The 230,376-nt window shown below is 32.6% G+C and overlaps 3 protein-coding genes and 1 pseudogene across 10 annotated transcripts; 2 read left to right on the top strand and 2 right to left on the bottom strand.

Moving 5' to 3' along the window:
- Positions 1–17,870: 17,870 nt before the first annotated feature.
- On the bottom strand, positions 17,871–64,721 carry LOC143223064 (uncharacterized). 6 transcript variants are annotated; one of them, XM_076450475.1, is made up of 5 exons: positions 64,577–64,721; positions 58,743–58,836; positions 28,384–28,557; positions 27,675–27,725; positions 17,871–26,524 (listed from the first exon to the last, which is right to left on the bottom strand). In XM_076450475.1, exons 1-5 carry the CDS (start codon positions 64,607–64,609, stop codon positions 25,632–25,634), a joined length of 1,245 nt encoding a protein of 414 aa, XP_076306590.1. In that variant the 5' UTR covers positions 64,610–64,721; the 3' UTR covers positions 17,871–25,631. The 6 variants fall into 6 exon arrangements, 4 of the variants coding, with proteins under 4 accessions (XP_076306590.1, XP_076306591.1, XP_076306592.1 ...); XM_076450476.1 differs by having other exon boundaries at positions 64,598–64,721; XM_076450477.1 differs by lacking the exon at positions 27,675–27,725.
- A 17,580-nt stretch (positions 64,722–82,301) lies between these two features.
- Positions 82,302–165,979, bottom strand: LOC143223062 (Na(+)/H(+) exchanger beta-like; annotated as a pseudogene). The gene is made up of 26 exons (XR_013012641.1): positions 165,842–165,979; positions 155,049–155,237; positions 150,374–150,685; positions 146,734–146,779; positions 133,868–133,909; positions 129,982–130,050; positions 127,495–127,576; positions 124,541–124,568; positions 118,504–118,613; positions 118,155–118,230; positions 117,553–117,623; positions 109,966–110,076; positions 108,207–108,288; positions 107,813–107,908; positions 105,410–105,531; positions 104,938–105,014; positions 103,487–103,615; positions 102,905–102,994; positions 102,174–102,239; positions 99,466–99,566; positions 98,985–99,053; positions 98,470–98,567; positions 94,804–94,833; positions 93,976–94,005; positions 90,294–90,460; positions 82,302–84,252 (listed from the first exon to the last, which is right to left on the bottom strand). The product of XR_013012641.1 is annotated as a Na(+)/H(+) exchanger beta-like (transcript).
- Positions 165,980–195,649: 29,670 nt separating this feature from the next.
- Positions 195,650–206,914, top strand: LOC143223061 (uncharacterized). Of its 2 annotated transcripts, none has more exons than XM_076450466.1 (2): positions 195,650–195,804; positions 204,940–206,914. In XM_076450466.1, the coding sequence occupies exon 2, from the start codon at positions 205,000–205,002 to the stop codon at positions 206,533–206,535; it is 1,536 nt and encodes a 511-aa protein (XP_076306581.1). In that variant the 5' UTR covers positions 195,650–195,804; positions 204,940–204,999; the 3' UTR covers positions 206,536–206,914. The 2 variants fall into 2 exon arrangements, with proteins under 2 accessions (XP_076306581.1, XP_076306580.1); XM_076450465.1 differs by lacking the exon at positions 195,650–195,804 and adding an exon at positions 202,637–202,782.
- Positions 206,915–225,481: 18,567 nt separating this feature from the next.
- LOC143223060 (adult-specific rigid cuticular protein 11.9-like) lies at positions 225,482–226,792 on the top strand. Its single transcript, XM_076450463.1, has 2 exons — positions 225,482–225,638; positions 225,920–226,792. Exons 1-2 carry the CDS (start codon positions 225,630–225,632, stop codon positions 226,397–226,399), a joined length of 489 nt encoding a protein of 162 aa, XP_076306578.1. The 5' UTR covers positions 225,482–225,629; the 3' UTR covers positions 226,400–226,792.
- Positions 226,793–230,376: the final 3,584 nt, after the last annotated feature.

The raw sequence follows: 230,376 nt of genomic DNA, 5'->3' as shown, positions 1-230,376 counted from the left end.
AGAATATCCATACACTTAACTGAAGACATATTTTCACTGAACCATTCATTTTTTTAAATTGGAAATTGTAAAGGAATAGTTCCTCATCTATGCTAAGAATATTTTTATATTAGCATTTTCGATTGGTTCTATAAATTGTTTCTATAAATTTACAATTTAAATTTATAAACATGAAAAATTTCACTTCTGCCAAACAAAACATACATTATCATCGGTTCATAATTTGTAAATTTTACAAATTAAAATTTAAAATACAAAAATTATGTCTTATTCAATAATATATTGAACTAAAATTTAAAATACAAGAATTATGTCTTATTCAATAATATATTAAGTTTTATAATTAGTCATGAATATGTTGCAGGTAAATATTACAAGTGAAAAAAAAAAGATCAAACCTTACAGTTTATGATTTACATAGTATTAAAAAAAGTAATTCAGTATTGTTTGCATAAAATCATTTAAATTTTGCTTACAAACAAGAGACATTTCCTAAGCCCTTAACTTAATTAAAATCAAACAAACTGTTTAAAATTTCATGAGACAAAAAATTGAGTTTGTACAGCTTGTATGGTGTTAAGTTTTAAACAGAAAAGCATAGAAATCACTGTTATTGCCAGAAACAAACCCCATTGTGATACAAGTGTATCTAAAAACTGAACTGAAGATCAAAAATTAGAAATGGGTACAAGGCACACAGAAAGTATAATTTTGAAAAATAAAATTATCCATCAATACAAATATGTTTTCATTCTGCCACCAATCAAATGTTTTAAAATTGTAATTTAAATTTAATTTATTAAAAACATCTTAGTGAACCACTTAAAATATCTCAACCATATGTAACATTTCATGCTAGTCAATTGGAGGTTCTATATGTTTTGTAAAATAAATTAATTTTTACATACAAGCTCTTTGGTTCATTTCTGAAACACCTTTTATGATTTTGGTTCTGATATAGAAAATTTAATTCAAGTTATTAAAAACTTATAATTTGCCAGAATGGAGTGTGATAAAAGTATTTACAAAGTAGTTTTTGTTTTCATTTCAGACACTTTATATGTAATGTCCTACATATATTATTGACTAATAATAAAAAATAAATCCACACTTCAATAAAAAAAATACAGCATTTTCAAAATGAGTTTATTTGTTCTATGTTGATCCATAAAACAAGTCATAAATCAATCTTCAGTCCTCAAAAGTAAATTCTAAAAATGTGATACAATTTTTTAAAAACCCAATAACTAGTTAAGCTTGCATTCCCTTTGACAATGTGCGTAATGAAACAACCAAAACATCATAGTTGTCACCCCAAAATTTATGTTTTTGGTTCAGGAAATGAAAACAAAGCATTTCTTTGAAAAAAACTGAATTCACACGTTCACTAGTAAAGTACATAACTTTTCCCACATTTTAAATTTTGAACACAAAACTACATGTAAATAACATACAATCTACACACAATTAGTGAAAACATCATCCATAATTCTAACACAATCTTATTAAAAAAAAACGTTTTTCAAAATAAGAATTTCTAATCCTTATATTTCAGAACACTATGGTGATATACAATGTACGTGTGCAACTGCATTGTACCTAATGCAGTTTTAAAACATACTCAGACAACAACAGGTACCTTAACAATATAACAATAATATATTACTCATACATATAATCCATCTTTTCTTTTATCACACTGTTTGTGTTAGTTTGTAGTATGCTATTACTGAAAACTTTTGTCATTATCACACTGAACTTTTAGTGTATTTCAAGGAGGACTAATCCAATACTTAGTGCTGAGGCACAACCAAACTTTTGTAAACATGACCAACATCAATGTTAAAACTTTGACAAAATGGGAAATTTCTTATGACAGATTAACAACTCTACTTGCACATTAAAACAAATTGCACAGGCACAGCTCCAGAATGATAGTTTTATCTGAACACTTTATCCAGAATGAACCATTCAAATCCAATTAAAAAGTTTCAACAAGAAATATTTTAGATAAATAGCACAAAAGATCATATGGAAGGTCTTCTTCTATAACAAATTACAAATATATATTACAACAATACATTAGGAAAACACGACAGTGATGGTTTAAAGAGCACAAAGACTGAAATCTACATAAGCATTAGAATTTGGAAAAAACTTTCATTAAAACTTTTAAAAGTTGAACCATTTTGTAAGCAAAATCACAGTGCATACTATACAAGTGTAATTATATATAATGAATTATAGGTTGGCACTTAAAAATTAATAGTTATTATTTTGATGTAAAACTTTGCATCACATGTAGTCTTAACAAAAATTTTCTTGCTTGTTTTAGTAGCTCTGAAGAAACGTGCCAATTAAAACCACCAGTACAACATCAATTGTTTCCCTATCAAGTCACTTTTAAGAAATTTTGATTCCTTATTGCCATATATATATATCAATTTTTGGGGGGTAGGATTATTATTTGGTACAAAAATGCTAACAAAACATTTCCACATGCAACTTTTTTAGATTTGTCAATCTGATTTATACATGTATTTTGATAATCACTCTAGTTGAAAAATTGTCAAGTACACTGTATTTTTAATATAGAATATTAAAATAACATTACAACATATGATTATAAAATATTTTAAGAAACTATGTTGATACTTTAGTTATTTTATTTAATACAAACAATTTATAGCTTATTATTCAATTTTGTGTAGCTCTAGCTTGGTTATAATCATTTTTATTGTAATGCAAAAGTATTTAGTTAGAATATACTAGACAATATGAATTAACTACACATACAGAAATCATTACTTCTAATGAATTTATGACCTACCACATCTCTCACTGCACAATTTTTTAAGTGTGAAATATATGCATTAACAACTTTTGTATAAATGTCTTTCACAAAACCAATTCATATTTGGATGATGTATGTGGATTAAAACTGTTGTGAAGTCACATATGGTATAATTTGATTCATTTCTAATTTGTACGACTGAATAGTAATCAAGACAATGGAGATGTTTTTGCAATAATTTTGAATACTAATAGCCATATTTAATTCTTCATAATAATTTCAAAAATTTACAGAAATGCTACAAAAATGCAGATATTTGTTACCAGCATTTTCTCTTATCTGTTTGTACTGTCTGGGACTTAATGTTTCTAAGCTCATATATTAAAATAAATGTATTTAAATTTAACCATCTACTTACTCCCTTGTGGATTTAAAAGTGTCTGAAATATATATTCTTGTACCAATTAAAATTACAATCCTGCATCTAAGTTAACATTTTCCAAAGCTGAAAATGTATTTTCAATAATACTTACCTCCACTCACAATGTAGCCATTTCTTGATCTCCAGGAATTCCACTCTTTGCCCACATAAGCACCGAGAACATTTGCTCCAGTATTTCACACCTCACTCAAATACCTTAGGTAATTTCTACTTTGCAAAATTCTCCACTAACTTCAGTGCACCCTCTATCTAGGAACTGTATATAAGCAACTCATTCAGATAGTATAATCACTTTCTCGAGACATAAACCAGCTCTTTGTAGGGAGGTTGGTCAGGAGAGTGTCAGCAAAGGTAAGTATTATTGGAAATACACTTTTAGTTTAGGAAAACATTAACTTCCAAAACATATTTACCATACACTGACAATACAGATTTAATTCCACGCTAAGAATGTGGAAGGGCAGATGCAGGCATAATCCATACAGAACAGGAGTAAACCAAGATAAAAATGGTACAAGTGTGGGAGAATTGCAGTACATCCAGAACAGGTATGCTCTTCACCTGGAACGTAGTTCCTATATCAAAGGTAGAATATACATATTCCATATGTATATATATACACACTTTTGATTGGATCCCAACATGTAGCCGTAGAGCGATGCATTTTGCACCACTAGAATCATGATGAGAAGGTAAGCAACATCTAAATGGACAAACTTTCTCCTCCACCTGACAAAAATTCAAATAGTAATACCCTAGACACAAAACAATTGGATCATGTATGCTGTACTCAATCAAATAAACAGAACTTATCCAATCTGTAGTTATGAACATTCATCCTTGCTCCCCAACCATATAACAAAGAGTATTCTGCTTGCCCCTGGAATTATGGAGAGGATGTGGAAACTATGCTCAATCACACACCTAGAATGGGACCACTTTCATTTTAGAATTACAAAGAGATAGTAGACCACTTTCCATGAACAATATATGAAACCAACATTGATCAAAGAAAAAGGCCATGCACTCTCCAGGAGGATAGCTTCATGTTGAATCTGAACTAGAATTATGAGTAGGCTTCTGTGGTAACTGGTGCCACTCCTACTGATATCTGGGAAAAACATCCAGAGACCCCTGTAGGAGTGCCCCCAACTTTACCCTCATTTCCAAGAGTGGAGGAACATAAACTCTTTTGAGGAATAGCCTCTGTCCACCACCACAGCAACTGGAAATTGGGGATATTAAGGACTCCTGAGTTCTACTAGTACAATCTAGCAAAGAGTGTAAAACAAATTATGGATTCCTGAGGAACAATGATTTGGAAACTGTGCAATAGGTTAACCAAGTTCCCTATACTTTTAAAAGCAAACCAATCCTGATTTATTCAACCTGGATGGGCAGGATCTCCTTTAGCTTCACTCAGGATTTTCCATGAGTAGGGGTCCATAACAATGTGATAACATCTATTAGGCATCTAGATTGTTTCATGGAACACCCCATTTTAAGAGTCTCTTGCAATCTGAAGTGATTATAGTAAAAGTTGTTGCTGATGCGTAATTAAGAAGAAAAAGCTTACCTGCCTGTGCAATTCTTGCCACAGAGTGGAATCCTGTGAAAAGTAAAGGGACCCTGGGAAAAAAAAAAAAAGTATATAATTGAGGAAGATACTGACCTCTGGTTAAAGTTTAATAAATATGGTCAAAATAGCTACAGTGGGTAGTCAAAATCCCTCATAAGAGGGGACTGCCAGATAATGTAGGTAATGAGACAGGAAAGTATTAATAATAGTCCATGTACCAATACAATGTGTTCTACTAAAGAGCAATTTAACCAGACAGCCAGTGACACAAAGATATGATGAATCTGGTGAGATGTGAAATGTAAGAGATTCTTTCCTGTAATGATAATCCATTATAGGCTAAATTAATCTACTTATGAAGCTATCTTGTGAGGGTATTAGGAGATAAGTGACAAGAAGTAGAAGGATCCACTGAATGAACAATTGGTTCCTAGAACTTAAAAATGAGTAAGTATGAACCAACACTTGAAAGCCATGACAGGACATAACAAACAATCAGGATTAGAGTGCTTATAAAGCAAATGGGTTGGTGAAAATGATCATTCCCTTTTCATGGCTACCAGTCTTGGGAAGAAAAGACCTAAGACACATTACAGCAAAGCAGAACAAATGTGGAATGATAAATGGGTCCTATGCACATCGATTGCAAACAACTGCAACTAATAACATTCACAAACCAACAGCATAAAAGTCTGTTTAAGATAAAGGTGAAAAAAAGACCACAAAGCTAAAGGCTCAAAAGAAAGATAAGATACTGCATGTAAAAGAAGAGTAAAATCAAAATAGTAATTGTAAAGGTCATTTGGGCCAAAGAATAGAAAAAAAAATTAGTAGACCTCATAGAACTGAGAATTCAAAAACCTTCAGATATTTGGAATACCTAAAATTAGTTGATAAGAATGCTCTAAAGCCACCACAGATGAAGCAAGACCCTTATCAAATACTCAAGTTAGAAAATTGTATATGGTAGACATTTTTGAATGAAGAAGCTTTAAATTCCTTTTAATACAACACTGATAATAAATATTCCACTTCCATTGATAAATGATCATAGTTAGCTTATAGAGAGATTTAGTTAAATACAGAGAAACCTTAGAAGTAAAACCCTACAAAGGACCACATAACTTTGAAGCATGAAGATTGAGTGGAGAATGTCTGATTGAGATTGTCTCAACAGAGACCACCAGCATGGAAGAGGTAGAGGTGGACATTCCTGCAGATACCGAAGAAAGAAAAATCACACTTGAGGTGGCTAATATAATACAACCAAGAGAACTTGACAGGGGGTAAAATGAACTATAATCAGAACTTCAGGGGGAAGAGCTAAATCAGGGAAACAGCATTCATATTTAACCTATCCAGTTCTTACTGAATGCATTCACTACCAATACTTGAGGATGAAGTAATGGAGATCAAAACAACTGCAGTTGAGAATTCCAATGAGTCACAAATGCATCAATTGTTGGACACTCAAATTTAGAGCAAATACACTAAAAAACCTCATGATGTAGTATCCATTTCATCAGAAGAACCAGACTGGATTAAGATAAGTGATCTGCAATTAATAAATTTATTACTCCAGGAATACGACATGCTAAAAGACTTATATGAGAATGAGCCTAGTAGAGAGGATCCAAAGTAGGAAAACAAAGGGTCTCAAGAATGTGTGCCTCTTTGATGAGAAATCTGAGATATCACATTGGAATTGTTGGAATGTATCATGGTAATTTTTCTCTTCAAGAGAGACAGACCCTGAACCATTGCCTATTGTATTGCAAGTAGTTCGAGAACACTGATATGAAGGGTTGACTCTTCTTCCATCCAAATACCTTGGAACTTCTGACTTTGAAGATAAGCTCCTAATCCACAAAGAGATGCATCTCGAGATGAGGTGGTGGAATGGGTACCTCGATAGTAGTGTTCTTCCAATCCAACCAACTTTTGCAACTGACAATGTTGCTTCTGAGTAATAAAACAGAATGATACAACAGATCAAAATACATGATCCATTGGTTGCACAGTGATCACTGAAGGAACCTCACATCTACTCATCACAAAGGAATGAGAAGCTCAAGAAAGAACCATCCATGCAGTAAAAGGAAGAGAAAAAAGTGAAAGTCTGATGGCTCTTTTCATGGTTTGTAGCCAGACAGAGGTTGGTAGAGCAAGAACTAAGTGAATATTTGTAAACATACCCAAATGGACAAGATAATGCACTTCTGAAAAAATAGATTTCTTCAGTTTGATAAGGAAGCTCATTTTTGTGGGTTTTTGAAATGTGAATCTGAAAATGTTTTTTGTTAATTTTCATGATGGAGCCAGAAGGAGCCACTCATTCATATAATGATGTGTGCACAAGCCCATGAAATACAGGCAACAAGAGAAAGTTCAAAGAACTCTGCAGAAGACAAAGTGCTGATGCAAAACCAAAAAAAGGCAGAGCCTGGAACTGTAGCACCTGATCCTTGTGCACAAATCTGAGAAACTTCTGGGAAGATTCTGCTATAGGAATATGGAGATAAGAGTTAATAACATTAAACTTGGCCATCCAGAGCACTGGTACAATATAGCATTGCAGGTTGAGAAAACATTCCCTTTTAAAGAAAGGAGAATCTAAAAACTGGTTGAGTCAAGACAGATTAAAGATTGTGTGTCAATATCCTATCTTCTTAGGTACAATGAATAAATGGAATAAAATCCTGGGAGAATGGAACTGACCTTTTCTATTGCCTTTTTGACTAATAATTCTCTTGTAGCCTAAGAATGAAGATCTACTCACCATGGACCTGTTGGAGGTGGAAAAGCAACAGAATGAGCATACAGGGTCAGGGGTTATGTAAATTGAATGAGCCACCCTGAAGCCAGAACACGGAGTACCCATGGATCCTTCGTGAAAGAGCTCCAGATGTTCAGGAAGTGATGTAAAAGTGTTCCTACACTCCCAGAGTATTCCCAAACACTACTGTTATTTGTCAGCCAAAGCCCAAAATCCTCAAAAATACAGAGGACCATTTTTGGAAACTAATACACTTGGATACTAAGAAAGGGTTGGGAAACATTACAGGCCAGTACTTCCAAATTACTGCCAGAAAAGTAAAAAACCAAAAAGAGTAAAGAAAAATGTAAATGGGCTGTACTAATTTTGGATTCAAGCATCTCTGCAACTCCAGCAAATAACATCAGATGGAGAAAAGAAGCTTTAATAACTTCCTGAGGACAGTAGATGGTAACCAAACACATTCTAACAAAGTGTTTCTATCCAATAAATCCCAACAGCAAACCAGTCAGGAAACTGAAGAAAGAAATGAAAAAATAATTTGGCTGAGATAGACATCAACAAAATCCCCAACTAATCCTCAAATTGCTAAGAAAAATGTTGACAGGCTTCACACAAAAGATAAATTAAAGATAAATGCCTTGTGATAGCTATGATGATAAGACAAATCCAAGAAAATGATGTTCTGTTTAAAGTGATCACACATTCTCTAGACACCCCCAGGTCCAAAAGTGAGTTCATCCATTGGGAATCCAGATAGGCCTCCTACTGGCAGTGGTAAGTCAAAGTTTGCTGATCTGATAAAACTCAGGGACAAGACATAACTATCCTATCACATAACTGAGAAGCAAACCTCCCAGCATGAACAGCAATATCAGGAGTAGAAGGAAACACAAGCTACTAATAAGGAAGGAGTGGAGTCAAATGCAACAGGAGAGACCCACAAAACCTCATAAACTAGAGTACTCAACTGAAGAAAACGGACTGTAAGCAGTTGATTAAAATGATTCTCTGCTGAGGCCAAACTAGTAATAAAAAGGAGCCATAATATGTGAATTAAATTTTTGCCAGTTCTTCCAAGGTCATTTGCAAAAGCCACCTCAAAACCCCCAAGAGAGACACCCTTGATCAGCATGTGTGTCTCCATCTCACAATGGATCATATCACGGAGAGCTTCTACTGAGGCGACCCATACCCTGGTTACTGACAAATGCCAAATAGAAGAGATGGAAGACAAGAGGTCTGGTTGACCTCTGTAGCAGAAACATTAACTCAAGAATTCATACCCATTGGTAAGGTTTTCTGTATTTCCTTTTGTTCAGTAATTTATAAATATATAAATTAAAAGGATAACCATATAAATGCCACCCTTGTTCAAAATTACAGTGTAAATAGTAAACAATCACAATGCTTCTGTTGATAGAAACCCATGATGAATAATTTGTTCAGAAAAGTGATTACTTTATCTAAATGAGGTGCTTATATATATTATTTCCAAAGGGAAATGCTTAGATGGGTAAAGAGTGGAAACCCTGGTGATTGAGAAATATTTATATTGGCAGCATGGTATGTTTTGGAATATTACTTCCTCTTGTTAATCTCATCCAGAAACAGAAAAAGATATATATATATTAACTTGAGGAGGATTTAATCATTAACATGTCAACATCTCACAACCTGCATTCTGTGTGAGTTATAACATATATGGCCATATAAAAAATGTATTATATCTAGATCAATGGTTTCCAAAGTGTGTATCATTGCAAGTTGCTAGGAATATCATGAGAGTTTTAACAAATGAAGAAATATTAATAACATACAAAAACTCTACATAAACAAAATATTGCATGTTGTAGTAGGGGTGTAATGCAAATCAAAGTGGGTTAGGGTGTTGTCAATGGTAAAAGTGAGGCAACCACAGATCTATACAATTTCAAATAAGACTTAGACTTGAGAGACAAGCAATTGATACAGTCTGTTAAGCAAAAAACAAATGTTAAAAAGAAATGAGGCACAGTGTTTAGGAGCATTTGTAAACTTAATAAAATAATTGCACATAAAAAGAATTAAACACGTCATGAATTTGTAGTAAATCCAAATGTTTTAAATCAAGTACTATACATCTGCATTATGCTTATTTATTCAGTAAATTCTAATTGTTAGAGAACTGTATATATTCTATTTCTCAAATAATAATATTTTATGTATTTTACAAAAACACTCAATACACAACAAATATTATCAAAGCAGACATAAATTATTCTTCTGCTGAAGTTACCTGCATGAGCTTATTTTGAGTGTAAATTATGATTTTCCATGACATTACAAGGTCTTCTATTGCATGTGTTTCAATACACAAATAAAATCATGTTCATTATGTATTCCAACAGTTTTTAAATACTTTTAACAGGAGAACAATACGTACATAAACTTCTCTTCTAATATTTGTAGCAAAATAATAGTTATTTAAAATATCCAAGATTTTACTCATTACTCACATTCAAATAAAGATACAAAAAAATGAAATATAAAAAAACATATAATCAAACTGAACACAAAACAAAGATGTCAACACATACTTGAAGTAAAATTTACCACAGGCTACAAATATATACAAACAGTTGTCACTGCTCAAATGTATCCAAGGTACACTATTAAGTATCACATATTTATCATATGAATTTGTAGATTTAAGTGGTAAATAAACTAAAATGAGCCACTTTTCAATAATTAATTAAGAAAAATTTTCCATCTGTACAGCAGCTATGACACGCTACAAGAACATCAGGTATAATAAAGTCCAAGAGAGATAGAGCATTGTATTTAGATGCAATGAATATTGTTTCTATTTATCTTAATTGACTGGTGAAATTAGGCCTAAACAATAAAATATTAAACTCGAGTATCAAGAATTCTTCACAAGTTTTAAACAACCAAAGCTGTCTTTAGGTATTAGAAATATAAAACCAATACTTTAGGTTAAACTCAAACAATAAGATGTAGTTATACAATTAGATTCAACTAACCTTAATGTCCAGTAATGTTAGAATTACAAAATTAATTTTGATTACATTATAATTTTATAATTCTAGTTAATTAGAAATGCCCAAGCTAATACAAATACAAAATATAGTACTTTGTGTGTGACCTTACAGGATTTACTATGCAGAATCATAAACTACATATACAAGAACCATTATAAAAGTCACAAGTCATTGTATCCTACTGTAGATTTATAGCATAAATGAACAACTTCTCAAAACATAGATATGCTGGCAAGTACTCAATCTATAATTTTAATGTTTTATTTCCAATCTAAACTTTGTTTTTACTTATCATATAGGGTTACAAAGTCACAAGTAATCATTTAACTTCAGTTGGTCTGTGTCATCTAGATAATTTCTTGTATCATGCTTTTTCTAGAAATCAGCATCATTTACTGAATGTTACAAAAAACAAAAATCTTACAAATTATTCAAAGCAGGTATTTAGTTTGTCAAGAAAGATGAATCAACATGTGTTTAAAGCCATTTACATTAAACAGTTTTCACATTTGTAGAAAAAACATCTTTACTACAAATATTAACCTAATCTGAAAGAACACAATAAATGTTGATAAAAAGTGCTTGTTTATACATCATCACTTATAAGAGTGCAAATATGTATACAAAGACATTATCTATAATCTCAAAACATTTTCTGCTGCTGCCAATTCATTATATTAATTGTATTTTCACTAGAAGTAGATTGTAGTGGAAGAGGAAAAAAACCAATAGAAAATAGAAAAATCATTAAAAACATTCTGTTTTAACTGAATACATCCAAAAGTAAACAAAAAATAAAGATTAAAATTCAATAACCTGAAGATCACTGATTTAACACTCCTACAAAAAGTGGAGTGTTAGGCCCCACTTTTCGTAGGAGTGTTAAGATAGATTCAAGCCTTCACACTACCCTAGAAATAGAGAACTGGTAATTAAAAACAGAAGCAAGTCCAAACACTATTCTTCAACTGAGGCTTAAACCACTTTTAGAAATATCAAGATATAAAGTCACATTTGAATAAGTAGCTCTAATTCTATACCAAATGAACTGAACAAGCTGTAAGTCCAGACAAAATAAGTAACATAAAAAAGTAAAGAAAGTTTTTAAAATATCATTTATTAATAGATATTACCAGCCTATTTAACATTTTATGCTAAACCACACAAAAAAAAAATTCTGAAAGTAATGAGCATGATGTGTATATTAGTTATGTATGTGATTACATATGATTTATACACAGTGATAGTTTAGAACTTAGTTTCAGTTGTTTAGTTGTATGTCTCCTAATTTTACTATTATAATTTCTACTCAATGTGCAACTTTTATAATGCTTTATGATAGTTCTTATCGTGATAAATCAGCCCACTACTATTTCAGCATGTAATGTGAAACAGTTATGGCTCTGATTACCTTCAGATAGCATTTCAAATCTAACTTGTTTTAATGACTTGTAAATAATACGTTCCTGTATGATAGACAAAAATAGCTAATTATATATGCCAATATGTTAGTTGAAATTTCTATAAGCCTTTCAGTAATACTGCAGAGGAAAATAGAACAATAAGTCATAATTGCTGTTACTCTTAGCACTAATACCTGGTTAGTGAGAGGATGTTAATAAGCCTGAATTTTTAGTCCACTTCTCTAACATTTATTAGTGGTCATGACCTAGGTTAAAACAAAATAAATATTAATAATAAATATATTCATGGAAACATTTTTCACACCTTGTTTTGACTTGATCTTGTATGTTTTTTGTCAATTTTCAGGTAAATCTGAGCAGTCATTCTCCAGTTTCCCAATATTCCCTACATCCTATATCAAGGTGAGATCAAAATTCAAATATTTCTAAAATCTAAATTACTTTGTTTTGAATGACAATTTAAAAATTTGTAGCAATTTCATGTAATACCATACAAAAAACAAAGAGTGCCTCAATTTTCTCCATTTAGGAAAAAGTTTGAAAACATAAAAATAGATATTTGTTTTGAATGATCCCTTAAATGTTCATGGTCATTCTCACATAGACTCATAATTTCAGCCTTTAAACCTTCAATTCCCATTTGAAATGTTTTATTTCAAACATTTTCAATATCTATATTTAGACAAGTGTTTTGTTAATAGCAATTTTCAAGTAAATTAGTTCAGAGAAGCTAAAGTGACTTCTGAAACCCTAGAACAACAATTTGTTTCCCCACCCAATGACTCTAAAGAAACATTCTTATTTATATTTTGTTGGAGTTCAAGAGACTACAGGCAAAATTTGAAGTCATTTTACAAAAACTGTGGGAATAATTCAAAAGATAATATTTTTCTAAACTAAAATGTATATCCAATAGATACTTTCTACCTCACAAAATAGCTTTTCTCAATTAGTATTGCCCTCTGTTGACACACAATTTTAATGTTTGCTACAAGTTTTCCACACCTCCCACTTCTGCATGTCCATATACAAATGATCATGCAGAAGCTCTCCACCAGTAGGAGCATAACACAACGCCTATCACAACAAGCAACTTCTCTACATTTGCACTCAATCATCTCAAGATTGATCAAAATACACATACCAGCAAAACAGCTGATATCAGTTCATATCACCAGAAGTGAAAAGGCTGGGTAAGAAGAGGTAGGTATTTATTAGAAATACATTTTCAGTTTAGGAAAATGTTAAATTCTGATATCATATCTTACCACATTTCACAAACTAGCTAGAATTTCACATTGAACTGGTGAAAGGCTGGTGAAAAAATGATCCTCCTTTAGGAAGTGCCCAAAGAGAGACAATAATGTCTGGTTCCAAAAGAGAAAATGTCACACCTTAGTAGGAGACAAAACCATATCTGATTCAGGTATACTCATTGTTCTGTTACACTTATGTTGCAAACATAAAAGATAGAAAAACATGAAGGAATCCCATAATACATATTACTGATTAATGAGACCCTGGGTATCAAGTAGCTAAGGCACAACAGATCCCAGTAGCAGTTTAACCTCATCCAACATCTAGTGGTATCTGAAATTGTACATCTCTTATTCAACACTGACATGTAGCAAATGGTAGGAAGGAGAAAAGTCCCAATGGGATGACATCTCCAATCCAAAACCCAGCAACAATGGGCATTTGTCATCCAGTCCACAATAGGTGAAGGGATAATGGCCAGAACACATGAGGACTTCTTAGCTGGACCATCTGGAATCAACACTCAGAAACTACATTGTATATAGGAGGAATGTCTCAGCCTAAAAGGCAAACTGCAATATATATATATATATATATATATACATATATGGTGGAGTGCTTCAATCGAAACCTCCTGGCAATATCTAGAACTGTACATCAGGTCCACGATAGGAAGAGCACGATGCCATTGACAGTTGCAGAATACTACATCCCTTCTCTCAACTAAGTGGTATCATGCATCACACAGAAGACAGGTCTCTGTGGACCACCACCCCAGCAGCTAGAAAATGGTGAATGGCAAGGATTTCCATATTATACTGAAATAAAGGAGGGAAAAAAGCATTGGAAAGTAGAGAGAACAGCATTACTAAAGACATTGCAATGGATGAGCATAATACCCCATTTTGAGAAGCAGTGGTACCACATAAAGTCAATCAACCAACACCTTGCTGCATCTGAAGTTGTATGCCAGTTCTGCACTATGAAGAGTCTCAAAACCACAGAGCATCAGAGAAGAGATGGCAGGCAGCAATCCATATTCTCCTTTACTCATGTATGTCCATGAATGTACAGTCTCAAATAAACATACTTATGAAACAAAAGACCATTAGAGAAAATTACTAGTGATTTTATGGAACACTGCATCTGTGCACTGTGTGTAACCTAATCCTTAGATTAACTATTTCAGCATAGAAAATTATTTAACAGACACACAGCCAATGCCTGGTGGCATCTGGAATTGTCCATCAAGTATATAGTAGAAAGAGCTAAAATGTAATTAACAATGAGCATAGTCACTAAATGGACAGAGCAGATTTTCAAAAAAACAGTATACCTGACCAGGCACCACTCATAACAGAGATGAATCTACAGTACACTAACAAAAATATCCCTGTAAATAATAAACAAAATAGTAAAGAAAAATCTAAGTCTCTAGTGCAAAGAAAATAATGACAAACTTGCAAGCAAAAACAAGCAGATTTGAACAGTACTACAGACAATAAAGAAGTTATTAAAAAGTGTAAATGTGGAGAGCGTGCTGCAAACTGTTGGGATTGTGTCACACTCCTATTGGTGAAAAGCAGATGCATGATCATTTACATATAAAAATAAAATGGGAGGAGGTTGAAGGCTAGTGGCAAGCATTCAAGATTCAGGGCAATACTATTTGAGAAAAGATATTTTGTGATAGGAGGTGTGATATCTTATCAGAAATCAAGTAAACATTGAAATCTCAATAAATACATAGGTACAATTAAGGAATACTACATAGATACTTTTCTTATATTATGGTTAATTAGGACTTATGTGGCAAGAGTGTTATTGCCAGTACAGATGGATGATTAACGGTCTTTCTTAATTGGTTATTCAAAGGCCTCATTAATTACATTTGATAAATCAATTAATAACACATTCCTAAAACTATGGTACATACAAGCAAAAACATATTTGCTGGTAGGTACTGCCAACCAGTCTCCTTTGATCAGCAGTTCAAAAGAAAAAGAGAGAAAAAAAAAAAAATAGTGGTCATTGCTGCTCGTCATTTGTCTCCCCCTCAGTTAGCAGTTTGAGAAAAAGAGTTAGTAGTAAATGCTACCAAACAGTTGCCTTTCCTCTAGACAGCAGTTCAAAATCAATGACAATGGCAGATAGCCTTAGAAGCTTTGCCATGACAAGGTAAGAAAAGTTTGGTAGCAATGGGAAATAAGCCTGAGACCCTTCTATTACAGTTCCCCAATTAAACCTTCAAATAATCAAAACTAAACAAACATAAAGTAATAGAAAATAGATTATAACATCAAAATTGGGTATAGTAGAGATAGCTCATTATGTAACTTTGAGCTTAATAAAAAACAAATATAATTGCAATACTTTGATTACTTGAATAATTGGAATAATTATAAAAGAATAATAATCAGAAATCCTATGTTAGATTATTTGATTACCTCCATGACAATAAATTTAATTATAATTTTGATTACTGATTATTGGAATAATTAAAAATAGTAATAATTGGAAAATTAATTTTAATTAGTCAACTAAATTGCCCATCTCCAGTTCACTAGTTCTTTGAATTTTATCAGTATATTAAAGTAACTATCACAAAAAACATTAATAATCCATTAAAATTTAGTGATTTTTTTATCCCACCTATGACCTGAAAGTTATTTTATAATGCAATAATATTAAAGCAAAGTAAAAAAATAGTTGTAGAAAGGTACACAATTGTTTGTCGAGAGAAAACATTCAGAAGTAAAGGAAAAAAAACAACAACCTTTTACACATTCCCATACTGTATGTAATGTTATTTTATGAAGATAAAATAATTTAGGGACTCATTTCTAATGACAGAAACTAGAATGGTTTTTGAGCATATTGAAATTTCTACATTTTTCAAATATAAATTAGCCAGTGCAAATTGTCTAAAATACACTTGAACATGAACTGGTCAAATATGTATTTCAGTGAACAACAATTAAAAAGCAAAAACACGTATCTCATGAAATTATACCACCATACTTAAGGTGGAGTAAATTATGATCATTTGTCTCAAGATCACCATAGTATATGATTTAAAATTGTAGACTTTTACGATAAAAAATATACACATAGAAAAATGTCACTAGGCTTTGATCAAACATGAAAAACTTTGAATATCTATTTAAAAAAAACTTTCAGTAATTCCTCTGTTGTATTTGATGCTATTTGGATGATTATTTTACAAGTAATGTTAATCTACAAAACTGTGCCAATACACAATTCTTTGACAAAAACATTGTTCTGTCATAGTAACTGTTTAATGAAATGACTCTGAGTGAAAGCCACTTGAGACAAAAATTTTCTAGGATCAATTAAAATTATGGTAGAATTAAAGAAACATTTTAAACATTATGCCATTATTCAAGACATAGAGTAGTAGTTGTATTCTAAGATCATGTTTTGTAAAACGATAATTATTTTCTTTGATATCTCCAACACACTTAGATCCCTATAATGCTAAAGTACAAATAACCATACATATCCACTTTCAACATGGATTATGGCTATATCTCATAACCATAATAACCCTAGCTTCAATTTAACATGCTGTTTGGATATGCTCTATGCCTTTACAATTCACACATTGTAGACAGCCAACTTACTCTGCAGTATGAATATAACCCTATCTTCAGTTTACTATGCTGTATGCCTGTAAGATCCACACGTACACTGCACACAGCCGATTTACTATGCTGTATGGATATAACCCTGCCTATTTCAAGTAATGTTAAAATACTCTTTCCTCTTAATAAGATAAAATGAAGCTTCCTCAACATTTAAAAAGTATTACAGTTTCAATATGCAGTAATCAAAAACAGAGAGCAAATAATGTTTTATGCAATTTTTAGTGAGCAATATGTATATGTGTTTTCAATTGCATAAATGATACTTTTGTGTTGAGTATAAAGCAGCAACATCTGCATAAATCACTGTTGGAACCTGAACAACTATCATTTTTGGAGTAAAATATACCATATAGATTCTTACTATACCAGTTATTTCTACTTTGGCAAAATCAAATAATAAGACATAATAATTTTATTGTGAGATACACATTTCCTTTTAATAAATAATTTTTAATAAAATTACCACACAAACAGAACTCATCAAATGAATGGACTATCAGTACTTATTATGCATAATTGTGACGTTTTGAAAGGATTTCGTTACAATTACTTACTGTTATCATAACAGGGTTAATATAGCATAATTCTACAAGTTTAATCTCATTTCAGACAAATTTTGAATGTAAAGAATTTCAATATGGCTAACTAGTATCAAAGATTACAAGTCTAACTTAAGTCTTTCAAAGCAATATAACTAGTATATCATATATATATATATATATATATAGACAGACAGTAAACAAAAAGTGTATTCCACTTTTCCAAAAAAAATATCACCAAAACATCAAAGCAATTACAAGTGTAAAAGAATATCAAATATCAAACACATGTAAAAAAATATTATTACCAACAGCTTCACAAATATCATCAAACACAATTTTTAATGTCATTATCTTTATTATTTTGTACCAAAATTTATATAATTGTCATTCAAACATGTCTTGTGGAATTAACACTTGTGTATAAATTGCAGTCTGGCGAAAACAAAAAATCCTGTTTGTAAATTTCATTACCCGACAACAAACATCACTATCTAAGTTGTAATTCCTATTACACCCCTTCAATCTATGCTGTAAGCTAAGCCTAAACGTTAATAAATATTTCTCTATAGAGTATTTTAATATTTGGAAGATAGTGCATATACAGATGTATATATAAATAAATCTTGATTACACCAAATCAAAACTTCAGTAAATGTTATACATGCAAACCCATCTAAGAATAAATAACTGCAAAATAGCCCAAAATAAATTGAAATATCAATTTTCAAAATAAATAACATAATAAATTATTATTTTGAAAACTTCTGTTTTCACTCTAAATATATATAACTATGTGATTAAACCACTTGTGAATGTTATAACTTTGTATTCATATACACTTTATATAGATACACCTACACAAAACTGAAATTTAACTTATATTTTGAACAAAATATAAATGGATTGATAAAATTATTTTTATTTACTCTAAAAAGAACCTTATAAAACAATAAAAGAACAAATTGTCCCTTATTCATTATTATTTAGCACACATCCACATCATAATTTTTTGTGTAATATATTTCTGCATCATTTTATTTCTGGACTTCATGTAACAGGTTACTAATAGACATAGAGTAACAAGTAGTAATTATGCATATCACACAAAGAATTACTTACTAATACTAGCTATAAAAAGTCCTGGAGACACAAACCTCCTGAAATGACTGAACAATGTACAAACTTTTTCCAATGTCTGATACCATCAACAACCCACAAAAGGATGCACAAAACAGTAAAAGAGCTTTTCACAAAGCCTCTCTCAAAGCTTCATATTAACAATATTTTTCTATCTTGAGCTCATCCCTTTAACATACAACATGAAACAGTTACTCAAAACACAGGGTATCAAATTACATATAACAGATTATTCACATGTACAGGTAGAGGATAACTATTACAACAGCAAGCAACAAAAAATGATATCAAACAATAGGCTAAAAAAGTACAACCTCATGTTCCTTGAGTTTATTTTGCACTTTTGTATTAAAAAAGAACTGTAAGTCACATTAAGAATTCACAGAGCTTGAGCACCTTCTAATGGTTATCCATTGATCACAAGTGAAGTAAGAAACCTCAATAACTACTTTTTACTGACCAATGAATTTACCATACTCAACAAAAACAAACCCTTTAATAATTCAAAAATTAAAGAACAATAGATAATGGCAAAATCTTAATTTACTGAATTTAAACTTTTTCTATAAAGTACTATTAAAGAGGAGTGTTAATTTCTGTAAAACTTGTATCTTAAAAGTTTAGTATCTTGAAGTTTTGCTAAAATGTAAGAAAGACAAAATCACAAGTTTTCCTAAGACACTAGGAAACTTTCAAAAACATTGCAGAAAATAACATTCTTAAGTTCAAGACATCTAACAATAGATTTTTTTTTACATAAAGTACACTATTTTAAAGAAAAATACTGTTTCAGTGCTTTTAACCTTTGACTACATGAATGTGACCATCATTGTCACCCACATTAATACATTTTAATATTAGTTTATTCCCTTCTTTAAATCTCAACTGTTGACCTTAGTATTCTTACATTTTTTATGTCTTTAAACAGTGAACATTACTGACAAGAGAAAGAATGTTAAATTTCTATAGAATTACTGACAAGAAAAAGGTTAAACCTCTACAGCATTGCTGGCAAGTGAAGGAAGAAAAATCCCTATGATATTACTGGTAGGTTCAAAAAGTTTAAATCACATATAGAATTACTGATAAGAGAAACAATATGAAATCCCTACTGCAACAGTTATAGGCGAAACAAACTGAAACTCCACATTTAATAAAAGATGAAACACTGTTAAACCCCTAAACTAACAGCATTGATCTATAAAATAAGCAATAAAAATATTTAAGAAATCTGTTTCTATAAAATGACACTTTCTAAACAATGAATAAACAAAGATTAGTCTATCTTGAGAACTGTTCGCTGCACATTACAGGTCCAGTCGAGTTCTAACAGTAATTCAAAATTCCAAAAGATACTGAGACAACAGCTATAGAATTTTTACAATTTTTTTTCTTTTAAAAATAGATTTGTCATTTTTGACTTTTATAAGTAAAGATTAGTACCTAGCTCGAAGAGTGATAAGTTTCACTTTATCTCATTAATTTTTTAAAATCCTTAGTACATAATCAGTTACATAAACACAATCTAATTGATATTGTTTATTTGACAATAAACTCTTCACTTAATAAGATATGAAGGTAGAACGTTTTGCAGAAATAATTTTAATCTATGCACTGAAAAAAAAACACAGTCACTGCTCAAGAAAATGCACTGTAACATTAAAACACAGATAATTTAATTTTATACATAATCAGAAAACTGTCACTTAGTGATAATGTACCTTACACTAACCTTTTATTTTAGTTACTCATTATAAGATTATAAAAACAGTCTTCAAATGATTTTCCTTCCATTCACCTTTGATTTATTTAATGTCAGGAAAGGCAATAAATGTGCTTCAAATAGTTCTCAGCATGTGATCTTTAATTCATTTTACTGTGAAGTATATGTCTGCACAAGGTAGAGTGCCCAAAATATAATCTTCAGTACTAGTTTGCTTAAAGTTCATGATAAAGATAGTTTTGAAATGCATAAAGCAGAATATTTCACACATACAATTCAGCAAATACTTTTAACATTCTCTGCCAGAAAAAAAAAAAATTGTAATGTTGTGATGTCTTAAATACAGTTTTCAGCAGATAATTCTTATACTATTTGTGGTATCAGAAAGGTGTCACGAGACATGACATAATAAACATTTTCATTAGGTTTTCTATTAATTCGTTGGTAAGAAAGTGCCTTGGTAAAATGGATATGTCAAACAAATCTTTGAGCATTGCATTTTCGACTCATTCAGTGAATGAAATGTGTCACTACAGGGGGATATGTCATACATACATACTTTGGCAGGATAGTTTTAACTCATTCACTATTATAAGAATGTCATAACAGAATGTGATATGTAAAGCATAACTTCAAATCATTTTAGTTTCTACACAGTAATGCAGGACTGAAGCTATAACATGAAAATTATAGATTACTTATGAACATAAACACTATGTCTCATTCATGTAAATGTGATTTGTCATGTTTTAGAAAGTATTAAAAATAAATGAAAATGTTTAGTACTATACACCGAAACTGTTTCTTAAATTAAAAGAACCTTGTTAACCAAATAACTGGCAAAAAAAAATTAAAACAAGGATCATTCACATTCCCCAAAAAGAGACATCTTTTCCCTTTTGTCACAAAGCAGAAGTGAGTGGTAGAATGTTTTAAGCAAAAATAAAATTTTAGCTCTGTTATTCATACGAAAAATATGATTAAAAATTTTCATATATATGTTCATAGCAATGATTTATCTTTTACTTTTTGTCAGGAACATCTATACAAGCCCTGTCACAAATATCCATTTCAGAGGAGGTCTTTTGACCACTGTATTTACAAAGAATATCATAAGAAGAAATGTATTTGACAGAAATCTCAGACCACATTTCACACTATCTCCCCTCCCCCAATAAGTGATCTAAAGAAAATTGCATGGTACTTCATAGTTAGATATTGTTTAAATTGGGCAATATATTAAGTATCATCCTTTACAGTACTTTTACCAAAATTTAGGAATGCTGTTACAAATGTACAACTTGTAGCTCATCTAGACAGTAATGGCTAACTCATACCTTATCAATACCCTCAACAATAATAATTACAGCTAAACCACAGTACCACAATAAAGTTCACAAATTAAAAAGCAATGAAAGATAAACAGTTCAATAACATTTTCATCTAGATGAGAGGACTTAGCTAAAACTCTGCTCAACTCTTTCTGAGATTCTTTATTTTGACAAGTGTGTCTGAATTATTACAGCTGACATCAAATGAGATTTTTCAGCATAAAATTATTGTTCTAAAAAAATTCATATCCTCTTAATCTGGAGAAAAACTGTAACAACAGAGTTTAGAAACACAATACTTAATAGTACTGTAGGCTTTTATGCAATTCACATGTGAAATGTACGAATTCAATGAGAGTCATCTCAATATAACTAAATTAAAAGAATACATCTGTCTTATTCTACTAATATTACTGTTTATCTACATGAGCATGGGTATTTCAATTCAAATTATAAGTCTTCACATATATGTGTGTGTGTAGCATATCTGCAAGTTTAAGCTACAAACAGAGAGCTTATAATTATGTATCATTAGTTTGCTTCAAATAGAAGAAAGTTTTAATATTATATGTAGTTATGTTGAAGTATTACCAATCTGCATTTTTGTTTGTATTCTTGGAAAAATTCTAGATGTACAATTAAACTAGTGTTCAATGGCTTAGCTTACAATTTTCAACAAAGCATTCTCCAGCTTTGATATGTACAAAAAACATGAGCTGTTGATATACAAGCTTTTATAAGAGCAATATCATTAAAATAATCTACATATATTATAATCTAAGCTCTGAAAATTAATTTTTTAAAACAATGAATAAAATTCTCCAATTTCTCTTTTCACCTGAACTTAAGTATACACCTGAATCATGTACATAATTTATCCCTGCAGAAACTGATTTATACAAATATGTTTAATCATATGCATGTACCATTACAAAAAATAAACAAGTGTTACAGATAACACATACCCCAATATGTCAGTTGTTTTATTTCCCACAGGTAAACGGTATGCAAAGTGAAGAAGTCAATCTGATAACTCTTCATGAAAATGGATTAAACTATTAAAAGCTGAATGAACTTAAATTACTTGTACAGTAAAAACATGAAATTCATAATCAAATTGACATATTCAAATCCAGGTTGAATTCACAAGGGCAACGTTAGAAACTTTTCACAGTACCACCACATGTACTGGTTTCTAAAAAAATATAAGTCTGTGTCCATTCAGTACAAATACAGTAACAATGGAAATAATTCATTTTGAAAGATGTACTTGCAAATTTACTCACAGCATGAAAAACAAATTTCAAACTGGTATAAACTAATTTTTATGAGATAGTTTTGAAGAATCTATTTTAAGTCATTTTCCTTTCTCCTGTCAAGTATGTTAAATAAAGTACAGGAAGTTTTGCATAGATAAATGCAGCCTATGCTGCACAAGCATCAACAAATAGTTAAACATGTATTAAGCTTTGAAAAATTATTTTACTTTATTATCTTACTATGACAATTTTTGTGTCAGTTTCACTTTAATAAGTGATTATATTGATACTGAAATCTCTAAAAATTTTAAAACTGTGGTGATTAAAACTAGCAATATAGATATAGAAATATAAAAAGTAAAGGAAAACATTTGTAAATAAAGACATGTTTAATAACTTTCTTCGAAAATTATCCATTATTGGTCATCTTAAAAAGTACTTTTGGTTTCTGTTTCATATAAGCTAATAACTTAAAAAAAACAGTACTACATACATATATCAACCAGTCTTGAAGTTATAGTCTCATTTTCAAATCATACACCACAAAGTAAACAATATAAAGTAAAATGTATGCATATTAAACACCCATAAGCAGCATATACCTTAAAAAAAACATTTGCTGCTATTAACTTGTGAACCTGAATAGGCAGTAATTAGCTAGTCTTCACATCATAAGAAAAGTCTCACTACAATTATTCACACATAATAAGAAACAAAAAAGAAGCAACATATGGATTGAATGATGCTTACTAAAGGAAATTTAAAAGAATTTCAAACTTCTCAGATTTTTAACAACAGTAACATGCTCTTTTATGTGATGTATTTGGGCAAAACAATATCATAAACTATATTTCATATAATTATTACTCTTAACTTTTGGCACTCAGAGGAAGAATGGTATAATCACATACCAGTAGTTTAATCAAGCTTACTAACTTCTAAAAATATGAAAAGTTGCACTCTTCCCAATGATATAAACTCCACATGACAGTTCAAAACAATGAATAGTACAGTTTGGTCTTCTTTTCACAATTAAACTATTATTCCAATAAACACAACAAAAACAATTAACAATTTTGTAAAATCTTAGCCAAGTTGTCAACATGAAAATATACGAGACCAGTGATATGAGTCACATAAATACACGCATGCACAAATACACATAATTTCTATATACAACAGACACTGTTAAATTTTCAACAAGCACTAATAAATATAACCAGCATTCATATGATGTGACTTCTTGATGCTGCTACTGAAAAAATTCTCCTGACCTGAGATTTCTATCGAACTCCTGTATAATATGCATCATAAACTTTCTTAATTTGCTAATTAACAGAACCCTACTAGGCCTCAGATTGGATTCCAAAAGATTCTGTATACTACACAATGGGTGTTAGTATTAGTTCCCATGAAGAGAAACTTTCCAGACCTGAGGCTCCACTCTGAATGATTCTGTATTTGTACAAGACAAGGGAAGACTATAGCTAGGATGCCACAAGGTTCCCCAATAAATTGCATGGACTACATGTGCAACACGATAGTAAACATCAAATGTGTAATAATAATAATTAATTAATAAAAAGGCTGCCATTTTAAATTCACACAAACAGCAAAACAGACACCTATGGAATAATAATGTACCTAATGCTTGAAATGTGTGGACCTTATAGTAAATGCATTTGAACCTGTAAAACATGTACATGTTTGTATCAGACACTATGTAAAAGGGATATCTATAATACTAATGGTAAAATCTTTCTGCTTGACAATTCACTAATACATCAACTCCTTTAGTCAGGTGTTTAGTTAAATTATTGGTACAGTAAAACTTCAGGACTTTCAATAAAAGATACACATATTCTCTGTAAGCCATAGTGACTCATTCAGTATGAATGACTTAAACAACAAAACAAAACAAAGCATGACGGGAAGGCAATGGCAATCCTAGTGTCATGGCAGTGTTCATATAGTATGTATGTACATATGAAATGCACTTTTCTGGCCATGGAGTACCAAAAGGTGTTGTTACTATTACTGTAAGGTCCCTGAAGTGTTCAGACATCTTTCTTAATCACTCCTGTAATCTTTTCCAAAATATCACCAAGAAAAAACATTCTGACTTATCTTGATTCAGTCTAAAAGTTAAATGAAGAGATCATAAAATTTGAAAGAAAAGATTATTTAAAAATACAGTAACTAAAATGGTTGTGAATTAAGCTAATAATTTCATAAAAAAATAAACATTATGTTAGTTTACAAAGTATAATTATATAAGCAAAACAACTTTGAGTTGAGTACAAAATTAAAATAAACTGGAACCTTTGAAAGTAGCTAGTGGAAGCATGTCTGATAAACAGACATAAATTACAGCTTATGTGGAAAGGAATGAGAAAAACTGAAGCATCTAATCTTTCAATATCTGTCCTTAAATCTTCAAAGTTGTGACTGAATGCCACCACACAAGATCTCATTGTAGATGGTGACTAACAAACTATATCTTTTCTTCTGTACATCTCAGTTTTATATAGAACAACAGTATACTGGGTTCTGGGCAGCTTCTAAGTTAAGAAAAAGCACCATATTGCACCTCAGGGACAAGGACCATGACCCTTACAAGAAAATTTCTACAACTAATCCTAATAATGACTTCCATCAAAAGTACCCTGGATGTTCCATTATACCATAGTACTGTCCATTGTAAATCACTCCAATCTCCCTAAGCACTTCTCCTCTAATGGTAGCCTTGATTGTCCAATTGTGTATTTCAGCACTCTCCTTTTCCCTCTCAAGTTTTTGAACTTCTACTATTTTTGAACTCAATCGATCTAGAATCACACCAATATCTCTTATGTTAAGATGTCTATTTTGCTCTAAGGAAAGCTGATCAGTCAGAAGGAGGTAGTGTTCAGATAACTGTTCTTCTTCATTGGTTGTATTCTCAGTGTCTGATTCTGATTCATCCCGTCCAGGACTTTTAACCTCCTGAGTTTCATCAAGAAAGCGCACATGTCCTTTGGCTCCTCCTTTCTTATGCAAACTTACACCACTTGGGCCAGCTGCAGCAGCAGCCCCTTCTGGCATCTCCTGAATGGGCGAGGTAGCAACAGACTTATTCAATATAATTTGAGCACCTTCTTCATGTAGGGCAGAGCAATGGAAGTCACAAAGTGAATGATCATGATCAGGACTAGCTCCATGTTCTACATGTGTTTTCTTTGGCAACATACGCATGGCAGACTTTAGTCCCAAATCTTCTAGGGTAAACCTGGTAGGAGGTCCAGCTGAACTAGGCATATCTTTAAAAGTGGCAGTGGCTTGGTCCACAGTTTGAACCTCTTGAGATGTGACTTCCACCCTCCACACTGGTTCACGTCTGCCATGGTAGCGGCCTTTCCTCTCTGACAAACCCCGGAAGTCTCGTTGATCCCAATGAAGAACAACTGTGACTTGTCCCTTATTGTCCATGATTTTCCACGAAGGTTGTCGGTCCACCAATTCAAGGCTGTTTATAGCCTCACATACGATCTGAGGAATGGCTCTTATAGCTGTGATGGAGAAATGAAAGTAATACAGACAGATATCTTTAACTATATTAATTGTGTAGAACAAGTTATTCCTCATATAATTTTAATTTCTTAGAATAAGCCATGTTTTAAGTAGTTTAATTAATACAGAATAGACCCTTCTTCATTTACTTTAACTTCTACTAAACAAGTTCTTCATGTAGCTTAATATAAAATAACCTTTTTCATGCACATTCACTTCTACAGAACAAGACTTTCAGGTATTCATAACCTATACACAACATCCTTCATACCCTTCAGCAGATCATATCCTGCTTCATGCAGTTTCATTTTACATGGATCAATCAGTTTCTTAGAGGAGTTTATATTCTACAGAAATACCTTAAAGCTAAGAAATATGAAATAGCATAAAAAATCTACATATACTCATCCTGTTATGAAACTTTAGCTTAAACAAAAGAAAAACACAGGTAAAAAAGTAATCTTTAAAAGTCCCTACAAATGATACAAAAGCTCTATAAAACACACTATACATTCAAGACTCAGTGATCAACAAAACAGGTAGAAATAAATAATTCTATAAATATTACACAAAAATGTTGAATAGTTAAAAAATATTAAATGTAGCTTAAACCATGTAGTCTGGATTAAAGGCAATTGAATCATTTTTTCTTTGTCTATACTGAAATAATACTTCAAACAGGGTGTTTATAATTCTTTTAAAAACAAATCAAATGTACAAAGTGTATAATCTAATAGCATATTTTTTTATTGTTTTTCTCAGAACCAATACATGTATTTTTAACAGCAGTGCATGCAACCTATCATGTTTTCTCTCCTTAAAATAGAAAACTGAAATTCTTCTGAACAGTTAAACATAAATGTTAAAATCCAGAATTTGAATTACTGTATAGCTTATAACCGTGTTAGCACTAGATCATGTATTAAATGTTACAAAAATTTCCCCAGTCGTGTAATTTTTTAAATATTTAGACAGACTTTGAAAAATCCAAAATAAAAAACAACAAGCAGTAGATCCTCAGGTTTATAAAACAATACTGATTATAGATTACTTATACACTAGCTAATAGTGGAAGAATTTCAGTTAGAATATTTAACTTATAAATTATGAATGTTGCATCACTTATGAGAGACACACACCTCTTCTAACCTTTTATCATCCATGGAAAGGTTGTTTTTTTTCCCCGTAGCAATGCCTTGACTACAACAAACCAAGCAACAAGGCACTTAAATGGTATGCGAGACATTTGGCATATATGCACACACGCACACACACACACATATATACACAGATTAATATAATGTCTAATATGCATAAATATACAAGTGAACATGAAAAAGTACATAAAGAGTTCAGAATATTTTGAATTTCACTAAGTCTCTGCTAGCTGCATATCACTGTAACCAACCAGAAAGACAGTAGTTCTGTTTATTACATAAAAGAATAAGGACTGATAATCAGTTTACACACATATACTGATTTTACTGGATGCATTATCTAATATTTTCACAAAAACCCTCTTTGAAACAGACAAAAAAAGATCACAAAAACAACATCCTGTCTACAATTTTTTTTTCATAAGAAGTTTCATCAACATAATAATAGAAAACCATGGTGATAACAATATCCTAGTACTCAAGAAACATTATAAAAATGGGCAACATAATAATAGGAATCTGGAGAAATAAAGATTAAGCTGTAAGAAAATGTTCATAAATTTGTACAAAAATTTATTCAACCAAAATTTTTTTCAGTCAAAAATGCTAACACTCCATATCTTATTCCAGATTTCTTTAATACAACTACAGTGCGAGATATTTTGTAATGACAAATTTTATACAAATGTAATATATCTTACCAGCTCTGAGAGTTTCAACACTAGGTGGTAGCCAATGTTCATTCGGACGGAGCAGCAAAAAAACTGTGTCCCTATCCACTGTCTGAAAATAAGTTTCATCTTCTACTTCTGTACCATCACATTCTAATACCACTCTTAACTGAATGTGGGGAGGATATCCTAGTTTCTCTCCACCTTAGAGAGTTGTAACAGATCAATGAAAAATATGACACATATACCTCTAAATTATAATGTAATCAAAATAACTGTCAACAATTACACTAAACCCATATAAGAGAGCATCTGACACTTCAACAATTTTGTAAAAACAAAAAAAAAACATATGGAAGCAACACTATAGTCATTTGTTTGGAAACGATGAATACTAAACACGCCTTGTATACTTGAGTGGCGCCACCTACTAGAAAATTGTAAACACAAAAGTGTTTATGTATTGTGTAGAGAAGTTTTGTAAAACAATATCCATTGCATATTTATTTAATGAAATTGAGGTAAAAGTGACCCTTGAAGAACTCTGAAATATTTTACTTCACTGTATGGGGATACTTTACATGAACAAGTGTTTACAAAAATGCAAACTAATTGCTTGAATTTATATAACAAAAGTACAACTGATAATTCAAGCTCAACAGCTTAATTTTAAAGTAAAATTAAACTAATTAAAATCAAAGGTATATTCGTATAATATCAAATGTAAAACTTCAGAAAATAAAACAACAAAGGAAAACAAATCTGAATTTTAATATCACAGTACTAATAATTTTTACAGTAACTACTGTGCTTCACCTAAATAAATAAAAAAGTAAATAAAAATTATAATATTGAAATATTCAAATAAAGTGTGAATTAAAGCAACAGCAATTTATTTGCAACTTTGCACAAAATAAATTGTCAGTAATAATACCAGTCATCTGATTCTGATATAATCTCAATCTGTTGATGGAAGACAAATTTATAAGAAATAAGAAAGTTGCATTTATAACTGACTAAGATTTTAAAACTTCAAACAGATACTTTACTGATGGTAAATATAATTATACTGTGATGTAACTAATGTAGCTTTTGGTTCTTAATTGAAATTCCAAAGTTATCTGTAGGTACAAATGTATGAAATTTTTCTATGTTGAAAAACAAAACATGATCTTTGTAAAAATATTTCTCTGAGCTTGTTCATAGAGATCAGCTGCAAACACATTATGGATGTATTTTTAAAGCAGGATCTTATTCACAGCATTTCTTTAGATAAAGGTATTTATTTAGGTTTCAGACAAGTGGAAATGAGCAAATCATAGTTTGTTCCAAATTTCAAGTATACTACAACTTGTCTTAAGTGAATGTGTCTAAGATGTCCATGCAAATTACTTTTAAGATATTAGCTAATAGCAATGATGATCACAGTCCCTGTACAAAAAAAAAAAAAAAAAAAAAAAACCAGTGATATTATCAGTTAATTTGTTGCTAAAGTTATAATGCAAAATTATCTGGTTTTGTTAACTGTGCAAGAAGTCTTCACATACATGTAAATACTATACCTTACTGTACAAAAATTGTTCTGATAATAAAAACAAAAATATGTACATTACACAAGGGAGTTGTCTCTAGCAATTTCCTGACCACACACAGGGAAAACATTATTACTATACTATGAACATCAAAAAGTAATTCCCCACAAACCAAACATAGTGTAACCATATTACAATATTTTGAATGAAAATGCAGGTGTAAACATTAGTGCATTTCACTTCATGGGATAGACAAAAATGCAAACAAAAAAAATACATTCCAACTTTTCAATTATCTTACACTTCCATTCATATCACTAAACTTATCCAAGTCTTTGGGAAGGCAAAGTAGCCTAGCTGCTTTTCTGTAACACACACAAAAAACAGTTGTAGGACTAACATTGCCCTTACTGAAAATACCCTAATTTAATTAAATTGCAAAGCAATTTTTAACTTAGTCTTAAGTGTATGTCTAGTGAGCAAAATTGCAAGATGAAGAAACTTTTCACAACAACATCCTGCACTGCAAAACAAGATACATCTATTTGCTCTTTTAAACACTTGTGTGAACTACGAGCTATCAACAGAGTTGAATTTGGTCAAATGTACATAAACAATAAAGAAGCCATTGATTTTATTTCATTGATTTATAAGGTGGCAGTAGAAGAATCAGTATATGATGTAAACAGTTCTGAATTTTTTCCATATTAATTGATGGTTCTACACAGAACAAAAAAATAATGTGTTCATCTTTTGACTGATAATAAACTCACACTTTCTTTAAGATGGTAAATGTTGTACTAAAGCAATAAAGAAGTAGCTAACAGAATTTATCGAGAATACTAGTGTATAGCCCATTAAAAATAATGGGGAAAGTATTATTACCTCTGTCCCATAGTACACTTTAATGTCACATTTCATATCTAAAATAAACAAATTTTGTAAAATCAAGCTTGTCCAAAAGGTAGAAAATTGTAGTCAAGTATCAGTAAATTCTTTATAAGACAATCAAAATTAAGTTACTTTATGAAAGGAATTTGTGTTTTATTCATAGAATAATTATTGGTAAAAGTAGTGATATTAACAACAAATATATACAGAAGTCAGTGCATTTGGCAACACTATGTTCCAACAGTGACTTTTAAATCATGTTGCTAGTTAAACCTGGAAAAATATTTGTTGATTTCTTAATTTAGTCTCTATTACTTAATAAAGTTTGTCTTTTACCAAAAATGTTGGTGATATAACAGAACCTAGCTTAATTCAGAAATACTTTAAGTTTAGAACTGAATTGGTATTTTTACTTTCATGATGAATTTTATGCACTTGGCCATAGGCTAGCTGATCTCATACTACTTCTTTACATTAGGCTCACTATATTCAAGGCTGCATTAAGGTAGTTTGAAGCCCTGGCACACATTTTTTTCAGACACCTTGAATAAGATTTTTCTGAGGCCAACTCCCATTGCAATTTATAACCAATAGATAGCTTAGATCTCAACTGACTGTCACATGTTTTATACCTTACGACACCACAGATAATTGATAACTTAACTGAAGAGAATACCTTTTCCCCCTACAACGTAGTGTAAACTAATGTTGAATTGCTAACTGCTCAAGTCATGTGAACAAACAGCCAAATAATTTCATACAGAAAGACCAGTTTCTCAGCTATTCATATGAAATTGTGTTATTTCCTGCATTATTTACTTGAAAAATTATTTTGTGGATTAGTAGAATTTATATAAGGTAGTAAGACTAACACAGAAAGACAATCAATGGCAAGAAAAAAAAAAGACTATCCATATGAATGACATTTTTTTTTTCTTATCTATTCTTACTTATCATTATTAACATAATTGTAAATGTAAAACTTCAAAACTTTCAGGCTATATAAGGTTATATCAGGTAACGTAAATAAATATCATTATAATAAAATATTTCTGTGAGGTACATTTGCTAAGACTAGCAGTTCATGAACAACACAACCTTTAGGTAATTTCTTAGTGTAACATTTACTTCTGGTTAACATATTTTGACATTTCTTATGATGTACATTTTAAAATTTTCATAGTCATGAAGGTAATAAAGCAAGAAAATTTAATTACAAATAGTTGAATAAGGTTAAGAAGTTATAAACTATTTAGTATAAAGAAATAGTTTCCTGCTATAACTTGAAGTAATTCTAGAAAGAAAACAAGGGGTAATTTTTAAAGTCAGTCAAATTGCTTCAGTCTGTATTGGGTAAGAATAGAACAAGTAACAGATAATATATGAATATTTATTGAAAGAAAAGAGAGAGTGAGTTAAACTGATGGTCCAGACCATCAGTTAGGGTTCCTCACCACTTGAGTTCCTGGTATAACTGCATTATTGTTAATGCAGTCCTCACTACAATATAAGACATGACAGCACCCTTGCACTCCCTGCCACTAAAATCTTAATGTGTAGATAATAAAACTATTCTTTCTAGAAAAATTGCACTTTGGCTTTTTGACTCATCAATTCTCAAGAATTTAAGTGTGATGTGACAAACACACTGGCTTTTATACAGGTCAGATTGTGATCCAGGTATGGCAGAAAAAGCTTGTTAGATTTTGGTCAGACAGAGCAAATGTCACCTGTGCTTGTCAAACCACATCTTGTACTTATCAAAGTTTGAAAACCTTTATGGATTGGTAAGTACTTTCAGAAGGTAAACTTAAAAGCTGCTCACTACGAAATTCCCACACTAGTATAGTTAAAATAAATTATGGCACTTCATCTCTATATAATACTTAAGAGTTACACATATTTTTGAAACCAAACCTGAATTTCACTGGCTTTTGCTCCTCTAACTGATTGAATGAATATAAATAGTGAAATTTCCTATACATTAAAGATTCTTTCAGATCAAGGTTGTTCACATTATATGCAAATACAAACCCTTTCTATATTGGAGAGACATAATTTACTTTCATGCTTTCTTTCTTACAGTGGGAATATAAGCCAAACAGTATGAAAATTAGAACTTCCTAAAAATATCAGTTTTGCCTCATAAATTTTTTTTTGAAATTTCTAAATTTTGTATTTGTTTTTAAAAAAGTATTAGCAACACTTCTTTCTATTTTATATATCTAATCAGTTTCAACTTGATTGATTTTCTATAATGCATTTTGCTGACTGCAATTGCCATTATTCCAGCTACAAATCACACATGCACAAACTTACATACTCAGCAATGACCTAGGTCACAAAAACAAAGTGAAGAGTCCAGAAAAATATTCACACCAGGAACAGTGCAAAGGGTGAAAATGAGACCTTAATTATTTAAACTAAGGAATGGCAACTATGCCCTTCTACTTTGCCCATGAAATCCAAGGGTGATTATGGTCCAGAACAGATATATTTCAGAAGCAAATATATTGCAAAGAATAACCTATAAGCAATCTTGCAGAACACCCTATCTCTAGCACATTACAAAACAGTGTGGGTTTAATAGTCAAGGAAGGAAAGAAAATTAATGTGGCCTTTCGGTGCAAGTTCATGTATCAAAATAACTGATGCATACCTGGCTAGATATGACTCAAACAGGAGGATCCAGGTCCAAACATGTGATAGGCCCCTGAAAAAGATAAAGGAAAAAAGGAAACCTACCCAGTTATATTTACACTAAAGAACGGCAACAGGTGGAAGATAATAACCTAATGAGGAAGAAGCAACAACACAGTAGAGATAGTGAAACTGCAATATGTGGAGTGGTCCACATATCTACTTGAAGAGTTTTCTCCCATAGATGATGTAGATGAAATGTCAAGGAAAGAGTGAAGTGCTAAATCTGACAGAAAAACATCTGTAATAACTGACAAGGAAGAATAAGCTAATCAAATTAAAAGCTGAACCCAAATGGTAGGGATGGAAGAAGATAAATCACAAACAGAAGATAGCTGCCAAGGGATGAACAGATGGGCTAGTTATAATGGAAGGATTGGTTGGTTGGTTTGGCATTTTATGGAGCAAGGCAATTAGACTATCTGTGCCAAACATCTGATTAAAAGTTAAAGTAAAATTATTAACATTCATAAAAGGAAATTAAGATAAAACAAAACAAAGTTTAATTTTTGAATTAAAAATACAAATTGCATTAAATCCAACCTTTACATCTAGTCTACAGCAGTAAGAGAAAACTACAGTAATACAAGTTATAATGAACTTTCTGTAGCGTAACAGTAATTATCATAACTCAACAGAATGACTAACGGGAAGTTCAAAAGTCAGCATCAGTCACCTCAAGTTGGCCTTTCCAGTCCTGGTTGAATTATTTGAAGTTATGGTCCTTTTCAGTCAGCAAGGTAATACCCATTTTAAAAGACTTGTTGCAAAATTTTAATTATTATAACTTGCCAGGATGACTAGTGGGTAGTTCATACATCAGTGTTAGACACCTGAAGTTGGCCTTTCCAGTCCTGGTTTTAAGTTATTTGATGTTATGGCCATTTTCTAATTTCAAATCGAACTAGATGTACTTTGATCCTTAAAAGGGAATCACATTAAAAAAAAGGCTAATATATAAATTAATGAACTTAAATAGCATTAAAAAAATTAATGGCCTTTGAAAAACTAAAAATATTTGTAATGTGGACAGTGTCACCATCATCAATAACACTGTCTAACGTGACAAATATAATTTGGGAAAAAACGTTTAAAATGGTGCTGTCCTTGAGAGTCGTAAAGACGGCAAGACAGTAAAATGTGCCTTATTGTGACCTCAGTGTTACACAGACAACACATTGGTGCATCAGTCCTAGATAAAAAAAAATGGGTTAAAAACTGTGACCAATGTGTAGTACAGTTAGGACATCTTCCTCTTTCCAATCCGAACAGAAGGAAGACGGCCAAAGTCCAGTAGAGGGTTTCATTTGGAAATGCATGGAGCCAAGCCTTGAATACAAGGCCACAGTCCATGTATGGAACAGGCACAGTAGTGATAGTGCCAGAATAGGCAGATTTAGCTGCAGTGTCAGTAAGTCCTTTTCCACAAATACCTTGTATCCAGAAAAACTGAATAGAAACAGATATTAAAGAGAAATGGGCCAGTCAGTTTTGAATATCAGTGAGAACATGGTGTGAACTAACATGAAGCAATACCAGGGCCAGTAGAGAACTAAGCAAGTCAGTATAAATAGTGCAATTTGAGTACTGCTTAGTTTCTATGTGATTCAAGGCAAGAGAAATGGCATACAGTTCAGCAGTGAACACAGAAACTGTAGAAGGGATTCTGCATACAACCATGAACCACAACAAACCATGGCAGAGCCCACACAGTCACCTAATTTTGACCCATCCATATAAATAGGAATGGAAGGATGGTTCAGTGATGTCGAGAAGGATGGTTCGAAAGATGTTCAGCAAATAACAGAAAATACTTCCAATCGGGAGCATCTGCTTTTCTCAGATGACTTAAAGATCACATTTGGGGCCTGTAATAAGCCATGGTGGAATGGGCTAACCAGTGGATCCAGCAATGCTACCCAAGGACAGACCAAATTCATCCAACTGCACCTGGATATGAAGGCCAAAAGGAGCAATGGCAGATTGTCTGTTCTGAAAAAGTATGGCCCACCAAGGAAGGAAAACAACCCCAGGCACGATGTAGTAAGGATTGAAGTTTTGAACCATACAGTAAAGACAGTTGCAAATGGCAGAGGTATAGAGGAGGTTCATGAGACTCTGTGTATAAGCTTTGAACTGGGGAAGCACAGAAAGCCCCAGTGCAGAGCCAAAATCCCTGATGATGAACAGGGTCCAGCATCTTCAAGGGTGAGATCCTGGCAGAGCCATAGACCAGTGATCCATAGTCTAATTTCCATTGAATAAGAGTACGATATATTTTTAGCATAGAACATTGATCCGTTCACCAAGTCGTGGAAGAGAGAACACGAAGGATGTTCAGTGCTCTTGTACATTTGACTTGTAGCTACTTGATGTGTGGTATAAAGGTCATCTTATGGTCAAAGGTAAACCCCAATAACTTTGTCTCAGGAGCCACAGGTAGCACAACTTAAACGATACGGAGTTCAGGATCAGAGTGAATTCCTCATTGGCAAGAAAAATGCATGCACCTGGTTTTAGAGAGAGAAAAGTTAAAACTGTTTGCTGTGGTCCACTTCATTAAACAACTGAGAGCAGTCTGTAGCTGCCACTCAATATACTTCATGTTCAATGACTAACATCAGATGTGAAAGTTGTCAACATAGACTCCATTTGCAACAGTAAAAGGGAGTTGTTCAGTGATGGCAGTAATCTTTAACTGAAAAGTGTGAACACTCAAAACACAGCCCTGAGGGATTCCAAGTTCCTGTAGAAAAGAATGAGAAAGTGTCAAACCCACAGAAACATGGAATCACCTGTCCATTAAAAAACTTTTAATAAAAATAGTCAAATGGCCACATAACCCATATAAATGGCGGTCTCGCAAAATGCCATACCTCCATGTTATAACATAAGACTTCTCAATGTCAAAAAACATTGGTACAAGATGTTGTCATCTGAGAAAGGCTTCTCTAATTGACATTTCAAGTTGAATCAGGTGGTCCATGGTGAAGCCCTGTTATCGGAACACACACTGGGTGGGTGAGAGGAGGTTGTTTGATTCAAGAAACCAAACAAGATGAGCATTAACCATACTTTCTGAGGTCTTACAAAGACAGCTCATCAAAACAACTGGATGATAGTTTGAAAGAATCTTGGGATCCTTCCCAGAATCAGAGAAAGGTAGGACAACTGCCTGGCATCAAGTATCAGGAAAAACATTCTCCTGCTGGATCTGAACAAACAGTGATGGTATGACCCAAGGAAACACGGATGGCTACGACCTCCAAGAGTGGGTTGAGTGGCAAAGACAGGGTGAGGACGTGTACGAATGATCATTTTGCATCTTGGGGTGGGAGATGAAGATGTACCTGAGGAAATGCCTATACTCGGAACTAAAGAAAGTGGATCTTGGGGTTTACTGGAATGTATGTTAGAGACAGAGATGGAAGTTGACATTTATTCATCAACTTTTTTAACCATGGAGATCAAAAGGCTTTTACTTTGGTTTGAGAATGATTCTTTTGGAAGCACAGAGAAATGTCTGCACTCCCACTGTGATAGTGGAATGAAGTACAACAGCACACATACGAGATGAAGTGGTGGATAGCAACTTTTAGCGTTAGGGTAAATACTGTTTTGAATCGTCTTCAAATGCTCCATCTCTTTTCCTTCCAACCACTTAGGGTATGAATGAAAGAATAATGGGTGAGAAACATTGCAATTAATGCAATGAGGGTCTGTTTCACACTCACAGGCATTGTGGTCATTGCCACCACAACAAGCACACATCAAGGAAGGACAACAAGATGTCTTCAAGTGACCGAACTGCTTATACTGGTAATATCTGAGAAGGTTTGGAATGTATAGCCATACCTTGCAATTAAGATAACCTGCCTTGATGGTGGCAGGTGGATGCAGTGATGTAAATGTTAGAATGAGGACATTTGTCAGCATTATAATTCCATCTTTGCAAATGGAGATATGCCTCACTGCAGAAACTCCTTGAGTGGAAAAACCAGCAAAAATTTCTGACTCAGAAATGTTATTCAAATCCCTCTCAACAATAACTACTCATGACAAATTCAAAGTAGCATGAGGATTAACTTCAATAGATATATTCCCAATTGCCTTTAATGCGAAGAGGAGTTCACTGTGTTGAGATGTGGATGTTTCCACAAATATATCACCAGAGCAAGCTTTTTGACTGACTTGGAGAGCCAGCAAGTCCCTCTGGTCTCTTCTGAATTAAAAAGGGAGACATTTGCCCTAAAGGTTTGTCTGAAAGAGAATGTAGTATAAGAAATTGAGGTACAGGTGTTAAAGATGTTGAAGATTGCTGCACAGAATCTTCAAGACATGGTTGTTTACCAATGGACTGTTTTTTCATTATTTTATTTAAGTTCTTATATGGAGGATCCATAATAAAAATTAATTTTTTTGTGCCTACTGATCCCACCCACCATGGACCCCTACAAGGGGGCACATTACAATGACAAACACGGACACTGCAGCAACACCAGAATTTCATGAGCACCATACCCAAACACCAGCATCAGATACAATGTCCACAACACCTGTTGATAACATCCAACACTTACACTTGGTTGAACCTAGCCCAAGTGGACCAGCTAATTGACTCTAGGGGGCCACCCCAAGGCTGCTCATTTACAGGAATTCAAGGCAAAAGTAGTGTGTTAAGATTGGACCCCTCAACCACCAGGATCCTCTCCTTCCATTTACAGGTCACGATGCACGGCAAATATGTGGTTGGATGATCAGATCCCAGAGGAGGTAAACTGAAAGAACAAAACTTTCCCTAGGAGGTCCCCTAACCATGTGCAGGAATCCACACATAGGAGATGATGGTAGGAAGTGTTGCATGTGATATAACAATGAAGAATATGAACAGGAAATAGAAGCCTATCAGAATCAGGTCAGGAATAGAGGTGAGGAATGGAATAAAAGGAAATCTGCAAGGAGGAGGAATTACCCTTCTAAGCCACCAAAGTCTTAGGAAGGAAGGATTCATTTAGGTAAAAAAGAGGATATGAGGAATGATGCAGAATATGTGAAAAGTTGATGGCAAATCTTACCAATGGGATCATAGGCCAAAAGGAGGAAATACACTTGAAGGGATTAATAAAACATGAAAAAAGCAGACAAAGGTTCAAGTGAAGTTAAAGTGAGGCAATGAAACATTACATTAACAACCAAATCAAGAAAAGATGCATACCATGTAGGGAAACTAATCCAAAAGGAATGTAACAGGGAGGACAAGGCATGAAAAGTAAAAACTTTACAGTACCAGAACAAACAAAAAGTATAGGATAAAGCCACCTAATAATCTGCAATAAAGACAGAAGACATCTGATGATGTAATCAAGTGAGAAAATAAATAATAATAACAGCAGTGGGATGAGCAGGGTAAAGCCCCTGGCCCAACAGTGGATGATATTCCATTTATATTGATAAATCTCTGTGAAAGGATAGTCATATAGAACATAACAACAATGAAGCTACTTACCATGATAACCTGGATTTCCTTATCAAGGACCACATTAAAATCAGACATGAAGATGAGGGACAAAAATAGTGAAATAAGATACCAGGACTGAAGCAGCCACAGAAGGGATGGAGTGTTGTAAAGAAGTAACTTTGAAATCACAGTTGAGGCAGAGAATGTGAGGGCAATCAGAAATACCTGATACAGAGTGGATGATAGCAATTACTCTGGGAAGAAGTTCAAAAGGAGGTAAAGATAAAATAATTTGTTTGTGCAAACCTGACTGAATGCATAAGAAGCCAGAGCAAGTGGATGAGGTACTGAAAACCCAAACTGATGTAACTTGGTATTGAGAACAATGGCAAATGCATTTAGATGTGTAGTACCCACCTAAATGAACAACCATTGAAAAACCTGAGAATCTAAAGACCATTCAGTTAGCTAAATTTTGTCAAGGAGGAATAGACAATTCATATCCAGGTTGAAAGCACCCAGAACATGATATATGAGGAAATGAATATCTGGTTTGTGAACACAAATAAAGAATTCTTATGTTGAGAAAAGAAGCCTCCCTAGTGATCGGTATATATAATGGCCATATAATTGTCTGTATGGATCATAACCAGACAATTGCAGGCAAGAGGAAGAAAATGATTCAAAACCCATCCACTGGACAGCAAGTAGCTCCAAAATATTGATACAGTAAGACTTTTTTGTCATAGACAACATTTCCTAAGCAACTTGGTGCTCAACCAATGAGTCCCAGCCATGAAGCAAAGCATCGATGAAAAGATGTAAATCCTAACAAGGGGAGGAAATGTAAACCCTGTCAAAGTGTAAGCCTTGTCCAATCACCAATGCAAATCATTGACAAGGGTAAGAGGAACATCCAAGGTATCACAAGCAAGGTTTCACTGATCCTGAAAACTCCAATGAATGGATCTCATATGAGCACAACCCATGGGAATAATTGCAACCATAGAAGACCACATCCACAAAAAAGATGGAAACTCATGAGCAGTAAAGATATTGATGACAGCCAACTCCACTGAACAGAGTTAAAGAGGAGAATGTGGGACCAGCTGAAGTAAGTGTTGAACAAAACACCCAAATGGATAAGATACTGGGTGATAACAAGATAGGATTTCTCAATCTTGATCAACCAACCAACCCAAACCACTTCCAAAAAAAACAAAAGGGTGTTTTAGGTGGACTCCAGAAAGAGTCAAATAAGTCAAGAGAAGCCAGTCATAAATATAATGATGAAAACACAACCCTCAAGTATGTGTGAGACCTGCAAAAGCCTTGACCTCCCAACAAAAGACACATGGGGTTGCAGCAAGCGGCTGAAAGGAAAAGCACAAAATTGATAAACTACCTTGTGATGAACAAACCAAAGGTTGTGTCTCAGTTACCTTGATATGAAAATATGGAGATAAACATTCAAAATGTAGAACTTTGGTCATCCATAAACCATTCATCCAGAGAAAAAACCCACTTGAGAGTGAGAAATGACTCCATAGTAGCACTAAGAAGAGACTGAAGCATGCAGATTCATCACAGGCCATCAGTCTACAGTTTTCTTGGAGACAACAAATAGCCTAAAGTAAAACCCTGGAGAAGGGTTGAGTGCAGATTCAATGGCATATTGAAAGATGAAAAAGAAGATCTTGTACTACCTCATGTAGATGGTGACATGTGGGAAAATCCTGAAGCAGTAAAAAGAAAGTGGGTATCTAAAACAACAGAGGAGGAGAAAGAAAATAGATGACAAGTTCTACTGGTAAAACCAGAAGGACTCATAGATCCCTAGCAAATCTTGCCATAGATGAACAAACTTGGATAAACAAGTCACTATCAGACTGGAACACACAGGGTAGTCACTAATACAGGTGACGACATGACATCAAAGACATTGACAACATCCCCTTGTTAAAGAAACAGGAAGGGATTAGGAAAAAAAAGATTAGGATCAGATACAGGGAAATAATCGATTGTTATTTCACAAGTTCGACTCATGATTGAACAATTACTGGAAGATCTCCAACTAAAGTTCAATGGAAAAAAAGAACATGACATAAGTCCCAAAGATAAAGAGGTGGTAAATAAATGTGGGGAAAAATTACGTCTCTCTGCAAAAGATCCCAATAACAGAGTAACTGCATATGTTAGGAAAGAGCCAAAGTCAACCAACATGATAACAAGAAAGAAATTAGAGCAAACATATCCCTGAGAAACCCTCAGAGAGAAGGTAAATGGTGAAAAAGGGTAAGACAAAGATGAGAAAAATGGGCATGTTACAAAAGAACAGGACAATCAGATTCTGTCCCCAAAGAGGTAAAATGAATTAAAGTGTTGCCAGTCCAAGACTGAAATCAATCTGATGGTACATCAAATGGAACCACAGTCTGCAGAAGATGAGGAATGCTCACACCATTGTGTAACCAAGATAAAAAACATTCTGCATGAACCGCCAATATCGGAAGAAGGTGGAAACAAAAAATGTTGAGAAGAAGAAGTATCATGTAACAATGAAGATACAGAGTTATAAGAAATTGGGGAAAGGTATAAAACAGAACATACCTACCTCTGTATTCATAATATGAACCAGACATATTTGTCTTGGTAAAGAAATACAAACATAACTGGGTTTAAAATGTGAAGTAATACCACAATGAAATATTAAAATGGAAACAAAAGGTTGTAAACAAGAAATAAATGCTATGAAAATTCAAGTTCTATTTGAGAGAGCACTGAAGAAAACATCTTAACACAAGCACTGCCAAACAAGAAGTTATAGTTAGAATAACAAAGGGGGAGTCACAAGAGTCACGTGTGTGTGTGTGTCTGTTCTTGGTGCTGTCCATTATTTCAGTAGCAAAACTGGGATTATACAATGAAATTTCTGGGCCTAACATTACAATTCTCATTAAACAGTATCTTTTCAGCCTTCATAGAACATCAAAAATTTATCTTGAACCTGTTTTGTATAAAAAATGCTCTTTCACAATTAATACTTGTTAGACAAGAGCATAAAGCGATCTGATATAACTTTGACATTAAGAAATTGATTACCATGCAGTTTGATAACCCTTGTACACAAATGTACAATTTTCGAACTTTTATTAGTGCCTTTCAATATACTTTTGAAGCTATTAATTTTGTACTAAATTATTTTTGTTAAGAAATAGCACCATTTCAGTTTCTGTATTTTTCAAAGAATAATTTGAAATTCTGGTCAATTTAATGGTTGCAAAAAATCTGCAAAATTGGTAATGGCCCCATCTGCTAAATCTTCATGAAGAACAGAAAACACAATTTTGGAACCTAGAATATGGATGATGTTTCCATCTTGTTTAGTAAGCCTACAAGACAAGTAATCTTCTGATGAAGTCCATCTGTTTTTAAGACCTCTAAATTTCTTATTAAATTATGTTGTTCTCTGTAGTGTCTCCTAATTTGTAATATGGATTTAAAAAAAACTTGATCTATAACTATTTTCTAAGCTGTTCTTCATTAATACAGTACTACATATAATGTTTGCCAGAAAAAGTATGGTATTAATCAAATTTTACACCTGTGACTTTTTGCCACTTTACTTAACAGTTGCTAATTTATTTATCAAAAGTATCCTTCAAATGTTGGGTCATTGTATGGGTTTTGTCATCCTCCAGCTTCACCCTCTCTTCGTAGGACGTCTCAATATTACCTTTATGTACATACTGTACACAAACGACTAGCTATTTTCAACTCCTACATCACACAACTCATCTATCATGACAGTTGCATCTTTGAAGACATTTTTATAATGGCATTATGTAAACTGTTTGATATTGATATGATCTGCATTTCATTAATTGAGGCTCAACTTCAATTCTTATTTAAATTTTCAAACCATTCAAGGAGTAAAAATCTAGTAGTTTATTTATGGTTTCAGTTTCAGTTGGATAATCCAACTTAGCACAAACATAAATTGTTTGAAATACTAACTTAGACTCACTCACTCACTCACTTTATACTCAGATGTACAACCCTCATAATGACTGGATAAGGACTCATATCCTCCACACTTTCAGTTGTTTTTTAAACACATATTCTTACCACATCTAAGTAGTCACTGCTGCCATTGTGATTTTTAAATGTAGAAACCTGAACATTAAGAAAGCCAGTAGTACCCATCACATTCTTCTATCCAACAACTTTACACTGCTGACAAAATATGGATTTGAGACCAACCGCTTTTGTAACAATCTCTAGCCAAGGGTATTGTTTTTATCCAACCATTAATTGTACTCTCAAAGACTGTGGCCTCACCTGAAAAAAAGTTCCAAATTGTATAAGCCTGTTGTGACAATTAGCTTATTTCTTGACATTTAAAAATTGAATTTGTAACAATAATTTTGTATAATGCTGGCAAATTATTGCTTCTCTAAACTGTTGTACATTAGACCACTGGTTAGGACTTACACTAGCATATAACTAATATTAAATTACTGCAGAAAGACTGTAATGTTTCTTTTCTGACTGACTTGCAATATTATTTTCTAGCTACTCACATCTAACCCCTGTTAATTTGCATTCTTTTCTCTCTCTTCTCCATTGTGACATTTTCAGCTATTTCATCTGGTACTGAGTTAACAAATGAAGTGTGTTTAGCAGTTTCCAGTATGGACATGAAAAAACTTTCAACCCTTTTTTTTTTAGGTCAAGAGTGTAAGTATATTGCAGTTCAACTTTAAAATGTGGCACTCAGTTGTAAAATTCCACTATCTGTCTAGTGATATGTTTGGTAAAAGAAACTGTCACAATGTTTTACTTCTTTTATAGAATGGCTAAATAGGAAAATAAAAAATTAAGTTGTGTTACTTTTAGTATGTTTCACTTTAATTTTAGTAATAAAATAAAACAAGTTTTTTATGGAAAAATCTATAATTTGACAGACAAAGTAAATACACTCACACTACAAAGCTGATTGCTTACAGATTATCCGACGTCAGAAGATATTTACCCAAACACATATTATGGTTAAGAGTAACCAATGAGGAAGATTTTGACTAATGCAATACTATTGCAATAGTACTCAATAACTAGTACTGGGCAACAAATTCAACTTTATAACTGAGTGTGCATAAGACATATATGTACTTACATTTATTCAGAATTAATTTTAAGAATGTCACTTAAACCAAATTATTATTACCAGGTTATTTCATTACATGTCATAATACATCCTAATCAAAATCTCATTAATCTGAAAAAATAGCAGTACACAAGTTTCAGATTTGTACTTTGTAGACCAGTTTTACAAAACATTTGTCTAGTGAACATGTGTTATTCTTCTAACCACCTATGTTGAAATAATATTATATATTAATATAATATTAAATAAGTTGTTTTTCAGAAAAGATGTCATGTTTGCTACAAACAGCATGACAGCTCACACAGTGTTACTGCTTTATCAGTTTATAGCCTATCAAAAATGACAGGGCAAGTAATACCACACCCACCCTATAGTATACCATAACCTCACATTTCACAGCTATATGAAGTAAAGTTTTGTGATATCAAATATGACCAATTAACAGGCATAAAAGTGCAGCCAAAGCAGTTGAACAACAGTAAATTCCTTTATCAGCCAATCAAAATAAAGGTCATTCATGAAATAAATTTGTGGTATATTCAAAGAATAATTATTGGTAAAAATCAGATTAACAACTTCTAATATATTGGAAAGACAGTGCATTTTGTAATACTGCATTCCAATAATAACATTTAATGTCATGTTGCTCAGTGAGAAAGAAATACTCTAATATTGTTGTTAGTCAATGTACTGACAGTATAGAGCAAAATGTTTCTACAACAAAACTGGAAAAAGTATTTTTTTAAATGCTTGTTATATAACAGAAAATAACTTAATTCAGAATGATTTAAGTTTAAAATGCAATTAATACTTTTACTTTGATGATACAGTTTATGCACTTGGCTCCAGGCTAGGTGATCCCACACTATGTCTTTAAGCTCATTCTGCCAACACTCACTGAACTTACAAGGATTCACGTCATGGCCTGCTTGCACCCCATCAGTGAAATCCCAATGGGCAGATAGTAATCAAATTATTCTATCTTAGAAATGCATTCTGTATTTTATGACTCCTCCTATTTTGAAAAACAAGCATGATGTGACACACAATCTTTTAAGTAGGGTAGATTGTTGGGGGGTAGGGGTGGATTATTACTCCATACAGCAAAATAAAAATAAACAATGTTTAATAACAGAATAGACATTTTAACTAAATATGTAAGTAACCTGTAATTTCACGGTTAATGCAGAAAAGGAAAAAATTGTGTTAATCAGTTTATTTCATGTTTTTCAATCATTCTCTTGATTATTCTCAGATGATGTCTACAGATAAAATATACAATGTTACATAAAAAAAAAAACTATTGATGTTGATTTAGAAAACTTTAAAGAGAAAACAAGTATAAGTTATCCCTGTTATGAAATTCATATTTCAAACAAATACTTTATTTGTTAATAATGTCATTTTTTGCATACACTATTGCACACTTACTGAAACATTGCTAATTTTCATGAAGATACAACTTAAATTCAGAGAATTATAGTAATCGTCAATTCTCCAATACAGTACACTGCACAAGCAACACTGCAAATGGTGGATCTAATAGTTGAGCCTTTAAGGCTTATAGGTAAAAGGAGGCCATGCAGTCTAAAAACAAAGGAAAATTACTATGAAGATGGGAAAAATTACAAAGTTTCCAAACTATTGAAAACATTGACAGTTGGGACTACTATCTGCAACAGTTGTCAATTCTAAAATTCACCATCGAAGTATTGATTTAAGGACATTCATAACTGCAATCTAACAATACTTGAATGTACTGTTACACTCCCAGCTGTGGTTTGCTTTCTTTTTAGCATGATGCAAACATTTATGTGGAAAAATAGTCATTTTTCACAGTGTACAGTTGTTGTTCTGTCCAATTACACTTAAACTTTCTTTATAGCTCTTTTCTGGGTTGTATTTTATTACTAAATGATTAAACCATTTGATGTGACACCACAGCAAAGTTTTAACCAAGGCTTATACAAAAACTGAGCAAAATCATAAATAATATATTTTCAAGGGAGTATAGATTCATTGTAAACATAACATTATTCTTTAGGATGTGCAGAAAAATTCTAAAAAATGAAATAGGATTTTTTTTTACAAACAAAACACTTTGCAGCTAGTAAAGAAATGATAGTTTTTTCTTCATTAATTATATAACAAAATTTTTTATTCTAAAATAGTTTTGAGAAAAAAATTGTTTAAATACTTAGAATATACATATAAAATTATCTTGTTTTGTGATTTGCTTTCTTTTTAAGCACAATGAAATCACCTGAATGGAAAAGTAGTCATTTTCACAGTGTGTAATAAGAAGGTACACACTCATATTTTGGCACATTGGTGAGTGATAGTAAATTCGTAATTGATGCATATAAGGTAAAAGAATTACATGTATCTTTCAAAAAAATTATGCCTATTTTACATGGATACATACCTACCTGAAGCCCAATTAATAGTTGTTCAGATTATATGATTTGACATAATAAAAATAGTGGGAACAAAAGGTTGTAATAACAAAAAATTTGTGAAAGAAAAGAAAAACAATATACAAAACTAAGTATGAATAATCATAATATTGACTTGTAGAGTGTGCTAGTAATTTATTATCAGTGTCATAAGGTACATATACAAATATATAGAATATTTCATTACATACTAAGTGCTGGTCTATACGTTATTAAATATTATTTTTTTTTATTTGTAGGTAGCAGTTTGTGCATGTGTACAAGATTAGGCTGTCTTTGAACCAAGTCAATAAGCATATTCTGTATGCAACCATCACAAACACACTTCAAGAGTCAGTATTTTAAATCCTGTTTTGAAGGTTCAGACAACTACTTTCTTTCAGGTTTACTACTGTGCCCCAGTGAACAATCTTGCTGAATAAAGTGACATATCCTTGGGATATTCTGGTACAAGTTCTGTTTACTCATTAAGCACCTATAACATTTACAGTTTCCAAGATCAATTGCTCCCATATATGCCATAAAAAAACAATTTTCTTTGGTACTAGCATTCACTACTAATGATAGTAACTCATTCCATAAGAAAATCACATTGATAGAAAACTAAAATTGCTTTTCTAGATCTTAAGCTCTCAACGTATTACTTTCAGTTTATATCATAAAAGTCATAGGACTTTAACCTTTCAATTTTCCAGTTAATCTTGTAAAATTCATGAGATTATCTATTATGCTTCTTTTTTCAAGGGAATGCAAGAGATCTTAATCTATTGTTGTAAGATAAGTTTTCACCCTTAGAATTACCCTAATAACTCTCCTCTGACACATTTTCAATACGTTAGTATCCTTTTTTTAAAAAAAAAGAGAACTAAAGCAGTAAAACTGCATTCAGCATTACAAGTTAGATCTAATTAGTGGTTTCTACAGAGAGATAATTCTCTCTCTTAACTGGTAATCAACAGGTCTATACCTATGCCCTAAAATTCTATTAACGCTACCACTAACAACAGAGTACTGCTTTGTATCCAGCATTAATCCAAGATTTTTTTTTCCAGTGACGTTATTTAGTGGGTTCTCATCTCTATCATAAAAGTGTTCAATGTTTGGTAGAAAAATATCTTGCATTTACTAAAATTAAAGTTCATTGCCAAATAGTTGTCCATCCTACCAATTGATCTAAATTATCCTGCAATACCTCAAAATCATCAATACAGCTGGAAGTACCCAGAGGGTTTAATGTTATCAGTAAAATTTACTAGCTCACTGATTATGCCCTACCAAAATCAATATTGCATATAAGGAAAAGCAAACCCCCAAAAAACTTTTATATTCCAGTGACATCTAAAGTGCTTACCACAATCAAATCCTCTTATTCCAAAAGTTATTGCATCCTTCTAGTAAGTGTAGGATACATTTTGCTTAATCTCAACTTATTTTTGATTTAAGTATTACCAAACAAGAGTTTAATACTTCCCCAAGCAATTTTCAAACCTACTTAAATAGAGCCCATAATAAAATCTGTACTTTGTCCTCAAATCTAACGGTTTCAACTATTAATCCAGACACAGTAATTTCTTGTTTGGTCTTTGCACCCTAGTTTCCCTAAGGGAATTTCTTACTTTAATAATCATTTGACATTCTTTGAAGAGGTCACTAGTTACATAGATGAGGGTACAGCTATGGATGTAGTGTATCTAAATTTCCAGAAAGCATCTGATAAATTTCCATTACAAAGTTTGCTAAAATAATTATCTCTGGAAGCATAGGGGATAGGTTCACTTATTGAATAGAAAACAGGATGAATGGAAGAACATAGAGGGTTCTAATAAATGGAGTTCAGTGAAACTGGATTAATGACACAGATGGAGTACCTTAGAGCTTGGTGTTAGTACATTTGTACTTTGAGTTATAGCAGTGATGAAGGAACAGTCAATAAAATACACACATTTGCTGAAAATATCAAAGTCTTCATGTTGTTTGTGAGGAGGAGGTTACTGGTGCATTACAAAAAGGCTTAAGTTATTTGAAGAGTTAGGCATATAATTGGGTGATAACTTTTAACTTTAATAGATCAAGTGGGTTATCATAGTATGAATTACATGTATAAAATTTTGATAAGAATAAACTTAACAGTATTACAGAAGAAATTAATCTTGGTGTTATAGTCGATCAATCTCTTAAAACATACAAGCAGTGATATTCCAAGTTGTAAGGCAAATGGGATATCAGGTCACATCTACAGATGTGCAATATACAAGTATAAAGAAGTTATTATTTTATTATACAGATAACTGGTTAGACTACCTTTGAAGTATTGTGTTCACTCTTGGGCTCCTTTCCTAAGAAGGACATCTGATGGTTGGAAAGGATTCAAAACAGGGCTACTAGGATAATACCTGAGATGGTAAGATGGAATGGTTGTCATATGAGGACAGGTTAATATCTCTAAAACTATCTTCCCTTCAAAAGGAAAAAGTTAGAGGGGATCTGATTGTGGTGTTTAACCTTTTTGCATTGGGTAGGTCAAAGTATGCATGTTACCATGTCACAACCTTTCACAATTTAATTAAACTACTTCATTATCAATATATACAATAAACTTGGAGTTCAAAACACAGTTAATAAATCAAATTTTAAAATTATTTAAATTTAGTTTCTTAACTTTATATGGAAATATTTAAAAAAAACCTCCATCTCCCCTACTATGAGAACTGTGACATTTGTTATCTCTTTATTCCCTCTTTTTTATTAACCACCCCTCTAATAACTTAGGAATTCAACATAAATTACTCATTACAATATAGTAGTTGTTCAGGCAAGACATATTTTTACAGCCTTCAATCTTAACTGGATTCAAACATAAGCTACAAAACAAGACTCCTCCTTCCACATAATCTCTCTCATAAATTGTCAATAGCTCTCTCTTACATTTAATATTGTTTATAGACAATAGAAAGTCAAAATTTCAATCAATCAAATGACATATCACATTACATTGTTTTCTGCACAGATAGCTGTCAGTTTCTTTTCCATTTAATGCTGGATTCCCATGGGAAAGACACTGACAAACTCAGCTGAATTTATAACAGTTCTTGTCACATAGGTAGAATTTTTGTAATAGTTATAGGATGAATTCTGCTTTTTACATGTTAATATTCTCATTCCTTTAGCCATTATTTAATTGAATAAAAAATTACTTGTTTTCTTAATACTATTAGCATAAAAAGTAGGGTTAAGTGTCACCAACAGTCAACAGCAAAATGACATGACTAAGGTAAGGACTTTATTTTGGTTTTTCATGTGTGCTATTTATTATTATTAAAGTAATTAAAATGTAAAAATTAAAAACTTTGTAGGTTAGATTAGATCAATTAATAATAAAATTGTTTATAAGATATGCCTGTAAACATCTTGTGAGTAGTAGCCCACGTGTTATGTAATTTGATAGGGTAACATGAGCTGCACATTTGCCAAGTCATTTCAAATTTTATGACAGGAATATTAGTTTAGACATGATACAAAGGGCAATAAAAGAATAAAATTTAAAAATAAACAGATGCATACCATTACAACATTTTAACCCTATTTCCCCCAAGTGCAATGTTCAAATTATTTTCTGCATTGGTGTAGTGTAATATTCAAATGTTAATGAGATCACTTTACTTTCAATGTATTTTAATGAAATTGTTAATATCAGGTACATCATAATATAAAGAATGTTTTAAAGAAACATTTAAAACAACAAGCAAAACTTCAGTTTCTTCCTGTCGCATGCTTAGCTCACATTTACAATTTCTCAATTTTAAGAGCTGCTAGAGAAGAAATTGTGTATGTGTGCACTGGTATAGAATTCAGATGGCCAAAGTACTGACATATAAGATATATGTTACTGTCTCATTTTACTTTCAAAGTTTCCCCCTGTCTGAAGAAACCATTGTAAATACTTTCTTAGTTCACAGTCAACCACGCCCATTTGCAAGGTCGAAGCTACTTTGCTTTGCAAGAGTTTGAAGTTGAATGGCATGCTTATAACTAATAGAAAAAGAATGTTTCACTTTTGAATACTGGTACTGTAATGGGAAGCATATCATAGTGTTTCATTTTTAAATTAATGAAATGAAGCTATATCTATTGTTCTCTTGAGGAGTACACAGTGCTTGGTAAAAGTTTCTGGCCTGATAGTACTACCATGCTAGAAAGTAGTTAGATTGCATTTACTTCTGACATTTATATTCTAATTAATTATGTATTGCTTGTATTTTAAAATATATATTTAAAAAAGTTTAATAATCTGTATAAGTTTAACTTGTTGCTGACTAAAACTAAAGGACTTAGTAGTTATGTTTAGTATAAAACATGGAAGTGTTTGAAAATTAATATTCTTTCTCCTCACCCTTATCCCTACCTTTCAATAATTTTGATGGGTTAATAGTGATTTCTCTGAATTGTTGGTTTTCATGGTTCAAGTGTGAGACAAAACCATGCAGAAGATTGAAAGAGCAGTTCCTTTCTTAATGATGATTTTGAAGAGAAGTGGGTTAGATTGGCTAGTTGGTAGGTTGATTTTGTGTTTTATGGCACAAAGCACCTTGGCTATCTGTGCCAAACATCCAGTAAAAAGTGAAAGTAAATTTAGTAAAATTCACATAAGGAAATTAAGGTAAAACAAAACAAAGTTAAAAAAACATAAACAGCATAAAACCAATGCTTACATCTAGTCCACAATATTAAGATAAAAACTACAGTAATACAAGTTGTAAAGGACTTTCAGTAGCAAATTGTAATTATCATAACTCACCAGGCAGACTAACAGGTAAGCACATAACCACTGTCAGTCACCTGAAGTTGGTTTTTCCAGTCCTGGTTACAAGTAATTTGACGTAATGACCATTTTCAAAAAGTAAAAGTTTTAAAAGACTTAACAAAATTTTAATACTAACTCCAGGGTGACGAATGGATAGTTCAAACAGCAGCGTTAGTCACCTGAAGTTGGCCTATCCAGTCATGGTTTCAAGTTACTTGATGTTACGGCCATTTTCTAATTTCAAATCAAACTAGATGGACTGTGATAATTAAAAGGGAATCACATTAAAAAAGGCCTAATGTATAAATTAAAAAACTTAAATGGCATTAAAAAGATTAATGGCCTTTAAAATACTGAAAACATTTCCAAGGTGGACTGTGTCACCATCACCAATAACACTGTCCAATGTTATGGGCAAACCTTGGGACAGAACATGTTTAAAATGGTGCGTTGTTGACAGTCATAACGACAGCAAGTAAAATGTGGCTTATTGTGACCTGAGTGTTACACAGAATACACATTGGTGCATCAGTTCCAGATAAAAGAAAATGATAAGTTAAAAACATATGACCAATGAGTAGTCTAGTTAAAACAACTTCCTCTTTCCAAGCCTTATGGAAACAAGACGGCCAATGTCCAATATAGGGTTTTACTTGAAAAAGCTTGTTTTCACATTGCTCACTCCAAGCCATCTGCCAGCTGAGATGAAGCCAAGCCTTGAATACAGGACCATAGTCCATGTATTGAACAGGCACAGCAGTGATAGTGCCAGAGCTGTGGTGTCGGCGAGCGCACTCCCAGGAATACAAACATGGCCTGGTATCCAGAAAAACTGGATACAAGTAGATGTTAAAGAGAAATGGGCCATCCCATTTGAATATTGGTGAGAACAGGGCCAGTAGAGAACTAAGCAAGTCAGTATAAATAGTGTAATTTGAGCACTGCTTAGCTTCTATGTGATCCAGGGAAAGAGAAATGGCATACAGTTCAGCACTGAACACAGAAGCTATAGAGGGGATTCTGAATGCAACCACTGAACCACAATAAACCATAGCAGAGCCCACACAATCACCTGATTTCAAACCATCTGTATAAATAGGAATAGAAGGATGGTTCGAAAGATGTTCAGCAAATAACAGACAGTATTTCCAATCGGGAGTGTCTGCTTTTCTCAGATGACTTAAAAACAGGTCACATTTGGAGACTGTAAGAAGCCATGGTAGGTTGGGCTAACCAATGGATACACCAATATCATCCAAGGACAGACCCAACTGCACCTGGATACAAAGGCCAAAAGGAGCAATAACAAATCTTCTGTCCTGAAAAAGTAAGGCCCACTGAAGAAGGAAAACACAAACCCCAGGTGGGATGCTTTGGTAAGGAACGAAGTTTTGAAGCATATAGTAAAAACAGATGCAAAAAGGTGATGTGCAAAGAAGGATCATGAGACTCTATTTATAAGCTCTGAACTGGGGAAGTGTGAAAAGCCGCAGTGCATAGCCAAGGTCCTTGATGATGAATGGGGTCCACCATCTTTAAGACCAAGGTTCTCGCAGAGCCATAAACCAGTGATCCATAGTTTAGTTTCGATCAAATAAGAGCACAATATGTCTTTAGCACAGAACATCAATCCACTCCCCAAGTGGCGGAAGAGAGGACATGGAGGTTGTTCAGTACTCTTGTACATTTGACCCATATTTGCTTGAAGTGTGGTATAAAGGTCAGCTTAGGTCAAAGATAAGCCCCAAGAACTTTGTCTTGGGGACCACAGGCAGCACAACTTCACCAATATGGAGTTCAGGATCAGGGTAAATTCCCCATTAGCAGAAAAAGTGCATGCAAACGGTTTTAGAGAGAGAGAGAGAGAGAGAGAAGTTAAAGCTGTTTGCTGTAGCCCACTTCAGTAAACGATTGAGGGCAGTCTGTAGCTGCCTTAGCTCATGTATGAAGACTGACATAAGATGTGAAAGTCATTGATATAGAGTCCATTTGCAACAGTAAAAGGGAGTTCTTCAGTGATGGCATTAATCTTTATACTGAAAAGTGTGACACTCAAAGCACAGACCTGAGGGACTCCAAGATCCTCAGGATAGAACGGGAAAGTGTTGAATCCATATGAACTTGGAATCTTCTGTCCATTAAAAAATGGCCATGTGACCCATATATATGGAGGTCTCGCAAAATGCCATACCTCCATGTTGTATCATAAACCTTCTCAATGTCAAAGAATATTGATACAAGATGTTGTCGTTTGAGAAATGCTTCTCTGATTAACATTTCAAGTTGAATCAGATGGTCCATGTTGGAGCACTGTCATTGGAACCCACCATGGGTGGGTGAGAGGAGGTTGTTTGATTCGAGGAACCAAACAAGATGAGCATTAACCATCCTCTCTAAGGTCTTACAGAGACAGCTCGTCAAAGCAACTGGACAGTAGTTTGAAGGAATCTTGGAATCCTACCCAGGCTTAGAGAAAGTTAGGACAATAGCCTGGCACCAGGCACTAGTAAAAACATTCTCCTGCCAGATCCAGTTGAAAACAATCAGAAGAATAGCAAGAGAAGCAGGAGATAGATGGTGCAGCATTTCATAGCGTACATCATCAGGTCCAACCAATGTACTACCAGACTGATGAAGGGCCAGTTTGAGTTCCACTCACGTAAAGGGAAAGTGGGTTAGAGCTCCTAGCTTGACAACTGATCAACAAATCATAATCAGCATACTCAGTCAGCAAAAGCCTGCATCTGAGATCCAGTGCACTTGTAACTACCTTGTACTTGTTTTAGTATTCATGTTGTAACTTTTAATATACTTTATCTTCACAATATTTAGGAAATACTTGATATGTTTTGTACACAAAAAATCATATTTTTAATAAGGCTTTCTATTGGTTAGAAGTAATATAGCATTAAACATGAAGAGAGAACAACTGGCAATTTCTGAAAGACAGGATGTGACAGGTGGGCATGTCAAAAAGGTTCTGATTGCCTATTTCACGGCTCTGTAATGAAATAAGACTGAAGGTTATAAGAATTGCATTTTAGCTGATTGATGACAACATTGTGATAAGTAATTTACAATAAATTTTGTACTTCTTGGAGAAGTGTTAAATAAATTAAAGAGGAATATCAAAAGAGAAAATGTCACAATTCTCATGCTGAGGGAAATTTTAGATTTCTTTTTAATACTGCCTTATAAAAATAAGAACTTAGAACTTACATATTATTATGGATTATTAGCTAAATTTATATGCTATATTTATTCTTATACTATAACAAGAAAGTAGCTTAATTAAATTTTCAATGTAACTCACTAAAACCTCATAACGTGTGCAGAAAAAGATGCCCATGGAGAGAGAGTGTTGATGATGTCAATAACAGAGTTAATAAACACAAGTACAGGGTAGGATTCATTTTCAGCTAAGACAATTTTATTTTTCTAACAGGATAGTTAGCATTTGGAATGGGTTGTCTTCATATGTTGTAGATGCAGTAAATTTAAGGGAAAGCTTGATAAGTACTTGACTGATAAATGTTGGCTCCAAGTTTATTTTTGTTTTGTTTTTACAATGAATTTGAGTTTAGTGAATGGGACAGCCTAGATAGACCAACAGGTCCATTATTATCTTTAAATTTTATGTTATAAAAACCTTTTATCCATACCTAACACAGAAATGGATGAGCTTCTCAATTTTTACCATTATATCCTTAAAATAGCTTTTTGTATCTGGTTTATAAAACTGAATATTTGCCATTACCAACACAACTGGATCCAATACGCAATTTTGTTTTGTTCATGTGTAAGGGTAATATTGATGAACTGGATGGCCTTCTGTAACCTTGTTCAATCTTTTGTACTTGTTCTGATGCCCATCATAAAAATGCCTTTTTTTTGGTAATTTATTTTCATTTTACCCTAAAAACCCTATTAAGGTTAATTTTCAAATCACAAAACTTTGTTACTTTTTTAGTTTGAAAAGAATGCACAATAAATACATTTTCATAGTTCTGATATTGAAGATTTTATTAATAGTGGCTGCTTTGAACTTTTGTAACACTGATATAAACTTATTCTCAAGTAAAATTAACTTCATTAAAAAAGTGAAGATGTGAAATAATTAACCACTAATGTGGTACCTACTGTTATGTGTAGTTTGAATTGTTTCAAAATTTTTATGATAGAATTGTTAACATAAAAATTTCCTTATATCAGATTTATGTTTGAGTTTCCTTATGAATTATCTGTTTAAGTGCTGAAAACTTAATTTTTTTAATACAATGTAAATATGGTCCTTCAAAACCACATGCCTGCTTAAAGAAACCTATACTGCTAAATCTTAAACCTAATAGTTGAGCTCATATTATCAAAACATAAGGTAACCCCATGAGAAGACTTAGCTCTTAACAATTGTGAACACACGAGATAGACTCCCCTATTATTGTTTTAAACTCCACAAATAATAAGTTGTTTAAAATTCTACACATATCCTTATTGATTAAATTAAACTAGGCATCATTTTATGGTAAGAGGGTCATATCTGCACACATTATACTGCTTCAAATAAGCCTCACTAAAAAATTGTATAATGCCACATTAACATTCTTGTTAGTAAATTACTTACTCTTTTCACCACATCTACACACTCAGCAAAGGTTTTAAGAGTTTTATCAATAATGGCAAGTCTTTTTTGTTCACATCACTAATGTTTTCTACTTGGGTTTGTTTTATTAACATGTAAGAACTGGATAACTCTTACCCACGTGTCTTAACTCCATAAACTCAAAAATATAATTTACAGCACATGTACAAATGGATAAAGTATTTCAAAACAAATCCAGGTCTTCATAATTGATTAACAATTTTATCTACCATAAACATACGAAAATCAGCCAAGTAACAAGATATTCTTTACCTATAACACCTTGATTTACATTGTCATTGTAACATGAAAAACATGTTTGTACAAAGCTACATCTACACTATATGGCCCAAGAAAATTACATGCTGGTTTTATTTACTATAATAACTCAAGCCAATCTATTTATTTATGAAAAGTTAATCAAAGTTAACATTTTTCTATACAAAAATGTATTACCAATAACACTACCTTTTTCAAACTTTAGTTTTAGCCCAATGAAAGTTTCTCTTCTCTGCCCATGTAAGAATTGGTATGAATTTTACAAAACCTTCTCCAACCTATGTACTCTGCTATATTACCAAAACAAGTTAAATCTTGTGATTCTCTCCATATACATCAATATAAGCCCTATTCCAAATCTGAATATAAGCCTCCAAATATTACTTCCAGTCCAATTAGCTTACCTAAAACCAGCCATTTCATGAGGAGGAAGGGTGGATAGTGTAAAAGGAGGTAATTATTATTGGAAACGCATTTTCATCGTAGGAAAATGTTAACATCCAAAAAACACTAACAGTGATAAAGTGGAGGAGCAAGATCCACACATTAAGCATCTGCATAGAAAACAGGTGTATGAAAATGAAGATATAGTGATAGTACATTCATGGGGGCTGCACAACTTCTGGAACATGTATGCTCTTTGCCTGGACATAAAATTTAATTCCTCGATGGTTAAGTAAAAGCCTCCTAACAAGACAGATAAAATCCTAACATTCTCAGAGGAAATTAAATTTGTCCAGGTTACAACCAGACAATGTCCCATATCTCATCATTAGAATTACAGAGCTGTGAACCTAAATCTAGACCTAAGGCATGGTGGTTAGCGCATGAGGCCACTCTGTAATTGATCTTGTTTAGTAACCTAGTATTACTGGAACCCAACCTAAAAGTTTCAGAATGTTGCATATCAAGCCACTGGAATTGATAAAGAAAAGAAAAACAAAACAAGAATGGACAAACCCCAATCCCAACCTGAAGAAGAAGAAATTGCAACAAACCCAACTCAGAATTATGGGACCTGGCACACTTCACTCAACCAAAAGAAACAGATTACAAAGATACTAACTCCCCAACTTGAGAGACAGGGTAGCACCTCCTTCTCCCAAAATTATGAGAAAGATGTGGAACAAACTAAGTCCAATCAATGGCACAGAAATTAATACTACATGTGTAGAATTATGAAGAATCAATAAGCCTCTTCCATGATCATCGAAATGATGAGACTGACCAAAAAGAAGGGCCATGCTCAACTCAACCAGATAGTGAAGAGCCAAAATTATGAGAAGACTCATGCATAGGTTGTTCCTGTTCCTACCATAAATCTGGGAAAACATTCAGGGTTATGGTAGAAAGGCCTCCAGCTTTGCCCTCTTCACCTTGAGTGGAATAACTAGTACAAGCATCTTTCACGAGGAATAAACTTCTGTTGACCACTCCAGTGACTGGAAAGGTAAGGACCCCCATGCTCTACTAGAAGAATTGGAGGATACTGACATTGTAAAGTACTGAAAAATGATGCTCCAGAGACAGAGCAATAGGAGAATCATATTTTTTATTTTGAAAAACAAATTGACCTGAATTTATTCAAGCAATCTAGGGGTCAGCAGGAATGGACAAAATCCTCTCAAGTTTTATATATATTAGTCCATGAATGATGGCCCAGTAATGTATTTGTCTTTGTTTTACAATTTTATACCACCTGGAAAGTGGACAAAAATTTGTTGCTACTGGCTAACTGGTAGTTAGTGCAAATTTGGTAAGGAGCACACCTAACTAGGCATTACCCATCACATAGTTGGATCTAAATGGAAATGTTGAAAGGACCCCCAAAAGGAAGAAAAACATAAAATAATTTTGAAATCACTTTAAAAAGTTATTACTTAAAATTTCCAATTGTTGTTATTTTGTAAAATAAATAAAATAGGCCAACTTATGACCTAAGACAACAGATTAAAACATAAAAGGAATCATCTGGAGCATAGATATAACTAAAGCCATTCACCACTGAAGAGAAACCCACAACAAGCATGTAAAACCATCACTGTAATGTTCTGTTATCAACAAAAGTCCATAGGAAGTAATAATGGGGAGGCAACATACGGATCTGGGTTAGAAGCAGCTCTGATGTAGGTGGAGAGAATCAAGATTTAACTTGCTTTGGGCAACACATAAAAGCTGAAGCAACCAAGGTGAGATTCCTATCAATGCTTAAATGGCAAGGAAAAAGTAACAGGAGATACAAAAGCTTCTGATAAACATTTATATGTAAGAACAAATGAAATGGATATTCATTTATACATGTTCATCTTAGAAACCAATATTTAGTTTTTACAGGTATATCTCGTTGTTTCGTAAAGTATTCCGTTTTCCTTAAGGCCAATACTTGGGATACAATTTCTATCAAATTTTACACCAGTTGCTCAGTACAATTCTCTCTAAAATTCTACACATAAACTTTCAACTTACCTTTATTTTTAAGTTCAGCTAATGATGATGCAACAACAGCTTTTCTCTTCTGTCTGTCACAGCTCCATATCTTATATGGGCGATGCTTGGAGTCCTAATTTTTTTAAGACAAAAATGTAGAATCAAACAACACTGTATCATAAATAAGGAATTATTTCAGTTCAGTTGTCTGTAATTCATGAACTAATTTAATGAAGTTACCATAAAAAATATTCAGTAAAGTACACAATGAACTAGGTTAATTGTAAAATCACTTTTATATTTTATATTTTTTTCCATGCCACCATATGAAAAAAGTATCAATATGCTTCTTTTTAAAGATTTTAATATTGAAAGATAGATTTTCAATGGTAGACTGACACAATGACTGAAAATTTTTGTATTTTTTTAGAATTAACAAAAATCACTTATTCTTTACAAACATCAGAAATGAGATTAATGTTAATTTCACCATAAACTATTCAAAAATTACCATAAATTCATTAAAGATATCAATTATCTTATTCCTAAATCTTACATAATGAAATAGACTACAGAAATGTCCTCAAAGTTTACATTTTGAATCAACTCAACTCACTTCTTAGGATCTAGGTTTACAATTTTAAGATTAGTCCAAACATAATATAATGTGTCAAACACCTATGTTAGTATCTGGATATAATAACAAATCACAAAATTATTAAGCACAAGTTTTACAGTTTCAGAAATTAATAAATGGTGCCCAGAAATTCAGCACTAATTTTCAACTATATCAATATCATCAACTTTGTAGAAGCAGAAAAACAGGCCTGTCAGTAGATGAAATGTTGGCTCATCCAAAACATTTAATAGTCTTCCCTTCAATTGACTGATACTTGCATTCCATTTAAAACCCTTAAACTATGAATTATTAGGACTGGAGCTCCTGCATAATCACCATTAGACCAACAGACTGACAAAAGGTAAGATGGCAGGATTGTAGACACTAACTTCATTTTGAATTTCTTTAAAATGTTTCTTAGTACAGAAACATCATGATTTCATCAAAAACATGGTTACAAGTGCATTCAAGTTGACTGCATCATAATGACTGTACCTACTGGTCAAAACTGAGAAATTAGTAGAACAGGATAAGCAGTTGTCAAGCTCATTAACCCTATTGCTACAGGTCATGGGTCAACAATCATGTCATCACGTCTGTTGAGTTGCATTCATAATTTAACTGAGAAATTATTTTATGAATTTGTGTCAATAAGTCTGGTATCAAAATGTAGATTATAATTCAAATTTTGGTATTATAGATTAGTTAATTTCTAAATTAAAAAGTAAATAAAAAAATTTAAACATCAATTTTTGTGTGTCATGGTGTGTTTAATGCAGCACTGGTTCAAATTAGTCAAAATACAGTCTATAATTTTGTACAATTAGAGCTTCAAATTACAAATATTAATACAAGCTAGAATATAAAATATGAACCTCCTATTTTTTTCAATTTACTGATTTACTGCTCATGTACTGAATCAAACACAGTGGCACTCATCTCAATTTTTGGAAATGGTACCTCATTTACACTTACTTGTGTATATGACATGTAAATAAACAATGAAAAGCTCAGAATACTCCCTTTGTTTTCTCAGCTACTTTCATGTGTTAGGATGCCATTTCATTTTCAAAAACAAGATTTCAAGAAAGTTGGTTGTGTGTATAGTCTGCTCGAAATGTCCTTTTTTTTTAGAGCAAAATACAGTTTATTTGGTAAACTTGATAAATTATAATGGAATTCTATGATATCAATATAGTACTTTGATGTTTCAGTTATTCAAACATTTTATATATATATAAAACCTAAAATAATTATTTCATTCCACACCTTTTGCACAAAAATGTTAAGACTTAGTATGCCAGGAGAATCAGTAACCAAGTACAAAGATTACAAGAAGAAGATATAACTGTTTGCTTTACTTCTCCCTTTACTATGTTACATTGTAAGAAAAAAAGTTTAAGAACTTGTTTGTAAATAATAGTAATCTATATACATACATATATAATGTGTATATACATATATGATGTATAATAATTTTACAAAATACTGGTACACTAAACCACAGCCAAGATGAGTCACTTTGTAAAGACAAGATGAATTTTATTATTGAACATGGTAAAACAGATACACATGTACTACATCATTGTAACATATTTTTGAGCTAGGCATGACTTGCATGGTCAATATAATAAATATATATAGAAATGTATTATGATACGAGATTCAAGGTATTTAGACTTAATATTTACTTTTTCATTTTATGATTTGTAGTCATTCTAAAACAAAAAAAACACAATTTACATTTACTTCCTAATTTTCTCTGGTGGTTACGAGACACCATATAGTTAGGGTAGAGAAAATAACAGACAAAACATAGTTTTACTGAAGACAAACATTTTTAGAGATTACACATACATTTTTATTTGGGATTCTGGGGATGCAGAATAGTTGTTTAATCATGACATGAAATTCGCTTTGCACTCAGACTACTATCAAACCAGACTCAATATTTGAACAAACAAATATTCAGTGAAACTACTACATTAAAAAATCAATTTTTGTTTATCAAAGTCTTAGGACCATTACCAAATCTTGTGGAATAGAATAACATCATTAAAATTTATACTTTAAATACTTAATGTGTAAATGTGTCTACAAACTTGTATTCTAAAGATGGCTGGTAAGGGTATTAAAAACTTTAATTACAATAAAGTAATACTCACACCAGACATCTTTAGAATGTATTTTCACTTCACGTGGGTTTTCTATCATCATGAATGTCTACAAACTTGTATATTCTAGACCAGCCTATCATGAAAGGTCTAATTTATTAAATTTTACAGGTTATTTGCACATCAGTTTTGAATAGTTGACATAACTAAAAATAAATATAATTGAAAACATTAATTCTGATTAGTCAATTATTTTAATGAATCACAACAAAAATTTTGAACAACTTTGAATTAATCAAAGATAACAGTGTGAAGTCAGAATACCAATATTTTGCTTACTTGGAAATTGTAATAACTGAAAACTATAATTTTGATTAATTTATTATTTTCTAGGACATTAATTGCTTTAGTTATAATCAATGCTTGAAGGTAACCAATTACACTGACTAAATGAGTCAGTTGCTCAGTTTTACTGCTAATACAGGTGAGATTGAATCTGGAATTCCCAAGAAAGGTCAAGACTCATGAACATATTCTGCTGGTCTACTCTGGGTGTGAAGATGGAGTGAACAAGAAGGGCATGACAGAATCTTCCTGCAATGAAAAACATTTTGAAGAAATCCAAATGGAAGTTATCACTTAGATTAAGAAACTATGCTACAATCCTGCCATTTTGGCTTTGTACCATCTCTGGGTGGAATGATGACAATATGTTAGTCCAGTTTTAATATTTCTTTGTTTAAAGGCTTTAAGAATGAAGGCAACAATCAGCCATTTGAATGCAATACTTTGTTAAATGCTCTGGACTGTAATAAAGTGTCATCTTATTCACTGGCAAACATCACTCTCTGCACCTGCAAAGTATACAAAAATTGGAGGTATTGGTACTATGACTGTTAATATAGTTGAAATTTATAAATTGAAACCAGGCACTAATTTATTAATTCTTAAAATTTGTAAAACTTGTATTAAACTTAAAACATTTCTAATTTGTTATCTTGCCCTGGTAATAACATGGATATTTGATGCTTCACTGGTTACTGAACAGAGACTTTTCTGATAGGCTGTAGTACTTTTAAGCTATTTCTTTACTTTGGTATTCTAGTAATAAGTTAAATAACAGCTAGAAGTCAAAAAGACAAAGTTGAATTATTATACACTGATGATGGAGATCAATAAAACTTGTGTCAAATTTGAAGCAGGCCATTAGAAGTTTTACTGAGCATGTGCAAATGTCAATATGCTGAGTAATACTTGTCTGCAAGGGACACTACTATCTTCTGTATACCACCTCAGACTTCAATACAGCTACCATCTACAAACCATTCATTTACACTGGGACACCAAAAGGAAGTACCAACATTTTATGTTATTACAACAGTCAACCTTCCACACCTGCCTACCTTCTCTTTCATCTACCTTATAATAATATTGAAATACAAAGAAAAGCATTATAACACTATATGAAAGAAAAATATTAAACACTTACCAAAAATATCACAAATTACAATTACTGATCAAGAAAGTATCTATAATAATAGCTCTTTTAATAGTCAACAAATATATCGTAAGGATTACAATCTAAAGGCTCTCATCATCAAGCTTATTTTAGGAGCAAAGACTTATTTCTTTGCCAGACTATAAGATTACATATCACGACTTGCATATTAGTATCTGTTTTGCATAACCACATGATTTTAGCATCCAAACACCACCACTAGGAGAACCTCCTGTTGGTTTCTTTATATAAAAGTAATTCTTTATACACAAAAAAAAACATTTAACATGTACCACTATGCATGTAAGCTAGTGTTTTTAAGACAAATAAAATAATAGCTGAACTAAATGATAGAAGGAAAACAAATACATAAATATTAAACAGAACCATAACTAAAAATAAAATAGAAATAGCTACCTCAGAATCTAATTCAATGTGACTAATATACGGTGAATTCCAATGAAATCATGGTTTAGTCCCTTCAAGAATCTTCCTTCCTAAGAAACTGAAATGTGTACAAGTCTACTAAATCATGCTGGGTATATCTGATATGTTTTACTTCTTACTTCTATGTTATTTTTTGTAACAATATCCTATTTTGTAGGTCTTACCTGTAACAGGTGCACATTACATTTTACTGCTATACACTGGTTTATTTACAGATTTTGTCTTTGAAAATACATTTAGACCATTGAAAAACTGTATAGGAGTCACAAATATAATGTACAGCAGAAAAAAAACAAAGGTAAAAGCATGGTATGAAAACCCAGAAGTACACATAACGAACACTAAAATAATTGTACACAAAAAAATTAATCACAACAAAACTATAGTATTAATATTAGATTGAAATCTCATTAAAATATTTTAATCAGAATTATGAATTCATTTGTTTACTGAAAAGTTATAACATTAGGTTATATGGGCTTTGTAATTGTTATTTACTTTTTATATTTAGTTAAACATCTATCCAGTATAACTGCAAATATGTATATATGCATCTTTAAAGATAATATACAAGTTTTAATTCCTACATATTACATTTCTAATACACATTAGTACTCCTAGGTGAATTCACCTTAACAATCTTCAAAGTACACTTCACCATTTGGTGGATCATGTGAAATTATATACAGTAAAGTTACTTTGAAATCTGAGCTTGACAGAAGTACCCATCATGAATTTTAAAGTTCAAGTTTCATGTAATATTTTAAAATTAATTCATAAGTAACGTTATCAAAAGAATATTAAAGGCACAAAATATAACTGATTCCATAATTAGAAATTGAAATAATAAGCGTGATAATTTACAATGCATATGTTCAATAATTTCATCAGATAGGACAAACTTCTAATACGTAAGGAAACAGTCATTTAAAATACAATTTCCGTGCTATAATTACAAAACAAGACTGTGTTTCAATTATAGTTCTTCGTTCGAAATGTTGAATAATACGTTAATAGTTTTGGACTTAAGTTAACAATAAACACTAACAGTTACGTTTCGAAAGCCTGCACAGACGACAATCACCGTACCAGCGGCTACACACAATTTTTCACAGCGATACAAAATTAGACTATTACTGAAGGTTAAGCCTAAGTCTACTCTCAAGTTTAAAACAACTACAAAATATATTCCTACTTTTAGCTTAGTCTGTCTTACCGCTGTTGACATTATTTCATTTTCCTTTTTTCTATGATGTTCGTTTGCATCTTATCGGCGACAAAATTTCAGAACATCATCCATACATGGGCCACTTACTCAGTCGATTCGAGTACAAGGTCTCCCACCCAACCATAAGCCCTCTATATTAATCCACTGCAGTTTAATATAAAAATATCATAAATTCTACCCTTAATATCCCACTCCCAATTAATGCTTCACCTGCTGTGTAATAATGCTTAGTAATTATAAGATGTATAGTAATTGCAATGAACTATTCAAAAACTAAGTGCTAGAAAATTTAGAATTTGAACAAAAGGATGTATACTCTTTTCTATTTCACGTTTGACATTTTGAATCTAAGTAACAACATGAGGTTTAGACATAGCCTACTACTACTATCTAAAGGATAAGGAGCAAATCGTCAGTAGCACCTGTCGCCTACATAGTTACCCTTTACCAAGTAGCATAATTGACTGTCACTTTTAAAACGCTTCCACAATGGAAATTGCAGAGCGAATTCAACGGCATACCACTGTCTTCAATTTCCATCTTCAGACCCACAGCTCAGCACACCATTTATTAAACTAAGTCCATCTTTTTCTTTGTTGTTGTTGTTGCTAATCGTAAACTTTTATTTACCACAATAAACATTAAAATACGTAATATTCAAAACATGGATAGTTTTACCTATAAACGTATATTAAGTTTAAATTTTGATTATTCTAAATATAATCAATTTGTCCAAAAAGAAAAACAACAACATCGACTCAAAAGTTCAAGCTCAGCTCATTAGAGCAGACGTTCCCAAACTTTCAGCTTCAGTCCCCCACCAACAAAATCTTGAACTATTGAGAGAAACCCACGTTTAATAATATAATAGAAATTTAAAAAATAGTCATTCTAATGTTCCTTAGTTTTATTCCAGTTAAATGGTTAACAAAAATATTCAAACATAAATAACGTCATTAATCACATTGATTGCAAAAAAACAAAAGTATCATTGAAAATATTACTTTATCCAGTATTAGGAAAGATTTATAGATAGTGTTTTCAAATGTACTGAAACCAATGGCATGGAGACGTATCGTGTGTTTCTAAGCACCTTACATAAAATGTTTTAAAATTTCTCAAAATATTATATACGTGGTATTAATACACAACATCAGTCAACAGAAACTATAAGTTCCTATTGTCCTAGATACTTATGGAACAAGATCATTCAGCTGGAGTGTCACAAACACTTTCTCATGGAAAAGATTGTGATAATATGATAACATAGAGCATTCTGTATAGAAAGAGACGGTGATATTTTCTACTGTTAAGTAGGGTGATGCCTTAACAATATAGTATTCCTTATTTTGAAGTGAGAGTCAATTACATTGGTAGTCAATTGTCCTGAAAAGAATGACAATATTGTTATTAGTAAGCAATATCATGTTTTCTTAGTCTGGAAAATTATTATCTTAACATAAATATACATATACAGACTGTCACTATAGACTTTAATAGATATACTTGTTTTAAAGAAGCTTTCAGTAAAGGCACCACACAATACATTTTTCTTTAACTATAATTATTATTTAGCTGAAATAAAGAACGTTCTACTGCGTTGTACATTGTGTTATGGTATGCCGAATCAACCATTATTCTAACGTTCTTACTCAAACCATTATACTTATTGTGCACACTTGTGTCACGCACGAAGCAAGCTGTTGCATTCAAGAATAATCTCCTAAGATGGTATACCTTTCATTCCCTAACAGGTGACCTATTATAAATAAATAGTACGCAGAACAAGTAGTAAGTGATTCATAAGTCAAATAAGCTAATAATTCAATAATCGAATTAAGCTAGCAAATAAATCAAACAAAGAAATAAACCCAATACTAAATTAATCAATAATTAGAAGTAATATTTATTTACTACGTCACTGAAAAACTAAAAAATTGAAATCTGATTTGGCGAACACAAAAGAGAACAAACAATAATAGTATGTCCAGAAAAGAGGCACAAAGGAATACTTCATATTTATTTATTCCTAGTTGATTGATAGAAGCAACTGTTTTGCTTTGAATTTCGCGCAAAGCTACTCGAGGGCTATCTGCGCTAGCCGTCCCTAATTTAGCAGTGTAAGACTAGAGGGAAGGCAGCTAGTCATCACTACCAATCGCCAACTGTTGGACTACTCTTTTACCAAAGAATAGTGGGATTGACCGTGACATTATAACGCCCCCACGGATGAAAGGGCAAGCATGTTTTGGTGTAACGGGAATTTGAGCCCGCGACCCTCGGATTACGAGTCGAGTGCCTTAACCACCTGGCCATACCTGGCAGGAAACAACTGTTGATAATGTACTGAAATAAACAAATGAGAGTAGAAAGCAAAGGAACCAACCGTCAGAAAAAGATTTTCCGCCTCTAGAGGCAACAGTTAACAAATAAAATGCAAGGCACCTGATCTAGACATTATAGATACAATATACATGATTGAATAAAAGTTACATTAATAAGATATGAACCTGTACAAGTTAAAGGCATTATTTTACCAAAATCGATGTAGAAGATGACTTTCAGAAAATGAAAAGTATGGATAATTGTTATATATCTTGTTTTTTGCTTGTAAACTCTTTGACTTAAATAAAATGTTGCTCATTAATGAAGGTTTTTTTCATGTCAATATATTAACAAGTCATAGAATATCGCTAGGAGAGTAACTTATGTTTAGAATGGCTTATGATATAACAATAGTTATAACTAGTTCAAAATGAACTCAAAGTCAATGAAACATGTATTCATTTTTTAATTATCAAAGCGTTCAAGCCTATAATGTAGAAGTTTTAAAATTCCAAAATTTAATTGAAATTTAACTGCAGCAAATTTAGTAAAATAATAACAATAACTATGCATTTAGCGAAATATATGCTTGTGTATTTCTGTGTATGCTTCAGAATTTTTATGTAAAGTTACCAAAGGTCTATATTTGCAAAGTCATTCTTAATTTTAAACTTAAAGACTAAGAAATAAAGGCAGCTACACAACACCAACTCTTCGGCTACTCTTGTGTGACCTTATAGTAAGATTAGACTATCATTTTTATTGAGAACCTACGACTTCTGCCTATTAGCAGAAAAAGAAAGTAAGCGCTTTAGGCAATTATTAATAAGTTAGATCACCATAGAAATTATTTACCTGAAGTGGAATTCAAAAAAGTTTGATTCCATTACGAATTAAAACAATTGTTGGGTTCATTTTCAGTGAAGCACGTATTCAGTACTAAATCCCTGAATTACTGAAGCCATTAATGCAAATGTTGTAAAAATTAAGCATACAAAAATCTGTTTACCTGTTTCACATTTTCATCTAAAGTTGCCCAAAATTTTGAAAAGGTTAATTATAAGCAGTGAATCAATAGCATCCAAAACTAACTCTTTGGCTACTCTTATTTAACAAAATAAATAGATTTGGTCATCGCTCTTACAAAACAACCACTGCTCAAAGTGCAGAATACAATTTTGTGGCAACAAGATGAGAAAGATAAGGCATGATATTTACTGTCTGGGAAACAGTATTCTATAATAACGAAGCATACTCTTATATAAGCCATTAATAGCAACTGTCAGCAGTTTTAAGAGTGGTTATATTCAAGATATGAATGAAAGTCCCGAAGAAAATTATATTTTCTTCATTAATGTCATTAGCTCTGTTCTATCAGAATTCAACCTTGAAGAGTTTACGAAACATGAAATACCATTTAAATAAAGCCAAGGTCATGGATGTAATAAAAGCGCAAATATGAAAATCAACAAAAGAGTGTGCTACAATTAAGCAAAATGGTATCATTTGTTCCTTGTGATTTAGTTAACTTTGTATTGTGTGATGTCGCAGAAACTACTCAAAAATATTTTTACTGTTCTGTCAAATAATCTATACTATTAACAAGCAGTTTGATTGTTTTGAAGTCCTTTGTCAACATCACTCTCAAATCCTTTTCTACCACTAGATGGGAGTGTAAATTGGAAGTGTAAAAACAGTAAGACACTAAATGAAATGTATATTAGCGGAACTTCAATAACATACTTAAAAAAAAAAAAAACTGAGAGCAAAATGTCAACAAAGAATTTAACAGAAGCTTTATATATATATATATACCAAAAAATAACAAAGTATTGTTAGACCAGCTAAACGAGGACAGAAACCTGATATAGTACAAAAAGGGAAGTAGTTGCTACAATATTTTAGTGAACCAAAGCAATTATCTGAACAGCAGAGTCAGGTTTAACTTTTCTAGCCAAAATCCAGTTTTCATTTAGTTGAAAAAAATGGCGTTGAATTAGTTTTTACGAGTTCTTGACAAAATGCCACACGAAATATTAGTTAAGAAAGTAACATCAACAGGAGTTGATGAAACACTAGTTAATTGAATTATAGTATTATTGCATGAGAGAAAGTGAAAGCTTTTTATTAATGGAGTACATTCAAATTGTACCATTGCAACTAATGGAGCACCTCAGGAGTTAGCCCTTGCATTTTCTTACTTATATTAATGTAACTGATATAGTTGTGTGTGTGTGTTTTAATATCAAAGCCACATCAGCCTATCTGCTGTGTTCACTTCAGGGAATCGAGCCCCTGATTTTAGCATCGTAAACACATGGACTTATCTCTGTCTCAACGTGGTACTACTGACATGGAATAATTAGTAGTTTGTTGAAGACAATAAGATGTTGACTAATAGAACTTTAGGACGTATTTATAAAACATACAGATTAAAAGTATCTCAAGTTAGGCTTCACTTGGAATATTGCGTACAGTTTTGAGCTACTTCTGTAAGAAAAGATGTTAACATACTGAAATAATTTAGAAAAGCAGTTCTAAGATGACACCACGGATGGAAGGATTATCTTACATGCATAATTATGTGTTTGTGTTTGTGTGTTTTTCATATAGCAAAGCCACAAAGGGCTATCTGCTCAGCCCACCGAGGTACATGCATAATTAAGATAGTTAACTTATTTCCCATTGATAAAGGCTGAAAAGTGATCTTCTTGAAGTTTATGAAATTATTCAAAGGTTAAGATTAAGTTAAGAATAGGATTAAACAATGTTTTCAGACTGTGAGAAATTTCTGTTTATGGTGAAAAATTAAGCCTAGGAGAATATTTCATCAGGGAATATGGGTGAAATATATTTAAATCGGGAGATTCAGATAAAAATGAGAAAATTTTATATTCTCCGTAATTATTTTTAGAGATATTTTAATCCTTTAATATACATTTTAACAGTGAGCGATCCCCAGCCGATTGCGCAGATTTTAGTTTTAAGATAAATCCCATATTAGAAATGCATTAAACCCATCAAGACTGTGTGGGAAACATTCTGTCACCCGTTTGTTTATTTTCATAGATAGAACACTTAACATAATTTCATAAACTTTGGTACATACTTTTTATATATTGACCCCCGCTTGTAGAGCGTTAAGTCTACAGATTTACATTGTTAAAATCAGAGGTTCGATATCTCTCGGTGGGCTCAGCAGATAGCTCGATGTGGCTTTGCTGTAAGAAAACACACACACGTTCTATAAATACCTAGTTTATTATTTAAAATTAACAATAATTTATTTTAGTATTTCAGGTTGTGAATTTTCTTGTGATATGCTTTTTTCCTATTAAAAGTATTTTGTTTCGTCTTAGAGTTTCTGCTTTTGGTTATTGTGTGCCTAAAATATTGTAAATGTATGAAACAATTTTGCATTGATAATTTTACTGATTCACTCATATAAGAGGCTTGGCTTGGCGGATAGTAAAATTAAAATTACAGTTTGAGAGTTTCGGGTCGAACCTCCTTCACTGAAAATGTTGGACCTTTCGGCCATGGGGGCGATGTGTTTTTAAACATTATATTAACCAAACTGGCGGAGTGGTATGTCTGCGGTCTTATAACGCTAGGAACTGGGTTTCAATACCTGTGGTGGGCAGACTACAGGTAGCTATGTGTGTAGCGTTGTGTTTAATTACAAACAAACAATCTATGTGCTATATTTCTGAAGATAACAGGAAGAATTCACAAGTTAATTTTTTTAATACAAGTTAATCTCCAGTAAGACAATTTTATTTTTGTAACAGGAGGGTTGACTTATGGAATGAATATTTCCCCTCCTCCTCGGCAGCACAGCAGTGGAAAGTCTTAAGACTTATAACGTTAAAAACCAGTTTTGGAAACTCATGGTGGGCAAAGCACAGATAACCAATTGTGTAGCTTTTACTCAGCTACAAACGTATGGAAGGAGTTATTGTTGCCAGTAATGGAAGGCGGCAAGAACTTTATAGCACAAAGATAGAATATTTCCTAGAAGTGAAATGATAGGTTTAAATGTTTACTTTTCCCAGTAGTTGGTGTGCAAGGAAACCCTTGAGAGACCAAACTAAATGTTCCTTTGTTCCTCGTCGGTTATATAATTTTTTTTTACTAATAGGTATGGTTTATTTGTATGAGTAAATCTTTACAACAAACAAATGTAGAGACCAAATCCGAGAATAGATATTTCTAATAATTTAGTTAATTGCATACGATAAACTATTCTTTTATATCGAGAACATTTTTAAAGCTGAAATTAAAAGTTAAAAACACTAAAGAACTGGTAGAATTATCGGTTGTTCCAGAATTACAAGAAACTCGTATCAAAAGAAATGAATGAAGTTATGTAATGAATTTAAGGATATCCAATAATTTCTAAACAACAACAGTTTAGTGGACTATGCTTTAATGAAAGTCGGAGAGAGGTGTCAATTTTCTTCGTGACAACAGGGACGCCAAGAGTTGCCATGCACCTCCTTCCCCATACCCAGATATGCAAATACAAACTGACTGTCAACAACGTGAAATTTGTGCCATCTTAATAGGAAAATTTATCCAACCTTGGATTAAAAGCATACATTATTATGTACCATCTCGATGTATTTCATATTGCATATATATCTTATTAGCTTAATGCCTTTTTGCTAAAGATTTGGGCCTGGCATGGCCAAGCATGTTAAGGCGTTCGACTCAATAATCTGAGGGTCGCGGGTTCGCATCCCCGTCGGGCCAAAGATGCTCGCCATTTTAGGAGTGGGGGCGTTATAATGTGACGGTCAATCCCATTATTCGTTGGTAAAAGAGTAGCCCAAGAGTCGGCGGTGGGTGGTGATGACTAGCTGCCTTCCCTCTAGTCTTACACTGCTAAATTAGGAACGGCTAGCACAGATAGCTCTTGACTAGCTTTGCACGAAATACAAAAATAAATAAACAAACAAGCATTGGTTCAGAGTGAAATGGATTTACTGTTATACGTTTATTTTGATACCTAAGTGTGTTTCAGTTTGATGTATGTGACGTATATTGTAGGATGTGTATTGCACAAGTATCGCCTTGTCTCTCAGATTGTAGAATAATATTGAGATTAAGAATCAACAATATTTGTTTTACGGAAACACTAGCGTGTTTCTCAACGTTGTTGAACGCTCGAGTATCTCGTCTTAAACTATATAAAGTAAGGGGCCAAGAGACAGTTATAAATATATTGTTTGACAGTTACAGTCAGTACACTCTAAGCCTCGAAAGCTATAGTTATGATTAATGCTTATTAATCGCAAAACTACAGAATTTGATGAGAAACTTTTATAGATTTCAAACATTATAAACCGTTTAACTTCAGTAATTTAGCTTCTGACGTTTGAATTTCTACGTGGAGATTAGATTTTGTTGTTGGTGAGACTTACGGGTGTTTCAAGCTAGTTAACCATTAAAAGAAATGCTCAGGTGAATCAACGAAGAATTAATTTGCTCGTTTTGAACGTCGATAAAAAGATTCAGTTTCAGACCAAATATAAGACCCGGTATTGTTTGTAAGTTTCTAAAACTCTTGTATGTAAACCGTCATTTGTAATAACTATTAATAATAACCGTTATTATAAATTTACTGTTTTTTTGTCGTTGTTATTGTTTGTATATTTAAATGTATTTCTATTAAAAAGAGAAAATTGTGTGTATCTATCTTGTTGGCAAATGTCATAAATTTGATACATATTGAGATTTAGTTAACTTCTAAATTAAAATTAAAATTTCCGGCTATTAAAAATAGTAACACGTAAAGCACGTAACATAATAAGTCGGAGACTCATCCAAGATTAATTGTAATATGTAACAAAACCAACACTTGATGGAGATTTTTGAAAAAGCAACCACACTATCGTCAAATAGATAAAAATCATTAATGAGATTGGTTATACAGTGTAAACAAAACGTTTACAATACATATCTAGGGGGTTGCTCGACACGTTCCCCGCTAGTACAGCGGTTTGTCTACGGATTTACAACCATAAAATCAGGGGACTCGATTCCTCTCAGTGGGCTTGGCAGATTGCCTGATGTGGCCTTGCTTTAAAAAAGCACCAACATACACGTTGCTCGATATTTATCTCGACAAGTGTTTAAATTTTGGAATATTGTGTTATTGTTTTTTCGGAATTAGGTTTTTCTTTTTTTCTAATTTCTTTATTGACTGAAAGTAACAATATTGATATTTAAGTTATATTGTTCATTAACGTCTGTATCAAGCCCTGGCTAGGCACGTATTTACTAATTGCTTTCTTTTACTGAGAGATAAAATTTGCATCCCAGTCATTTCTAAGTTTTATTTTGGATTTATGTTGTTGTTTCGGCCTGGCATGGCCTAGCGCGTTAAGGCGTGCGCTTCGTAATCTGAGGGTCGCGGGTTCGCGCCCGAGTCGAGCCAAACATGCTCGCCCTCCCAGCCGTGGGGGCGTTATAATGTGACGGTCAATCCCACTTTTCGTTGGTAAAAGAGTAACCCAAGAGTTGGCGGTGGGTGGTGATGACTAGCTGCCTTCCCTCTAGTCTTACACTGCTAAATTAGGAACGGCTAGCACAGATAGCTCTTGACTAGCTTTGCACGAAATACAAAAATAAATAAACAAACAAGCATTGGTTCAGAGTGAAATGGATTTACTGTTATACGTTTATTTTTATACCTAAGTGTGTTTCAGTTTGATGTATGTGACGTATATTGTAGGATGTGTATTGCACAAGTATCGCCTTGTCTCTCAGTTTGTAGAATAATATTGAGATTAAGAATCAACAATATTTGTTTTACGGAAACACTAGCGTGTTTCTCAACGTTGTTGAACGCTCGAGTATCTCGTCTTAAACTATATAAAGTAAGGGGCCAAGAGACAGTTATAAATATATTGTTTGACAGTTACAGTCAGTACACTCTAAGCCTCGAAAGCTATAGTTATGATTAATGCTTATTAATCGCAAAACTACAGAATTTGATGAGAAACTTTTATAGATTTCAAACATTATAAACCGTTTAACTTCAGTAATTTAGCTTCTGACGTTTGAATTTCTACGTGGAGATTAGATTTTGTTGTTGGTGAGACTTACGGGTGTTTCAAGCTAGTTAACCATTAAAAGAAATGCTCAGGTGAATCAACGAAGAATTAATTTGCTCGTTTTGAACGTCGATAAAAGATTCAGTTTCAGACCAAATATAAGACCCGGTATTGTTTGTAAGTTTCTAAAACTCTTGTATGTAAACCGTCATTTGTAATAACTATTAATAATAACCGTTATTATAAATTTACTGTTTTTTTGTCGTTGTTATTGTTTGTATATTTAAATGTATTTCTATTAAAAAGAGAAAATTGTGTGTATCTATCTTGTTGGCAAATGTCATAAATTTGATACATATTGAGATTTAGTTAACTTCTAAATTAAAATTAAAATTTCCGGCTATTAAAAATAGTAACACGTAAAGCACGTAACATAATAAGTCGGAGACTCATCCAAGATTAATTGTAATATGTAACAAAACCAACACTTGATGGAGATTTTTGAAAAAGCAACCACACTATCGTCAAATAGATAAAAATCATTAATGAGATTGGTTATACAGTGTAAACAAAACGTTTACAATACATATCTAGGGGGGTTGCTCGACACGTTCCCCGCTAGTACAGCGGTTTGTCTACGGATTTACAACCATAAAATCAGGGGACTCGATTCCTCTCAGTGGGCTTGGCAGATTGCCTGATGTGGCCTTGCTTTAAAAAAGCACCAACATACACGTTGCTCGATATTTATCTCGACAAGTGTTTAAATTTTGGAATATTGTGTTATTGTTTTTTCGGAATTAGATTTTTCTTTTTTTCTAATTTCTTTATTGACTGAAAGTAACAATATTGATATTTAAGTTATATTGTTCATTAACGTCTGTATCAAGCCCTGGCTAGGCACGTATTTACTAATTGCTTTCTTTTACTGAGAGATAAAATTTGCATCCCAGTCATTTCTAAGTTTTATTTTGGATTTATGTTGTTGTTTCGGCCTGGCATGGCCTAGCGCGTTAAGGCGTGCGCTTCGTAATCTGAGGGTCGCGGGTTCGCGCCCGAGTCGAGCCAAACATGCTCGCCCTCCCAGCCGTGGGGGCGTTATAATGTGACGGTCAATCCCACTTTTCGTTGGTAAAAGAGTAACCCAAGAGTTGGCGGTGGGTGGTGATGACTAGCTGCCTTCCCTCTAGTCTTACACTGCTAAATTAGGGACGGCTAGCACAGATAGCCCTCGAGTAGCTTTGTGCGAAATTCCAAAAAAAAAAAAAAACAAATGTTGTTGTTTCAGTTTGATAAATTATTTTTCGTTCGACCCTAGCTGTTTTAGTCTGTTACGACTGTTTAAAATACAGTTATATTAGGGTGAATTCCACACGTTATTAGTATGTTCAAAGTACGAAATACAATGGATCAACTTGATAATACTAAGTAAATTTTTGTTTGTTTTTAAGCACAAACCTACAACATGGAATTTATGTGTTGTGTTCATCACGAGTATAGCACAGCTCCAAAGATTTTAGTTTTTCAAATGCTCTTGAGTACGAAAATAGTTTTATGGTAAAACGTCAGAGACCGTTTGCATTGGGGCCCGTAATAGCAGGTGTCACAGTTTCACCTTCCCTTCACACCAAAGATGTTCGCTCTTTAAGCTGTGAGGACATTAAAATGGTACAATCAATCTCACTATTCGTTAGTTAAAGAGTAGCCCAACAGTTGGGGGTGAATGGTGACGACTAGCTGCCTGCTCTCTAGTCTTTGCATGAAATTCAAAAACAAATAAACAAACTATTCTGGATAATAAATAGAATTTACAGTAGATCTGATACATAATCCTCCACACAGCGCACACGTACACAGATTACATAGAATTTATGAAATGGTTGCATTCAACAATTTTTGACGTATGAGAAATTGTGTATTATTGTTTAGTTAAAACAGCTGTACGTTAAAATTATGGTTATGTTTGCAGCACGTAGGAAACTTGGGTCTGACCTTATGGATTGTGTGATTCATAGAAGGATGTTAATTACTTTGACAAACCGTTACTCTATGTTTGTGAAAAATTGATTTTGCAGGGATCAGCAGAGGATAAACAAGATGAACAACAAAATGAAAACTATGTGGTGGATGGTCTTTACTTCATCAATGAAGAGGATGATGCTGACATAGTATCTGTTTCTGACCTTTAGATTAGAAAACACCAGTGAATTAATTACTGGCCATTGCTTGGCTTCTTCTGTGTGGGTATTTGGGTAGGTTAATTTTTGAATATCCAGGAGAGTCAGGTGCACAAGACTTCGTCCTCCATCCCTAACTTTCATGTCGTCTACTCGTTGGAGTGTGTTATTGGGTAGACTTTATGCCAGAGTATTTTCCAGTCCTCAGGCCCTTATACTGGCCATTGTTGACCGTTTATCTTTTTTTTTTAATTTCGCGCAAAGCTACTCGAGGGCTATCTGAGCTAGCCGTCCCTAATTTAGCAGTGTAAGACTACAGGGAAGGCAGCTAGTCTTCACCACCCACCGCCAACTTTTGGGCTACTCTTTTACCAACGAATAGTGGGATTGACCGTCACATTATAACGCCCCCATGGCTGAAAGGGCGAGCATGTTTGGTGTGACGAGTATTCGAATCTGCGACCCTCGGATTTCCCTTATGTGTGTTTTTATTTCTAGAAGTTGTTGAAAAGCTCAAAGAAAAAGCTCATCACACGAATGAATTTTCAGTTTGATTAATATTTGTAGCACCTTTGGGAGATGTTAACATATTTAATTAATATTTAAATTGTAAGGGTTTCATTGATATTTAATTCAATTAATAAATCTGTACAATGGTAAAAATTTATTTTGAAAGAATCAATCAAAAATACATAATTAATAGTTTAGTTTTTCCTACACAAGTTTTTTTATCATTAAGCTGATATTTATGGTACATAATTTTATTCACAAGATACTACGTATTTTTAACATTGAAATACTTGAACAATTAAATGTTTTAAAGATATTTGAAAAAGATTTGCTACCTGTTTATCCATAACAAGAAGCTGAATAATACATTGCTTTTTAGTGTATAGAATGTAAAATAAAAATAATTATCTAGAGCTACATGTATATACACATACTCATGAATAACTACATTTTTTATATTATAAAATACTTAAATTTCTGTTAATGATATATAAAGATAAATATATATATGAAATGTGAAAATGTTATATCCATGTTTAAAATAACTTGGATAACCTCAATCATTAAAAAAGTGTATGAATAAAGAATATCCAGTTTGAAATCCTTTTCTTCACAGTGAATTTTAAACACTAAATCTTTAATGCACAAGTTACATTATTGACACTAGAGAAGCTATTACATAATATTATATTTAGTATTTCTGTGTTTGTGTTTTGGCACACTTTGTTACATCAATATTTTAGTAATCTAATATGCCATAAGTTATCTGAATTTGACTTTCTTAATATTAATACTCTTTCATTAAATGTTGTTTTATGAATGATCAAGATATTTTTTCTATAACTTAAAATTACATTCTTTGTAACAAGAACTTGTATCACTGATTGTTATATTTAACTTAAAAAAAAAAAGGGTAACAGAGTGTTTGTTTTGAATTTTGTGCAAAGCTACAAGAAGGCTATCTACACTGGCTATCCCTAATTTAGCAGCGTAAGACTAGAGAGAAGGCACCCAGTCATCACTACCCACCTCCAAGCCCTGGGCTACTCTTTTACTAAAGAATGGTCAGATTGACTGTAATATTATAATGACCCATAGCTGAAATGGCGAGCATGTTTGATGTGACGAGGATTCAAATCTGCGACCCTCAGATTATGAGTCAAATGCCTTAACCATAGGCCAGGTAACAGAGTGAAGCAAACCAGTATGATTTAGTAAAGGCTTAAGAGATCATGTTAGGGATAAACATACTAAATTCAAGAAATTGAAACTTACTTGAAATAACAAGGACTTGGAAGACTATAGGAAATCAAGGTAGAGTTGGTTAAAAGGAAGTTAAAAGGGCATAAACTGTATATGAAAGAGGGTTGGATGAGAGAGATAAACAATAAATAATTTTTCAGGTTTCTGATATGTAAGCAAAATATTAGGAGGGAAATTCAGTTTCTTATAAAATTATAGCAGGTAGCTGATCTCGGGCCATTATGAAATGGTAATGATGTTTAACTATCCAAAATGTAAGGTGATGTATATAGGTTTTCATGATTCAAATTATTGTTACAATTTAAATAGGAAGACATTAAATACTGTCATTGAAGAAAAAGGTATTGGTGTAGTGACTGAGAAATCACCTGACTCATTTAAACAGTGTATCATGGCTAGCAATAGAGCTAATAGGATTTTACATAGTATCTATAGAAATATTGAATACAAGTGATGTTATTGTTTCATACTATATAGATTACTTATAAAGCCTCATTCAAGAAGGACACTAAATTGTTAGAGAAGGTTTAGAGAAGAGCAACTAGGATGATACCTGGAATGGTGGGACTGTTCTATGAGGAGAGACTAAAATCTCTAAACTTATTTTCTCTGGACAGGAGAATGGTCAGAGGGGATTTGATTGAAGTGTTTAAGATTATTAAGGACAATGATAATATAGATCCAAACTTTTTTGTGTTTAGCAGTATAAACAATAGGACAGAGACATAAATTCAAATTTTTTACAGTGTGGGAGTTGTCTGCAGTTCAGATAGTATTACTTTTCAAACAGGATGATTGGCTTTTGGAATAAGCTACCTTCAAAGATAGTGAAGGCAGAAACTTAACTGAATTCAGAATATATTGGATGAATACAGGAGTAGTAAGAGATGATTATAGTTGGAAGCTGGAAGTGACATCCTTGATGGGCAAATAAGCTCCTTTAAAATTTTATGAAATTTAAGAAAATCTCCTCTGTATTGCCCAAAGATAGTACTTTGAAATAGATTTGATAATTTGATCTTTAATTTACAACAATAAATCTAGATAGACTTTAAATAAATCTAAAAATTTAAAGCTTGTTACAGTTCATATAAGGAGAAAGTGTCTATCTAAAATAAATATTGAAAACATTTATCAACACTAAAGACAAAAAATGTTACTTCTCTGTGTTCACTATACTTAAATGTAGGTTTTAGCATATGAGTATTATTTTTAAGTTTATTAAAAATGTCATAGAAATTAAAATGTCTTGTTCTTTCAATATAGACTGAAACAGATAAGATATATCACTTACTAAAAATGGAAAGATATACACTTAAATTAGAAAGACTTGTAGAAGAGTATACTGTATATCATAAAAGTATACTGGTTCAGGGACATCAGCTGTGGGTGCAATTAGAAGAAGCTCACAATAAAGTATCAGTTGTACACTTTTGTTATACATGATATAGAGCTGTAGTAGAATCCTATGCTAGACCATGTTACTTCATTTTCTATTTATAAAAATCCATCAGCTTTTAGATGTACCTGGCAGACCCTGGGCCTTCATGAGAGTTTACATTGCCCACACATTGTTTCATATAATATTGGTTTACAAAAGAATACATGTTGATAATGTTCTTGATATATTTTTTGTCACTGTTGAATGTTGCACATCACACCTCAGCTAGTGAAAGCTGTAACACACTAAATCATGGAAACTGCTTCACGTAATACACAAACAATACAAATTTTCATAAAACTTGGTGACAATAGCAGGCTGTAAAGGTGAAACTAAAATTAGAAATTGTACATGATACAAAGATAATAGGAGAGATCAGAGGAAAGTGAACCACTTGCAATATTCTGCTATTCATGGAGGAAATCCATTGTGATAGAAGCACTCCAGTTTTAGCTAGTGTAGGCAAGAGAAATACCTAGAAAGTACATTTTTCATACTTTATTAATGTTTCTGTATTCCACAGATGCTGTACAATTCAAAAGTAGTGCAGATACTCAAATTGAGTGAGCATGCTTGGAGATCAGCAGGGTGGATCATTTTGAAACTGATTCATTACCCTGTAATAATTTATTATTGTTTCACACACATTTCATCCTTTATTTATTATCACTTTTTCTTCAATCTACTAAACACTAAAATAGTAGTGTATATTTTAACTAGAATAATTTGTTCACACAGTGATTATGGTTTGAAGCAGAAAGAAGGAATGTGACATTGTAAAAACAAGTGGTGCTGATATGATGGAAGCAGCAGAAATAATGATTTAGATGAGACAAAGCCACTACATGAATAAAAACTTTGCAGCATAATATTTTTGTACACTCTGTTATTGCTGAAAAAATGACAGGGAAGAGATGATAGAGACACTCTTCAACATAAACCAAAACATGACTTTAATCAAGTGTTTACTGCAGAAGAGTAGCTCATAATGCAGAAATATTTCATAAAAGTTTTCAAATTTTTCTATGAACAAAGCAGAAACCAAGCTAGAAAGCTGATGTGTCAATTTTTCACACTTATCCATGTGTTTGACTGTGGTCGCAAGCTCATCGAGAGGTACAAGTTTGAACAAACACAACGTTAATAAATTTTTAGATCAGTTAAAAAATGTGATGAAGAGAATAAAGTTTGGTCCAGTGGTTTTACTATTTGCAAAGTGTTAGTAATTCCAAAATGATTGTTTTCTCAAATGGAAAAGGGTTGGTAAAATAATATTTGAAGAGTAAAGAAGCATTTGTCACTTTGTTGTGACTAATGCTGTTAAGTGCAGCTGGCAACAAATTTCACCCTTAATGGTGCTTCACTTCATAAATTTCCAAGATTATATAATAACTGGAGCCCTCCCCCTTCCTAGAAAATGTTTGTCTATCCAATTCTTCTGGATGGATGACAACACAGAACTTCATGGTACTTATGAAGCTATCCGTAAAATCCACTAAGTGATAAAAAAATGTCTCGTTTTTCTGTTGTCTGATAAACAAAATAGCCACATAGCAAGACATAAGTAGATCTTATTAAAAATGGCAGAGCAATGCTACCCCCTCCACACATATGTATTGTACCTGAAGTTAGGTACAGTAACTAGATTGATCAGGAAATGCTTAAACATCAGTTTAACCTTACTGTTATTTACTCCACTGTGCTTGCCATTTGTGCATTTTTCATTTCATTTTTTTGTTGCTGGAAGTAATTCAAATAAATCATAGTATTGTTTGACCCACTTATTAATTGGTTACCATTGGTATAGTTTATTTTACGTCAGGTGTTAAAGCCTAAAATAGTGTGATGAGGTGGAGTAGACTAAATGATAGTCAGTTCATACTGTGATAAAGTTTTTAATTACATAATTCTATGATGTCAGTTTCTGATTCATCCTCCTCTATCTAGTGACTCACTACTTCAACTTCAGAGTTGAGGTACATTGAATCACTTTGCAGTTTTTTATACATTCCTAAAAACATGAATTACTGGCAAAGATTCACAAAATAATTGACTTATCAGTATACCTAAGATACTTATGCATCATTTTCACACAGGTCATACCTCCAGCTAAAAGGTTATGGCTGGTATTAGAAAAACAATTGATCCACTGTGTCCAGGTAGGTCTTGCCTAAAGTTTCATAACTATCACAGTGATACTGTATGGCAAGTTTCACAGGATGCATTAATATTGGAAAGTATCACAAAACTTAAAACTTTCTAGAGTCATAATAACATGGCAAAGTTTCACATGATATACCAACACTAACTAAAATGCTTCACTGCTCAGAGAAATGTTGAAAAAATTTGTAAAACATAAATTATTAACACTATTAAGTAGAAAAGAAAGTGGCAAAAAAGGGTCTCATATAATTTTATATTATGTGATATCACTGTTTTTTGTGTATGTGTAAGACGAAAACTGATGATTAAAGCATACTTAACAGTTTAGTTGTGGATGATATAATTGTATTTACTAGCCAAATAGAATAAAAGTAAATCTTGTTGAAGTACTCATGTCAATAATCTTTGTAAAAGTAATGATAAATGCATGTTAAAGAGTAGCATTAGTGATGAGATAGTCAAGGATGCTGTTTTTGCAAATTAGTGAAAGATTTGATTCTCTGTTTAGAGTAAAAATACTAGTTTAATGTTAATACAACTGATAAGTATTGATGGTTATGGATTTCATCAGAATGACAGTTTAGTAAATTAAAGCAAGAAAAGTTTGTCATAAAGAAGATGAAAAAAAAAGGGGATTTCACCTAACCAGAAAATACTTGAATAAATTTGTATAAAAAATGATAAGATTAATTTTTCACAATAGTCTTAAAAATTTTCAAACTAAAAGTCAATATTTTTCTTAAAAAGCCTTATTATACACCCTACGTACACAAAGAAATCTTCATTATTTTTTGTATCACATGATTTTATTCTAAAATTACTGTCATATAAAATATGTAAACAGAAAATAATTTAAATCTGTTGTAATCATGGCTTATTCATCCAGAAAAGTCCTATATGCATTTATTGTTAAGTTGTGATTAAAAACAAATCTAAGTAAAAACAAAATTGTTTCTATTTTTATTATTAGGTTATGACAACAGTATTTGTAAATGAACAATTCACAATTTTATAGACAAAGGAATGTTTGCAAGAATGGAGGGGGACAGTAGCTCTCCCACTGAGTAGCCATTCCCTCACCTGAGACATAGATATGGTCTTGAAGGGTTTTTAAATGGAATATAACTCCAAATAACATGAGGCATGGCATATTAGGGTGCTGGAATTGCAGTCTGAGAGTTGCAGGTTCAAACCCCCATCTTACCAAACATGCTTACCCTTTCAACTGTAGGGGTGCTTAAATTTGATGGTGAATCCCACTATTCATTGGTAAAAGAGTAGCTCAAGAATTGGTGGTGGGTGGTGATGACTAGCTGCCTTCTCTCTAGTCTTTCACTGCTTAATTAGGGACAGCTAGCCTTTGTGTAGCTTTGCATGAAATTCAAAACAAAATAACTGATATGAAAGCATAACTTTTCTTTGGATCAAATGAAGTATCTATGATTAGATACAATATGAGGAGAATTAATGGTTGTTTGAAACAGAATCAGACCACCTTGAAGCTATGCAAAGAGAGATTGAAGTCATTTTGGATTTTTTGATAATGAAAAAGAATAAATAGATACTTATATTTTTGTAATAATACTTGAACTCTCTTCTCTGCCCCTTCCCTCAAACTAATCCTAGAAATGCTACTGCTTATTTATGGGTTGTGGTGACATAAAATGTCTAAATAAGACAAATTTTTGGATAAATGAATCCTTAATAGTTTCATTATTAGGTCATGATAATAAAGGATATCTTCAATGTTCTTACTGATATGAAGATGGCATAGAATATCTAAAAAATAATAACTCCAATGTTCATATTAAGTCATGATCATGAAGACTACCTACACAAAGTAATCCTCAATTTTTATGCTATTAGATCATGATGACATGGAATAGTTAAGTTTTACTTCTGTACACTGATTATTTTTAACTTAATTTTTTGTTAATGTGTGATAATGTCACATGAGGAAAATTTTAATTCAGAATTTTTTCTGTATTGATAATATAAGATTATTCAATAAAGTATGCTGAGTGGGAGTTAAAAAGCCCTCAGTATTGTTACAATGAAGAGATATCATACATAATTATCATAGAATTATTTAAAAATTATTAACGATAAGTTATTGATTTAAAAGGGTGTGTCATCTGTTTTATTAGGAGTAACTGGAGTTACTATTCGAACTTTTCTTCCTTCATGGCTTTCAGAATCATTAATACTTCCATCAGTAGGTTCTAATTCTTCTTTAATAATTTCAAATATGGCTGCAAGATGGTCTTCACTAATGCTTTCTCTGCTATTTGAGAGAGCCTGTTGTCGTTCTAAACGTGCACTGTGGTTTGCTGTTGTAGGTGATGAAACTTCACTGGATGCAGATTTTTCACGTGTTGATCTGCCACTCATGATTGATCTTCGTCTCTGTGCCCTTTCTAAAAATATGTTTGTTGCACTATCAAATAAAGGGTCATCTGTAAGTGACTGATAAAACAATGAGGTTTTCAGTGGTTGATGTTGAGGTTCAGTTTGTGGGGATGTACTAGCTGGCTCACTGCTACTACGACAATCAATGTCATTAACAGATGAAGCATTACTCTTCAGTCCTCTACTTAAAGCAGAAAGAGTTAGACGTTTGGTTCTGTTTCTTCTTGCACAAAGATGAGAAGCCAGTTCTTGCTGATCATCTCCTACTAAGTCAGGGTTATATTTTTGATGATACTGTAGAGGAAATTAATAAGGTACAAACATTAAAAAGTATCAGCACAATATAATATAACAATGATTTCTAACTGCAGTTCTGAATGGTTCACAACAAATAAAGTGATTAGGAAAAAACATCCAGCAACCTTAAGAACCAATGCAATAAAAAAGTACTTCTGAATTTTTCAGTCAAAAACATTTTCTATAAAAAATAGCTAATATGAGAACGTTGTTTTAACAGAAACAGACTTTAATTATTGTTAGTTCAAATAAAATTCAAATTACAAAACATTTACTTACACTACAGTTAATATTTAACTGCTAGGGTTTTCTTCAGTTGCCTCCTTTTCTCTTTACTCCAGTCTTTTATAACTCACATAGTTGTCCTTGATGATAACTGTCTTGTGACACTCTCTACCTATGTCAGTGTTGTATATAAGTACCTCACTGAAGTAATGTTATCACTTTTTCTCGACAAAGCATTCACTAACAGGTTTCTCTGAACTATGATCATTGGAGATGCTTTAATCGTTTTTCATGGTACCTAATTATTTTTGTAAAATTATTTTTAAAATTTATCTTTGTTCAGCAAGCTAATATATGGCATTAATTCCTGAATTATTGTTTCTAGCATGAAGTCAAATCAGGTGTCTCCTATCCTACCTCTGATATCTTGCATTACTCAATGAACAGCATGGGGAAAAGTCCCTTTATATGCAGTGAGATGGAAACATATATTCTGTCTAGTGGTATTTTTCCAAGGGACTATGAGGTTGCATTTGTGGGTGATCCTGGACATTCTGTAGAGAACTTATATTTGCTTTTTACAGCACCTTCCTTAATTCAGTTGGCTTTTCAGGAGACCAAATTGTAAACAACCAACTCAGGCTCCTTTTCGTCAGTTGGTAACATGATTGTGTGATGTTTTGGATCTTTTCTCAATTGCTTTTGAGTTTGTATCTTCCTTGATGGCAGTTAGGTCTGAGAGCAAATATTTCGTTCTCCTTCCATCCTCTGATATTGTGGTTCATATAGGGAGGTTTATTGCTCACTTACACAGATGGACAGCTATTCCTTGTCTGCCAAGTTTGTTGGAATGACATGCCCTACCACTACCAAATAGATGCATATTTTGACTCTCAAAGAACAAACCCACTACTGGAAATGTCGAGTTCCTGAATGGAGTCTGTAATCATGCTGAATAGATCATATTTTTCTATGATTCATCTGACTCCAACAACAGTGCTAAGATATCTATCATCTCTCCGACGATAATCAGAAGCTTCTCAGGGATCACCACATCAATTTAATAATAGGATAGGTCTATTGTTAGCACCTACCTTGATTTGATTGTCAGTTTCCACACTTTCTCTAGTACTGGAGGCATTCATCTACTTGCTGACATCCCTCAGGAGTTACATGAGGCCCCCTTTCTCTCACCTTTGATTTTTGGAATCAAAGGTTGATATTGTCTATCTGCATTCATCCCTGTTTTCACTGGTTTCTAGATTTCCTCAGACCCTTCAGCAGTTATAGTTCCATCTCTATTCAAGTGCCTCAACTTTAAAAATCAGCTTCTCATTTGACTAGTACCAAGATTAGATTATTTTCCATATCCACTAGATTCCAACGCTTGGACATAATGCTGCCATTGGTAACAGCAAGTACCATATGTTTGAGGAGACTGTGGGGCTCAGCTCCAAATATTCCTGGATGTGTGTGTGTAAAACCTTTATCATGGATTCATGGGTGCTACAAATCTTTTAGTCAGGATTTTTAGTCATTTAGTTCACATTTTCACCATTATTATTCCCCCAATCTGTAACATTTCCACCTCATGTAGAATTTCTGATTTTGGAACTACATTCCAGGGCTATCATAGATTTGTAGAATCATTCAACTTCTCTTATGGTTTTATTCCCATTTGTTTGTTGTGCCTATGAAGACAGGAAATTGGTGTCCAGCAATCCACCTTTTCATCTAAATCAGTTCCTAGATCCTCCAAAGTTTAAGGTGGAGTCATTTCTCACTATGCATTGGTATTTTTCACCATGACCAAGTTCAATGTCACCAATGCTCCTCTGCACATTCCCATAGAAGAGTTGTCCCACCACATTCTTCATTTTGTGCACAAGTGGTATGTGCTGCCATTCAGGGCTCTACATTTTGGACTAGCATCAGCACCATATATGTACCGCCAAATTGTACAAGCTTTTTATCATCACCTCAATTCCTTAGGCTTGTGCACACTATTAAACAGATAACTAGTTACTTCTGGCACAGTTTTATCAGTTGTCAGAACATTACATCCAGATTCTATTTTCAGAAGTAACCAAGGCAAGCTTTATTATCAGAGCCAAGAAATATAGTCTCAATCCATCACAATATAACACCCATCTGAGTGTCTTTTGTAATGTATCTCAGTCAACTTTAATCTCGCTCCACACTACAGAATATGCATTTCAATTCTTACTCCATCTACTTTCATTTTTGGGGATGTGGACATCACCCGAATTCATCATTCCTTTGGGATTGGTGTACATGAGATCCCTTCAATTGTATTTACACAATCAATGAATTATGATCAGCAATCTACTGGACCCTCCAATCCCCTTCTGCAGGATGAAAATTTTCAATCTTGAGCAATGGTTAGATCGAAACAATATTACAATAAGTGTTCCTTTGCCATCAATTCGTCCACAGATGTCATGTCTCATGAATAGGGGTACATATCTTAACAGTCAGGAATTCTGTGACCTATGGACAGGTTACAAAGCTTCCCTACACAATGATTTAGAAATTCTGTTCAAAGAATGATGTTTTAAGGTCTAGACTCACTAAGAGAAAATATCATCATGCTTCATTCAGACAATTCTATAGTGGTGTCTTATATTTCCCATCAAGAAAACACTTAGTTCTGGTCTCTGTTTTCGAAGCTTGAATCTTCTTCATTGGGTCTACTCTCATCATATCCTCTTACTACCTTGCCATGTTCCAGGGATAGTGAATTTGGCAGAAGATCAATTATCTTGATCAAAACAGATTCTCCCAACAGAATAGATGTTGCATCATGAAATTTTCTCTTAGATTTGCATTCAGTTTAGGAAATTGTTGATCAATGCATGTGTCACTCATTGAAACACTCATCTACCACTTTTGTCTCACGTACATCACCACTAAGCATTGGAAATGCATGCATTTAGTCAGGACTGAACAGGATTGTACTTGTATAGCTTCTCACAGATCTGTGTGTTACACAGAGTACTTGTTATAATTCATTCAACCTCTTGTAGGGTTCTTTTTTATAGCACCATATTGGCAGGTTTAACTGTAGGTTTTCACTTCTGCAGTACCTTCACCTCTTCCACATCCTCTTTGCCATCTCTGTTGAAACAGCAATGATCTGACATTGTATACCCAGGAAACCAAAAGCTCAAGCTTCATATATGGGGTTATGCAGTCATTTGTATGGCACTGGGTTTAACTTCTTTGGTTGCCATGTATCTATCTCAGTTTTTACAGTCTCATGATGAACATTTATCAGTTGAAATGGCATACATACTAATAACATTGTACTGTACTGCAAGGAGGTTGAACCCACTTTGTCCAGAGGTACTAACTGTAACTTGTTTTTTGACATGGCTATATGACAAGGGTTTTGCATCTTTCATAACTGCTTTATATAAGGCAGTCTAACTGACTACCTATGAATACCAAAGATAAAAATTATTTGAGTCCTCAGTGGTCTCCTACCGACTCATGTCATTTTAGAGCTTCATCCCAAACAACTGTTTCGGTCAGCTAACTGGGGTATTAAGCTGGTATTATTATGAGCTCTTTCTCACACCTGTTTGAACCCTTAGTTTTAAGGAACCATGTATTACCTTTCCCTTAAGGTTTATTTTTAGTTGCTGCTGACTTGCAGTCATTGCTGGTTGGAGTTACTTTAGCTTCAGGATTCTTTTCATTCTCTTATGTTCTCTTATAACTAGACAGGGCCTTCTTACCTAAAACACTGGTAGCCAGGGAAGGTAATAAAACCTTTTCACCAATTAATTTGAAAACTATTTCTCACTTATATAACCAATTGGATTCTAATTGTCTGTTATGTGCACTGAGGGCCTTGAAATGTTATGCTGTCTGCACATATCCTAGATTATAAGGTGCATCTTCACTACTAATACTGTCTCATCTTTACTTTCCAGGGTCTCTTACTTACCTTTTTTCACAGGATCCCACTTTGTGGTGAGTGTTGCCTAGGAAGGTGTGCTTTTATCAAACTAATTTTTCACTAACAACCACTAGCATAAATGAGGTGTTCCATGATAACACTTAGAGGCAGACTGGGAGGTATTACTGTACTCTGCTGGACTGCCACTCATAGACTATCATCAGTAAAACATAAGGGAATCTTGCCCATCTCTGCTGATTATTTGATTGAACAAATTGGAGCTGGTTTGCTTTTAAAAATTTAGGGAACTTGGTTTGCCTATTGCACTATTTCTCAGGTGTCCCCAAGGTCTATTACCCCTCCATATTTTACTAGAGGAGTAAGGGACCCCTTACCACCTAGTTTCCAGTTACTGGATGGGTGGACAAATGTTATTCCTCCATAGTGTTTGAATGAATTTCCTCCACTCAGAGAAGAGAGAAAATTGGAGGCCCTTCTACACAGGATTCTACTCATAATACAGGTTCAGGCATGATGCCTGGCTATGCTGTTGAGTTGAACAACTGGTTTAGTACATTGTTCATGAAAGAGAGTCCATTGTCTTTCATACTTTCAAATGCAGAGTGGTCCCATCCTGGGTCCTTGGTTGAGCACAATTTGTTTCATGTCCTCTCCCTAATCCAGGGACAAGTGAAATTTATCTTGTCCATGCAGTTGAAGAGTGAAGATGAATGTTCATAATTTTAGACTGGATGATTTCTGTTTCCTCAGGATGAGTATGACATATATGATCCCATCATTCTGACTTTTTTTTCTGACATGTTGCCTTTTGGACTTTTTCAAGTTGAAGAAAAGATTTGTCCACTTCAATTTTGCTTACTTTCTTGTCATGATTCCGATGACTTGGAATGTGTCACTCTATAGCTGTAGGTCTGGATGCACTCACAAGTGTAAATGTAAGATATATATATATAAACAACTGGAGCAAACAAGAGAAAATAAAATCAATGCTCAGATGAGCAAAGGAAGGAAACCTAGCAGTTAAATAATAGCTGTAGTATGAGAGGAGGTAAGTATTATTGGAAATACACTTTCAATTTAAGAAAATGTTAACTTATAAATTAAGTAGTGAAAATTTGGAAAAGAACAAGCTGTATGCTAAGTCAGTTAATGTCCTGTACCACATTAGTCTTCAACATTTTTGAGATTTGTTATAAACAACATTAGTCATTCTTAGATATTGTTCCAACATTGAAACTGCACTTGTTACAACTAATAACAGTAATGCCATCTGGTTTAAATTTTCTGAAAAAGATAAAATTCTGGTTTAAAAACTGTAACCATCCCACAGTAAGTCTATGAACTTATAACACTAAAAACTTGGTTTTGATGTTCTCAATAGGCATAACAAAAACAGCTCATAATGTATCATTTCACTTAACTACAAATAACCATAACATGCAAGTAGGAACAAAATCCATGCTTATTGTGTTTTGCAGAATATATATAGTAAAGTGCATTTATACAAAAAATTATAAAAATATATGAACTCATTTTAAAGTTTAATGGATACTTACACAAGTTTATGATAGCAATAATACATTTTAAGTACAAATGAAAATATAAGTCTTAATTAAAATATTAGCATCACATAAAAAAGTCATTTATTTAACTATAATAGACTTAGATATTGTTTTCAGTATTAATACAGTAAGAAAAAATTGAATATTTATATGTACTACAAAATAGAGACTATATGTTCTATTGTTCTTGCCATTATTTAAAGTTTAGTTGTCTTGAGCAACATTTTCCCCATAAATATCATAAAAGGATTGAACTTATTAAGTTACTTAGTCAACATATGACCTGTATACTAAAATCACTTCACCTTATAATATGGATTATTTTGAAAGGCTTTCCGCAAAACTTTTGAAGGGTCCATTTTTTCTGATTCTTGTGCTTTTCGACTGGATGATTTAAATGATGAACATCTTTGGTCTTGAGTCCTTTGATTACCTGTTGCTCCAACCTTATGTGGATGAAATCTTGGTTTCCCTACATGGATAAATGTTATTTTGTCCAGTTTATCAGAGATATTTATGGATGTATACTTGTTAAAACTTGAACTACATGCAGTTTAATCACACAGACAAAGTATCTTAGCATTATTGTTAACTGAGAAAAAAAAAAAATTGCCATAATAAACATTAACTGGAATGTCTGTCAGATTAAATATTTTTGGAGTTGTATTCACTTTATACACTGAAGAATCTGAAGTTAGAAGTTAAATATGTCAGATTTAGCATAACATTATTTTGCCCAATACTGTAATCTTAAAGATAACACATTTGTATACATCTATATGTACATAAAATAGTCTTATGTTCTATGTTTTTCACATCTTGAAATATCTTGATATATTTTTTGTTTACCACAAAGAATGTTTACGTGTACTGTGATGGTCAAGGTCTTAATATCTGGAACTTTCTTCAACCTTTAAGAAAAGATTAATTTACGCAAAAATTGAGCTATGCTAGAGCGTGTAAATATGTCTGTTAAGAGTGAATTAGTATGTTTTTTAACCATCCACACAAGTAACAGTTGGCAATAGAGAAGGGGGTTTATAATTGAGCAAATAAAGAACCTCAAGCTACTTAAAATCTGCAACATAAAGTTTGTTATAAATAACACTGATTAAATAATTTGTAAAATTCAAACCATGCAAATGTTTAGAACTTTGATTGTGAGATTTTGTTGTGTATGTATTAAATTCAGCATAAATGCTTTAATTTCAGTGTGGTTTTCTGTTACATTTATTGTAGAGTATGATATTTTATAAATTTATTATGTACTTGAAGAACTTGCAGCAGCAATTTTCTTAGAAATAAATTATTGTACAAAACCAGCAAGAAAAAGAAAGAACAGATACGAGTAATTTTCTGCTAGTTTTATATCACTAAAAGTATTTTATTCCTCTCTGAACTTTTGTCTTTGCTTAAAAATTTAGCCTTCTACCCTAGACTTTAAAGAATCATAACTCAGACATAGTAAACCTTAGTATCAAAATTAATTTCCACTTCCAAAGATGTTGACCGTAACCAGCAGGTGAAGCTCAAAAATAGTAAGTCTAGGGACGTATACTGCTAGAAATTGGGTTTTGATACCTGCAGAACACAGATAATCCACTGTGCAGTTTCAAGTTGTACTTAAAAACAGCAACAACTACTATAATAATTTTAGAGTACTGTATAGAAGTAAATTTAAAAAAACATATTCTATCTTTATGACATATTGAAATAATACAAAAGAGTAATCAGTAAATTATTTATATCTGCAGATTATTATATTAAGTTCTTGAGTGTTGCTAGCTCTGAAGGGGATGCTGTTAATTTACAAAAGGATTTAAATAATTTATTGAATTAGACATATAAATGGCAGATGGGTTTTAATTATAATAAATGCAAGATAATGCATGCAGGTTATCATAATTGAAATTACAAATATAATTTGGATGGGAATAGCCTTAACAATGTTAAGAAAGAAATGGATCTTGGTGTAATGGTCAATCAGTCTCTAAGGCCATCCAAACAGTGTACTGTTGCTAGTGATAGGGCAAATAGGATTTTTGGTTTTATATGCATAAATATTGAATACAAGTCTGAAGAGGTTATAATTTCAAAGAGCAGGTCAACTGGCTAGGCTATATTTGGAATACTGTGGTTCCTTACCATAGGAAGACATTAAATTGTTGAAAAGCATTCATAGAAGAGTTACTAAAATGGTCCTAAGGATGGATGGGTTGTCATATGAGAGGCTGAAATCTCTCAAACAGTTTTCTGTTGAAATAAAATGAGTTAGGGGAGATCTGACTGAGGTGTTTAAGATTGTAAAGGGAATTGATAGTATTGATACATCATCATTTTTTATATTTACCAGTTAGAGTAGTAGGACTAGGAGTCATCTTCAGCTAAGACTTTTTTTTTTCCTAATAGGGTAGTTGGGTTGCATTTTGAAATGGGTTGCCTTTAGATGTTATGGAAGCAGTAAATTTAAATGAGTTTAAGAGAAGGCTTTATGAGTGTATGAAAGATAAGGGCTGGCTTTAATTTTTTGTTTAAATTTAATTTAGTTTAGAGTATAGAACAGCCAAGATGGACTAATAGGTCCCATGTTGTTCCAAAATGTTATTTTATACGTTAATGCAAATATACATAATAGGCTCTCTGCATACTTTCTACTGTGAGAAATCACACCCCAAATTTTAGTATTGTAAGTTGTTAAAATTGCCACTAACTTACCAAGAAACTTATGGTATACTAGCTGATGTAGCTGTTAAATGCACAGGAAGGACAAAGAAGTGTGGGGATGACACTGAGAGAGAGTCAGATCTAAACACTGACCCCTAAGTATCTTCCCAGTGAATACTAAGGGTACATGCTAGGTTTGGTGGCTATCCACCTTGCTGTTTGCTAGTTATGAATAGACATACATAGAGACTTTTGTCACACAAATTATTTAGATTATCAACAGTCCTCTATAATCTGTACAAAATACTTTGTTTTCAAGATTTATTCTAAAGAGATCATGCAGTAAGTAATAAAAACAAATTTATTCTTGTCTACTACACCATAAAGAACTATTTCAGAACATATAACAACGAAATTGACATTAAGGTATGCATACCTAAAATCAGGCACAATTATTGAATATTTATAAGTGAAAAAAAAGTGTATAAAAATCATAAGTCCAGAAATAAATAATCTAGACCATACATTTTTAGATATATATATATATTCATTTTACTTCCTCTGTTACAACTACATTTAAAATGTATTTAATATAACAAAGCAAACAAAACTACTAATATACTTAATTTTACTGAAGATGAAAATATTAAAAACATGACAGGTACGTTTTTTAAAACAATTTTTCCTTTTTGTTTATTAAAATGTGTATAAATTTATTTATGTGAAGGAAAATGATTTTTATATATTAAAGCTTTATGAATGTATATTTGTACCACAGCACAATTCCTGGGTTGTTGAAATACTATGAAACAACAAAATATTATACTTTCCAAAATGTACTGCCATCCAGAGTACTGGTGGGGGTCATTGGGCATTTGCCCAGTTGCCAGGAGCACCAGTTTCTCTGAATATACTAGTTATCCCAGTCACAAAAAATATATTGACATAATGTAGATTAATACTAGCTATCACATATTATGCCATCTTTATAATATACATTTGTTGAAATGAACAGACATATATAATAAGTAACTAAATATTAATTCAAAAACTAAAATGAAAGTAAGATATTAATAAAATTTAATGATACATATATTTGTTTGTATGGCAATTATTAAATAGTCTGTTACTCATTTAAGTGGTATTGGAACTGCATTGTATCTCTTAGGGAACAAGTTTTCTCTTGCAGTTTTATATTAACAAATAAAACATGTCTAAAATGCATAACAAATTTAACTTTTAATTTTGAAAAACATCTTAAAATAGTCTATGATATTCAAAAACAAAAAACCTGAAGAAGCAAGTTTATATTAATTGACTCACCTAATGAATAGGCTTGAAAACGCCACACAGCTTTAAAAACAAAGATAGTAAAATCATAATTGAAGAAAAAAAGTAAAGTAAGAAACTTATCAAATTGATATACATTAGTATATTGAAACAAATATAATAAAACTATATAAATAAAATTAAATAAAATTAAAATAACAACGCTGCAATAAAGTTTAAAATTTTAACATCCTGTTAAACATATTTCAAACAGAACTTCAATAAAAGTCAGCATTAAAATTATCTGTACTTAAAAAAAATCTTAATTAAAAATGATGACATAATGTTGAAATAAACAAGTTAGGACTGCATGTGTTTAACAAAAGAATCTTTGTTTTATTATTATTATTATTATACACAAAATGTATTAGTGAAATGCATAGAAAAGTATGTTTCTAATAAAGAACTTAATTTTTCTGGAAGAAACAACTTTAGTTCTGCATGTCTGTAAAATATAAATACATTTACGTTTTGTCTAGTGTTCTGTTATATATTAAGTAAAATAAATTGATTACATTATGTTCAAAATAAACACATATCATAATGATCAATGCTTTAGAAAAATTGTAATTTCAAGAAATTAGATTTATGTAGGATATAAGGAAGGCACAACATGCAGGAAAGACTAGATTGTCTTTGATTTCTTACTGAAAGCACAAACATTTTAAGTTTTTTAAGGTTAGTGTAACAGAAACATTCAATAAACTGTGATTCAAGCTCAGTGAGAAACAGAGAAGAACTGTTAGTACATGAAACAGTTTTTGTGAAACTGAGGCAGCATAGAAAAATTATGAAAACACGTCAACTAAGAATTGTACTTACCATTCAGTTTAACTTTGGCTCTCTTCATGGCTAGAATAAAATTAAAGTGCTTATTTTAGTGATAGCTTGGATTCAAATTACATTCTTTAAGTGAGGATTATTAAATGATTGGATATCTAATATATAATAAGCCTTATCTGACTTATTAAATGTGATTTAAAATATGTTATATCTCTCCTATCCAAGTTAATATAGCACTTATTAACCAAATAATCCAAGTATACTCTGATCATCAGTCTTGTGTTTGTCTGTAAAACAACAGAAATCAAATCCCAATTTGTAGTTATATTATAATGAGTTCCAATTATCAGTTAATTATTTTTAAAGTCTGACTGATGTTTTATTTAAATAACATGTATACCCTGCTTAACAAGGCAAGTTATACATACCTAAAAAAACTAAGTTCATCAGTTAATTATCTTTCCATATTTTCCATTTCATACTATAACTGGCTATCAATAAACTGTTAAACAAACATAAAATGTGACTATAATACAGAAATCTATTCATATACCTAAAATATATTCAATGTGAAATATGGCAATTTTTTATAGAGCCTTTAACACACAACAGCACAATCTTTTACATAAAACAATACCATCTAGATAATTGTTGTCACTGGAAAAATCTAAACAAAAACTTCAGTACAAACTAGATTAACATCTAAGGTCCTTTTAACACAAGTCAACTAGGTAATCTCCAGAGAATCCTCACTGCAGATCATAGCAATCACTGGAGAAACTTCATCACAGTTCAAACCTCTCTATAAAATCTTCAAAGACTAGGGCAATCATCAGAGTATATTCAATATTCACTTATTCAATTTCTAAAAATTCTTAAACACAAAATAGGAAAGATTGTAAATAATCATTATCCCTTTCCATATGGGTCATAGGTCAAAGGCTGTGCCCTCATAATTGTTGACTTGCATTCAAAGTTTTAGGGAACTACTATTTCATAACTTTATGTAAATAAGTTACCATTAATTGTATATTGTAATTCAGCTTTTAGTATTATACATTATTTCATTCCTTAATCTAAAAGTGAATATTAAAAAAGACATTTAAAAGTCAATTTTCTTTGTGTCGCTTGATATGTTAAATACAGCACAGGTTAAAATAAATTTTTGTTTTATCAAAATACTTAATATATAGTTTTGTACAAATTAGGAAATCAAATTAGTGATACTGATAAGCTAGAATATAAAATAAGAACCTCATATATTTTTATTTTGTTGAGATGTGGCTTATGCACTGAATCAAACATGGTGACCCAGTTCAACTCTTTCCATTTTTGGAAACAGTCCCTTACATACTCTTGCTATGGTATATGACATGTGAATAACCAATGATCAACTTAGAAATTTGTCAGAGTGGTTTTCTCAGCCGTTTTATCTGTGAAAAGGCTTCCACATTCTTTCAAACAAAGATTTCTAGAAGGTAGGTTGTGTCTTTTGTCTGCTCAATATTTCATATTTTTTTTAGATAGAAATACAACTTAGTTATTAAGCTTGGTAAATTGAAGTGGAATTCTATGGTATTAATATAATAATTAAGATGTTTTTAGTTATTCAACTGTATATATAAAACCAAAAATATTTCATTTTATATCCTTCATGTGGGAAATTTTAAAAGGCTTAGCAACCTGTGTCAAGCAGCAACTAAGTACAAAGTTCTTAGCTAGAAGAGATAATTATTTATTTCACTTCTTTAATTTCTGTTTTTGCATTCATCAAAATAAGTTTAATAACTTATTTCTAAATAGTAGTAATCTATATACATATATAATGTAAAATAATTGAAATATGACTGTATGTTGCAAAATACTAGTCTACTAAAATACACCCTAGACAAGGTCACTTTGTAAAGACTAAAGGTCAGTTTTATATTATTGGATATGATAACATAAGTGCACATGTGCTGCATCATTGTAACTTCTGTACTGTTAGCCAGACATGGCTGAGAAGTCAATATAACAAAAATAATAAGTATATATAAAAGTATAATGTTATAAAGTGTAAGCTATTTAGTTTAAACATTTACATGTTACAATTTCTGCTGTCATTCTAGAATAAAAAAAGCATAATTTATACTTATTTCCTAACTTTTTATGGTGGTTACAAGATTAATCAAACCTAACACATCTATGCAGAGATTCATTAGTGAAAATAACATATAAAATATAAAGTTTTTCTTAAGAGACCTTTGATAGCTGTCTGGACATTATAAAGATTTTGCATTTGAAATTTGAAAATAATCTGACACATAAAAGTATTTTTAATATTAAAATGAAAGTTCTTTTGCATGTTACCTATCCAACACGTTAAAAAAAAGAAAACATTGCTTGACAAACTTTAAAAAAATTAATACTAAATCTGATATTTTGAGTATGAAAGAATTGTAATGTTTACTGGTAATCTGTTAAATTTCGTTAACATATGCTTATTAATTTAAAAGTTAGAGCATTAAACCTATAGAAAGCACATATGGTTACAAGATCTATCTCAGTGACTGAGCCATGTTGAAAAAGTTATATAGTTTTTCACATATTAAATTTTCGTAACAATCATAAATACAGACAAATGTAATCTTTATGATAATCATAAATAAAGACCAACACAATCATCAGAATCTCAAACACAAAGTATGTCAATATCAGAAGATTTTAAATAAAAACCAAGGTAAATTATAAAAAAATCTTCAAATTCAATTATTGCAATCTCTTAGATAATTTCTAACATTGTTTAGAAAGTATTCAGAGAAACAATAAAGAATTTTCTGCACTACAATATGCCTCTCTGAAAAATATTTAACAAAACCCCGAGCAATCTTCAGAATAATTAATTACTCTTCAGATGGATACCTCCAATACATTTCATTAGAAATTTTATAATCTTATCATTTGTATAAGTCAGTCAACTTTTCCAGAAATCATTTAACAAAAACTGTGACTCTTTCTTATTCTCGTGTTCTATGCAAGATACATGTGACATTCTAACAGTAATTAGTAGAGGTAACTGCAATATTGATAATATTTTCTTCACAAAATAAAAACTGTTTTATTTATTATTGAAAAACAATGCACATAATCATTTTTAACGGTTTTTAAAGCAAATATCTACAGAAACCTCATGATTAAAACTGTATTCATTGTTCTGAAAAAAAATTAGTTTCTATATTTTGAAAGTGTAGATCATTAAATTTCTATTTGATAGTGAAGAGTACTTTCAGAAGACAACTACATAAATAAAAATAAATTAAATAGTTATAGACACAAAAATATAATGTTATTAGGGACTTTATAAAAACAGAGCAATTAATAGACTCACTTGCGATATATGTTGCACAAATGATTGAGTGAAAATGATAAAGAAAGCCAAAGGAGTTAGTAAATTTAAAGTTACCTTATTTACCTATATTATATACAAAAAATAATGTGAATGGAATGTAACAGAATCTTCATGGCATATCTGATTATAAATCTTTCAACTAACTTATCAAACAATCTAGTAATTCACCTATCCATTAGCACATAGGTTACAAAGTATCCTTATCCAGAATGTATCAGATGTGTTTTAGCCTAATTAACATATCTTGGTATCATTATTTGATGTTATTCAAGGATAAATGCTATTTTTATAAAAAAAATAAGCTAACTGAAATATACCTTTTGTACCTTTGTTATCTGAATTCATCTCCATATTCTTTGTTTTTTCTGAACTTATTATTCCATCATCTATAGGCATATTAATGTCATCTGTATACCTGAAATCATAATACTTTTAAACATTAAATACTGAATTTTATGAATATATTTGAAATGAATAAAGATATGATTACATAAGCACATGAATGAAAGCAGAAATACATGTATAGGATTTTTTAAACTAATAGTCACTCACATTTGTTTTGAATTTCTAGTTACAATTTTAATCAATACTAAATGTTCACCACTTTTTTATACTTTCACCAAAATATTTCACTGTTTATGCTGAATAGTGATAAAGGTTGACATTGACAAATTTGTTTGGTTACTTGTTTATTCTGAAAATATGCTATATGGTCAAGAATGTAATATAAAATAAATCCTGACATAACAGTTTGTGGTTTTACAATAACTTCTCTAATTATTGAAATATTTGTGATGGAAACAGAAATACTTGTTTAAAAGCATAAACTTACTGGTTTAACATAAGAGGTTGGTTGTCTTCCAAAGCAGTAGCTGGTCCATACAGATGTGCATAATGATCACTGAATAAACCAGAAAAATATAATTATATAATGATTACATAAATTCGTATTCACAACTTGTAAACAAAACTTATTTCATGAATAATTTATTTGAGAAAAAAGACATTTCAAATATATTCTACTTTTGGAATAATTTTAAAAAAGTGCAAGATTAACTCATCAGAAGAGAACTAACATTTTTTTATGTGACAAAGTGAATTGCTATTTAACCATAAAAATCATGTTTTGGAAAGTTCATAATATGAAAGAGCATGATAGATTTATATTACTATGCTGCTGTAAAAGCAGAAAAGTTATAAAGAAAATTAAGATTCAACTTTGATCTTATTACGTTCCAAGTTCCATTTAAAATAAAAAGAATTAATTGAGAAATGAGTAAGAATGCCATATTTTGTAAGTTATGTTTACTTACGCTAAAACCATCTTTGTATATACTCTTGTCAAATTATTTTCAGATGTGCTGCATTGAAGCCACTTTTTCAAGTATTGTTCATTATAATAGCACAGAATTTGCTGAAAAGGTTCACAACATTCTAATTTGAAATAACTTTATTCTATTTACTACAGAATAATAATAAATTGTGCAATAAATATTGTTTATAATTTAGGTATTAATAATTTTAGGAATCAAATAATCTTTTTAAACTATGTGACTTCTATATAAACAATTCAAAGTTAGAACTGTGTAAATATCTGATGTTTATACATCCAAGCCAAACAGAACACTTACTAATACTCATATGATGAGATTTTCTAGAACTTAAGCTAAACCCAAGGTGAAAATAAATAAATACACAAACAACTTAAAAACAATAAATAATAAATCATGGAAAATATCAACACATCAGATAATTATGAAAAAAAGGCAGGGAATAAAAACTATTAAAAATGAATGACATAATGTTAAGGAAATAGAATAGTGACATAATAAACAATATATCTCAACAAGCCCTACTATTCACACTAAAAGTAACTTTATTAGTAGCCTGATATACACATTTCTACAGCATTATTTTTTGTCAAGTGTAAAACAAGCTATGTCACATGTTAGATGATTACTTGAATTTTATAATTGCAGAGAGTAGTCATATGACACTTTATATGTATGACCATGGGCAAGAGGAAGAATTTTTTGAACTATAAATGGGTGTAATACTAGGTGATCATCTAGTAGAGTTTGTTGTAAAAAATAAAAGCTTCTTTTACCTGCAGTTCAAAGACATACTTTAAGATGCACTAACAATAGTAAATTAATTCATGCTAACATGACTAAATAGACATTACTGTATGTTTCTATTGGTTGATTCCTTCACTACTGATCATGATATGGCTATCTCACACCACACCATATAAAAGAAACCATAAAATCTGTCACATGGAAAATGTCAATCAGTCTACACACAACCATTTTCCTGGGATGTATCAAGAAAGCATAACTCTGTTACTGTTTAGAATGCAAACTGCCAGAGGTGATGTAATAGTGTTGGGAACATTATTGGGACTTTTCTTATTCTCTTGCCTATTAAAAGGTAACTAACATTCTGAGTGCATCTATCAATTGTAGTCAATTATATGTTACACATTGTTGTATTTTTAACTTGATGGAAAAGAAAAATAAGTTCATTGAAGTTAATAATAAAATGATCAATCATTATGAAATTGTTTTTAATTGGTTAGAATAGCATTACAATAACTTCACTCACTTTCTTTGGCTAGAACAATCACTGATTCTCAATCTAACTGAACACTGGGGTAAACCTGAACACTGTATTAACCAACACCTACGAAAAAACACATACCATATTCTTTGAAAGATGGGCTACATTTGAGAAATACACCTTTCAGAATGTTTTGAAGCATAAGCCACTCCAAGTCCAAACTTCTGTCAAGCCAATATTAGATAATGGGTAAGATCAAATTGTATTAGGTTGTCCAGAAACAAATGTTGGAATTCTCACAATGACATTTAGAAGCTAAACATTAAGTAACTTATCATTGTTTGGTTGGTTTAATCTAACGTTTGTCGCTTACAAGATGTCTTAATTGTCTGCTGTTTCAAATCCACTCACAGTATGTTTTGCAACCCCCAAGACAGCATGGAAAAGAAGGATTTCCATCTAATTTTCATCTATGACTTCAAACTTGGACGAAAAGCTAACAAAACTATACAGAACATCAAATAGACATGGATCTATTACTGAATTCACAGGTTCTGACACAGAGATGAAAGTCTTGAAGACCGTGAAGGTCATTGAAGGAAGCCATCCTTAGATGAAAACACATTAAGGGAGGCAGTTGAGACAGACCTTTGCACAACAGTATATAAGCTTGCAGAAAAGCTGAATGCAAGCAAATCAAGTATTGCCAACCACCTGAGCATGACTGGAAAGATGAAAAAGTTGGATAAATGGGTTCTGCATGAGCTGACTGAAGATCACAAAATTGGCATTATGAGACCTGTCCAGGATGACTCTAAAAACTGAACAAAATGGGAATTGTGGTTCTGCCTCATCCACCTTATTCCTCAGACCTTTCTCCTACAGATTTTAATATTTTCAAGCACTTTGACAACTTTTTGAACAATAAATGCTTTCAAAATCAGGCAGCTGCACAAGAAGCTTTCAGGGAGTTCACATTGTTACACATTGGTAAAAGTGTGTTGAAACAAATCGTGTTTATTTTGATTAAAGCATGTTTTACAACAGTGGTTTATACTTTTCCAATCTTCACAATTCAAAAACAACATATATTTCTGTAACAACCTAATACAATAACTAATTTTTTTATGCAATTTAAGTGATGCAATTTTTAAAAGAGAAATGCAAAAATACCAGAATAAAAGCTGTGAAAAAATGCAGCATTGTTCTACACTTTTTGTGAGACATACTACGTGTATAGGGGTAAGGTGAGTGGGACTGTACACCCTAAATTGCACGGACATACATGAAAAAAATCTTTTAAAAAGGTGTAAAAACAATTTTATGCAGGTGCTATTAAAATGCACCATTTCTTTTTCTTTCTAAAAGTAGCACACTTTTATATATTTCTGTATATGCCCTTGCATGTGTTGTAATGACATGAAAATTAAGTACATTCTACACAGTAGTTTAAAACTATTACCTTCCAATAGTTTTCGCTGTGATCACCTGTTACTTCTTCTATTCCTGCCATCATATTGTCTATCACCTACAAATACCATTCCACCATTTTCTCAATCAGATGACTTTACCATATACTTACATACTAACAAATAAATTAAAAATTACTTAAAAAAACATACTTTGATAAGTTAATAAAACTTTACATAAGCATAAATTTCTTTTTAATAAAATAAGCATATAATATTTTAACATTCATTAAACAATAATACAATGGTCTTTTTGCTATCTAACAGTGTTATAAATGAATGTTTAGATTAACAGTCAACTCCAAAATTACCAAAATTCACTAGTTATGCTTGTGACTAAAGTCCTTTCTCCTTTACCTTTTCAACAAGTGTGCAAATATAAATAATGGTCACTGGCTTAAAGAATGCCCACAGTATTAAAAATTCCATTATACTTAATAATGTGTGTGGTAGTTTGTGAAATATTAAAATTTATTTTAACACTTTAAATATATATTTTATCAAACATTTCAAAATCAAATATTATTTTGTAAAAAACTAATATTAGATAAAAATAAGTAACAATGTTTCATTCCAAACAGATAGTTCATAATTATTGTGAAAATAAGATATTCTGTTTATTTTGCACAGGTTGTTATCTCTATGTCTCTAGCACATTTTTATTCATGTTTAGTTTCACACAAATTTAAAATTAAGACAACTTCAAGCAAAGTATAAATTATACCTTGGTATTGACTTCCTGGAAAAGACTGTGATAATCTTTATTCTGTGTTCTTATCTTCAGCAGATTTACAAGAGGTTTGATAGTACTGCCCTTAGAACAATAAAAACAAAATATTGCTCTGAGTAGAGATTAATGCTAATAAAAATATAAAATTTCATAATAAATTAAACTGGTAGATAAAATTACTATGATGGAGTTTTATATGTTCAGTTTTTATATGATTTTATTATGAACATCTCTATCACATTCAAATTATGAGTAGCTGAAAAATATAATTTTGAATATTGTCAGCTGTAATAGTCCAGCAAGGTCAACAATGTGAACTGCTATCACAGCTGGTTTATTTCCTATTTTGGAAAAGTTCAATATGAAAACTAATCTTAACAATATTATAGATATTTTAACACATATTGCATTATTTAAAGTTAGAGTACAAATTTGTTCTAAATTGCTGGTTTATTGAAATCCCTTCTAGCAGGTAACAGATTAGATAAAATATGTTTACCAACTGAACAACAAATTTGGTGTAATACAAATTAACACAACAGAGTATTAATAACATTTTTATATGTTATTGCTCACTTGAATAAAAACTGTAAATAAAATAATGAAAAGTGTCGCTGTGATGAACAAGGACTTATGTGGAACAGTCTGTTTGTCCAACATGATGACTAGGGAAAAGGCTACAGCTCCACGCAGTCCACCATAGGCCTAAAAAAATTAAAACAACTAATTAACAATAAAAAAAGTGGTGGAAAAAAGATGGAGGCTTAAAAACAAATACAAAAAAGTTGATTTAAATGAGATTAAAATCACACAAATTTGCATTTTAAAAAACATGTTTTTTCACCTGAATGTCCAATATTTTATAACTTACAAATCAATTTACCTATATTATAAAAGACCATACATATACATGTATTTTTGTGCAGCACATACACCACTACACACTGGCACAAGAGCTTGTGCCATAATTCTATTTGACAGTGCTTCAGGTCCCCAGAACAGAAAACTATGATTAACATCACATTAAAATGTTGAAAATTCTTGTACCTACAGACCTGATTCCTGAATCTTTTAAGCACTTAGTGATGCCTTTGATGTATTGATAAATACATAAAAGACATGATACACCTGATCATTCTTAGTTATTAGTCAATAATGTTAATTTATCAAAAAAGAAACACCAAATGTTATGTCTTCAAGAATGAGTTAAAATAAATGGTTTGAGGTAGAATGCACAAAAATTAAATAAAAACATATATTTTGAATATTTGCATAAACTATGGTTTGATTTGTTTTGAATTTCATGCAAAGCTACACGAGGGTTATCTAAGCTAGCCATTCCTAATTTAGCAGTGTGAGACTAGAGGGAAGGCAACTAATCATCATCATCCACTGCCAATTCTTGGACTACTCTTTTTACAACAAATAATGGGATTGATCGTCACATCATAACACCCCACGACTGAAAGGGCGAGCATGTTTGGTGCGACGGAGAAACAAACCCATGACCCTCAGATTACAAGTCAAGTGCCTTAACCACCTGGCCATGCTCGGCTTACTCATAAACTGTACCCAGAAATAAAAATTAATGAGCGAGTATAGTACAAAAACCTTAAATACTAATTATCAGCAATGCAAAAAAAAAGTTTAACATTTTAGTCAGCATTTTAAAAGCCTCATTTCAATATGCTAAGAAAATAAACACATTTTATTGAACCAAAATTTTAACTTTCATTATCATCATGAATAAATACTGAAACGTTTGCTACTTCACAACCTAATACTGATAAAATACAGATGAGTATAAATTACTTTTACATATTGTAAAATTATGAATCATTTTTTTTCTTTAAAGGAGTATCTTAAGTAAACTTCAGCGGTTTTGTTGTAAAAACTTCATAGAAAAAACATTAAGATGCAATTGTTTTATGCCAGATTTATTATAATATTTTAAAGCAAAATCCACATTCAAAATTGAGTGTTTTACTTTCAGTATTAAGCAAATTTAAAAACTATTTGTTTTTTACCATTATAAACTGCTCAGTAATCTTGATTGTGTGAAGTCTCTCAAAGTAATTTGCCAAAAAGGTGAGGAAATAGACACCTGTAAAATAAGTTAAAATTAAATGTAAGCCATCTATCAAAAGAAAAAAAATATTTTTGTCTCAAATTAAAATTAACCAATAAAAAAACTGTTCATTTTAAAATTATATCAAATAAAGATTTAAAATCAATCTTTCAACAAAAGACAAACTTATAGTGAAAATATATTCAAAATGTATTAACAACTTCAAGACCTATTAAACAAATTTTACTTTTCAACACATTTACATCAAACTTACAAAAATAAAAAGCAAGCTGTATTCATAACAAGCATATAACAAAACTAAATTTTACACATTAAACAGGCTAAGAAAAGTAGCATAAATGTTTAAGGATGTATTAAAGAGAAATCAAAAGATTGAGATAATTGGGAGTAAATAAACAATAATTACTTACTGCAGAACCTGGCAATTAAACACAAAGCAGTTGCCCAAAGGACAAAGCCTGAATGCCAAATATGGTCATCATTCACCAAAACCATCCCAAGGAAAAGAAATATTATAGTATCACAAACTGCACTGTATGGAAGAAATAAAATCCTATAAGCTTCATATTACTTTGTTTATTTAAACTTTCTTTTAGGTAATAATGAAAGCTACCAGACTTGCTGATAAAGATTTATGTAATTACAACTATTCATGCAGAAATTAGTAAAGACTTATAAAGAGCAGTATGTCATTTGCACTTTTAAGGTATTACTTGAATGATCAATTAAAACATACGAACAAAAGTTATGAAAATTTATTTTTACATTACACATTGGAATATGTCATTGTTCAGTTGAGCATAAATACTTGTTTTATTATTATAAAAGGTATTGTAAAATATATTATAATTTACAAATAAATCCAATATTTTTCTAGCCATTACTGTTAAAAAAAATTGCACATTAACAGTACATCTCAGCCATGAATATGAAATTGATTCTGAAACCTATTGTTCAGCAAACAAATGCTCACCAACTCAGTTAGATAGGTAATCTACTAGCTCTTGCTAGAAAGACACTTTCTAACAACTCAATTAAATTGTCACAGTGTTAAAACAGTAGCTTAATATATGAAACCAAAATAACATCTGAATGTATTAACTATTTATCACCTTCATGTAGACCCTCTTAATTTTGAGTGATAATTCAGTCATCCTTTTGGATCACACTCACAAAATGAAAAAAAAAAAACCTAAGTCATTTTAAATGAAGCATGTCTTATTCTTGCTTATGAGAAAAAAATTAGCCTGACACAAAATGCTTGCTAATTGTAATACATACTTATACAGAAAATTAAATTAATATTTATGTTCAGAACCACACTGAGTATTTTTGAAACTTTCAGAAAATGTGTAGAAAATATACAATAATAAGTTATTGAATAATGTAGCTACCATAATATTTGTTGGTCTCACAGTACAATATAGCTCAGAATACCTTAATATAATTAATTAAAAACAAAATGGTATTCCCTATTTCACACTCATGTAAAAGACATTACTTTTTGCTTTGTAGATTCTTAAATCAGTTGATAATAACACTGCATAACAATTTTTTTGAAAAGTTTTGCTTCCTGAAAAGTTTTTGCTGATTGTGACAGGTACCTGGTAGGTATGCACAAATATAGTTTTGGTTTCCCTTCATCACGTAGGAACTCTGAGAAACAGACAGTTAACTGTTTACTGGCAATAACGTATTTAATGGCGTTTATGTTTCTAATAAGCTATTAAGTTCAACATAATTAAAAGTGGTTTGCTTCTGATTTTCGTTTGTATTCAATGTCTGGTGCATCACGTTGCAGTGTCCAACGGTATTCAGCAAGCATTGACAGATTCCAGTTGCCCTGCTATTGTTTTTCCATTGCAGCAGTGTCCTGGTGAAACTGAAGATTTTGATTAAATGGTACTTGATGGGCAAATTTGGATGTGATTTTCGTGATCAGCAGCCAAAAATCTATAAGGAACACCCAACAGTGTTCAAGAAGCAAAATCTTTGTTGTGCAGTGTGATCAGCCAAGTTTGTAATAATGATAAAACATACATAGGTATTTAAAAATATATTCAGTTGAAATAAGAAAAAATACTGAATTGTGGTAAATTGCAAAGTTTTTATCTTACAAGATAACACAAATTTAAGTTTATAAACTGATGGTGTGACAAATAACACTTCCTATTTCTTCTTATTTATTTTGGACTGAAAATATTATGGTGTAAATGTTATAACGATGTCAAAAATAGAAACTTCTTCAGGTGTAATAAGCATGACAATCTAGACAAACTGATGTTCAATAAACCACAGGGCTGACCTAAGTGATGACTGAAGTTACTGGAAGAAAGGAGTGCAAAAGTAATAGTCTCTGTAAACACTGTAATAAACTGTCTAAGAACATTTAATGAATGAAAAAAGACATATGTAGTCTAATACAGTAAATCAACAGATTCTTATGCTCTTATATCTTTTATGTTTCTGTTAATTTCATAGATATTTCTCACAGTAAAGTTAGGTCTTTGACAATCACAAAACCATTTCAAATAACATTAGATTCCCATATATCAAACCCAGTTAAAGAGTTCTGATACTGATACAAAAGAGTATAAGTGCCATTTCTTTACAATTTATAGTTTAGTATCCAAAATGCACTCACTAAAAGGATTGTGAAAAAAGAAAACTGCAATGTAAATGAAATATATCATTAGATTTGATAGACTTACAGGAATTTGGCAGTTTGCCAAGTTAACAATTTTATGTCACATATTTGGCTACTGTAAACAAGAACATAACAACTAATTGATTATTTTTGGCCTGTGACTTACCTCAGCATCTTAATAAAATATTTAACAGTAATGTAAGATTTCTGAGAAATGTTAAAACGAGCATATTGGGCTTGAACCAGACCACAGGCTATTATACTGAAATAGATATAAAAATAAGTGTTGTTAGACATGTAAAAATTTCAAAAAATCTACATATAATAAAACAATACCAAATTAACAAAAAAACTTTATAATCCTAGTCTCCTGATCATAACTTTGAATCATGCTGCTACTCATGTATACTACTGAAATTATTTTTATTTAATTTAAAATGTCTCACCATTACCATACAATGAAAATGTTTTATCTTTGTTTAAGGATATCACAACAAATGAATTAACTCTATTTAATGATTTTAAATCCACATGTCAAAATATTAAATTTTGTGAATTACCTGATAATCCCAGAAAAGTGAACCATTTCAGCAAGCAAATATGACAAATAAGCTATTCCTAACATTGCTAAGGGCTCAACAACTGGAAAAACAGTTAACAAAGAAAAAAGTATTATTAACAAAACTGGCATTTATTATCAAAAAAATGTTTTTATGAACATATTAAACAAGGAAAGATCACTGGTCACCAAAACTAATAAAATCTAGTTGTTAAAATATTCAAACAAGATCCTGTTATATTTTACATTTATGTATAGCTAAAATATTACAGAATCCTACATGATAAAGTTATTTTAAATTAGTCCAAAAACACTGCAATGAGAAAAGAATTAATGTTTGTAATTAAACATGATAAAATGTATAATATATTGATGCAATATTTTTACAAGTTATAGCTTTTACTTGTGTACTTAAATTGAAATGTCATACCTGTTTTAAATACAAATCTTACTTAATGTAAAAGGTGTAACTTTTAATTTTTTTTTTTTTTTTAATTTTGTGCAAGCTACATGAGGGCTATCTGCACTAGCCGTCCCTAATTTAGCAGTAAGACTAGAGGGAAGCCAGCTAGTCATCACCACCCACTGCCAACTCTTGGGCTACTCTTTTACAAACGAATAGTTGGATTTACCTTTAGATTATAGCAACACCACAGTTGAAAGGGTGAGTATGTTTGGTTCACTAAGGATTCGAACCTGCAACCCTCAGATTATGAGTTGTGTACCTTAACCACCTGGCCATGCTGGGCCGTAACTTTTAATGAAATATACTTAATCAGTAAGTAAACTCAAAATGAAACTATTAAATCATTGGGTTCTTGTATTAAAAATATAATTTTTTGAAGCAAGACTTTTTTCTTTATAAAACCTTTTCTTTCAATTAATAAAATTAATCTCTTCAATTAACTTATTGAAAACTCTTGCTAACTTGCTAATATCTGTTTAGCTGAAAAAGAAGACACTTATTGCCAGTTGATCTTTCTTCATTTCTGCATGTGAAAGTATCATAGATATTTTATATATTTTTACATTTGCCTAAGACCCAGAAAATATATAGTTCATTGAGAGGGCTCCTTTATCTTTACATAAAATGAGTTGGAACATTTTTATAGAAGTAAAAATCATGATAATATATGTTATTCCAGCAGAAAATTGTATTTTTGACAGTTTAAGATTACTACTCTTTGATATAGCTGCAGTTACGTTCCTTATGCTGAATGTTTGACCCTTGCATGTTAGATATATAATGAACTCTATCTATAATAAAGCATATATAAACAGAGGTGTAGTGCAGTGGATATGCACAGGCACATCATACCTGTACCTTTCTTAGTATGAACACTGTAATGCCACTAATTCAAACATATCCCACCTTGTATGGTTATACAGTAGGTTTTACATTTTGTTAATTTTTTATTTAGCACTACACCACTGTTTATATGGCCTGTCCTATGAATTCTATCATATGAAAAAAGCTCGCTCTATGTATTATGTATGAGATTCAATAAAAAATATACAAATATGGTGTCCTGTCCCACTGAAGATGTGGGACATACATTTGTGTATTTACGTAACAAGCAAATAATTCCTTGGAATGTGCATTTTTCCATTACTATTGTAATGGTCTCTCCAATGATTTGTTATTCCATTAACATCTCTGCCTATAGATGGGAAAAATAATTAATACTTCTCTTATTTTGGAATATTATTTTTCAATGTAATTTCTGCATATTTTGAGTTTAAAAGAAGTAATATCTTACCTCGGACGTGTTGTGTGTGTTTAGTAACAAGTGCTGTTATAACTCCCATCAATACTCCAATTAATAAGCCCCTAGGCTGACACATAAAAATGATGCTCCACCCAAGGCTAGCTAAAAGCAGAGTTTGTGCAAAATGTAAAGTTACAAATAAGTTACATATAAATCCAAATAGTTACAATATACTACACTAATTCAATAAATACTAATATTCAGAGCAATATGTCTTTTATACTAACCAGCTGAGTGCTGTATATTTTAAAATAACACATAATGCAAGTTTTTACGTTAAAAATTGTATCAGAAAAAGAGTAATATCATTTGTCAATTAAAGCTCTGCAAACAATAATTTCCTCCTAAATTACAAAACATATATACTGTTGTAAGCTCGTATTTTTTGATGTAATATCTTTGTTAGATAAAGGTCACTTTTCTAGAAAGTTCTAATGTGATAAAGGTTTTTCTCCAGTACTTTAAAAAATAAATGATAAGTAATGATGTTCTGTGAAACAAAGAGTTAGTTCACTTGTAGTTAGTTGTGATGAAAGAGAGTTATTGCAAACTCACAATAACTATGTATTGTATCAATTCTACATTGATAAATATGTTCATCCAACTTCAGTTATAATGCTATTTTGTACAAGTAGATTGAATGTAGTTAAGTTACAGTATTGTTGTTAGAGAGGTTAAATGTCATTTGTAAATTCTGTGAAGAAGCATTAAGAAATAAATAAACTGATTTTGTCTCATTAAGTGGGATGAACTTTGAATTATTTTCACCTGATAATTTTAAAGAACCTGTCAATGCTACTACACACTGGTGTAAGAAATGGGATAATATTTTTAATAAAAATAAAACAAAACTTCAACTCAAGATGGATACAAGGGCAGAGAATGAGATAAAACCTGCTAAGTATAAAAAATACAATAGAAAGAACAACAAAAAGAAAGAACCATAGCATTCAGAGAAGAAAATAAAGAAACGAACATAAAAGTAAAGAAGTAGAAATTTAATGATTAAAGGAAAACCATGAAGAAAGAGAGAGAAAATTAAAACAGTAACAAGAAAAGTGGAATGTAACATGAATTTAAGAGAGAAGTTAAAAGAACAAAAATGTTATTTAAAGAATAATTGAGATAAAAATAAATCTGATTTAAGACACGTTCAATAAAAATATAGGGAACATACACAGGGATTATAAGTTTAAAGAAATGCTGAGGGACATCAGTGAAGCACAAAAGGGCACTAACAAAGTCAAAAATGAAGTAAAGAAAGACATTAATGAATTGAAAAGATCACCAATAATAAAATAAAACATGTTGAAAATGAGTTCTTAAATGCAAAAATTAAACAAGCAACACATCTTTCTGCATTTACTCATGAGTTCTAACCCAAAGCACTAGCTGTCACTATATACTGAATACGAGAAAACCTGTTACCACTACTGCTGTTTCAACTGTTACTGAAGGACTTTCCTGGACTACAACAGCCATGCAACTACCAAATTCTGTTCTAGAATTTAGCTAACCAATTCTACATTTGTTACTCAGCAAAAATAAACTCTGATGAGTAGAATAGGAGTCATGCCAACTTCAGTTAGAAATAATTTCACTGCACAAAATGTGGGAAATAAATAACAAAACAATAGGCCTTTTAAGTGCAACTTAAAAAGACATATTGCCAAGAATTGTAGACTAAAGCTTTTAAGAAATAGGAACTTCTCTCAAAGGATACTGGAAAGAGAGAACTGTTACAGATGCAAGGGAAATTTCACCATTACAGCTGAGACTGCAATAAATGAACAGCTGTTAAGACATCAAATAGATTTATCTCAAGGACAAGTCTTTGAGCCTAACCAGATCCATGGAACAACAAAGGGCTAATCAGACAGTGGGAAATAGGAATTTGTTACACGTAATGGACGAAGTTCACCTGAGAATGCCCCAAAATATACTCAAAATGAAATCAAAACTTCACTGTTTAAAGTAACCAATCCATGAGTTCAAGGATCTATTGATAAGAAGTCTTGCAGTGTTTTCATTAACATGTATCTTACTGTCACATTAATTCACCTGCTTTGGTAATAATAGTTGATAAATTGCCTCCAGATATGAAGAAAGAAAACATAAAGTTCCAGAAACAGAAGTTATCCTTACTTCAGGAGACTTTTATACACCTCAAAATGTCTGGGTAATTAACATTAAGGAGGAATGTATACTGGGAACAGATTTCATGCAAGGAGATGAATGAAAGGTCAGACTAGCTTTCAATAGCTTCACAGTCTATAAGCAAATAGCTTGCACTATGTGGCAGTTAATGCATGAGATACTGGACTTCTCAGGACAACCAAAAAGCTCTTACCATACCATCAGGAAGTAAAGTACCAAGACATGTTAAAAACCAATTTACATCTAGTAACTGGGCCCTATTAAAACCAAACATTCCAGCATACCCTAATAGATTAATGGTGAGTAGAGCTCTTGTTGTTCTGAATAATACAGAAGGCATAATTAAGGCCATGAATACAACAAGCCACAAAATATGAGTCAAATCTGGATGGTACATTGCAAAAGATGAGGCAACATATCAAATTAGTCATTAAAGAATGATGTAGGAAGTCTGATGTCAAACTATTACATAAGAATGACTTATCACTCACTTACAACAATCATAAGACCAGAGCTGTGAAGGTCTTACTATTGACCAGTGCCATCTGTTACATAACTTGCTCTTGGAATATCTAGATAACTACAGTGGACTTGATAAATTAGTGTGAACAAGTAAAATATCTCTAATGATTGATACTCTAGATGCAACTGCAATATGTCAATTAGCCAGATGACTTATACTTGCAAAACAGGATGAATTTTTCAAAGAGATAGAAGCCAGGGAGGAACAGACAGTGAAAAGAGCCAAGTACTAGTCCTTGGACTTTCCCTATTGTATTTATTAAGAAGAAGAAGAGCTCCATAATGTTCTGTGTGGACTACTAGAAGGTGAAAAAAGTTTTAAAGAAGGATGCCTACTTAAATATCAGGAAATAACTCCTTTTTAATCCATTATTTGAAACAGAATGGTTTTCAACGATGGATCTTAAAAGCAAATATTGGAAAGTGGAGGTTGACAAACCAAGTAGTAAAAATACAGTCTTCACTGCAGAAATTTAATTGTAGCAATTTGTGATGCTACTGTTTGGATTATTCAACAATTAATAACTGTGTGCTTTGTCTAAAGTATCTTAAAACATCATACTCATCTTCTTAAGTCACATAATCACATGTGGGAAAACTTTTAATAATGCTCATCATGAGCTAATGAAGGTTCTAGATTGGTTGAGTACACAGAACCATAAGTTGAGTCCCAAGAAGGGTGGATTATTCCATCAACAGGTGAGTTTCCTGAGGCACCTAGTTACTAGAAAAGTGTCTACAGATACATAAAAAGTAACTTTGTACAAAACTAATCAATATCAATGAACCAGCATAAAATGAGGGAATTTCTTGTATTGTGTTCTTAGTATTGGTGTTTTGTAAACTTCTTCAATCACATAGCTCATCATCTACATAACTTAGTTAAAAAGCCAAATACAATATTTTTTGTTGGACTGCTCCATGTGAACAAGATTCAATAGAACAGAATGATAAAAGGAACTGACTACTATTCCAATACTGGCATACCCAAATCTGAAAAGACTCACCCATTTCAGATACAGATATCAGTGATTTTAAACTGTAAGCAGTTTTGTCACAAATAGAATATAAAAGAGAACTTGTGATTGCCTAGTATTGCAAGGCAATGAATATTGCAGAAAGAAGGTATTGTACAACTAGAGAAGAACTACTAAGTATTGTTCAAGTTCTGAGTCATTTCCATCATTATCTAAATGAACAAAAGTTTATACTCCAGACTGATCATGCAGTATTGAAATGGTTAGTCAATTTTCAGAACGCAGAAGGCTTCATAGCAAAATGACTCCAGAAATTTGAAAATTACAACTTTAACATCATATATTATTCTGGATGGTGATGCTAATGTATTATCTCAAAGTCCATATGTTAAAAAGGAGTGTAAACACTGTGAAAAGAGGGAATCATAAGGTAGAAAAGACAACCAAACTTTTAAGTACAAAAAGTGTAGTCCAAGATCTGGCATCTACAAGTAGTGATAAGAAACTGATTTACTCCAGCACTCATCCAAAAAATGCACAGGTGAAGGATAAGGGTTTAAAACCAAGTATTTGCTGGTTCAAGAATGGTACAGAAAGACTCTCATGGCAAACAGTTACTCGATACAACCCCAAAACTAAAATGTATTTGGCACAATTGGATTATTTATAATTGCACAATAGCTTATTATGTTAGGAATGGGAAGATAACAGTGGAAAAAAAAAACAATGATTACAGGTGGTATTTCCCAAGTCTTTACATTCTAAAGCACTTCATCACGTCCATCGTCTTCCAACAGCTTCACTATTGGGTATCATGAAGACACTGGAGTGAGTAAGAGAATGCTTTTACTGGGTAGGGTGCCAGAAAGTTGTGGAGAATTGGTGTAAAATGTGTGAACTCTACTGTGAGTGACAAGGTTTATGAAAGTAACAGTACTGGGACACAAAATGATCATGAGCAAATGCTTTTTCTAACCAGAAAGTAGAAACCCATGTAAAGAAACTCATTAATGAATTTGGCTCAAGATTTGGTGTGCCAATAGAACTTCTTTTGGATCAGGGCAGAACTCTGAATCAGACTTGTTTGCAAAAATATTTCAGACCCTAAGGATTAAAAAATCAGGACAAGAACCCTTCATTCATCTTCTGATGGCACAGTGGAGAAATACTGCCACACATTATTCAGTCAATTAGATATACATGTGGATGAATATTAAAAAGTGTAAAATCAATATCTTACACTGTTACTGATGAGTTACCATACAGCACGACATGAAGCTATTGATAACACACTATCACTAATTTTGGGGAGAGAACTTAGAGTGGCATTGGACTTTCTGTATTCTTGTTTGTAGAGCAGTCACTCAGCAGTAATATGAAGAGATTAAAGAACTCTAATGGAAGCATAAATGACTTTATGTAAGGAAATTGCAAATTAGTTAGCAATCAAATGAAACGTTTCTATGATGGTAATGCAGATAACACTGGATTACCATTGAGGTGATATGTTATGGCTGTGCAATCCTTTTGACAAGAAGGAATGGTCTCTAAAATTAAGTAAGTGATGATAGGGATCATATATTGTACTGAAAATAATCAGTGTTGAAGTCTATATACTCCAAAAGGACAGGCAATTCAAACTAAAAGTTGTCCATCATGATTATCTCAGGAGGTACATCAGTGAGAGGACAGCAAACTTAATAACTCCAGAGAAGAACTTGTCAGCAGAAACTCTGTATTTCAAAAAGCTTGGAGTTCTTGTCAACACTACTGTCAAATAATCATTAGGGATAGACTCAGTACTGGGTTCACTGAGCCACTTAGCCAGGAAAAACTACCCTAATGTCAGGATGACCAGTGACAACAAGGGAGAAAATGCCATCCCACCTGTGTATCACAGGCCTCAGAAGAGAAGACCATCAAAAGGTACTTAATGAATGGGTAACTTAGCCACTGCTTTATATTAGTTTTCCATATTAGGATTGCTCAATGGACTTCAAAATTCATAAAAAGAGCAATTTCATAAGCTATATTTTTATGATATTTTTTTACTAGCTAAACAGCACATTACTAGAAATTTCTTATTTGACATCAAGTTTTGTTCTAGCATATTCAAACACAGATTATATATATGATATTTTGCAGAGCAGTAGAGTTTATTGGGTTGAAAGTTGGTTGAGATAAATGTGCGCCATTCTGAACAAGTAAGTGGAGTGAACATACATCACTCCTGGTAGTGTTAGATAGGTTTAACATCATTAGTAAACATAGGCCTACCACAAACTACAAAGTGTAAAAATATGTAAAGCAATGTTAAGAAGGAAATTAACCAATTTCCCTAAATAAAGTGGCCCATACATTTAAATATTTACACATGAAAATAAATAAATCTGCCAAAAAAAAAACTACACTACAATAGTGTATTTTTTTAATTTATATTCAAAGACAGGAAAAAGTACATATCTTTATATTTTGTAATAATCTTTTCCAAGGTTTTTATTCTTTGAATGACTAATATATTTAATATTATGATTCATTTACATATCTGTGTTCTTTATTTTTCCTCACAAGTATTATCTTTCACAAAAATTCAACACTTAATATAATTTTATCACCATTTTATGATTTATTCTTCATGCAACAGTACCAACTTGTCATTCAAATAAAGGAGTCCATAATTAATAACAAATTAGATCTATTGCATCATTAATGGTAAAGCTAAATGCAAATAAAATGAACTCTAGTTTAAATAATACACTAATTTGTTGTTTTCTAATGGATTTAGACAATGTCTTTAATATATAGATTGAATTTTCTATAAACTTCTCCTCTTGTTTAATTTGCATTAAAGACGATTTCTTCTGGTTTATGATGGATTCAACTTTGGCACAAAGCCATAAATTTCATCTTGAAATTAAAAGCAACATCATTCTACATATTTATTTGTTACTTTGAAGTTAACCACTATTCTCTGACATCTTTAACACTTACCAATTTAAGGAACAATATTGACCTGTTAGGTTTTATATGTTTTTTTAAAATAAAAAGTTGTATACTTCCTGTTGTTTTCCATATCGGATATACAAGAATGTCTAGTTTATTTAGTGTTCTGTTGTTAACTATATTGGATATACACGACTTTAGTTTAAGAGTTATTGTGTAGTGTATTAAATGATTTAATATTTGATTATTATATAGTTTTCATAATAAACACATTAAAAGTTAATTATTAAGATAAGCTTGGCTGTTGTACAAGGCTTTTCTAATATTGTTGATGTCATCCAAGTTAAAGCTTCTATGTTTTTCTGGTTATGTGTAATATTGTTGCTACTAGAGAGCTAGATATTTATATATTTTTCTCTCATGTGTTACAAATACATGGGTATACAGAAATGAGTAAGAAAAAAGTTAAGTAAGTGAAAGTAAATTGATTGTTAGTTTAGCTGTAATGGGTGTTACCTAAAGAGTGAGTTTCACAATTTACCAGAAATAGAGAAGAATAATTTGTCCTGTCAAAGGGTGTTCTAAAGCAATTGAACCCACTTGTTTAAAATTTGATGAAAAGAACAGAATTATTTAAAGCTCTAGACACAACAGTGGTAACATAAGCAAATTTATCACTGATTCTATTGTGAGAAAGAGAACTAGAGAATAATTTTTTTTTTTGGAGGGCGGTTCTAACACAATTAAACATACACGTGTGGACATTTGATAAGAAATAACTATTTAAAGCTTTAGATACAATTGTGATAACTAACAGTGTAACAAATAATTGTACATATGTTTGACTTCTTTGGAATATATATGTCTCTTTCTTGTTCAAATTCATCACCAACAAGTCACATACACCTACTGTAAAAGAAATCCAGCTTATATACAAAAAACCTGACAAACATCTTAATTATGAATAATGTCACAATACCTGTCCTGCTGTTATGTATGGAGTGGATGATAAGCCAACCATCATTGTATAAAGAACAACAGTTACAGCATCTACAAAAAAATGAAATTGCCATCAACTCATAAACAGATTTTATTATAAAAATAACAGTAAGACTTAAGTAGTTACATCAAAGAATGTTAGACTTCAATAAACAAGAAACACACCTATCTAATTTAATCCTACTCTACATTCACTAATACTGTGTAGTGTTTCACAGCATTTTCCACACATAGTCTTGCAAAATAAAGTCTTGTGAATTATAGAAATCATCATTTATGATAATTTACTTGGCCCATGAGCTAATATATTTCACTACATAATTGTACACTTTTATCTTAAATAATACTTTCTAGATCTCCAATACATTTGAAAAATGTTCAAGTTAAGCCATACTATTTAAACAATAGTACTAAAAAGTAGCTAACCACCAGTAGAAAACGTAAATATATACAAGTATTTATCAAAGTAATGCTCTGAAAGAGAAAGTACCTGAGTATATTAATTTCATTATTTCATTACCATTATTTACTTTTAGTATGGATTTATACTTACTAAAAATTTAAAATGAACTTATTACTTACCATTTAAAAGAGATTCTCCAAAAACAAGAAAGTACAAAACTTTGTTCACACCAATTTCTTGAAATATTGCTAAAACCTGAAAAAAAACAATAACAGTGTAAACAGTAGTAAAATAGAAGAGAAAAAATAAAAGTGTATCAGTATATAATTCAAAACATGTTACTTATAGGGATAGCAGTGAATATATTTCTAGTACAACTAAATAAGAATCAATGTAACAGTATATAAGCCAAAATGTATTATTTATAGGAATATCAGTAATAGCATGGTTGTATAAAAAAACAATGTATTAATATACAAATTAAGAAATATTATTTTATAAGAATATCAGTTAAGTAAACATACTTACAGCAACTGGATCCACAGCTGAGATCAATGCACTAAAGACAAGACACTCTACAATTCCTACACTTATTGGTCCCATTGCACCTGCCTCTGCTAGGCCATATAGACTTGGTCCTACATTTCAAACAATGTCACAATTTATAATATAACAAGCATAAACTAGCTGGTACACATATAAGATGGCTTGAAATTAGTATGTTAAGTTTCAAAAAATATGTTTGGACATTATTCATCATGAAACGTCTTCCATTAACTTCTATATCAAGTAAGTAACTGTCAGCATCAACACAAAGATTATGTTAAACATCCTATTTTCCACGGGCATATCTGAGGTCATTTCATAATATATAAAGAGGAGATTCTACTATCTCTGATAATGTACAACAAGAGCATGTGAATAGGGTCAAATATGGCAAAAACATTAAGTTGGAATAGCCATACAAGGTGAGCACAACCAAAAACATTAAAAATTGTGGCACCCGGTTGCTACACTTTGTGTTGAAAAATGGACTCAATATTAATATTGCAAGTTTCTATTGTTGGACAGATTATTTTGGATCATTTATTAAAATAAATGCAAATTAGAATCAATGTAAAGATAATTACATATTTTGGTGTTTTTGCTTTCAACTACAAGTTCCTTGTAATAAATAATTGTCCTAACTTCAAATTATGCTAAATAGTCACTTACTTGCTAGCTCCTCTTGTATGTATGGTACTTCTCATTTCTACATTACTTCAGTGCAAAAGTAGCTAACCAGCTGAGACATAACAATTAATAAATCTACAGTTTCAACAAATAACTCTTACCTAACTTTCTTTTATATACCATCAAATTATTTTCTAAACTTTTAAGGATATTACAGAAGACAGTCACATAACATTAAATGCTCCTCTGATGAAACAACTATATACATGTGCTAACTAAAAACATAGCCTTCAACACTGCCCTTCCTGGATTGTGAAGTCCCTTAAACAATTATGCTATATACAGAAAACAATGGATTCTTTGCTGTTGCACTTTAGGTTGGATGTCTTCATTGTCTTGTGCTTCTATCATTGCTGTCACTGTATGCCCAGGATCTCCTGGACATAGACTGTGAAACTGTTTGCAACTTACTTTACATGAAACATAAGCCCAATATAAACCCTTCTTTGGTATATATTATCCACATATCATGATTTGTGGAAAAGCTGCCCACCATGAGAGGAACTCCTAACTTTCCTCTTGATGGAAATTTATTATCACTTATTGTTCACACCAATATATTTTATAGCTTCATATGGGGAAGTAATTATCTACCTTTCATTACTGGATAAAGGTTGAACAACTGTAAATATCATACCAGTACTCCTCAATGTGTTGCAAGTCTTCCTGTCAATGAATCAAATGACTCATTAAGTAATGCATTCCTTAATTCAATAGAAAATATAGAAGGATATTTTCATCATTAGGGTATAATATCCTAATTTATTGTTAAACAACTATTGTACATTGTAATGTAGAGCTAACAAATATTTGTTGCTTAATATACACACAAACACTTAAATTCTGTAGTTAAATCATAATATTTCCTGGCGACAATCATTGTAAACCATTAGTTTCTCTGTTGAACAATGTTACTTCTAGTAATGTACCCATTCATACCACACCACAATAGATTTAACAAAAAAACATAAATAGGTCTGCACTGCACAAAAAGTGAATTATACATTCAAAGGAAAAAAAAAATCATCACATTTTCATAATGCATGAAACAAAGGGTTAATAGTTGATTCATGAGTCCAGGACCATTCATGTTTTTAACGCTTGTAGTAGTTCTATTTTCCTGTCATACTTTGGGAGCAGCTTCTACTCCCTAAAGGCTTTTGTCTTTAATTCTTGTTAATACGACCTTTCAGGCTGATACCCCTCTTGCCTTGTGTCAATAAACGCTAAACAACAAGCCCTTCTCTCCAGTTGTTAACTTCTCTCATACAATGTTAACAATAATCTAATTAATTATTTCAGATATTATACAACAGCGTTTCCCAATCAGGGCAGTACCACCTCTAGTAGGCGTTTCTAAATTTCAGGGGGGTTAATAAACTTTGAGGTGACAGACAGGAAAGATTCGGGGTTTCAAAGTTATATTTGTTAAAATTAAACGATAGAAATTGACAATTGTTGACCTGCAATTTTCTTACTAATAAAATATTTTAACAGTCTAAACATTTATTAAAAGGGGCGATTAGCATTAACTGTTTGCTGCACTGCGGCGAAAAATGTTGGAGAACACTATTTTAGATCTTCATTAGAGAGTGTTGATATTTTTTTATTATTATTTCAAAAGACAATCTCAAAATTTCTGAATTGTGAATTTATTTGTTTATCTGCAGTCTTGACGGATTCAAGTTTTTCAAGTTAGCAGCTTTCCTTAAAGTTGTACACCTACTTTGTTTTAGACTAATTCACATATTATTATCCACTATGGTATATACGAATTGAATACATGCCGAGAAATTCATAATTTCATATGGAACTGTGGGACATGTGGATTAGATAATTAGTCAAATATTTCAACATGATCAGATGAGGTTTTATTCTTTTTAAATGACACTTTGGGTTTGTCTTTAAAGGTTACTTAATACTGTTAAAGCTGGTACGTTTAAATATGCATCAAGATGAACAGCTTGTTGTTTATGAAACTATTCCAATCATTCACCTTGGAAATCATTTCACATTGTGTTTGATATGCCTTTCATGTTTTTCCCATTATTATCTGTAGGTTTCTCAGCTGGTTGACGTTGTTGAGCTCACCTACTGAATTCTGCAACTTGATAAAGTCCCGGAAGATACTACAATCATAAGTGGCACAGCTGTAGTGGTAAAAGCAGTAGACCAGATAATTTCCTCTATTATATATTACATAACAAACACTGTTTAACGATATAATTCTTTAGTGAATGTAGAGAGATTGTGCACACAGTAATAAAATGTGCATCAGATAGGTATAAGGATTTGGCTGTATTCCTTGCAAATAAACCAGAGTGTTATCAGCTGGTTTTAGAAAATGACGTTGCATGTAATGCCTGCTACAGGAGAATAATGAAGCACAGACATGCTGAGCAACATGAGGTTCCACATATCTATGCAACAAAAATAAAATTAAAGTGGAAGTTCAGATGTGCAGACCTATATGTGGATGTAAATACAGATAATCTATACATCTGAGAGTAGTGTTAGAAGGATGGTGGTTAAGGAGCCTAGTTCATGGAAAAATATATTCAAACTTCATCTAACATACATACTAAATTTCCAACCAAGCCATATAGATGTGATCTTATATCCATAATAAATACTATTTAAATTTTCAGCAAAGTTACAAATAAGTTTATTGTAACAACCATACAAATAATTACAGTTAATGCAGGAATAAAATTACATCATATAGACATAACTATATCCATAACCAGAAAATTTTCAAATTAGAGCCAAACTAATCAAATTTGTTCTTGATTAAATGTACAGAAATATAATATGAATTTGATTCTACTTCCATACTGTATTACGTTTACAGCCCACCATACAGCCATTATTTCATTTATAAGTATGCCATACGAACTTTGTTGTATATGGAATAAAAGGTATTTCCATTTTCTCTGAATGACTTTAGATTTTCAGTTAAAATAAAATGATTTCTTATCCAATCGTATTACGATATTTTTCAATTTGGAAAATATCTATTTAGTTTTCTGCTAGCAGTGATAAATGGTTGTAAATAGAATATTTTATATGCATTTTGTTTGTTTGTTTTTGAATTTCGCGCAAAGCTACACGAAAGCTATCTGCACTAGCCGTCCCTAATTTACCAGTGTAAGACTAGAGGAAAGGCAGCTAGTCATCATAACCGCCAACTCTTGGGCTATTCTTTTACCAACGAATAGTGAGATCGACCGTCATATTATAACGCCTCCACGGCTGAAAGGGCTAGCATGTTTGGTGTGACTGGGATTCGAACCCGTCAGGTTACGAGTCGAGCACCTTAACCACCTGGCCATGCCGAGCCTTATATATATTTTAAGATGCACTCATATGTTTTTAAAACATGCCAAAATTTCCCTCCTTTACTTTCCTATTCCAAATTACTATCTTTTAGTCAGTCACTGTTACAATGTTTTCACCTTTTCGTAATATGCTGGAATTTGTTGAGTTCAACTATATTTGAGAGATACTCCAGTTTCGTGCACAAAAACTAATTTCGAAGTTAGTCAGAAAATTCAGTTTTATCTTCACGTTGAAATGAAACAATCATTGCATCTTATACGACATTATACCCGACCTTCTTGTAATTATCGTATCTCGATGTGAAAATAATGTTTTTGCATTTTGACTCTATCTCTTCACAAATTTGCGCATATATGCGTGATTTAAAATACCTACTTTAATAAAATTAATAATTTCGGATACCTTATCTAAAACTAATTTTAACTCCCCTCCAAATATATTTGCAACCAAAGTTTCGCGGTTTTAAAAACGGTATGCTTTATCTTTGTTTTTTGGTCCAGCATGGCCAGGTAGGTTAAGGCGTTCGACTCGAAATCTGAGGGTCGCGGGTTTGAATCACGGTCGCACCAAACATGTTCGCCCTTTCAGCCGTGGGGTCGTTATAATGTGACGGTCAATCCCACTATTCGTTGGTAAAAGAGTAGCCCAAAAGTTGGCGATGGGTGGTGATGACCAGCTACCTTCCCTGTAGTCTTACACTGCTAAATTAGAGACGGCTAGCGCAGATAGCCCTTGAGTATCTTTACGCGAAATTAAGCAAAAACAAAACAATCTTTTTTTTCCCCAAATTATTTACAACTTCATATCGATTTCATCGATGGTGCACCATCTGTGCCAATTCCGACGCAATAAATCCAGAATAAATTCATATATTTCAGGTAATCATTTAAAACTTGGGACATATCCTTACTTCTTGTGTTTTAAGAAATTTCTTGGCAGCATAAATGTTTCTCAATAATTTTGCCTTCGTGAGTAAACCGTATAAGTGCCAACAGATGTGCAAGTTTACTTATATATGTTGATTCATCACTTTGTACTGCAAACATGGCGTTATTATATATATATTTTGTATGAGGGGGACTACATCTTTCACATAGTATTCGATATTCTTATATTCTTATCGTACTGTCCGTTACAGGAACATTTCTTCACTTCGGCATCATATTCATTTCAGGGCAAAACAGTATTCTCACTTGAAATAATCTGTCGATTTTCTTAAAAAATGATGTTCCGTGAAAATATGAAAATAATTTAATTGACACAAAACTTACAATTTCCAGATTTTCTCCACAAACCAAACACTCTGGCAAAGAGCTGCATTGATCATCGTACTATGTGAAACACAAACACATATTTTTGACACTACAAACGGATTTTGGTTCCTCTTCCACAGCTATTATTGCTTAAAAGACAAGCAACTTGTATTATATTCATGAATGTTCTTTAGGTCTATCTATCATTTATTTCTGTTGCTTTTGGTTGTTCTTTATTTTCACATTTAGCAATTTTTCTCTTCCTTATTCTAATTTCTTTCACTTTTTTGTCCTTGCACTCTTTACAACAGTTTGAAAAGGTGAATTTTTAAATACGAAACCAAATATCAGTAACCCCGAGAATAACATGTAATTCGCTTAACTCTGAGTACGATCTCAACCAATATAAACGAGGTTTCCCGCTTTACCTGCCAAAAACCAACGTTGCGTGGACGAAACTTTTTGTGTCGTGTGCCCAAAAAAGCATATAAAACGTTATATAATTTTTTTGCGCGCTCCATCGGTGATCAAATTTATAAATAATTTACTTTGCAATTGTACAATTTTCGAAGACATAGCGACATCTATCAGATCATAACGCGGCACCCGCTCTGGAAACATCTAAGGCTTAGTTAGTTAGAGTTATGAATCTGAATCTATAATAACTAACACTGAGATTTAAATATATTATGATCTGGACGTGTATCATGTTCAAAGAGTCATAAAATAAATTTTCTTACCTATAGTAAAGCAGTTGAGTAAGGTGCCCTGTAATGAAATAACAAAATAATACATTTTTATAACCAAAGTTTCAATAAACAAATAAGTTAGCCACTGGTTGAAACACATTGTCTATTTATCATTTAAATTCATTAAGTTAGTATATTTTCAAAATTATTGTTACATTCGCTAAATGTAAAATTTTCTGCAAACCAACAACTTTGTTTTTCATCTTAGGACATGTACACTCCACTGTACTTAAATGTATATCGACATTTGTATACAAGTTATATTCATGTTTTTTTTTTATTAGCATATCATTATTCAGAAATGGTTTATTAAAAGCTGCAGATGAGCGACTCAGGGAAAGGATTTCAATTTGTTTGGTTTTTGAGTAAAACGTTTAGCTCATAGCTCTATCACCTCTTGACCGATTATAGATCTCATTACAGTTAACAACTCAGTAAATCAAATCTTTTGATCGATGTATTTAAGTACAGCCAAGATATTATAGATTAATTTTTCCTAATCCTGCCTGAAAGAATTTCAATTTGAGGGTAACATGGTAGAAACCTGATGAGTAATAAAGTCGAATCGGGTATACGTGCAATTTTTGTTTTGAGTACACCAGATGATTGCATTCTTTCATTATTTATTCCGTTATGTTTTGATCCTTCTCAGTAATGTCACCATCACTTTCTGCAAGTCCGCTAAATTTGAAAATCTCCCACATAATATAACAATATTAACTAATATTGATTATGACAGTACCAAATGTCCCTTCTCAAAACGATCAATTGGAACCTTCTGACACAATAAAAGTTCTACTATGGTCAGCTTAAAGGTTATACAACTCGACAGATGTCCATATGTGAGACCGATAATAATATAACACTTTGACAACGTGATCATATACCACAGATCGAGAAACTGGGTTGGATCTTACTTTGAATGTCTACATTATTACTACTTTCACTGAATTCTGCAAAATAAACTCGGATAACAATTCCTGTTGTGCCTTGAGACTGCTGCATGTTAATTGCTCAGAGAATCCTGCAGCCTTACCTAAACGTTAACCGCCCTCTCGCCTCCATACTTTTCTCGTGTTTTCAAACACTGAATCCTTAAAGATGCAAGACCCACCACGGTCGGCAGTTTCACAAGGGATGGTCTAAGGTTAGAAGGCAGAATTCCTTTTACGAGATTCCATTTGACACGTTTCTTCTTAAAACAAACAATGTCCTCAAAATCAAGATGGCAAACCTTCAGATTTATTGTCCACTAAAGGAAGCAAGCTCGACTCTTGCTTAGTATCTTTAATGATCCAGTTATGTGTGCAGATGGTGAGTAAGACGACACAAAATTCAAAGTACATTTAATATGGAAACTATTAAATGTAAGCTGTCTTTTCAAGTTCACGAGACTTCATTATAGCATTAATCCTGTCAATGACGTGCACAAGAGAGGTAAGTCGTTTCTATTACATATAAAAAAAAATTCCCACTTGTTCACTCATACGTACTTGTTAAAACTATTCCATTCAAACGTAGCTTTTTATCAATCAGAGAGCAAAAAGATGACAAAAGAACAACGGCTAAATATGTGTATTAGGTTGTAGATCTACTTTATGTGTACTGTAGGTGGGTGTTTGTAAGAACTGAAACCATTTATCAATCTATGCAGCTTACTTCTGCAGATCATGTTATAAATCAAGGTATGATAATTATACTGAATACTGTTTCTATTTTAATTATTTAATTAAGACTACATGTGTGTGTGTGTATATACATATATAATTATTATATATATATATATAATATTTTTCACATACATTTCGGTTGCTATATGATGAAGTAACACGGTCTTAAAACTCATGGATAAAATGAAAGACTACTCTACTCTTCATTAAAAACATTATCAATGAATGTGAGACTAACATTTACAGCACATATATGTACGTTTGTAAAAAAATATTTCTTTTTACACCTATATTAAACATTCGCTCGAATTTTTGTGGAATAGATTTTGTGTTAGAAATGCAAACTAATTTACTCCATTCTGCAAGTGGAGTACAGAACATGAGAAAAATAACACAACTTTTCAAAAAACAACACTACATAACGCACCTCATTAGTGTAACGAGGTCTGAAGTACTTTAAGACCTGTTTTGCAACACCCAAACACTGCTGAAATATTTCCGTAAATATAATATAGTACCAAGTTTAATAAAACAGTTCTTTTTATGATGTTTTCATTACCCCACTTCATTACGTCTATACACTCTGTAGTACTCCTTGTACTAAGTAAGTTACACTGTAACTATTAGTTACTGTGAAAATTATAAATCATAGTTAAATGGTGAGACTTATGTTGATCCTAAATTAATCTGAGTAAGGGATCAAGTTGGGTGGTTTTTCTTGAGCGTTAATATACATACATATTGAAAAGAAACCTACTGAGTTCGCTTGCATCCATCCACATCATTGGTCTTCTGACAACACAGAATATCTGCAGCTTCGTTAATACACCGCTGTTACTTTGAGCTTGTTATAAACAAACTAATGAGAAATTAAATTATAATGACTGATGGGTTCTTGCTGTTTATTTAGAACGACAACATTCAATCTACCAGTATGTATTTTATTTATAAAGGTAGAATAAATGATTGTTTGTTTGTTTTTTAAATTTCGCAGAAAGTTACTCGAGGGCTATCTGTGCTAGCCGTCCCTAATTTAGCAGTGTAAGACTAGAGGGAAGGCAGCTAGTCATCACCACCCACCGCCAACTCTTGGGCTACTCCTTTACCAATGAATAGTAGGATTGACCGTCACATTATAACGCCCCCACGGCTGGGAGGGCGAGCATGTTTGGCGCGACGGGGATACGAACCCGCGACCCTCAGATTACGAGTCGCACGCCTTAACACGATTGGCCATGCCAGGCCAGTATAAATGAATTCTCAGTTAACACATACCAGTAAGGCATAAAGCAGGATCGTGCCAAGGTTACTGAAGAATGCACTGTCATGAAGGGAGTATGACGATTCTAGTATAATTCTTCAAAAAGAGAAAAAAATGATTAGAAAACCATATCAATAATATAACTACAAAAATAACAAACTACAAAGTCATAAACGATAGGCATACATTCTTGGAAAGACATAAAAATATCTTTTAATACAAACAAAAATGTGTGAAAGGGTTGATTATTGTAGAATTGTGAAGCAGGGGTGTGTATAAAAAACACAATAATAGAAAATAAAACGTATTCTTGCTTGAGAAAAAGTAACTTATTTACATGACCAATATCGGTGATTTTTGGCAACTAATTATTAAAATAGGTATCATATTTTATAAAAGTACTTTCAATAAATGAAGCACCCAATACGAAATATTTACTACAGTTATTATTGATTACACTTTTGAATAATAAAATTAACTTTTTCTTTACATAGAATTGCACACAACTTGTTTGAATGATAATTTTGTACAATTATCTGCTGTGCTTCTGATAATATAAACTGGCAATAACCGTTACTATAAATAGAAATATCCGGACTTTTGTCTCCAATTCAAAGAGTACCGAAATAGCGCAACACTAACTAATTCAGCAAGCTTATAATGCTATGATTCGGGATTCGATCCCTAAGGTAGACACAACTCAGGCAGCTCACTGCGAAGCTTTTCATTTTAAAGAAACTAGTTCTTATTGAACAAATTTCTGAACTTACTTCGTAAAAAAACTGTAAACTCTGACGTTTTTGCTATATAGAACTATGAAATATGTGTGAAACATATATTTCCAGCGGTTTGGGTATATATAAATATAAAAAATAACGACTTTTAAGTAATTAAAATTTTAAACTGAACATGAAGCTGAATGTTCCGATCAGGAATCCTAGCGATCATCACCAATATGAACTGGTGATTAGAGAAAAGGAATATACCAGGTAGCAGAACCAGCCGCCATAAAGGTTCGTCCAACAGTTCGAACCAAATCACGGGATTAATTGTAACAATTATTATTATTAACAGTTAATAATTGTCGGTATATATGTATGCAACTAAACCTCTGGTGCCATCTAGTAAGTTGCACCACAAGTAACAATTTATAAAAATTCACACATTATAAAGAAGTGGTTGTTATAAAAATTGTTTGTTTTTGAATTTCGCACAAAGCTACTCGAAGGCTATCTGTGCTAGACGTCCCTAATTTAGCAGTGTAAGACTAGAGGGAAGGCAGCTAGTCATCACCACCCACCGCCAACTCTTGGGCTACTCTTTTACCAACGAATAGTGGGATTGACCGTAACATTATAACGCCCCATGGCTGAAAGGGCGAGCATGTTTGGTGTGACGAGTATTCGAATCTGCGACCCTCGGATTATGAGTCGAGTGCCTTATCCACCTGGCCATGCCGTGCCTTCTTCATAATAGAACAAGAACAAGAAGAACACGACTTCACTAGAACTGTACGTAATGGTATGATTATACTGTTATATATTGATGTAATGTTTAAATGTCATACTGATAAACTGGAGTTCTTAAACACTTATTTTTTCAATAAACGGTACAACTTTAAATATATGAAAATATTTCAGTTTATATCAGTAATATTTATGAAAATATTGAGCTCTGTACATTCAATAATTTTGATGTACTGAGTTGCGTATGACTGAAGAGCACAAACTGAACATTTGTCCCATGCAGAACTTTCCATAAGCCCCTTACTGGCACAACTGTATGTCTGCGGACTTATTCTGCTGTAAACTGGGTTTAGATACCCGTGGTGGGTAGAGCATAGATATCCCTTTGTGTAATTTTGTCCTTAATAATAAACAAACCAACTTCCCAGAAAAAAGAAACTTTGTTAGAAAATTTTCACTTTTTAAAAATGTTTCTCAATAAGAATGAGTATTGTGATTAGACAAATAGCTGCTCGTAGGGCGGGATTTTTGCTACTTTTAAAAATAAAGTATCATGTTATTTTGAAGTGTTCATACCAATTGAAAGATGAAATTTTATTCGTGAAGTTATTTTCTTTAAGGATTAAAGGATTATTTTTAAAATATTAAAAATATCGCTTAACTGTAACTTACGTTTAGTTCACCGCAAAATGTTTCACCTGAATTAAAGGACGAGTTTGATATTCGAAAGTCTACGGTTAATATGAATCATTGTTTTCCCTTGTTATTGTTAAAACGTAAAATTGTACAGTGGGCTATCTGTGCTGTGCCCACCAATGGTATTGAAACTCGATTTGTAGCGTTTGAAGCTTTCACACACTCCAATGAGCCACTGGGAAAATCATTGGTTTGAATGAATATACACTGAGATAAGTTTGTATAGTTAAATTAAGAAGTGTTGAATGTCGTTAGTAGTAAATACTTATAACACTATCTTTAGTTTAACTTTAGATAAGTTACGAAAATAAAATACGTATATACTGTAAACTGACTTACGGTGGTAGAAGAAACAAGAAGAAAGCTCTAGAAGTAAACTGTGGTACCAGACTGGTTGAACCAGTTACACTGAAATGCAAAAAAAGGTAAAATTCAACAATGGTACTTGCAAAATTCACATGCAACGTTTAACTGCTGTATGAAATAATGTAAATGATGCAACTTAGATGTCTCTCAACAAATATTATCAGTAACCACACCGAGTCATTCTGTGTTTTTTACTATTTTGGTCCTTTATTTCTACCTGCTAAATTTTCAATAGGTTTTACTCAGGTTAACTAAATATGTGCTGGCCGTTCATTCTATTAGGTTGTCCAGAAATAAACGTCGTTTTTGAAATGCGAAGTTTGGAAAAGTATAAACCAGTATTGTAAAACATGCTTTAATCAAAATAAGCACTATTTCCTTCAACACACTTTTGCCAATGTGTTACGATTCTGTTTCTCCCTGCTGTAGAAATCAGTGTTTCTATGGTGAATAAACTCCCTGAAAGCTTCATCTGCACCTGCCTGGTTTTGAAAGCATTTATTGTTCAAAAAGTTGTACAAGTGCTTGAAAAATGAAAATATGTAGGGGAAAAATCTGAGGAATAAGGTGGATGAGACAGAATCTCGATTCTCAATCCGTTAAATTTTTAGAGTGTCATCCTTGACAGGTCTCATAACGTCGATTTTCTTGATCTTCAGTCAGCTCATGCGGAACCAACTTATCCAACTTTTTCGTCTTTCCAATCGCGCTCAGGTAGTTGGCAATGCTTGATTTGCTTGTGCCTAACTTTTCTGGAAGCTCACGTAGTGATGTGCGAGGGTCTGTTTCAACTGATTCCTTTAATATGTTTTCATCTAAGGATGGCTTCCTTCCACGACCTGTATGTTCAGTAACAGATTCATAGCCGAATGTGTGGTTGATGTTCCGTGTAGTTTCGATAGTTTTTTGTCCAAGTTTAAAGTCGCAGAGGAAAATCAGACGAATGTCCTTCTTGTCTATGATGCCTTGGGGGGTTGCGAAACTCACTCTGAGTAGAGTTGAAACAGTAGACAATTAACACACCTTGTAAGCGACAAACGTTAGATTAAGCCAAGCAACCAAGTAACTTAATATTCAGCTTCTAAATGTCATCATGAAAATTTTGACATTTATTTCTGGACAACCTAATGTACATCCGTTTGAAAATTATTTTGAATGACTAGATAGATCTCAGTTCTTTATTTATTTCAAAGTTCTGGATGGCTAGTGAGCATTTACTCTGAAAAACAGGATTTTCACTGGTTCTTAACTTTCAAGATCTAGTTAACTACTCGATCGTTACCCCGGTTTATCAGAACTCTGATGGTACCCACTGTAGCTTTTCCCTGCATGTCCATATCTCTACTAGCCCGTAACTTTAACGATCTATTTACACAATCAGGCTTTACCTTATATAACTAATTATCTATTTGTCTTGTATGTTCATTTTCTACAGTTATATTTTACGTACTTATCCTGATTAACTGCATTTTCAGAATCAGTTGTTGCTGTTTTGAATTACGTACAAAACTACACAAGTACATTTAATCCATGTTAAGCCTCAAATACTAACCAGAACATTTATGTGAAACACGAAAATAATTCCAATTAATTTGTTTAAAAAATCTCTGCCCACCACGGGTATTGAAACTCGATTTTTAGCGTTGGGAGTCCGAAGATATGCGGCTGTGCCATTGGGGAGGGCCTTTAAAATTAGAGGAGTGACCAGTATTATTTTTCGGATTTGATATATAATAAACAGATTTCATATTATTTAATACAAATTAAAACTTCTTGAACACTCTTGCATTTTATTTGATTTCTTTTGATTAAAAATTAGATCAATTTAACCTTTTTAATTCATTGGCCCTTTTTAATAGTTTCTGCTCCCCTTGAAGCTATGAAATAAAATAGTCTTACTGTAGCATAAAGGCGTCACCAGACTCAGATCAGGTCCGTGCTCTGATTCTATATGAAAGTGCCCCGAATTCCCCAGTTGGTGTTTTGAAAATCACAATAGAAAACCATGATCGATGTCATACAGAAACGCCAAAACTTACAGCGCTTATGGGTTAGATCCCCGAATTTTTTAAGCGTCTAGTGACGTCTCTGCCATAGTACGCTGATTTAACTACAAAAGCGTATTGATTCGAAACTGCAATTTATATTTCTCCTTTCGTGCTGAAATTTATTCCTGAAACACATTAATTTCCAAAAATGAATTTTTAAATCACGACATTTCACTGACCCGATCATTTTTAACTAGGTGACACATATACCAAACAATAAAATAATCTAACCCTGTGAAAAGCAACTTTTTAGCGAAATATCTCAAATTATGAAGGCGTTATTACTTCCTTCATATTTGCTTCGTGTTTTATAACGTAGTTAAATAAAATATCATTGACAGTTTATGTGTGTCTAAGACACGTCTTGAATAATGTGACATGTATAACACATATACAGCTACATTCGTTCGCTGGTACACATAAAGGTTTGTCGAGAACATGAATTAACTATACTAAAATATTTTATCAGCATACCACATGGCGTCAAACAAAAAGTAACAACATAAGTTTCGAAGGTTAAATAAAAGCAAAATATCATTATTAGCTCCAATATTTTAGTTTTACGGTATGTATAAATTGATAATAAAAATAATATCAAACTATTATAAATGTTTTGTGGAAAACATCAAATGAAAATATAACTTAGCAACTTATTTATGCATAATAGTAGGATTTGTATCATCAACATAAAAAAGAGTTGATTTAAGCATCCCAAACCCTGATTAGCTCACAACTTACTGTAATTATCAGTTGTCTTTCAATGTTAGTCCCTTTAAGATCAGTATTACTGTAACTAGTACTGTAAATACAAAAGATCAAACAACGCAGCTGCGTGTATAAATCATGACTACCAATCAACGTTTTCCGAAGTTTAAAAGTTTTTTTCATGTTAGTACGCCAATGAGATAACCTTTGCTATTCGATAAAAAATGTTCGTTACGATTTATATTTGAACTTGTGCAATGAACTGCACAGAAGTTTGCTTAACAAAATATGCAATTAAACAAGATACAGCTAGCACTGATCCAAAACAATATACGAAAATCCACGGATTTGTAAAGCTAAGATACTTTTGAAGAAATTGTTGAACAATGTGAAGTTAAACAAGATATTTATGTAAAAGCAGTTTACGATGATTCGAGGATTCCTGAAATTATTATTTTTTTAATGGAGCGTTTAACAAAACGTAGACAACTCCCAATATTCAGAAATTGTAATTACGTCTTTTGCCAAAAACATTAATGAAAATGTATCACCTGCAATACAGTATTCGCATTAATTACTGGATTGGTTCGGAGACATTGCGGTATTTTCTATCTCAAAACGAAGAGGATTATTTTAGTCAATACCTGCAACAATATATAAACTGACGACTGACAGAAGGTCATTGACTATAATATAAAATGAGACAGTGTCAACAAAAGTTAAGATTGTAATTCGTAATATTGAATGAATTGACAAATTTATGTTCCCAGTAATAAAATCTAAGAACTAAAGAATGTCATATAGAGATGTCTTAGTTTTTATTTCTTTTGAGCTTTATGACAAAAGGAAATTAACCAAGAATTCCTAACTTTAGGATGTTGGTGACACCTTGCTTAAAAGAAATGTATAACTGCAAAATTAGATCATTTTAAATATTATTTTACGATGATAGACAATAATAGTAGTATGGGTATGAAAACAACAACAAAACTATAGTAATAAACCTAAATTTATAAAAGTATATATGCCCGCTTATCTGTCAGGCCAATTAATTTATTTATAATTTCTCATATCTATACACTGAAAAAACAAAACAATATACTTACTAAATGATAGTTCCCACTGCCACGCCAAGAATTATCAGGATGCTGAAACAATAAAAATGTTTTATTGTCTTTCTTATATTCATTATACATCTACATATATCGATATCTATAGTTTCAGTCAAAATAAGTAAACTTATAAGGAATAACTGCATTAAACACAGCAAATCCAAACCTCTGACCAATTATATACTTTATTTTAACTCAAACACAAGCCGAAACAAATTAAACAAGAAACGCTACATCAACTGAAAAGATCCCAGGTTACAAGCTGCAATGTGGGATTATTAAAAGTAGAGTAAGATTTGGAAGTGACTGGGGAAGTAAGACCAACATAGCGGTGAGGATACACCGTCTATCAGTGTTAACTTCCTTCCATTCGCCAGTCTCATATAAGAAAAAAAAAACAGCAGTAGATATTGAAACAGAAATCAGGAAAGCGAGATGTGGGTGCTCAAGCCCACAACGTCCCACATCTATATCATCCTTCCCTGCCTGTAGTCAGATGTAGGAAGGTGACTGCTCTCCCAAACAGAGAATTAATTGAAATAAAAATAAAGAAATAATGTAACACCATTTGGGGGTAAGATGAAAACTTATCTCTTGATATTAGCATTCCAACCCCTAATGTGGTAGAAAGGTACTAATTGACAGCACAGCAAACGAACTATACTAGCATATACTATCAAGCTGTCCAAACTAGTATAGCTCTCACCTATCACTAATTCATCAAGTCTACTGTGACTATCATGCTCTAAACAAGTCTTTATAAGCGGCAACGTGTACATCTGCACAAAGTGATGCCAAGTTATTAAATTACCTTATTCTTAACTAAAAATAGTTTAGAAATTTTAAGTAAAATGTTTCTAATTTTTATTTCTTTATATTTATTTCATACGTTCTTGTATTTAGCAGTCGCCTCCAACACCTGGAGTACACATTGTAGCTTGTATCCTGGGATCTTTTCAGTTGATGCAACTTTTTTGTTTGTTTTTGTTTCCGCTTGTTTTTGAGTTAAAGTAACAAATCTATCTATATATAAATTTATGGTGCAGAAAACGCAAGGTGTATTTCAAAGAAGGACAATAAACAAATTTTAGATTCCCGCTGATTAGTAATAATTGAATCTTAAAACATTTCATTTGATTAAATAGTTTTCTTTATAAAACAGTGCTATTTGAGGATATCTGTTTTTATAAAGTACAATGAAATGTCTATAAGTTTTGTACGTAGAAAAATAATCGCTGACAAGGAAAAAGCTTAATAAAAAATTAGGGTACGTTCATATGAAATCCACTATTTATTTGCAACAAGTTAAATGCTTAACTCCTTTCCATCTGGAACCATGCACAGCTAATATACAAAGACAGTTGCTTATTGTTACTCAAAATAAATAGCTTTGTTGTCTACATAGGTGAAGAACTTCAGGTGAAAAAAAAAGACTCATTTCTCTATGAGGGCTGGTTTAGTGAAGGACACTTCAAAACATTGGTCCTTTTACGTTCAATATTCTACTGGAGTATGCTGTTAACTATTAACTTGGCTTTTTTTTTTTTAAATCCTGAAACGTTATCAAAATATTAGTCTTTTAGTTACTATGATTTGACAAAGTTAGTTATTAGATATGAGCTAAATGTTACGATAGTCTGAAGAAAACATTTTTCAACTGAACCCTTCTTTGATATTTATGTAATTAGCGTACTTTTATTCTATCCCTTACACTTATAATCTTAATTCATAACTCTGGTATTTTTATGAGTAAAGGGTTGAGTATATTACATTAAAACAATTTAGTAGCCTCATCACGTCCTAATAGTGCATTTTGCCACATTGATTAATGTTCTATCTGACAACCATGCGTCATTACAATATCCCAGCAGCGTAATTTTCATCGCAAAAGGCTTCATCGTTTGGTTGTCGTGCCCAAAGTTCATCACTCCTTCCTGCATTATTGTCAGAAGCTTGACTGCACAGAAATCCATTGGTACTATGTCCAGTGACATGCATACCAGTATGTTTCGTAAAGAATAACATAAACATCTGTATATTCATCATCTACTTGAGATTTGTTACAGTTGAATACATATGTCATAAAAGCAGGTTGCTTACACGTGACTGTGTAGTTTTACCAAACAAAGATCCTTCTTTGTTATACTGTGTTGTTGTTGCCTGGAGTATATGTACGGTTCTTGCAACTGCCCTGTGTTCTTGGATTATTACCTGTTACAAGACGTCGCTCCTTGCTCATCTGCCTACGGCTTATTAAAGGTCTCCTTTTTTTGGTGATACTTATACCACAAGCTGATCCATATTCCTTTATTTTAAATGCCATTAAGTACAAACGATATCGTCGTCTTGGAGATTCTAAATCCCCGATGTGAACACATCTATATAATATACGTGTTTTAATATTTTGCGATGGAAACGACTCTTTCCCCGTCGCGCAAAACATGCTCGCCCTCCCAGCCGTGGAGGCGTTATAATGTGACGGTCAATCCTACTATTCGTTGGTAAAAGAGTAGCCCAAGAGTTGGCGGTGGGTGGTGATGACTAGCTGCCTTCCCTCTAGTCTTACACTGCTAAATTAGGGACGGCTAGTGCAGATAGCCCTCGAGTAGCTTTGTGCGAAATTCAAAACAAACAAACAAACAAAGGACTCTTACATATCTTTTCCTAAATCGACCAAGTTTCGGTTGCATCGCACAATTTTACGAATTCCAAATAATGTTAAAACGTAATTCTGACAGATGCCAGTTCACCTACAACTTTATATCGACTGTAGCTGTTACGTGACTTGGTGATTTGCATATTTAAAATCATCTCAATATAAAGTACTAAACCCTCTGTGTATCAATATGTTTTTTTCTCTTTTTGCATATCATGTCGTATGCAACAGAAAGATATGAGTAATTTTATATTGCTTAAGCCTTCCTGAATTTCGATAAAAAGTCCTCAAATACACTGAAATACATAACATTTGAGTTTGACGTATTTAAACAGTATTTTTTTTTATCAAAGTTTATACTCATTGGTTATATTTGGAAAATAAAATTGTGTAAGAATCTGTTTCGTGTAATAAAGACATTTCTGTCTTTTAAATATTTGGCCTCTTGTTGTCAGTGTTCCGAATTCGAATTCTACAAATTCTTCGTTTGACGTCTTGCTTCTAGCAGTTCCAGCTTTACTTTCAAAATAGCATTATTTCATAAGCATTTACAAAGCTAAAGATTTCTGAAAAAGAAATCGAGTAAAAGTATAAAAATTATAAACTTAGCAATAAACATCTAAATGTTAATAAAACATATTGAAGAACGATTGAAATAATTGCTTCTCGGATTTTCAAATATTTTGCTGAACAAATATGTAATAAATGGAAATCTAAACTACATAGACTGAAGGAATATAAGACTGGCAGCCATAAAATTCAATTAATTAACCATGACAAATAGTCTTGAAATCTCTAAAGTTATCAGTATAAGGTATCTCGAACAAATTTTTATAAATCAACTTGAAATTTCAGATATTTTGATATGAAACTTTTTAAATAGATTTTGACATAATGATAAGATGTACCAAAGCTGGTTACACTTTGCGAGAAAATGTCATTTTAAAATATCGATTTTCATTTGGAACGTGTTTGCTGGACCATGATTCTAACCACCATTGTAATGTAGTTCATGTTGGAAAGCAATTATTATGTGCATTTAACCACAGAATTATCGATAGTGTTCATATAGGATTTCTCAACTTTTAAGTAATTTTTTTTTCTTCAAAACTATTATACATTAAGCTGCTTGGGTGTACAACTTTGCTTGTTACATATTAACATGTAAGTAAACATTAAGTAAAAAAATCATTACTGGAATTTATCTTACTAATTACTAATGAAGTTTTCTATGTATTACGTAGAAGATAAGTGGTCTCGCACAATTGTTTTGACTGGTATTTATTTACATTAACAAAAACAAAAGAGGTATTCAACAAGAGTCACTATATGGGTACCCACCGTTATTGAACGGCATAAAAAGTCAGTCAGTTTAGAGTCACACTAATTTTTTCATAACTGTTGTAAAAGTTAATTGCTAGTAATAGTATTTGTAAAATATAGTGGCTAGGGAACGGACTTTCGACAAGCCGTTCGAAATAATGCGCACAACACGTTCCCCACACACACACACACATTAGGAAGAGTTATCTCTACACAGATGAATATTTATCTCCAACATAAATTACTGTAAAACAATGAGAAGTCACTTATTTTTCTGTTTATTCGTTCAGCAAGCATTACAATATAAATGGAAGTAGTAACTTTATTTCGGTCGTTAAACTGTGAGTACTCTCTGTTTGGTGCACAAATCCAACCTACTCGTCATAAATACGTACATTTTGTTTTGCTTATTGTCATGTTCAATTTTGGCCTAAAATCAACAGTGACTAGCAGTTCAGTGTCACATGGTGCTGGTATAAAGAAGTCGCATGATAGTTGAGACTAACATATTACTAAGTGATCATGTAGACCTGAAAGATGATACAGATCTAAAATCCAGAGGATAAAAATAATTTGTACATATAGTAATATAAGATAATTGAAAAAATGTTAACTTAAAAATGGGAATAGGGTTCATCAAAAAAGTACAGAACTTAGTTGAATCATAACCCAAAAATTATATTTTCAAGCCTACAAGTAGTGACCCTAAAAATGTAAATAAACTAGGCTGGAAATTGAGTCTACATTACTTTCTGAAACTATAAATCCGTTTTTTCTCCTTGTCTACAGTACTCATTAATTTAAGGCATTTTGACATTAATAAGTATTTATTTAATATTTTTACTTATCATAAAAGCCAAAATTACATCAGAGTCTCTTTGACTGCTTCATGGCGGGCTGATGCTGTTTCAAACAACAATTAAAACTAGATTACGTATCTCGTTATAGTAGTCGATATGATACGTATCCTGATACAGAAGTTTTAACAACAGTTTGTTACAAAGTTTGACAGTCTTATCTGTAATTTATTATTTATATTACTAACACTGTATTATTTAAGTGTTTTTTTTATTATCTGATTTCATCAACTAAATTCTAGCTGGCAAGATAATTAAAATTTAAAAAAGTTAATACCTGTCCATCAATTTTGTTATTGTTAATTTATGTTATTTTACATGTAATGTTTTTGATACAAAAAATGAAGACACCATGTAACACTGAATACTCGTATTTATTAAATCATTTTTCAGAAAAAAATACTTTATTAGAAATTCAGAATGTTTCTGTACAAAAGGCTTATAATGTTTACTGTAAATTTGCCAAATTTCGCAAAGAAATATAAATCGTATTGGTACAATCGTTTCACGGCCTCACGATACGGTACCAGTATCGTATCGCTTTATCGCCACATTTAATTAAACCCCTTCTCCCAGATCTAATCTGACTGCAGATATCTCTTTAAATTCGAGTTACACAGCATGGGTAACATACCCGTATAAAAAAATAAAATTCACTATTAACAACAATGAACATGTTATAAGTAAGGGAGAAGTTATGGAATATTAAAATTATTTACGTGGTAGACACAGCATTACTTCCTCCGATAAAGAAAATAATTTTACTTGCTTTCATAAGAAAAATATATTAGAATGTGTAAAAACTAACCAGTTCAGTTACGAATGTGATAAGAAATGGTTTCTTCATCAAACCTTGCTATTATACGTTATGAGTGATGCATACGTTTTGGCAAATTTCACTTATTCTGCACTGCAAAATTTTATTTTACCTTAGTTATGATTCGGTAAAGGTGAAGCTATACATGTCACAGTCCTTTACTGTTGAATAGGAGCTTATCATAAAATGTTAAAACATTTTATTGTGATTTTCATTTAACAATATATATATAAATTTATATTTGGTAACCAGAAATACCAAAGGTCTCAACTTATAATATTTACAGTTTAGAATATTAGTTCTTTTAGCAAATTAAAAATATTTGTATATAAAGATATATTTATCACGTTTGTGAATTTGTAATTAAGCACAAAGTTACGCGATGAACTATCCGTGTTCTGCCCACCACTGGTATCGAAACCCCTTTTTTAGTGTTGTAAGTCCACAGACCTACTGGGGGTGTGTATCATATTTACTGGCATGAAAGTTTGAACTTTAGCAGCTTTTCATCGAACACATACACTAAACACCGAATACATAAAATCTTATTTCTATAATGTACACTTGTAAGTTGTGTACCACTTTATTTTACTTGAATGTCTGACAATTTGACACCATTTATAAGATATTTTAAAATCTTAAAATGTAGCATATACCAAAAACAAACTAACAACAAATAGCTGCACTAATGTAGAGCTTCAGATGTTTATATTCCATTGTCTACTTTCTGTTTCTTTCGCATACTTAACTGAAATTGTCGTAAGCCATTTGATTCAAGTATTTTATCATCTGAATTACTTGACGTTGTATCAGTGAATAAAAAATTGTCTTTATAAAAGCTACTGTTATCCTTGATTGAAAACAAGATTCCACTTTTTTAAATATACACAAAACAATTGTTTATTTGAAGCTTATAGAGCATTTATATTAAAGTGTTACGTTTAGTACAAGGGTACTGTTAGAGGGTTAGGGGATCAGAAGATGCGAACAAATCTATTCTTAAGAGCACAACTAAGTATGAATCACCAAATACATATTCACGTTAATAGCACAGTGTCCTTCGCACAACCAAAACTATTAAAACGTACCGAACTGCTGCCGTTTATCGGCACAATGTGGAAAGGCAAGCACCATACTGTTCTATATCGCACTGACCACTTGCATATGCTATACTGTTTTATACGTTCTCCCAAAGATAACTCCTTCATATTTTCATTTACGCTGCAAAGACTAAATACACAGAACAGTTCTGGCTCTTTGTTTACACCCAGATACTCGTAACCAGTTCTTATACTGGGAGATTAAAATGTATGTTTACATTATAAGTTAAGATGCAAAATAATTAGTTAAAAAGCTTTACTTACGTCAACTAAGTAATGAGTATATAGTAGCTAGATTATTTTGGCATAAGTGTTTATTTCAGTATCCCTTCTTCATCGTCGCATATTACGTGAACATATATCTCGTAAGATGCACAATAAGCACAAAATATTTGTTTGTTTGTTTTAAATTTCTTGAAAAGTTTCACGAGGGCTATCTGTGCTAGCAATTCCTAATTTAATAGCAAAATACTAGTTATTAACTACCCCCGCTAACTCTTGGGTTACTCTTATAACAACGAATTTTGAAATTAGTCGCATATTACAACGTCTTCATCATTAAAAGATCGAGTAGGCAAAATAGAAAATTCTGGCGAAGCTCAAGTGATAGCATTAACTTGTTTTCTGTGCTATCTTCAAAGTACTTTCAGTAGATATTCTATACGTTGTATCTTCGTCATAAAAAAGCGTTCTCCTATTTGAGCAATTAACTGCCAACCCATATTTTTTTAAGCTCGTGACTCTGTGTGCCTTCACTAACATCAATCAATTGCATGAGGCATTTAGAAAGCATATACCTGGACTAGATTTCTAATACATATCTTGTACATATTGGAGATATGTTTTCCTTATTTGGATTCTTAATCCAATCGTCAGTCAACTTAAGCTTATACACTAAATAATCACTCTGGTGCACTTATTTTTGGAAAGCTTACTTACCAAACTGCATTTATATATATTAATAACTTATCTAATTACATAATTATTTTGTACAAGCGCCATCTGATATTAGTTTATCGTAACAACTAGAAAAACAGTTATTTAAAAACGTTTACCCACTTCATCGATAGAAAATAAATACACATTCATCACTGATTCCCCCTTAGGGCGCTCGGACTGCAATCTGCGAGTCGCGGATTTAGTTCTCCGTCGGCGAACATGATTGCCTTTTCAGCCGTTATAGTGTGACACTCAATTCCAATTTCGTTGGTAAAAGAGTAACCCAAGAGTTGGCGTCGGGTGTTCTGGAACTAATTACTTTCCCTGTAGTTTATCACTGCAAAATTACGGAGGGCTAGCGCAAATATCTCTCGAGTAGCTTTGCGTTATATTTAGAATGAATCAAATAAAAATCCTGTATTTAATAATACGTTTGAAAACAGCACTTTCAGATATTATCCTACTTTTGAACAGAGACCATTACTATATTTTTATTCCTTTCATTACATTTACGCAATGTTAACACAAAATTATGACACCATATAGCCCGAGCGCTTTAGCAAAAAGGTACACTTTGTTTACTTCAGGTGCAAACCATTTGCCTTTTAAAGACGAAATGTCCACCTAAGGAAAGCGTATCATTTTTTTTTTGTATTAAGTTGATTTCTTGAACCTTCGTGTCTTTCTAGCATCATTTGCGTAATTTTGTATTAATGTATAAAACATGTATTCTTATTCTGAAATATGTTAGTATTTCCTGCAATAAATCAAAAGCTTTGAACATCTTTTCTTTGAATTTTAATAAATATCCTTATTATACATGCCCCAGTTATTATTCTATCAGTGTTTAGATGAAAATGAGATATATAGAAATCCCCTTCCCTCCAGCTACATACATCATACAAAAATCCTAGGGTATTGTAAGAAGAGCTGCATAGCCTTAGGCCACGTATAGCGAAAGTAGCAGACTTGGTGAATCGATTCAGTTCTTTTAATCCCCAGAAAATGCGCTTTGAATTAACCCCCTTGTTTATTCTTTCTTATATGTGAATTTCTATTCATCAGTAGTCATATATTAAGTGGAATTACTTCTACAGAAAAATGAAAAGAAAAAAATCTCCTGCACCATTTTATAATCTCTCTCTTTTTGTGATGTAGCAGCAGTTAATAAGAATCAACTACTGGCACGCTTAGACAACAGTTACCAAGCTGTTTTTATTTAATAGTTGTAGTTCAAGCAGCTTGTTAATATAGATACCTTTTCATTCACTTCTATGCTTGTCCTTCTCGTATCCCAGACAACCTAAAGAGCCCTTGTATTGGACGTAATACTTCATACAGTGTGATTAGCATGTTATTATAACTATTCTTTACTTTCACTCAGAAGTTCTTAGTAATAACTTGAGTTTGTAAGTTAGGAATGACTCGTACTTAGTAATACGTTTACACGCAATTTTAACAGGATCCTTAAATAATCGATCTAGCTTGCAGTAGGTTAAAGATAAATACTATGCCTTCTTTATTACTTTAGCAGTATGTAAAAGCGCAACAGAACATATAGATTTAACGCTCTTACTGAATACATTGTTTCCTTTTTATTACACTTCATTTAGTAATATACGCGACGTTTCTTATACATTACCTCTGTAAACTTTGTCGAATTTCGTTTAAAGATACTGGAGAACTTTGGGCTTACAATCCAAACTTTCGAAATGATAGGTAAGAGGGAAGACAGCTAGTGAACATCACCCACCGTCAACTCTTGAGCTACTCTATATCAACGAATAGTAGAATTGATCAGAACATTACATCGTCCGAATGGAGGAAAAGATGAGAACCTTGGCTGAGAGGATTCAAACTCAGGACCAGCAGCCGGGGAGGTGAGTGACCTAACCACAATACCACGAAAGTAAGTAATAATCTTTCTCTGAATGTTATCAGTGTACAACAAAGATAAAAAAGGGCTATTTGCACTCTGTCAACCGCGGGAAACCAAACCCCAAATTTTAGTGATATAAGGTCCTAAACTTACTGTTGACCCACAGGGAGAACCTCAACGAGTGTATTTTATTAGTAATCAATCATTAGAGAAAAGAGAGCTTAACTGAAAAACCTGACGCTTCTTGTTTTTCTGGATGCTTATCGTTTAAGACAAGTGCTCTTAAACTGTAGTTCACGACTTCGCAAGAGCCACGAAGGATTTAAATAAATGCAGAAAACCTTCTTACATTTTTTTGTAAACAATAGTAATTCAAACGAAGTTCTTTCATTTTCTCAGCCTCTTCGCTGTCTGACTGTGTTAGATGGAAATAATTTCCTTTTTTTTGCTTTTTTAGTTCGCGCAAAACTACACAAAAAATATTAGTCTTTAAATTCAGATTTATTTACTAAAGGGTAGCCAAGTAACCAACACCACCAACCGATATCTTTTGGGCCACTCTTGTCTGGGCGAATGGTGGGTATTAACCGTCACTCTTATATTGCATACGCAACCCTGAAATACATAACAAGTGTTTTCGGCAGGGAAAGGCGAACCATGAGTCCTTTTATTCAATAATAACCATAAGTTCTTGCCTGCCCTTACTTTTGATACTCTACGTGTTTTGCAACTGAATGTATTGAAGTAATCGCAAAAATTTCGAAAAGTAAATTGTACATGTATTTTTGATGACTAGCAAAATCATCCAACAACGTCTGCTTTAGAAAGTTAGACTTAACTGCAGTCAAAAGGTTTATTCGATCTTTCTTAGGTGGGGTCCACACATGTTTTTCTACCAACCTTCATCTAAATCAGTTTAGCCACGCCCTCACAACAAACTATGACATTAGGTGGAGAAGAACAACTCTACTTTATAAATATGGATTGTACTGTATTGTATTACAGTAGTTTTTCTCCCTATTAAAACGGTATTAATCCTTTTTGGTTTCCAGTTATCTGACACATTTTTTCCTCACCAAAGTAGTCTTAGAATGAAAATGTTTAAGAATACCTGATTTATAGGAAAACCCAATTTTAACTGTTCTCGTTCTCTGATTTTCAATTTCAATCACTATTTTGTTGCTGGTAAATAATATTATGATTCCAAAATTTTGAACTACTTGACTAAACCTATGCATGTTAAACACCTTAACTGTTCCTAAATGAAATCTTGCACATCTACAGTATTTTAAAATAAAATTCATATGAAATTAAATATCTAGATTTAAGTCGTATGAACATAACAAACATCACATAAAAACATTAATTATTTGTAAAATGGCATTCGCTTTTGTTTTAGATGTTAAATTATCAAAAAATGTTGTTCTTTCTGGCTTTCATTAGAATGCATGTTTTACTTCCAATAATTTATTTTTATGTGATTAGCGCTGCCTTACATACAAAACGCCCAGAGCAGCTTCCTTGATCAATTACGTTAATGAAACTAATTAAATTTATGTATTTTTAAATATAAGGACCTACTGTATGGCACAAATTATCAGCATACTATTAATAGTGTAAACTAATTCTAGTACTCATCTATATGGAAAACTGATAGATCACTGTGGTCGGTTGCATGTTGGAAAGATACTCTATTGTTGAAATTCACTCGATTTTCAATTTATATCACATTTTGAATCTTTGAAAAAAGATGCACAATATTATTACACGAGTCTTGAAAATTACACACCACAATATTTTTTTTTATTTATTGAGCTTATACCTTTCTGCTATACTGCTAAGTTAATAGTTACATTTACCCCAATGTAGCAGCGGTGATGTTCTCCAAATTGAAGACGATTTAATTATTAGTAGAGCAGTTTAACACGAGTCCTTTTGCCTTTCACAATATCAACGATAATACTATTTTTCCTTTTTCTTCGAAACGTAGGTACATGTGTGTCATGCGAGACAAGTTGCCTATGTTGCTATAGCAACCAAATTGCAACTCGTGCTAGTGACAACAGTAACACTGGGTATGACAAGTGAAAAGTTTAGTTTCTCTTTTAAAGTTGCAAATGTATTCCATTTTATGAAAAAAAAAACTGATCGTTACCAAATGAATAATTTTTTATTGGCACAGTGAACTATCAAATTTCGATTCAGATTGTTTATTTGTAATTAAACACAAGGCTCTGCATACCACGGTATCGAAACCCGACTCCCGAGTTGTAATTACGCAGACATGACGCAATGCCGCTGAGGAATGGACTTTTATCTCGAATTCTGCGTACAGTTACTTAATAATGACTACTGTTAGAATTATGGAAATTAATAGTTAATTATAAAATTATTATTTCTATTCTTTTATGACATAAAATTTCATGTTATGAATCGAACTGCGAAGTTTTTCTGGAATACTTAAAGATTAAAATTTTTATTTAAACAAAACAATCAAACACATCAAATACACTTACATTTTTTGAATGCATATCTAGAAGTTTTATATAACTTAAGATAAAAATAATTTGATTAGACGTAATTCTTATATTAATTTTTACAATGACAGTATTATACGTGAATCGTTTTGTCCTACAAATTTTCACAATGCCATTTTTCACGAATTTTTTATCTACATTTTTTGTCTCTATGAATGAATTTCTTTTCATTTTAATACACTTCTTTCCTAATTTTTTGGACATGTTTTTTTTTTAAAACAAATTTTCAGGTATTAGTTCAAATCATTTGAATTAAACATCTATTTAAAGAAACGGAAACAGAGGATTTTTATAAGTTCCATTTATTCTTTAGTATTATTTAATACGCATAACTGATTTTGACAACTATCTCCTGATACCTTTTTAACGATGCAAACACAATTAAAACGGAAGTAACTAGATCACCATTTGTAAGAACGTCACATAATTTATTCGAGCCTGAAATTTTCATGAGAAATCCCTAGTTTATTTTCCTAATAAACTTTTTCACTCTAATGATTTTGTTAATGAACCTTATAAGTCAATTACCTGTTACAATGTTAATCTTCGATACCATAAAGCATGTCATTAGATAAAATGTATATCATAATTTAAAGTTTATATGTTAATACATCTACAACATATTATCAATACAAAATCAAAATCGAAGAACTAGATTTCTATTTGACTACTGAAAGTAATTTCATCATCAGATCAATAGAATAAATACTATAATTTCGGTTATTAATAACTGGGGAAATAACTATACTTACCATGATTCGGGAATTACAGAGGAGAGAAAATCAGCATGATGATATCCTAAACATACAATAAAAATATAGTTTTAAATATCTTTTAGGAGAGAAGTTTTCATATTCAATCGGCAATTTAACGGCTGAAATAAATAAGCAACTAAGCAACACATGTAACACTTTCATAAATATTCCTTTAACGAAGAACGATAAACTTAATTAATAATTAGTAATTTGTTTTGGCTTGTTTAGAATTTTGCGCAAAGCTACGCAAGGGTTATCCTCGTTAGACGACTGTAAACTAGCAATGGTAGATTGGAGGAAATGTAAATAGTCAATATCACTTATCACCAATTCTGGGGTTATATTTGAACAACGAATAGAAAGAGAAAGAGTGAACATGTTCGGAGTAAGTTGTTTTTCTGATTTTATACTAAAATTAACTTCTGCCTTTAATCGTAAATTCACTTAACGTCTCTATCCAGTTATGGTGTAAAAGAGTAAAAATAATCAGAACAACAATATACTAAGTAATTAGTTAATTATGTAACAGATTTACCGTTATACAGTTTAATACATACGTTTGTTTTATTATAGTTTTTTCTTGTGTATGTGGCATACATTGTGTATTGCGCAAGTCCCGCCTGTTATTTAAATTTATAGAAGATTCTTTAGAGTAAGAATCAACATTTTTTTCATAATAAAACTAGCTTCTCTTTGAACATTGTTGAAACTTCGAGAAACTCGAGTCGTATAAAAGCATCTAGCCGATAGACAGAAGAAGAATATTATAGGTCAGCTACAGTCAGTGTGCTATACGTCTCTGAATCTATAATTGTGATTAACGCTTATTCACAGAAAAACCATAGAATTTAATCAGAAACGTTTAGAGATTTCGAACATTACAAACCATTCAACTTCAGTGACTTAATTTCGGACGTCAGTATTTCTACGTGAATATTAAATATCTTCTTTGGAAAAAGTCAGTTGGTAAAATTATGAGGCCAAACAAGAACAGAGTTAGCTAGCATTCCCATCGAACGAAGTATACCTGTGTATCAACATAAAAGTAATTTGGGCCTCGTGAACATGGATCGTAGATAAAATATAAAGTTCTAGCTAGACCAAATATAAGACTCAGTATTGTTTATAAGTTTGTTAAAATCTTGTATATAAACCAGCATTTTAATAAATTTTAGCAATAACCATTATTATAAATTGTATTATTATTTGTATATTAAAATATATTTGTGTTAAGAAAAAAAAGTATGTGTATCAATCTTGTTTTTGCAAATATCACGAATTTAATATATATTAACATTTAATTAAATTCCAAGTTAAAATTCAAATGTCCAGTTATTTGAAATAGTAATGCATGACGTGTGTAACATAATAAATCGGAGACTGGTCCGAAATAAATTTTAATACGTAACAATATTTAGTTAAGGAGTTACAATATAGCTCATTAGCTGGCTAGTCATGAAAAAAACAATTCATATCAACCATTAGTTCTTCCTGATAAAATGTGCTTTCTGATTTAGCGCAGCGATTTTTCTTGGTTTATGTATCGAAAGAAACATATGTAACGAAAATATACAAAACAATATAACCACTAAACAGCTCTTTACTACAACTGTTTGAAGGCGATTAACACCGCCCTATCAAGACATACGGTTACGTATGTTTCAAGATGTTACAGAACTTTCATTCAGGACTTAAATATGTGTGTGTACTTCATCACATACTGAGATCTCGCGTGACCTATTGGTTAACATGTCTGGAATGTGGATCCGATTATTGATGGCTTGCGACTTGTTGCCATTAAAACGCCCTCAGTAATGTGTGGCCGTGAGTCGGCCATAAAACTTCTCTATTTAGTCAGTCGAGAGTAGTCCAAGAAATTGCGATAGGTACTATTGGTTAAATACCTGCCCTCTAGTTTACAGATGAAAGAAACTAAGAATTCGTCACAAATTGTGTAATAATAATAGGGTGATGTGGGCAGTTTATTTGAATAGAGAAAAAGTAACTTAGGGCTTTCTAACAAACAGTAAAGTTTTCCTTGCCAAAAGAGACTATACTTTCTCATGTCTTCTTCACTGTAACACAGCATAGATTTTTCAGAACTAATCATAGCACACGAAACTAATTGAATTACTTGCCAACTATTATGTAGGAATGTTAGCATACTTAAATTTAAGTTTACTACTGCATAAAATAGTCTCAAAATGAAATTGGGGCGGCTAATCAGGTCTGAACAATCCTTAATACAGGGGTAAGCGGTAAAAACGAAGACTTATAACGCTAAAATTTGTGTTTACCAATGTGCATACAAAAACGTAGTACAGGAAATGCTGTGACTAAAATTTTATGCTGATCAAAATATCGAGGAAACAGTTTCATAAAATAACAACAAATATATAAATCTGAAAATGTCTAAATGCCATTGTTAACGCCCCCTGCTAGTACAGCGGTATATCTATGCATTTGTAATGCTAAAATCAGGGGTTCGATTCCCCTCGGTGGGCTCAGCAGATAGCCTCACTTGGCTTTGCTATAAGAAAACACACACACGCCATTGTTAAAATTCAAACAAATATATAAATAAAATAGAAATTCTTAGGCTTAAAACACAATATAAAGAAAATAAAAAAGTATCGGAAAAGTTTATAAATGAATTTATGCTTAAGTTTTTTTCGAGATATTTTTACATAGAAATGTTTTGTATTCTAACAAATAGTGTCGTGATTTGCATTTTTACTGTTGAGAGTACAGACGAAGCTCCAGTGTATACTTTTAACGGATATCGTATATTTCAGACTCAATAAAAACAGTCTACACAAAAAAACGTATATTAATATGTATTTAGATGAATGTTGAAAGACAGGCATCTATAGTTACGTTTGTATTTTTGAATTTTTCAATCTGAATGGCAGCTTAAAGGAAACATGGGTTAAACAGATGGTCAAATATTCTGTGATTCAGAATTTAGCTGACCCTAATTTATACCTGATGATCCGAGAGAGTACAATGTGTTAGCATTACCTTCCGCGTACTTAGTTGTTGGCACAATAAACGTTTAAGGCTTAGACCTTTCAATTCTCAACTTGGTACGTTTTCCACTAGGCTACGAATTACCTGCGATATTTCGACGCACAAGTTCACACGTCATATAAACGGATGAGCAGACCAGTAAATGGTGGAAAGTTATGTAATTATTCAAATTACGTAAAAGTAAGCTACAATAAATGTAAGGCTTAACACGATTGCTATCATATGCCCAGTCAGTAGGTCACAACGAACTTTTAGACACGAAACGCGTCACACACAGATGGATCATATATTAGAAGTGGCTTCAATTAGCTAATTACACATAGTATAGTTACCTACATAAATATTACACACTTGATTTAAGTAAAAAAAAGTGGTTGGCATAAAGATAGGAATTATTTATATTATTAACAGCAGCGAACGTATTAAAGAAATTAATACGCATAAATAATAGACTGAATAAAAAGTAAATAAAAGTGGAGTATCTCAAATTAAAATGCACCACAACACAAACACACACCATAAAAACAAAACAAAACATGAATTATACAGAGAATACATACTACAAAACAATTAAAAAATAACGCTCTTATGCTTCAACAGTACTCACCCACTTTACAAAGTCCAGCAATAATAACAAAAGCAGTATAAATAAAAGGTGTCTTTACATATTCCCATCTCCAGCTAGCAACGTGAATCCCATGTTCTTGAGAATTCTCGTGGATGGGTTCTGAATAATTTTTATTTTTTTCTGGTACTACTTGTTTCAAAAGTAGAAATTTATCAGATTCTTTTATGGACTTAGCCAGAAATGGCAAAACTTCACGTATAAATTGAGGCTCGGTCGTTACAGGAGATGGACGTTGTATGTTCAACATTTTGGTATATTGATAACGTGCTTTTTGTGGCTTCAGCTCCTTACCTGTAAAATCACATGAAATTTGGAACGTTTTTGATTAATCATCGCTACGTTTCAAACAACTGTAAATTTCAAACCTTTTAACTGTGAGCCTTTGGCATACTACTTTAAGATACAGATTAGAAGATATACTGGAGGTAATCCTAAATAAGAGTAATCGCGTTTTTTAGGTATTTTATAAAATTTTCTAATACAGAAAAAATATGTACAATTAAATATTTTAGAACATATTCCAGGACAAAGAATTGCTTCCTATGATTATTGTCTTAAAAAACAACGGTTTCTATTAGATTATTATTAATTTAAGTTCTACTAAGGGAAAACTTGGAATACAATGGAAATAATAATAAAGTAGGGCAAGAGAAGCATTCTGTTTCTAAGCTGAACTCGTATCATTGAATGACGTCAATTAAAACTGGATTTACAGGATTTGTTACTAAATAAAAGACAGGAAAATAAACTTTTTGAATTTTTCGTACATTCCGAGATTTTCTGATTCATTTAACTAGCGTGTTAACTCAAACAGCTTGATATCAAGAACGTAACTCATATCAATGACATTATGCAGAGTCATACTTATACGTAACAAAGAATAAATGTATTTGTGTTTACGTGTTAAACGCCGTGTCTTGTGTCTTTCATTTCGACATTCCACATTTAGCTTCTTATTTTTTAGAACTTTTTGTTTGGAAAACAATCTATGACAGATTGCCACTGAGTCAGAAAACTAAAGCAGATATATTTTGCAGCGTGATGAAAGATGTATCTAATATTAGTTGTATTCCATATTAGCAGTCTGAATACCTATCTCCAGGCCTTTATCAATTGTTTTACTTTTCTTATTAAGATTATATCATATTGGAATTAGACGAATTTGGTACGCTAAGGAAATCAATCTTGATGTTTAAGTATAGCCATGCATTTCAAAAGGTGTCCCAGCGTCATCCAGCCCAAGTCACGTGCAAGAAGAAAACGAACATGTTGGGAAAGAGATAGTAGCGTAACTACAAAAGGTTAGCTCCTCTTCCCCACATAAAAGTAACGGAGAAATTGTATTATAAAGACGGCTGGTATGGATTTTAAAACTTTAATTACAATAAAGTACAGAACAACGTTTCAACCTTCTTAAGTCATCTTCAGGTTAAGAAATTTTTTTACTTATTTTTACCTATGTTACCTATTGTTCTGGATCATTCGTATTTAGTGGCGCATGCACTTTCTCGTGAGAAAGACTGCTAAAGAATAGAATATTCTGTGTAAATGTGAACAGTGATATTTCCCATTGGTGGGTCAGGTAATATTTTGAGGGTATTTCCTTCTTTAGTTTTTATTGTAATGACCATCAGACATGTAGATAGTACAGCATACTATAAGGGATGATATAGAATATTTATATTAGGCTATGTTTTCTATGTCTGAAATAGAGGAGGATCAACACGTTCTTCAGTCAAATAAGTCCTAATTTTCAACAAAAGCGATATATCCTGGCTTTGATTGTTTTTGTTAATAAATATTAATTTTAATTTGTTTAAATTATGTTCAGTCTTATTCTTGTTTCAAACTGTAAGTTTGCAGATTCAGTTATGTAATCTGCACTAACTCACTCCATTTTTCTAATTTTGAGTACTTAAATTTCTACGTTATTATCCATTATTCTCGCGCAATGAAATAAAATGGTCTTTCTTGTTCATTTAGTTGTGAACACGTAAAGGTGTAAACTTTTGTCATCATTATTAAATAGTTACTAAGAAATAGTAAACGTCTTTCAAAAAGTAGCATCCAGACACAGAGTTATAAAGCTGTTACTATAAATAAAATTAATCATATTAAAGTTGTTTTTCTTGCATGGCTTGTTCAATTTGACAGAATATATTGTCATAATAAGCGTTACACTTTACTCTCAAATTTCTATGAATTGATTGATTTTTGAGAAGCGTACAAGAAAGTTATATATACATTATTAAACAACAATAAAAGTGCGTATATACCTGAACCATACGATAAATCTATAATGCAGTAGTGTGGTTACTGGGTCAAAGCCACGTAAATAGATGTCATAATAATAGTTTTAAGGTCTCTTCGTTTACTTAAGAAAATACATTTAGCATAACATAGGCAAATTATATTAGTTGCTTAGCAACTAAGCTTTTAAGCACAGTTTTGCGACATTGCAGAAATTACATAACTTGCGAAGGGGAATATGTATTTAAAAACCTGCAGTCAATACTGTTTTGCTAATTTACAAAGTACAGAGTAGAAAACAAAAATAGACGTAAAAAGTTTTTTGTAACACATTTCTTCATTTACAAGGCCGAACTAAGATTTATGGATTATTATGAAATGCCCGCCACCCAATGGCACAACGGTATGTCTGCGGCAGTATACCGCTAGAAATTGGGTTTCGATACCCATGATGGACAGAGCATAGATAGCCTACTGTGTAGCTTTGTTCTTAAGTACAAACAGATTATTCTGAAATACATATCAAATTTAATTACGAATGAAATGTTCAAGTAAGAACAACTGGTTTCAAAAAACAATTTACTACTGGAGATGAAATACAAAAACTATGATATTGTGACAAATGTCATTGCCAAAAAACTGATAAGTTCAGCAAAGGGTTTGAAAGAAAAGAGAACAGACTGAGTAGAAAAATATTTTGCCAGAGTTAAGTTAAATCTTCACAACAACATCTGTGAATATACACAAATCTCAACTATATCATAATCTTACATAATGAATTAGAAATAAGGAGATTTATCTTAAAAACATTCTTCAGGTTTCATTTCTTCACACTTATTGTAATAATGATAAAGCGGGTTCTCATCTTTTCAGGAGGGCTCATAATCATCCCGTTACCTTTCAGTAGTCTCGAAGCTTTTCAGAAAGGATAGGTTCAACATTAGATACAATAAACACTTACAGCAACAAAGAAGTGGTAGGATAAAGAACAAACCGTTTTCTTAAAACGTCGTGTAAGATCAAGGTTGAAATGAGACGGAATAGTACATGGATGAAGCGAATCAACCCTTTCGCTATGGACTAGCTCAATGTGACCCGAGTTCATTACCACAAAGTAACCATTAATATACAATTGTTTATAGTTAATTTTACTTTTTACTGCCCTTTAAATCGCGTCTAATTAATGATCCCGCCACACAAATGGTAAATCTTTCGGCAAATGTACAGTTCATGCTACCATATCAAATTACGTGAAGTACGAGTTGCTCGTCAGTTATATCTCATGAAGGATTCTCATTATTATTGTTATTAATAATGACCTAATAACTTTCCAAGTTTCATCTGAGTTATTTTAATAATGACAAAGAAACAATGCACATGAGAAATTAGAAATATAATACCATCCCGTTTTCTCTTTTGCCCCACTTCGAGGCACTGCGCACATCATTGCATTATTATGCTAGTCATAGTATAGATTTTGACACGCAATGTAAACTAATATGCTTATATATATACTACTTCTTAAAAAATAAGATTCGGAACATAACGTTTAACGTAGGTTTTTGACAACTACTCCTATTATAAACAATGCTTTAAATACAAGAAAATAATGCTATATTATTTAATCCTAATAATCGGTTTTACAACGAGAACCTAATAAAAAGTGAACAGCAGGCTGCTGAATTGTCAGTGTCACAAATTACTGTTTGTTAGAACACTGCATGTTCGACAATATTCTAATGTCAAAAATTAATTATGCACATAAATCTTTTCACATTTCACACGATCCTTTTTCTTTTCTCTAATAATTTAATGCAAGTAACTTACAAGTTTTAACTGCAAAATGTCGAAGTTTTAATTGAATAATATCAGGTTCTAAGCACCAAGATTGATACCAAAAGGCTGACATAGTTTAAAGTTCAACTGAGTTTACCCCACGTTACACTGAAATGAAATTTACAACTTACAGTTAGCAACGAACATTCCATAAATAACACTAATATTTTTGATCAGCTTATTTTGTTGATTTTTTATAACACTAAAGTTTATCGCAGTGTTTTTTATCAGTCAGAGACTGTATATCGTGTTTTAAATATCTGATGTCACCATTCATACGATTTTCTAAGTAGACGAATTCAGTTCAAACGTTTACACTTTTTTGTGTTTGACGTAACATCCGATATTTTTGCAAGTGTTTTAGTACAGAAGGTAATCCTGATAAAGGTTAATACATTTATTTTTGTCTTTTCACTTTTTAAGAGTACTATTCCTATGTATTAATCTAATGTTCCTTTTCCAAGTGGATTCAAAAGTATATGATGCACTCGCAAAACGAAATAAAGCTTGCAATACAAAACTATGAAAGTGAGTGAAATAATATAAATATCGCAAGTCAAATCCTTACTTGACAGGTGATGGTAACGTGGTCTAACGAATGACAGAGGTTCAGCTTTTACCAGAAGAAAGGAGTAGTTAGTTGATGTTAATAAAAACATCAGAGGTACGATGAGTGGGAAACCAAAGACTACCAAAGAGGATGACATAACTCACGTGACTGGAGGTTTCAGTAGTGCATGTAGAGGTTCTTGAATAGCTGTAGAGATGTGTGAAAAAAGAACATTTCTAATTCACTTTTAGGTTCACTACATGAAAACACAATAAATACACTCGGCAAGTTTATAATTTAAATATATTTAAAACAATAAACCAATATGTTTAGAAATTTCATACACTGGAAAAAATCGAATGGATCAACTTATAAGTTGGCATTTAAACAAACATCACACGTAGAAGTGAAGCAAGAAGTCACTTAAGATCAACTGTTTATTAGTGTACATACAATACTAATAGCCTTCATGCAGGAATTATTTCTATTGATTACGCACCACTTTTAGCTACTTCAATGAGGAATAGAAATGCTGTATTAGAAAATATTAGAATAATATTTACTGTAATTCCAATGATATTTCACAATGCAATTAACAGACTTCCCGGAATACAGCATCACCGATAATTATATTAAGATCGAAATTTAGATTTTCAAAATATTCAGTAAATTTATTACATGGTAAGTTTATTCTCCAACCAATACAAGATTAAATTTTTGATGTTGCTATAAACATCAGTTCCGTATTCTAATAACGCTTTCCTTTTAATATTATTGGGTTTCTTTTTAATAGATTTGATACATATGTTTGGGGCAAGAAATTTTAGACTGAGAGTTGTATACTTAAAATAGATAAGCATTTACATAGCTTCAGCGGATGGTATAAAATAGAGACATTATTACTTAGTAATTTGTTGATTGTAAACAATATTAAAACTTACTTTTAAAATCTAGTTATTCCCTATTATTTTAATGTAAAACTGCATTTATTTGTCATTACCCGAGTTCAACATCGTAGAAAAGTAGCATTTAATTTCGAAAAGAAATAGCTCTATAATTTCACTTTCTGTTCGTAGTAAAGCAAAGTAAATTGCGTTTCAATGCCGGAGATAACACATGGCACTGTAATGTCTTGTGTTTGCTGAATGACAGTGTTATATAATACAAGTAGTACGTTCGTTTTTAAAAAGTATCAATGAATGACGTGACTATTTTATCATTAATTTCTTTTGAATTTCGCGCAAGGCTACGCGAGAGCATCTGCGCTAGCCAACCTTGATTTTACAATGACAGTGATATATTAGCGGGAATGTAGTCAGTTAACATCACCAACTTCTCGGCTACTCTTGCGATTTGACTATCACTCTTATAACACAATCAGAACAAACTTTGTTTTGCAGCAATGGGATACTAACACCAGAACCACAGATTCACAATACAGTTCTCTAACAGTTTGCAGGTGTATTACTCACCAATATAGTTTTATCCATCCTATTTCTAACTTTTACTTATAGCAAGTTTACGCGTTGACAAGGCAAACAAGCAATAAAAAGTTATTCTAATTAGAAAAATAAAAGCATAATATTTTATTATGAATAAATGCATAGAAGCAACCAATTAGAGTCGGGTAAATCCAACTCTTCACAGATTCACTAAGAACGTTGCTGTGGAAACGAAGGTGCTTACAACCAATAACTTATTAAGAGCTACGACCCAGCTACTTTTTTTTAGTCCAAAACTCTCTGAATCTATCTATGCCCTCATGGTACATGGATAGTTGTGAACTGGGTAGTTGCATCTTAATAAGGCCAACAGAATAACTAAAAACCTACTTCCATCCAGGAAACAAAATTATATCGTTACAAAACATAAGCAGTAATCCTATAGATTCACGTGGATGAATCTACCACACTCGTGGCCCTCTGGTTCCCATCTATAGGGCGGCTACACTTCAAATTTAATGCTTGAACTACTGTTTTGTACTTTCACATCTTACTGATTATTACCGCTATAATGCATATTTTATTACTATAACCACGTTACGAACAGCAATTAGTAGACCTACTTATTTACGTGCTTAATTGTAAATCGATGCCAAATTTGGTGCATCATTTTGGAGAATCCCTGTACAAGTGTTTTCACGAAATATACGGGTTTTCTTAGGGGTTAGGTGAAAAGTTTTTATCTTTGTGAAAACCTCGAGGACCAGATGATTCGTTTGGTATAATTTAGAAGTCGATGTAAACAGCGGTTTAGGAGGAGTTAGGGACACAAACTGAATTTTTATTAAATAGTTGTAAAGAAGCAGATAATACTTAAAGCACTTAAGCTAGTTTTTAATATAATATCGCTTGTATGTAAGACGTTATAGCTCTTACACGATTTCGACACATTTATGACGAGCCACAGTGGTCAGACGTCCTAAGAATTTGGAAGTTCTTATAGGGTGTGTGTGTGTGTTTTCTTATAGTAAAGCCACATCGAGTCACCTGCTGAGTCTACCGAGAGTTCTTGGACGAGCAATATATGTTACAAAACACGAAACCATTATTAACTCCGCTACCAAAGTTGGACAGAGGTTATGTTTTCATTCCTGTGTTTGTGCGTGTTTGCCAGCAAGATTTATCAAAAATAGCTGAATAGATTTAGACAAAAGTTGGTATACATTTATACTATGTCTAAACTCAGAAATTCTTAGTTTTTAAGAAGGTCAAGGTCACAGTAAGGTAAAAAAGTCGTTATCTGTTAACATGGGGACCGATTTTTCACACTATTTTGCTTTATAATATTATAGTATTTTGATGAAACTTGGTAGACATATGTAGAATATTATTACTCATTGGCCTGGTTAAAATTTAGTAATTTATGTTAAAGTCGTATGTTTTGTTGTATTTCTATACTTACACTGATTATTGAAACCGTGTTGGACGTTGCTACAGCATCTAGTGCAGATCTTTCTGAAAAAAAAAATTGTGTACTCAATCTTTCGGTATTTTTATTCAAATCCTGAAATAAATGTTCATTAAAGGAATGGCAAAGGTCAACTAAATCCACCACAAAATAAAAATTATAAAATGGTGAAGGTAGGACGAAACGTAGGTCTCCGCATTACTTACAGGGATAACTAGAATGAAGATCACCTTCATTTTTAGATAAGTGGCGAGATGTAGAAACATTTTTATTAACTTTCCGATCTTGTAATTAAAATGACTACAAGCATTAGCGATACACATGCTTAGTACATTTTATGACTGTCTGACACGCGTACTCATTTGATCCACTAACTGGTCCGATGAGTCCTGATCAAAATAAAAAAAGAAGTTACAATAAATTAACGATTGGGAAATTAATGTATTAAGAGAAATAATGTATTGTCGTTAATATTATACCTTAGAAAAATTAAGTAACATTTGACTAATAGTGCATAGTGATATTCATTACAACATCGACCATTTTCATTCTTGAAAGTCATAATGTTATAGTTGTATGAACAGAACGTTTCGGCCCGGTATGGCCAAGTGTGTTAAGACGTGCGATTCGTAATGCGAGGGTCGCGGGTTCGAATCCCGGTCGCATCAAACATGCTCGCCCTTTCAGCCGTTGGGGCGTTATAATGTGACGGTAAGTCCCACTATTCGTTGGTAAAAGAGTAGCCCAAGAGTTGGCGGTGGGTGGTGATGAGTAGCTGCCTTCCCTCTGGTCTTACACTGCTAAATTAGGGACGGCTACCCTCGAGTAGCTTTGCGCGAAATTATAAAAAAGAAAAAACAAACAGAACATTTCGGTATACAGTTAACGGACTTGCATCGATTTTGAATTGTGTGTCGGTTCTTTCAAAACAGAAATCCACCGAAAAATCACCCACACTGGACTATACATTCCTTGGGACTCAGCACATGAAACAAAACAAAAACTCAACATACTAAGAAACCAAATAAACACAGCCATAAAACTATGCTCACCAGATAAAATTAACGATGAATTAGACAAAATAAAACAATACTTCATCAACATCAATAAGTTTCCTCCACAAACCGTAGAAAACATTATACGCACACACCTAGACAGAAAGCAAAAATCAACCAACTAAAGTAAATATATCTCACGAATCAAAAAATCATGAAACCATATACTGCTGTATACCATATATTCCTGACATCAGCAAACAAATAACCAACATTTGGCAAAAATTAGTAACAAAATATGACATTCCAGTTAATACCAAATTTATTCAAAACCCAGGCACAGAACTGAGGTCTATACTATGTAAAAACTACACTGACAAACACCACACCAACATTATTTACAAAATACAATGTGATAACTGCCACGACTTCTATATTGGAGAAACAAGTAGTAAATTGGAAACCAGATTCAAAGAACATAAAAAGTCACCTTCACAAGTTTTCGAACACTGCAAGTCAAATAAACACAACATAACCATAGAAAACACTCAAATACTAAATAAAGAAACAAACATAAACAAACGCAAAATTAAAGAAGCCTTACTTATACAACAACTTAAACCCAAAATAAACCAATATAAAGTGTTCTTGTCTTATCAATAAGTGACATTTGCTGTCCATAACAAACGTTATTTTAAGGGCGTGTGTAGTTGTAGGTTACTAGAAAGCCCACCAAACGGGGTACAACTGTCAGAAACAACTTAAGATTATATTTCTACTTTCACATTTGCATTTTCTGGTTATTGGTTTAGTAACTACAGCTCTTTAGACTCTTGTTTTTTCGGTTGTTTCTCACCAGCAGCCTCAATTGATGTTTCCACTGCGAACAAAATCCAAAAAGATAAAAAAAATTAGTACTGCTTCATATCCACTTGCTACAGTTTAAACAATGAACATATATACGTCTTATTCTGTGAAAATGAACAAAGAGGGAGGGGAGTGATTATGCAACTTCTTCATTTAAAACGCAGCTTACGTCTTATATTCTGAAGCAAATAATAATTAGATTGATTTTAATTGTCTTCAAAATACCTTCTTTTGTACCAATTATACCAGCTGTGAAATAGCTTTTTGATAACCCTGTAATCGAATTCAGTCTCCAAACATGCAACCCTCTTTCAGCCATGAATGTGTTATAACGCAATGGTTAAACCCACAAATAGGTGGTAGAAAAAAGACCAAGAAATAATGGTGGATGGTGTTGAATAGTTGTTTTTGCTCTAGCCTATCACTTCGAAATTAGGAACAACTAATACAGATAGCCCTTGTGTAGCTTTGTACGAAAAGTTATGAAATAAACACGCCATCCAATAACCTTTCAATATTACTACACGACTATTCCTATCATTAAAATAACTTCGGGTCTTCTAACTTTATTATTCATATCAAATCAACTTTTCACATTCTCGTGAAACAATCCAAATTATTCAATATCGTAATCGGCTCAATACATCCTTTTCCACCAGAAGTCAACACCAAGTTTCCTATTGGACGATTTTCATATATTAAACAGTTTAGCTAACACTAAAAATCCTCGGTAGTCTTGATCTTCTCACATGACTAACCTATTAGAACAACTCTGTATTATGTTTTTACAAGACAGTTCCTGTAGCTTACATTACACTTTCGATGTCCTGTAACATAACTCATTAATTCAGCTTCTGGTTGTTTCCCTATAGAACTCTTATGAATTTCACGGTACAATTTCTAAAATGATTAAATTTGTGGAATTCACAACTAATCCTAAGAGATTTACTTTGAACAGTGTGTATGCATGTGTGTGGACAAAAATTACAGGCAAACTTGTCTTCACAAAGCAGTAATTTAGCGCTTTTAAAGTAGTCATATAATACGATTTTGACTGGAGTTAGTTATGCCAATAGCAGTCGTTCTGAAAACCTGACGATATTTTATCGTATTTCGTAAGGAAAAACTAATTCCGAATAGAATTTCTACAAGAAAGGCGTAACTTGAGCTTCAACTCAGAACATAAAACATCTAAAGAAAACGATACAAGTTGATACACGTCTCTGACTCAGATTCTGTATGTTGAAGAACATGAGAATCTCTATAAATATGATGTATATGATTCGTGCTTCTAGTAATCGATAATATAGAAACAAAAATGTGTACATGGTATCTATAATTAGAACAGTATATTTTAAGATACATGGGCTAAACAGCCAGATGAAAAACCCCAAACTTCAAGCATGCCTGTTTCTAATATCGAACTGCTGACCAGAGGAAGGGCAACCAGTCAAAAGCACCTATCGCCTACACGGCAACTTTTCAAGCGAATAGCGGAATTGCCTGTCACTTTTATGATACATATATGAAAAAGCGGAGTGTGTTCAGCGGTGTATCATAAGGTATAACCTTGGTCATTCTGACCAACATACTTGCCATAAAGCTAACATTAGTTCAAATAACATTTATAGCATTCTTCGATTTAAAACTTACATATTTATTAAAATTTATGGGTCTATCTAGTCTTCCCTTGTGTCAAAGCGTTCTGCAAAAAAAAAAAAAAATACGCGTTACATTTTCATGATTACGTACCTTCCTTAGAAATTCAACATTTCTAGTACGAACAATACTTTTTGACAGGATATCTTTTGTCAACTTCTCGTTACATTTAAAGTGCACACTGAAAACTGAGTGTCAGTTTTATTGTCTTTTTCAAACGGTTAGAGCCACATTTATATGTCAAATACTCTTTTCTATCTTCTTGGTAGAATACAACAGCTGTTTCTAAACAAATGATCAAGTACTTGTTGTTGTTGATTGTAGCGTTGTAAGTCAGTAAATACTGCTGTCCCGCTGGGGATCACAAATGAGTTAAATGGATTAATATTTAAATTCCAATGTTACTCAACTATTACATACTAGTGGACAGTTACTCAGTCTAGGGTCTGCACTTATCCTCGAACCCGAAATAACTAAAAAAAGAGACAAATATTGAAATTTCAAAATTACTCACTATTATATGTGTTAATAAACCTAGTTGAAATTGCACAGTTATTCTTAAATCTGAAACGGCTTGTAAATAAATTTAACTTAGAATATTAATAACTGTTATGAGTAATTATAGGCCCGGCATGGCCAGGTGGGTTAAGGCGTTCGACTCGTAATCCGAGGGTCTCGGGTTCGAATCCCGATCGCACCAAACATGCTCGCCCTTTCAGCTGTGGGGGGCATTATAATGTGACGGTCAATCCCATTATTCGTTGGTAAAAGAGTAGCCCAAGAGTTGGGGGTGGTTGGTGATGACTAGCTGCCTTCCTTCTAGTCTTACACTACTAAATTAAGGACGGCTAGCGCAGATAGCCCTCGTGTAGCTTTGCGCGAGATTAAAAACAAACAAACAGTAATTATAGAAAAGGACAATCTTACTAGAAAAGGAAGAAGTCGAACGTTCTTAAATAGACGTTTACAAGTTGCACGTGCAACTTAGTCTCCAAATGTTAGAATATAAGAGACTTAAAGTTACGAGAAGCTACCTGCGCTAGCCGTCCCTAATTTAGCAGAGTAAGACTAGAAGGAAAGCAGATAGTCATCACCACCAACCGTTAACTCTTGGGTTACTCTTTTACCAAATAATAATTAGATTAATTTTAATTGTCTTCATAACACTTTCTTTAGTATCAACTAAATAACACCAACTATATCAGCTGTGAAGTAACTTTTTGACAACCCTGTAATCGAAACCAGTCTCTAAACATGTAACTGAAATGGCGAGCATGTTTGGTGTGATAGGGTGAACCCGCGACTCTCAGATTACAAGTCGAGCATTCTAACCACTTGACCATACAGAGACTGATATTTTATTACAAGTTAGAGCTTTTTACACTAAGTGAGATTTATATTTTGAAAAAGATATAACATTTCAATCACTGATGGGAGAGTAACTGATAGTTTTAGCACTACGTTACATAATGGGCAATATGCGCTTTGTCTATCTCGTGAAATTAAACACCGGATTTTTATTTTGTAAGTCTGTAAACTTATCGATGAGCTATCGGGAGGGGGGCAAAAAGTATAAAACACTTTCACGTTGTTAAAGCCTCAAATACACGGAACTACCGCCCTTTGACATGTAGCGCAATATACAAAACAGATATAATGAGACTTCAGACAATCAAGCCTTTGATGACTTACGATTAAGAAGCTGATAATTATTGCCCTTGCATTTTTAACTAAAGCCAGCTGTCTGAACAGAGCATTTTTCTGCTAGTATTTGTTCCTGAATACCTTACAAGTGAAAATAACCATTTTTATTTACGCACACACACGAGTACACCCAACATTCCTCATTAGCCCGGTAGAAGGAATAAATTACTTGAAATAGCTTCACCTGTTTGCAGAACTTTTATTTACTATTCCGTTGCGCAAAGCAATTCTCATAGTAATAAATTCGTACATTTTTGTGACGATGTAAAAGTAGTGTTCTGGTGAAAAGTGTTTGATGAGTCATAATACTTCTCTGAAATCAGTTCATCTTTACTTGAAAACAAATATAAGGGTATAACATTACGTCAGTGACAACACGTGAATACATAGAACGTTTGACCTTACTTATATAGACCTTAAGGTTTTAGATCTTTATATACATTTTACAGTTTGTGTGCGTTGTTGTGCAAAATATAAATATATATATTTCTACATATACACACACACATTAATGTATATGTATCAACAGATGTATTTATATTATTGTATACACTTAACACATTTCAAAGTATTATAGTTTCATCCAAAAAATATTTTCTTAAAACCATAAAGGTTTAATTTATCATATAAAAATGTTAAAAATACTATATATTGTCTACGAAAGTTGTTTTATCTTAACACAAATTTAAAGAATAATTGGTTTTTAAGGCTCGTATTGTGTAGTACTGAATGATTAAATACATTTACTCGGCCTTTCTGAAAAACATTCGAATGGAAAACAGTACTGTATAATGTTTTAAAGTTTCTCGTTGGAGCGGAAAATTCGTGATAGGTAACTTAGTGGAACGTCTTTTATTTTACCTAACAAATAAGTTTGAAAGCCATATAGATTTAATATGTAAAGAAAATTCAACCCAAATAGTTTATAAAAATCACAGGCAGATTATTGATGACTTTTTAGCAAAACTACGCAAGTGATATCTCTGCATAGCTCTCCAAAATTTTGAAGTGATAACCCTAGAAGGATGGCAGCTAGTAAGCTACATAAACTGTCGACTTCGAGATTATCCTTGTCTCATCTCTATAGTGCACCGACGGCTCCAAACTGTAGGACATTGACGAAATGAATCTCTAACCATAAACACTTCGATTTACAGACCGAATACACTGAGTTCTGAGCCTCACCTAGCCAAGTTTTCAAATTGTTATTTTTTTCACGGGTTATTATAAATGTATCGTTTATATAATTTGTTATCAAAGCATATACATAAAATACAATAGTAATAGCATACTAAGAGCGTGAATATGGTCTGTAACTTGTTTGTTTTTCGTATTATTTAGAAACATTTATTCGTAGCCGAATGATTAAAGTCTTGCTGAGAAAGAGAATTAAATAGTTGATTTTTATCCGTATTAAGGCACATTAGGATAGCAAAGTTTACTATTGCTAACAGTGTATTGCAGGTTAAAGTAAGTATCAATTATAATATCGATAAGCCATTACACGCCAAAGGAGGTTCGAAGCCCCTCGGTGGACTCAGCAGATAATCTGATGTGGCTTTGTTATAAGAAAACACACGCCAAAGGTCATGTTTCTATACTACGAATGAAATATTTTTGCAACGACTTTAACGCTGAAAAAATTCAAAGGAAACCAACACATCAATAAAATGTTAGCAGTAGTAAACTTTGTTATCATTGTATACCTTAATACAAATAAAAAATCGACAATTTAATTCTATGTCTTTCTCAGCAAGACTCTTTACTCATTCGGCTAAGAATAAATGTTTCTAAATCATACGAAAAACAAACTAGTTACAGACCATATTCACGCTGTAAGTATATTATTAGTGCTGTATTTTATGCATGTGTTTTGATAAAAATTTATTAACAATACATTTATAACTGCCCGTGAAAAAATAACAGTTTGAAAACTTGGCTAGGCTAAAAAAATGTTTCTAACTGTAGTGATGTTATCTTCCTCGGTAAAATTTACAATTACAGCAACTCAAAAGCAAAGAGGCCAAATCCTAACACATTAACCAAAGTTATGCTTATATTTACTCAAGTAATTCTGATATTATTTATTTTCTATATTCCATTCTCAAATTTCATTCCCTGCTTTCACAACAATTTTCTCGTTGTTTTCTCGTAATCTGTAAACAAGACAGATTAGATTCCTGAATAAAACAACACATGTGCCTATTTCTAAAACTATCTTTAATGCGTTTTACCTTTAAAGTATTGTTTTATGTGTAGTTACGTGTTATAATACGATGCTTAGAACTGCTTCAATATATATTTTTATTCAGTGATAAAAAAGTAAATTGGACTAAATTTGTAACAAGAAAATCTTCGAGTTCAATAACTAGTCTATCGTGTTTATTTTATAGTACATTACCTTACCCTCATAATAGCCTATATAAATCATAAAGTACAAATTGTATGTATGGCCTATTGCTAGTAGTATCAGCGTTACACACATTAACTGCTTTATCAAACCATCAATGTATGATAAACAAAACATAGCCTATTTGACCTAGTAGTATCAGCGTTACACATATTAAAATCAAACCATCTTCTTTCTTTTAAAGATCAGAGGGGAAAAAATGAACTACAATATTAGAACAAGATTAATATCTTTATACAACACAATTCTTTAAATGTAAAACTTACCTTTAATTGAAAGTAAGTTATGTGGCCAAATAACTCTCAGACCATAGCAACCTGTGAGGCTTCTCTGTGTTAGTGTGTAAACAGAACATCAACAGAAGGTCACGCTAGGCATGCGAGAGAATAATAATATTTCCCTATCAACCAACCGTATTGTTGGTTCTCTATACGCCGGCACCGATCAGAAGATACCATTTCAAACTAGGTAGGTGAAAGTAGGAATTTTATATACCAGGCTTACGATATTTAATTTTAGTCACTTCGATTTCTAAAGATATTATTGACAGTCTCAGTAAGCTCGTACTCACGACGTTGACATATTTCACGAAGTTAAAAGTGTATTGAATTTAAAAAATATATCAATCAAAATAAGCTTTAATTGCACTGTGCACATGGAACCATAAGGTATATATACGTTTGTTTGCTTTTTGAATTTCGCGCAAAATTCCACGAGGGATATCTGCGCTAACCGTTTCTAATTTAGCAGTGAAATATTAGAGGTAAGGCAGCTAGTCATCATCACCCACCGCCAGCCCTTGGGCTGCTCTTTTACGAACGAATAGTGGGATTGACCGCCACATTATAACGTCCCCATGGCTGAAAGGGCGATCATATTTGATGTAACAGGGATGCGAACTTGCGACCCTAAGAGTCGAGTGTCTTAATCACCTGGCCATGCCGGGCCGATTTATGTGTGTTGCATATCGAATTTTTTTTTTATTTTGGTATCAGTGTGAAATAATTGATAATTTATCTTTGGTCTTGTGTATGTGTATGTTTTTAGCATTTTTATTTATCAGTAAGGAACTTCTTTGTCTCTGCACATACCATGCATGCACTTGAAGTCTAGTTACAGTTTGCTTTGTGTCAGTTAAGCTAACAGCGTCTATCACTGTTTTTCAATTGTCATGAAGCACGTTTTGTACTGGTCGTAACTCCGTAACTATGCATCCCGCCATCAGAATGTCCGAAACTAATTATGCAGCAAAAAAGAGTTAGGACTACTGTCTGAAGACTAACATTCTAAAACTAGCCATAAGAAGGTACCAGTTTCTAATCACAACTATAATTGTGTTTTTATGTTACTGAAATTGTTAGCGAACAGAAAACAAAAATAGAATTACGGAGTGAGAAAATCTAAGCATTTGATTTTTTAATATGTATTAAATTACTCGTCAGGCCTGGCATGGCCAGGAAGTTAAGGAGCTTGACTCGTCATCCGAAAGTCGTGGGTTCGAATCCCCGTTGCACCAAACATGCTCGCCCTTTCAGCCGTGGCGTCGTTATAATGTTACGATCAATCCCACTATTCGTTGGTAAAAGAGTAGCCCAAGAGTAGGCGGTGGGTGGTGATTACTAGTTGCCTTCTCTCTAGTCTTACACCGTAAAGTTAGGAATGGCTAGCGCAGATAGCCCTCGTGTAGCTTTGCGCGAAATTCAAAATAACGAGACTGCTCATAAGCTATAACATATTTCTTCGAGGGTAGTGTCGCTGTCTTAGCCAGTAACTCGAGCTGAGAATGAATCAATGGAAACATAACTGCTAAACCGGACATTAATTTAACTTAGTAAAACTGCTTTCCCTCAAATGAACTACTTGTTCGAGGTTTTAATTGTTAGCAAGTTGTTTAACTACATTTTGTTTAAGTATTATAAAATTACTTAGAAAACACTCTTAAGAATGCAGTCTCATATTTTGCAACTGGTACTCCATTTTATTAGATTAGGAAGTCACCTTGATCAACCTGTTAACCATCTACCATATAGTGAAACAAACCAACATTTCTATTATAAAATATTTAGAAATGTAATGATATTCTACGTTGTTTTAAAATTTCCCACAAGATATCAGTTAGATTTAAGTTCGAGGCTCTGGGTTGATGAAGGCAGGTTCTTAATGTTATGTGTCTCGGTCAACTAATGTATTATTGTTTGAACAAAGGTAAAATTTCCCATCGAACTTTTTCAGAGCAGAAAATGCAGCATTATTCAGAAATGACATAGAGTTCATGATTTTCAAACTGGATAATTATAAAGCTTTTGCCAAGTCGCATGAGTACGACAGTATTTACAAAACATTTTATAGGTTTCGTTCAACTCTCAGATCACATAAATCACCCATCTGAAGAGAACAAGTAGTTGGTTCTAGCACTCCATATAACAGTTCTTCAGATCTAAATTCAATATTCAAGATACCAAAAGAGCCATGGTCTTGCATTGAGATCTGTTTTAAAGTCTACATCTACCAAAGAATAATTAATTTTAGCTACATGAGCCCATAATCAACATTAATATGTCTAGTGGTTCTTGTGATATTCTGGTTACAGAATCATGGCAGGGGTATAAGAACATATAAGAAAACATGATAACAGAAATTAGCTTTTTTGTTGTTTTTCCAGTACTCTTGATTTGGCGTATAATATCCAAATGTTATCAGCGTTTTTCTCTCCAGAAATATAAGATATTAGATGCCACGACTGCAATAGTACCTTTACCTATTATCCTAGAAAAGAATATTCTAAAAAAACTAGGTCCTGGTAACTGGCGAAACTGCGAGACAACGTTTTATTGTTCCTCTCTCAGTTGATGTTGTATAGTGAATACAATTCACTCCTTGTGGATGTTTAAATTTCATCAGCCAACTTCATATTTCATGGTCCACTTTAATAATAAATTTTCTTCCATAAATGTTCCACATCATTTTTTACTCGTGAAAGCACTGTTCCATTCTCACTATAATGAGGATGTTTCGCCGGTATAAATTGATAGTCCAGTCCAAAAGTGGTACATCAACAAAAGCACATGTCCACTCAAATGACCATTCTTATTTCGTAGGCCACCTGAACTCTGAAACATCTATGGTGATTGTAGAGAGTGACACAGCTATATTCGAGATTTTGGTCACATAGTATTGGTAATATGATACAAAGCCAATAAATATGTACACTTCAAATTTTTTGTTGTGGACAAGTTTATACCAACTATGTGTTCAAAAATTCCTACTTGAGCACTTTTTCACAATCAAGTTTAAATTTGGTTTTATAACATTGTGTAGTACAACAGATCTCATGATCAATATTTTACTTATAGCTTCCTATACAGCAAGTTCGAGCAGTTGCTTGAAAGTAGTTGGCGTATTGATATCCACCCAACGTGCTGAAAGCAGTCTTATATCTTCTCATATCATCTATTTCTGCTCGTCAGTGGCCAAACACAGAGGCTAGGCTGTAAGGATTCAGTACGATTCTTCTAAAGCATTCATAAGTTTGTCTGTGGAAGAAAATGTTCCAACTTGCTGGATGGCGGGTTTGTTGGAAGTACGTGGTCGAGAAAAATCCTAGCCACTCTTGTATCAGTTACTTGTTTAACTCCTCGTCCGTGTATTATTTCTAACATGGACAGGTGACTGCACTATTAAAGGTCACCGGCCAAACCAACTAGTATGAACTTGCTGATATTGCAGTTTTCTCAACATGTCTCTAATCTCCCTACTGTAACTGGATGATAGAGCAAATGAAAATGAAACTTGCTGCTGGTTTTCTGCTAAAGTAAGGAATGAACATTTCCATCTACCATTCCCAGCCAGTATACATTTCAAGAAGGTGATATAATTTTTCCATCAAAATGTGCCAACATTCTAATTTTTTAGCTTTATCCCTGGCCCAGACAGAATAATAGAATTTAGTTAGCCCTTTCTAATGGGTGAAACCAAAATGGACTTAACTACAACATTTGCTGTCACTTCTAGTTGAGAAATACTTAGTTTATTTTAATTCTTTCCATGAAGAAAGTGCTCTAGAAATTGTTTAGCTGGTAGATGTACTACAGTGATGATTGCAGGCTTCTTCTGCTCTGCAATTTGTTTCACTTTACTGCCTTAAATCTAGTAACAGCCAACATCACTACTGCAAAAGTTTAACGTAATACATTTCTCATTAACATGTGTTGCCAAATGGATTCATTTGCCACATTTTAAATACATTTAGCTACAAAAATATCCTTATAGTAGCTATCAGAACCTTTCTAACAGATACACACTGACACAGGTTATACAGATCATATGCTTATTCGCTTCAATATACACCCAAGATCTTTAAATTTGTTTTTATGTCTAAATTGATTTTATATTATGCCATATCATCACCAAAATTCTTCCATGATATAATAATAATTATACAACTGAGCAGTACTGACATGCTTAACGACATAGAGTATTGTGATGCCAACACATAACAAAACTGGTGTTTTTTGTTTTCTACTAGTTAATTCAAGAAGGTTGACTTTGCTTGTAGCAGGAACAATATAGGTAATCTATTGACATTTTCAGTTGGCAGCTAGATGATGGGCCCTTTAAACACTCCATATCCAAAACAGAGCTCTTTTTACCTGAATTGGAAAATAATCAAGACATAGAAATAGTCTAACTAGAGAACAGTTGTGCACAGGTAGTTGAAATCCATATATAACAAGAGGATTGAAAGAAAGAGATTACTCAAAGTTTATAAAAATACAGAAACTTTTATTAAGCGTATAAAACACAAGAAGACAAAAACACGATCCACAGTTATGGAGATAAATAAAACACGTCTTAAACTAAAGCAACAATAAAATGAAAATGAATTGTAACTGGTAACTAAATTCAGAACTAAAAAAAGGAGTTTGAAAGCTGTACACTGGAAAGTTAGTCTATTTAGCAAAAACAACGATTACAATATATGACTAATCTAGTCGAGACTTTGATTAAAGCTAATTAGAAACACAGGTAAAAGCCTTAACCAGAAAACTTAGGTCTCTATAGCTTAATCAGCCATATTCAGCTGACCTAGCAAATGAGCTATCTACTCACCCCACCAATTGCACAGGAAACGTTATACTGAAAATATAAGTTGTTCTATACCTATGACTTAGGAGATTAAGTTAGCTAGAACTGATACAAACCCATTCACCATAGGGATAACCTTATTTCTGCTTTTATCATGTTCACTGGAGATACTCTAGTTCACACACCAAGTACAGGGATGAAGATTTAAATATATGTAAATAATTTTCTTTAATCTAAAATTAGCGGAATTAGAAAAAATCACTCCACCACAATCTCTCATTTCTTCAGCACATTATCACATAGACTTTGATAGGGATGTTTGAAAATATCTGAGGCACTCACGCCATTATGCTGTATCAAGTAACTATGCTTTCTTGAAGATCAGAAGTGTCTTTCCTCCTAGTAGTTTAACTTCAGCTGGTTTCTGTGAAAGCTGTTTATTTTTTATGAAACCTGAACACCAGTACACAATTGGTTTTACAAGCAGTACGGACGGATCCAATAATATATAGCAATGTGTTGTCCCAGTACTTTAGTAGCACATTGATCATAAAGGGACAGATATGTTAATCAAATATAAAAAAAAATCAATGAAGTCAGACAACTGACTTGGGTTACGAGAGAAACGTTTCTCAAATATGATGTTAAAACTGCTTGAAATATTTTGTAGCATTTAGCACACGACCAACTAAATAATTATCAAATGCGATATAATGAAAAATAATACTTTTCATGCGGAAGTAAAATGATCAGTCAATGAGCCTATTCGACAATGTAGTGGTTAAATGAGCATAAAATCTTTGTCATCTCTTAAATTATATTTTTTCTTATGTTCCTTTACTACTGAAAATTTTGATGAAAATGTTATAGCTAGAGCTTCTTGTGCATCTGAAAATGATAAACAAATCTACAAAATTGACAAACAAAAGCTAGAAAGTCTGTGTCTGCAACATAAAGAAGCAGGGAGAAATTGCATAACACAATACAGACCCCCACATATATATATTGAAAACTATTAGTCTATTAGCATATAAATTGAAAGATCTGTTCAATCACATTTTGTATGAAGATCTGACTAAGAAATATTTTAAAATATGTAAGAAAATTGGAGAAAATTGGTGAAATACTTGGAACAAGAGATGAGTTAGATAGACGACAGATGCAGAATTAAAAATACGTAGAGCATCAGAGCTGAGTGAGGAGATATTTTACAACAGGTAACAAACACAAAACAAAATGTTTTTAATACAGTTAAGAGTGGTTGCACAAGTAACCTGTTAAATCAGGTGGAAGAAGATACCCCATTATCCCCAGACGATTAAACTTTGAAATTTTGCAAATACAACTCTGAAATAATTCTGTAATAGCCAAATACTTAAAATTTGTACTATACGTGAGAGGTGAAGAAATCCAAAACGAATTCTTTATTTTACATATGTGTGTTGATGTAGATGTACATATATGGTGCAATGAACCATTGTAGTGAAAAGATACAGATTTTATCGCCTTCTAAGTGTGTCTTCAATAGATATCTACGGCTAAGGCAATAAAATGCCCTTAAAAGTAAGACATTAGCTTTTGTCTTGATGTACTTTATATATATATAAGCAGTTTAGTCCTATATACATATATGGGAAGAAACGCTGTCGTCTTCGGTTTCTAGAAGTAGAATTTTATTACCTGGCTTCTTTCCAGGTTAGTGAGGCTAGCCAAGAAAGTGGTAAAACGTTTTTCAATGACGTATATAAGAAATGTCCGATTCTTTCCAAAGTCACGAACAAGCTTCATATATCTATATGCTATTAATTTTGGCTTAGCTACTGTTTCTTGAAGATGTTAAGGAAATTTATTCTTAACCAAATTAAGATTTTTTTTTCGATATGATTTTAAGGTGGCTTTTGAAATTTTCTTTTTGTCATATATTTTATCAACAAGAAAATCTAATGACGCGTTTACATTTCTCAACTTAAAAAATAAATTCGATTTGGAATTTTGTTAACTCCATAGTGATTGGAAGATTGTTGTTAGCTCATCCTCTCCGATAAGCCAACGGAAAGTTTATGGACATATAACGCTAAAATCCAGAGTTCGATTCCACCAGTGGACAGAGCTTTGGCAACTAGCTTGTAAAAGATAACAAAGGATAAGTTTGCATGTCTGAATAAAACATATTTTTAGTTTTATTTTGTATATATAACGTTTCGGATAAAATACATTCATGAGGCAGTAAAGACCGTGTTATATAGAAATTAGGCTCAGAAAAAAGTTTTGAATGGCTAGAATGTAAACGGGGTCTGACTACGTATGTCCAACGTGTAGCATGGTAACAAAAATATTGTTTAGTAAAATATTAAGATTTTTCGGTAAACAGTTAAAACTGGTAATAAAATAAAAATCAAGAATTTAGAGCAACTGAAATTGGACTTAAATGTATATAAAAAATAATAAACATAAATCTGCAGAATAATAAAATAAGATAATAAGCTGATAAAATAATAATACAAAGAAGTATTTTGAGAAGGGAAAGACTTTCAAAGAAAAACTGAAAAGAAGATTTAACAAGGAGTAAACGGTGAGTAAAACATACGTATAGGAAAATTTTATGGGAAACATATCTATAAAAAGTTGGTAGAAAATATATTTTAGATTTATTTTAAAGTAAATCTTGCAGTAATTTTATAACAGGAATTGGTGTTGAGTTATAAAATAATACGGTATTCTAGGTTTTCTAGTTTTAACTTATTAGATTATGTTCTTCAGTACCTGGTCATCTCTCTTCTGTCCTATGTTTAGAACCACAGATCAGACGTTCTTTAAAGACGTTCATTACAGGAAACAAACCTTTAAGTTACATTTTCAACACTGATATACAATCACTGTAATCTTTTATTTCTCATAATGACGCCATTATAGCTGTGAAACATTCTTCAAAGAAAATTGATACTAACCTTTCTATCAAAACCATAATTTAACCTGATTACCACTTCTCACAATAAATGTCTTAGAATTCATTGACTAAGTGTATCGATAGTTCTAGGTGTTTTCAGAGGCATGAAACTAAATCCTTCTTTTTTGATAACCTATTTATTGGTTACCTCGAGGAACGTCTCTACATTTTTTGATGGTGGTTTCTTCGACTTCTTTATCCGTCACACTGAGGGCATTTTAAATATTATTACCTGTTTCGAAGTTCATCTACTTATATCAATAATTCTATCTAGTCCTTAATGACACTTACTAAATCTCCGATGCCAATGTCTCATTTCTCGACGTCAATATTCATATTTCAGGTGACTCGTTTTAAACCACCATTCATAAAAAAGCTACTGATAGCGAAGCTTGTCTAGACAACAATTATTTCTATCCCTAGGAAATCAAATTCACTGTTTCTAAAGGACTTTTTAGAAGCTCTCTAAAGAACAAGAACTTTCCTTCCGAAACCACCGAAGTGGCAGGACTTTTGGAACAACGTAACAATCAAGAAAGACACACTGTACCAAGTATCAACGCCATCCAACCTAAAAACAAAGGTCAAAATGATAGAATCCCTTTGATATAAATCTTCAATAGGTTAGCAACGAATATTAAACTAAAACATTATAAACTACTCATGACCCCATCATTGATGAACTACTTATTACACGTTCTGTGATTAGCCTCTTATAAATATAATCCAAATTGTAAACACCATTTGGTGCACTCGGAGCTATAAGACAACGATTTCATCGTTATTGGAACATCCCACTGTACTTTGTTCATTCATTTAAACAACATCACATTAACTGCGCCTATTTCCACATTAGAGGACATTATAGCTGCACATCTGAATGCGTCATTTGCCGTATTCTGTGTTAACACGTGTCACAAACTATATATAGAAGAAACAGATGGCAGACTTGTAACCGTTTCTGGGAACACCTTACATCTATAAGAGAAGACTCTACTGACCTTTCAGTTCGTAGAAACTTCAGTTATCCTGACCACAATAGTACTTTCTATATGGTAGTTTTAGTCATGAGAAATGCTCCACTAAACTTAAAACTAGAAAGTTCATGACATCGTATTGTTTTCCTACTTAACATTAAGTCCTTTATGAAATTAACAAAATATTTACTTCCAAGTTATTTAAAAAACATTTTTCACCAATCTTTTCTATTGATATGTTTTCATATTCATAAACTTTCCTATAGATGAGTTTTACCTACCGCTTACTGTTTGTTAAATCCCCTTTTCAATATAACCTCTGAAAGTCTTCCTCATGTCAAAGCTATTTTCCTGAATAATTATTTTATCACTTTATTATCTTATTTCATTATTTTGAGAATTTGTGTTTATACGTTTTTCCAGTTGTATATGCAAGTCAAATTTTAGTTGTTCTAATTATTAGTTTTCCATTTTATTTTTAATTATAATATTAGGCCCGGCATGGCCAGGTGGTTAAGGCACTCGACTCGTAATGTAAGGATCGCGGGTTCGAATCCTCGTCACATCAAATATGTTTGCCCTTTAAGCCGTTGGGTCATTATAATGCGACGTGCAATCCCACTATTCGTTGGTAAAAGAGTAGCCCAAGAGGTTACCATGGGTGGTGATGACTAGCTGCCTTCTCTCTAGACTTACACTGCTAAATTATCAAACAATATTTTTGTTACCGTGCTACACTTTGACGTGAGTAATTAGAACCCGTGTACATGTTAACATTTCAACAGTTTTTTAGGAGCCTAATTTCAATTTAACATAATCTTTATTGCCTGACAAAAGGTTTCTGCCTGAAAATTGTACAAAATAAAACTAAAAAAAGTTTTTAGACCACTTTATTCTTTATTAAATTTTATGCGAGTTTTTTTTCTGCTCGTATTGCAGGACAGCAGTCAAACCCATTGTGTAACTTCGCAATAAAACAAAATTCTCAGGATTCATTTCTAAAACGAAATAAGAAAATACGTTGTTGTTTTTTTTCTTAAGGTCGGGGGTTGTTTGAGTTCACAACATTAAGTGCATGTAATTCATTGTTCAATATAATTAGATAATTTTACTTTAATTCCTCTGGTGGGTAAATGACTTTCTTAAATTCTTTTTTATAGTTTAACTTTAAAAATTAAGTACAATTTATTAAATATATTATTTAGTTTTACAATAAAGTCTCATACATTTATAATAGTGTCAATAACATAAAATAAGCATATTTTTGTCAGTTATTTTATTGATCCAATGAAACTATTTAGATATATTATAACAGATATGCATCAGAATTTCAAAATATGAAAGTCTATTGCATACACATACACGCACACACAGTACATATTAATTTCAATGTGAAAAAGGTAAAATATACTATAGTAAGAAAAGTAACTCGAAAATAAAACCCATATAGAATGTACAGTATTCAAGTTTTACCTGCTTCGAAGTTTCACATTTGAAATTCAATGACGACTGCAATAGAACTGAACAAAAATATAAAGTGACAAAAGTAAATATAAATGTTGGGATCAAGCTCACTACGTCTCACATCTAAAGTTTTTACTCACAATCTGCATCCAATTGCAGTAATGTAATTATTCCTGATAAAGACTGGAAGGCAAGTAGCGGAAGAAACAATTCTTATGCTATTATTTATACTATTGGTGACCGTAATGTTAAAAACCACACATATAGAAACAAGAGTTTTGAAATGTGATATTTCTTATTGCAGTTTGTATTCATCGAATTAGCAGTTTTTGAAATCTAAGAATTGCTCTTGGCTACTTCCTGACATTGGTGAAAACATACTTTTACCAAACATATAAACTGAACAATGTATGCTTTCCAATAAATCATTTTATCATAGGTATGAATCAGTCGCATAATTTATAGATTTGAAAATAATCTTTATGCTTGACATAAAGAATTTTAGCATCAGATATTTCATCGTATATTACTAATTGAATTAACCAATATATGTAAAACTAACCAGTTTGTCCAAATGAATTTTGTTTACAAATAGTCAAGACAAAACTCAGTACTTCAATTCTCAATATTTCATTATTTAATACCATACCCTTCATGTGTATAACAAATTCATTATTAGTCAATATAAATATTTTAATTTATTCAATAATATGTATTAAAATTTAAATTCATCATTATCAATTATTTTCTATTAGCACAACTTAAGGTATTATTTTAAAATATTATTTTTACATGTAAAAGCTAGAAGATGGTATTTGTTGTCGCATAATACACTAATGGAAGCCCAGCGGTTAGCACATAATATTACTTAGGCCATCCCCTTGAGCAATTTATCAGTATCAAGGCGTATCGATGAAATGGCAGATGATGTTGAAAAACAATTGGTCGCAAAATTACAAGTTAAAAAGTTCGCTCTGCAAATTCATGAATCATGTTTACAAGATAACGAAGCCCTACTGATGACGTGTTAGGTTTTTGGATGATAATCAGTTCAGAGAGGAAATGCTTTTTGCTCGAAAGCTTACAACAGACATCAAAGGTGAAACAAGTTTTGAAGAGTGAATAATTATTTCAAAGAAAACAATATCCCTCTTGAAAATATAATAATTTGAATAATAATCAGCTCTTGTGCAGCTGATGGCGCTGCTTCAATTGTAAGTAGATACAGAGATATTACCCATTGCTGTGCCTGAAGTGTTTTTTGCATACAATGCATGGCTTACTGACAACGCTTGGTTTCAAAGAACTTAGAAGAACTTTTGCATGACTCTCTTGCCATTGTAATAAAGATTGTCAACTTTATTAAATCTCACGCACTTCAAAATCGTCTTTTCATATAACTTTGTGAGAAAAACGAAGAAGATTTTGAACGCCTAGTAGTGCATACAGCGGTCTGATGGTTATCAACGACTAATAAGATTGATCGTCACACTATAACGTTCCTTACAATTGAAAGGGCGAGCATGTTTGGTGCGACCAGGAGTCGAACGCCTTAACACACTTGGCCATGCTGGACCCCAAACTTCTTGTATTTTTAAGGTTCAAAATATTATATTGTGTATTTCCTAATATATATTTCAATTAATTTTCGTTTGAGTATAAAATAAATAACTTAAATTAATTTAATACTTAACTGTAAAAAATAAAACATTAATGAAATTGAAGAATGTAACAGTATGTTGCGTATTATAATTTATCTCGAACGAGTTTCTTGTTTATTACGTTACATATTGCAGTTAAATTGTAATTAGATTGAGTTAAATTGTAATTTGGATTTATAAATTAATTAAATGTCGATATGTTTTAAATTTATATTTGCCAACAAGGTCGATCAGCCTTCGATTAACCATTAAGCAAAATAAGCACGTGCTTAGGGCACCACAGAGTTTTTTCCCCCAGCTATCGTACCCTGAACTCTTTCACTGCCACACTCAACTTTAGTTGATATTTTTGTAATTGTCCTTATCTGCCGTGTTCGACTTTACTCTGCATTGTTAAAAAAACGTTTTCTTTGGGTTAGTGAGTGACTAAAGTTTCGAGAAACTACTAAACTGTGTATCTGAAGTAAGAAGTCTTTGGTTTGCGAAAGATTGATGTAACGAGCAGTACAAAACATTGATAAAACTTTAGGTAAAAGATCGTATGTTATGATATCTGACATTGATGAAATAAATATTTTTCTCAATCATTCCTTCTGTTGTGGCTATTTATTAGACATTATAAGCAGTGGAACTGTTTTGTTTTACCTTTTAATGCTTTATTCAATGACATCTACAGAAAAATAAGAGTATAATACCATAGAAACATAAGTCAAGCGAAATGGTGACAGATGTGTACAGAGACGCAGCTAATTTTATGTTTCTTTCGGCTTCTGTTTTCGTACGTTATATTTTGGTTATTGTCTCGTTTGTTTTAGTTTTATTTGTATTAGTATTGTATTATCCATGTGTGTTTTGCAATATTTTTATAAGTGTGTTTCTCACTAAAGCTTTTCTGAGCCGTAATTGGTTTTGGCTTCAAACAACTTGCTCTAAAAACAAACTCATTTGTGTGTGAGTACGTTTTGAAATTTATCATGCCAAGAAAAATTTAGAAAGGAATGCCACTGTTCATATATTACATGTAACCTATTAGAGTATTTGGGCACGTATGTATTCCCATGTGATTATGTAATAATGTTAACAGATCTGAAGCTGAGATTTACTTAGGGGATAAATACAAGGGTGCCCGGTCTTAAATGTGATTTAAGACTGGGCACCCTTGTTTTTATCCACGTTCATAAATAGTCAACAAAATTTTGTCAAATATGCCATTTTTAGACACAAAAATGGAGATCACAATTATATTCTCCTTACTTTTACCTTGATCCTATCATGACGTCATAATTCTCCGACCCGACCCGGCCCGGCTCTCTGGTGATATTTTTATGAAACGAACTAACAATCCTAGAAAGAAACACAGAGACAATGACGACAAATCTTTAGGTGTAATTCAACTATTTTGTGACTATAAATTCAGATCAATATGTGTTCTATTACATTTCTGAAAAACTGGAAAAACAACTGACTGATTGGAGCAGTCTAAAGGCGATAATTCGACCTTTTAGGTTAAATTGCGTAAGACTTCGACATTCACGACAACATGATTCCTAACGTTGTTGGCCTGGCATGACCAAGTGGGTTAAGTCGTTCAACTTGTAATCTGAGGGTCGCGAGTTCAAATCTCGATTGCACCAAAAATTCTCGCCCTTTCAGCCGTAGGGACGTTATGATGTGACGGTCAATCCAACTATTCGTTGGTAAAAGGGTAGCCCAAGAGTTGGTGGTGATGACTAGCTGCCTTCCCTCTAGTCTTACACTGCTAAATTAGGGACGGCTAGCGCAGATAGCCCTCGTGTAGCTTTGCGCGAAATTCAAAAACAAAAACAAACTTGACGTTGTTATGCATACACTGTACTACTAGTAGTAGTACAGTACTGTGGCACCGTGGTCATGCAAATATGCTGTAAAAGAATCAACAAATCAACAAAATCAATTTTGGATTGTCGGAGAAAGTGCATGAATTGAACATATTCATGTGAGCAAGGTTAGTACTAAGTACTAGGCTAACGTTATTGTCACTCAGTTCACAGATAACAACGCTAACTTTAGGCCTAAATACTGTAACTAGTTTAGTGTAAGTGCACTGGAAACGGTACTGTAGCCTGGACTAATGAAGTGGACTATTCTCAATTTAAGGCCGTCGTTTTGAATTTGCCTTCCCAACCAGGCATGCAGATAAAGTTTCAGACATATGTCTGTTTTGTTGAAGTATAGTTTATTGGCTTGTCTAAAGTCTCCGGGTCAAAACTGAGTTTAAAGTTGAGGTTACTACTCATTCTTCAGATATTTGATTAGGATTAAGGTACTCTAGCCTAGGTCTAACCCAGTGTTTAGTAGTTCAATGTGCAGTACAGTTTACAATTAATTATATGTCATTCATGTGTACCATTACAGAATGATCACTGTGTAAATAGGCTACTGCAGTATGTGTTGTTGATGACAAATTGTTTTGGAATACTTTTTGGCTCACAATGGATTTGCATATTACAGTTGACATTGCTTTTTGCATACAGCTACCATAGCAACAACCTTAATGAAACTTTTGCAATGACTGAAAACTAATTCTCCTGAAATGGATTGAAGCCAGTTTCGAATGGTTTTCAACCAATCAGAACGCAGCAAACCAATAAAGGTATTTATGAATTCATGTTTATGTACTGATGGACCTAGGTCCTAGGATAACTTTCTGACAATCTTTGTCTAAATATAGACCTAGAGTTTAGTATGTTTGACTGTCTCACCAACGTTTTCCTTTATGAATTTCAGCATTTTTCTAATCATTATAACTATATATGATCCATCATCTTTTGTTTCGTTTTTAGACTGCAAGATGAAACGTGTTAAATTAAATGGTGCACAAAAGAGAAAACTGGCAAAAATGAACCAACAAAAGGCTTTGAATTTAGTGGCCAAGACTGGAAAGCTGACTAATTTTTTCACTCAACTCACACAACATGATCTTCCAAATCAAAACCCATCCATCTCCGCCATCAGAAGTCACCTATACTACATCTGACTCTGAAAAAAATTGAAGTTGAATAAGCTCCACACCTACAAGTGTCACTTTCTTCACTTCAAGGTCAGAACATTATGATGACTTTGAAGTGTCACAGGCTGGCTCAAATGGCACGAGTCTCACAACTGATCTCACTTTGCCTCAAAATTTTCCTGATATCTCTAGTGTTAATGCTGATGCAAGTTGTTCTACAATACAGTCTGAAGTTGAAATAATTGCTGAAAATGAAAATATATTGTGCAATGGTAAAATGCTTCAGTCTACAAAAGATGAAGAAACTAAAGCTAAATATCCAGGGTTGTGGTTCGATTTCTCTGCTGCTGATGTGGCTTATTGGATTGCCTGTGAACCCACTGACTGTCAACACCAAAATGGGCCATTTGGGCAATCTTGCCCGACCTTCAATAGCGGCAAACCAACGAGATACTGTTTGCAAACACCTTTCTTTGGGGTAAAAGCCAATGGGGAGCAATAAGAGAGTGATTGGGTATTGTATTTACCATGAACAGGGGCAGTTTACTGCTTTGTTTGTAAACGTTTTGACTCTAAATTTTCCTCGTGTTTTGTTGAAAGAAAAGGGTTCAGTGACTGGCGAAATACTATTGTAATCGATCATCATGAAAGAAGCACTACTTACCGAGACTTTATGCTAACATACTTAACTCGCAGGGGAGGTTTAGTCTTGCAACAAGAGTTGGAAAAACAAATTAAAGAAGGTCACAATTACTGGGAACATGTCTTGGAGCGTGTAATAGCTGTTATTCGTACGTTTGCTGAACGTGGCCTGGATTTTCGAGAAACAGATGAAAAATGTGGTTCACTGTACAATGAGAATATTTTAGGGCTGCTTGAGCTCATAAGTTAGTTTGATCCATTTTTAGCAGGTCACATTTAGAAATATAGAAATTCTGGAAACGGAAATTTTTCTTACTTGTCCAAAACTACCTGTGAAGAGCTCATTGAACCAATGCCTCGGAAGGTCCACGTGTTCATTGTTGATGAAGTAAATTCTTCTGATTATTTTAGCTTGTCAGTTAACTCGATGCCAGATCTATCACATATAGATCCGTTATGTGTTGTACTTCAATGCTTAAAAGATGTACAGCCTATTGAATGCTTTTTAACATTTCTCGAACTGAAAAGCCATACCGTTAAGGGAATGGCAAACCAGGTATTGCTATACTTATGTGAAAGTTTGCAAACTTAATATTTCAAAATGTAGGGGTCAGTCTTATGACAATGCTGCTAACAAGTCTGGGAATTATAAGGGGATGCAGCAAAATATTTTAGAAGAAAATAATTTTGTCATACGTGTGCCTTGTGTAGCCCACTCACTAAATCTGGTAGGCTGAAGTGCTGTTGACTGCTGTCAAGTGACAGTTAATGTTTTCTCTACAGTGCATTTGCTCTATACATTTTTCAGCCTCAATTAGCCGGTGGAAAATTATTAAAACTTGTCTTGGAAATTAAAATGTGTTAACATCCCTCTCTGATCTGGAAGGCACATGCTATGGCAACAACAACAATTTTGAAGTCTTTCTTTACGATTTTGAAAGTTTTACAATGTTTAGTTGAAAACCAGTCACAGAAAGGAGACACTAGAAGAGAAGCAGAAAATATTGCAAATAAGATGAAAGAGCTAGAATTTGTTTTTATGTCGATCACGTGGGATGAGATTTTGCAAAAGTTTCATATAGCAAGTCAATTTCTGCAAAATGAGAATGTGAACTTAAAAACATGTGCAGATCTGTACGAGTTATTAGCTGACTAACTATGCACTTTAAGGAATGACTTTAAAAAATTTGAAGAGTTGCAAAGGAAATACTACCAGATGTTGATTACAATACAGCTCAAACTTGCAAACGTGTCAGAAAGAAGGTACTCAATGACGAAGATGCACAAGAAGTAGATCTGAATGCCAGAGATAATTTTCGTATCACTACCTTCTACACAGCTGTTGACAAACTAGAAGATGAGAAGAAGAGGAGAAAAAGAGGAGAGGTGTACAAAGAAATAGCAAACAGATTTTCTTTCCTAAGTGATGTGTCACTTCATCTGCTGAAACTGAAAGGTACTCTCAGTGTTCCCAAAAGCTAACTGATGCTCACCCAGAGGACTTGGACACTAATCTCTCTGCCGAGCTTCAGCAGTTTCACTCATATGTGTGCCATAAGTTCAGTGAAACAAAAACTGTAAAAACCAGATTCAGTCATGCTGAACTTTATAAAATAATTTCAGAAGACAAAATTGGGTATGCGTTTCCAAAGGAAGATATTGCATTGCGTATATTTTAAACATTAATGGTCACAAACTGCGCAGCTAAACGTTCATTTTCTTAACTCAAGCATATTAAAAATTCCAACAGAACAACTATGCGACAAGACAGGCTGGATGCATTGTCTCTGCTAAGCATAGAAGCAGATTTGTTACGCCAGATTTGTTTTAAGGACTTGATCAAAGACTTTGCAATTAAAAAAATCCAGAAGAAACGTTTTTAAAATTTAAATAAATATTAAAATGTAAGTAAATAATTTGCTTATATGGTTTTAAGTTCAAAGTGAGAAATTGTTGACATCAAAGTGATAATTTTTTTAATAAAAGGGTTTTGAGTAAATTTCTCTTTTTTGTTAACATCAAAATGTGAATTTATAAACATGAAAGTGAGAATTGTTAACTCAGAGTGAAAACAAATATACAGTAAAAATAATTCTATATAATTATCATTAATCACAAGAGTGAAAACAAATATACAGTAAAATTAATTCTTTTAATTATCATTAATCACAAGAGTGATTTCCCTCATCATTTCTAAATAAAAGGCCTTAGTCATTACTTGATTTTAAGCCATGCCAATTCTGTTAAATAAATAAAATAAAAAAGTTTTTATTTAATAGTTGTGAGGTCTGACCTGGAAGAAAATTGAAGAAGGGTTATAAATTTCCAAACTTTTATTTCACTTTCAGCATTTATTGAGTATTAATGTCTTGTCAGTTATGCAATGGAGGGGCCGAGAGAGGCATCATTGTTGGGCTGTGCTTAGGGCATCAGTTGACCTTAATCTGGCCCTGAACTTGATACATACAAATGTATCTAAGAATGGCCGGTATAGATATTAACACTTTTTCTTGATAAGGAGAGAACAGTGTTTCAACCTTCCTCGGTCATCTTCTGGAATACATTTTTATTTCAAGTAGATTTCTCGTCATCAAGAAGATTGATACATACAGTTTTATGTCTATACACAAATACATTTTAACATAAAAATTATAATACAGTTTATAAAAACAGTTGTTACTTATTATAATTTATTTCGGACGAGTCTCCGATTTATTATTTTACGTACATTACGTGCTACTATTTCAAATAACCGTAAATTTTAATTTGAATTTAAAAGTTAATTAAATATTAATGTGTATTAAACTTATGATATTTGCCAACAAGATAGATACACACAATTTTCATTTTTTAAACAAAAATACATTTAAATATACAAATAACAACAACAACAAAAAAGTACAATTTATAATTACGGTTATTACTGACAGTTATTGTAAATCATGGTGTAGATATCACAGTTTTACAAACATACAGAAGTTTTTTTATCCGATGTAGAATTGAATATTTTATCTTCAATCCAAGCTTACAACAAGCAAATTAACTCCAAGCTGATATTGTCATACCTCCCTCAAGCTAGCTAGCTTAACTAACTTCTCGCCGTTGACTTTTACCGATGATGATAGTTAATGCTCGTGAAAAAATTCTAACATCCGAAATAATTCATTGAAGTTGAACGGTTTATCATGTTCGAAATCTATAACGTTTCCTGATCAAATTCTATAGTTTTTCCGATTAAAATGCGTTAATCACAATTGCAGCTTTCGAGGCTTATAGTACACTGACTGCAGCTGCTCAATTATATACTTGTATCGAAATCAGGCGAATTTGTAAAAAAAATTGTTAGTGTTCTACCGCGCTTTTGTGAAACAAATATTGTTGTTTCTCACTTTTGAGAGACTTCTACAAATTCCGAGAACAGGTGCGACTTCTTAAATAACGAGAAACCTACTTGAAATAAAAATGTATCTCAGAACGGCTGGTATGGGTGTTAACACTTTTACTGATAAGCAGAAAACAACGTTTCGGCCTTCCTAGGTCATCTTCAGGTTAAGAAAGAGTTTGCAACTAACTGTTGCCGGACACATGTCTTGGGGCGAGAGTATAAACGGGTGCGGGATTGTAGGGGGCGTTACAGTTGTTATTAGTTTATTTATTAGTATAGGTATAAAGGTGTTCCTTTTAAACTGGTTTAGTTTTCTATGGTTATGTTGTGTTTACTTGACTTGCAGAGTTCAAAAACATGTGAAGGTGTTTTTGTGTTTTTTTAATCTAGTTTCCATTTTTCTTTTTGTTTCTCTGATATAGAAGTCGTGGCAGTTGTTGCATTGTATTTTATAAATTATGTTGGTGTTGTGTTTGTCAGTGTAGTTCTTACATAGTATGGACTTTAGTTTTGAACTTGGTTTTTGAATAAATTTGGTGTTTACTGGAATGTTATGTTTTGTTGTAAGTTTTCTAAATGTTGGTTATTTTTTCGCTGATATAGGAAATATATGGTATGCACCAGCATAAGATTTTGTACTTTGTTGTATCTTGGGGTTTATTGCTGTTTGTTGGTTATTGGTCTAGGTGTGTGCGTATACTTTTTCCACTGTTTTTGGAGGACATTTGTTGATGTTAATGAAGTTTTGTTTTATTTTGATGATTTCATCATTAATTTTATCGGGTGAACATAATTTTGTGGCTGTGTTTATTTGGTTTCTTAATATGTCGAATTTTTGTTTTGTTTCGTGTTCTGAGCCCCAAAGAATGTATAATCCAGATTATATAGGAGGAGCAAGGAGAAAAATGGAAACCAGATTCAAAGAACACAAAAAACACCTTCACACGTTTTTGAGCACTGCAAACCAAATAAACACAACATAAACATAGAAAACTCCCAGACACTAAGAAGGGAAACAAATATAAACAAATGCAAAATCAAAGAAGCCCTACGTATACAGCAACTAAAACCAAAATTAAACCAATATAAAGGTGCGACTTGCACAATACACAGTCAAGAATACATGTCACACACACACACACACACACAAAGAAAACTATTCAGAAACAAGCGTATGCACTAAGATGCACACATAACAGTAAATCTATTACACAGTTGTTATAAATTATGATTTATTACAAAAGTTTTACAAACTTACAAAGAATATTGAGTCTTTTGTCCAGTCTGGAATATTTTACTGACAGTTTACGAGGAGCGAAATAATTTTGAGTTGATATCAGCTCAGTTCACTTAACGGGTATCTCCCCAGCTTTTCACTGATCACACGTGTGATTTTAACAGCCACAGTAGTACAGTTTTTTCATAAAAAAAACTAAGGTCCAAAGCTAATCCGCTGAAGTGAAGCGGTTTGTAATGTTCGAAACCTATAAATGTTCCTAGCTAAATATCTGTAGTTTCCCGATTAATAAGCGTTAATTACAGTTATAGCTTCCGAGGTTTATAGTATACCAACTTTAGCAAATCAACACTATATAATATATACTGTGTCTTCACGCGTCATTTTATATACATTAAGTGAGCGAGACTGTAGAAATTTCAGTTGGCCCAACATTATTTGATGATATGCTTATAGTTTCGTAAAGTACCCTGGTAATACAGCGGTAAGTCACAGATTTACAATGCTAAAATCAGGCGTTCGCTTCCACTCCGTGGACTCCGCGATAGCCTCATGTGGCTTTACTATAAGAAAACACAAAAAACAAGCCTTTTAAAATTATATATTGTTGATTCTTGCACTCAAAATTTTCTGTTAGTTTAGTGAATATGCGGGAGTTTCGCAATAGACATTAACAGCACAAGTTAAACGCATTTATAAATATATAACTGAACCAAACATCGATATTAAAATAAATGTATAATAGTAAATCCTTCATACACTATATTTGTTGTATCCAGTGTCGACGAGGCCTTTTGCCTAATTACAGAGCTAATTAAGATGGCTGAGGTATGTGTGTGCCAATTTCCAGTGGCTCAGAGGTATGTCTGCGGACTTACCACGTTAAAAAACCGGGTTTTGATACCCGTGGTGGGCAGAGCACAGATAGCCCATTGAGTAGCTTTGTGCTTAATTCAAAACAAACGACAACAATGTGTGTGTGCTTTCCTTTTAGCAAATCCACATCGGGCTATCTGCTTTTTTTACCAAGGGGAATCAAACTCCTGATTTTATCGTTGAAAATCTGTAAACTTACCGCTGTACCAGCTGGAGACAGACTTAGATATAACAGATGGACATAATAGTGGCCCAGGTGCTATTCACATCATCAACTGTTTGAAAAAAAAACTGTTTCTGTGTGAACTTGAATAACTCGGTTAAACCAATTTTCATTAATGTATTTAAGGTACTACATAAAAACAATGATACATTGAAAAACAGTTTCCAGACGGGTGTTCACAGAAGTAAAAGAACACGTGTATTCGTTATGGTTCATAACTAGATAGCAGGAGAAGAAAAAGATGTGAATAAAGACCCAAACATTGATAGTTCTTCCATGTAATGTTTATGTTTAATGTTTTTTTTCATTTTATTTAAGCAATCATATATTTCGGTAACATTGTTCGCAAGAAACAAACTACATAGTTTAATTTTCTGTCAAATGTTTAAGCTTAACATTGAGGAAAATTGACTAAGAGAGAGGCTTAACTGAGGTAGATCCTACCTGAAATACTTTATAACAGTTTAATAAAATATATTATTGGGAAATAAAAGTCGATAAAGTGATTAACATTTTTCCGAAAAGATAAATGGTAGAATAAAAAAAAATCAATTTCCTTCCAATTTGTGTACGTTAAAAAAATTAAACAACTAAGAAATTTAATATCTTATATATATTGCAAACTGTGGTATCTGTATGAGTGCTACTCTGTCTCTCATTTGAAAACTTACGTGTGCGGTGAAGGTTCAACATTCACTTTTGAAATGAGAGGAGAACAGACATGAACAGTGTTTATACCAAATTTTATTTGACAAGCAGGATATTCTATAATAAATTGTTAATTCACATTTCAAACTGTGACATAACGTAAAAAAATAAAAATAAATATCTACCGTATGTTATTCAGGGCTTTGGCTCTGAATGGAATAATGAGTGAAACATAATTAATATTTTTAAAGTTCATGAAATACTTTAAATTGATAGATTAACTGAAACTTTTCCTGTCACTGGGGATGGCTACTTTTGCTTGTAATTACTAATACAGGCCTGTGAATTTAAATTTCAAATACGTTATCCAGAGCTGATTTAGTGCTCTGCTTTCCCATTCAAATATACACTAAAAATGTAAAAATTGGTATAATTGGGATGTTGGCCCAACATACAAAGGACGTTTAAGCCTCTACAAAGTAGCAAATTATCTTCTTTATATTTTGACCTTATTAAATAAGTTCGAGATTTTCGTACGTTTTTTTTCAAGTGAACCAAATGAGCAATAGAAATAGATTCATATTTATTACCATTGTGAAAGAGAACATCTTCTAGATTTCTATTGGAGAAATCGATGAACAATCGCCACCCACTAGGTTCATAGACTGTAGCCCCTATATTGATTCACCAATATTGTTGCAATGAACGTTCTTGCGAAAAGCACGATATAAACTCTTTCTCACGATTTCTGTACCAGTTAAATGATGTTGAAGAAAATAAGTTCTTAATCCGAAGTCTGCGCGCAAAAATCTCTGAAAGTCATTTGGAATATCCAGATCTCTCACTATATCATTAAGTTCACCTTGTGCGAAATGTTGTGGTTCACTAGACACTTCAGGTTAAAAAAATTTTTATCATGATTTATGTTGACATCATATATTATGAATCAGATGAAACTGTATCAAAAGTCTCTGATGGAGTAGGTTCTGTTACATCAGGCCTACGAGCAACAGGTCTTATAGCTGATCAAAAGTTCGGATAAAAACTTCATCTCTGTGGTTTCTAGTCTCTCCCCAGACCACTGAAATCTCAAAAGACAAATACTTTTATCTTATGTTTAGCCCATTGTCTTAGCAATTTGACACAAATGATGTATACTTTATGTAGAGCCTTATGTATTCGTCTTGGGATTCAAGTTTTATTCCAAAATACGTGTAATAGATTTTCTTATGTTTCTGTAATGTTTTATCTTTTCTTCTTGGGCCTGGCATGGCCAAGCGCGTAAGGCGTGCGACTCGTAATCCGAGGGTTGCGGGTTCGCGCCCGCGTTGCGCTAAACATGCTCGCCCTCCCAGCCGTGGGGGTGTATAATGTGACGGTCAATCCCACTATTTCGTTGGTAAAAAGTAGCCCAAGAGTTGGCGGTGGTGGTGATGACTAGCTGCCTTCCTCTAGTCTTACACTGCTAAATTAGGGACGGCTAGCACAGATAGCCCTTGAGTAGCTTTGTGCGAAATTCCCAAACAAACAAACAAACAAACAAACAAAACTTTTCTTCTTCACAATAAATTGGTAACAAATATAACATTATATGTTTCGGTCATTTACACAACCACTTGTTGCTATAGCAAGGAATAAGTAATATTGAAAGAAAAAATATTGTTAAAGTGCACGCACAAACAAATACTATCCAGAAAAAGACACGTCATGTGCCCTGTTAAGCGTTTATTTACTAGTGGTGTTTCTCATGCGTTTTAGAACAATGGATTGATTTAAAGAAATAGCCAGTAGTTAATATTTTAAGCATAAATAAATTTGACCCGATTTCAGTGAAAATGATTCACTTATGTAAAATTACTTATGGCGTTTTGTGAACAATGTTTACGCGATGGAGAAAAATTGATATAATTTTCGTACCGTATAATATGCAAAAATTTGAGACAATGAAACTGTAACAGGTCTGTGTATATGTTGTTAAAATTATCCAGCATCTGATTTCATAGCTGTCAATAAATACTCTGTTTTATTTAGAGCTAAAATTAAAATCAGGTAATTATTTCAGTAAATATATGCATTTTCGTAATAGTAGGTAATATACAAATTAATATAAAGTAAACCATTGATGAACATTCAATTTATAATCAACTATATCTACAACTCTGGTAGGAAGATGTTATTGAAATGATAATCCATAAATTGTAGAGTTCCGAAAGAAAAATAACTAATACAACAGTGCTCAAATGTTTGTCTCAATATAACTTTAAGATTATTAACTAGAACTAATAGAAAATAGCTGAACAAACATTTAAGGTATGAAACACAAAAATAACGATACCTGATAGTCTCTACAATTTCTCAACGACATAATTTGGTATTTGTATAACTTTTTCTCTACTAGATTTCTTTCTGGGTTTAGGTGATGTCGAGACTTTATATATACACATACCTCTAACGTGTTTGCTCGATGGAAGACTACTGTATTCAGTTGAATTCAGACTTTGCTTGTTTTCGGAATTTTGATTAAAGCTACACGAGGGCTATCTGCGATCGCCGTCCCTAATTTAGCAGTGTAATCTAGGGACGGCAGCTAGTCATCACCATCCACTGCCAACTCTTGAAATACTCTTTTGCCAACGAATAGTAGGATTGACCGTAACGTTATAATGCTCCCACGACTGCAAGGGCGAGCATGTTTGGTGTGACGAAAATTCGAATCTGTAACCCTCAAATTCCGAGTCGAGTTCCCTAAGCACCTGGCCATGCCAGGCCGTGAATTTTGAAAACTATATAAACTCCTAAAGTCATTCTGTTGTTTTTTTTGTTTTGTTTTGTAAGATATGCATAATGATGTATATAAACCTTTATACCTTATTAGTCATATAAAGATAGAAGAAAACTTACAATGTTCTGATTATATGTTGAAAATAAAAATTTAAAGCAATATTTTTATTTAAATTAATTATGAATTATATAATTTGTCATCGAACGCGTCATAGGGTTTAAGGTAGAATGATTTTATTATTAAAGGATATCACCTTACGATTTATTTAATAAATATCACTAAGCACGGTAGCATTTAGTATGTAAAGATGACCCGAGAAAACAATGGCTGTAGTTTATTGTTTTATATTCCTTATAAATAATTGCTAGAACTTGTAAATGTTGTAGCCTTATTCGAGCATATAATTGTCGTTAATTAAGTGTTTAACAGCCTACAAGACTCCCAGTATTATTGAAAACTATTGCAAGAGTGTCGAACTGGGAACCAGTTGAAGAGCCAAGGAGTTCATATTTCTTTTCCTGTTTCCCACATTTGCCAAAAATGTATAGTTTTCACAGTTGCTTTAATACGACTGAAAATCATTTTAAAAGCACTTGGAAACAGGGTATCATTAAGCATGGTAGTGCTTAATATAATCTAAAAAAATATAGTTCTAGTGTAAACAATGCTATCATTATCCCTCGAAGTTAGTTGTATTACAGATGTATGTTGTTTCTTTGAAAAACTTAAGTACAAGGTGAAACAAAAATCACGAGTCATTAATAGATGAACATAAGATAACTGTAACATATAAAATACTGAATAATTTTTATACTAAACCACCGGTGTTTTTATGGAGTCAAACTGTGTATTAAAAACGAAGTAAAATAATATGAAATAAAATACACATTCATAGAACACATTAATAATCAGTCATGGGGAAAAAAACGTCATAAAACAAGTAATGAAAGAACATTTTGTAAATGTAAAATGTTGAAGGGATAGCAGTGACAACAAGATGCAAACATGAATATATAGAATATACAAGTGTACATTTTTCATATCTTCTTTCCTTACCGTAGTCTCAAGAAGTCAACATTATGACTAGCAATAATTAATAATCTATTGTTTAGTATAATATTAATATCTCACGTCATTCTTCAAGTAAAATGAAGAAACTGACGAAACTGATATAATATTAATATATATTACCATAAACTTATAAGACTGACTCTTATAGTTTTTTAAAGAATATTTACCTGGAAATTTTTGTATGTATGTATTCATCCTTGGCTTATATTTTGTACTTTTTGGCATTGCCATGCATACATATATTTAATTTTTGCACATTTTGTTATTACTTTTATATATATATATATACATATATATGTGTGTTTGTGTGTCTGTATGTGGGCTGCTAATTATACTCAAATTCTAAATGTACAATTTATTTAAAATTAAAATATAAATACTTACTTCAACCGGCCCGACGGTCGTGGATTCGAATTCCCGTCTCACCAAACATGCTCGCCCTTTAGCCGTGGGGACGTTATAATGTGATGGCCGATACCACTATTCGTTGGTAAAAGAGTATCCTAAAAGTTGGCGGTGGATGGTGATGACTAGCTGCCTTCCCTCTAGTCTTACACTGCTAAATTAGGGACGGCTAGCGCAGATAGCCCTCGAGTAGCTTTGTGCGAAATTCAAAAACAAACAAACAAATAGGAAGTAGAAAACATATTGCGGACATTCCAACAGAAATTTAAATCATTCGACTACACAAAGGATAAAACGTATTTGGTAGAAATAAACGTTTACTTTCTTTATGTTTTAAGCATTAGACCTAACATATAAACTTAACGTAAGGCTTACCTGAAACAGTACTTGATAAATTTCATTTTGCTTTTGGATACAACTTCATGTCAAAAACTTCTGAATTAAACTATTTTGCAATTGGATGATAGTTTTGTTGCAAAGCAACGATGTATGAAAAAAAGGGTGTTAAAGCATTATCGATACAGCGACAAAGGAGATAAACCTTTTATAATTAGTGATGTGCACATACACTTAGCACCCTGCTTCGTCATATTAAAATAAATAATCTAAAACTTTGATTAATCCTCACCATTGATTAATATAAGAAGAAAGTATTTGTTTGTTTGCTATACGAGGGCTATCTAAGCTAGCCGTCTCTAATTCAGCAGTGTAAGACTAAATCTAGGGCAGCTAGTCATCACCCCTAACGCCAACTCTTGGACTACTCTTTTACCAACGAATAGTGGGATTGACCGCTACATGAAACGCTCCTTCGACTGAAAAAACGAGCATGTTTGAGGTGACGGGGATTCGAATCCTCGACCATCTAATTACGAGTCGAATGCCTTAACCACCTGGCCATGCAGGGCCTACTATTAGAATTAACAAAAATGGGAAACTAATAATCAGAACAACTATTGTTTATCGTAGTTGAAGATCAAAGTGCTCCAAAGTGTGCTCAGTTGGATTATTTATGCCAGAATCCCGAAGAAACCAGGTAACAACCTAAAGCTTCCATTGTCTTTTACAAGATTTGGTGATTTTGGAGATATAATCAATGAAATAATATTTCACTCTAAAATGTCTGGCGAACTGCAAATCCTCTTGTTGAAACAATAACAGAAAATGGCTCTCTAGAAAGAACATTTTTTTCAATAGAATCAAGTCGTTCCTCATTGGATACCAGCTTGATCTTTTCAACATCCCAAGTTGCTGCCCACGTCATTGCACTGAATTCCTGTTAGATGCAACCAGGTTTCCAGATCTGCTTCCCTAGCCACTCTCCTCGTCAATGCGCCCATCGCCCATTAGGAGGAATATGTAAAATTAAGATTCGTCACAGCTCAACAAAGACCTCCAATACCATAAGTTTGTGTATCATCTGTTGGGCTCAAGCTTTCCTCTGTTCGAAATTGGCTGCTGTAAGCAGACGTTTTTGCCAAGCCTAATGACCATCGTGGCACAGTTTATGCAAAACATGTTGAGCCGTATGGTAATTCACGTTAACAACATTGGCGTGGATTGGACTGCACCTGGTGAGAAAGGACTCTTTCTGTTCGTTGTAATAAACATTGGAATTCGATTCAATAACACTGTTAACAGTTAGGTACCTAACTTATGAAACAGTTCATTTTGATCTTTATAAATAAGAATTTAATGTTAGTATATATAATTATCTATATGTATTACCATGTTGATTGTTAGTCTCATTTCAAGTAGTTATCTCATTCTGACTGGAATTCAGTATTAGCTAATAGTCAATGTTTATCAACTCTAATGTTTGTATTGCGAAATTGCATAATGTGTTATGTACAGTCATTTTGCGAGTTCAAAATTCCGTACTATCTGTCTCTAACCTGTCTTTTATTTAAACGCAATATAAAACCAAGCATCTGGGTTACGCCTTGCACTCTCTACTGTTTTTTGTCTCAGAACTTGTCAAGTTTATATCTATGTGCACGCCATTACGGGGAAAATAACCATTTCCATCCTTTCTCAGGTGTGCTCAGGGCTCTGTAAAATTAAGACTGATTTTTTTTTTTTCAAACGTGAACTTCATATTCCTTTTATTGCGAACTGGATAGCTTTATCTCTAAATTCCTTTGTAATAGCTCGAGTTCATAAATTTGTTTCATATACATTGCGAATGGTCTCCAAAAAACTCACATTCGTGATGACGAGAAACCCACTTGAGGTAAAAATATATCTCAAGACGGTTGGTATGGGTATTAACACTTTTAAAAATAAAGCAAAGACCAACGCTTCGACCGTTTTAGGGCATCTTTAGGTTAACTCACATTCAGTTTCTTGATATAAAATTATTTATGAGAAACTCAGTTAGAATGAAAACATTTTTTTTACATCTTACGACCTTTTCGACTGTTCTTCTTGAATAGTCCAGCACTGGCTTTTCTGTAAGTCTGATGGCTTGTATCGCTAAATATCGGGTAGCGATGCCATTAGGGGCAGAGTACAAGTAACTTACTGTGTAGCTTTGTGGTTAACAACAAACCAAATCTTTTCAATAGATCATTTCTATTTTATTAAACACTGACTTAGTACTTTAATTGCTTTTATCAATTTGTTTACTCCATAAAAATGTAACAATAATTTATTTCTATCATTTGCTGTGTTGGAGTATTGTCTGAATAATGATTATAAGGTATATAATGGCTGGTTCTTGTTCGTCCTTACTCTGTATTCTGAAATTTTTGACACTTAATATAATTACATTTCCTGTGGATTCATCAATTTCCCAGTAACGGTTTTAATGTTTTTACTTTAAAATAATACGACTTGCAATGAATAAGTTTATTTTCTGTAATATACATTTAATTATCTAATTATATGGAAGAAATAAAGGTTAACTCACACAATTTAAGCCACATGAATTATAGCACCCGATGTCAACTGAATAATGGCTTTGGCCAATCTCAGATTACATGTGTTTATGAACACGATAATTTAAAATTCGCATTCTCTTGCCATAAAAGCACTATCCGCATAGTAGGGCTATGGGCTCATTGTGAGAGTGACGATCAAGTTGCAATATTCTGCCATACAAAGGTTGGTCCAGATTTTGAGATGAGTGATGTTGACTAGCTTCATTACTTCTAGTCTATCAATCCAGAAAGGGAGGTTATATGTAAATAGACTTTGTACAACATTGAATGAAAAGTACGAAACAAATAATTATTTTCGATTTTAAATTAAATTTCCATTATTATTGTTTTTACCTTTATATTTACATTTAACTAAAGCTAAATAATATCTTTATACGAAAATGATTTCTTGTAATTAATTAATAATTAATTGATATTAATTAGAATCAGCACGTAAGATCAAAGTAATCAAATTTGACAAACTTAAACTAATAGCTCTTTGATGTATGTCAAAACATTTATTAATGATAAATTGAAATGATCTAATGTTGAGGTAAATTAATGTGAATGACAAAGGTATTCCAGGATTAATCATGATAAGCTCGTATTTAAGGGCTGTTTTTATAAAATTAAATATTTCGTGGCGAAACTAATAAACTTACAAGTTCGTGCATGGATTTAATTATTTACTTGTTATATTAGCAGTAATCTGAATTGTTAAAAAGCTCCTTAATAGCAGTTGATAGCGGGGCTAACCTTTTACTTCAGTTGGTAGAATTCATTATTGCAATTATAACGGATGTGAGTTCCTACCCGAAGAAGACGAAACAAGATTGGATTACCATAGAAAACTTCATGTGCAATTAATAGTTGACACAGGACTCTGGTATACGAACTTTTCTGTGAGAGGCGAGGGGTGAGTAGTTTAAATCGTTAAAACAAGTATTAGTAGGGTTAGTCGTTTAACTCAGTAGGTAATGAACATCATGTATAGGAATTAAAATAAAGTAAATATACTTCATTTAAAAGTACAATAAAAAATTGTACAAAATAATTTCATTTATTTCATTAATAAAACAATGAGAGTTCAACCATGTAATCTATTTGTGGCAACACGTAGACATTTTTGGGTCGACTACTATTAAAATATGTAAGACACGAGGAGTTCAGCCATGGTTTCTACCTGTGGGAACACGTAAACATTTATAGGTAGACTACTATTAAATTATTGCTCCTAAAGTAATCTCATTGAGAAGTTTTAGTTCGATCAAATAACTTGGCTTATTCTACAGGTGTGAATATTTCAAAGCCGCTGGGAAGAAACAATCTGTTGGTACACTGATCATGTGACTTTTAGTTTAGTGTTTTTAAGATTTAACATGGACCGTTTAGAGGTACGGCCATTTTTATCGCAAGTCATATCATAATATGTTTTGGGTGTTCTCATACTATAAACAACAAAGCAAACAACCAATGAAAGATGTTCAAATTCATGGAAGTGCAATGTATATTTATTCTGTATGAACAATGTATGAACTTCATTGATGTGGGGACGCTAGGGCACAGTTTCTATAACCTTTACTTTATTTGCTATGCTAATGCTATAGTCGATGCATGACGTTTTTTTGACTTCCACATAATGCTTCCGTCGAGTTTCTAGTATAATCAAAATATTGCACTTCAGTGGTTTTATACACACGTCAACATTATCTTCATTTAGATATGTGTAATTTATAGTCTTGATTTCATGTTAAACGTTGTGTGAAGAGTAGTCAGTCATAAACGGTTGGTACGTGGAGTTTGTATACATACATAGCTGAGTTGTCTGTGTACCCGGAATGATCGAGACTTTTGAACATGAATAAAAAGTCATTGTTTAATCACCAACATTTAACAAGTGTTTAAAGCCTTGTTTTCTGCTTGAAGTCGTGATTATACAAAGTTTAAGAACCATATATGAAAGTTGAATATTCTCAACTTGTTCAAAATAAATGCCTGAAACATAAACGTCATGCTTGTTTGTTTTAAATTTGCTCAAAGCTATACGAGGGCTATCCGCGCTAGCCGTCCATAATTTAGCCATCATCACTCACCGCCAACTCTTGGGCTATCTTTTACCAACGAATAGTGGGATTGACCGTCATATTATAATTCCCCCATGGCTGAAAAGGCGAGCATATTTGGTGCGACAGGGATTCGAACCCGCGACCCTCAGATTACGAGTCGGGTACCTTAACCACCTGGTCATGCCGGGCCTAAACGTTATGTTAAGGAACCTGTTTCTCTCGCTCTCTTTTTTGTTTTTCCTAGTTTTGATTCATACGAATGGTTTTATAATTAGTTAACCCATCAGAGTTTATCTGTTACATATTTAGGTCAAGTTAAACAGCTTAATATACGTTTTAAGAAGCACGGGGAGAATAATTTAGTGCAGTTGTATTATCAATGGATTGCAGTGGACGAGTTCTATTTTAACCATTTTCAGGTGAGTTTGTTAGAAAGTAACAATTTAGGGGAAAAAACAGTAAATAAAAACAATAAAAATGAAACACATTTTCAGTCTGTAACTGTTATATTCATTCAGTAACCACGTATTATAATGGTATTTTTGAGTCTTAGAAGCACTAGCATTATGATGTCTACTTCTTTTAAAACCTCACTTGATTTCACTAATTTTGATCTCATTTTCTGATACATTTTTTTTCACAAATGTTGACTGTCAAATATTGATTAAATGCAAAGTTTTTAGGAAAGGAATGTTTATTTTAGTATTCAAAATATGCATGCAAGAAAGTCAAGAACAAAATAACTCCATAATGTGTGTTTTTTAATTAGCACATGCTAATTTATGAATTGTGCCTTAAAATATTTTATAGAAGATTCACTTTTATTGAATTTATTTGTAGAGATTTATGTGTTTCAAATTAGTTATTAGGTGACGATTTTAAGTTCATTACTTCAATAGCTGTGAAGAGAAAATATTTTGTTTTCAAAACATATTTTTTTTTGTTCTGTCGCCCAATCAGTTTTTATTTGGTTTAGTTTATAAACTTTTACGAAAGACATTGATATTCATTTCTAAATTCTAACCGTTTGTATAAGACCGAATTGGAAGACGTTTCTTCCGAGAGCAGCGTTGCGCTGTTGTTCTTTTAGCTTATGCAGTTCAGTCATTAACAGATAAAGAAGAGATTGCATCAAAGACGGTTACGACACCCCTCTGTAAAGTAAATCCAGCCATCTGCGCCTGTCTTGTCTTTCAGCTGCCAATACTGCAAAATTAGCCCACTACGTCAATTCTGCAACTACCCTCAAGAGAATTTGGAGAAAGTTAGAGATGAAAGTAAAATGGCTCCAGAAACATTAAAGATAAAAATGAATTAAAGTGTTCCAATAAATTCAACATACACACACACTTGAACATTACAAAAAAACGAGACAGGGCGAAAATCTTCCTTTGCAAACTGCTGATTTTCGTGGAAAGAAATAACGAGTCCAATGAATCTTGTTTATGATAAATTAAAATAAATATAGAACAATAACAAAGATATTGATCATGAAAAGATAGTTTAGACGCTGACGTGTTAGCTTTTAAAAAGCTCTCTGTGTGAACACAAACAATCCATAGTACATATAATCGAATCTCATTGACTACATGTTATACAAAGGTAACGTTCAACCATATACTCTGATTCGAAGATACTTAGTTATAATGAAAGCTAGGAAATATAATTTGTAATTTACCGAATGGCTTTAGTATTTTTATTTACTGAACGTTGTTAATTTCATTAAGTAGGCTTACCCACCAATGGCAGAGAGGTATGTCTGTTTACGTACAACGTTACAAACCAGGTTTCGATACCAGTGATGGACACAGCACAGAGAGTCCATCAAGTACCTTCTGTTTAAATTTCAACAAATTAAATATATTTTTCCTTTTCAAACAAAAAGTTCACAATGGACTATTTGCTTAGTGCACATTGCGATTGTCAAACTCCAATTTTTGCCATAAATATTAAGCCATGATGAAGCTTATTAAACAAAAAATATACGCGTATACTTATTCTCTTCGGTTATTTCTCAACATCTAAATATCTTTTATTTATTATTGAAAATGATGTCTGTGTAGTTTATATTCACAAGAGCATTCATTTTTCTCCTTGTAATTAATACAATTTGTGTAAATTAATCAATTAAAACAGTACGTTGTAAGACTACCTTAACTAAAATATTTTGTAGCATTTAAACTGTAAATTCAAAATCAAGATTTATAAAGTTGATTAATTTTCGGCCTGAGCTTATAAATGATTAAACTGTCTTTGTTGAAACGTCTGACTACACCGTACTCACTAAGGAGTGTCTCACTACATTTTGATTTATTCCACGTTCTTAAATTTTCATGCTCTTTCTCTCGAGTCAACATCTTTCTTGTAGCAAAACCGATGTAACTTTGCTTGTAAACGTTATTTCATGTTCTCGATAAAAATATGCTGCAGAAAACAACCTGTTTTAAAAACATATCTGAGTTGTATATGTGAATACAGTCTAATAATTGGATCCTAGCTGTTTTTTAACAAATAGTTACCGATATATGTCAAGATAATACAGACTGGACATTTAGAAACTTTATACGTTGCTAATTTGTTAAACGTTCGTGTATCCAAACAGTAACACATTATTCGAATAATCAATAAACATAAAAACAATTTTTGCATAAAAATTGACGAATGAAGGTGAATATAATGAATTGGAAACTATTCAAGCTGCTTTGGAGAATTGTCCAAAGTACCTCGCTTTAAATTGACGTTAAACGTTTAAAACAAAAGCTATATGGCCATGTTAAAGGAAGATGGCTTGATATGGCAGTATGGCTTTCAACCAAAATCTCCTGCTTCATTGTATATTAAAATCCAATCAGCCAGGAAAACCTTTCCATGAGATGATAAATATCAATCGGCATCTATAGCCTGATGATGAGATATGTATGAAATTAATGGGCTGCCTAAGGGTAGGTAATTATTGAAAATTACGAACAAGATATGATTAATAAGATTATTAAACACTGATGATGATAATTATGATATATGAATTCTAGAGAATGTGATGTCATTCAGTATGATATGTACCCACTAGAACCATCTTCCTAGATGTAATGTCCAGTATGTTATCTTACTCATTTAACCTGTACACCATTCAGTCACGGCCTTCCCCAATCAACACAGCGCCTTTCTCTCCAGTTTCACTGGGAATAGTCATTAAGATGAAGATCATAGTACTTATTAATCTGTAACAGTACAAAAGTCCAGTATGATCACGTGGTTAGAACTTTTGACTTCCAATTTGCGGATCGTGGGTTCATATCTCCGTCCAACCAAACATGTTCGCCCTTTCAGCTGTCATTCCCACTATTCGTTGATAAAAGAGCAGCTCAAGAGCTGGTAGTGATGATGACTAGCTGCCTTCCTTCTAGTCTTTCACTACTAAATTAGGGACGGTTAGTGCAGATAGCCCTCGTGTAGCTTTGCTCGAAATTCAAAACAAATTAAACAGCGTAAGATATTGGCACAGTTATGAATGAGATGAAAAGTGTAATTTAATTCTGTTTCTATGCTTAAAAAGCAAAAAATTACAATTCCTGTTTCTCTCACGCAAGTTTGTAACACAGATCCTTTTCCGCAGTTAATGTGTCTTTTTAATTTTAATCATTTAATAATTTTTACATGTAGTGTATGTAGTTCACCAGTTCAAACATCAGTTTAAAATTAGAATGGTCACGTATCCGTAAATAGCGTATGATGTTTTTCTTTGTGTTACAACTAGTATCAAAGCCCATATATTAAGATTTGGTTGCACCTGAGCAGTTTCCACTTGAAATACAATGTCGTTATATTTTATTTTCATAAGTATATGAACGCTATTGGTCGTCTACAGTTTCTTTGCTGATCCATCAATCTGGCGGGATGTAACTCCTTTTGAACTATGTAACAACATACGGCAGAAGGTCACGTAACGTTATATATCAAGGTCAGAGAAAAAATAGAACTAGTCATTATTATGCTGTGCTCAGTTTTAGAATGAATGGTTTTGCCTAATGTGTTTCGTAAAATTACAATTGGATCAGCACATCACACCAACAAGGAGTTTAAATTTTCTAGATATCAGTATGAGAAAATGGTTAACATACTAAATTCATGTAAGGTATAAAAACTTGTATTTCTCTGATCTGTTAATCATCCCTAAGAAAGAAAAACCCTCAAAAGTTTCAATACTAAAATGTCGTGGTTTGTTTCGGTATTTTCACACGAAGTTACATAATAGTTATTTAGTTAGTTAGTTAGTTATCACCATAAGATTCCATCTATGAACATAGGGCCGCAATCGCTTGCGGATTTTTCAACAAGCATTTAAGTGAGTAGGTTGTTAGCCCACTGCACCGAGCCGTCCCTAATTTAGCAGTGTAAGACTCTTGGGCTACTCTTTTACCAACGACAAGAGGTATTGACATCACATTATAACCCCCCCCCTCGGCTGAAAGGACGAGCATGTTTGTTGCGACGAAGAAATATAGCTAATGAGAATGTCTCATAGATTAATTTATTCTAGTCTTTTCTAGAAGAATTTTAAATGATGCAGCTATTGTTTATTTTTTATAATGAGCCTGTACAAACGCGTTTGCTAATATATAATTCAGTTTGTTTCTTTTTTTAAATTACGTATGGTATTCACATACATTCGATCTAGTATTTTAGGAGTAACTCATGGTTATTTGTATTCTTATTTTATTTAACATTTAATCAGTGCATTAACATTAACCGACTTTTCATTTCAGTAAATGTTCCTTTTTCATCATTTTTTTAAGAGCTTACAAGTTATCTGCAACCATCACTTTTCGCTTGGTTTTTACGATCAGTTTGTGAATAGGCTTAAGTTTGGATTAATATGTAGAATGTTAATAGTTTTAAATATTCTTCTTAATGTTTATCAAAAATTATTCATATATCAAGCGTTCAACTTCGCTCAGCGTTCCCCTCGGTGGGTTCAGCAGATAGCCCGATGTAGCTTTGCTATAAGAAAACACACACACAGACTCTCAGCGTGTTCTCTTCGGTACCAGCTTGTTAAATTTTGTTCTTATTTCTGTTACAATATCATTAGCTGGGATCTTGAAAATACATCTCCACTGCAATTTGTGTCTAATGAGTTTGCTTTACCTTGTTTGCTTTCTTTTCTAATGTTCAAAATTTTACATACAAAACCGACTGTAAAGTACATCATTGCTTGAATAAAGTAACATTTTTATGATAACTTTCGCATTCCAACTCACGGCTGCCACATTATAAAACGTGTTGTACTGATTATCGATATTTCTAGCTTCAAATAAGGTAGCATTCTTATTACGAAGAAATAGACTACGAGAAATGGTCGAAAAAATGTCTCTTACATGTTGTTATTTTGAGATGTGGAAATGAAAACGTTTATTGAATCTGGATTGTTTTCTGTTATGCCTGTTGTCTAGCCCTCCGCTGGTACAGCGGTAAGTCTCCGTATTTACAACGCTAAAATCAGGGGTTCGATTACTCTCGGTAGGCTCAGCAGATAGCTCTATGTGGCTTTGCTGTAAGAAAAACACACAAACACACGCCGGTTGTTTTCTATTTCTCAAGGTAGGTCTGTGTCGATATTTATTTTATACACATAAGTCATAGCTTGACTGGTTTCAGAATAGCTGTTATTCCTCTACACGTGTCCTCTCGTTACCTGAGGGGAATTACAATGAAAGCTGCAGTTTGAAGGTCAGACTTGGCCTACGTTAACGAAGGAAAATATTACAGGTAGGAGAGAGATGCAGCAGTCTGGTGTCATCCTACAAAACTAGAGCATCGGGATGAGGCTAGTAAGTGGAAATAACAGATAAGTTTAACTTCATTATAGTAATATTAACACTTTTGTTTATCTAAGTCAAGATATTTATACGTGTAACTGAGTTAAAGTTCAGTACCGAGATGGTGCTAGTGGAAGTATTTTTTAACTGAGATATCCTTGTGGGGATATTTTTTAACTGGGGTGATGCGAAAGGGAATATTTTATAACCTAAGAAGTGTTAATGAGAATATTCTATAACCTAGGTGATGCTTGTGGGAATATTTTATAATAGAAGAAATGTTGATGAAAGTACTTCATAACTGAAACGATGCTAGCTATATGAATATGTTATAACCGAGAAGCTGCAAAGAGGAATATTTTATAACCGAAGTGATGCTAGTGAAATTGTTTTTGTATTCTTGTAGTTTCTTGTTATAAATTTGCTTACATTACCAGTACATTGACTGAAGTCTGAGTTACGTTATTTATCTGTCTGTCTAATGGGATATTTATAAAGGTAAACATTATAAATATAATAATTTTCTAAAGACATGATGAACAGGAACAAAGCATTAGAAACGGGTTAGTGGCTACAATATACGTAGACACTATAATAGAAAGCAACGAAACACATAGAAGTAACAATATAGCTGTATAGTAAGCATAAAGTAAACATGTACCATGCTTTGTACATTGATATTAGTCAAAGTAACGAGACAGATTAATAATATTGTGGGAACGTTATATAGAAGTAAACTGAGTGATACAGATAAGTTGCACTATAAAGCTTCAGTAATAAGGTGCTACCTTTTAGAATGGTAATTCTGATAAATTTTATAAGTTTATTGAAACTAAGATAGCTGCATCATACCTAAGTCGTAAATTTAGAACTATGTAAAAACTTTATTTTGAGAAATGGACTACATCAACTTTGAAGAAATATTAAGCAATATATATATATATATATATATAACAAAATTTTAATTGAGGTGAAGTAGTAACTTACAAATTTTATATGAGATAACATAATCACTTTTACTTGCATGACTACCAAGCCAAAAGAAAATTAATTTATTCTATCCAAAGAGGGAACGCATTCCCTGGTCTTTTTTACATCGTTTGTGTTATTTTTGTTTTCTTCTATCCTTTTTCTGAACTGCTCTTTTATTGTTCGTCTAAATTATGTAATGAAGTGTTAAAAATAAACTACATGATAGTTGTAAATGTATAAGCTGTGTAAAACTTTAGAACTTTAATGTTGCCTCCAACATTTTGAATCATTTCATAAATTTTAAATTAATAAAGAATTAAGATTCTGTTAAAATATGTTAAATACGAAATACAGTTGTTTTTTTTTAATGAACTTCAGTAAACGAAAACTTATTTAGTTTAAAGCTGTATTAGTACACACGTAATGCTGTATTATTCCGCACATTTATTTTACATTACTTTGTGACGAGGAGACATTTCAATTACCCTTTAATAAACGTTACAAGACTATCTTTTTCCTTGCAGAATAGTTCAAAGGAACATGGGACATTTTAGGTTCTTTCCAGCAGTTATTATATGTCTTTTATGACCAAACACCAATTTTGAAGATTTATTATTCAGTTTGGTACTTCAAGATTTAACTTTACCTTAATAATTTGTGGCAGATTTGTATATTTTACTTTCAAATATCTTATCACTTAATTCAAATGTAGAATTTTCGAATAAATGTCTAAACTTTAGCTCACTTTTTGGGTAGAGAAATTTGCACAATAAAAAAAAGAAAAACCCTAAATAAGAAATTCCTAGCACATAAAAATTTGATTATAAGTGTCCTTTTAAAAAGTCAGTTGTAGTCTTAAAACGTTGTTTGAATAATATATGTTATAACATGTTTCATTAGTCTTACTGAAAATACCTCACCAACGAAAAAAAAACACAACGCAAAACGACTAAAGTCGTTAGAAAGACATCGCAAAATGACCGAAAGATAGTTCCGAATGGTATGATAAGCAACAAAGTTGTAAATTTAACTAAAACGTCCAAGGCTTTAGATTTTAATTCTCAGGTACTTGAAATGTGAGTTTGGAAATTATTTACTTGCACAAGGATTTTGAATAATACATAGTTCATATTGTAAATAAAGACAGTGTAATATTTGTTACTATTTCGCAACTTATAGATTTGATTTATTCAACAGATATTATTATTTCCACTGGTTTTCACCTCATGCTTGGCGCACCATTCTTCTCCGTATTATATGATTCAGTCAGACGGTAGTCGGTTACTTCAATATGAAGCTGGTGGCTTAGGGGAAAGAAACTACCGTAAGGAAGTTACCAAACCTGATGGAACAGTTGTAGGAGAATATGGGTTTAACGACCCTTCTGGAAGACTGCACATTGTAAAATACCATACTGGGCCTCAAGGGTATGTTGCTATGGGAGGCGTTGGAGTTTACTCTGGGACCAACGAGGACTTCGATATCATGAATAATTTTAAAATGGGAGAGGATATAGGAAATATGTTCACAGAAGATGAACAAAATTTAAGTAAGGAAGACAGTGCAATGGAAGGTAAAAGTGAAACAGATAAAAATGAAAATGACATGGCAAAACTCGGTATTGCAGAAGATCATCACGTTGAGGAACACAGCACTATGGATAAGAAAGAAGAAGACAATGGACAGGAAGAAGTTAAAAAAGAAGGAGAAGATAAGAAAGAAGAAATGAAACAAGAAGAAGTTAAAGAAGAAGATAAGAAAGAAGAAATGAAACAAGAAGAAGAAGTTAAAGAAGAAGATAAGAAAGAAGAAATGAAACAAGAAGAAGAAGTTAAAGAAGAAGACAAGAAAGAAGAAATGAAACAAGAAGAAGAAGTTAAAGAAGAAGATAAGAAAGAAGAAATGAAGCAAGAACAAGAAGTTAAAGAAGAAGATAAGAAAGAAGAAATGAAACAAGAACAAGAAGTTAAAGAAGAAGTTGATGAAAAGAATGAATTTACAAAAGATGATGTAGTTACTGAGAAAGACGAGGTTAAATTAGAAGATGAAGTTAAAACTCACGAAGAAATAAAAAAAGATGATAAAGTCAAACCTTTGGTCATTGATGAAGATGAAACAACAGAAGAAAAAAATAACAAAGAGGAAACAGAGAATGAACAAAAAGAGTCAGGAGATATAGACCCAGAACTAGCCATGCTTTTCCCGGGTCCTATAGTTACTCGTCGTCGCCTGACTGATAAACATCCTGCTACAGAAGAAGACAAAGCTAAACATACAGGATTCTATAATTATGGCCAATTCTACACTCTTCCTGAACCTGCTAAATTTGCAGAATGGTATAACCAACATTCTCCGCTCTTAACATGGCCTTACCGAATTTCTAAAGAGTCGCCTTCTATAAAAGGTGATACAAGTGCAGACATTTCTGCTGGAAAGTCCGTTCCTTTCTCTCACCCGTGGCTCATCAAGCAACCAGACGACTCAGAGGTTAACACAAAGCAACAATCTACGTCACATATTACTTTCCCATTTTATAATGTTGGCTTCGAGAGAAAGGAATCCACAGGTGATGGTAATACGAAATATGTTAAGTACTTTTCCAACCCCGCCTTTAATTTCCACGAATATCAGTATCCGGGACCTTCTGTTTCCCGGTACATTCCCGGCACTCAGTATCAATATCCACAACCAGTTCCCTTTGTTCCGACATTCAGTAGAAACAGCCAATATGGTGTCAAATCATTAACCAAAACCTCTGAAGGATTTCTTCCAGGTTTTGATGTTTTTACTTAGAGTTCGATCTCACTGTCACTTTACAGTAAATGCGTTAAATCACTTTGTTTAAAATAAGTTGAGAACCTTAGAGTTCATTCTAAACAATGTTTGAAGCGAACTTATAATTAACCAGTCTATAAGATAACAGGAATATTTCTTTTTCTGCTTTTAAAGTAACATTATAATTATTTGTTTTTATAAGCCTGGTTAAAAAGGGTAAAGTCGTCTATGTATAAATATATATGTATGCTTTCAAATCTGTGAAAAAATATTCTTTTCACCTTTTAAATACTCTGGTATAACGTACATTTTACCTAAATATAGTTAATGACAATGAATAAATATTATAAACGCTAGTTTTTTATTGAAAGTTTAATAAATTTGTTGTTTATGCGAATCTATGTGTCTGTGATGTGTAATTATAACACATATCAATTGCATATAAGATTTCAGACACTGTGGGACTAACTTATGTATATACAATTCTCACCAGAGTATATTCTAATACTTTCTCATTGCTAACTATCCCTTCAACGCCCATATTAAATAGCTCTCTCAGGTTGTTGTTTTTTGGAGGGAGGATTACTAAGCTTATATTCTAAACCAGTTGACATTGACCAACATATAGGCCGAGTGGGATGTGTCCATCATAAATCAGAATGAACTACAGATATTATCAAAGAGACACATGACAAGGTAATATGTATATAGCCAAAATTTCAAGTGTAACCAATCTGTTTTTTTTTATTAAATCACTTTACTATTTGTATGCTGTATAAAGTTCTTCGTAACAAGTACAAATAAATCAACAAATGCACAGACACCTATTGATAATGTCGTAAAATTCATGCAGATACCCTGGAGAGTCAGTGACTTGTTTCTGAACTTATAATGCTGACATTTTGGGTTCGATTTCACGGTGGCCCGGCATGGCCAGGTGGTTGAAGTACTCGACTCTCGTAATCCGATGGTCGCGGGTTCGAATCTTTGTCACACCAAACATGCTCGCCTTTTCAGCCGCGGGGGCGTTGTAATGTTACTGTCAATCCCACTATTCGTTGGTAAAAGAGTAGTCCAATAGTTGGCGGCGAGTGATGATGACTAGCTGCTTTCCCTCTTACACTGATAAATTAGGGACGGCTAGCGCAGATAGCCCTCGTATAACTTTGCACAGAATTCAAAACAAACCAAATCGATTCCACGCAGATAGCCTATTTTGTAGCTCTGCGCAAAAAACAAAACAAACTACAACAGGATATTAATGAGTAAGTTGTAATACATGTATGTTGTTAGTTTTATATCTATACTTGTTAACAGGAATCACCTTGCTCTATATACAAACTAAGCATATAATCCACTACTGTAAGTGATAATAATGTATTGATAAAAACGCATAAATTAACAACACAGATTGAAGGTTACAAAGCTTTATTTTAATAAAGTTGAGAATCATTAAAATTAAAATCCAGAAGCTTTCGGAGAGGCTTTGCTTCCTTCACACTTCCAAACCTCTTTTTTTAAATTTTAAAAGTACTAGCGGTATTCCTGGTTATGTTGTTAGGAAATACTCTTTATATTGTAGTACACACGAGATCGAGACGATTGATATTTTATGTTTATTTGTTGGTTGAATTTCACGCAAAGCTACTCGAAGTGAGAGACTAGATGCAAAGCAATACCAACATTGCCACCTTGGCCTACTTATGTCAGACCAAATAGTGGGGTTTGATTGTCATTCTTTTAATAGTTTCAACGTGCAGAGTGTAATCTTGTTTTGGCGGTAAAGTAGCGTGAACCATGAACCGTCAGATCCACAGTCCAACACTTTATATCGGTTCGATATATTAATGACTTGATTCATTGTGAGACCTTTCTTTGTATATTCAACGATAGTTATAAAACTGATGACAGAACTCTGTAAGTGTGTTTCCGTAATAATACTGACATATGTAAATCATTGATATTTTAGGATCAGTTATAAACGTTTTATTGAAAAGGTAGCGCTATTTCCCGTGTGTGAGTGAACATATACATACACACAACGGAACAAACACAGGTCTTACAGTTATTAAATATTGTGAAGATATTCCTGAGTTTCTTTTAACTCACAGGGCTTATTATGTGACCTGACACGAAAATTTCAGTTCTATATGAAAATGAAGGAAGCATCATGTGTTCTGGGTTAGTAGTTTAAACATATATTCTCAAGACGGCTGATATGGGTGTTCAAATTTTAATTGAATTAATACACAGAACAGCGTTTCGACCTTCTTGACCTTTTTTCAGTTAAAGTTTTAATACACATACCAGTTATCTTGAGAATAATTTTTACCTCATGTAGGTTTCTCGTCATCAAGAAATAGTTTTAAAAAATATCAGAGCATGTAACTAAATTTAGACTGGTAGTAAAACATGCCAGAAACAGAACGATATGTTTTGAACTTTTCCTTAATGTTGAAGACAACGAGCCAACTAGATGCTTGTCAAATACAATACGTTCGCTGCAAAATATTGCTTTCAAATCACCAATATGCCATTAGACTTACGTACAGGAAAAATCATTGTCAAAAACAACCGCAGCGTGACTGGTCTTTGAACAGTGCAACCAGATAAACAGTTGATTGAACATCTATAGTATAACATGTCAAAAGTAGCCTTAACCAGGTTTTTCATTATGCCAGATAGCAAGTTATATCATTCCTCTAACCAAATACCACACACACACAAAATTATTTAGAGGTATAAACAATATGTAAGTTAGTCGAATCCAACTTCACAGAGGAAACACTGGCTTAATTTGTTGCGATATGGCACCACGAATGCCAAACGGTATACAGTCTTTCAGTCATTAGTGTGCTACAACATACAATTGTAATTAATTAAATCTTTCTTTTACTGCCTGATAACGAGAGCTATCATTGTACTTTTACTGAATTTTGCATAAACCTAACTCGATGATAACCCGCGTTGGTTGTTCATAGTTCAGAAGTTATAGTTGAGAGGGAAGGTAACTAGTCAACACCACCTAATGCCAATTTTTGAGCTACTCTTTACCAACGAATAGTGGGATTGACAATAACTTTATGACGCCCCAATATTGAAAGGTCGAACAGGTTAGGTGGTAAAATTCGAACCTGCAGCCCAAAAATTTGGAGCCGAACGCCCTAGTCACCAAGCCATACAGGCGACACTTATTTAATTAGAATCTGCGTTGCCATGGTTAGGAGCCTGTACAACTACAAACCAATCATTAGACTTAAGAAATCATATAAGCTACTAACCATGGCAGTGACTGATGGGCGATCGCCAGACACTTATGCAAGTACTTTGAAACTTACTATAGGAAGAAAGTATCGAGCGAATATAGTATCCAGCACACTCACCTCACCAGATTTAAACCTGATCGGACATCTTGGACGCTCCGAAGAGACACTTGACAATGGTGTATTCATTTCCAAGCAGTATTGGTGATGTAACTAGAAGTAGGTCTCACACAGAAATGGGTTATATTATTCCAGTATCTTTTTGATTTACGCATCTTAAGCATGCCTTTGTGAGACATGACTTGAATTACTCTCCATTTATTGGTCTGCAAAGTTTGTGATATATTATAAATATATGTTGACAGATATTTCAACAATACACAGTTGTATATCAGATCATATGACTCTTCATCCGACTTAGTTTTTGCATAAAATTAAACTCATTTGGGATGGTATTGTGGTGCCAGTAGTTGCAACGTGTCAAAACTATGGTATGGAAAACTTCATTTATCCCCTACTTGTTTTGATCAGTCTGTGTGCACTTCAAAATCTAAAATAAAATAAAAAATATATATCATAAATAAATCACACAATATAAAGAACACTCAGACCGTATTAATCACACAATATAAAGAACACTCAGAACGTATTATTGAATAAGATTGTGCAAACACAAGTAACGCCTATTCCATACACTCTGTTAGTGACAACATAAAAAATCAAAAACCAATAACCGTTTCACTTCTATTTTCTAAATGTCTTCAACCTGATGGCCTAGTAGTTATTGTACTCTACTCGCAATCTGCGGGTTCGAAGTTCCGTCGTCGAACATGCTTGCCTTTTCAGCTGTGGAAGCGCTGTAATGTAATATTAAGCGCTACTATTCATTAGTAAAAGAGTAGCTCGAAAGTTGACGATAGGTGGTGTTAACTAGCTGCCTTTTCTCTAAATTATGGACGGCTAGCGTGGATACCTTTCGGGAAGCTTTGCGCCAAATTCAAAAGAAACCAAACCTTAACCTAGGTTATTCATTTTATTTAGTACTGAACATCACCCGCAGGATTTCTTAAGTTCGATATCTTTCTTGTAAGATTTTGAGTTTAGTACAGAATAACAGGTTTGTTGAAAAGAAGAAAAAAGTAATAAGAAAATCGTAATGACTGTTCGTTACCAACAGTAAGATTCTTATGGAAACAGATGATAGAAACACATTGGATTAATAGCCTTTCTCTGGCAGTTTCTGCCTGCTGTGCACACACTTGAGAATTTATTGTTGTTTCTCACTGATTAATTATTAATTATTCGTTTGATATCTACGGCGTTTCAACAGTTTTTTTCAGTGGATTTACTTGTGAATTGTGGAATATGATTTTTGTGTGTTGAAGTATAGAAACATACGAAGTATATGTTGCACACACATATGTCTATTTCTTCAAGAAATGATTAATGGAGGAGTACTTTTATTGCTTTGTTCAGAATTAAAAGTAAACATTCCACTATGAAAGTTAGAGTTAAAACCAGAAGTTTACAACGAAGGCATCAAAGTAAGGATCAACTTTTGGCTCTTTATCGTCGAAACAACGATTGAAGTACAGCTTTATTGCAAGACAAAAATCGAAAGGTGGATCTCTACCGTGCGAAAAGAATTGAAATATGAATTTTTTCGTCAAAGTTAGGATCAAAACATAGTTATTTATTGACAAAAAGAGGACTGACCTCCAGACAATGTAACCAAAGCAAACGCTACACTTAGTTATCAGTAAGCTACTATTAATTACACTTATAAATTTAAATATAATTTTAAGTGGGTTTGTTTGAATTTCGTGCAAAGTAAAACGAGGACTATCTGCGCTACCCGTCCCTAATTTAGCAGTGTAAGACTAGAGGGAAGGCAGCTAGTCATCACCACCCACCGCCAACTCTTGGGCTACTCTTTTACCAACGAATAGTGGGGTTGACCGCACATTATAACGCCCCCACGGCTGAAAGGGCGAGCATGTTTGTTAGATGCGACAAGGATTCGAACCCGCGACCCTCGGATTACGCGTTGAGTGCCTCAATCACCTGGCCATGCCGGGATCTATAATTTTAATGCTAATCCTCTGGATATGCCAATAATTACGAACATACTTTCATAATGCTCTCTCTCGTGGGGCTGAGACTTGGTAAGGGAATAATCTGTGTCCTTCGCTTGGATGTAACAGGACAAAAGTATTAATGAACATCCCATTTGGTTAGTAAAATTTTTAGTTGTAGTGAAAGAAAAATAACTGTTGAGGTAAACGCACATACGCATACACACAGATATACCATACGTGTATATTCATATCAATCCCCTTCTCTCTTTCTTGTTAGGAATGGTAAGCCACGGTTGAATGATTATTAATGAGTGCACGGGAAAGTTCTTCAACTGTCTGTTCTTGGAAAAACACAACCAGACAGTTGCCTTTCGTTCCATTGTACTCATTATGAATATTCTGTCTAAACAATCTACCAAAGAATGATTACTATTTAAGATAATTTCTTCGTCTATTTGTCTTCAGGTTGGAACAGTTCTTTTGATAAATTCAGCTTCTTTATGCAATAATTTGTCTTTGAGAAATAAGACGGATAGTGCATGATACGTTGATTTCTTTTTTTTTGCATAAAAAGCATAAAAATGATTATATTAAGAACTATAATTATTTATAAAACATCTTAATATCAACATATTACAAAAGAAAAGCTTGTTAGAAGTTGACAAAATAAATTTTACCTTTCTATGTTGAAAGGTACTCGTGAATAGCCAATCAGTTTTAAGGAAACGAAAATTTATAAACTTACGAGGTCTTCACAGCGGCAATGTCAGGTAAAAGAAATCTCATAAAAAATATAACGAAATACATCTTTTCTTCGGAAAGATGCATTATATTTGACCCAGTAAAAGTATTTTGGTTTGGTTTGAATTTCGCGCAAAGCTACACGAGGGCTATCTGCGCTGTAAAAGTATTTAGTAATTACCAAAGAATTTTATCATTTCTTCTAAAGAAGTTTTATTAATCTAGGGGGCAAATGCTTTTATTTTTCCTTCTTTATTTATCGATTATACCACATTTTCAGTATTTTGTGGACCATTCAAAGCACATACAAGTATGCAGAATTTTTGTGCTTAATCATTCAATAAATAAATAATTGTCTATAATACGACAAAAGTTGACTGGGTTTTGTTTTCAGAAATTTTTGTTAAATAATGGTTTCCTACAAAAGTTGTCTTGTAACGGATAATTATATCTCTTAATCTGTTAAGAACACTGGCCGCTAGTCAATGCAGTTCACAAAACGTTTTTTCGAATCAGTATGTGATAACATTATGCAACAAAATTTTTATTTTTTCTTGTTCCTGGTCAGAAAGTGTTATTTCCCAATTGTTTATGTCTAAAGTAAATGGGAAAAATCTATTTTTCTCCTCAAACTTTGCTTTTGTGACCTAGGTAATGAAATTTTCAACTTTACCCATTTTCCAGAACATTTCAGATAGATTCAGTGCTGAGTAGCTGATAGAGAATTTTCTCGAACTTACAAGAATTTTCAAGAACTTTCTAGAATGTTGTAAAAGCCTCAAAGTTGTGTTGCTCCATAACGGAAATAAGTATCCGTCTCTTCCCCTGGATCACTTGGTGCACCTCAAAGAGAAATACAACAGCGTCAAGACCTTGCTAGAAGTCTTGAAGTATGATGAATATGGCTGGGAGGTTATCGGAGGCTTCAAAATGGTGGCATCCATAATGGGTCTCCAAGGAGGCTTCACCACCTTTCCCTGTTATCTTTGCCTTTGGGACAGCAGGGACACCGCAGCGCACTACAACAGGAAACACTGGCCACAACGGACCGAGTTCTCTGTGAGGAAACACAATGTCAAGTGTGAGCCACTAATAGACCTCCAGAAGATGTTGTTTCCACCATTGTACATACAGTTGGGTCTCATGAAACAATTTGTCACTCACAGCTCCTTATAAGGAGTCTGCAGCCTTCAAGTACCTTCGAGACTTCTTCCCTAAGCTGTTTGAGACAAAGGTCAAAGTTGGTGTCTTCGTTGGACTAGAAACAAAGAAGATTCTGGAGTGCACAGAATTCCCCAAGAAGCTCAGTATGAAGGAAAAAAAACTTGGGGCAGCTTTGTTGCAGTGGTTCGGGGCTACTTGGGCAATCACAAGGCCAAAAATTATGTGAAACTGGTTGAAGCTCTGGTAAGGAACTATAGTAAAATGGGCTGCAGGATATCATTAAAAGTCCATATCCTTGACCCTCATCTAGAATATATTCAAGGAAAACACGGGAGCATACTCAGAGCAGCAAGGCGAGCGCTTCCCCCAAGATATACCGGACTTTGAACACAGCTATCAAGGAGCGTATAACGAAAACATGATTAAAGACCATATTTGGGGACTGATATGTGAAAGTGATTTACATTACAGTCGCAAATCTCGAAAAATTACTTACTTCTAAACATTTTAGTATAACTTTAATATAAACACATGTAAATCTTGATTCATATGTTGTTTTATTCAGGCCTTATGTGAATGAAAATGTGCAAATTTGCCTGTTTTTACAAATAAAATAGGTTAATTTCTAAATTTAATTATCCAAGTCATAAAAGCAAAGTTTGAAGGGAATAATGTCCATTTTCTGTACTTTTACAGCATAAGCAATTAAGAAATAACACATACTATCCAGGAACAAAGTTTGTCACAAAGTGTAACTTATCAAGAAATGAAAGAATGACTTTTGTAGTTATGTTATTACTGTTGTATTTTTGTTATTATTTACCTGAAAGTTATAAATTTTCTTTTTGGAAAACAAGTTTGAATTTTTATTTGCATTTAGAAATAAATGGTACAAGTTAAACTTAGAAAAAAACAAAGTGGAAACATACCAAGAACTTGCTTGGTTTTAGCGCCATCATTTGTTAAATAATTAAACTATTTGGTATTAATGTGAGAAATATCGCATTCCTAGTGACATCATTATTTGTAACATTTGAATTCTCAGCTGGTAAGATTTGGCTTCTTTACGAGTTTTTGAAGATCTTTTCGCTTTTAGGTGAATTGATATACAGAATTTAGTGGAATTTCAACATTCAACGAAGGTTAGATGCTTATTTGTTTGTTTTTAGCATGAAGCTACATGATATTCGTGCCTTTTCCTATACAGGGAATCGAAACTAAAATGTTAGCTTTGTAACTTCATACATTTACTCCTGACTCACTAGGAGTTGTAGATGCTTATACTTAATTGTGTTTTTTTTTATTCAAAACGTTTATATATATCCCCTAAATAGATGTTTAAACATAGGTTTAAAACTCTTCGAATTTGTTTGTTTGTTTTGAAATTTCGCCCAAAGCTACTCGAGGGCTATCTGTGCTAGCCGTCCCTAATTTAGCAGTGTAAGACTAGAGGGAAGGCAGCTAGTCATCACCACCCACCGCCAACTCTTGGGCTACTCTTTTACCAACGAATAGTGGGATTGACCGTCACTTATACACCCCCACGGCTGAGAGGGCGAGCATGTTTAGCGCGACGCGGGCGCGAACCCGCGACCCTCGGATTATGAGTCGCACGCCTTACACGCTTGGCCATGCCAGGCCAAAACTCTTCGAAACTAACGAGATTTGACTTCTCCGGGTTTTTCATTTTTATTATTTTACTGACTAACTTTACAGTTGATTTCAATCTTAGAGCAGCACATTAATAATATAAAACTCAATAATTAAGTATTTTAAAGTAAAAAATATTTTAATTAAAGATAATTAAATAATTAAGTATAATGTACTTCATATTTATGAGTTTATGATCTTTACCTAAAGAGGGCGATATATTTCAGAGCTGCAAGCTCACAAAAATTGTGATTTTTGAGATAGTGTATTTACTGGAGAGAACTTTCACATTTAACTGTATACGCTACTGTTTTCAAGAAAGAAAAGATTTATTCACAAAAATAACTTGTATAGTATTGTGCCTTAAGTATTGTGTACATTTCTTTGCTGTATAAAAATAAGCAACAATAAAAATCACAATCTATTTTTTTCATAGTTAGTACATGTCAAATAGAAAACAAGAGGAATCCTCAACAGCTACGACACTTAAAATTATTTTAGGCAGAATTAAAGTAAATTAACCTATGAGACCTTGCGCGTGGTAGAATACGTCAAGCTGCCTATAAGAAAAAAGCCTGTTTGGCAATACACAATAATTCCCTGAGTAAATGTCGTTAACTGCAGTATTTACTCTTATGTACTAGGTTTCTAAACAATACGAATTCGGTTTTAAACATTATATAGCCACATATGATAACCAGACGATGCTAGATGAAAGTATAGCTGTGCGTCTTCCAAAATGTTTTTAACTCAGCGCCATTTACTTATCACAGTGTTTAGCCTAATTGTATAATAAAGCACGATACATAACAAACTACAGTATATGAATAGAAATATTTTCTGCTGAGAGAAATGTATGAATATGTACAACCAACACAGAAACAGGAATACACAATATGTTAGATTTAATATGTATACAAGTTTGGAAGCTTCAAGTGAGAAAAATGCAGATATAAGTGCTCAATCTCAGTAAATAACATAACGTTTTGAGAGAATATGGGACCTATTAGTGCATCTCGGCTGTTCCATCCTCTAAATTAAATTAAAATAATTAAAAATAAACCTTAGAGCCAGTTGTTATGATTCATACACTTATCAAACTTTTTTCTTAAACTCACTTAAATTTACTACCTCCACAATACCTGAAGGCAACTCATTCCAAAGGGCAGCCACCTTGTTAGAAAAATTAAACTGTTTAAGTTGAAAATCACTCCTACTTTGTCAAATTTTATATTGTGTTCCCCAGACCTATTATTCTCACTACTAAATATATATGACAAAAGATGATGCACCAATACAGTCAATTCTCTTTACAATCTTAAACACCTCAATTTGAGAGATTTCAGTCTCTCCTTGTATGAAAATTCCTCCATCCCAGTCACAATTCTAGTGATCTCTGAGCCTTTTCTAGCAATTCAATGTCTTTCCTAACGCAAGGAGTCCAAAACAGAACACAATATTCCAAACGTGGTCTAGCCAGTGACCTGTACAATGAACTTATAACCTCCCTAGACTTGCACTCGATAGTTCTGTAGATAGAACTTCAAATCCTATTCAACCTACTACTAGAAACATCACACTTCTTGGATGGCTTTAGAGACTGATCGACTATTACATTAAGATCCCTTTCCTTCATAACACTGTTAATATTATTCCAATACAAATTATACTTATAATTCAAATTATGATAACCCACATGTAATGCCTTACATTTATTATAATTACAACCCGCCTGCCATTTATTTGCCCAACTCACTAAATTATCTAAATCCTTTTGTAGATCAGAAGCATCCTTTTAATAGCTAGAACACTCAAGGCCTTAATATCATCTGCAGATTTAAGTAATTATTGACTATTCTTTCATCTATGCTATTAATGTAAATTAAAAAGAGCAAAGATCCTAAGACTGAGTTCTAAGGTACCTCTCTTCTGACGTTAATCCATTTTGACTAAACTCTATTTGTAACAACCCTCTGCCTTCTTTTATCAAGCTACTCTTCAATCAAATTTGTTAACTTATCTCCCACACCGACAGAGATAAGTTTTTTACAAACCTTGTTAAATGTTTTTTTTTTTTAATCCAGATACACCATGTATACACCCTTACCCTCATCTACGTATGTAGTAACATTTTCAAGCATGTCAAAAGATTTGTATGGCAAACTTTTTCCTGTAGTGAAACCGTGTTAGCTATTCAATAAAATTCTAAAATCTGTTAAATAACTTTTCAAAGTATTTTTAACAGACTTTTAAAAACTTTTTCCACAAGTGATGCAAGACCAACGGGTCTATAATTACAGGGGCAATCTTTATCACCTCACATGAAAAGAGGAGTTACACTAGCTAACTTCCAATCTTCTGGTACCTGCCCACAATTCAAGGGCTGACAAAATAATAGTAGTAAGTGGATAACATATCCAATTTTTAACCTTTTTCAGAAGTCTTGGGGAAATATTATCTGGCTAAGGAACCTTATCGTTTTTTTTAAACTGTTAAATTTTTTGTTACACAGCTCAAAATTAATGTAGTCATCTTGTTTGATCTCGTTTCAATTTATCAACTGTTAAAGACGTGGAATACTGTTTAAATCTTCCTTAATAAAAACCGAGGAAAAAGCAAAATTTAATAACCCAGCCATTTCATAATCATCAGATACTAACCTTCCTTTATCACCCTTCCAGAGTCCTACCTTATTTTAATTTTTTTTACCATTAATGTTTTTAAAGAAATCTTAACTGTTAATGTTTTCACATTTTCAGCCAACCTTTTCTCATACATTCTATTCAATGTCCTAATTTCCTGTTTTATGAAATTTATTGATTTTCTATAGTCTTCTGAATCTCCTGTTATACCTGTCAATATAATTTATAAAAAAAAATATTATGCTTTTCTTTAGTTTTATCTTTTAAACCTTTTCTGAGTCAATCTAGTTTTCATTTGTAACTATCCTTCACTATCACAGCGGTATGTCTGCAAACTTACAACGCTAAAAATTCGGTTTTGATACCCCTAGTGGGCAGAGGACGGATAGCCTATTATGTAGCATTTTCTCAAAATTTGCTTTCTTGAGGTTTGAAACCAAAATATCATCATTCTTTATCTCCATATGCAGCAATACATCAAATCAAGTAGAGATGCTCACTTGCACCTAGATGTTTCCCAATTTCCACCCCTCAACTATTTTGGTATTTGAAGTTAACAATATATCTAAAATAACATTGTTTCTAGTAGATTCCTTAACTAATTGGTGAAGAAAGTAATTGTGAACAGTTTCTTAAAAACATTTCTTCTTCGTAGTTTGACTTTAGCATTTCCCAACATATATGCCTGAAATTAAAATCACACACAATTTTGACCTCATTAACAGCTGAAATCTTAATATCATTCAAAAGTGTTCCACTAATTTCATCAGTATCGTTTAATGGTCTGTAATAAATTAACACTAAAAGCCTTTTCCTTTATTTTCTCTAATAGAAACCCAAATAAATTCAAACTGTTTGATATTATCTTTGACATCTTCAGCTTCAACAAGATATAACTCACATTTTACACATAAAGCCACTCTCACCATCCTCTCTTTCATATTATACCCTTATTAAATAGCCTGAAACCGTTTATATTTAAAAAAAACTTCTAACATCAAAATGATCTACGTTTAATCATGTTTAAATTATTCTTATCATATCAATATTCTCCATTCCTTCTAATACACTAAAGTCATCTATTTCGTTTCTTGTACTTCTAGCATTACAATAGTAACAATAATGCCTATCCTTATAATCACTTCCATATTAAATTCCTATGCTAAACTTTCCGCTGCCTCTTTTTCTGGCCTGGCATGGCCAAGCGTATTAAGGCGTGCGACTCGTAATCTAAGGGTCGCGGGTTCGCATCCCTGTCGCGCCATACATGCTCGCCCTCCCAGCCGTGGGGGCGTTATAATGTTACGGTCAATCCCACTATTCGTTGGTAAAAGAGTAGCCCAAGAGTTGGCGGTGAGTGGTGATGACTAGCTGCCTTCCCTCTAGTCTTACACTGCTAAATTAGGGACGGATAGCACAGATAGCTCTCGAGTAGCTTTGTGCGAATTTCAAAAAACAAACAAACAAACAAGCCTCTTTTTCTTTTTGCATTTAGAGTTTCCTGGCCTTCACCACTCTCTAGTCATAGTTTAAACTTTTCATACAATCGAGTTAATAGCACTAGCAAATAAGTCAATCTCTACCCGAGTTAAATGTAAATCAATTACAAAAAGCTCCCTTTTTCCACTGAACTGATTCCACAAGTCCAACCAGCTAAACCACTTATCCTTATATACTAATCAAAGTCTACTTATAACTTCATATCCACAGTTAATTCTGGGTAGTATCCCTGCAAAAACGAAGTTATTGCCTTTTATTTTAAATGCCTTTATAAACCTCCTGTACTTATAAATTAGCTTCTCTGACCTACCTTTCCCTAGGTCATTAGCCTTAACATGCATCACATAAACTGCATCTCTCCTAGCTCCCTTTATCATATCTCCTCCGTCAGTTAAATCCTTCACCTGTGTCCAGGGTAGCTTTATCTGATCCTTTTCTCCCTATTTACTTCAAATATCTAGAGTTGATATTCATCATCTGTAGCCAGTTGTAGGAAGGTAGTTGATGTTATTAAAATAAAATAAATACATAAGCTCATAAAGAGAGAAAATTTAAATTTAATTTTTCAGTAGAAGCACTTTTTGAACTAGACAGATCAGGGTTTAATATGTTTTTTGTATAGATAATTGTTCGTTACATACTGTAACACCAGTTTCTTGAGATAAGGTGTAATTAAAAACCTCAGAGGTCTGCTTGTATTTTTCTGAATTAGAAGCACATTTAAATGCGTTTAAGCTCTCTTCCGAGCGTTTACATTACTAATAATATAGAAAGGAGAGTTCCGCTCCTGAATTTAAAAAAAAAAAAACAACGTATGTATGTGGACACAGACGAGAGCCGTCCGAATACGTTAACAACTTTCTCTTGGTCAAGCATGTGCGAAACAAAAGCCTAAAAGATTATTATTAGTATCTGATATAAAAAGATAGAACAAATTTATAGTATTAACAAGAGCCAAAAGTCAAATTATGTTTGTACAACGTAGTTTCAGGTTAACAAATACAATAGAATTAATATTTTCTTGACGTATTTGCTTGACTGAATGCCGTAGTGCCGTTGCATCTCGTTACTGAGTGGAGTTAAACTGTAACATTTATTGGTGGAAATTTTGTTCAACATTTCGCGGATACGCGTTTCTGCTCAAGTGCAAATTTGATATTTGCGTGTTTACTTTTCAAGTACTGTAAACCTTCATAAAATATTTCCTAAACTGTTTAAAACAGAGACCAACCAAATTTTAGCGTACGATGTAGTGAAGAAAAACTGTTATAATACAGAACTAACGTAAGCATGTAGAAAAGTCTCAACATGATAATAAGTTAAGTTTCCTGTCGAGTAGAATTTATCCAAAAATCCAAATGAAAGGTGTTATAAAAGCAGTTCCTAGAACGAAAGATGTATTGAACTTAAAGATATAATTCTTACAAATATTATTTTCTGCATAGAAGTCCAGCATATACAGTGGTTGGATCGGGCATTACCAGGTGTGTTTTTTTTTTAATCGAATAAAACATCTGTCACCAATAGAATCTGGGAACATATCTAACGTTGCTCAGGTTGCAATTATTACGATTCCATCATAAATAGCACAAATTAGTTGTTAAACATATTGATTACATATCCGAAACTGAAAAAGGTATCTGTGGTGTGACTCTGATAATGTTTCATGTAAAAGTAACAATAACTATCATATAGTTGATGATATTCTCAGTATGTGCTGGGATTGAAGACACTGTGCATCTCAAATCCACCTAAAGTGTATGCTGTGCTGTTTGGTTACGAGTAAATAATGTGTTGTATTACTTATAAAGGTTTTATCAAATTCTGTGACAGATAACACAAAAGTTTAAAGAATTATAACTTCATCTGTTTTAGTATAAGACATTTTTTACAAGTAATTTTTCATTTATGTACAAATAGGGTTATATTCAGGGACAAGGCACCAACGGTTTCCAATCTCATACCTTCTTTGAAAATAAGAAAATTGTGCTGAAAATACACATTGGTTTCAGCTTTTGTTGAGCTGAGCTGTTTAATGTATATTTTAAAATTAAGTCTTGTGAGTTGTCAAGGTCGCTAAATTATTTCTGTAGAGCTTGGGAGTAGCTTACTAATTGGCGTGTCAGGTTGTACATCAAATAATCCACTGTTTGAGACGTGAGGCTGAATATGTTTCACATTTTAAGCTGTAGACGCGTTACAAAAGTACTAGTCAATTTTGTTAACCTGTTCAAAGACCTAAATGAAGCCTTGTTTCCTTGGGGGCTACTGGCTACAGTAGCTGGCTACCTTTCCTCTGGTTAATAGTTCAAAATTAGAGACAGAGCCTATGGGTCTCTGACTTGACCGTCGAGAACACGTGCGCATAAAGTGTCACTCAGGTTAAAAATTCCCATTACATTTACGGTAAGCATCCTTGTAGGTGAACATAAAACCAGATAATGTCATTTTTAGTAGGTTGCTATACCTTCCATAGGAAGCCACAGGAAAATGATTCATTAGAAAAGATTCGGAAACAATACTTTTGAGACTGTTAGTTCAAATAGGTTAAAAACATTCAAACCAAAAGATATATTGTTTTAGCAGATTGGTTTGTGTAATAAAGGGAATGTGCGATAAAAATAATATTAAAGTAATTCGCAACCGCCAAATTTTAAAATCATTTCTTCCCTAGGAGATCGTTGCTTGAAACATAATTCTCAATTTCAGTTAAATGTTTATTCAGATAAACGTGGTAGAGATCATTAATTCCATCTGGATCTGTATACAGGTATTAGATACGACAAGTTTATATGTGAATTGCTTATTACTTGTCTTCACGTTTTTTAAGATTGTTCAAGCATGTAACAACATAGAATTTCATTTTCAAAGCAGCCGAATAAAAGTATATAACAAAAATAGTAATCATAAGATATCACGGAATGATTTCTGTTAAATTATTAACAGCGATATGTGCATTTACTATTAGTAATATATTCTTAAGCTTATTATTAAAATGTGTTTACCTTTATTTGCATTCTTCTTACAGAACAACGAGTCTTGCTGAGAAAGAAACGTATAATGTCTTTAGTCTGTACATTTTAGAATTATTTGTGGATTTCAGTCTCATGTTAACATTTATTTAAATTATGTTATTAGTAAGCGCTATGGCTACCACTTAGCGAAAAATGAAAACTAACCAGCATGTGTGTTTGTATGTTAACAGGAACTATATGAATATTCTAGTTATCAGATGCTATTTTTCATTACAGAATTTCCCACACAGACCAGCTAGTATTTAGGCTAATTTCAAAGTGTTCACATTTTCCCTATTAAATGCTAAAAACGTTTTTTTATATTTATTTTCCCTTTTCTTATTTTCATCTTTCGAAACTCTACTCAAATAAGTTACTTAGTTATCACCATTAGATTCCATCTAGGAACATAGGGCCGCAATCGCTTCCGGATTCTTCAACAAGTATTTAAGTGAGTAGGTTGTTAGCCCACTGCACCGAGCCGTCCCTAATTTAGCAGTGTAAGACTAGAGGGAAGGCAGCTAGTCATTACCACCCACCGCCAACTCTTGGGCTACTCTTTTACCAACGAATAGTGGGATTGATCGTCACATTATAATGCCCCCACGGTTGGGAGGGCCTGAGCATGTTTGGCGCGACGCGGGCGCGAACCCGCGACCCTCGAATTACGAGTCGCACGCCTTACGCGCTAGGCCATGCCAGGCCCACTCAAATAAGTGGTTGAGTCTAACAACGCAAAATGCATATTTTTTCTTTATGTTCATTGGCCTCAAGATTTTGGCCAGCATTGTATATATATCGAACAAAGAGAGCATCCCAATATATACCTCCCCCTCAAATGTATTTACTAGCCATGTAATTTAAGGCCTCTCTTATTGTCAGAAAGGTCTGTTATACTCTTGAACTATCATCTGAATTTCCCATGTTACAACAGTCTCATTTAATGAAGAACACATAAAACAAGTAAAGCTAGAAAAGCTTCATAGTTCCCTTGACCGACGTTTTGTATTAAGAAAATAAGTGAAATATTTATAGCAAATATAGTCTTAGAAAATTTATGGTTTCCCAATATACGACACCTCAATAGATTTATAAGCGAAACTAAACGCTTAGTCCATCCACTCCGTGATTCAGCAGTAAGCGAGAACTTGCATAACCCAAAAATTCATTATTCGATTCCTCCAGAGACATTGCTGATAGCCCATCGTGCAGGTTCAAGCTCAAAATAAATAGTTGTAGGAAAATATAAACTGCTGCTTCCTTTCGTTTGTAGACCTCTAATGGCTCAGCGGTCACTTTGCAGACTTACGACACTAAAAATGAGGCTTCGATACCTGCGAGGAGCAGATAACCCATTGTGTAGCTTTGTGCTTAATAAAACCACCTTTTGTTTACGATCCAAAACAATGCTTGTAAGAAAAAGAATAAAACACTCATACTATTCGTTTAAAAAGTAATAACTCATTAGGTCAGGTACATGTTTATTTTTTGAATATTGTGGAAGGATAGATATCTTTATTGAGCACGTGTTCATGCCTGATGCGAAAACAATTATAAATGAACAACATTTCTTTACACATTTAGAAACGAATAAAAGGATTAAGTTTACTGAAAGTTCTGTATTGAAAATTGTTAAAAATCCGATTAAACTCAAGCTTGGGACAACTTAAAATGACATTTAGAACCCCTGTTAATACCTAATATGTGGATTCCAATCTGACATGCTTGCTAGCAAAGGATTATTCTTTAAGAACAGTACTATCAGAAAGTAGTAACGATTTATAATTAGTAACTGACTGTCTTAATCTTTGGTCTAAAACTTTACTTATCTATCTTTTTATTGAGTTTAATTTGCATTTGACCATCTTGCCACCACGGAAAATGCGCACTAAATGTGTTATTATCGGGAATGTGTTAAACTAATATGAACAAATAAAAAAAAATTACACATTTTCTCAGTAATCTGTCAATCTATTATGTTTTATGTTTCGATTTAAACTGGAGAAAAGAAAGACTGTTATCTGATATATTTAATGTGTAAATTTGATTTTGTTTGTGTGTAGTGAACACAAAGCTATACAATGGGCTATTTGTGCTCTGCCCCCCCCCCTCAGGAATCAAAAACCGTTTTCTAACGTTATAAGTCCGCATACTTCCGCTGTGAGACTGGGGTCTAGTTTGTAAAAGCCCTTTTCAATCTCAAAGTTTTATACAAATGAACAATTTTGTTTTTAAAATTTTTACTTTTCTGACACATTTCAAAAGATATTTGCTAGAAGTGGCAAAGAAAATTGAGCTATACATTTTAGAAGGAGTGATTAATTTATTTTATTGAAAGGCTTAGTAAGTGTGATTTATCTTTTAGAAATGGGATTGGTTGTAATCATTTCAGCGTACAATATTCTATTGTTTCAAATAAGAAGGTAAAGAATATTGTAAATATATATATATATTATTTTTTAAACAATATAATCTGAGATCGATTACTGGTTAATTTTTTAAACACTTACAAGTAATTTAGAACTGATTGGTAACTGATAATAGGACAGTAATAGAAATTCAGAAAGTAAGTAAAAGAAATGTTGCTGGTCAGATATCAAATTATGAAATCCAGTATATTGAAATTTCCGAACATCTATCATTATGTTCGACATTTCTTCATATGTTGGGTCTTTTGAACAATTTACAAATATACTGAACGTTTCCCCATCACAACATAAATTTCATATGACGACCTTTTGTACCTGTCAGTTTATTAGCATATACACACTAATCTACCGCACCCTATAGCCAGAAGTAACAAAAGGAGCAACATAATCGGGCTTAGAAAGCAATGAAGATGAAATTGACCTATTTAGTAGCTGTCCTTTTTACTCAGTTCATTCTTTAGAGTGCACTTCCATGTGGCCTTTGTATACGCCCTACGTCCTTGTCACCAAAAAAGAATCGAGCTCTATCAACGAGTATAAAAAGGGTAAGTGTTAGCTTCCAGCTAAACAGCTTTCTTCAACAATAACCAGCCGTCTTTATCGGATTGGAGTGGTAGTTCTTCTAAGCAAGATGAAATTCGTAAGTTAACCTTCTCAGTTGAAAAGTAAAAATCCCCAGAAATGGAAGTATTCTACAACATATAAGTTAAATTTTCTTACAGCTAGAAAGTTCTAATGATGTTGATAAAGTTCAGCACCTTTACAGATTGATTGCCATATTCCTTCACCTTTTGGTAGACGAATAAACGAACATTATCGCAGAGTTTTGTAAAATAAGATACACTAATAAAACCACTAAAGATAGTATGAGATATGCCTGTTAAATAGCAAATATTTACAATGATTAATTTAATGTTTCAGCTCGCAGTTCTTCCCCTGTGTTTTGCTGCCTGTATGGCTGAAATGTTATTGAACTTCGATGCTGAGAAGGGAAACTTCATGTACAGCACTGGGGACGAGGGTGCTCACGCTCGTGAAGAAACTCGCAAAGGTGACACTGTGACCGGCAAATACACTTATATTGATGCCAACGGTGACATGCGTGAGGTCCGCTACACTGCTGGTCCTGGTGGTTTCATGCCCGAAGGAGACATCTCTGTGGATAAGAAGACTGCCATAGAAGCTGACAAAATCGCTGCTATGGCTCCCAAAGCTCCAGAGATCGAGCCCGTCAAAACCACTCTTCCAGTCCATCCCTTCGCTTACAGCCCTTTCTACACTGGACACTACCCCTTCTACACTGGTCATCACTACTTCGGTCATCACCCTTTCTATAATGCCGCTTACTTCCCTCACCGTTACTACGCTCCCCATGTTCGTACCTCTGCTTATTTCTACTAGACTGAAACTAAACAAATAGGATGTTAATTATAAGTACCGATATATCATGATGTAATTGTACTGTACCTTACACTACATGTACTTATAGTACCTGTACTAACAGAACTCTCCTTAAAATATTAACCTATTTCCTATGTCTCTTCTATGTTTCCTTTTCCTTCTGATACTGACTCTTCATATAATCAGCCCACTTTTTACGTTTTGTAAGATTCTTGCTAAATTCTTGATAAATCTTAAGCTTTCGTGTTTTTTGCTTAAAATTTTATGTTATTTTAACCGTAAGAATTGCCTAATACCTCAATATTGAAGTTTACGTCAAGTGAGATTGTGATTTGAACGTGAATGTTTTATGGCATGTAACGTATTAAAAAAATTAAAGTGTTCACAAAGTATTTACATACTTTTTGATTTTGGTTTTATTTCTGAATAACAACAGGATATTCTGTTTCTCTGTTAAACAGGCAAAAGAAAGTCGACCAATTATCGCTAACGTTTGATAAACCAAGTTAACTACACAGAACAGAAATAAAAACAACTTGTAGATAATTATGTATGTTACACTAATTAATGGTACGCAGGTGTTAAAACGAATCATAAGAATAAAACTTATAATAATTAGAAAACATCTGATACATCAGTTGGATACCATCACTGTTATCGATATTTTTGCTGTAATAATGAAAGTTTAAGTAAGAAAGAAAATATCATTTCTAACCATTTGATTAAATTGTACAAAATGTAAATAGTCTTACTGCTTACAAGGTAGTAGAAATATCATACGTCTTAATCTCGATTTTTTGTGTAAATTTCCAAACGATTTAATCGTTTGTACAGTTGATATTCTGAAATAAGATGGAAGGAAAACTTACCTTTCTATTTCATTTATTAGAGCTTGTTTAAAGCGTACAACCTGTCTATTATAATCGAAAACCATTTCCTTTTTCGTAAAACTCCTGAGGTGGGTCTGGGTTTGAACCCCTGCGGTGGACACAGCAGATATCTTAGTATGGATTTGATCTACAACACAGATATTTTCCTAAATATAATCTGCATTTCCTTTGAACATATGACATTTAGTGTTAGGTAGGATATTAAAATGTTAAGTGCAAGAGCCTTTTGAAACTATTTATTTGAACAGTATGAATGTAAATCGTATGAAATTTGTCAATGTGTAAATTGTTTTAATTAACTAATATTTTTGAATCCAATCTTTAATAATGCATGTTTTAGTAATAAGAAAATACAAAGAAAAACTGTATTTAAACAACGTATTCCAATAAAAAGTGGTACAGGGTCTACAGTATCAAAAGTTTGACTTCAATTTTCACACTTCAAAGTTAACTACTGATATAATTAACTTCTCATTCATACTGCTTCATTCTTTTCATGTACCCTTGTGGTACAGAGGTAACTCTACGGATTTACAACGCTAAAATCTGAGGGTTCGAGTTTTCGCGCTGGGAAATAATCTTTGATGTTTTGAGCGTTTGTTTATTACTAAAATCTTCCAAATAACTGATACATAAACAGCTTTTTAAGTCTTGGTTGTGATTGAATACGATCTTTTTCAAAAGAATAAAATCTAACCACAATCAAAGTAATGCAGGTATACATTATCAACTGAAAACACTTGGGTAGTTACAATTTTATTGAAGATTCTGGTATGTAAGATATGGAAAATATTATGACTTGAAATATAACGAAAAAATTATTTGAAGGATTTAAAAGTATACTACAGTAATTAGTGTGTACAGTATCTGGATTTTAATAGTAATTAGTAAATGTAATCTCAACCTTTGTCAGTGCTTCAACAATAATTATAATATGTAGTGCAAAGTGTTTGAATGATAATTAGTTTGTTTAAGTGTTTGGCGTTTAAACTAATACTTTGTTGAAAAGTTAAGTTTTTACTTTTATACCAAATGTTTTGATATGGTGAACATTACAAATCAAACATGGAAAACTGGTTTTGGGTTACAGAGATATCACGATATCCAATCGCTATTCTACAGTAAAATTCCGCGCTGAATTCAGATATTTGTAATTTAGATAATTTAGCGAGTACAGATGTTGTAGAGCTGATTTTGTTTTTCAACCTAATAAGAGAAATGTTTTTAACATTTTACACTCCTTCAGCACCAATTCTTTCTGTTTGTTTTTAAGGTCATAAATCAACTATTGGATATTCAAGTACTTAACTTCCAAATAGCACTTTTATAGAGAGTAGAAAAAAGTAACATATTTTACCATTTAAAAAATAATATCATAACTCATTTTGTTTGTTTTCACACAAAGATACATTAAAAACACTTTGCGTATAGTTTTTTCTGATGTCTGATTTGATAATTTAGAAGGAAGACAGCTAGTCAACAACGCTCACCGCCAACGTTTGGGCTACTCTTTTATAATACTTCTTGGCAATACATCTTATAGCACACTCAAAATCCCGAAGTGCGGAGCACATTTTTACAATAACTGTTCTCGATAATTAAGAATCCTCAGATTTATGCTTCAGGCACACTAATCACAAACCCACGCCCAGTGCGAACAAAATATGTAATCACCGGTGTAAGTCGAACAGAGTTGGATATAATGATAATTTTTACTAACGTAAGCTCACAACGACGGATTGCATAATCTTTCAAGTAAAACATTCTACACTGTAGTTTATTTGCTTTTTACACTGTCATTTGAATCTTGTAACTTATTATTATGTAACAACTTTTGCTTATTTTTATATGACAGCTCATAATATACAATATCCTAAGGCGTTCACTTAAAATTATGTGTTTGGAATAGGTTAGTTGTGAAGTAGAATTTTCGAATACATAACTTGATAGAAGAAGCTCAGTAAGGGAAGTGAAAGCGTACACAGTTATTTTAAGATGCAAACTCCAAAATACCCCTCTGTCTTACTCTTCAGATTGTGGTCAATACGAGTTGGAAAGTATTGTATACAATCCGTGATGACGAGAAAACCCACTTGTAGAAAAAATACATATGTAAAAACGGTTGGTATGGATAGAGAAAGCACTATGTTGAGGAGCGAACAACGTTTCGACTTTCTTCGGTCATCATCAGGTTCACAAAAAAAGAAAGAGGTAACTGACCTAGACAAAAAGGAAAATAAACTAACAGAAGTAAATATACCCCGCGATTTTAAAAAAAATCACAAAACCATATACTGCTGCATACCATATATTCCAGACATCAGCAGAGAAATAACCAATATTTGGCAAAAACTAATAACAAAATATGACATTCCAGTTAATACCAAATTTATTCGAAAACCAGACACAAAACTAAGATCTATACTATGTAAAAACTACACTGACAAACACAACACCAACATTATTTATAAAATACAATGTGATAACTGCCGCGACTTTTATATTGGAGAAGCAAGTAAAAAAATGGAAATCAGATTCAAAGAACACTAAAAGTCACATTCACACGTTTTCGAACACTGCAAATCAAATAAACACCACATATTCATAGAAAACACCCAAATACTAAATGAAAAAACAAACATGAACAAACGCAAAATGAAAGAAGCCTTACTCATACGACAAATCAAGCCCCAAATAAATCAATACAAAGGAACACCTTTATACCTATATTAGTAAATATAATCATACATCTAAGCAGCCGTCTACATTCCTACACTCAATTACACAACCCCCTTCAAACGTGTATTCAGCTATCGGTCAGTTACCTCTTTTTTCTTTGTGAACCTGATGATGACCGAAGAAGGTCGAAACGTTGTTCGCTCCTCTACATAGAGCTTTCTCTATCCATACCAGCCGCTTTTACACATATAGTATCGCACACAGTTTAAACTTGGTCGCTTTTAATTCTGTTTCATTTGATTAAACAGGGTTGATCTACTGTTTCACAGTTTTGTGCTTGGGCTGTTTTTTTCACGTAGATTCGTTTTTGTCTCAAAAGACTCAAGTCATGACAACGGGGTTTCGAGA

The sequence above is a fragment of the Tachypleus tridentatus genome, chromosome 8 (genome assembly GCF_004210375.1).
Source record: "Tachypleus tridentatus isolate NWPU-2018 chromosome 8, ASM421037v1, whole genome shotgun sequence".
In the NCBI taxonomy this organism is placed as follows: domain Eukaryota; kingdom Metazoa; phylum Arthropoda; class Merostomata; order Xiphosura; family Limulidae; genus Tachypleus; species Tachypleus tridentatus.
The sequence above is the reverse complement of the archived record's forward strand: the minus strand, read 5'-3'. Positions and strand labels throughout refer to the sequence as shown.

Excerpts from the sequence above, each read along its gene's own strand:
- LOC143223064 (XM_076450475.1), bottom strand. The coding sequence starts at position 64,609 with ATGTCAACAGCGGTAAGACAGACTAAGCTAAAA. Across the intron at positions 58,837-64,576 it reads TAAGACAGACTAAGCTAAAA|GACTCCAAGCATCGCCCATA; the intron begins GTAGGAATATAT and ends TAAAAAAATTAG. Across the intron at positions 26,525-27,674 it reads CTTTCCATGGATGATAAAAG|CTATAAGAGCCATTCCTCAG; the intron begins GTTAGAAGAGGT and ends TCTCCATCACAG.